Genomic DNA, 277,205 nt, shown 5'->3' on the forward strand with positions numbered 1-277,205 from the left:
TGCGGGAATCTGGGGCACCGCTATGCTGCAGGGAAGTTGCCATCTAGCATTCTGGGTGTTTCTGCCAGGTTGAGCTGTATATTTTATTTCCATTAGAAAGGACAAGGCGGCACAGTGGTGTAGTGGTAGCGCTGCTGCCTCACAGTTAGGAGACCCTGGTTTGCTTCCCGGGTCCTCCCTGCATGGAGTTTTCATGTTCTCCCCGCGTCTGCGTGGGTTCCTCCCACAGTCCAAAGACATGCAGGTTAGGCGGACTGGCGATTCTAAATTGTTCCTAGTGTGTGCTTGGTGTGTGGGTCTGTGTGTGTGTGTGCCCTGCAGTGGGCTGGCACCCTGCCCGGGGTTTGTTTCCTGCCTTGCGCCCTGTGTTGGCTGGAATTGGCTCCAACAGACCCCCGTGACCCTGTAGTTACGATATAGTGGGTTGGATAATGGATGGATGGACAGAAAGGACAAATTCGGAATATGTATGCATTGCATTGTGGGGGTAAAAATGAAAAAATCTTAAATTCCTCAATCAGTTCACAAACTTTCAAGCATGTCTGTGTGTTTGGTAAGAGGGCTGCCTCTTGCAGCCACCATCCTGGGTTCATATCGTGAGCCCGGTCATTTTCTGTATTTAGTTTGCACATTTTCAATATCTGTGTGGGTTTTTTTTCTCCATGTCCTCCCATTTTCCTCTCACATCCCAAAAATGATAAACCCGTGACTTAACATTGATCCCGTGTTAGTGCGTACACAAGTGAGTCCTGTGGCAGACTAACATCTCATTAATGCCCCCAGCTGATCCTGCTGTGACCTTACATTAAATATGACATGCTCACGTTGAAATAAAAAAAAATAGTGAGAAAAGCCATTTGAGAAATACTGAAAACTTGTAAGGCGGCTCAGTTCCTCTTTTCTTTGCTCTTCTGACATACCAGCATGCCTTCTCTGTGTCATTTCTCCAATCTGCAATGCATGGAAAGCCCCACACTGCACGCTTTCTAAAGGTCTTCATACTTAGCAAAAAAATATTTAATTGTCTTAGAGATTTCTTGCTAAATTCACACGTTAGTCACGAGTGGTGCCAAGCTTTGGAATGTATTGCGCCAGGGCTGGATCAGTCAGAAAGCAGAAACACCAGACAATATCTCATTAATGTCAAGAGACGTTTCAAATATCTTTTTCTTAAGGAGGATGTAAAAAGGGTGGCCGATTGTTCAAATAAGCAACATGCAAACTTTTTAATAAAGCTACCACTCTGAGGGACCGGTGCCTGTGTTCTTAAGTTATGGCTGTCTGCTGTCCGCACATAGTGTCTGCATTGTAAGAACAAGAGAACACAATAAGAAGTGTTGGCCAAACCCCATATAATTGATTTCAAAAGTAAAACAAAATGTGATTTAATGCTACATCTTTGGAGACGATGGTCTGGTTTTGACTGATCAGAAGATGGCGGAGCTTCTGGTTACAACGTGCTACCAGCAGGAAGAGGCTGATCCAGGCGGATGGACACCAAACAGGGCATTGGTAGTGGAAAAGGTGTCAATCGTCCGGTCTGCAGAAAAGAGACAGCATTATCGCACAGTGTCAGGTCCTTGAGCTGCAGAGAATTACCATTACCGGAGCCCTTAAATAATCCCATATCCCTACATGACAGTGTATGAAAGGATATTCATGGAAACATAAGAAATTTGAAAAGAGACCATTCATTCCATTCAGATGAGTTATTTATCCAAAATGCTGCTGCAAGAATTATTACAAGAACAAGAAAATACGAAAACATAATTCCAGTTCTTAAATCCTTACACTGGCTCCCAGTTAAGTTTAGGCCAGATTTCGAAATCCTCCTTTTAACATATAAAGCCTTAAATGGCCGCGGTCCGGCTTACTTGTTTGAACTTATCATGACATGATACCTGAGCACACATTAAGATCTCAAGATGCCGGTCTGCTTATGATTCTAAGAATTAATAAAATAACAGTGGGAGGTTGAGCTTTTAGTTACAGGGCCCCCTAAACTGTGGGATGGTCTGCCTGCTACTATAAGAGATGTCCCTTCGGTCTCAGCTTTCAAATCCCGGCTGAAGACTCACGACTTCAGTTTAGTTCACCCTGACTAGAGCTGCTGATTAACTGTGCAGACTGCATCTCTGTTGTTAGTCATTAGCACTAAAATATAAGTAACGTGATAGTTCTAATTTGTCACTAACCCTCACCTGTTGTGTTTCTCTTCTTGGTACTCAAATGTGCCACTTGGTGCCACGGCCCACCTGCCAAGTTGTTTTGCCTGCCAAAGGTAAAGTAATCCCTGATGGAGGATCGCAGGAATCGTCGGGTTGATGGGTCCTTTCATCGGATTGGCTGGCCCAGCACTGTCTCAGCTATGGAATGGCCAAATGGGAGAGGCAGCTTGATGGCTGAGGTCTTCAGGACTCTGAACAAATCCAAATCGTATTATGTGATATCATCTACTGTTAAATTCTGTAATATTTCTACTGCACTATTATACTGTATTGAGGATTATTTGTGGTCTGTTCTGTGTATTGTATTGTATTGTATTGACCCCCTTGTTTTTGACATCCACTGCACACCCAACCTACCTGGAAAGGGGTCTCTCTTTGAAGTGCCTTTCCCAAGGTTTCTTCCAGTTTTATGGCAAATTTTTCCTTGTCTTCTTCAAGAGTCAAGACTGGGGGCTGTCAAGGGGCAGGGTCTGTTAAAGCCCATTGTGGCATTTCTTGTGTAATTTTGGGCTATACAAAAATAAATTGTACTAGCCAACCCGCGGCGTACCATATGCCGCATAATCAGGCCGGTTTTTTAATGATTTTTAAGCACAGGGAGAAAATGAACATTTGAAAAATCGGTAAAGTAATAAATCAGCAAGAAAAGCAACATTGTAACAATGCACGGAACGAACCAACACACAATCGTCCGTGACTGAAAACTGGCAGGCTGCCTTCACGCCTTCTCCTGCCAGACGGAGGGATGGGAGTGTGGAACGGGAGGAGAGAAGGACGTCCATTCAGCTCCCTCCGGCATGCTAGTCTGCTGATTTCTCGTTCAGTATGCACTGCCTGCTCATGTGCCCACCTCCAACTCGTCACTTGAGTCGTTGGCTGCTTTTCTATATATAATCCACCAAGACACCCGACCACGGTAGTAGCGAGGTGGGATGGGGGTGTGTACAAAGCGTAGGGACGAAAACAGTGGGAGTGTATGAGTCGCACTTAGTGGGAATTGGACGGTTTGCAGCCCGAATGAGGTTCAACGGCTTACCCACGCCTAGACACACGCTCAATCTCATGCATAATTATTTATTGAATGCTAAACACTTCTGGAAAGACACGGTTGTCTAAAACGGGTTGGTGTGAGAATACAATAGTAAGTGAATGAAAAGATGGAACTCTGGAGAGAGCAAAATACAACACAATAGTGAACCCACGGCATAACAAACGCCACATAATTATTTATTGATTGTGGAACACTTCTGGAAAGACACAGTTGTCTAAAAAGGGAGGGTTTGAGGATAGAACAGAAAGTGAATGAAAAGATGGAACTCTGGAGAGAGCAACATATAATTGTCCGTGAGTGAAGAAGACGCATGTTTGTCGCGGATGCGAATTGCTGTATGTAGCGTGTAAAACAGTTGGCTATGGTGCACGAGGTCGTGCGTCGTAACTGAAAAGTCGGTTTTTAAAAACTGCTTACTTTATTGTGTTTTGACCTCAGTTGTAAAGGATTGTTTTAAGGATTCCATGGGATACCCCTCGCAAACCATTTCACACGCTGCATATGGCGACTCACCTCCGCGAGAAACATGCCTCTATGAACAGTCAAGGTGGCTCGGAAGTACATGAGGCCTCCACGACAGACGTGGCTCTGCGAGTTGTCGTCATATCCAATGGTCTTGGAGTTGCTGGGCGTGGCTCCTCCCTGCGTGTGCCATAGGTGTCTTACTTGTTGGCAGCTTAGTGAATCCACGCCCCTTCCAGCGTGTTTTCCATGGCCGTCTTGTTTTTCCATGGGTGTCTTGCCTTAGTGAATTATACATATAGATTGTATTGTATTGTATTACCTAATAGCTACTACACACGCAGTGACCAGCTGTCCTTCAACGATCGTGATGCAATGGTCTCTAAAACTTATACACCATCCATAATATCAGACCATAACTGACAGCAGTGTGCAGCACAACTCCTGGTCCAGGCTGTGGTCTTATTGTCTCTGGACTACTAAAACTTTCTGCTGGCAGGAGTATCAACATCACTGCAGAAGATTCAAAATAAAGCAACACGTCTGATGTTCAACTAGCCGAGGTGGGCCCATGTCACTCCCCTTTATCAGATCTGCTCCCTGTAGCAGCGCATATTAAGTTTAAATTCCTGATGCTGGCCCAGTACCCATATTTAGGGAGACACTTGAGAGGTCCTGTGCTCCTTCTCGGCATGTTAGGTCTGATGATGAACCTCTGAGAGACATCAAATACCAAACCAGACACTTTAATAATAATAATAATAATAATAATAATAATACATTTTATTTATATAGCACCTTTCCCATGCAGAAGGTCCTCCTGTCACCCAGTGTGGGGCACAACAAGATGGCCAGAATCAGAGGACCTTAGTGGGCAGACCGGCACATAGTGATGGAGAAGGTCACTGATGTAGTTTGACGCGAGGTTATTTAAGACTTTGTAGGTTATTAGTAGGATTTTATATTCGATTCTGTAAGACACAGGGAGACAGTGAAGATGGAGCAGGATGGGTGTGATGTGCTCACTGCTGCTAGTTTGAGTAAGGACTCTTGCAGCTGAGTTTTGAATAAGCTGGAGCTGTGATATAAGATTAGAAGAGGCACCTGCCAGTAGGGAATTACAATAATCGATGTGGGATGTGATAAAAGCAGGGACAAGTTTCTCAGCATTAGAAAAGGAGAGGAAGGAGCAAACACTGGATATGTTATGGAGGTAAAAGTAAGAAGATTTCTTAATGTGATTTATGTGGACAGAATAAGAAAGGGAGGAATCAAAAATGACACCGAGATTCTTTGCAGTAGAGGAAGGTCTGATGAGATCACCTTCAAGATGGACTGGGAAGGAGCTCATTTTATTAAGTTGCATTTTAGTCCCAATTTAGTTCAGTTTTGTTGCAATTGAATTTTAAAGAATTCTGCTCCATCCAGGTTTTAATTTCACTGAGGCAGGATGTGGGCTGAGAAAGCTCTAATGAAGTTCCACTTTTAACATTGAAGTAGAGTTGATTATCGTCTGCATAAAAATGATAGCCCAGTCCATAGCTACGAATAATATGGCCAAGGGGAAGCATACAAATACAGAAGAGAAGACTTTGAAACGTGTATCTCCATTCCAATTTCTGAATCCATCTATGTGTTCAGGAAGCATTTGAAGACCCTTGTACTGGAGAGTATGTCTAACTGATACTAACTGTTTGTGGAATTGTAACTCGCTGGCACTTTGCTATAAGCTCTTCACTTGTGATTGTCAATTTTGTCCTGTAAAACTTGTTTCTAAACAGACTGATGTTTGATTGATGCTGACCTCTTTTGTAAGTCACTTTGGATAAACCCGTCTGCTAAGTAAATAAATGTAAATGTTGAAATGAATGGCTGGCAAGAAAGGTTATCAGTTAAGATACTAGAGAAACTACGGTATGCAGCCTGCCAGATGGATGGACTTTAACTCTTTACCTTTTTCTGTCAGCAAGAAGAAGCAGATAGCAAACAATAAAACCTAAAACATTGCAAATTAATTCAACACACTGAACCAACAACAACTGCTGCTTAAGATAATGAAATGTGTTTAAGAAATGCATTAGAAGGAAAGAGAGAGATAGAGATAGAGAAGAGCCTTTGTTTTCTCCAGGAGGACTCCATCCATTAAGAAGACCAAACACAGAAGAAGAAGAAGAAGAAGAAGAGGAAGAAGAAGAAGAAGAGGAAGAAGAGGAAGAACAAGAAGAAGAGCAACAACAACAACAAGTATTATGCTGACTGCTGTCTGCTGCCATCCTTTGTTATTTGTGACAACCGTATTGGAAATTATTCTATACATTTAACTGTTCTATATTTTAATTACTGTGGTGGGTTGGTGCCCTGCCTGGGGTTTGTTTCCTGCCTTGTGCCCTGTGTTGGTTGGGATTGGCTCCAGCAGACCCCGTGACCCTGTAGTTAGGATATAGCGGGTTGGGTGATGGATGGATGGATATTTCAATTAGCGAACATTTAATTTCACAGGGTAGTGTTGTTCATTATCAAAAATGAATTAACAATATTACAATTAAGTTTAGAAGACTTTAGGCTCTTCTCCATCATCATTCCTTCCTAAATACACACAGTGCTGTGAGAGACACATGTTTAAAGCAAGAGGGTAAGATGTCTGTGAGGTGAGCCTCTGTCTATAAGTACAAGCACTGCAGACACGCCCTGGTGGAAAACAAGCTGCACATGGAGGGTGACATCTCTGGTAAGTGGGCTGATAGATCTTACTGCGGATATAAACAGGAGGCCAAGGCTGTGACTCATATCAGCTCAAAAATCAGAAGCAGGCACTTAAACTACAAGCTGGTGACAGCCATTCGTATCCCATAGGGGTCCATGAACTCCACTTGTCAGTTTAACCACAACATGACTTTCTCAATGTGGGCAAGGAGAACAAAAGCACAAAGAAATGTTTGAGGACAGCCAGAGGTGTAAAATGTAAATATTGCTCATTTTGGACTTGTGTGAATGTAAAATACAACTTGTCTTTTCACAGAACTCTTTATGATCAGTGTGACTGTTTTTCATGTGCCCTGGAAAATTGTGGGTTTCATTTTGAAATCTGTGAGCTAATTAGGTGGTCCAAAAAATTTTAGGTGTAGATCTGAAATCTGGCAGCAGCTGTCTAAATTTCACTGTTTATTTTAATCCCACGTTTGTCTGTTGTTTCATGTTGTCCTCCTCCTCATCCTCCACTACAGCAGTCAGCCTCGCAAACACTGCAGTGATATGGCAGGCACCCAGCTTGGAGTCCAGTCTATCTATCTATCTATCTATCTATCTATCTATCTATCTATCTATCTATCTATCTATCTATCTATCTATCTATCTATCTATCTATCTATCTATCTATCTATCTATCTATCTATCTATCTGTTTTGAAACATATAAATATGCTTGTGCTCACCTTATGTCCAAGCAGATGCCACACAGCATTAGTATTGGCCTTAAATACCAACCACCAGCACCCTTAAGTGATTAAGACAGGGATATGTAGGTTGATAAGCCTATGGTGTCCTGATAATAGACTATCTGTCCCTCAGACTACAGTTTGTGAGATTGAACAACTGTGTGAGGAGCGCAGGAGCACCACAAGGGACAGGCCTGTCTCTTTTTTTTCCACCTTGCACATGGAAGTCCATAAATATAACACCAGGTCGTGTCAATTTGTAGTTATTCTCAGGTGACTCTGCACTAATGGGGTTTATTTGATAAGGGGAATGAGTATAGGAGTCACAAGTTTAAGAATTGCCTGCAACTTAATGTCAGCAAAACCAAGGAACTGCTTATTGACATTCACCACACAAAAGAGCCTCTACGCCAGCATTTTTAAACGTTTAGATAGATAGATAGATAGATAGATAGATACTTTATGATTGACAGGAGCGCCCGTCGCTCTGCCATAGATGTTAAACTGTCCAGCTTTATTCCTACAATAGAGCCTGCCTTCCTAACAAGTTTGTCCAGGCGTGAGACGTTCCTCATCTTTATGCTGCCTCCCCAGCACACCACCGCGTAGAAGAGGGCACTTACCACAACCCTCTGGTAGAACATCTGCAGCGTTTTATTGCAGATGTTGAAGGACGCCAAATGTATTTGCAACCTGAGTTTTCATAACAGTTTTAATTGCGCCCCCCTAAGGTTTTTTTGAAAGGAGCCCACTAATACCAGTTTGTTCTTTTTTAATTAATGTTATATCATAGATGCATATTTTATTAAACCTACTTAACTTTTATCGACATTTATCTAACTCTATATTTATTGTTCTAGTATCAGAATGTAGTTTAAGTTTGTTTTGGTTTTAATAGATGGATTTTTCATATTTTCGATTCTTGTTTTCTTTTTTTCACATCTTCGCGCCCCCCTTTTAGTTACTTAGCGCCCCCCTAGGGGGGCCCGCCCCACAGTTTGAGAACCACTGCTCTACGCCCAGTCACTATTCAAAGAGTGGATGTGGAGGTGATGCACTTCTCCACTTTGGGGGGTCCACATTGACAGGCTGGACTGGTCTGGTAACAAGGATGAACTATGTAAGAAAGGGCAGAGCAGAGTCTTTTTTCTTATGTGTGTTCCTCATTAAGGGTGGTGGCATCCTTTACTGTACATGTTCTACAACTCTGTGATAGTCAATGTGGTGTGCTGGGCTGCTAAGATCACTTCAAGAGAGACCCACCAAATCAAAAAGCTAACTATAAAGGCAGGTTCAGTTATGGGAAGCCCTCTGGTCCTGCTGGAGGTAGTAGTGCAGAAGTGAATGAAGACAAAAGTAATGGCCATTATGACGGCCACTCTGTGACACATTAACTCTGAGGACTTTCAGACAACAAATTATTCATCACAAGTGTGTCATGAAAGGTGACTGGAGCTCCTTTACAGCACTGGTAATACACCTGTATAGCGCCTCACTGGGACTGGGACTGCCAAGTCAGAATTTTTCTTTTTTTTTAGTCATTCTGGTGTACATTTGTGATGGATTTGTTGTTTCTTATAATGTAGTTTAATTTATTTTTTGAGCTTCTGCAAAAATCCAAATTTCCCCAAAGTGCCATCTATCTCTCTCTGTCTGTCTGTCTGTCTATCCATCTGTCAGCCTCTCTGTCTGTTTATGCTTTTTCTACAGCTACACTTAAATATGCATGTGCTCACCTATGTCCAAGCAGATGCCACACAGCATTAGCACTGGCCTGTCTGCCTGCCAGGGAAACAGCTTGCTTCTCGGCAGGAGCAGGGGGGCATTCACAGGAGATGGCAACGTTTTTATTTTCTTCTCGGAAACACTGTGCTGCTCTGTCAGAGAAAGAAGCATAGTTGTTTCCATGATGATTTAACTGCCGGTCCACAAAGAGAACTGAAAGTCCTTAAGGCCCTACCACCTACCAGAAGCCAACAGTCCAAAGTGCTATGTGTGGACAGCCCACCTCCTTACCTTCCTGGGAAAAGCCTCATGCCCAATAGCCTGATGGGGACTAAATCCCAACTCCAGTGGCGTGTCTCTGGCTCTGTTACTTAGGTCTTGATGAGTTTGAGTTCCGATATCCTCTTAAGCGTATTCAACATTGAAAAGAGAGATTGCAATTCAAATTGTGGTTCATGATGTTGTGTTAAAAGGATCGTGATATGATTTTTTTGGAAAGATCGCCCACTCCTAATTTGACTAATCAAGTTTTCAAATTAATGTACGATTCATTAACCCTTTGGTGTGCTACTTGGAAAGGGGTGGTGAGCTACCGGTAGCTCGCGAGTGACGTGTTGGCGACCCCTAATCTAGAGGAACCCTCAAATACCGTAACTCTGCAATTAATTTTGAATTCTTCTTGTCAGTTGCTATCGTAATGACCTATTTTATGATCAGAAAGATCAGCATCAGAGGGGTAAATAATTACTGAAATGTTAGAGAAGAGTTCAGGTAAATTAGCTCCCAGGGCGTAAAGCTTACTGACGCTGGCGTCCAAATGTTTCTTTTTTTGTTTTTGGCACCAAAGAGTTCCCATCTTCTCCTTTGGATTAATTCATTAAATGTGTCATCCTCAGGGACCTCAACCCCATTCTCCTGTTTTGTTTGCACATTTACAATGGATGCATGGAACGATGATTGATTTACTTTTATAATAACTCATTCACTCATTCATTTGTTCAGGCACTCTTTAAAGTATTATTGTGTTTATAAGAAAAACTGCTGAAGACTTGGAAGTCACATCACTTGTTTTTGTACGACACCTTCTGATTCACCAGTAGGAGAAAACCCCCACATATGACATACGATTCAGCTTGTTGTGATGTCTACTTTTGCAAAGTGTCGATCATTGGGGGGTCTTCCCCCTGATATTTAGTCCTCTAGACCTAAACCCCCCTCATTTCGAGGTCATTTTGAACCATATTTTGGGCAGGAAATGGCCTCCTTATGATAACGAATAACCCAATAGATGCACTTAACAGACGCCAGGGGTTCACCCGCTAATAGGTTATAAGGAGTCAAAGTTACTTCTCTTCACATTACTTGGAAAAAAAAAATTGAAATACATGCACGTGGAGTGTCGTTTATGCTGTTTCGAGGTCTCTAATCACAAATATGATAACATTTATCAGCTGGTGGTCTTAGCCTTCTAGGAGCCACTCAGAGAAGATTAAAAATGATTTTTTTTCCAATAATAAGCATATATATATATATATATATATATATATATATATATATATATATATATATATATTAATAAAAGGCAAAGCCCTCACTGACTGACTGACTGACTGACTCACTCACTCACTCATCACTAATTCTCCAACTTTCCAAGTAGGTAGAAAGATGAAATTTGGCAGGCTTATTCCTTACAGCTTACTTACAAAAGTTAAGCAGGTTTCATTTTGAAATTCTACGCGTAACGGTCACAACGTCCGCCATATTGAACTTTCTTACTTATGGCCCCATCTTCACGAAATTTGGTAGGCGGCTTCCCTGCGCTATCCAAAATCGATGCACGTACTTATTTCGGTGATATGACGCCACTGTCAGCCGCCATATTGAATTTTCCAAACGTCACTAATTCTCCAACTTCCCGTGTAGGTAGAAGGCTGAAATTTGGCAGGCTCGTTCCTTACAGCTTACTTACAAAAGTTAAGCAGGTTTCATTTCAAAATTCTATGCGTAACGGTCATAACGGTCAACAACGTCCGCCATATTGAACTTTCTTATTCATGGCCCCATCTTCACGAAATTTGGTAGGCGGCTTCCCTGCGCTAACCGAAACCAACGTACGTACTTATTTCGATGGTATAACGCCATTGTCAGCCGCCATATTGAACTTTCCAACGTCACTAATTCTCCAACTCCCCGTGTAGGTAGAAAGATGAAATTTGGCAGGCTTATTCCTTACAGGTTACTTACAACAGTTAAAAGCACGTTTCATTTCGAAATTCTACACGTAACGGTCATAACGGTCGATAACAGTCGACAACATCCGCCATGTTAAACTCTCTTATTTATGGCCCCATCTTCACAAAATTTGGTAGGCGGCTTCCCTATGCTAACCGAAACCGATGTACGTACTTATTTCAATGGTATTATGCCACTGTCGGCCGCCATATTGAACTTTCCAACATCACTAATTCTCCAACTTCCCGTGTAGGTAGAAGGCTGACCCCATCTTCACGAAATTTGGCAGGCGGCTTCCCTGCGCTAACCGAGACCAATGTACATACTTATTTCAGTGGTATGATGCCACTGTCGGCCACCATATTGAACCTTTCAACGGTCTTTGTTACTTATGGGCCCAGCTTCAAGAAATTTGGTACACAGGTTCCCAACGCTAACTGAATCCTACTTACATATATACGTCCATAGCCTGCAGCTCGGTCACAGTGTGAGGCGGGGTTGGGTCCCCCTCCCACATTGTTGGCTGCCTGCCTATATAAGGCTGTCCGTCGCTCCGGTCTCTACATTCCCTTCCTTGCTTTGCCACGGGATTCACGTCTCCCTGCTGATAACTACAGCCTTTTTATTTAATCCACGGCTTCTCTGCTGTTTTATTGTTCGTTTATTACGATTATAGTTATTGTGTAGGTATTTTAGACTTACTTTACATTGTCCAGATACCCATTTCCTTTATCATTCCAACCATACCCCCATTAACATGTCTATCGAGGTGATTACCATCGATCAAAGAACTGTCACTTACTGAGTGGTTTCCATGCCCGGAGATACCACCTACCTTTTCCATTCTCTTTGTTACATATTGCACGGCCATATCAGGCTCACTCTTGATATCCGGAGGAACATTGTGTCTTATGCATTGAATGACTGGGACAGGTTCAAGGTGTGGACTGATGACGGTACAGGAGATAATTATTCTACACAGGAGCACTAGAAGAGTGAAATGCTTAAGCCCTTCACCTATGGATCTGCATGTGAGTTGATGGCCGCCGGTGAATTGTTCGGTTGTCGCTTTCAAGTGTACCGAAATGGCCAAATATTTTACACCTTTCGACAACTGCCAATGCCTCTTAAACATCTTAGATTCACAGGTGACGATTTCAGTAGTAGACACTTTTGATGTTTATGAATGTTTAAACTCTCAAAAGCTGGATGTGATTTTATCAATGAAACCGGTTGTGTGCTTACAACGCTTGACAGATGCTGAATGTCACTTCAACACAAGTCCTGCAAATACCGTCGTAATTGAAACAAACCATGAAACTCAAACTGATTATGACAGCAGCAATCCAAGCTGTGAGATTTGAAACAAGATTACTGTTCACATGGCCGACTGTATGTTACATGCTCAAGAGTAAGCTCAGCGCACAGCTTGGTCAGATTACAACCGGAGGGCCGAACTCACAATGTGGTATACAAAGAGATCCTTAACAAATAATTATTGGTATATTTTCACTCAGTTTAAAAAGGTTTAATTTTTCTTCTTAATAAAAATTTTAAGGCAGTACTTCGCTGTGAAGCGTAGGTATTTTGCTAGTATATATATACTGTATATAAAATCCTAAGTCTAAAAGTGCAACGATTTGTGCACCGATTTTATGTAATGTTTTATGACTCCCTTTCAATCGGGCTTATTTATATATACGTACTGTATATATGTTTGGTAACATTCTTTTCAGTATTTATCAAACTTTAATGTGATGTTGTTAGATTTTCAGATTCTTATTCCGTTTTTAAATTATAAACTAAAAAATGTCACGAACTGACATCCTGCGAGACAAGACATTGTGCCAAGAGATTTCACCACCTGTGGGGCCGGAAATAAAAACAAAAGAGTAGGACAGCTGCTGTACAGGCTTTTAAATGTTCAAAGTGCCATGCGAGATGCGGATCACGTGACACAGCAGCAGCAGCAGCAAGCCAGCGGTTGATCGAGACGGGGTAAAAAATAAAAAACTGTATTTGTTTCCTATTTTATCAGGGAGGGGGGTTTCGGAGGAACGACCGCATCTCCTTGGGGTGCCTTCGGCCCCCCTCTTCACAACATGAGCATCAGAGACGCAAAGTTGCTGGTGTGTAGCGCAGGTCGGGGGTTGGCAAACGAAGTGAACAGGGGGGACCCCCTAGTATATATATATATATACACACACACTGAAAAAAGTATAACATTGATGCATTGATGTTGTTTATTGAACGTACATTTTCTCTTTCAAGCAACTTAAGATTAGTCATTTAGTGTTGTAGCTTGAAATATTTGGTTTCAGATCTCAATCAAAGCAAAAAAAAAATGTACCCAAAGTAAGTTATGGTGGAGGGAATAAACATGCAAATCCTATTTCAGTTAACCTAATATTTTAGGTTGTTCGTATGCTGTGTTTGAGGGGCCGTTTGTATTTTCTTCTGGTCAAACTTTCCAGCGTGCTGGCTTTCCAACTGCCAGAAAAGCAGAACACTTTCCCGAGAGGAGTGGACGTGGCTATCCAGGTCTGGTCTTTTTCAGCAGCAGACTTTTATAATGGAGGAGTTCTGGTAAGTAACCCCGTTTCTCAACTGTTTATTTTGAGTAAGAGCTCATAATAAAACATACTTTCGAGAAAGCTGTAGAAACATTTAATAATATTTTGTTGTATATTTAAGATATACATTACAAAATGCTTGTGTATTTGCACTACATTTTTAAATAAATGTAAAAAGTACAGCATTGGAATGTGTTATGTTCATAATATTTCTAATAGCATAATAACAGGTTACGACCAATAAACCATTTTAAATTGTAACAACTTAAAAAATAGATTTACTTCAGTATAAAACAAGTGGATTGCACCCAATCACTCTAAATGATTTGCCTCAACTTAAAAATTGTGGGTTCAATTAGTTAAAATCATTACCTTAATTATTTTAAGTTGAATGGAGGTTGTACTGTTTTCAGTGTGTGTATATATATATATATATATATATATATATATATATATATATATATATATATATATATATATATATATATATATATATATATATGGGGTAAATATAAGTGGGGTCAGTGATTACGAATATGTTGTCATTTTTGATCCTTAGATCTAATGGACCCCAATCAGAGGGTGTAAAATGAAAAATTTCTATTACAATCAAAAATATTTAAAATTTAAACATTTAAATTGAATTAGATATTTCAATATTTCAAATATTCAATTCAACTCTTCTGGTTTATTATAAATGTTTAACTCATGAAATAAATTAGTAAATTTCTTATGAAGCCCCCAATTATGATGGCTTATGCTAATTCAGACATTTCCTATTTCTGTGTGTTTTTGTTGATTTATTTACTCATTACTTCACCGATTCATTTGCTTAATCGCCGTTTTATTTATTTGTTCTTTTTCTTATTTACGCATTCATTAACTGCTTTCTTTGTTTTTCATGCACACATTCATTTGCTCATTCATCCACTTATTTTTTAATTTGTTTGCTCAATCAGACATTCACTAATTTGTTCATTATTCCATTTTGTTGGCTAATTCATTTTTATTTTTTATTAATTCATTCATTTTTTGTCCATGTGCATGTGTTTGCTCATTCATACATTCATTTGTTGCTCATTAGTTTGTGTCTCATTCATTAATTATTTTCTTTCTTTCTTTCTTTTATTCAGTTTTTCATTCTAAACCTGATTATTCCAACAGAAGAAGCTTTACAGGTTTAGTACATTTGTTTCCACGGCTCGACAATTCCAACCCTGCCAGGGTTACACCGTTCAGTCAGTAGTACTTGTGACTTTATATAGCGCCTTTCCATGGTGAGTGTTATGCCAAGGACCCTCATCTGTACAGTATAGACGTTCAGACGTGTCTTCTACTTGAACTCTAGTCTCCTGATCGTGGTGTGACGTGGTATGATCATGAATTATCTAATGCCTTCTGTAGAGCAGCACTAGAGCCGTTTCCATGTTTGTACAATCAGAGTCCCGGCAGGCTAAGCGAGTCGCTCAGACCCCTCGCCGGCGATTGAACCGGCGGCCTTGTGTTTTACAGCCAAATGCTTCAACCACTAGGGGGGCACACTGCGCACTCACACATGAATGTAATGTAACCCTTGAATTCTTACGATGTAATTTAGAGCACGTTTTATTTATTATATCATTTTGTGGCACTAATGCATACACCACTTTTAAATCTGAACTTGAAACAAAATCTCCAAATTTAAATAATAAGGGAAATTGTCGTATTGTAAGCACAGGTGATATATCTAAACGGCTATTTTAACTAAGTGCATAGGCAACTTTCCAAAAGTTCAAAGCCTCACCGCCCAGTCCCTGGCCCGACTTTCTTTTGTCGCCCGCAGACGTGATCGGAACGGTCATTGAGCCCCCGCAGCGTGACACGCCGGCTTGAATCACCGCGCGGTGCGGCTTTTCTGTTCCTCGTCTTCCTAATCCTGAGTCCCTATGAGTCAGCCTGCGCCACTGACCGGATGTTTTTCAGAAGTCCTTTCCATTCTGCCCCTTTACTGAAGCAGCCGAAAATGACAGTCGCCGCCCAAGGCAGGCAGCGGAGCCCCAGAATGAGAATCTGGACCTGCGATCTCTGCGCCGCCGCTGCCACCGCCTCCCTTCCTGTACAGATTAGCACGTCTAACTAGCGGCCCGCTTGGAAAGTGCGAGTCGGCGGCGGCACGACAAGACATGAGGACACACCGGGTGGGGGTTGGGGGGTTTGGCAACAGCGTCGAAGCAGACCCACCCGGTGACATGCAAGCCAATGACGCCTTCACAGGGACGGGGTCGTTCTTTTGTTTAAATTTATAGCGCCTTGCATTGTTATAATTAGGATGAGCTATTAAATAACAGTAACACCTGTTCAGGGGGAGGTGGGTTCAGAATTCGGAGTTTGGGGTGGTGGATCAATAAAATAAAGCCTCAGAACTCGGCTGACTTCAACAGAACTAAATTGCATCTATTAGGAGGACATTGTGGGGGAATATTTTGGAAAGAAGAAAATCAAATAAAACATAAAAGTACTGGGGGGTCCCTTCCCGGGTCCTCGCTGCGTGGAGTTTGCATGTTCTCCCCGTGTGTGCGTTGGTTTCCTCCCACAGTCCAAAGACATGCAGATTAGGTGCATTGGCGATCCTACATTGTCCCTAGTGTGCGCTTGGTGTGTGTGTGTGTGTGTCCTGTGGTGGGCTGGCGCCCTGCCCAGGGTTTGTTCCTGCCTTGCGCACTGTGTTGGCTGGAATTGGCTCCAGCAGACCCCGTGACCCTGTGTTAGGATATAGCGGGTTGGATAATGGATGGATAAAAGTAATGTGAAATGTGAAAAGAAATAAAAAATAACAACATGAAATGTGAGCGTACATAATTAAATGAGTTACAACAACAGCAACATTTATTTATACAGCACATTTTCATACAAATAATGTAGCTCGCAGTGCTTTACATGATGAAGAAAAAAAAAAGAGACAAAGTAAGAATTAAAATCAGAGTTACAAATTACGAAGTACTTGTGTTGTTGATTATTTCTTTATGCATTTATTTAATTACTGTCATGTTCCAGCCAGCCTCCCACAATGGCTGTGGTTCTTATTTCATGTCTATTTGTTCATTTTTGTGACATTTATTTATGTTGATTTTTTTCTGTTGTGAATTATTTGCATTATTCTTGTCTATAAACTGCCTGTGTTAAGTTGTGTTTTGTGGGAGGGCACACAAGAGGCGGCGTCATCTGCCAATCACTGTCAGGCCCCGCCCTCCACCCTATAAATCCATTGCCTCTGCTGCAGCTCCTGGCAGTTTACTTCTATACTTGGGAGTTGTGGTGAGTTTTACTTTTTGACATTTCTGGATTTTTGACTTTCTGTCCTGTGTTATGACCTCACTTTGGATTTGTGATTTTTTTTTGTGGGTGTGTGTGTTTAGGATTACCTTACTGTCTCAGCAAACCATTTATGTCTTTTTTTGATCTACAGAGCTTCACCAGTAAACAGAGCATTTTTGTGGAAATAAAACCAGTTTATCATTTATTAAATACTTTGCTTACCCTTACCATTTTCCTCTCTAAGTGTGTATTTCTGGAAGTGCTTTTTAGGACTTGTGTTTTGGGACTGCTGATATTACCACTGCTTTTACAAGTCCCATACCAAATAGCATATAACATAGACATATGCATTGACTTTGTCATCCCAACAGATAACCCATCATAAATATGTACAGATATAAATCCATTACATTCATCATTCCAACAAATGGCTCATCGCACACATTAAAACTGCTTTAAGAATCTCATACCAAATGACATATGGGACACATTGTCATGATTTAAGCTGAATATTAATGTTTTGTAGCCTTTTCCTTTAAGAAAAGCCATATTGTGTACTGTTGTCAGGGTCACGTCCTGCGTTTTTAAGGGTGTGGTCTCCAGGGTCAGGACCTTGAATTAATCAGCAAACGATATAAAAGGTCAGCCTTTTGCTCTGAACCTTATTCTATCTGTAGTTGAAATCCTTCTTTTCAGTTTCAATTCCCGCATGATTACTTGCTTTTTGACCTATTGCATGTTATCAGGCTCATCGAGCACAGCCACCTGCTGGCACTCGTAAACTGCTGAGGTTAGAACCGTTCTCTTGGTCTTCATCAAAAGTCTATGACTTGATATGTTCTGGAAAGTGAAAACATTTGATTTTCTGGCTGAGTAGGAAAAGAAAAGTGAATTGACAAAGTGACATGGCAGAAAAAAAAAGTGGTGCACCTTCCAGGTGGTCAGAAAAGTTTATCGTAATGTAAGCTAGGTCCTGGTAAGCACATTTATTGGTAATCTCCTAGGACATGCCACACATGTCTTCTGATTTCGTGAAAGTGTAAGTATTGTATTGATTGATCATCGACCATGACAAAGAACTCCGTAATAGGATGAAGGAAAAAGAAGGGTGGTGACATCTGCTGAGTATCAGGCACATCACAGAAGGTGTTTCATGCAATAGAGATATGAACCACATTTCATTGAGGACAGGAGGTCCGTGTGTTTCCTAGTTGATCATGAAAAGGCCAGGTGACACTGCAGGCAGACAGCCTGTCACTGTTTGAGGACTTACGTGGGAATGGGAATCGTCTTTTCATGAATCTTCTATTCATAGTGTTCTCCAGTCCAGGAAGCCACCCTTAGCAGCGTAACCTGGTGCCTGACTATGGCAGCTTTCGCACTGTGATGAGCTGGCGTCTCATCCAAGGCAGGTCCCCACCTTAGATCCAGTTCAGAAAGTGACTGATGGGACTAAAAATAAACCCTCCACGGCCAATCTTCTCTATATAATTTTATATTAAAAAATTCTTTATGTCCATAATTCTGGGGGTACTGACTGCGTTTTTAGCAGTGGCCCAGTGGCATACACCTCTCTTTCTTAAAGCTCCATGTGAAAGAAGAGCCCAGCCATGACAAGTTCAAGAGACCGGATTGCTCCTCAGCTGACCACAGTGCCACGTCGAGCCTCGCCAACAGTGCGTCACCAAGTGGAGGTATTAATGGATGTTGAGGCCATGTCTAGGGCTCCCTAAACAAGATTACATGCGGCTGGGAATTTTGCTGGATGGTAAAAAGAGCTGTTGCCGGTCAGCCTACGACATAAATCTCAGTTTGTGAGAGCTGGAAAGCTTCCCAATTTAGCGCAGTTTGTTATCGTGGCCGGCAGCCCGAGCGGCATAAAAGAGATTTCACCTAAAGTTGCACAGTAGACGGTGGTTAAGAACCGGTGCTGTGTCTCGGTCTAGAATTCCATTAGTCTGGATCCCATAGAATTTAAAAATGGACGCCTCTCCGCAAAAACCCGACTTCACATTTAGAGTGCTAGGAGGAAATGTGCCGTCACCTTAGTCACATTTTGTTCGGTTTGCAGCGATAAGTTACAATCATTGAAATTTGTTTTCAACATTCAATAGCCCAGAAAAACAAAGCGAAAAACCAAATTTTAGATATTTTTGCCACTTCAATAAAAGTTAAAACTTCCCATTGACACAAGTATTCAGACCCTTAACTCAGTACTTAGTTGAAGCCCCCTTGGCAGTGATTATGGCCTGAAGTCTTCTTGGGTCTGATGTGACCAGCTTCACACACCTGGATTTGGGGATTTTCTGCCACTCTTCTCTTTAGAGCGGTCTGATTGGTGCGTCGTGTGGTGGATGCAGCAACGCGCTGTAATCATGCATGCTCCCAACCTCTCCTTCTCTCTTCTCTGTAGATCCTCCCAAGTTCTGTCAGGTTGGATAGAGACCGTCGGTGGACAGATATTTTCAGGTCTCTCCAGAGCTGTCCGATTGGGTTCAAGTCTGGTCACTCGAGGTGGGTCACTTGCCCCAAAGCCATTCCTGTGTCCTCTTTACTTTGTGCTCAGGGTCATCGTCCTGTTGGAAGGCACTATATAAGATAGATAGATAGATAGATAGATAGATAGATAGATAGATAGATAGATAGATAGATAGATAGATAGATAGATAGATAGATAGATCGATATTTTAGTGTAATTGGCAGGAATAGATAGATAGATAGTAAGTATTTAGTATAGTAGGCAGGATTAGACAGATAGATAGATAGATAGATAGATAGATAGATAGATAGATCCATGAGACTGGATTGAAATTCTGGTCTATGTGTTTCATTCTATAGTACCTAAGATCTTCCTTCACAAATCACAAATATATGTGTGTTATATTAATTGGTGATGCCAGATGGGTTTGTAAAGGAATAAATCGTTATTTCTGGGATAGTTAGTAAGATTACAGGCACAGGGGGGATTGTTTCCTCATCTACTGATTCTACCTATTGTATGTTATAATAGCCAATCAGCCGTGCAGAAAGTATCAGGTTAAGGTGATGAGCACCAATCAGGTTTATTTGAGAAAGGTTTTGTCTTCCTGAACATCAGCCTGTTAGGGTTTGGGTTTCTGTATTTATTTTATATCCTTTTTTTTTTCCTATGGATTACTGAGGCCAAACTCTCATCTTTGGATTTTTAAGGTTCCTGAATACGAATTTGACATTTATTTCCAGAAAGTCCAATCACTTAAAGAGTTATAAGATTTTTTTGGACTCTTTTGTCTGCCATTTTGTACTGTATCTTTCATGATGACCGCCAAGTTTGGCTTATGTCGTTGCAACCGCATTGTGCATTGCTGGGGCCTGTCCTCGGAGTTAGCGATGTTCAGGTTTGACATGATGGGTTAAAAAGTGATCCAGGAATTCACTTTGTTATCTCTGTTGTGGACTCGAAATCCTTTTTCAAATTGCTGCTTCCAAAAGTTCTCAGTACTAATGTTGCCTGGGTTTGACTTCTGCTCTGAATATTTGACCCTGATTCTTGTCTGTTGTTCTCGTTTTGACACTCCTCCTTTTGATCCTTTTTGACTCTTTTTTCTGTTTAAGCGTCTGTTCTCTCGATCCTTTCCCAAATCTTGTCAGTTTGCTGACATAACAAAGCCCGGTTATGCAATGAACCAGAGGCAGAGCTACCAAGAGGACTCGATTCCCAGCAGCTAGATAGATAGATATTTTAGCATAGTTGGCAGGATTAGATAGATAGATAGATAGATAGATAGATAGATAGATAGATAGATAGATAGATAGATTTTGCTTTCCCCAGTGGGAAATTGAAACTTTACAGAAGCTCAAAAAAGAAAGAAACGCATGTAAAGAACACGTATTAAAAATCAAAAACTGCATTCTTAGACATGTTGGTTCTTTAAAGTCAATTTGTATGTCTTGAGTATGTAGCTTGGTTCCTCGTAGCTCCATTGTTTGAGTTCCTTGCATATGAAGTTGGTTCTTTGTGGTTTGAAAAACTTCCTAATGTGTAGAAAGAAAAAAAACACCTCTAATGTATGGTGGGCTGCAGGACACAAACAGATTAAGCCCATCTGGATTTAGGCCGTGTTTCTGGACGTATGCAGCGAAAGTCCCTTAAAAATTAGGACCTACTGGTATTTCACAAACCTCTTATTGTCTGTTTATGGTTATTTGTGGATCCTGCTTTGGATCTAAATAAGTGACGATTCATTCTGGGACCTTCACGGTTTTTTTGTTGTCTTTTGGGTTCTCCTATGGTATTGCTCTGAAGAACATCTAGAACATATCTTTTTAAGAGTGGACAACCGGGTAAGAAAATTTGCTGGGTTTAAACTCTGGATTTTTAATGAACAAATAATTAAATGCGCCATGCTTGTCTTTGGAGTCTAAACAGAATCATTGCTTTTTTCTTCTTCTTTTTTTTTTGCTCCTTTTCCACAGCCCCATAGATTAGAACGCTTTCCTTTGTGCCTTTTCATTTTCTGAATTGACAGCTTTAGCCTCTTGCCTGGCTCATCATGTCAAGGTAACTGAAATTTTCTCATTGCAGAAATCCCTTTGGTAATATTTGTGCGCAGAAATCCCCGCTGTGAATGTTTTTGTCAACCTTGTTAGGAATTGTTTTGGATTTCCTGCGGAGAATCTGGCGGATCCTAGTGGAATAATTCCAGCTCCCTGCAGGCTTTTCCTATTGGTTTTCCGGGATATTTGTTACAAGCTGGGAATAGATTGGAAGTGAAGAGATTAACACGCTCAGCTGCTTCTTCAATAAAGTCAAGCCCTTTGCTACAAACCCGCCTCCCCCGCCCCCAGCCAACCTCCACCTCCAGAAGAAGCCCCTCAGGCAGAGGATCTGCGGAGATTCCACTCACATCCTGAAAACCGAGAGGAAAGGTAAAGGGGAATTTAGGGAGAGGTAATTAGAGCAGCGAAGCCCCTCCTTCATGAAATCCCACTAAAAGATGGGAGGTCGGATTGAGGGGAGAAGGCAGAACCAAAAGGCACAGCACCCCCCCCATCTCCACCCCTCCCCCACAGCCTTCCAGCCAGCTGCTCCTTGCGTTCACCTGAGCCGCACACACACACACACACCGCTGACCCTTGACAAGTCCCTCAGCTGCAATGAGTGCCATCCTATTACGAATCGACCCTAAAGCTCACTGACAAATGGAGCCCTAAATCAAAGAGGATCGCTAAAGAACCCTTGAATGGAAATCGCATACAATGCGTGCTTACAGGCGGCAACAGATGTGACAACGAGCCAACATTGACAAAGTGCGCTCAGGCTTGGCTGCCACACATCAGCCGGCAAAATGGGAGATTGGAGACAAGCAGAAAATCCCTTGGGGTGTTTAGTATATGCTATGAAATGAACAATCTGCCACAGTCCGCAACTCCAGCACCACCGGGGGTCAAACAAGAATGGAAGCACTAGATATTCCTGCGGAATATTTAAAGTATTGTGGAATATTATTAGTTCATTATTTTTTTCCCCCACCAAAACCATCTTGTTTGATTGAACACTCACGTTGAAGCGGACAATCCGATGAAGCCCACCACAAGGCAGACACTTGCAGGTGATTGAAGGCAGAACGCGCAAACTCCACAGAGACCGTGAACGGACTCGGATTTGAACACCAGTCTCCTGCAGGCAGGAAGTGAGACAGCAGCATATACACAACTGGGCCGCCATGTCTAAAAAATCTGCGCAAGTGCAACGTCCTTCCAATCACAGAGGGGCCTCTTGCTGAATGGATGGACTCTTGACCAACGTGATCTGTTAATGGGGGCCCCTCTTCCTAACTAGCTAACGAGGCCTTGGTAACTCCTGTTATCTTCTTCAATGGAATTGCTCCACAACATTAAAATAAAATAAAATCCCCTTCTTGTACTATAGATACCCCAGATGTTAAAGCAGTGTGGACTAAAGTCGCTTCTGGGGTCCTTCCAGGATTAGAGGCCCTGAAGCTTAAGCTTCATTAGTTTCATAGCAGACCTGTCGATGCTCTTACCATTCCAGTTATTACGAGGGTGCTTAACCCTATTCGGACCCATCCCTCTGTCTATCCATCCAACCACTTCCATCCCACCCACCCATCCATCCATCCATCCATCTCCATCCATCCATCCATCCAATTACACCCACCCACCCATCCATCCAGTCCACCCATCCATCCATCCATCCATCCACCCGTCCATCCATCTGCCCATCCATCCATTTTCTAAACCCACTTATCCAGAGTAGGGGTAAAGGGAAACTAGAGCATCATTGGCAATTCTGAGGCAATTCTTCAACAATTTAGGATTATCCAATCCTCCATAGCTGCATGGCTTTGGACCTACAGTATCACTGCTCTCACATCTGACAACTTCACCGAACAAAATGGAGGCTCTTGTCACACACGTGCGAGTAGGAGGCAGTCAACGAGCCCGGAGGTGAGTGAAATATCTCGAGACGAAGGGTTAAGCTGCGGTACTAACGCCCCTCTCTCTGTTTCTTCAGACAAAATGAAGGGAACTGACGCACTTATCTTACTTCTGAGTTCCAAGATGGCCGTCCGAACGTCAACTCTGGCATTTCTTGATGACGTCTCTTCCGACCCCGACCAATGACGACACTTCCGGTCGCACGAAGATGACGTCACATCCACCGCTACACCACTTCCGGTCCCTTTCAATGACGTTGCTTCCGTCTGCCCGTTTCAATGTCATTTCCTGCCAACTCTTTTCTGTCCACCATTTTTGCATTTGTATAAAAACCCTCCCTCGGTAAACAGTCGATGTCATGTACTGAACAAGAATTTTGATCCTTAATTTGGCTATTTCGTTTTTCTTTGTCCACTGGACATTATACGGGGATGGTCCCCAACTCTTTCCCGTTGTGGAAGTGTCTTTTGTGTATCACACTCTTAACAGACCACTCTTTATTAAATCTTCGTAGACAAACAGCAATGAGAAGCAGTGCTCATCGGTACGCGGTACTATCAACTGCCTTTAAATTCTGCCGAGAGTACCAGCAAAGTTTCTTAGTGCATATGCTCTACCCTCAGCCAGTGCCAGTGCTGTTATCCCTGTGCCGTAGGCCAAGCTTAGTAGTGTGCCAACAGACTGTTTAGAAGCTGTATCCAGCAGGGGGAGCTCGCTCCCCGGGAATGAGTTCTTTTTCTGATTGCGGCGTGTTACTCAACCTGAATCTATATCGATACCGCTCCCTGTGATACGGCGGTAAGAAATCACGTACGAGGAATAACTTAACTTTGTTTAATGTCAGCTTACACGGCAGATAATACAAAGACAAATGAAGCTAACGAATGGATGGAAGACATTGAAATCTATTCCTGAAAATGCTTTCCGCATCTGCAATGACGTGACCGTCAGACTCCACTCCTCGGGGCCCCGACTCCTACCCGGGTATTGTCTTGTCACTGGCTTCATTCGTCTTTGTGTGGTGTGTACATGTTTATTGCATGTTCACTGTATATACTTGCGTTTGCTTAAAAATAAGTTAGTATGTTAATGAACTATGTACTGTTTGTACATTAAAATGTGGCGTGTGCGCTGGTGTGTATGCTGTATCTACAGTAAGAGTAAAGCATGCTTATGTACGTCTTTTTATTAGACAAGAACATATTTGCGTACACAATGTTCACAATATGCATTTCATTTCTACTTGAGGTGTGTGGAGTGTGAACATTCGATGTGTGGTGTGTACTTGTATGTTTGTGTGAGGTGATCCTACATGACAACATACAGTATGATAATATGTGCATGGCTAATCCATATATGTGTTTGTCGTCATTTAACTCAGTTGGAATCCCCATTAATTTTATTGAATCAGCCCGCAATCTCGGAGTTATCTTTAACTCTAGCATGTCATTTAAAGCTCATATTACAAAGTTGTCCAAATCAGGTTTCTTCCATCTTAAAAATGTTGGGAAATTAAGGAGCTTTCCAAATAAACAGGATTCTGAGAAATGAATTTATGCATTTATTTCTAGTAGGATTGACTACTGCAATGCGGTGTTCACTGGATGTTCAAACTGTTCTTTATACAGCCTCCAGTTAATCCAAAATGTGGCTGCAAGAATTACTACAAGAACAAGAAAATACGAACACATAACTCTAGTTCTTAAATCCTTACACTGGCTCCCGGTTAAGTTTAAGGGCAGATTTCAAAATCCTCCTTTTAACATATAAAGCAGTGGTTCTCAACCTGTGGGGCGGGCCCCCCTAGGGGGGCGCAAAATAACAAAAAGGAGGGCGTGAAGATGTGAAAAGAAGAAAATAAGAATCAAAAATATGAAAAAAATATCTGTTGAAAGCAAAACAACTTAACTTAAACTACATTCTGATGCTAGAACAATAAATACAGAGTTAGATAAATGTCGCTAAAAGTTAAGTAGGTATAATAAAATATACATCTACATTTCAAAAAAATGTTAGGGGGGGCGCGATTAAAACTGTTATGAAAACTCGGGTCGCAAATACTTAAAGGTTGAGGATCGCTGATATAAAGCATTAAATGGCCAAAGTCCGGCTTTCTTGTCTGAACTTATCATTACTTACAAACCAGAGCGCACATTAAGATCTCAAGATGCCGGTCTGCTTAGGATTCCAAGGATTAATAAAATAACAGTGGGAGGTCGAGCTTTTAGTTACAGGGCCCCTAAACTGTGGGATGGTCTGCCTGCTACTATAAGAGATGCCCCTTCGGTCTCAGCTGTTAAATCCTGGCTGAAGACTCACTACTTCAGTTTAGCACACCCTGACTAGAGCTGCTGCTTAACTGTAGAGAGTTATTAGCACTAAAACATAAGTCATGTGATAGTTAGAATTTGTTATTAACCCTCACTTGTTCTGTTTCTCTTCTCTGTACTCAAATATGGCACTTAATACTACGGCCCACCTGCCAAGTTGTTCTGCCTGCCAAAGGTAAAGTCATCCCTGATGGAGGATTACAGGAATTGTGGGGTAGAGGAGTCCTTTCATCGGATTGGCTGGACGAGCGCTGATTCAACTGTGGAATGGCCAAATGGGGGAGGCAGCTTGATGGCTGAGGTCTCCAGGACTCTGAACAAATCCAAATCCTACTATTTGATATCATCTACTGTTAAATTCTGCTCTGTACTTGTAATATTTTTATTTTGATACTGTATTGAGAATTTGTTCTGTTCTGTGTATTGTATTGTATTGACTCCTTTCTTTTTGACACCCACTGCACACCCAACCTACCTGGAAAGGGGTCTGTTTTTGAACTGCCTTTCCCAAAGATTTTTTTGGGAGTTTTTCCTTGTCTTCTTAGAGAGTCGAGGCTGGGGGGCTGTCAAGAGCCAGGGCCTGTTAAAGCCCATTGCGCCACTATAATATTTATACATATTAAACAATTTATTATATATATTATAATAAATTGTATTGTTTTGTATTGTATGTCTTGTAAGTTTGTGTAAATGTGTTTGTGTACCAATCCTTATGGTTCGTTGTGTGGCTCTGAAATAACCGCATGCTCTCCACCTACCTACCTACAGTACCTACATGTCTTTGTTTATAGCATGAACATGTCTCAGTAAGTGGTGTGTATATATATATGGGCGCAGTGTTAGCGCTGCTGCCTCACAATTAGGAGACCCGCATTCGCTTCCCAGGTCCTCCCTGCATGGAGTTTGCATGTTCTCCCCGTGTCTGCGTGGGTTTCCTCCGGGTGTTCCGGTTTCCTCCCACAGTCCAAACACATGCAGGTGAGGTGGATTGGCGATTCTAAATTGGCCCTAGGGTGTGTGGGTGTGTTTGTGTGTGTCCTGCGGTGGGTTGGCACCCTGCCCGGGATTGGTTCCTGCCCTGTGTTGGCTGGGATTGGCTCCAGTAGACCCCTGTGACCTTGTGTTCGGATTCAGCGGGTTGGAAAATGGATGGATATATATATATATATATATATATATATATATATATATATATATATATATATATATATATATATATATATATATATATATATATGTGCACACCTGTGCATGGGAGGTTTGTGGGTAGGTGTGCATGTGTAGGTTGACATTACAATTGGCTCTAAATAATAGTGCATGGGTTTTTTTTTTTTATGCAGAAAGTGTAATAATATAAAAGATGAGTATGGATGAGCAGCTGAGTGGCTGAAACTAAATAAAGCCCTTTTGCTTTGTAAGCATCCACAGACATTTCAGGTCCAAGCCTGAGAAGTTACATATTTTGCTGCAGTAAGAGTTCCGCCTTAACTTTTCTGCGTCCCCTCAATTGCCGCTGGCATTTTAGAAGGCTCGAACTACAATCCCCATGATACAGTTCGCGAGCGGAACGCCTCACCTCCAAGTGGGCGGGGTATGACAGGAGGGGGAGTGCGAGTATGTCAGCCTCCGCTGCGCAGGCGCACTGCGATCTCTGCGCCTCTGCAGCATCAGTACCAGCCGAGAAATCACCTTCATTGGGAGCACGGCCAGAGCAGAGCATCGCCCCCTTTCTGAACCCCGACCAGAGATCCGGAGAGAAAGCCTGCGCCGCTAGCCTCCCTTGCCAGTGCCGCGACCATGAAGGACCGAACTCAGGAGCTGAGAAGTGTAAGGAACCGCGTAAAGCGTCCCCGCCGGAGAGCAAACGCTACGATAACGTTGCATCTTTTTGCCGTATTCATTAATGCATGTATAATTTATTTGGTTAAAAAGGAGGGGGGAGGAGAGGAGAAGAGGCGGAATCGGATTGATGAGGTGGAAAGGAAGAGTGTTCGCCGAAATAACAGAAAGTGGGGAGTCGAAAACGTGAGACTGAAGGAGAGAAAAGGGCCATTTTGGATTCACGTTGGCATCTCAGTGCATTTATGTGTACCGCAGCTCGGGTGTCCATCGGGAATGGCAGGGCGGGCGGGTAAAAAAAAATGAATGGCTGGGTTTGCGTGGGGTAGACGGAAAAAGAAAAGAAGGAGCGAAAGGTAGACAGACGAGCCCGAGCCAGGTAAAGGCAGAATGTGTGCAAAGAGCAGACGTCATTTCTTCCTTTCTCTCCCACGGAAATGACAGGCGTCTACAGCTCTATGTGAATGAATTAATTTATGGATGTGCTGCTGGTGCTTACTAGTGCGGTGTCTGTACGCTGTGGCTGCAGTGCCGACCATCTTAACTTCAAATTTAGCATTTCCCAGACGAACCCCCTCCCCATACCATCATTCTGACGAGGCTCCGTTATAAGCCTCGAGGCGTGCTGATGGAGGGGCGCATAGGATGTGGGAGGGGATGGGGGTTAAAAGAGTGTAGTATTTCCAAGGTGTTGGTGGTGGTCCGTTGGCGGGGTGAGGGGTGGAGGGGGTATATGTAAAGAAGAAATGAATATTGTAAAATTAAAGCTTAACCAGGCCAATTCAGGCAGTATTGTTGTAATCATAATTGAGATGATCCTTTGTTCCCCGTAATGAAGAAGTGAGCGTGCCATGTCTTGATTTATGAGTCGTGTGGGATGAGCTCCTGAAAGGAATACGGAAACGGGGACTGCTCATCTCTCTCCATAACTGCACACTACGAAAAATAAGTAAATAATAAAAATGGTAGAATCTCTCCCTGGTATTCGTTTTGCAGGCAGACGCACGCAGATGAGGAAAACACGAGTCCGTGTCTCGGTCTGACTTCGCGTGTGCGTGTTTTTTATAAGAAATGTGCCAATTGTGTGAACCGCACCTGGAGATGGACATCGAATCCAAGGGTTCAGTTCAGAGACGGCTGCACCTCGCAATTTAACAGGCGCCTCCCGAGCGTCGCAGGTCGAAATCCACCGCGTGTTTCCTCAAGCTTTTCATCCCTTTGAGAGAGAGAGAGAGAGAGAGAGAGATGGAGCGCCGTCAATGGCGCTGGAGCGGCATCACTGCGGATGCGTCTGCGAGCACAAGACCGGCGCTCCATCTCTCTCTCTCTCTCTCTCTCTCTCTCTCTCTCTCTCTCTCTCTCTCTCTCTCTCTCTCTCTCTTTATCTCTCTGTCGCTTGCTCGATTTTACAGTCACACACGCTGGCTTTCTCCTTTTTTTACTCATCCCCATTTTTTGAAGCCCTCTAGGGCTGATCTCAAAGTGGCATGGAAATGAACACGCCGGAAGGGCTTTTGTATTCAGAACTAGGGAGACGTGGATTTTATTTAACATGCCTTACACACAGATTTCCATATCTATCTATCTATCTATCTATCTATCTATCTATCTATCTATCTATCTATCTATCTATTCTATCTATCTATCTATCTATCTATCTATCTCTCCGTCCACCTGTCTGTCTGTCTGTCTGTCTGTCGACATTATTCACCGTGCAAGTCTTTTTCATTTTTTCACGTTCAGTCCAGAGTTCCAGCCGGTTGGCTCTCGGACACACGCATGTGTGTAGGGGGCGGGGGTATCTTGTGACAGTCAACTGCATTTCTGCACATGTGTGCATTGCAGCAGAGAATGAATTTCATTTTTAGGCTCATTGATTGGGTGCGGAGGTCACTTGCTGGAGAGCAAGGATGACAGCTTGGGGCCCAAGTACGTGGGTTTTCATGCACGAGCCCCCTCGTCGTCTTTCTAATAGTCCACACCTCACCCCCGTTGAATATGCAAAGCATGCAGATGTCCATCCTTCCACCCATTTTCTTTCTTTCTTTCTTTCTTTCTTTCTTTCTTTCTTTCTTTCTCACACACGACCTCACACATGACGTTCCCTCCACCCCCCCCACCCCCACCTTACTCAAAACAGTTCTTTTTCAGCACGATTCTAGTTTAATCTTCCAAAAGGTGAACTCGTTGGAGTTACGCTGCGAGCAAATCTCTGACGGTGGGTTGATGAATCCATCTTACAGTAATTGTAACCCGTTTGTTAACGGCGCTATATAAACGAAAGGTTTATTTATTGGTTATTCACCTGGATTAAATCCCAGATCGACTGTGTAAAATTATTTTGATTTCCACATACAACGACACTGTGCTCGTTTCGTATATAAAATATGCATTTATTTACTGGTTATTAACTTGGATTGGTTTATATATATATATATATATATATATATATATATATATATATATATATATATATATATATATATATAGTTCTTATAACGATACTGTGTCAGTTTCATCGTTCAATTGTATATGTAGTGCTCGTGAAGTGTTGTTAATGGCGCTATATCAAATAAAAGTGTATTTATTGGTTATTCACTTGGATTCATCTTCCTGATTGATTTCTACAAATATTTTTGCTCTTACATATAACATTACTGTCCCAATTTCATCACACAATTATATTTGCTCCTGATATGGTGTATGGCGCTATATAATACACGTTTTTCGTTATTCATTTGGACCAAAATTTTGATTGATTTAAAATAATAATAATAATAATAATAATAATAATAATAATAATAATAATAATAACTATTTTACTTCTTTCATATAACAATGCTTTGGCGATTTCATATTGCATTTGATAGTGACGTGGTGTTATTGCCGCTATACAAAATAAAAGTTTATTTATTCGTTATTCACCTGGAATCAAATTCCTGATTTTATTATTATTATTATTATTATTATTATTATTATTATTATTATTATTATTATTATTATTATTATTTTAACTCATATATAATGGTGCTGATTTCATCATTCTATTGGTGATCGTGACATTATTACGTATTATTTGTCAGACGCCTTTATCCAATGCGACTTATAACATTTAGACATACAATTGGCTTCATTTTTCTTTCCCAATTGAGTCACAGGCAGGTAAAGTGACTTGCTCATGAGGTCACAAAGTGCTAGTAATGAGTCCTCGTGATTTGAAGTCCAAATTCTTAACCAAACTGCCTGCCTATGATGCTAATGGTGCTTTTTAACATGACTAATAACTTCTCATATGACGATTCTGTGCCTTTTTCATCTATTGTATTTCATCGTGACATTCGGTTGACGGTGCCATATAACATAAAGCTTTATTCGTTATTCACCTGGACTCAAATATCTGTTCGATTTTTAAATATTATTTTCGTTCTTATGTGTGAGACACAGGGAGCGCAGTTTTGCTGCCTCCCAATAAAGAAACGCGGGTCGTATCCGGGTGCTCCCTGCATGGCGTTTGCGTGTTCTCCGCGTATCCCCGTGGATTTCCACTGCGTGCTCTGACTCCAAGTCCAAAGACATGCAGTTTTTGATAAAGTCGCCCCTTTTGTGTTTGACTGGCGCCCCGTCCAGGGATTGTTCCTGCCTCGATGTTTGCTGGGATAAAGTCTCACTCAACCCTTCCTGGCTAAACTGATTATGAAAATGCTTGAATAAATGAATGCAATGACACTGGACAAAGTTTACGATTCTGTGGTATTTATAATGAGGAAAGCTTCAAGTTGAGCAACTGGTGGCCTACAGAATGATTTTGCGCGACTCCCTTTAAATGTTTTCCACTGCAATCCCGCTCTAAGAACAGGGCACCGGAAAGACACTCTTGCAGCTCTCCATGTGTGCGTCAGGCTATATAAAACGTAACCTCCTCAATGTTGTGGAGCTCTGGATGTCTGCAGCTGGGGTCTATTGGAACTTGCAGCGAGTGATCAGCAGCGATTTGTGCGCGCACTCATGTAGCGCTGCAAACGGCGAGCGGGAACATCGCACTCTCAAGCAGCTTGTAAATCGATCGAGAAAGAACATACGGTTATGTAAATAACTAGATAAATAAACCGAGCTACCTGACAATGTATTTTTAATATGATAAACGTGTTTGAAACACGCGGTAATTGATTTAGTATCGCAGTGGATCTTTAATAACCCGTATTGTATTTTTTTCTTCAGTCACTTATCGACGGTGAAATCGACGTACGAGTGGTAGCCCAAGGCTTAGAAAACGAATTAAACTGTGTGCCTTAAAATAGCAAAAATAATTTAAGAAATAGACCAATAGTCGAGTCTGCTTACATGTAGACGGGGAAATAAAATCAGTCTTTATATTTAAGACATTTCTTACTGTATTGATATTGTAGGGATAGATAGATAGATAGATAGATAGATAGATAGATAGATAGATAGATAGATAGATAGATAGATAGATAGATAGATAGATAGATAGATAGACACATTTCAGCGTAGTTGGCAGGATTATATAATAGATAGATTGATGGATTAACCAGTTGATAGAATTTAAAGGAAAGAAGTAAAATATTCTATAATTTTGCAGGTAATTATAGTGATCCGTACCTAAGAGTATTCGTAGTTCTATCATTGTCGATAAGATTAACTAAAGTCAATATAAGTATTATGTATTTACTGATTATTAAAGTGTGCGTTTCATTTCACTTTTATTTGAAATTTATTAATGTCGTCACCTGCGGTTTACTGACGCCCTGCCCGGGATTTGTTTCCTGCTTTGTGCCCTGTGTTGGCTGGGATTGGCTCCAGCAGATCCCCGCGACCCTGTAGTTAAAATATAGCGGGTTGGATAATGACTGACTGACTGACTAATGTCGTCACTTTACTGCATCTGCATACCCAGTTCTCAGCGTAATCGGTACATGACCCCCATAGCCCTCCTGCCCCCACTTAATTCCCCGTGTTCCAGTAACTTGCTTCTCTAGAGTGGTATGAGTAAGTGTGGTTGTTTGTGCCAAGATGCCTATTGATGGGATGGGATCCCGGCCAGCGATGTTGCCAGTGCTAACGTGCTTCCCGTGAAAAAAGTGGATAAAGCGGATTGGGAAAGTAATATTTAAAGGAAGCGGAGGCGTTTTATAATGATCGGTCTTCTGTTTTAACTGCTGACTTGCATATTAACTCTGCAATGTAAATGGCATCCCGATTTGTTGTTTTCTCGGTTGTTTAATCGCGTCCTCGCAAATGATGAAGGCGTTGATGTTTTGATTTCCATTAAGTCAGAAATGGTAATGATTTTATGACTGGATCTTTCTTTCTTTCTTTCTTTCTTTCTTTCTTTCTTTCTTTCTTAGTACGCGCGCGCGTGTGCGCGCTTTTTGCATTTGCGCTTCAGCTAGTGGCGTGACTGTGCATCAGACCTCACTGAATGCCTACGTAAGCGACCGAAGAAGAAGCTCAATCCACTCTGCCGTTTTTTTCTCCTCCCTGTAAGCTTCACTCGCGCGTAATCGATAGAAAGAGAGAGAGACAGGAGGAGGTTTTAGCTGGCTTGCAGATATACAAGACGTTAATAATTTATTTCTCGCTGTTTTTAATGGATGCAGCAGACAGACGGGGTCCGCTAGGACAGTGGGGGATCTGTCCCGGTGGGTGATAAAGGGCCTTTGCTCAGCCTTTTTTAGACTTCGAAGTGAAGGAGTGGATGGGATGCATTGCGGTGTCGTTGTGTCAATGACCAGCACAGATTCTTCTCGACTTCATTTGAGACTAATATATATATATATATATTTTTTCTTTTTACATTTTTTTTATCACAGTTTGAAATACATTGCCTGAATTGTTTTATTGGTACACAGATAGATCACCAATATCACATTAACTCTTATGGTGTGCATACTAACCATTAAACGAAAATGTATATATGGAGAGTGTCAACCCATATGAACACTTAAAGTGTTCATTCAACTCTGGCGATTTTCCGGTGAGAAAGAAAGACCTTACAGTTACCAGCCTTTTGTTTCAAGTCAAATTTTTGGGTCAGCAATTTATTCGAGGAAATGTGCGTTAAGTAATGGATCTCACATATAAGTTGCATAACCTGCTGTTTCTGTCAAAGAATATGCAGCACTACTGAGCAAATCGAATTAAGGTGGCTCGTTGAATGAATCGCATTACTATCTCTGATTACATCACAGCCAAATGTTCTCAGGAACTTCACACCCAGCGACACTGGCCACTTACTCTCTCTTTGCATCTATCCATTCATTTTCTAAAATGGCTTACTATGGTCATGTGCCTTTCATATCTATCTATCTATCTATCTATCTATCTATCTATCTATCTATCTATCTATCTATCTATCTATCTATCTAGTCCTTCCATGAGAACCCTAAATACAAAGAGGACTGTTTCATTTATGTTACGTAGAATGCCCAGAAGGGGCTGGGTGGTCTCGTGGTCTGGAACCCCTGCAGATTTTTTTTTTTTTCTCCAGCCATCTGGAGTTTTGTTTTGTTTTTTCTGTCCTCTCTGGCCATCTGACCTTACTCTTATTCTATGTTAATTAGATACATTATTTGTATGAAATGTGCTATAGAAATAAATGTTGTTGCTGTTGTTGTATAATATAGTGCCTTTCACATCTATCTATATATCTAATCCTACCAGCTACACTAAAATGTGTCTATCTATCTATCTATCTATCTATCTATCTATCTATCTATCTATCTATCTATCTATCTATCTATCTATCTATCTATCTATCTATCTATCTATCTATCTAATCCTGCCAACTACGCTGAAATGTGTCTATCTATCTATCTATCTATCTATCTATCTATCTATCTATCTATCTATCTATCTATCTATCTATCTATCTATCTATCTATTGTGACAGATATGGGGTGCTCTTGCTCCCTTAAACCCTTATCCACAACTCCAAACTCCAGGTAAAAGTCCAAACTTTGACTTTATTAAATCTCCACAGTGCACAAAGCCCCCTCTCCTCCACTATACTCATAAATACCCAAATACAATAACAATAAACAATCCTCCATTCCCAGACTTATTGCCACCCTTCCACCCAGCTCAGCTCGCCGTCTGGGAGCTCCCATAGTCCTTTTATATATCCTGACCCGGAAGCGTTCCAATCTCCAGTCCATGTGACTCTCATTCACTTCCGGGTCAGGTACAAGTCCTTTCTTTTCACCCTGGAAGCCCGTCGCTCTTCCTTTGATGAACTTCCGGGTTAAAGGGTACAAATAGGTCTTCGGTCCTCCCTGCAGCTCCCTCTTGTGGCCCCTGTGGTATCCAGCAGGGTCTTGTATAAAAACTGCATGTCCCATGAGTCCCTGCTGGTCTTTGGGGCACCTCCATACTGCAGGGAGGGCTCCATCTGGCAGCCTGGGGGTATTGGCCGGGATGACAAGCCGGTAACATCTCACACTATCTATCTGTGTAATATAGTGTCTTTTTAATCTTCTCCTTCTTTGTGTTTTGTGTTCATTCTACCATATTATCATATTATCTTTCTTCCTTTCTTATATATTTACTGTATATATGTATGTGTGTGTCTGTATGTATGTACAGTATATCATTTGATTATTGGACACCCAGGCCCTTGAAGATATGAGGCATTAGTAACATTATCAGCATTTGCATTATAGACACATACAATAAGCTACCGAGTTGTGTGGTGGACATTAGGACCCCAGGGACCTTCAATACTCAGCTTGATGTTTTTCTGGTGGAGTTAAATGGATAGATTTGGCAAGCATTGTTGGGCAGAATGGCCGTTTCTCATCAAACGCGTATCTCAAGTGTTAATGTCATGAACAGACACCCCACTGAGGACTAGCTCTGGCTTTATACTGTTGTGTGATGAGTTGGACTCCAAATTATCTCCATGGCAGACAACATGGAAATACACAACCTTTGTGTGTGTGTGTGTGTGTGTGTGTTAGGGGGGACACAGGCGGATACTGTGAGGATGGGCATCCAGTCAAAAGAATATCTTGTGGTGCAACTGGGTGAACCCAGAAACTGGCGGTTACACCTGCAGAAAGGATGCCAGACAGTGTGGGATGCAAAAGGAAAAGAGTAAACATTTTCTTCTCAGACAAAACATTCATCAAGAAGCAGATGGAAGGCTTGAGAACATTTTGCCTGTGGAGCCTTCTTCAGACCAGCGTGTGTGGGTGCTACGGCAAGGGGTTGACAGTTTCTTTGGCGCCTTAACGTGTCTGCTGGATTTGCAGCATGCGTGTTATCCATCTAGCAAGTCTGTGATCCTGTTGACTTTGAAGGGTGGATTGGCTCTGTTTAAAGTCATTAACTGATTGTGGGTGTTTGAGGGGGGACTCCACTGGCCTGCCTCACCTTGGTTGCCTTGTCTGATTTTATACATTGGCACACACCAATTCTTCCAAGTAATCTCATATCAGTCCGTTTCTCGTTTTGAATGTCCCTAAAATCCTGGGTCTGAATTGCACGAGTGAAATGGGCGTCGACTTAATCTGATTGGCCGAGCTGATTCACTTAATGGGACACGCCCATTTGATTTGCACTGTGCTCGACTCTCTTCATTTTGCTCTTCACTGTTTGCGGGCACTGACATTTTTTGCACTTCCAGCTGTGCACTCATTGGCAGTCAACTCTCCAGGCGCGAGCCCAGCTCCACGACCAAACCCGACAGTGCTAGTAATTGAGTTGGAGGATGTGTCATACTGCATGACTGCCATTCATGTGGCATCAGCTGTGGTTGTGATTTTTCTTAAGGTTACGTAAGACTAAAAATTTTTGGAAAAATCATAGCCCCCGGTGGCGCACTACAAGACTTTGAGTGGAATTACATGTCATGGTTACCAACTGAATTTGCGGGATTTCATTGCGTTGAGGGGGTCCGATTACATGATTAGGAATCAGAGGGGATGACAGACCACGTTATCACTTTTCATCACAGTTTTAAAGTTTTTATGTATCGGAAATTTGCCTCACTCTGACAGCCATGACGTTTTCCAGGTATGATGAGTGCAACCGCAATCTCGGCCCATCTTTTCTCTTTTCATATCCTGTTGTAATTTGACAAAAAAGAAGACATTGGATAATAAAGACTCATTTGTTTGCATGGTCCAGAGCACCCGCTTTCCTTTTTATCGTGTGTCCGCCTTCCTGAAGTGAGCTCATTGGTCGTCAACTTTTGAACACATAATATGTGATGAGATGTTGAAAGCTATGACTGACTTGCTGGGGATGTCACACTACACGACTTGTGCTGCTACTGTCTACAGCTCGCGAAGTTTATGTGATTGAAAGCTACCACTGAAAATTACTCAAAAAGTTGTAAAGTGTGACGCTAGCCTTACAAAGGAACACCATTTCCCAGCCTGACACTGATTTTCTTTTTAACGGACACCTGAAACCGTAGTCGTACCCACTTAGTGGGGTGTCAGTGAACGCTAGTGACAAGCGAAACAGCTGAGTTTTTTTTTTGCATACATCCATCCATCCATCCATCCATTATCCAACCTGCTATATCCTAACTACAGGGTCACGGGGGTCTGCTGGAGCCAATCCCAGCCAACACAGGGCGCAAGGCAGGAAACAAATCTCCAGGCAGGGTGCCAGCCCACCGCCAGTGCTGGATTAACCATATAAGCAAAGTAAGCACATGCTTAGGGCATCAAGGGTAAAGGGGGCACCACAAAAATTTTTCATGGCTGAATTTATCACATAAATCATTAGATTAATTAAATTTATAGCCATTTTCAATATTTAATGATAAATGAATAATGCCTTCCTGTACCTCCCTATGCCGTCACTGTTCGTAGATGGCACCTTACTCGGTGCATTCTGCATACTGGCACCATCTACGATGAGGAATTCCCATTTCATGGTGATTCCCTTAAACGCCATGTTATGTCAAAATATTGTGAAAATAATTCAATTCAAAACAACATGTTTTTATATTTTCAAATAATAGTTACTATTTGATTAAAAATGATTATCACGTAATTGTTATGTTTCGTGAATTATCTGTTATTTACCTTAACATCAATTTCTAGTGCGTAGAAAGCGTTATTTTCTGTTTTAAGCAAAAACAAAAAAATGTCCCAGTTTGAGGAAAAAATATTCTGGTAAGTCTATTTAATTCTATTCTTGGATATTTGTAGATTCATTTACATTATATACAAGTGAAAATCGTACAGCTGATTACTATTGGATAAAACTGTTTATAACGTTTTTACTAATAAAGATTTATTAAGAAAATTTTCACAAAATATTCTTCAAATCTATATATATAAAGGAGAGTCGGGATCCGAGAGACTGTGTTTGTGTGTTTGTGGAGGGATTGAGAGTTAAGGCGGGTGGGGGAGTCACGTGATCAACTCCCTTCCCATTCACGTCATTTCGCTCCGAGCTGACGCGGTCTTGCGTTCTTTTTCCTTAGTGTTTAGTCCTCTCTCCTTTACCAATTTACTGTTTAGTACACGCGGTACTCACACAGTCACTCATAAAAGGGGAGAAGACTCCGTGCAGGCATTGAAACTACCTTGGAAGACATGCAATCAACGAGGCCATTAAACGGATCTCAAGAGAGGTCTTCTAGGTTGGAAAAAAAGCGCTTGGCTGCCAAAACCAGGCGATTAAACGAATCTCAACAAGAAACGACTTCTAGGCTACGTTAGAAAAAAAAAAACCGATTCGCTCCCCAAATCAGGCGGTTAAACGAATCTAAAGAAGACAGGATTTCTAGATTGGGAAAAGGACGATTGGCTGCCGAAACCAGGCGGTTAAAAGAATCTGAAAAAGACAGGATGTCTAGATTGGAAAAGCCACGATCCGCTGCCAAAACTGGCCGGTTAAACGTGCAAGCGAAGCGCGCCAGGTCTGCTAGTCTTGTACTAAGAATATGTGTAAATAGATTTGGTAAATTGACACAAAAGCCATAAATAAGTTAAATAATCAAATTGGTAAATCTACGGTGTTCATGTCAAAATGAAAACCGTACATTTTAAAAATACCTTTAAAATCAACTACAAACGTTAACATTTGTAAAATTTCAGATGCCATTTTCTCTTCAAGTAATGATAAAAATGCGATCAGATCTTTATCGAAAAGCAGTGCAGCACAAAATACATTTTTAAATCAATTTTGGGGTTAAAGTCAATTTCTACAGGTTCTGGCAGGAGATTGGATAATTTGTAGTCCTTAGAATAATGGCAGATAAAATTAATATCTGTAGCCATTTAAGCTGGAAACCTTATTGCTATTATGCATAGAGGCAGATGTGTTATGTAAGATTGATTATGAAGATCTAATCAAAGAGTCTGCAAGGAAAAAAAGTAGGAGAAAATTATTAAGATAAAAATAAAATGAAGCATACAAAAATAAATATTATTTTCCTTCTTACTATAAGTATGTTTTGTTTAATTTCTAATTTTCGATAATAAAATAAAATTTTATTTTCTAGTTTGTTATTGTTTTAATATTTTGAATTACTGGTGTAAGGGGGCACCAAAATGACTTAGGGCATCTAAGGGTCTTAATCCGGCCCTGCCCGCCGCAGGGCGCGCGCACACACACACACACCAGGGACAATTTAGAATCGCCAATGCACCTAACCTGCATTTCTTTGGACTGTGGGAGGAAACTGTTCACATACAATTTAATGGAATTGTTTTGCATGTGATTTTGCAATCTCAGAATATGAAACTCAACAAAATGAGGTTTAGGGAATGGATTTTTTTTTTTTTTTTTGAGATGTAAAGCTAAGTGCTCTCCCCATCAAGGGGTTATTCCATAATCAAAACTAGTGTTGTCTTCTTGGGCTGCCCTGATCCTCCATCCTTGTGGCTCCACACAGTGCTTTGTGCCTCGTGCACTGCCAGTGCCTGCACACTCGCACCACCAGTTTTGCTTTGCATCACTCTTCTAGGGTAATATCATCTACGCGCTGTGATAAGAATTAGACAAAGACATCATAAAGATTTGGGGCAGCCACCCGTAGATTGTTTTCCCGGCTGCAAAAGTTAAGTTTTTTTAGGAGCACGATGTGCACAGAACAGAGTCCAAAACAGAACTGATTATCATAGATCAAAATGGAGGCTTTAAAGGCCCATACAGGAAGTGACGTCAGCAAAAGGGCCGGAATCGGAAGTGACATCTTCTGGACCGGATGCGGCGTCAGCAAAGGGGCCATCACCACAAGTCATGTTTTCAGGTTAGGAAGTGATGTCAGCAAAGGAGTCAGCACCAGAAGTGATGTCTTCTGAGATGTGAGAACCTTGCAGGATTTCCCAGGAAAGGTCTGTAGGGAACTGAGAAAGACAGTTGACGCATTCCGCCACCCCCTGGTCGGATGTCTTATTACAATTACTCAGGCCCTTTAGCTGCCTCCTACTCGCACGTGTGTGACAACGCATACTTCCTATAAGCTGATCCAAGCTAGGATCCTTCCATAGGCTCACCGGTGGCCATATACAGTACACATGCCGGTAGATTCCAGCATTCGAGAAGCCACTCCGAAGTTCTTGCAAGTATAGACCTTTCAGTATTTTAGTAGTAAAAGAGCAGTCAAGGAGGAGGTGAAGTGCATCAGGAATAATAATGGGGAATTAAAAAATACAAACAGTGAAAAAGCGGATACTCTAAACTCGTATTTTTCTGAGGTCTTCACATGTGAGGAAGTGGATGACCTCCCAGCAGTAACAGGGACTACTAAGGAGGTACTGAGATATTTGGAAATTGTAGAGAGAGAAGTGCTGCTGAGATTAAATAGGCTAAATCAAACAACTCAATAGGACCAGATAATATTTACCCTCGAGTTCTTAAAGAGGTTAGCGAGTGCAGATATAAACTCTTGACACATATTTTTAGGAAGACAAATGTGCACTGAGGAAATTGTGAAGGACTGGAAAATGGCAAATATAATCCAGTTATATAAAAAGGGTGATTGGGCAGATCCAAGCAACTATAGGCCAATAAGCTGAACATGTATCACAAGAAAATAAATGGAAGGAATTATTATTATTTTTAACATTTTATTGAATTTATTAAAATCAAATAGCATTCCATAAAAGCAAGACAAATTTGACATAAGTAGGTTCGAATCAAACCAACCCCACTGACGAGAAAGAGAGCTAGACCAACAGAGTAAAACTTTTTTAGTAGGAAAAATAAATACATCTCTCTGTTATAATAAAAAAAATCTTGGGACAAGACGAGACTTTTTGGAAGGAAGACCTGCGAGACGGAGACTTTTGCCATGAGATTCTTTCAAGTCACGCCCTACTTACAACTATTTTCAAACAAGACCACGGTCATCAGGTGCATTCCGACACTTAACCCGGACAGACGACAATCCATTTAAGGGCTTACTTATGAACGCACACACACTTACGAAGATCCAGTTTAGAATCAGCCATTCATCTAAATATGGCAGAGAGAAACAATGAAGTCAAATGAATTAATGCGGAAACTGTCGATCGTTTACACCGTAAATTGATTAAATCCTGTAACAACCCGAGGATGAGACAGCACAAAGGTTTGGGGTTTTCCGGCCCCGTATATTGTCTCGGATCCACAATAAACTGTAAAGCAAAGAGGTCAAAAATATAAACAAACAAGTGTTCATAAGTGCGACACCAAGCATGGCGTCGGTGGCCATTTTAAAGAGGAGGAGCCGGAAGAGGAGGAATGCTGGGAAGAACCGTGAGGGAGGATGGGATCGCTGACGTCAGGGAAGATGGCGGAGGAAGGGCAGAAGTAGACGTAGTGAGGGCAAACTGGCTTATGGCGGCAGAGCGTCTTTTTTCCAGGAAAGAAGCATAGGGAGAAAGTTAGTACCCCGCCATTCCCTGCCGGCGAATGTCCTCCCAGGTGTGTCAAGATCCTTCCGCGGTCTCCGATTCGCGAGTGCGTGACAATCCGTATAAATAGACTCTGCTGAAGCAGTTGGTGGTGATGGTGCGGAAGATGAAAACATCAACTTACAATATCCCATAGAATATCTACAACCATTAACACTGTCCGGTCTTCCACCTGCCGAATTACTGTTGAAAGAAGGACGTATCGTAATGTTATTGCGTAATTTATGTCTGAGTGATGGGTATGTAATGGAACAAGATTAGTTGTATTAAAAATTGTACAGTTTCCAGTTAGAACAGCTTTTGCTATGACAATTAACAAATCACAGGGACAAACATTCGAAAAAGTTGGTTTATTTATTAGAGAGAAAGAAACGAAATTCACTCACCGGCAACTATACGTTGCATTGTCATGATGAAAGTCCAAAGACAGAATCAACATTCAATGCAATATTGATGAAAAGTTAATTCCAAATATTGTTTTAACAGAAGTTTGAAAGTAAAAGTGAAAATAATGCATATGTCGGCGGTAGGAGGGCGCGAAGTAACAAAAAAGGGGGCACGAAGATGTGAAAAAAAGAAAACAAGAATCGAAAATATGAAAAATACGTCTATTGAAACCAAAACAAATGAACTTAAACTACATTCTGATATTAGAAAAATAAATATAGAGTTAGATAAATGTCGATAAAAGTTAAGTAGGTATAATAAAACTTGTAGCGGTGTATCGGCAACAAAAAATATAGGAATCCATTTTATTAGGGTTTCAAAAAAACATTAGGGGGCTCGATTAAAACTGTTATGAAAACTTGGGTCGCAAATACTTAAAGGTTGAGAAACGCTGGCATATGTAACAATTCCCATGAAAATAACAATCTCTTTAAATTGTGTATCTGGTTAACCAAACCCGGGGGTTGGCGAGCGAAGTGAGCAGGGGGCGAAGCCCCTAGTAAATAAATAGATAAATAAATAGAATTAATAAGGGAAGACAATCCGCTTCCTGAATTTAAATGCTTATTCTAAAATGTTATTGATTAGATCTTGCTTGGTTTAAAAAAAAGTTTTGCACAGATCCATCCATTCATCCATTTTCCAACCCGCTGAATCCGAACACAGGGTTACGGGGGTCTGCTGGAGCCAATCTCAGCCAACACAGGGCACAAGGCAGGAAGCAATCCCGGGCAGGGTGCTAACCCACCGCAGGACACACACAAACACACCCACACACCAAGCACACACTAGGGCTGATTTAGAATTGCCAATCCACCTAACCTGCATGTCTTCGGACTGTGAGATGCACAGATCCTCTAAGTGATAATTAGATTTTTTTCTAATTTTAAATGATATATAACATCAGTTACCTTCCCAATGGAAGAAATTATTAAGGATGAGATTGAGCAATGGATGGCAAGAACAGGAGTTTTACTGAACAGTCTGAACATGGGTTCAGGAGAGGGAGGTCGTGTTTTACTAACATACAGGAATTCCATCAGGAGGCAACAAGAGGATACAATCAAAGTGGAGCAGATGAGATGATTGATCTGGACTTTCAGAAAGCATTTGATGAGGTTCCACGTGAGAGGTTGGACATCAAACTATAAGAAGTAGGTGTTCAGGGTATGGTGTGTAGGTCAGTCAAGAATTGGCTCAGACACAGGAAGCAGAGGGTGATGGTGTGAGGAACCTCATCAGAATTGTTAAGTGTGATGCCCAGCAGGGGACAATGCTGGGGACACTGCTAATTTTAATATATAAAAATGATTTGGATAGGAATATAAGTAACAAGCTGGTGTGAGAGCTAGCCTGAACACCATCAGTCAAACACCAGTATTATTATAAAACACACGGGTTTATTAACAATAATGTCCCGCACCAACCACCCCAAATCATGGGCCTTTCAATGTCCATGGGCTGCCTTTCCTCCTTGTGCTGGAGCTTCGTCCTCCTCCAGCACCTGACTTTCGCTCCCCGACTGTAGGAAGTCGGCCCCTTTTATAATCACCCGGATGTGCTCCAGGTGCTTACTGATGTTCTTCCAGCAGCACTTCCTGGTGTGGCAGAAGTGCCGCACAAGCACCCGGAAGCACTCTGGGCATCCCTGGAAGGTCCCTACTCCACCTTCCCAGGTCTGGCGGAAGTGCAGATCTCCCAGGCTCTATGAGGTTTGGGGCACCCCTGGTTGTAACCACGGGCCCCAATGGGTTTGAGCCTCCATGCCACGTGCCCGTGGTCCCCTCGTTATGCAGGGTGGTTGCCCCCTTGTGGCCCGGGGGACGTATAGATTGCCTCCCAGTCCTTCCAGACATCCCAGCTGGGTCTGACCCCCAGCCTCCTGCCACACTGGTTAAGTTTGCAGATGATACCAAGATAGGTGGATTGGTAGATAATCTCAAATCTGTTGAATCATCACAGAAGGACTTGGACAGCAGACAGGCTGTGGAAGATTATTAGCAGATGACGTTTAATGTCAGTAAATGTAAAATTTTACATGTAGGAAGTAAAAATATTAAGTTTGAATACACAATGGGAAGTCTGAAAATCAAAACTCCACCTTATGGGAAGGAATTAGGAGTCATAGTGGACTCTACGCTATCAACTGTCAGGCCATGTTCAGAAGCTAACAGAATATCAAGATGTGCGGAGTACAAGTCCAAGGAGATTCTGCTCAAGCTTTATAACACACTGGAAAGGCCACACCTGGAGGTCTGTGTGCAGTTTTAGTCTCCAGGCTACAAAAACCATATAACAGTGCTAGAAAAAGTCTGGAGAAGAGCGACTCGGCTGATTCCAGGGCTATGAGAGATGAGTTATGAGGAAAGATTAAATGAGATAAGCCATTTCAGTTTAAGCAAAAGGAGATTACAAGGAAACACAACTGAAGTGTTTAAAATGATGAAGGGAATTAGTCCAGTGGATCGAGACGGTGACTTTAAAATGAGTTCATCAAGAACATGGTGACACAGTTGGAAAGTTGTTAATGGGAAATTTCGCACAAGCGTTAGGAAGTTTTTCTTCACACAGAGAACCACAGACACTTGGAATAAGCGACCAAGTAGTGTGGTAGACAGTCGGACTTGAGGGACTTTTGAAACTCGACATGATGTTTTTTTAGTTGAATTAAGTGGCTAGGACTGGTGAGCTTAATTAGGCTGAATGGCCTCTTCTCGTCAAAATTGCTCTAATGTTCTGATCTTCTAATGTTTGTGTTCTCTACCTGCAAGCCCCAGTTTTCTCTGCTCTACATCAGTTTTGCCATGCTTGGGCGCATGGACAAAAAGCTGAAAATATATGTGCTAATGGCATGGATACACCACTTGTTTTGCAAGTTTGTTAGAGAAGCAAAACTCGTTAAGTTTTACTGTGAATTTCATTTCTCGTGAGTCATTTTGCTCATCATTAGTGAACACCACATTCTACCGTTTGACCAGTTGCTCACTGTGTGAAGTATCATTCGCCTTTCACGTCCTCCATGAGTCCCAGACAGTAGAATTGAATCCCATTTGCAGACACCAGCCAGTTTAATCTGGGCAGAATGGTGTTCTGGCCGAAGTCCTGGACTATCAAATCCAAGGCGACTGGCTCAGTTTCTGCTGATTGACTCTGTACAAATCAATTAACCGGCTTCTGCTCCAGCTATACCAAAGGTCAGTAAACACCGGTAGCATATCTCGATGTAGTAAGTCTCCTTGGATAAAGCAGTCGGCCAATTGTGATGTTTGGGGGTGGCGAGAGAACATTTAGCAGACCTTCCTCATTTGTGATAAGCATATGGGTCATTTTTGATGAATCACAGTTTCCAAGATTTCCTCACCTTGTCCTGAAGGAGATAAATTGAGAGAGCATCTAATGGATCTGGGTTTGTAACCCCACCCACCTCTTTGAGTTATTATTCAATTAATGTAAATTAGAATGATTCCGGCACTTTGCCTGGGTGCTGTGCTGCTAACAGAACTCTTTTATCATCCGTACGAAAAAGCGTGCATTGAAAGTTGATGGATGAGTTCTCTAGGATTGCACTTCAATGAAGTTGTTGTTTTGCCGCTGCAAGTTAAGAGCATTGCTTTATTTTATTTTATTTTTTTGGTAGCCTTTCCTTCTCTGGTTGGCCATGCACTACAGGAATCATTTTGAAAAAGTCGCTGAGATGTGCCAGACGGTTTAGTCATGCTCCTGTCTGCTCCCACATACACAGTCAGCCAGTCAGAGGAATGGATGGCAGGCAGGCAGGCAGGTGGCCAGGGTTACCATCTGCCTTCCAAGAAGTCTGCCCCCTGCTGGGTGCAGTGTTTGGGTTCATTACTTCTTCCGGTGAAAAAAGGAAAGCTGTCAAAGTCGTGTAAAGTCAATGTCCTCCACACCCCTCAAACAGTACATTGGGAAGAAAGGCACAAATTTCCCAAGAATGGTGGGATTCGTTCTGTTGGAATCATTCCTTATAATTTGGGCTCCACTAACTCGGCCCACTAGTACACTCTGGATTGTCTGTCTGTCAGTCAAAACTGTCCAACCATTTTCCCCTGAGCTTTGATCTTGGTCATTATTGAGAGCTTATGCTATAATACACATAACAGGACCCCTGAATTTGCCGATTATAGCCACATTATGTAGATTCATGTCCTTCTCACAGTAGACAGAGATAGATAGATAGATAGATAGATAGATAGATAGATAGATAGATAGATAGATAGATAGATAGATAGATAGATACTTTACTAATCCCAAGGGGAAATTCACATACTCCAGCAGCAGCATACTGATAATAACAATATTAAATTGAAGAGTGATAACAATGCAGGTATGACAGACAATAACTTTGTATAATGTTAACGTTTACCCCCCACAGTGGAATTGAAGAGTCGCATAGTGTGGGGTCTCCTCAGTCTGTCAGTGGAGCAGGACGGTGACAGCAGTCTGTCGCTGAAGCTGCTCCTCTGTCTGGAGATGATCCTGTTCAGTGGATTCTCCATGATTGACAGGAGTCTGCTCAGCGCCCGTCGCTCTGCCACGGATGTCAAACTGTCCTACAATAGAGCCTGCCTTCCTCATCAGTTTGTCCAGGCGTGAAGCGTCATTCTTCTTTATGCTGCCTCTCCAGCACACCACCGCGTAGAAGAGGGCACTCGCCACAACCGTCTGATAGAACATCTGCAGCATCTTATTGCAGATGTTGAAGGACGCCAGCCTTCTAAGGAAGTATAGTCGGCTCTGTCCTCTCTTGCACAGAGCATCAGTATCGGCAGTCCAGTCCAGTTTATCATCCAGCTGCACTCCCAGGTATTTATAGGTCTGCACCCTCTGTACAGTCACCTCTGATGATCACGGGGTCCATGAGATTCCTGGTCCTCCTAAAACCCACCTCTAGCTCCTTGGTTTTGCTGGTGTTCAGTTGTAGGTGGTTTGAGTCGCACCATTTAACAAAGTCCTTGATTAGGTTCCTATACTCCTCCTCCTGCCCACTCCTGATGCAGCCCACCATAGCAGTGTCGTCCTGAAGTCCGATGTATGTTGGCTGAACAGGACTGGAGAAAGCACAGTGATGACAGCAGCAGGGGGCCATATTGGCATATTTACAGTATGCTGCTTCAGGTTAGCAGGCCTGTTAGTCGTTTAGAACGGCAGGGCCACTTGGGGTCTCCATAGTGGAGGTTTGTGGAATATTCCTGAACTCAGAAGTGATTCAGAGCCTGAGGTCCACAAGTGGTCCCAAGCAAGAAACGTAAAGGCTCTTGCTGTCATGTAGACCGCTGAGCTTTGAGTTGGGAGCGAAGTAGTAGCAATGGTTCATGTGACATTGAGGAAGAGGTACCAGAGTAACCCGAGAGAAAGGTCAGAGAAAAGAAAGTCGACAGGACACCCCATCAGTCCCACTGCAACTGAGCAGCGAGGGGCCGTTGTGTGTGCGTGTGTGTGAAAGAGCAGTGTCGGCCTTTTGAGCTTTGGGAAACAATCCAAAACAACCTTGCAGTGGCCAAAGGAAGGAGTGCGCCAAAACGTTCATAAACTGACTAATAATTTACATCAGGCTCGATAAAACCTTGCGCTTATTTTTATTGAGGAATGCATTAGCCCATTAAGAGCCGTGCCCACCATATTCAGGTCCATTTGCATTTCTTTTCCTAAGATTAAGAAGATCACTCCAGACTCCTGAACTATGTATTTCTGGAATTTAGCAAATGCGCCGTAGTTAACCGAAAGTACTTTGCCAGCATGTTTAATTCATTCCAGAGAAGTCTTAGGGAAATGTACATGCCTGCATAGATCTGCAGAGCGTCCCAAACAATATACAAGTAACTAACAAAAAACGTCCAGTGTTTCATTTATCACCTTCTGGCATCTGATTAAGGTTTCTAGCACTTCTGAACTCAGGTAGTAAAAATGTGTGACGTGGAATACTTTCATCCCTCTATATGTGGACTACTTGTCTTGATTAGTGGAGGTTTCTAACCATTTTTGCCTCTTTTCAGAAAGTTTCATCTCATTTCGTTCCGCTCTTAAGTTTATGTCACGTAAGCGCACTTGGCGCATTTGTGACACAAGTGACATTTACGCTATAAACTTTGCGGTGCTTCCTTATTTTGGCAAATTTGGCAAGTAAGTTAAGGTCGTCCTATAAATAGGCCACACAGTTAAAGTTTTCTTTAATCTTCCCTAACTTTCGAGCAAGGCAAGTCGACATTTTTTTTTTTTCGAATAAGTGAGATGGAGTTTTCGACCAGTCAGAAAGCAAGCAAATTCTCGGTTACAAGGGATCTGAATATCTGCGTTTTCGCACAACAAATGGAATAGATACTTGGAGGTGCCGTGAGAATCGATCAACAAGGTGCCATTCCTTAATGAAAACGAAGAACGGAGGCATTGTACGAGAGCCGACCAGTCATTGTCACGACTCCTGTCCCCAGAAAGCAGAAGCAAACATCGCCAGAAGTCGAATGCCACAAGCCATGGCATCTTATCCGAAGTGAGCAATGATGCACTGGCTTATTTTCCGATGTTAATCGTTTATATTTTATTATTATGAAAAATGTCTAGCAGTATAGGTGGTGTATATTTTAAATTTGTAATAGTTATATGTCGCCGCCGTGTGCTTTTTTCCTCGTGCGCACTTTACCGTATGCATATTCTTCCGTTTTTTTTCCGTGTGCGGTTATTTCCTGTGCGCTTATATGACTGTGCGGATATTTCCTGTGCGCTTCCTTCCCGATATTCGGATAGGACACCTTCACACCTGCCATCCTCCTAAACCATATGTTAAGGTAAAGCTTGGCAGGTAGGCCGTCTGGCTTTCGTATGGAGGTTGACTGAAAAACAGCAGAGAAACATCAGCCATACTTGTTTGAGGCGCTTCACCCCAACCGTGTCATAAAATTCAAAGACACTCATTCCTAAAAATGGGGGAGGTAAACATGAATGCTTCTCACTAATGTAACACTAATATTACATTGCTTTGCCTAAGTTGCAAATAAAGACAAACAAAATATTTACCAAGTTGTATGCAAAATCTCACATCACAACACCGTGTTACAATGGAGTATCTGACCCTTTATCTTCAAAATTGGCATTGGTATTAAATGAAAAGACACGTTCAATTCGAGACATCAATGAAATTGTGCACTTTTTTTTTCCCCCAACAGAAGAATTACTTTTCTGTTTTTGCTTTTCGGTCCCAATGTCCTAATTCGTTATTTTGCCTTTCCCGGAGATTGTTGCCTAGAACATGACATACATCTTGAAGAGTCAAAGGATGAGATCCTTGCCCGAAGGCTTGTCCTTTCATTGTGTGTCTTTATCACATTTTGTATTGTACAATCTAGCTGTCTTGAAATAATCAGGACATGGCTAGGCATTTATGTCACTCTTTTTTACTTGTGATCAAATTGAGAATCGGTCCGTGAACTGCACTGGCGGGGTCCCTCCACTCTGGCCTTTCTCCCACCCCTCTTTATCGTATCATCCGCCAAGGCGACAACGAAATCAGATGTCGTGCTGCAATTGAATCCAAAAGTAGCTACATATCAACGGCAGTGGAATAATAAAGCCTCTGATCGTTGTTATGATTGTGTGTTTTCTTAATGGATTTATTTAGCATTTATTTAATGCTCTCTGAGTCTCCTTGGGGGTTTTGTAATGTGTAAAATCCATATACAGTGGTACCTCGGTGTGTGTCCGCTTTGGAATAAGTCCAACTTGGTATACGTCCTGTTTGGACGTGAACAATTTTGCTTGGCATACAACCTTTGTTTGAAATGTGACTCACGTGCTAGAACACCGCGCATGCGCTACCCTTGTTTATCTCACTCAAGACAAAGCCACGACTGCCCCTGAGCGTCAGTATGGCAGTTGCTAGCATTCAGTGAAAAACCCGCGCTCTAACCCTATGTGAATTTTCACGTGATTTTGTGTTTTGTCGCATAAATCTGAATTGATTGTTGAAAAGTATGAAGGTGGCACCGTATGCTGAGAGCGATGGTATCTATGATTGTGAAAAACAAAGACGTTATTAAAAAGTAAAGTGAGGTTAAATTTTCATTTATTTCATGTACTTGCTTTTGCATTTTATGTATTTTAATATTAAGCAATGTTTAAATTATTTTATACAACCCCATCAATGTATAATATGCCAATAACAATAGTATTTTTCTACATGGGAATAGATTAAACATTTTCCCTTTATTTTAATGGGAAAAATTCATTTGGTATATGTCCTGTTTGGGTTAGGATTAGGGTTAGGGTTAGGGTTTGGTACCACTGTATAAGGTTAGAACAATCATTAAAATATTTAACTCTTATTTTGATTTTCATGGGTGTCGCCACTTTGGGCTTAGTTGTTGTGCTGTTGCCAGCCATGTAGAAAAATTGGAGGTCATGACCCGTGATGTCACCATATCGAGGGTTTAAAGGTCAGGCACATACGTACACCTCATGGTTATCCGAGGTTGTGGATGCAAACTTGAAACTTCGCCAGTGCTAGTATTCGCTATTCAGTCGTCAGCATTTCAGAATTTTGGCCAGCGATATTTTGACCTTGTTAAGTGTTTGGGCTGCGACAAGAGTTGGATCGACTCACTTGGCTCATTTTGGGATTTACCTTTCGTCTCCTGATCCACAAAAAGGCAGTGAAACTTGAGTTGAGGTTAGAAGCAAGGTGGTCATTCATATTTGTAATATTACTGTATACACACAGATGCGGGGTCCTGGGGTCAGTCAATCATTAATCAACCAACCCGCTATATCCTAACACAGGGTCACGGGGGTCTGCTGGAGCCAATCCCAGCCAACACAGGGCACAAGGCAGGAAACAAACCCCGGCCATGGCGCCAACCCACCGCAGGGTCCGGGGGTAAAATCCCATATTTGGTTGTTGTTTGTGTGAAATTTACAGTTTCATTACCAACATTTATTTAATAGAATCGATTTTTATAGACGGGTGTAGCTCAAAAACTACAATTACGAAAAAAACCAAACAAACCACAAAGTAGGGAAACATTACAAAGTAAAAATGAAAGAATCTCTAATGGAGGTGAACAAAAATTAAATAAAAGAATTCAAGTACAGTGGTGCCTCGGTTTGCGAGTGGAATTTGTTCCAGAAACGTGCTTGTAATCCGAAGCACTCGTATATCAAAGCGAATTTCCCATAAGAAATAATGGAAACTCAGAGGATTCGTTCTACAACCCAAAAATATTCATATGAAAATGATTAATAAAAAATATAAAGTATAAATATGTAAAACAAATGAACCTGCACTTTACCTTTGAAAAGAATTGCGGCTGATGTGAGGGAGACGAGAGAGAGGAGGAGGAGGAGGAGGAGGAGGAGGAGGGTTATTGTGCAGGACGACTTTCACTCTAACTAACGGAATCCCTGCTATCTGTCGGCTCACTCAAATCTTCTTTTTTTGCGACTTTAACCAGGAAACCTCTCCGATGACAGTTACTTTTGCCTGAAGAGTCACTACACTTGGACACAACATTTTTAAAAATGCTTTACGCCCTATAAAGATTCTAAACTCTTTTGGGATTCCCCTCCAACGGGATGACGCGCAGAAGAGCATCTTGAAGCAACCGCAGGCTCCCAGCGCTGTTAGCAGTTTGCCACAAAAGCGAGTCCAAAAAAATCGGGGTCACTCTATAAGCGCCCGCCGTCGATGGGTGATGCAAGGAACATTATAAATCTATTACTTTGCCACTAACCTGGCGTCCGGACCCTGTCAGATTGCTGTGTCTGTGCATAGGAGAGCGGCAAATCCCACTACACTAAATAACCGTGCTGTCCCTGTTTCAAGCTGAATAAAAGCTGGTTCTGCTGAAGTACTGAGACTCAGTCTCGTGGTTTGGGGTGCATGACGGGGACACACACATGTGGTCACCATGCTATAGTAAACACCATACGCTCATACGGATATTGACTGTATGCGTGAGGCATGTCGACTGAGACCGAGCATGCGAGACGATTACCCACAATCCCGCAGCGAGTGAGAGAGAGAACTACCATTGGCTCAAAGTTGCGATCACGTGACGCTCAGCCGACAAAGCGTATACTGACTACTCGTATTGCAAGACCTCGCTCGTTTATCAAGTAAAAATTGTGATAAGGATGCTATATAGCACCCGACCCGACACAGACTTGACAGTGACGCACGTGTAAAACTCAACAAATTTTTATTTTTCTTCAGCTGGAGGGCACGTCTTCCCCCATAATCCCTCCAGCCACAACACAGTCCCAAGCACTTCAGCTCAACACTCTTCTTCTTTTTGGCACCACCAATCCTCCCAGGAAGCTTTGTCCTCCTCCTCACCCGACTCTGGCCCCTGAGTGGTGGTCGCTGGCTCCTTTTATAGTTCGCACGGAAGTGCTTCAGGTTCTTGATCATGGGGTGTGATGAATATGCTGCCCACACGGGCTCAGGAGTCCCAAACACAGTGGTGCCTGTGGGACCCAACAGGACTGCACCCAACTCCAATTCCCAGGGAGCCCTGTGGGAAACCGAGGCATTGCTCCATCCCAGGGGGGCGGCCATCTTGCGTCCTGGGGGAGGTATTGAACTGTCCAGGGCTTCTCCCCCAGAGTGTAGTGTGCATGGATGCCAGCCGCCTGCCACAAATTTATTAAAAAATTTAGCTCGTCTTGCAAAACGCTCGCAACCTAAGTTACTTGCAGTCCAAGGTTTTACTGTAGTTTGTAGTCAGGTGCTCATTCTCCTTGTGTCCACGAGGGCTTTCCCCAGCTCTGCCTGTTTTCTTTCCTTTCCCAAAATGCTTGAATTAATTCATTCGGCAATTCTTGATTGGTGTTATGAGGCACTTTCATTTAAAATTTTCTGTGACCTTTGCATTTTACTCTTTTTATACTCGTGTTAAGGTTCTGAATCATGCAGAAATCAAATTCAGTGATGGTTTTTGAATTATGCCGTCATTTTCTTTGTCATTGACGCTGCTATTTTGGGAATAGTCATATCAATGTTGCCGAGAGGAGATGAACCTGAAGTGTATGGCAGCTGCAATGGGATAAGAGGTCAGCATCACCATTACCTAACCATCTGAGATTGCAGCGTGGACCTCTTTACTATAATGTCCAGGCAGAAGAACGTCAGGCAGGGTTTCTCCAACTTTCATTTGGGGTCTGGCGACAGTAATGTTCTACCAAAGCTAGACAGATTTTTGAAATGAATCAGAAGAGAAAATGTAGTTGGAAACAAACACACAAAGTTTGTTAACGATAAAGCAACCCTATCGAACCCTAAACAAAAAAAACGATATTGCAGTCAAACGTTAGGAATGATAGAGACAAAGAGCTTGTGGGTTTTCATCCAACCTCGGATAAATTAGAACTTAAATGGGTGAACCTTAAAGAGTCACATCGAAATGTGAGAAATGTTATCTAGGTAACGAACAATGTGAAATCACAAAATAGCGGCATCCATTGTCAAAACAAAATGGCAACTAAATATAATGTATAAAATTATTAACGTTTTATTAAAGCCTTCAAGCAAAAAGCAAGCAACAGGAAATGATTCCTTGGTTTCCAAAACCCCAAAAAATTACAAGACACCCTAGAGACCATCATCCCTTCAGTAAAGTGCACTATTTGAATTCCAGTTACGACATTTGCTCTGCTGTTGACTTTCGTCTTTTTCTGTTCCTTTCTCATCCTTTCCGCCAGTAATTTTTACCCCTGTTCACCCGGCTTGTGAGTGGGATTTTGGGGTTATGTGCATGATTTAGGATTAAAAATGAGCCTTTCTAAGCTTGAAGATGATGATATGTCAACCTGAAGAAAAGCGATTTATGAATATTCACTATATTTTCATTGATCACGTCAATACCCGGCCTCATGTGGCGAGAGTATGCAGCTGATTCCTGGAGGATGAAGGAATTGATACTATTGACTGGCCCACATGCTCGCCTGACCTCAATCCAATAGAACAGCTCTGGGTGGGACATTATGTTTTGCCCCATCCAACGCCACCAGGTTGCACCTCAGACTGTCCAGGAGCTCAGTGATGCCCTGGTCCAGATCTGGATGGAGATCCCCCAGGACACCATCCATCATCTCATTAGGAGCATGCAGAAACGTTGTTAGTCATGTATACAAGAACAAGGGGGTAGAGGGAGTGTATGGGGGGCATGCAAACTACTGAGTACGATTTGGAGTTGCTGCAATGAAAGTTCGGCAAAATGGACTAGCCTGCCTGCCACATCATTTTCTCACTTTGATTTTCAGGGTGTCTTTGAATTCAGCCCTCTCTATGTTGATCCTTTTCATTTCCATCAAACAATGTGGCATCCTTTCATTCCTAACACATTACCAGTCCATATCAGTAGAGATAGCCAGCAGGATTTTTTTCCCCATTGAGATCTGATGTGTTTCTTTAATTTTTTGAGGAGTTTATATTAATTAGTCTTTGTATCATTTTGCAACACCTTCTTGGTTTTCCTGCACTCCGCCATCTTGGGAAGAGGTTGCCACAACTTTACTATGTAGTTTACTGTGTGCTGGATATAAAGTCTTCACCGTGACTTAAGAACATTAGAAACTTGACAAATGAGAGGAGTCCATTCAGTCCATCAAGCCTGTTTGTTTAGCTAATAGCTAAGCTCTCTCAGTATCTCATCCACATTCTTCTTAAAGGTTCTTAAGGTTTCTCCTTAAGTTTCAGATTCCCACAAATCTTCATGAGCTTCCAGGCTTCAGTCCTAAATGTAGATCCCCTTAATTTCCACAGGATTCACCACTACTATAAATTGAAAGAATTCTGCGGCCTTTAACTGTACCAGTGCCTTTGAAGGATTTTGAAGACTTGGATAAGGTCTTCTCACTGTCTCCTCAACTCGAGACTAAACAGGCTTATTTCTTGGAGCTTGTCAGAATGCGACATGTCCTTAGGTCCTAGGATGCACCTGGTTGTTCTCCTGTGCACAGCTTCGATGACTTTCTTGTAGCCTAATGGCCAGAAGTGCCCACAATACTCCAGATGTAGTCTTGGCTACTGACAGGATATGAAGGTCATTTCTGCACACTTTCTGGTGATCCAAGTTTGCTGGTAAATCAAAAGAAATCTCTTGTTTAGTGTCAGTGTTTAGGAATTATGTTTAATATTTAGGTCCCTGCTCCTCCTGTCTGTCGATTTTGATTTTTAGCTTAGTGTGTATAATTGACGAAAGATAGGGCGCACCTTCAGTTAATGAATTGTTTGGCTTGATTTTTGACCCTTCTTCTCCTGGTCTCCCCTATTACTGAAAGTCTGCCTTTCTTCGTGGCAATCTTAACAGTTTAGACATGGATGTGATTTGAATTTTGAGAAGAGTGTGCATGATTTCCTTTTAGCTTTTGTCTAAGGACTCTCAGTTCCATAAGTCTATAAACAAGCAGTTTGTGAATGAATGATAGGTGGGTATCCCATGCCAAGTTGGCTCCTGTTTTGTGCCTTTTGTTGTAGGAAAAGCCTTTATTGCTCTGCCAATACTTCTGGAAGTAGACAGTTTCAGGAAACAGATGGACATTAAAAGTGATATAAGGCAGTGGTTTGCACAATTTTGGTCTGCAGTGTGTTATAAGGTGGTCCTCAGTTGTGTAATCGATTTGGCATTAAGTGGCTTGATTTTGCTTGATCCTCTCTACATTTTTAGTGATCGCATATCATATGTGACTGGTAACAGCTCACTGCACGATAACGTGCGGTGAATACACTTGACTTATAGTTTTCATCCTCTTTCTCTGTACATTTATCATTCATTTTCTCAGAGGGTGATGTGCTTGCTGATTCCTGAGCAGCTCTTCTTTTCTCCACCCTAGCTGCCCGCTTCTTCTCTTCTTCCGTCAGCATCTTTTTGCATTAAAACTGATTAAGTTGGTGTTTGTGTTGCAATTGCTTAGTACGTTTTTCTTAATTTTTCACTTAAGCTGGCACTTAAGTCTTCAATCTGCCACAAGAATGATTTAAGATATGAAGAGGTAGGGGAAGTGACGGCGAAGGTGGTAGGGATGAGAACGCCGCCCATACGTATGCACTGCATGGCCGCTGCCGAGAGTTGATTCTACAATAAAATAAAATAAAAATAAAAGGAGGAATAACCTTGGAGGTCAATCATCACCCTGAAAGCTGATAGTAGAGGTCACGTAGTATATGAGTACCAAATTTCAGGTCAGTCATTCAAACGGTTTGCGAGCTTAAAATCCTGGACAGACAAATGGACAGCCACGGTAGCGTATTATAGAAGAAGATAAATGGTCTAATGGCTTATAGCAATGTTTCTTTAACTATAATTTAAGTTCTGGAGATGTTTGTGATTGGTTATCAAATGATTGTGTATTAGGTCAGCAGCCCTCCATCACTACCTGGAGGTTAGTGTAGATGTGTGAATTCTGGGATGATGGAGTGTGCGTGACAGACAAGTTATTTCAGGAATAACGTTAAAGAAGTTAAAGAACACTGGATCTGCCAGTCTGGTGGCAGGAATATTTTTTGAAAAAAACTGAATAAAGTTTTCGAAGATCTTGGTTAGTTTCAGGGGACCTGCAGCCCACGAAGGTCCTGGTGGGAAGGGTCATATGCTAAATGCACTTTCAGCAGCCAAGGGCAACTGGTCGGTGCCACATCGCGTGTTCCCTGTTACAGTACAAATCCCTGACAGAGGAGCATAGAAGCTTCGTATAACACTTCTTTAAACTGCTTTGAGAAACTTCTGTCTACTGGTAGTGTGAAGGTTATGTTTGTTGGATCGCTGAGAACCGTAAGAACACAAGAAACCATCAAAAAGATGACATAGGTTGTAGAGCAGAGCCCTCATCAATGCAGTACGACATCAGCCAGTAAGATTAAACATTTCAAACTAGGCTGTTTGGCGAAATTATTTATCAAGATTTATCCTGTCAACCCTACAAAACGCAAAAAATGTACACTCAATTTGTCAGAAATCATTAAAACGTTTTGTGCGGTTTATTGAGAATAAAATTATAACCGAGATTTTAAATTATTTGCAAACTTATTTAGAAAAATGTATTGTTAACAGTAGAGCACCTTTGAAAAATGTTATTTAAAAAATGTTAAATAGCTAACATCGATAAATTATTTTTACAACTTTATTCCTTATTCTGCACCATGAATCAAGTGACTAAGTTACGTGGCCATTCATATACTGTCCCTTCAAAAATGAATACATCCTCGAGCCGTGCCCGTTATGAAGAATTTCTCTGCTTTATTAAAATGTAACACTAAGCGTTTCCATTGGCAATGACAGACTTCTGGAATCTCTTCCCAGTTTTGAATGGTAATTGTTCCTTCATTAGCAATATATTTCCTTTCCACTTTTCTCTTTTAGTAATATTCATGTTGTGAAAAGCACGCCCCCGGACACCAGAATGTCCAAAATGCACACGTTTATTAATTTCACAGCACCACAATGCCAACAGTCTCAGTCTCTTTCTCTTTCTCTTCCTCTCAATGACCTCCACTCACCCCCTCACCAGCTTCGTCTCATCTTCTGGAGGGAGGCAGCCCCTTTTATAATGACCCCGATGGGCTCCGGGTGTTCCATCTGACAACACTTCCTGGTGTGGCGGAAGTGTCATGAGAGCACTCGGAAGCACTCTGGGTACCCCTGGAACTTCTTCCAGCATCACTTCCTAGTGTGGCGGAAGTGCTGCCATCCAGGGTTCCAACAACGCCCGGGTGCCCCCTGGCAATGACTCCATCTTTGCACAGGGTTGAGCTTCGCAGCTCTGTGACCCCCAAGCAGTCCAGAGCGGCCGCCCTCCTGCGCTCCAGGGAAAGTATTGTCCCATTTCCGGTCCCCTGCTTCTTCCACTGTCCCGGCGGGACAACATCCCTGGGCGTCTATGACAATGTATTATGAAATCTACCTGAATGGAAGATAAAGGAATCAATTTTTTTATTATATGGCCATTGATATTTGTTTATGTGGGGTTCTGCTGCCATTATGGTAATAATCTTCTTCTTGGGTCCTAGTATGGCATTGATTTTCTTATTTGGATCCTCGAATTAAAAAAGCTTAAGAACCCACTGATCTGTCAAATAAAAGCAATTAAGGGGTTATGAAATTGCACTCTTACATATAAGCTGGTGGTCCACAACTTATTTGAAGTTGGAAATGTGGTCTTTGACTCTACAAAGGTTGGGAAAGCTCTGCTGGAAGGGTGTGAAGGTTGATTCACATTGTATTCACATTGTATTTAATTCCGATTGTAATAAAGCAAGTTTTGAAGATCAGTGAATGATCATACAGGAGGATGTCTGCGTTAAATCGGTGCTTTGGAAGATTTTCTATTTGTCTTATTATTTCAATATGATACAATATATCAGAGGGTGGCACGGTGGCACAGTGGTAGCACTTCTGCCTCACAGTAAAGAGACCTGGGTTCACTTCCCAGGTCCTCCTGCATGGAGTTTGCATGATCTCCCCGTGTCTGCGTGGGTTTCCTTCCAGAGTCCCAAGACATGCAGGTTAGGTGCATTGGTGATCCTAAATTGTGCTTGGTGTGTGTGTGCCCTGCGGTGGGCTGGCGCCCTGCCCGGGATTTGTTCCTCCTTTGCGCCCTGTGCTGGCTGGGATTGGCTCCAGTAGACCCCCGTGACCCTGTGTTAGGATATTGCAGATTGGAGAATGACTGACTGACTGACAATATATCAGAATTAAAGGTTGCTTGTTTGCTAATGGGAAAATCTAAACTGGATTTGACATTTGGTTTTTAGAAAAAATTGGAGTACTCTTGAAAGAGAAGTGGTCCTTTTCACAAACTGAGTGTGTGTATGTGTGTGTGTGGATGGGCTCTATAATGGACCGCCATCATTCAAGCATTGTACTTAGCGCCGTTTTGCTAAACTCAGGTTTTCATTGACGTATTGGTGGTAGGAGTGGGATTTCTCTTTACCACAGCTGCTGAAGACACATTATGACATTTAAATAATTTGATTTGTTTCGGGAGATACTCAAAAAAGAGAATAGATGAACAGTCTCCAGCACTAGCTGCTGTTTTTAGGGGCTAGAAAAGGCCTTTATCATTATCATCATGGTGCTAGAGAGTGGTGACATGTTGCAAGTAATAATTTCATTGTCATTTTCATATGAGACAATACTATTACTATTTTACTATGATTAATTACATTTTTGGTTACATTTTTGCTAAAAAAATTGATAATGTATCTGATTGGAAGCCAGACCTTGAGTTCTTGATTTCAGGCACTGTCACTTGTGCTCACTTGCCTCGTTTCTTCCCTTTCCATGTTTTTCTTGCCAAGTGGCCATGGCCTGGTGCCATTTTCCTGGCGTGTCTTCATTACAGAAATGGAGAAAATAGCAAAACATTCAAATCAGTGATAAACGTTACAAGCAGGGGTGAGCTGAAATGTGACCTTAAAAAGGAGGATCTTTGCCTCCAATGCTGCTAAGCTCCTCTTTGAGTGTCATTGAATGCAGGAGGGACACAAAGTGAAGGCAATTTGGTAGGAACAGAGAGAGGACTGCAGGCATGCATGACTCAGACGTCAGCCTGAACTTACATAAAGCTGATGGCAATGACTCAATGAAAAACACTTGTCAGGGAACACAAGCAAGGAGAAAACCTCGCCGCTCGATTCATTTGCCTTGAACTATTGAATTTATGGCTACGTGAGAAGTGGCCAATCTGTGTGTTTGAGAATAGCAGGAACTGTCAATATCATAATGCGCATGGATCTGCTTGCTTAATGCCAGAGCAATATAATTCACAAGGTTTATTTGTCTTCCACGATGCGTAATTTTTCTTTCTCTATCCCTTGGCATTGTTATGTAACGAAGGCTTATTGTAATACATTGGATTTTTTTTTCCATTACCGTCTTCACAGTAGGCTTGACGTCTCCAAGCCCCCATCTCATAAGGCCTCGGGAGATGCTAATGCCGTGTTGGAACTTTGATTTTAGCTGACGACAAGTGAGATGCTCCCTTTAATTGTCATGCTTCTTTTCTTTTAAGCCTGTTTTGGTAATTAGAAAAATTTTGTTGTAGTATACGGTAAATATGGAATGTATAGTAAGTTATATTCTAAGAGACAGCCTCACTGTCTGCCTCTTCTGAAATGGGTAAAGGGAATTCAGGCTTTTATTACAGTTTTTACCATTGAGAGATGTCATAACATTATTATTATTATTATTATTATTATTATACTCATATTCAGCATGTTTTAGAGCACTCGCAGTTATGCTGTCAGTTACTGATGGAGAATTTGATTAAAACATCTCCCTTTTCTTCTCTTACTACATTTTAGTTGTCCCTATTTCTGCTGTTAGTCCTCATTTTACAAATATAGAGCAGTGATGTCTTATGGTGGGGACAAAACAGGGGGGTCATTGTTAGAAGTGCTGCGTCACCACACTGAGGAATAGAGCTTGTCACTTGGCTGTGCACAGTCTAGATAATATGGTGTGGAGCTTAGAGCTGCTGCCTTCCTGCACTAAGGACCAGGGTGCAATGCACTGCCTAATCACTGAGTGTTAGTGGTGTATATAAAGGTTAGTGTGGCTGCCTCGATGTTTTGAGAACAAGGGTTCAATTCATTGTGTCTGCATGCTCTCAATATTAATATTATTAGATAGATGGATACTTTAGTATAGTAAGTAGGATAGATAGAAAGATAGATATATATATAAAGGGCACTATAAGATAGATAGATAGATAGATAGATAGATAGATAGATAGATAGATAGATAGATAGATAGATAGATAGATATGAAAGGCACTGTATAATATATAGATAGATACGAAAGGCACTATATAATAGATAGACACATGGATATGAAAGGCACTATATAATAGATAGATAGATGTGAAAGGCACTATGTGATAGATAGATAGATAGATATTTTAGTATAGTAGGCAAGATAAATAGATAATGTAAGGTGCTATATAATTGGTAGATAGATAGATCTATTATTATTATTTACTTTTTTATTAATTTTTATTTGTATATCATTGCTTTTACATGCATTAATTCACTCTATTATTATTATTATTATTATTATTATTAAAGTATTACTTTTGATTCTTTTAATTGTATAGCATTACTTTTCTATACATTAATTAGTCTGCTAGTCTATTGTTATTGTTTTATTCATATATCATTTTTATTACACAAATTAATTCAATCTGTTCTTTCTTTTATTTATATTTTATTACTGTTGAATGCATGAATTCACCATATTATTGTTATTATTAGCATTGTTACTACTGATTCTTTTATTTTATATCATTACTTTTATACATATTATTCTGTCTATTATCTTTATTATTATTTATTCTTTGATTAGTTCTTCATTGCTTTTATACAAAGTTATTTTGTTTATTGTTTTTTGTGAAAATTCGTTTGATTTATTTTGATGGCACTAATGATTACTATTATTACATTCCAATACATTAAAATATTTTATTAATATATTATTGTTTCTCTACACATTTTTTCAGGTCAGTCTAATCATGATGATGATGGTGATGATTATTAATTTAAACATTTATTTTTAGAATGTATGATCTGCCAGCCACAATTTTCTTTTCTTTTTTTTTTACTCTGTTTAGCTGGTGTAATGCTGTAACATCTAAAAGTAGACAAAGTATTCTCCAGTTAAAATACTAAGTAACAAATAAATAAATAGAATGGACAGAGACACACATGTGATTTGCTCCTTACAGGAATTTCCAGCTCAGGACTTTCTTCCGCCAGCTGCAGAGAGCTGGAGGCCATAAGAGCTTTAAATCCAATTGACAGGCAGACCTACACTCAGGCCTATACTGCAGCTCATTTTCTTTCTTTCTTTCTTTCTTTCTTTGTTTCTGTCTTGTACTTTTGCTATACGTCTTATTGAAAGTGTTGCCAGTGTTTACAGTGACGACGTCTGTGTAAAACAAGGCCATTTCCTGCTTTGCCCTTATTATTCCATTTGTCCGTTTAGCATTGAGATTTCTATTTATCCACTTTATTGGACTCTCGGGCTTTTCCTTTAATTTTTTTGGCTTTCTGCCCGGCCCCTTTTAACTATTTTTGTGCCTGACCACCTTTTGTCAAGTCATTCTAATCAATAAGCCGAGCAGCACTAGCAGCAGCTCCATGCCTTGTGTCCTTAGGGGGGCCGCCCTGACGCGGTCACAGCAGATGGGCTCAGGGCAGGCAGTTTGGAGGGAAGGTCGTCCACAGACTCCACAGTGCGGCTTGCTGACAGATTGCATTGATGACATTGGCTTGATTGAGGTGTTTTGGTGTTTTATTTCGACTCAGTTTCCAAGTATGAATGGAGATGCAGCTGGATATCATTTCTCTGAAGGCTGAAACATGGAAACATTGCAGCATATTTACTTTAAATTTGGCAGACGTCATTGGCTAAAGCGACTTTACATTACATTAGATGTTGCATTTTATTTATAGGTGGTGCTCGGGCAGGTTAAACAATTTAATGAAGTGAGACAGAAACGCAAACTGGTTTAAAACTCCAGTACAGCCGCCACTGCACACCAAAGCCGGTCCTGCCTTAGCCACTACACTCTACTGCATGGTTTTATTATTTTTAATTATCTTTATCATACTACTTATGATGTCTAGAGACTCATTTCAGAAAATTTCCTCTCTAGGTATTTTTTGCTCATTTTCCCACTGGACAAATATGGTAGGAATCGTCTAGAGAGCTTGGGCTGAAAATAAGCCGGCTAGTGGGATGAGCCGCTAAATCTCATTTTTATTTATTTTATTTGTTTCTTGTTTATCTCTTTTATAAAAGCTGTTTTTTTTGTAATTACTAATAATACTAATATTTTAGGTGCTCACCCATTCATTTACTCTCAAACCCAATTCATTTAATCTATGGTCATACACAGTAGCGCAGCAGACACTCCCTTAGACCCTCCGAGGTGATGGGTCCCCCTCATTAGACCGCCACAGAGCCAGCCACAAAAAATAATATTTCGTTTTTTCAAACAAAAAAATAAATATACTTGTGCATTTTTAGGTTAAACAAATCAATTAAGCTGCTGCTTTCTGCCAACTGCACAGCCACAGCGCCATACGTCAGCGCGGGCCTACAGCAGGAGCTTCACAGTGGAAGTTAAGGCCAGAGGTCCTTGTATTTGGCATCTTATATATAACCGTCTACACATAGAAGTGTGTGTGTCTTTCCGGCCCGGAAGAGAGAGGTGGAGTCGGGGTAAGGGCTCCATCTCCAAGGAAACGGAAAACTCGATTAGCTGCTAATAAAACAAGCGAGGCGAGCACATCAGCAAAACGAAACCTCAGAAGAACGACAATGTCACTTAGCTGCTGACATCGGCAAACCGGTATCCCTTTAACTTTTCCTCTCGCCGCTAATACACAAGCGAGGAAAGCACGTCAGCAAAACGAAACCACAGAAGAAAGACAATGTCACTTAGCTGCTGACATCGGCAAACCGTATCCCTTTAACTTTTCCTCTCACCGCTAATACACAAGCGAGGCGAACACGTCAGCAAAACGAAACCACAGAAGAACGACAATGTCGCTTAGTCACTAACATTGGCAAATCGGTATCCCTTTTACTAATACACAAGCGAGGTGAACATGTCGGCAAAACGAATCCTCCTAGGAGAGAGAGATGCCCAGAATAGCTCCTTTCAATTACCTGACTTCTCTACATTTCAGTTTATTTTCTGATGATTTCAAGTTTCTAGGACCCCAGGGTTTTTACAGCATGGGATTACATGGCTATTGTTGTATAAATGGTTATGATTAAAAGAAATTTTGGGTTAGGGTTTAGTGTGCTTAGCGTGTAGCATAGTGCAGTATAATGACATTACTTCTGCTGGTGGTTTGTGGTTCTATGGTGACATATGGCACTACGGCTGCATTGTTGGATCTTTCTCACAGACAGGCTGATGGATGGCCTTAGTAATACCTGAAATCTGTAAAAGTTAGAGAGTAGACAACAAAGAGATACACCATGATAAGAAAAGAAAATAACTAAAGGCTGCTCAGAGCAAGCGATTGGCACAACAAGCCAATATCACACTATGCCTACGATAACATCTGAGCCTAAAGCATCAATGGAAGACGGAATTGGTGAAATGCTACCACCGAGTGTCATAACGAGATTACTGGAGAATCGAGCCTTGTGACGAGTTCTCTTTGTCCACCTCTTAGCATTGTATTTGACCATGAGCCTCTTAAAGACGGCCCAGGCCAAGCAAAAATTAACAACATGCTGTACAATATTTGTATTGAAAAAATTCAATAATAACATTGAGGACTCAAAATCCGTGAACTCTGTAATAGTTTCCCACCAAATTGCCACAAACTGGACAGGTACAGCACGAGTTTAATTTAACTTGATATTCGAGAAAACATTTGTTTGAAAGTCGGCGATTCAGTGGAGGAGAAGACAAGTTTGAAGTTCGGTAGGACACCCAGGTAGTATTTTTTCTAGGTTCAGACTACAACAAAAAAAGGTGTTAAATGCGGGAAATGGTCAAAGATTTCTCAGAGTGCCATTAGTACAAGTCTGGTTTGAATATGTTTAGGGATTTCTTTTTCGATATTTTCACTGCAATTTTTATTTGAGCAAGTGCTCTGATGAATCTGAGGAAATATTATTGTCACTGGCTATGCCACCCATCTAAGATGGGCTGAAATCTAACTAATCAACATTGACATCAGCGTATCTAGTGTTAATGTCTGCAGTGCGTAAAACTATTTTAATGCATTTTGTAATGCACGTAGTAATGAAATGCATTGCACTTTTCATTCTAACAGATGTTGCATCACAAACATAAGCACTGCTTTTACGAATCCCATACCAAAAGGTCTGCGGATTTGTCTTGGCCCTCTCATTTCCATGCTTGTTATTGTACCATTCTTGATGTCATTGTGAAGTGAAGCGGTTGTACTCACGATTCTAGAGAGCTTCACGAAAGTGTCAAAAACCTCTTATTTGAACGCATTCACGTCTTTTTCAATATTATTATTATTATTATTATTATTATTATTATTATCTTTGTTGTGAAGCCTTAACTGCGGTGGGCTGGCGCCCTGCCCGGGGTTTGTTTCCTGCCTTGCGCACTGTGTTGTCTGGCCCGTGACCCTGTAGTTAGGATATAGCGGGTTGGATAATGAATGGATGGATGGAAACCAAAAGGTGTATAACAGAGACACAGAAACCAGACAGAAGCACAGACGTACAGACACTTGTCTTTTATATTAAGGTGCATTAGTTGTACAGTTTAGTATGTTATATGGATTTTTTTTTGTGCTTGTAATTTTTGTTGTGGGTCATAAGTGCTCATTATTGGCCAAAAATCTTTTTCACTCGTCTGAGCTCTTATTTCTTGGGGAGATGCCTTTTCCACTATCTTAACCTAAAATATGCAAATGTCAGTGTACATGGCCAAGATGTAGAACTTTATTTAAAGTCAAAGCGATCTTTATTGTCATCTCAACCATATACAACTATACAGATAGATGAAATTGCGAAGCTTAGGGTCCACAGTGTAACAGCATGACGTGCAAATAATAAATTAAAAATAGAATTAAAATTTAAATTTAAAATTTAGCCTTCTCTTTTGTCATGGAAGGGTCCAAGGCTGATCCTATTCCCCTTTATATATTTTTTTTAAATGCAGACATTAATAGAATCCCATGCAAATCCCATACTCTTACCACACTGTTGGGGTTGACTCCTATTGTAGTTCAACATTTCCCCCATTCTTTTACATTGTTACCCCAGACAAAATATTATACTCTTATTCACGTATAAATGAACTTAATGTTTATAATCATTTTCACAATGTAAATAAGCAGAGTATTTGTTGGTTAAAATAATATAACTTGACAATAGGCTACTAGGTGGCTCTCTGACTTATGCTGATTAGTCTCTTTGCTCCCGCATTTTCCTTGGCTGATAAAGGCAACATACAGTCATATGAAAAAGTTTGGGAAGCCCTTTCAGCCTGCATAATAATTTACTCATAACCAAATTTACTCATAATTTACTCATAACAAAAAGTGCTTTGCATGGCGGAAGAAGAGCACCGCATTCCAAGAAAAACACCAGCTACCTACTGTCAAATTTGGTGGAGGTTCCATCATGCTGTGGGGCTGTGTGGCCAGTTCAGGGACTGGGGCCCTTGTTAAAGTCGAGGGTCGGATGAATTCAACCCAATATCAACAAATTCTTCCAGATAATGTTCAAGAATCAGTCACAAAGTTGACGTTACGCAGGGGTTGAATATTCCAACAAGACAATGACCCAAAACACAGTTCGAAATCTACAAAGGCATTCATGCAGAGGGAGAAGTACAATGTTCTGGAATGGCCGTCACAGTCCCCTGACTTGAAAATCATCGAAAATCTATGGGATGATTTGAAGCAGGCTGTCCATCAAATTAAACTGAACTGGAGAGATTTTGTATGAAGAATCATCAGAAATACCTCCATCCAGAATCCAAACACTCATCACAGGCTATAGGAGGACGGCGTCTAGAGGCTCAAAGGAGCAAAAGGAGGCTCAACTAAGTATTGATGTCATATCTCTGCCCACATTTATGCACCTGTCTATTTTTGTTATGATGCAAATTGCATATTTTCTGTTAATGGAATAAAATTTATGTCGCTGCTGAAATACTACTGTGTCCATAAGGCATGTCAGATATTAAAAGGTAGTTGCTACTTTGAAAGCTCAGCCAATGAGAAACAAAAATCCAAAAAATTAAGAGGGGTTCCCATACTTTTTCATATGACTGTAGCTCGTCCTCCTCTTCTTAGAATGGAAAATGGCGCAGAGAGAGAAAGAGAGAATGTGAGTTTGCGGGCCTCGCGTATCCCATTCTAATGATCCGTGACACACCTCTCGCACCAATGGGTGTGTGAAGTTCCCAGTGAGTCGTGTCCTGCCAACACCCCCACCTCCCCAACCCCAGTCCAGCCCAGGCTTTCCTCCTGTAGGGGTAGAGGGGTGTCATAATTTCTAGCTGTCTCTTCCATTCCACACTAGCTCAAGTTGTTCATGGCCTTTCATCTTAGATTAACTGTATTCCACCAGGCTAGCTGACCAGTCAGTTTCTGAGATTTTGACCTGTTGTAAGTACAATAAGTATTTTGTTCTTTTACATAAGTACATATTCTTATCATAATATATCTTAATATTATTACATCATCCTCATGACACCTTCACTTCATCTAGCCTGTGTTTTGTTTTGTACAGCTGCTTTGATAGGTCATCTCAATTTGCTCAGATCCCCATTTTGTTCTTCAGGTCCGCTCCACAGACCTCACAAACGAGAGCGCACATTTTACAATCGAGCAGCTCAGTAGGTCACAGATTAGGAAAATTTTTCTCTCGAGAGAATGAATAGTCAATTACTAGATAGCTTTTCCCCTGAGTCACTGCTCTCTTACCTAATTATAAAACTTTATCAAACAGCTAAACAAAGGCACTCACGCTCGCGCTCACTCCGACTTTCGACTCATCAGTACGAGCGCTGCTGACTTCCCAGAGCCTGTGTGTTAACGAGTCGTTAATGCATATTTGGGCACAACAAGCAGGCAGTGTTACACTCTGACAAGCTGTCGCTCTCAGATTTAAAAAGTCAGACGTTCTGCTATTGGTTTGGGAACACGTTGTGTTAGCGAAGCATTTGCAGTTTACTGAACCAGAGAGCTTTTAGTCAAAAATTAAACAGTTAATTGATGGAATGAGAGAAGAGGCCTCCGAAATGGCTGATGCAGACAACAAGGCCGTCACGTCATCCTTAAGGATTTCAATCAAGGTTTGCTATAAGTCTGAACATAACCAAGAAGTGTCATTATTAACACCCGGCAGCCATTTGAGAGCCTCAGGTGTCAGACACACAGAGCAAAAGCATTTTGTGAATGGACGTTTTGATTGAGGCTCGTGTTCTGTTTTTGGTGAAAGAAAGATCTGAGTTTGTTCTAAATGAGAAAAGCTGTCACCATTATTTATACCTGAATGAAATTAGGAAAAATAATTACTTTGGATGAAATTATTTTTGGCCATTACTTCAACGTTTTACATCAGATGTTGAGTTCTTAGGTTTCTATGAATTATTTGCTGGGTAAACAAGCTGCCGGTAGCTCAACAGTCCCTGCCTCAGGTAATGTAGTAGAATCTTTTGATGTCACAGGGTCGGGGTCTGTCTCTCAGGCGATGATGTCATAGACACCTCTAGAAGTCACGTCTCAGATGTACTGGCTGATTACCTCTGAGGTCTTGTCTCAGTTAAAGCGGGTGCAGACGTCTGAGATCTCTAGAGGTTTTGTCTCTGAGGTGATCATGTTGTGGTTTTCTCTAGTGGTTCAGTCACAGTCACATTCAATGAGATGTTGACAGATCCTGTCTCTATGGTGATGACATTGCAGAATTCTCTAGAGGCTCAGTCTCACATCAATGGAACTACAGAAGTTTCAGATTCCCATAAGTCGTTTCTGAGAATCTAAGGCTATAGGTGTCTGCATTTTCATCTGATCTGTGATAGAGATCTTCAAGTTCTAAGCATCTAATGATCTGAATATAATGAATCTACATGCTTCTAAGGTGGCTATCAGAGCAGCATGACACTACAAGCTCCTAGATGTGAATTGGACTTGGGGTTGTTAATGATCCACCACTAAGCAATCTCCAGACCCCTGGTTGGAGATAATGAATCTACAAGCTTCTCAAATGGTTGTGACCTGTGATTGTAGGTGGTGAAGCTAAAAGCTTCTGAGTTGTCTTAGGGCTTGCAGTTATTAATGATGACTTTACAGGCTTCTAGAATGAACCTGGGCTTAGAAGTGATGATGATGTGATCATTTAGACCTGTGGTTAAAGACTTTGAAGATTAGAGCTTCTAAGATGACTTTAGAACCTGTGTTTGGAGATAACATCACTACAAACTCCAAAATATGAACTGGACTTAGGGTGGATAATGACAATGAACCCTGGGGCATCTCTAGACACATGATTGCAGATGATGAGTCTACAAGCTTCTGAGATAGCTGTGACCTATAATTGTAGGTGATGAATCAGAAAACTTCTGAGTTGTCTTTGGGCCTGAAGTTAGTGATGATGATATTACAGGCTTCGAGAATGAACCTGGTCTTAGAAGTGATGATGATGATGATGCGATCATTTGGACCTGTGGTTAGAGACTTTGAAGCTTAGAGCTTCTAAGATGACTTTGGAACCTGTGTTTGGAGATGATGACACTACAAACATCTAAATATACACTGGCCATAGAGTTGATAATGACGATGAACCCCGAGGTATCTCTAGACTTGTGGTTGCAGATGATGATTCCACAAGCTTCTGAAATGTCTGTGACTGGTAATTGTAGATGATGAATCAGAAAGCTTCTGAGTTGTCTTTGGTGATAACATTACAGGTTTCTAGAATGGACCTGGGCTTAGAAGTGATGTTGATATGACCTCTTTGGACCTGTGGTTAGAGACTTTGAAGTGTAAAGCCTCTAAGATGACATTGGACCTGCAGTTGAAGAGGATCACTCTATATATAGACATTGAAAGTGGACTTGGACTTAGTGTTCACATTGAGAGCTTTTAAGTTTTCGAGACTTCCTTGGACCTATGGTTAGAGACTTTGAAATATAAAGCTTCTAAGGTGACATTGGACCTGCAGTTAGAGCGGAGAACTCTAATAATATCAAGTGGCCTTGGACTTAGTGCTCATGACGAGGACTTACAGGCTCCTAAGGCCTCTATGGAACTGTGATGAGAGATTTTAAAGTGTAAAGCTTCTAAGGTGACTTTGAACCTACAGATGGAGAGGAGAAACCTATAGACATTGGAAGTGCAATTGGACAACCTGATAAATACTGATGTGTAGTTTCAGTTGTCACACAGACTTGTAGTTACTTTAAGTGTCTCTAATTAAGTCATCATTTCATTCCTGTCTCAATATGGCTGCTTAACTGTGCTCTTCATTATGTTGTCCTTTTCATGGTAATGGTGTGTGTGAGAGAGAGAGTGGGGGGAGTTAAACAAGCAAATGTATACATTCTCTGTGTAAACCCTTACACCAATAGGGTGTCATGGTACAGAATGGCCTCTGATTCAAAACCAAACAGCCCTACTCCAGACCAATGGGGCCACACAATACCTTTCACATCAGCCTCCAAAACTATTGGTTGAGCTGATGCTTGCCAGCGAAGTAGCTGGGCCTCAATGCGGAGGGTTGGTAATTATTTGGTTAATGGCTTTTGGGCTCTCAGTCCAAACACAGTCACTCCTACCAAAGCGGGTCTGATGCTCCATCCCACACACTGCCTTCTCAAACCCACTCACGACCATTTGGTAAGCTGAACCTTTCCAACTAGGTGGCTTTCCTCTCCCACAGAGAATCAATTGCCAAACCGGTTTGAGACACTCACCCCAACTCTGCCTTAAATTCTTAAGTCAGTCTTAAAGACTGGGCCATAGGGAGGGTTTAAACATCAAAGCATTGCTGATCTCATAAATTAAACACTAATATTACATTTGCTTTGTCTGACTTACAAATAAAGACATACAAAATCTTTTGTAGATAAGTCGGTGTTTGATTTTACCGTGTAATTTCTGGTATTTTATAATGTCGGTCATATAAGTTGAATGTGGAAGACTCACACTATTGGTCCAAGAGATTATGATATGCTAACGCCCACCTGAGAGAGTCACCACGGAGCACACGGCCTTTTGTTCTGTGTATTGTGCCTATGTGACCACATGGTAATACCCGAACTATTCTGAAGCGACATTTGCACTGATTTGTGTTTTTTGTATCTCGCACACTCATACACATTTATCATTAGAGCATCCCTTATCTAAGATGAAGCGTTCAATCAGAAGAAAATATGAAGCTGGTTTTAAAATTAAAAGTCATTGAAGTGGCGAAAGAAATTGGTAATTGTGCTGCTGCAACAAAATTCGATGTGTCTGAGAAACTGATGCGAGGTTGAAGGAGGAAAGCAGATGCAAAAAAAATAAGTGTCGTATTTTTGAAAGTCGGCGTATTTTATAAGGCAGGGTCTGATTTTATAATCGATTTTTCGGGTTTCAAGACCTGACTTATACACGAGAATATACGGTATATACAAAATTTCACACCACAACAGGCCTCTGTAGGCTGTGGTTGTACTGTAGGTGGTAAATCTTCAAGCTCCTGGAACTGTGGCTAAAGAGGATGATGCCCCCAAACACCTGTCCTGTTAACTGGGTGAAAGCATACAATAGAATAATGAGAGAGAGCGGTAAGGAGCACATGCTGATACAGCACTCACCACATGACAAACCAACTCAGGATCCCAGATTAGGACCCAAGTGCAGCCATGCAGTGGGTGACACCTCAGCACCACACTAGTTTAGATGGAATGGAACCAATGTGCCAATTCTGCCACCAACCCCCAGGTTTTTCCCTGTAAGTTGGAGGGCCTACATGCAGGGCTGGATGCTGATTAACGTCATACCCAGGACAGAACAATTGCAAGTTAAGGGCCTTGCTCAAGGGCCCAACGGAGTAGAGTCACCTTTGGCATTTACGGGATTCAAACCGGCAACCTTCTGATTGCCATTGCATATCCCTAGCCTCAGAGCCACCACTCTGCCCATACAATAATATTATGCTAAAAATAACAGAAAATATATTGAAGGCTGTACTATTTTCCTATGGCTTCTGGTTGAAGTGAAGGAAAGGATGTCATAAGCAGTCGTTGAATTGCCAAAATGACAGCAGGCAGCAAAAAAATCCCTAGAGACGCTTCTTATAGCACCATGGCCAGCTATCCTCCATTCCACAACAGCCTCCAGGGAGTCTGGAGTGAGCCGCGTGGAACGCCACCCTGACTACAATGGATTGGTAAAACATTTCCTGCAACTTGCTTGCACACATCAAAAGCTCTGAGACTCCTCCTGAGAAGTCCAGTCTTCTCTGGCCATTCTTATACAGTGCCATTGTGTCTTCAGACCAGTCCAGTTTGCCGTTCTCATGGACCCCCAGGAACTTATAGCTCTGTACCACCTCTACTTAATTCCCTTGCATGGTAACTGGTCTCATGGGCTTCTTCACATGCCAGACGTCCACCAACAACTCTTTTTGCCTTGTTGTTGAAGATCTGCAGATGGTTTTCATTGCACCACAAGACAAAGGCCTCCACCACCTGGCTGTTCTCTGACTTACCTTCATTATCAGTACAACCTATGAAGGAGAAGTCATTTGAGAACTTCTGTAGATGCAAAATGCTGGTATTATACTGGAAGATGATACAGCTACAGGCCTCTAACGATTCTAGACCCCTCGTCTCTAATGTCATCCTTCACTGGGGGTCCTGTATTTGGAGGCTTGTCTGCTCCCATGTTTTAGATGGTGACATTTCAGACCTTTCTGCTGACTCCTATCTCAGCAGCTCAGGCGTTTGTGACACCTGCAGGTCTTGTTCCATGTTATAAGACTGAGACGTCTGCTTGAGAGCTCAGAGCTTATGAGATGGTTTTAGAGTTGAGCTTGGAAACAGTGGGTTGGCAAGCTTTTGAGAGGCCTGTGAATCTGCAAAATCACAAGCAGCTGGGTGAGTCAGATGAAAAAGCTCATTAAACAAAATCTGGAAGGCAAAAACTCGACTCTTCTTGGAAACCGCAAGTCGGGTCTAATGGGATGCTTGTAGTCCAGCCAGATGTCAGCGTTCGATTCCCTTTTGTTTTTCTTTCATTACATTGCAGTTTTCAACACGACAACTAAGTGCCATCCGCCGTTACTTTGCTTGTATTCCTGACTGCTCTGCCTGCTCGCTGCCCACCAGTCCTCCTGGAGCACATCTGTTCTCTTCTGCAGAGTGTATCAAGAAGTTTTAATGCAGCTGTGTTGGCCACCACATCCCGGCACGTGCTTGTGAAATCTGCCAAATAAAGCCCCAACCGCCTCCAGTGTGTCCCCAGCCACATGACTGTACAGTCAGCCACAAGGACAAGTGACGTTCACCGAGAGCTGCATTATGCTAGCATTCGCCATATTGTTTGCTTTTGTTTTTAATTCCAGGAACAAATAAAGTTTATGCTCTCGGAGTCCATGCTGGGAGCGTTCTGGTCGGGTACGGCCAAGGTAAATAAGCAGAACCTCCAGGGTGTCAACATCAGAGAGCAGGAGAAGTTAAATAAGCCTTCACAGGAAAACAGGAAAATATTACAAACCTATTTAATGAATGAGCTGAGCTGCCGTTTGGCTCTGACCATTTCTTTACTCATACAATACTAAAGTAGCATCCTTAGCATTATGTTTACCCCCAGAGAAATTAACCAAAAACATTGAATTTGTTTTCAATAAAAAATATATTTTGTGTAACAGAAATATGTCAATACCAAAATGTCAGTGTAACTACAGTAGGACATGTACAGTGGGTATAGAAAAGAATCCCCCCTTAGAAATACTCCCATTCATTTAGTTTGCTTTACAACCTTAAATGAAAACACACAAACTAATATTTCTTCCCAGCTTGACTTACTCAATGAAACCTCTTAACATCCAAGTGAAAGTTCTCACAGCTACAGTTCAGAAGAATTTTAAAAAATCAAAAATAAAACCTACTGAGATTAATAAAGGACCCCCATGTCATTGTCATTTTGTTGATCCCCCTTTTGCTTTATTGACAGCCTTGAGTCTTTTGGGGTCTTCTCTATCAGCTTTGCCCATCTAGACTGAGCCCACTCAATATTTGCCCACCCACTCTTCTTTACAGTTTAACTGTTCAAGTTCGGTCAGATTGGCTGCTGAGCGTTGGTGGTCTGCTATCTTTAGATCTTTGTGTGCTTTGGGTCGTTTGTCGTGTCGAAAGGTGAACATTCTGCCCATCTTTAACTTTCTGGCAGAGGGTAGCAGGTTTTCCTCAAGAATTTGATGGGATTTTGCCCCCATCCATTTTTCCTTCTTCCCTACCGAGAGCCCCAGGCCCCCCCACAACAGGATGCTGCCCCCTTCTTGCTTTACTGTAGGTATGGTGTGTTGTGGATGATGAGCTGCATTGGTGTACCGTTTGGTATTGAGGCCAAATAGTTTGATTTTGGTCTCCTCTGACCATAAGACCTTTTTCCAGTTGGCATCAAGGAGCCAAACCTCCAACGAGCCTTAATGTGGATTTTTCCTTGCGACCCTCCCAAACAAGCCACCATTGTAAAATTGTTGTCAGATGCACACCATTAATCACCACTCTTTGCCATCAAATCCTGTAACTCCTTCAAAGTGGCCATTGGCCTCTCAGTAGCTTCTCTTACCTGTTTCCTCCTTGCTCTTCTATCCATTTTGGAGGGACGGCCTGATCCAGGGAGGGTCCTAGCAGTACCAAACACTTCTTCATGATGGACTTTAATGAGCTCCTTGGGAATGATAAAGCCTTTGAGAATTGTTTGTCTCCATCTCCTGCCTTATGTCTGTCCACAACTCTATCCCTGAGATCTTCTGAAAGTGGCCTGCCACCCATAGTCAGTTGTATGCTGTCAGTTGCTCTACCAAGCAAGGGAGTGAATGGACCAGGAACAGCTTCACTAATCACACTCATTACAACTGAGCACAGGTGGAAGGAAACCAGTATCTGTAATGGAAATAGTGGGCACTGACACCTGAGTGAGTTTGGGGGCGGGGGTCCTTTATTGATCTCAGTATTTCTTGTTTTTTATTTTTTTTAAATTCTTCTGAACTGTAGCTGTGAGATCTTTCACTTGGATGTTAGAGATGGCATTGAATAAGTAAAGCTGGAAAAAATATTGGTTTGTGTGTTTTCATTTAAGGCAGTAAAACAAGAAAATATTTCGAAGGGGGGGGTTCTTTTCTATACTCACTGTATATAGTGTTTCCACTGCTCTACTCATGCACGTCCTTCATGTGACATGTTGTGAGACAGCCACCAATGCACAGCTCGATCTCACATTCGGGACAGTAGACGCGTGTTTCTTTGCACACTTTTCTTATAATATTGTTTCTGTTGCTTGTGTATGATGGAACAGGGTTTCTTGAAGGTGTAGAAAATTCATTGTGGACCTGTGGTGATGCAGAGCAAGCCTAGTGGGGTTTAGCAGGTATGTCTGATGGCTCCCATGGTGCTTTGAGTGTGTCTGATCAGCATTTGGAACACCGCAAGGCAGTAGGAGCTTGAGAGGCACTGGAGATTCAGTGGCTACGTCCTGTGCTACCTGAGGTAATGCTGCGAGTAAATCAATGGAGACTTGTGGCTTTAGTTAAGACTGTGAGAAAGCCCGATGAGGGCCTGGTGTCAAGTAGGCATGGCCACTGGGCATCTGTGTTACTAAAACCACTGGGGATCTGTGGCACTATCAGTAATCATCGTCGGGGTTTGGTGGATGTCTCACGTCATTTACCCCGGCGTGTATTACAATGGATCCCACTGCCCTCTTCTTGTGCCTCTCGAAAACTATTGGCACACGTCGCAAAACATCTCGGACATGAGCACCGGGAAAACAAAAGACAAAAGATTTCTGATTAGGGCATGAGATGTTTAGGTTTCATACAATCGAATCTCCTATCATAAATACATCACCCGGGGTTGAAGGCAAACTGGGGGCGTGGAGATGCTTGCCTGTGCCAATGGACGTGTTCTTGCCTTAAACCCCCACATGCATAGCTGAAACAAGCTGAGGTCTACGACGATGAGGCACGGGGGTAAAGCTCACTTGGCCTTGGATGTGAGTGGCACAGCGTGGAGTCAATGTTACTGAAACTCGATGTGTTGCGTCGATTTCAGATGTTTGGGATGATTTTTTCAGCAGCCGAGCCTTCATATCCCGCAGGTACCTCCATCTGGATAGGAGTTTCTGGATCTGGTTGTCGAGAGCCTGGAGTTCCTCGACGACGTGATTCATCTCATTGTCGGCCACTGTCTGCTTCTGCTTCTGCTTCGTGCCCTAGGAAAGAATGAGAGAGAGGAGAGAGAGGATGTCTATATCAATACGGGTACATCCAATGAAGATTAAATATTCGGAAGAACTTCTTTCCTCAAAGAGTTGTGGGACTCTGGAACAAACTACCGAGTCATGGAGTTGAAGCAGAATCCTTGACAACCTTTAAGAAGGATCTGGATAAGATTTTGGGGAACACTTAGCTAGTAGCTAAACAAATGAGCCTGATGGACTGAATGGTCTCCTCTTGTTTGTCAGATTTCTTAGGTCTTGTCATACTACACGTAAAACCAATTGCATACTGGACCTTACAGGTATGTCTGATGGATAAGCCTGGTCAAAGTGTCCAGTGCGACTTTATGTTATCCGAGTGAACCTTTTTTTTTTTTTTCTTGTTTGGATGTCCTCTCTTACCTGTCGGATTAAGACGCTCACTTGTATCCCTTTGGTTACTCAGTTTGGCAGATTCCCATCAAGTGAAGCCCCACTGTTTCACGAATAGAAAGCCCCACCTTGTGCCCCGTGACTGTCAGCAGAGTCTTGAAATGGAATTAACACTTAATGAAAATGGATAGCTGTGTGAATGTGGGTTGAGTCAAATATCAATACTTGCCTGCAAGACATAGTAAATTATAGGCGTCTATAGATTCGGCCATCGATTTCTCACAGGCCTTATCCCTCATCTTCCCAACCCCCATAATGGCATCCAGCACTTGCAGTAGATCAGGTTAGCAGAGAGGAGTCGACCAGGCCTCGTCTGTAAGAGGACATTGAGATAATGAGGGGACGGGGCGTGGAGAAGTCCAGCAGCAGCTCCTGCCTCACGTCTCAGCTCATTTACTCGACAGCAGGGGAGCTGCCTTCTTTGTGTACCACCCCGTATCTCCACGTCTTACTTACTGATGCTGTGCACAGACAAATTGTAACCTCCATAACAATACCTGTTTCTAGATTCATTCATTTAGATCTTCATTATTATTGTTTTGTTTTTGTTCTGTCTTCCCCTTCCTAAAGCAGCAACCAACCTCTGAAATGCCTAATTTGGTGCTATCTCAGCTGTAGAGCTTTACCCAGGGGCTTTACTGACATTTCATTGGATGGAATTAAATGAAACGCAATGCTGTTTGCAGATGCTGGTTTACGTTTGAAAATCTGCTTCTTTTCCTTACCCATAGATCATTGTTTCTCAAAGTGTTTTTTGGACCAGGAGCCACTTTGCTGCCACGGCTATGTCTTTGGAAGACAACTCGTGCTGCTCCTCAGTCTCTTTCTATGTTGTAAGCTAATTCTCTTCTATGAGCTACCATAGCGGCTCCTTTTTGTCGGTTTTACTCACAGGTTTCCTCCTCTCACCTGGTGTCTTCTCTCAGGAACGGGTGACATACGCTGTCCCTATTTAACTCTCTTGCTTACGAGGTGTTTCACCGTGCCCACCTAGAAGGAAAGTCTGAATTACAAGATTAATATTTAAAGCTCACTGGATTTACATTTCAAAGTTCTAGTTTTGTAGTAAATGATCCGTAATAAAGTGTTGAAGGTGGAATTTAAGGATTGGTGTTGTCAGAGGCTCGCTCTTGAGGCGAACGTCAACTGGATTTGAAAAACAAGTGTCTGATGTAGCGAAGGTGTTAGGTTGGATGGAAAGTGAGAGAGACTGGAAGTCTGAAGAAATGGTGAAAAAGAGAAAAGAGAGATGGAGCAATTACTACAACCATGCAGGATCAGTGCTGGAAGGAGTGGTGTAGACATGAAAGATGGTTCTGCCCAAATAGAAGTTAGTTAGACAGGGCGGTGTTTTAGAGCCAATTCATGTGACTTTATCAGTAAGAAAATAAATAAATAAAAAGAAAGCAGACTACGGTAGCTCATGCACTACCTGGCACATACTCGCGGACCACCAGTTGTCCACAGATCACACTTTGAGAAGAATCACTGCTCTAGATAGATAGATAGATAGATAGATAGATAGATAGATAGATAGATAGATAGATAGATAGATAGATAGATATAGGGTGGTCCAGATCTAATTATGCAATTTTCATTACGCTATAACTTGTTAAGTTTATTACATAGAGAATTCACAAAAAAAAATTTTTGTTGTCGATAGATGGCAGCACCTACCCTGCATTCCAAAATGGCGGGAAGACGGTTGTCAGTCGAACAGCAGGTGTGATGTGTTCGCCTTTTCATAATTGCATAATTAGATCTGGACCACCCTGTAGATAGATAGATAGATAGATAGATAGATAGATAGATAGATAGATAGATAGATAGATAGATAGATAGATAGATAGATAGATAAAAAGTTTAGTATGGTTGGCAGGATTAGACAGATTAATATATAGACAGTGTAGAAAGACAAGGAAAAAAGATAAAGATTTGGGGAGGATCCACCCTGTATATTGTAATTTTCACTGCCCCTGTATTAGGATCTAGCGGGTTGTACAATGGATGGATATATGGATGGATGGATGGATGAATGGAAAAGTGAATGTTAGTTGAGAGTAGCCTCATAGGACTGAGTCCAATACATGACTGCTGCAGGGAGGAATAGGAGGTTCTTTTATAGTCAAGGGAAAGGAAGAGGCGGACCATCTAGATGCAGAAGGAGGAAATGATGTAATTAGGGGTATGTTCTATAGCCAGAAGGAAGTGGATTAGATCTTATTAGTCCCTGCAATGAAGGAGAGAAGGCTTTAGTGCACATGATTAGCCCCGCATATCGGCACTTTGGAATCAACCAGACCCTGCTGCTGCCTCCCATACGCACGTATGTGACAACAGGTAGAAAGAAATTTTAGTATAGTTGGCAGGATTAGTTAGATTAACAACAGTTAGTTAGTGTAACAAACAATCTCAGTTCTACTGAAAATATCAATTAAACCTTGACCACCTTCATCTCCTAGTAAACGTAAAACACTATGCTTATCCTAAAAGAAATGTAACTCAGATCGATAGATATTTAGTGTAGCTGTCAGGATTAGATAGATAGATAGATAGATAGATAGATAGATAGATAGATAGATAGATAGATAGATAGATAGATAGATAGATAGATAGATAGATAGATAGATAGATAGATAGATCCATGAGACTGGATTGAAATTCTGCTCTATGTGTTTCATTCTATAGAAACTAAGATTTTCCTTCGCAAATCACAAATATATGTGTGTTATATTAATTGGTGATGCCAGATGGGTTTGAAAAGAAATAAATTGTTGTTTTTGGCAAAGTCAGTAAGATTACAGGCACAGAGGGGATTGTTTCCTCATCTACTGATTCTATCTATTGTATGTTATAATAGCCAATCAGTCAGTCAGTCATTCATTCTCTAACCTGCTATATCCTAACACAGGGTCACGGGGGTCTGCTGGAGCCAATCTCAGCCAGCACAGGGCGCAAGGTAGGAACAAATCCCCGGGCAGGGCATCAGCCCACTGCAGGGCACACACACACCCAGCACACACTAGGGACAATTTAGGATCGCCAATGCACCTCACCTGCATGTCTTTGGACTGTAGGAGGAAACCCACGCAGACACAGGGTGAACATGCAAACTCCAATAGCCAATCAGGTGGTGAAGACAACACCCTTGTCCAATCAGGATTGTTTGAGAAAGTTTTGTCTTCATAAAGATAAACCTGTTAGGGTTCGGGTTTCTGTATTTATTTTTTATACATTTTTTTTTCCTATGGATTACTGAGGCCAAACTCTCGTCTTTGGATTTTTAAGATTCCTGAATATGAATTTGACATTTATTTCCAGAAAGTCCAATCGCTTGAAGAGTAATCAGATTTTTTTGGGCATTTTGTATCTTTCTTGATGGCCGCCAAGCTTTGGCTTATGTCGTTGCAACTTCATTGAGCATTGCTGGGGCCTGTCCTCAGAGTTAGCGATGTTCAGGTTTGATGTTCAGGTCTTGTTTATGTTGTGGACTCGAAATCCTTTTTCAAATTGCTACTTCCAAAAGTTTCTCAGTACTAATGTTGCCTGGGTTTTACTTCTGCTCCGAATTTTTGACCCTGATACTTGTCTGTTTTTCTGGTTTTGACACTCCTGCTTTTCATCCTTTTTGACTCTTTTTCCGTTTAATCGTCTGTTCTCTCGATCCTTTCCCAAATCTTGTCAGTTTGCTGACATAACAAAGTCCAGTTGTGCAACAAACCTGAGGCAGAGCTACCGAGAGGACAGCGATTCCCAGCAGCCAGCCACAGTATGCAGGGAGCGATGGAAGGAAGCCACTGGCACACAATTAGTTGCCATTCAGCAGGAGGAAAGGCCCGGAGGGGGACTACTGCAGTTTTTCACGCACGACATCCGTGAATTTATCCATCCATGTTTTTTGCTTGCAGAATGCAACTCTTCCACTTAAGATATGCACATCCTAAATAACAGCAGTCCCCATAACTGATTCATTGTGCATTCCATAGTACCAGAGTAAGATTTCAGTGTTTGGTTAACAATGATGGATCCCTGATTACCACGGCATATTTTACAAACTCCTTGATGTTCTGCCTAAAGGGAGACAGAGATCAAAAAATTTAAAAAATGACAGAAAACACTAAAACCAGAATATGCCCAAAGGTCAAAAACCGGGGATCAGAGCCAGAAATGTAATCAAAATACAGAATCAAAAAACGAGCAGAGACTCGAGACCAGGAATTCAGAGGTTTTAGTTGATCTGGTATTTCCGATATCGTGGAATTAATGCAAAACAACTTTATACCGTTGCTTGTTTGATATCACTAACGAGCGCAGTTGTATTCCGAGACGGATTTCCACAGAATGGGCAGCACAATGCTCGCTGCCTGTGGTGTCGCGGTAGAACGTAAAGAAACATACAACTGTGACAGGAGGCAAGAAACAGGCCCCAGATTTGGATTCTCTGTACTTCAAAATCCCATAATATACACTCACCTAAAGGATTATTAGGACCACCATACTAATATGGTGTTTGACCCCCTTTCGCCTTCAGAACTGCCTTAATTCTACGTGGCATTGATTCAACAAGGTGCTGAAAGCATTCTTTAGAAATGTTGGCCCATATTGATAGGATAGCATCTTGCAGTTGATGGAGATTTGTGGGATGCACATCCAGGGCACGAAGCTCCCGTTCCACCACATCCCAAAGATGCTCTATTGGGTTGAGATCTGGTGACTGTGGCGGCCATTTTAGTACAGTGAACTCATTGTCACGTTCAAGAAACCAATTTGAAATGATTCGAGCTTTGTGATATGGTGCATTATCCTGCTGGAAGTAGCCATCAGAGGATGGGTACATGGTGGTCATGAAGGGATGGACATGGTCAGAAACAATGCTCAGGTAGCCCGTGGCATTTAAACGATGCCCAATTGGCACTAAGGGGCCGAAAGTGTGCCAAGAAACATGCCCCACACCATTACACCACCACCACCAGCCTACACAGTGGTAACAAGGCATGATGGATCCATGTTCTCATTCTGTTTACGCCAAATTCTGACTCTACCATTTGAATGTCTCAACAGAAATCGAGACTCATCAGACCAGGCAACATTTTCCAGTCTTCAACTGTCCAATTTTGTTGAGCTCGTGCAAATTGTAGCCTCTTTTTCCTATTTGTAGTGGAGATGAGTGGTACCCGGTGGGGTCTTCTGCTGTTGTAGCCCATCCGCCTCAAGCTTGTGCGTGTTGTGGCTTCACAAATGCTTTGCTGCATACCTCGGTTGTAACGAGTGGTTATTTCAGTCAAAGTTGCTCTTCTATCAGCTTGAATCAGTCGGCCCATTCATTCTCCTCTGACCTCTAGCATCAACAAGGCATTTTCGCCCACAGGACTGCCGCATACTGGATGTTTTTCCCTTTTCACACCATTCTTTGTAAACCCTAGAAATGGTTGTGCGTGAAAATCCCAGTAACTGAGCAGATTGTGAAATACTCAGACCAGCCCGTCTGGCACCAACAACCATGCCACGCTCAAAATTGCTTAAATCACCTTTCTTTCCCATTCTGACATTCAGTTTGGAGTTCAGGAGATTGTCTTGACCAGGACCACACCCCTAAATGCATTGAAGCAACTGCCATGTGATTGGTTGATCAGATAATTACATTAATGAGAAATTGAACAGGTGTTCCTAATAATCCTTTAGGTGAGTGTATATTAAAGAATTCGGAATAATTGCTAGAACGAGAACAAAAATGTATAAATGTTGGAGGTCAAAATACTTTTTTTTAAGGTATAACAAAGAAAATCCTCGAGCAAGCATTGCATTGCTGGGATGACTGACTACACTGTCCCACCAGGAGAACCACACCATGCCGCTCATCTCAAGCAGCTATAAGCCAAGAATAACACAAAATTTCCAAAAAGATCGATAATAAAAATATGTCAATGATGTTTCTAACTATAAGCAAAGTAAAATGGAAAAAAACAAAAACAAATCAAGGACTAGAAACAAAGCCAAAAAAGCCAGAAAACCAGGAATCCAAATGAAAAAATCAAAAGACCAACAAACTTTTAAAAATGGAGGGAGAAGCACGAAAGGAAAGCAGCTGAGAAAGCAACTAATCCCTCCGCAGAGAATTGAGGCAAACACAATGAATATAAAACCATTTTTAGGTCACACTTAAAGGTAGCAATTAAGATTACAATACACTTAAAGATACAACAGGCACGACAATAAGGGGAAATTTCAAAATGTACAAAAAAACCATAGCAAAATAAAAAAAAAATGAAATAGATATGTGTGGTTATCTCTCAGGAGCTGAACACATTCCGTTTTTTTCCATTATGGAGCATCTTCCAGTCTTTGACTGCTCAGTCAGCATCTCCCTTTCATTATCTGTCTCTTTTCTTTATGCCTGCATGTCGATTACAACTGAGACATCTCATTTTTCTTTAAATCTGAACCGCTATGGGCTGAGTCAAACATTTTACATACACGAGCTGTTCTTTCTTTCTTTCACTGATACATCTTTTTTTCTCTTTCATGTTGTGCTTCTTTTTTTCAATGCGCAGGTCATCTTTTAACTACTGACGTCTTTGTTCAGAGTGTCTCCTTTATTTCTATATCAGCAGGAAGCTATTGACTCGGGCGCTTCTGTGTTTCCGTGCTGCTTAACAATGCAAGTGGCTTTCTTTCTGAAGAAGCTTTCTATGATTTCATTTTGGAGATTTTCACAGCAGCCTTGTAGAATCTGCACTGACAAAGGGCCTTTCACTTATCCACCTATCTGCCCGTCCAGGCTGCAATGAGAGCAATGGAGAAATGCGACCTGGAATGGACACAAAACACTCACTCGCTCACTTAGTCTTACAGACACGGGACCATCTTAAAGTGCTCAGTTGACCACGAGCACGGTATGTAGGGGGTATGAGGTTACACGAAAGATTGTGTGTGTGTGTGCCATTCACCTCTAATCTTCTGTTGCAGTTGGATGTTCACACTGGTTCATTCCAACCTTGTGCTCTAAACTGTTGTGCTGCCACATCTCAGCATTTCGACGGTTTGAAAACTGAAAAACTGAAATGCCTCCTATTGTATTCTAATGGCACATCTTCTGCATTTTACTTCTTTCCAACCGCTGGGCCAAGAAGGTTTGCTGGCCTCTATGAATTTACACAATAATGTCATTACTGCCTAAGATTAATAGCAGGCTGGTAATGCAAACACACTTAACTTCAAGGAAATGCATGTTATGAGGCAGGCTGGCCCCGTGCCATGTCAATTAGCCCTGCGCAGACTTGTCCACCTGAATCTGTGTGAACCAGGGAGGACCCTTTTAGCTTATTGTTTTTCTATACAGTCTGATGTACTCATTTTAATTCTATCTATCTATCTATCTATCTATCTATCTATCTTCTAATTTTGTGATCCTGCTGACTATACCAAAATCAATACCTATCTATCAGTCTATTTATCACATTGTGACTTTCATATCTATCTATGTAATTTTGTGATCCTACTGACTTTATTAATATTTTCTATCTATCTATCTATCTATCTATCTATCTATCTATCTATCTATCTATCTATCTATCTATCATCACAAAGTACCTTTCACATCTATCTATCTATCTATCTATTATATAGTTCCCATTATATCTATCTGTCTGCCTTTCTATCTATCTTGCCTACTATACTAAAATATCTATCTATTGATTATATAGCACCTTCCATATCTATCTATCTATCTATCTATCTATTATATAGTTCCCATTATATTTCTCTGTCTGCCTTTCTATCTATCTTGCTTACTATACTAAAATATCTCTATATCTGCCTGTTATCCCGCCTACTATGCTAAAATATCTATCTATCTAATAATGTTAATATTGAGAGCATGCAGACACAATCAACTGAACCCTTGTTCTCAAAACATCGAGGCAGCCACACTAACCTTTATGTAAACCACTGATAACAGTAAGTGATTAGGCAGTGCATTGCACCCTGGTCCTTAGTGCAGGAAGGCAGCAGTTCTAAGCTCCACACCATATTATCTAGACTGTGCACAGACAAGTGACAAGCTCAGGGGCCTCATGTATAACGCCGTGCGTAGAACTCGCACTATAACATGGCGTAAGCACGAAAGCTGAAATGTGCTTACGCACAGAAAAATCCAGATGCAGGAATCTGTGCGTACTCCAACTTCCATGTTCTTCCATTACATAAATCCCGATCAGCATGAAAAGTAACGCTCGTGCACGCGCTTTATGTAACGCCCCAACTCCTCCCAGAGTTACGTCTCTTTGAATATGCAAATCAATATAAATCGCCCTTAAGTGCAGCCTTCTGTGAAAAGACAATGGGAAAAGCGCCTTTCACTCTATCTATCTATCTATCTATCTATCTATCTATCTATCTATCTATCTATCTATCTATTATATAGTGCCTTTCATATTTATTTAACTATTTATCATATAGTGCATTTCATATATAACTATCTATGTAATTTTGTGATCCTGCTGACTATACTAAAATTAATATCTATCTGTCTGTCTGTCAGATAGTGGCCCTCATATCCATCTCTCACATCTATCTATCTGCATGCTTTAGAACTGTTTTGGGCTTGGGGCCACTAGTTCATGACGGAATGAACCACCACAAACTTTGGACGGCCCTCCGGATATATAAGTAGATTGGAGGGCAGTTCCTGGAAATGTTTGGCAGGTGGCCCCACCTCTTGGAGACCACCCATAAAACAAAAGGCACATAACAGTGGAGGTGTTAATACAGTAAAGTCAAAAGGAACGAACGATGCAAATCATTAACCAAAGTCAAAATGATCATAAAGGACATGAAACAAGAATGAACCCCAGCCAGGAGAAGAGCTGTGGCTGAAATATTACTGTCCCGTTCAATTTGAATCTTCTTTATGGATTTTCTCCACTGAAACATGAAATTTAAAGTTTTTGTCCACTACCTCTACAAACTACGTGGATAACATATCATATAAACAATATTATCTATGAGCAGAGTATTCGTTTGTTAAGTAAAAACCTTTTGTGCCACCCACTTTGGGCTCATTCTGGATCGAGGACGGCCTGCAGTGTCTCCCTCTGTCTACACCAGCAGCCTCGTTTGTTTGACTGGACCGCAGTCTGTCTTTGTGATTTATGGTGCCTCATGCAGTCTCACAAAGAACCCAGTAATACCACAGAATTAAATAATTAAAGAAACACTTTGTTCACATTCAGGCAGTGAAGTAATGGCTGACATTTCCTACTTATTTATTATTTATTTATAATTGCACTTCTGAACACTTCAGACTAATAGCGTGTGTGTCACAAACACCTTCCAAACCCCGTTTTTTGGTTTTCTTTTTGACGTTGTGTCTCACAGGGTAACCACAGCTCATCGGCCTCCATCTCCTTTTAACACGCCACTAATTGCCCTGATCATGCTGGGCTGCCCACAGATGGACAGCTCATGCAATTTACACTGTTAAAGAGGTGCGAATCGATCCATCAACAATAATCAAGTTAAATAAGGATGTCATTAAAGGCTGACGGGGATGTTAAGCTAGATGTGGAAACACGACATTGGGAGCGAGACAGGGAGCTGCTCGGGTGTCCCATTTTCTGGTGGCTTCCTTTAATCCTTAAAGCTGTGGCTGGCAAGGGACCGCCTGCTCGCAGCTTTGTTTTATTTCCTTTAAGCACTTAGTAATCATTGTCTCGTGTTTTGCTTTTCGTTTACACTGCGCAGTGGAAATGGATTAAGACATAATTGGGTAAATATATAATTACAGCCACAGCGGTAAATCAGGAGTCGTGAGAAAAAAAAATCATCTCGTCTCCCACTCAGCTAATTAACTATTAATTCAGCCGGCTGTGTGTGGTCGGGGTGGGGGTGAAGTCATGGCATTGGTTGTGCGCATAGTGGGAGAATCCCATTTTTACCATAATAGCGACAACATTTCTGGTCATTTTTCAATGAAAAAACGCCATTTTGATAATAATGTTAGATTCTCGGGTGGCGTTTGGGCACGGTTGCCAATTTTTCGCCATGTCCTTGAATGTAAAGAGGTGACTGCAATGAATAGTCTTTATCGGTTTTTACGCCCTGAGTCTTCATTCCGTATTCAGCAACCTGTGAGGCTCAGCCACAGCTCTTTATCTTTCGGAAAGAAGAAGTTGCATTTCCTTCAAATGAGACTAATTAGTGAAATAATTCATGCTGTAAGGTGTTGTGAGGAGATTACGATGTGCGTCCCGAAGGACAAACACAGACAGGACTGGGAAATGAATGTGCTGACCAGGAGAGCACGAAAGAGTGGTCATGACACAGGCTGCGGGCCTACACCTCGTAGGAACTGCGCCAAAAAGTCTGATAAGAATAAGAATTTGCACTACCTTAGAGTAGGACGTGACTAGGGTTGCCAGACATCTCTTGCCAGACATGTCCCTTATTTGATCATTCTGTCCCTTGTCCCGTACTGAACTTTCAGGGACACCTAATTATTATTATTATTATTATTATGAATAGTAGTCGTAGTATTTTTATTATTATTAAACATGCACACACCAACTCCCAGAACGTGCCTACACAGTCACTTCCATGCCCACCCGCTTTGCATTTTCTAGTTTTGCTGCTGTTACTTCTTCTTAATGTCAGGTATGGTTAGGTTAGGGTTGCCAGACCTCCCTTATATGCGGGACATGTCCCATATTTGATCATTTTGTCCCCTGTCCCGTACTGACCTTTCAGGGATACTCAAATGTCCCATATTTAGTTAATTTTCAAATTTTGTAATAAAAATATATTGTTGCTACCTTCTTACAGTACTTAGCTGTAACTTTATAAGTAATTACGTTTTCTTTTCTCAGATTCTCTTGATGAAAATAACCCAAACGTAACGAGGAAACTCGTGTATGCTGCCCGTTTGCAGATTGTTCAGTTGCCCTGGTTGGCTGAGGACGGTGACGCTCTTACCGTTGTGCTCTCCAGCCGCGCGGATGTGTAGTTTTGTGTCAGCATTGCAACATACGGGGTCAACAAAGGGTGTTGTTACAACGTTTTTTCTAACTGCCTGTATTAAATAATAATAATATTACTTTGTTGTCTGTATTAAATAAATAGTTTCAAATGATTTCACTTTTACATAATTTTTTTAGCTTGTATTAAATAATTTTCAAATGATTTTACTTTTGTTTTCGTCATAACCCATTAAAATCCTTGCTTTATGTTTTTAACTTCTGTCTCTACTTTTATATAATATATTAGTCTGGGTGTGTAGAGGGCATGTATACATTTATATATATAGTAATATAGAGAGAGATTTTAAGAGTGTCCCATATTTCTAATTTTCTAATCTGGCAACCCTAGACGTGAGAAGTAGTTATGATGCATACTACAACAACAACAACATTTATTTATATAGCACCTTTTCATACAAAAAAAATGTAGCTCAAAGTGCTTTACAAAATGAAGAATAGAAAAATAGAAGACACAGTAAAAAATAAAAATAAGTCAACATTAATTAACAGAGAATAAGTAAGGTCCGATGGCCAGGGTGGACAGAAAAAACAAAAAAACTCCAGACGGCTGGAGAAAAAAAATAAAATCTGCAGGGGTTCCAGACCATGAGACCGCCCAGTCCCCTCTGGGCAAGCTTGGAGTAGGAATTCATATTTGAGAATGGATGACGTCACGAATTTATGGCACCCTGAGCCACAAAACGGCACCCGTGAAGTCGTTTTCTAAATTGCTTGGAAATCATGATGACACCGCAGTTTTCTGATACAAACGTTAAGGCTTTATTCATCCATCCATCGATTATCCAACCCGCTATATCCTAACTACTATCCCAGCGAACACAGGGTGCAAGGCAGGAAACAAACCCCGGGCAGGGCGCCAGCCCACCTCAGTTAAGGCTTCACAACAAAGATAATAATAATAAAATTGAAAAAGACGTGAATACGTTCAAATAAGAGGTTTTTGACACTTTCGTGAAGCTCTCTAGAATCGTGAGTACAACCGCTTCACTTCGCAACGACATCAAGAATGGTACAATAACAAGTGTGGAAATGAGAAGGCCAAGACAAATCCACTGAATGAGAGTTACTCCTGATAATGGCCGTGTTTATTTAACAATGAATGATTGGTAGCGGTACTTTCAGAAGAATCACCTTTATACCATTTAGTTCTACAGGAAGCAACTCATCAAAATAGCAAGTATCGAAACTAGCCATGGCCGTTCTTGCGCTATTTCTGAAACTACATTCACTCTTCCACTGCTCCCGATCATCTTCTGTTGTGTCGTGTCTGTCTTTCCATTATTCTTCTGTGCGGCTCTATTTACACAAAACTCTGAGGGTCTTCATCTGTCTTTTTAACCTTCACAGACTTATAAAGCGTAATGCGATTGCTCCAGAGCTCTGCATTCCTGTGTGACGTTTCGCTGTCAGTCACCCATCCAGTCCTGCTTATTATCTTCAGGGTAATATGGTGGCCACTACACTGCAGTTTGCATCTATGAACCTCTGTGTGGTGATGTTATGACATCACTTTCGATTCACATATGCATACTCATCCACACTTGGGGCAATAATCTTTACGTGTGTACTGTCAATCACATCAACAACTTTAGGAAATCAGGGACTTGCATGAAAATGCTGCTTGATTAACATTACATGTGAAGTCATGGGGAAATGTGTAAACCTGCATATTACTTGAAGTGTTGTAAGTAAGGTCTCTAGAAAGACAAGGACGAGAGATAAAGATTTGAGGGAGATCTGACCCGTATATTGTAACTTTTGCTTTGATTTAAAAAAAGCGATTGTTAGTATTGAGTAGCCTCATAGGACTGAGTCCAATATAAGACTGGCATTGGGAAGGATTAGTGGCTCTTTACAGTCTTTATAAAGGAAGAGGTGGATCATCTTAGACAAGAAGGGAGGAAATGATGTCATAAGGGGTGTGTTCTGTACCCGGAAGGAAGTCGGTTAGATCTTATTTGTTCCTGCAAAGAAGGAGAAAAGGCCTTAGTGCACATGATTAGCCCTGCATATCGACACTTCAGAATTAACCAGACCATGCTGCTGCCTCCCATGCGTGCATGTGTGACAGGTCATTCAAAGTTTGGCACAAAATTCGAGAAATGGTTGGTTGTGACATACCCAAATCGTCGTTACCATAAAACACCATTTTCCCTGTGGCCAAAAAAAGTCAATGTCACCACTTTCATTTTGGCTGACAACACATGGCTTCTTCATGTAGACGATGCAATCTTGTGACATACAGGATTTGTTATAAATATTTTTCATCTTTTTTCAATCGTTTTACAAGTTCATCGTTGTTCAGTATTTCGAAAAAATTCCAATTTTACCAGAATTTGAATCCCAATCTATGCCTGATGACCATCCTCTGGCAGCTTAGGATGTTCACAAGTTCTCCTAAATCTGGTGATGTTAGGAAAACTGATCAAATGCCACTGCTCCTCCTCCTAATGATAAGATCAAATTTGCGTCACTCTGAGATTTTTGACCAAGTTAGGACCATTCTACTACTCGGATTCTGACACTGAAGTCAAAAATTTTAGTTTTCTTAGCACCAAAAATGCACAAAGTAAAAATCATAAGCCAAAAATGTCCTGACTACCTGATTACTTCTTTAGTCACTTCCAGTCCACACATATACTGGGACATCAGGACTAAGTCTGACCTCATCAGTGCTAACTTCAATCTGGCGTCATCATCTCTATTTTTTGAAAGATCTTTTACAGTAAGTCTCACCAGCCATTGGTTGAAGTAAAAGGGAATTAATATTTGGTTCCTAAAACAAATTCTCGGAAACAAATAATGAAGAATTGAATGTTTTAATATTTATTCAAAAATGGATTATCGACCCTCTAAGGTGTTTCGTCTGTCTTACGTTCTGTCTCTTCTCATTTTTCTCAATTCTTAAAGAAAGAATTTGTATTCTTTTTACATTACTTATCTCATGTAGTTTGTGGTGATAGTTGGAAAAAAACTTTCCTGGTGAAGTGAGATAACAAACTTTCTGGTAGAATAGGAGTCTATGGAGGCCGCGGCTGAAGCACAGTAAACAATATTAAAAGCACCCTTTTAAAACTCTGACGTTACTCGTGTCACAAAAGTCACATTTGAAGTCCTCCAGTCAAAGGCTCACAAGAGGCGTACAACCACACAGGATTGAGAATTTGAACTGAAGACACGCCTATCCCATTCATTGGTCAAGAGTCCTGTCTTCAATTCAAAAGTGCACCTTTTACAATTGAAAGTACACCTGAAGAGGAGGACTTGGGGGTTGCAGTGGACTTGACATTACCAACTGCCAGACAGTGTCCAGAAACCATTAAGAAGGCTTGTGAGGTTATATAGCGCCCTGATATTAAGAAGACTAACAGAATGTCAGGTTATATAGTGCCCTGATGTGTGTAGTAAAAGTCCAAGGAGGTTATGCTGAACATTTATAACACACTGGTGAGGCCTCATCTGGAGTCCTGTGTGCAGTTTTGGTCTCCAGGCTACAAAAAGGACATAACAGCAGAAGAAAAGGTCCAGAGAAGAGCGACTAGGCTGATTCCAGGACTAAATTTAAAGTATTACACATAGGAAGAGAAAATGTAAGGTGTGAATACGCAATGGGAGGTCTGAAAATTGAAAGTCCTCCTTATGAGAAGGATTTAGGAGTCATAGTGAACTCGACACTATCAATTGCCAGACAGTGTTCAGAAGCCATTAAGAAGGCTAACAGAATGTCAGGTTATATAGCGCCTTGATGTGTGTAGTAAAAGTCCAAAGAGGTTATGCTGAACATTTATAACACACTGATGAGGCCTCATCTGGAGTCCTGTGTGCAGTTTTGGTCTCCAGGCTACAAAAAGGACATAGCAGCACAAGAGAAGGTCCAGAGAAGAGCGACTCAGCTGATTCAGGGCTACAGGGGATGAGTTATGAGGAAAGATTAAAAGAGCTGAGCCTTTATAGTTTAATCAAAAGAAGATTAAGAGGTGACAGGATGGAGGTTTTTAAAATGATGAAGAGAATTTGTTTACTGGATTGAGACAGTGACTTTAAAATGAGTTCATCAAGAACACGGGGGCACAGTCGGAATCTTGCTAAGGGTAAAATTTGCACAAACATTAAGAAGTTTGTCTTTACACAGAGAATCGTAGACACTTGGGATAAACTAACAAGTAGTGTGGTGGCCAGTAGGACTTTAGGGACTTTCAAAACTCGACATGATGTTATTTTAGAAGAATTATGTGGACAGGACTGGCGAGCTTTGTTGGGCTGAATGGCCTGTTCTCCTTTCAGTTGTTCTAATGTTCGAACTTCAGTCTCAGAGTGCACTGCTCTGATTTTCAGGGAGTATTTCTTTAACAATATGTCAGCATATATGTATGCAGTTTGCACATTTTTGTCTGGTGTATTCATTTGTGACATTTCGATATAAATGCATGCCATAATTCTCCTCCTCTGTTTGGGATTGCTGTTTCCCGTTCATGTCATTCTTGACTGCACGCTGGCAATCCTTTTTTATTTACAAGATTAGCAGCTGGCAACTCGCAAATGTGACGGAGTCTACTGAGCTTAGTATGGCGAAACCTGCTAGCTGAGCTGCTTATGTATGGATTTTTATTTTTGAGTCAGAAACTGGGTCAAATTTATCTAAAAGCGGCAGAAGAGGGCATTGTCAGCTGGAAGGCAAAAAAGGTCTCGACTTGAAGCTGGCAATAACAACAATGGGCAAAGAGAGCCGAGAGTGATGTGCAAAGAGCACACTGGAGGTCTTCCAACAGCCCAGGCGATGAGAGTCCGACCCTGTTATCAGAGAACGAGTCACTGCTTTGGGACCAAACGTTTGCCAATTCAATCCTCACGTTTGATGATCCGGTTGTGCTCCAGTTTTAAATACCGAATGTAAACAGTTGCACTCCATTTTCATCTTGGATAAAGGTGCTAGCCAAATGGATAATTACAATGATATGCTTATTTACTGCATATTATCTAATTATCTAGTACTGTCCATGTTGAAATGTCGCTGCTGCTCCAGAAACCCCAAATATACTTGATGCATAAACTTCAGTGAATAGAAATGTGGTCGACTCCTGTACCTCCGTGGTTTGTGACACTTTCCATAATCCAGTGTTTCTCAACCTTTAAGTATTTGTGACCTGAGTTTTCATAACAGTTTTAATTGCGCCCCCCTAACGTTTGTTTGAAAGGAGCCCACTAATACCAATTTGTTCTTTTCTAATTAATGATATATCATAGACGCATATTTTATTATACAGTGGAACCTCGGTATACGTCCTTAATTCGTTCCAGACCCTTTGACTTATACCAAACAGGACGTATACCAAACAAATTTTTCCCATAAGAAATAATGGGAAAATGATTAATCCGTTCCCATGAAAAAAAAAAATCCTATTGCTATTGGCATATTATACATTGATGGGGTTGTACAAAATAATTTAAACACTGCTTAAAACTAAAATACATAAATACAAAAGCAATTAGATGAAATAAATGAAAATTTTACCTCACTTTACTTTTTAATAACATCTTTGTTTTTCACAATCGTAGATACCGTCGTTCTCGGCAAACGGTATGCAACAGCCATGTCCCGGATACGCATGCCACCTTCATACTTTTCAACAAGCAATTCAAATTTACATGAAAAAAACACAAAATCACGTTGTGACGATGCAGGTTTGCTGTATGCTCCCAAGTGCTGCCGGGAAGCCCTTGAATCCTACACCGTCGGTAATGTGCCTCATCGGTAAAGCAAGGGGATGGTGAAAAAGTGCAAAGTGATTTTATTAAAACAATTAACAAAACAAGGTGTTCAAATTAAAGTGCAGTCTCCAAAGTTCCAATAAATAATCCATAAAATCAGAAGTGAAACGTGGAGGTTAAAACAATAGAAAAAGTCTTCTTAAAAACAACGAAGTTAAAATACAGCAGGAAGTATTCTTTAAAAATAAAAAATAAAAAAAAACAAGAAGAAGCCCGGTGCCTCTTTACCTGGCGGTTCCCCCTTCTTTCTTTTTACTCCCCTTCAAGCCAACTCGCGCTTCTGTGTATCAAGATAAGCAGCCCCAGGAACAATCATGAATGCGGAGGGTCCCTCACAAGTGCACTTTGGTGAGAAACGCCCACATCGCTAATCGCCCTGACAACCTTCAGTCACATAACCACCAAGCCCCCTCACCAAGCTGCGAGCGCGTGCGGTGATTATTTATTTTAAAGCTGGACTTTGACAGGAGCTGTGGACCCGCTGTATCACACACGTGAAAGTTCACAGAGAGTTATAGCGCGGGTTGTTCACTGAATGCTAGCAATTGGCGCACTAACGCTCGTGGGCAGTCGTGGCTTTGTCTCGAGAGAGAGGTAAACAAGGTTAGCACGCGAGTCGTATTCCAAACAAAGGTCGTCTACCAAGCAAAATTGTTCGTGTCCAAACAGGACGTATACCAAGTTGGACTTATTCCAAAGCAGACGTATGCCGAGGTGCCACTGTACTTACTTAACATTTATCTAACTCTATGTTTGTTGTTCTAGGATCACAATGTTGTTTAAGTTAAGTTTGTTTTGGTTTCAATAGATGTGTTTTTCATATTTTTGATTCTTGTTTTCTTTTCTTCACATCTTCGCGACCCCCTTTTTGGTACTTCATGCCCCCCTAGGGAGGGCCACCCCACAGTTTGAGAACCACTGCCATAATCTATAGTTAAAATGGAGAATATGTAAAGTATACCAACATGGTCTCACTGGCTCCAAAATATATCTGTGACCTCCTTCACCCCTTCATGCCACCGAGAGCAGTGAGGTCATCTTGGCGACTGCTCCTTATAGTTCTGCTATCTCAGCTGAAGTCGAGGGGACACCAAACTTTTTCAGTTGTTGCTCCACGGCTTTGGATTGACTTGCCTCTCTGCACATCAGGTCTTCATCCTCAATCGAGGTTTTTAAAAGTCGGCTTAAGACTTTCATTGTGTATGATGGGATTGTGGTGGATGTTACAATTGGTTATTTTCTTAATCTGCTTTTGCATGATTGTTTGTATTGTGTTTATTCTAATGCTTTTTTGTACAACACTTTGGCACAACCTCTTTTGTTTTAAATGTGCTTTTATAAATAAACCAGTAACGGCGTACTGGGGAGGCACAGTGGTGCAGTGGGTAGCGCTGCTGCCTCGCAGTTAGGAGACCAGGGTTCGCTTCCCAGGTCCTCCCTAAATGGAGTTTGCATGTTCTCCCCGTGTCTGCTTGGGTTTCCTCCCACAGTCCAAAGGTGCATTGGTGATCCTAAATCGGACCTAGTGTGTGTGCCCTCCAGTGGATTTGTTCCTGCCTTGCGCCCAGTGTTAGCGGGGATTGGCTCCAGCAGACCCCTGTGACCCTGTAGTTAGGATATAGCGGGTGGGATAATGGATGGATAGAGGGATCATAGTTTGCTTGTGATATCGATTTATTAGGGAGAATCCGAGAGAGACTCATCAGGCTGCGTGGAGGGGCCTCTCTCACGTGTCTGCCTTGGGGCGTAACCTTAACTCCACATAGCTAGTGAACGAGAGAACTACTTAACGCATTTAGATCTACAATTTGCTTGAACATTCCTGTTGATTTTGCGACTTCTCTCATTTCGCTATGTATCAGAGTTCGCTTACGGTACCAATTTAATTGCGCAAACCCGAGATCCACGCAACAGGCCTCATTCACTCACCACCTTCAGGGCGTGTGGCTTAACTCCGCTTAGCTAGCAAATGAGAGAACAACTGAATTCAACTTTGTTTGATATTTAAAATAAAGTGTTACTCAGGCCTTGATGAGTTTGAGTCCGAATATTCTCTTAAGTGTACGCCAAATTGTAAAGAGAGATTACAGTCCAGATTGTGGTTCGTAGTTTTGTGTTAAAAGGATCGTGATGTGATTATTTGGAACGATCGCCCACCCCCTAATTTGACTAATCAAGTTTTCAAATTTTTGTAATATTCATTAGCCCTTTGGCGAGCTACTTGGAAAGGGGTGACTAGCCACCGGTAGCTCGCGGGCGATGTGCTGGAGACCCCTGGTCTAGTGTGTTTCTTCATTTACACAATTTATTTTCCAAAACCATGAGAGCAAATGCTTAATTGATTTGTATGCAAATCCATTGGAAAAATCAGCAGAACCCTCATCGCTTCACCCAAACCTCCAAGTGGAAAGAAGCAAATCCTTAATTGATTTTCGTGCAAGTGAAGCGGAAAATCAAAAGCAACCTTACGATTCTCCTAATCCTCCGACGGAAAGTGCATGTCAGCAGAACAAAGTGGGAAGATGCGACGTCACCAACTGTACCTGCCACCAAAGCGTTGACTCGTGGGGTTGCAGCCCTAAGAGTGGGAGATGAAGAGATGAAGGCCAAACAGTTCAGGATCATAACATGCAAGTCAGGATTGTGAAGGTGCGTCAGGATCAATCCCTTTGCTACATTTAATTGATTTCCAAAGCCTAGATGTGTTTGATTAAATGTAATTCTTTTCACGTCCCACCAACAGAGTGTGACTTCAGATCCTTCCTTTTAACATGATTTCTGGGATTCCTTTTCCTGTGGAGCTGAAATGACTGGTTATGGACTAAAATTTCAACACTTTTCAGGTTTTTTTTTACATCGAGACACCTCAATCTCACAGGGGAGCTTTTGTCCTGACTTGTTACGGACAAGGTCAAGGCTTCTTTGACACCATCTCCAGCTGCCTTTCCCCTTTTTTTAAAAGGAAACGTCCTATTGATTTGACTTCCAACAGATCTTGTTATTCCAAAGGAGAAGAGGAGGTCAGGAATTATTCAACACCGTTCAGTCTGATCTCTTAAGCGCGTGTTTGATCTTGTGCTTTGTGAAATGTAGGACAAGTCATGTTCAGCATGCATCTTGATGATATTTAACCTTTAAAAGTAGGAAAACTGGACGGGAAGCTTTTTTATGCTTAGTCTGATCTCATCAGCTTTCAAAAGCATGGAAACATGAATCTTGTCAAAAGTGTCTTCTGTTATTAAATTTGACAGCGAGATTGTGTAAAGTCTCTGATAAAAAAAAAAGAAGAAGATGATGATGTGAGCAGTTCCTTCAAGCCCCAGAAAGCTTATATTCTCCAGACCCAGCAGCAATACGCATTCAATTTTTGTACTTGCTTTTGAGCAGATCGCACTTTAGGCCTTTAGAGAGATCTCCTTCACCTCTCACATGCTGGGGAGATTGATATTAAGGGGAATGATTTCCCCAAAGAGTGGAGACATTCCTTTTAAGCGGCATCAGACGCTCAAAGTGCCCTCGCTGAAGGACGTGTTGAAGGGCAGATGGAGTTGACTGTTGATCCTTAAGCACTTGAACGCCAGCGAGAGAGAGAGAGACAGAGAGAGGTGCTCCGGACGCCGTGTACAAATACGTTATCCCAGACGGAGATTGAAATGTCTCCACCGTTCTCCTCCTCTGCCCCTTCTCTCCCTTCTTCTCTTTTTGCCTTTCTTTCTCATCATAATGTTGTGTGCTATGTCATTTTATTCCTCTATTGTGTTTCGTCATGTCATTGTTATGATCCTGGGTATTATTCCGTGAGGAATCATTCTGGTTAATCATTTTTTGACCTAAGGTGTATGTTTCATATTGTTTCTTTGGTGACATCACTTGGGAGTAGTGTCCTTGTAGGCCACGTCGTATGTGGCATCGGTGGTGGTTGCTGTGTATCGATGGAGACGTCAAAATTGTGGAAGGCACTTAAAACAGCAGTGTCGATTTGTTCTTAACTCAATTTTACTTTTTGTAAAAAATTGATTAATTTGTATGGATTGCAATAAAATTAATAAAACTTCTACTGGCGTCCAAGTATCTGGGAAACTTCAAAACAAACGACCCCTGTGCTGTGGCTATTTAGGCTCATTAGGTGGCCAGGACCTTTGCTTTGTTTCCTCGACTTCTGATTCGTGTTATAGCATTTTTAATATTGGGCTGCTGTACGATATTTTTATTATCTTTTCACCTTTTCCTTTGCTTTTTTTTTTTTTACATCACATTTAAGGGGTATAGCTATATGGAAAACTTGATTCCGTCGTTACTTTTTACTTTGATTTAATTTGGGCAATAACTATTTCATATCTTGCTATTGTTAATTTAGCCTCTGAAGTATAAGGTGAGATCAAGCACGGGTAAAACGGGTGCCGAAAGAAATCTCTCAGTCCAAAAGTTCATTTTTAAAAATATTTAGTGAAAGTTAAATACAAATCCCACAAAAATAAAGAAAAAAGTAGTTACACACGTAGAATAAAAAGGCAAGAAAAAAAAGGAAAAATGTATCTTCTCTAAACTTAGCTTTCTTGAGAAACTTTAGTTATTTCTGTACTTAAAAGTTCTTAGTTTCTTATACAGTGGAACCTCGGGTCACGACCGTAATTTGTTCCAAAACTCTGGTCGTAAACCGATTTGGTTGTGACCCGAAGTAATTTTCACCATAGGATTATATGTAAATACAATTAATCCGTTCCAGACCGTACAAACTGTATGTGAATATATATTTTTTAAGCACAAAAATAGTTAATTATACCATAGAAGGCACAATGTAATAGTAAACTACATGTAAAAACATTGACTAACACTGAGAAAACCTTCAACAGAGAAAACTAACATTGTAAGAGTTCACGCTACAGCCTTACGAAACGCTCGCTGTAAACACTTTTTTTTAAATGAGTTTTAAGCACAGAGAAAAAAATGAACATTTGAAAAATCCATAATTTATACAAAAACTAACCATAAACAACCAAGAAAATTAACCTTGCATGAGTCGAGTTCTGGCATGAAGGAAGTGAGCAGGAAGCTGGGTGGAGAGGAGATCACAGTTTTGAGGTAAAGTCCCTCTACAGGATGTACGTCTGACCGAGAACAATGTACTGTACAGGGAGAGACTGAACACGTACGTAAATCACCGGCGCATACGTACTAGAAGGGAAACGAAACAGAGCACAAAGAGTTCACAGCGAATGCACAGGGAGAGACTGAACACGTGCGGAAATCATCGGTGCGTACGAACCATAAGGGAAACTGGCTTGTTCGTCACCCGAGTGTGTGGTCGTGAACAGATGCAAAAGTTTGGCGAATTTTTTGGTTGCTACCCAATTTGTACGTGTTCGTGACCCGAGGTTCCACTGTATACTTTAAGATTCTTCTTCTGTACTCTTTAAACGTACGGCTCTGCACTTAAATTAAGTGTTGTTTTCTTACATATTATATCACACAGGTCCATAGGTCCGTAGGCACTTAGGCACGGGGACGGTTTAAAACCATGTGCCCTCTACACCGTACACATGGCAAGGCTGGTCACTAACTGAAGAATAATGTTTAATCAAAGCAGACAGAGATAGCTATACCAATTTTACTCAACTTATGGGGTTTATAGGAACCTCCTATAGTTTATGCATTGTCATCTAGTAAAATATTTATGAATCTTATGTAACTAGGAAATGGCTCTTACAGTTAGTATGTGACAGCATTTCATTTTCTTTTATCGGTGCTGCTATTTTGTGGACTTTTTTTACAGTTAATAACCACATATTGTCCGCATATTTATCTGGCAAAATTTTACACTGGATGCCCTTCCTGACTTAATCCTCCCCATTTATCTGGGCTTGGTTCCAGTATGAAGAAACACACTGGTTTGTCCATCTCCCCTCTGACTGGAGTTGCATTGTGTCTTTGTGGATCTACAGAAAGCATATGACAGGGTGCCAAAAGAGGAGTTGTGGTATAGTATGAGGAAGTCGGGAGTGGCAGAGAAGTATGTAAGAGTGGTACAGGATATGTACGAGGGAAGTGTGACCGTGGTGAGGTCTGTGGTAGGAGTGACGTATGCATTCAAGTTGGAGGAGGAATTACTTCAGTGATCAGCTCTGAGCTCTTTCTTATTTGCAATGGTGATGGACAGGTTGACAGACGAGATTAGACAGGAGTCCCCGTGGACTGTGATGTTTGCAGATGACATTGTGATCGGTAATGAGAGTAAGGAGCAGGTCGAGAAGACAGAGCTAGAAGTGGCTGAGTTAAAGATGTTAAGATTTGCATTGGACATGACGAGGATGGACAGGACTGGAAATGAGTACATTAGAGGGTCAGCTCAACTTGGACGGTTGGGAGACAAAGTCAGAGAGGCGAGATTGCGTTGATTTGGACATGTGCAGTGGAGAGAGGCTGGATATAGTGAGAGAAGGCTGCTAGGGATGGACCTGCCAGTCAAGAGGAAAAGAGGAATTCCTAAGAGGAGGTTTATGGATGTTGTGAGAGAGGTGATGGTTGTAACAGAGTAGAAGGCAGAGAACAGGAAGATATGGAAACAGATGATCTGATGTGGGGAAGAAGAAGTAGAAGAAGAGGAACACTTTGCTATGCTTGGATGCTCAAAAGTCCACAGAGCATGATATCACCATCACAATGGAAGAAAATTCAGTGTCATGACCTTCCGGGTGTTATGAATGGGTTCATTGTTTATTTCAATGCATTATTTGTATTAATTTACAAGGTTGAGCACTCATTTGGGGAGTCTCTTGAGCCCTAGATTCTGAATCTTCCATTACATCTTTGTGTTAAGATTTACCTTTCTTGTTATGAATTATTGTGTACCATTTTTGCCACCATCTTGGTTGTTTGCAGCCGATGCTATTTTGTCTTCCCATCATTAGGGCAGCTCCCATGTTGTTAGGGGTGTGCCCACCGAGGTTGTGACCCAAGTTTATGATGAGATGGCTTTAAAATGTCACCTATGAGATCATTTGCCTTTTTACATTTACTGGTTCCAAATACCCCATTTGATGCTTGCTTTTGTGATTAGTTATTCTCTCTGCTTATTTTATATTTTATTTTGACTTGCGACTGTGATTTTTTCATTAGATTTTTGTTTCTCATTTTGGATTTCACACTTTGTGGTAGATGTTATGGTCCTGACCTTTTTCTGATCCTAACCATTCCCCATCTTCTGGTTTTCTGTTAAAGAAATCAATCTAATTATCAGTACACCAGGTTGTCCAAGATTGCGGATATTTAACTAAAGAGTTTGTGTCTTTGTTTTCTCGCTTAAGCAACAGGATGGATAGATCTCTTTAAATAATGGCTTCATGATGGTACAAGCACCAAAATATGGCATCTTGTTAAGCTTTCTTTTTTGACATTTGGTAGTGTAGAGGAAAGTTCCAAGAAGGCATTAATATTAAAACATTTACTTTGCTGTCTAGAGGTTTGTAGGAGTGAAGGACATAGCAACGAATCACAAAAACATTATTGTGATAGATGACCTGGAAATGATACCCAAGGAGGGTCAAAAAGAGCGGTCAAAAGGAGTGCTTAAGCCGAAGCCAAAAGAAGCGTCAAAAACCAAAACATCTACATTAATACCCAACAAAAGTCAAAATCAAAGGATGTAAACAGCAGGTTGGTCAATACCTGAAACTGATGAACATTAATGACATTAATGAGTTTATCCACTCCTCCGAAAAATGTTTTAAACACAAAAAAGCTGTAAATATATTGTGAAATGAGAACAGAAACAAAAGAAGGGTTGAGTCACCAGGTGTGACCCAGTTTAACGTCTGAGTCGAAAACTGAACAAGAAGGATGTGTCACCGTTGATGTGGTTTGAGGTCTGTTCTGCTCAGAAGTTAGGTCCAGACTGACGAGGACTTCCTGGATCAGGTGGATTATATATGTGGAAGTGGAAGGGGCGGAGCGGCTGGTGTGTAGGACGGAAGTGACATCACTGGTCCTCCAGATACTATTCCTCCACTCTAAAGGAAACAGAAATTGCATTAGTAGCCAGTGTCACATCCAAATCCTTCCCAGTACTAGTATTTGAACCCAGACCTGTGAGACCGTCCTGACGTGATGCATGATAATTTAAACGAAGAACCATATTAGTAGGGCTGTACAGAGTAAAGTGAAGTTCTTACTTGCATATGCATCACGATTGGTGAGTAAAACTGCCTTCCTTGAAACTTCCTTGTAAGTTTTTGTCTTACACTCCTTGTTTTTATCGTTCTTCTGTTCTCGTTGTTGTCCACTTGCACGTTCTCTTATCAGTTTCCCTCTTCCTATTCATCCATCCGTCCATTATCCAACCCGCTATATCGTAACTACAGGGTCACAGGGGTCTGCTGGAGCCAATCCCAGCCAAAACAGGGCGCAAGGCAGAAAACAAATCCCGGGCAGGGCACCAACCCACCACAGGGCACACACACACACACACACACACCAAGCACAATTTAGGATCACCAATGCACCTAACCTGCATGTCTTTGGATTTTGGGAGGAAACCCACGCAGACATGGAGAGAACATGCAAACTCCACACAGGGAGGACCCGGGAAGTGAGGGGTCTCCTAACTGCGAGGCAGCAGCGCTACCCACTGCTCCACCGTGCTGCCCCTTCCTATTCATATTCTTCTAATGCTGCTTCTGGTTAGTCATATCTCCCCCAAATTGGCAGGGTTTGTATGATCTTAATTAAGATTAGTTGACGGGATGCGATATCGCCTAAGTTAACCATCTCCTATGCATCTGAACTATCATTCACAAAATGAAATTACTCATTGAAGCCATCTTCTAACAAGATACAAAGGGAAGCTCTTCCAGGAGGGCTCTTGCACCAAAAGGATGCGTGTGGGGCATGAATGGTGGCCACTTATTTTAGATGGAGTGAAATGCTCAGTCGTGTTTCTCCCATCAGGCATTTTCTGTCTCATCAGCAAGTCTCACGGGCTCCTCGCTGATCGCTTTCTATTTATGGTGGATGCTAGGAGTATGGAAAGCCTAAATAGACTTGCAATGATCTTTTAGTGGTTAGATAAAGAATACGAGCAGCCATGTAGAATTTAATTTAACACATAAATATGCCATCCATTCAGAAATGTGGTCATAAATGTCATCATTAACTAAAAAAGTAAATTCGGGAATAAGCAGCCGCTTAGTCGTCTCATGATCTCCTTTTGCCTTTCCTCTCTGGAACACGGTGCCTCGCCAGCGCTGCTGCACTCGCTTGTAATAATTTCCAGCTGTCAGAATCGGAAGAAAAAAGAAATCTAAAAATGAACTAAAGAAAAACTCGAGCACCGTGCAAAGGGAAATTAGAGCACTGTGCCAAAGAGAGCTCTAAGATGAGTCGGCACACGTCGGCTCGCAGTCCTACGGCCATATTCACCTGAGTGCAGAGGAAGGGAGCATCGATGGGGAAGTACAGGGAAGAATGGAACCAAGTGGAAATTACATAATGATCAGACCACCTCCGACATCACTACGTGTAGAATAATACATTTTTTATTACCTTATAAATATGCAGTTTCTTATGGTGGAGAGAGGGCTTCCCTTAGGAACAGGTATTGATTTGTTCTTGAAGGCCTGCCCTCAGGGGTCTCTATAGATACACAGTATCTTATTCTTTAAAGCAGGTGCATAAAGATGTCGGATAACAGTAGCAGCACCCCTTTTAACGTCCTCACACTTTGTAAGGCAAACGCATGGCGCTTACGGCATTGGGGTTAGAACGAGGGCCAACTTATGGACCACAGATAATATACTTTGGATCAGGAGCTTAATATGAGGCTTTTGAAGGTGTCAGGGTGGCTCAATAATTAACACTCCTCCCTGCTTATAGTGACTCGAAAGAAAGATGGACAGATGTGGAAATGAGACACCATCAAAAAATAGATAAGTCAGGAGAAGAAGTTAAGCCGCTCTTTCACCCAAAGAGACTGACACCAAAAAGGTATTGTCAAAGAAAACGTTAGAAAAGAATAATGCGGGGTCCTCAACTGTGTGGAGTTTGCATGTTCTCCCCGTGTCTGCGTGGGTTTCCTCCCACAGTCCAAAGACATGCAGGGTAGGTGCATTGGTGATTCTACATTGTCCCTAGCGTGTGCTTGGTGTGTGGGTCTGTGTGTGTGTCCTGCGGTGGGCTGGTGCCCTGCACGGGATTTGTTTCCTGCCTTGTGCCCTGTGCTGGTTGGGATTGGCTCCAGCAGACCCCCGTGACCCTGTGTTAGGATATAGTGGGTTGGAAAACGGATGGATGGAAGAATAACACACAAAGTCTGGTAGAGATTTATCCACAATCTATGATAGTTACTGTTCAATGCGTGTATGGACTGGGTGCTGGGCAGGGTCATGGGGTCCAGCGGCTGTGGGGCATCTGTTGGTGAAGAAAGATTCACAGATCTTGACTTTGCTGATGATGCTGTGATCTTCACGGAGTCAATGGAGGCTCTGATCGGGGCACTTGAGAGACTGAGTGAGGAGTCTGAGCGTCTGGGCTTGCGAGTGTCCTGATAAAAACCAAACATCCAGGCCTTTAATGACCTCTTGGGCACGGTCATCAGCAGAGTGTCTGTCTGTAGAGAGAGTGTTGACCTCATAGAGAGGTTTACTTACCTTAGTGGTGACATTCATGTCTCTGGTGACTCTTCCTATGAAGTCAGTAGACGGATTGGGAGAGAATGGGGGGTCATGAGGTCATAAAGGGGTGTGTGGCGCGCCAAAGGACGAAGGTCCAAGTCTTTAGAGTCCTGGTGCTTCCTGTCTTGCTATATGGTTTGTGAGCCATGAACGCTATCCAGTGACTTGAGACGAAGATTGGACTCCTTTGGTACTGTATCATTCCGGAGAATGCTTGGGTATCGCTGGTTTGACTTTGTGTTGCTCACAGAGTCCCAAATGAGTCACATGACCTGCATTGTAAGGGAGCGTCAGTGACGACACTGCTGCCATGTGGCGCGTTTCCCCAAGGGTGATCCGGCTCGTAAGATCCTCATTGTTGGGGACCCGAGTGGCTGGACCAGACCAAGGGGTCACCCACATAGCACATTGAGTGTCATTTCTGGAGGGTAGGACTGGACTGCGTGTCTGCTTGGGGGGTTGCCAATCGGGATCCCGAGTTGTTTCCTTGTGTACAGAGTACAGCAACATGCTGTACCAGTGCATGCTCCCCAACTTGACCTGAATTATGATAGTTACGTGAAGAAATCAGCAGACTCGGTGACATCAGGTATGACTCGTTTCAACTGGCTGTGCTTTGTAACGCTATGATTATCAGGTGTGAATTCCGTGTTGGACAGACGGACATCCCGGCCAGGATGGAGTTCTATACTCTGGCCAGAGAGGAAGGCTACAATGGAAGGACAGGGGATGTCTGTCTCCTAAAGTCATATTCACCCCGGGTACCCATGGTGGCAGCATCCCACTGGTGGGACACCAATATGAATATCCGCAGGGCAGGCTAGGAATGGTAGTCCTATGACACAGCCCTGTTGGAGTCGCCAGGGGGAGCCTCAGGGGATAATTATAACCTCTTCCAGAGTGCAATGCTGGGACACCGAACGTTCTCCCGTGTCTGGGTTAAAAGAAGCTGAGTTTCCTGCAAGGGCAGTCAGAGTCGAGTTTGTGTGGCGCATCTGACTTTGGTTCCCTGTTTTGTTGATGCTGCTCAGGAGTAAGTTTTCACCCTTCTGTTAATCCCAGAATTAGAATTAAGGGCTGTCTGAAAACCAACGAAGGTCTTAACCATTATGGCTGCAATTTAAGAACATTGCCTTAAAACGAGTCCCACAATCCCTCTCTGTTTAGATATTGATTAGGCTACAAATTCAGATGATAGGGCAGAGGAGAAGACGGCCATTCCAGGGTTAAATGAGGCAAAGGCACAGCTCAGAATTAATTTTGGTGAAGAGTTAATAGCCTCTGATGTGAAAAGGGGAGCTGCCATCATAAAAGGAAATGAGAAAACATAGATAATAAAAAGTTATTTTACAAATTGCTTCGGACTCGCTGCCACCGCCAAACAAGACCCTGCCAACGAAGCGAATGTTGAGATCAGCATTTCTCTTTATTACAAAGATTAATTTCACTGACACACCATCCCCAGCCACCGCCAAATTTTTTCCCAGCAAAACCCTTCTAGGGAAATCCAGACAGAGCTCATCTATTTCAAACTTAACATTAAGACACTTAGAGTTATTAGAATAAGAGAAAAAAGGGCACAGTGAGTGCGGACTCAATTTGTGTGATTGCCGTTTAAAATGCCATCTGTTAAGCAGAGCGTTGACAGTGCAGCTTACGGCTGTTCATTTTCTAATTTGAAGTCTTTAAATCTCTTTCTCTAGATGGGCTCCTGACTTATAGGATGTGGGCTCAGCAGAAAAAGAAAACGAGTGCGGTGAGGGAGAGGTGTGGTCCTCCATTAACAATCGGGCCACGGGCTGCCAAAGTGTATCAGCTCCTGGAGAATCTTACCAAGAATCAAAAAGAAAAGATGACCAAGAAAAAAGTCAGAATTAAGCGATTAATGTTCTCAGATTTGTTTAAGTCTTTTCAGGGTTGACGGAGGTTAAGTGGGTTAAAGGGGGTTGGGTCAGTGGTACCCAATCCTTCTAGCATCAGATACAAAGCAGGAATCAGATCTAGAGTAGTCGTCAGTCCATCACATGAGCCATGGATAGGTAGATAGATAAATGTGAAAGGCACTATATAAGATACATAAATAGAATTTGGTATAGTAGGCAAGATTAGATAGATAGATAGATAGATAGATAGATAGATAGATAGATAGATAGATAGATAGATAGATAGATTTTGGTATAGTAGGCAGGATTAGATAGATAGATAGATAGAATTTGGTATAGTAGGCAGGATTAGATAGATAGATAGATAGATAGATAGATAGATAGATAGATAGATAGATAGATAGATAGATAGATAGATAGATAGATAGATAGATAGATAGATAGATAGATAGAGCTGTTCCAGGACACCAGTGGCACACTAGGTGTCAACGTCCCTGGGTGGCAGTACCACAAAGCATGCTGGGAACTGTAGTTCTTTGGACCAGCCCTGTTGGGTTCCACGAATACAGCTTGGGTGTGCTGAAGGGACTGGTGACCTGGTCTTGGGACACTTCAGCTGAAAGCAAAATAAAATTTTATTAGGATATCAAAAATAGAAATAAAAAAGTAGCTAATTCAAACCTTTAGGCTCAAGCCATATATAACCATAAACAATTGTCACTTGTTGTGGTTTTCAATGAAATACATGCACCTCTATAAATTGTTATAAAAATATATATGTACCAGTGTGAAAAATCTCACATAATTTTTAGTTTTTCTCCTTTAAAGTGTGGTAATCAGAACAGAATCATTACAGTCTGACACAAAATGCATGCGCTTATATCTAGAAGCGATTGTCCAATCTGCATACAGTTAACATTCAGAGCAGGTGACATGTGGCTGACAAATTAGTACAGTGGGACAGCAGATGAAAAATTAATTGGTCCGGAACAAAAAATACACAAAGAGGTCATTACTAGTGACGAATGGAATGATTTGCGCGAAATTAAATTCGCATCAAAGTTTAGTGTTTCGATGATGTGGGGGGTGGGGTTGGTTTGACAGCAGCGACTTGAGTTCTCCCCGTGGAGGACACACAGTAATGTGCATGATGATGCATTTTATTGTGTCCTCATGTGGAAAATGTGCACCATGTCACATTTTTAAAAAGCATAGTTCACTCCTCTACGGTGATGTGAACGATAAGCATAAAGAGAATTGATGTTACTGGGGTGGTACAGAAAACATGTTTTACGCTGCTACAGAACACAATACCAGTAAGCATGGAGTGTGAACGAGACTTTAGGCAAAAACATTCTTCGTTTTCTACCCAAAAAAATCATTTAAAACCCCAAAAATTATTTAATGTGTTTCACGTGTAGCGGCCGGCCGGGACGCCCCTTCACTATATGTTCAGAGGGTGCAGCCATGGACTGTGCAATACCTCCCCCTGGACTCTAGATGGCAGCCCCCTGGGTTGGAACGGTACCTTGGTTTCCCGCAGGACTCCATGGGAATTGGAGTTGGTGCAGCTGTAGTGCAGCTGAAACTCGGTTGTTAACCACCTGGAGCACTTCCGGGTGGACTATAAAAGGGCCCAGCAACCACCACTAGGGGCCAGAGTTGTGAGGAGGAGGATGAAGCTTGACGGAGGAGTGGTGGTGCAAAAGAGGACTGTGTGTGTTGGTGTTTTTGTCTGCTTTGGGACTGTGTTGTGCCTGTGGGGGTCACGGGGAAGACGTGCCCCACAGGTGAAGAAAAATAAAAAGTTTCTTTGTTTTTATATGTGTCCTCCGGTGTGAGTCTGTGTCGGTCAGGTGAGTCTGTGTCGCGTCTTTGTTACACACATTTTTCAATTGTAAAATCGTCTACAAAACAAATTTTCATGTTAGTTTTGAGAAGCTGTATGCAAATCAACACTTACCTGTTTTACTCATCACTAGACATTACTATTAGTTAAAATAAGCAACAACATATTGTACAATGGAGCTGTAGAGGGAGTCTTGTGGTATAGGGTGGCATGGATTTGTATAGTTGGAGTTGTGGCATCAAAGCAAGCTAAAATTACCCCTTTGGAGCAAATAAAGTCCTATCTATCTATCTATCTATCTATCTATCTATCTATCTATCTATCTATCTATCTATCTATCTATCTATCTATCTATCTATCTATCTATCTATCTATCTATCTATCTATCTATCTATCTATCTAATCCTGCCTACTACACCAAATTCTATCTATGAAATTTTGTGATCCTACCAACTATCCTAAAATTATTATCTATTTGTCTGTTTATCACATAGTAACTTTTATACCTATCTATGCAATTTTATGATCCTACCGACTACACTAAAATTATCATCTATCTATCTATCTATCTATCTATCTATCTATCTATCTATCTATCTATCTATCTAATCCTGCCTACTACACCAAATTCTATCTATGTAATTTTGTGATCCTACCAACTATCCTAAAATCTATATATATAATTCACTAAGGTAAGACACCCATGGAAAGCGATTCACTAAGCTGCCGACAAGTAAGACAGCTATGGCGCACGCAGGAAGGAGCCATGCCCACCAACCCCAAGACCATTGGATACAACGACAACTCGCAGAGCCACGCCCACCAACTTGGACGCAACGACATAGAAAATACTGTGTCATTTATATTTGTCTGTCGTAGAGGCCACATGCACCTCCGAGCCACGTTGACTGTTCATAGAAGCATGTTTCTCGTGGAGGTGAATCGCCATATGCAGCGTATAAAACGGTTTGCGAGGGGTATCCCATGGGATCCTTAAAACAATCCTTTACAACTGAAATTAAAACACAATAAAGTAAGCAGTCTTTAAAAACTGAGTGTTCGGTTACCACGCACGACCGCGTGCACCATAGCAAACTGTTTTACACGCTACATACAGCAATTCGCGCTACTACCGTGGTCGGGTGTCTTGGTGGATTATATATAGAAAAGCAGCCAAAACCGCAGAAAGCAATGAAAAGTCTACGTGAGTCACAGGTGCATGTGGACTGTGCAAAGGCGACGACTCGAGTGACGAGTTGGAGGTGGGCACATGAGCAGGCAGGCCGCGATGGCGGTCCACCAGTTTTCAGTCTCGGACGATTGTGTGTTGGTTTGTTCCGTGCATTGTTACAATGTTGCTTTTCTTGCTGATTTATTACATTACCAATTTTTCAAATGTTGATTTTCTCCCTGTGCTTAAAAATTATTAAAAAACCGGCCTGATTATGCGACGTATGGTACGCCGCGGGTTGGCTAGTTATTATCTATTTGTCTGTTTATCACATAGTAACTTTCATACCTATCTATGCAATGTTATGATCCTACTGACTACACTAAAATTATCATCTATCTATCTATCTATCTATCTATCTATCTATCTATCTATCTATCTATCTATCTATACTAAAAGTTCTGTCTGTTTATCTCTCTTTTGGTAATATTGAGTCATATAAGTTGTATTGTCATACCGAGTTGTATAGGTGGCTGTCATGATGATGGTGTGATAATATTTTGCTAAAAAATGAAAAAATCTATTGTATTTACTACGAACGAGAATTTTCTATATGCAGGGAAAACTCAGGGATTGGTGGCAGGATTGGCACTCCAGCCACCTGTAAAAAACCAGTGTGGTACTGAGGTGTCACCCACTACACTTGGGCCCCAATCCAGGTGGTTTGGCATGAGGTGGGGGCTGCCCAGAGGGGACTGGGTGGTCTCATGGTCTGGAATCCCTACAGATTTTATTTTTTTCTCCAGCCGTCTGGAGTTTTTGTTTTTTCTGTCCCCCCTGGCCATTGGACCTTACTCTTATTCGATGTTAATTAATGTTGATTTATTTAGTTTTTCTTATTGTGTCTTTTATTTTTCTATTCTTTATTATGTAAAGCACTTTGAGCTGCTGTTTGTATGAAAATGTGCTATATAAATAAATGTTGTTGTTGTTGTTGCAACACGCTATCAGCGCATGCTCTCAACCCTTTCAAATGCTAAATGGTGGTGTCTGCTGAGTGTAAAGCAGATTGCAGAAATAACAGTCCCGGCACTGGCCGCATGTGACCTCCTGAAATGTGGCTGGCCGTAATCTTCATGAACTTCTCAGGGTGTGCGTCTTTTGTACGACAAACTGCACACACAAACTGACTGAAGTGGTAAACATGGCAGAGAGAAAAAAAAGAACCGTGACATTAGCTGAACTTGAAAGAAATCGATAAAGCTGATTACATGATGAGAAGATAAAGAGTGGCAGTCCTGGCATCCGCTGCATGCAACCTGCTGATACTCGTGAACTTCTGGGTCTGGAATTTTGATCTTGGGAGAACTACAGGTTGACATGTTTTCTGGTTATAGAAAATATCTTAGGAAAGACCTGTAAAAAGCAAATTCTGGCCTGCTGGCCTAAGGGAATATAAGTGGCCGAGATGACAGGACATGAACATGCAATGGGCGCTGAGTCTGTTTGATCTGAGCCATTGTGAAACACATACCCAGTGGTGCAAGGGGCCATTAGAAAAGGATCAGATTGAGGCCCAAAGAGGCATGCACTCTCTCTCTCACTCGGTGTCACTCAACTGCCACATTCATGAAGACAGCCATGTGGTCAGTTTCTACCATTCATTTAAGAGCCATACTGGACAATGTGAAAGCAGAAACCAGTCAACATCCTAAGACAGACAGCCACCTGGTAACCTATTAGCCGGGTTGTCTTCATTTTCTTTTGCTTTGCCAACACTCACATTTACACTTAAATTTGAATAGTATCGATAAAACACGAAGAAATGTGTAACTTTCTCTCGTCCTCGTACTGGTAGTTTATCTAATTGTGGTTAAAGATATAAAAGAAAGGGAGAAAGTGCGTGAACTACAATAGCAGTCAATCCTGTTACGTCTTATGAGAACTTAGATAATCAAAGAGGACTGATCGACGCTTCCTCCTGCCTGTGCTCATTTTCCTCAACGTAAAAAGGACAACAGGACACCCGGAGAAGCAGTTCTTCCACAGCATCGGCGGTCAGCAGTCTGACTTCATAATTCCGGGAGTCTGTTCAACACAGTTTGTGTGGCGTTTGCTCACTCCATATCAGAGGATGTTAGTGTTGCGCTGATTGATTGATTGATTGACTCTGAATTTCTCCTGGCTTGTGTGTGCGCCACCGATCAATGTGTGGCTTCCCCCTGTATTCTGAAGAAAAGAACGTGAGATTGAACATTGACTATGAATTGTCTTTTTATAGTCCGTCAGTCAGTCATTTTCCAACCTGCTATATCCTGTCACAGGGCTCTGCTGGAGCCAATCCCAGCCAACACAGGGCACAGGGCAGGAACAAATCCCCGGGCAGTGTGCCAGTCCACCGTATCTTTTTATAGTTTGAGTGAAGTTATCCTTGTGTTAGAAGGTGCCCCACAAAGTATCAGCTCCGCATCCAGGCCTAGTCCTTTCCATGCCCAGTGCTGCTAGGGGCCTGTGGCACTGTGTTGGACCTTCGATGGACTGGCATTCCATCAGAAGTTAGTTCTTGCCATACCCAGTGCTGCTAGGACAGGCTTTGATTCACCATGCCCCCGTATTGTGCCTGCATTGGACTTTTGTCCCATCCAGGGTTGGTATGTGTCTTGCACCCAGTGCTTCTAGGATTGGATTCATCTTCCTGAACTCTCTGATTTGAATAAGTCGCTTCAGAAAATGGATGAAGGTCCTTTAACTCTTTATGGGCTGAATAATTTTTGCAGGCAACTCAGAGGTTTCAGATGTAAATCAACATAAAAAACGTCTGTTGCTGTGGCTGCTGTCGGCTCCTGTTCGGTGTCTCTGGTGGTTGTGTAGGGGCAGCATGATGGCCAGCAGGAATGCGTGGCGGGCCGGCTGCCTGGCCTGTCTTCGTGTGGCAGTGCTACGCAATCTGTTTCGTACCTCGTGCCACCATAAGCGGCGGTCCACCCAGGCGAACGTTGCTGTTGGCACATCGGCTACACAAGCGTGTTGAGCACCACAGTCAGCTGAAGCTGGTACCTCACTTTCGTTTTCAATCTCCATCTTCAGATCACTTGCATCAAAATTGGAGTCTGGCGATAATATGCAAAAAGGCGTCCTCGGACTATTTGGCTTTGTGCATTCGCTTTGGTCTCTCGTTAGAAGTCGATGCCATTTTAGAGGTTGTTTGCTCTTCGCTGCTCACACATGCACAAGGAATCGAGGTCAAATCGATGAAGCTAACTTTCCTTCTAGCAAAGAGAGTTGAACTACAACATAACGGCGGGTTTTGTCGTCGTTTACGGCGGATTACCGTACCCTGCCCCTGAATTTCAACAAAGTCAACATCAGCCCTGAAAGAATTAATATGGCAGGACAGCTATAGGCAGAGATTCAAATCCAAATCCTATTAGGTGATATCATCCACTGTTAAATTCTGCTCCGTACTTATACTGTATTGAGGATTTGTTCTGTTCTGTGTATCGTATTATATTGTATTGACCCCCTCTCTTTTTGACACCCACTGCACACCCAGCCTACCTGGAAAGGGGTCTCTCTTTGAACTTCCTTTCTCAGGGTTTCTTCCATTTTTTTCCCCTACAAGGGTCTTTTTCTTGTCTTCTTCGAGAGTCAAGGCTGGGGGGCTGTCAAGAGGCAGGGCCCATTGTGGCACTTCTTGAGTGAATTTGGGCTAATAATTTGTATTGTATTGTATTGTACTCACTCTCTTCTGTTTCTCTGCACACAATACGAGCAGGACTCCCACCCTCTGTCCTCTTACGCCGTTGAAGTTTTTCCCCTCACTCCATTCCCAGTAAAGCAAAGAGGTGTTTTTTTTTTTTTTTGGGCCTAAAACCACTTTCAGCTTTAAGACAAGCCATGAATCAAAAGAACATTTTGACCTAATTGCTAACAGTCCACCTTTGAATAATCAAAAGAGTGTTTCAAGGGGAATAAAACGATACCCTCCTGAGTCGTAATGGAAGTTTTATTCCTCGTCGCGGTTAGGGGAGCGTGCGGGGGCTGAAATTGGCCATGAAACTGGCTCATAAACTGAAAAGATTAGTAATACTGCCTTTACAAAGCCAATAAAGTGCAGTATACAAATGGATAAAATTGGTTTGTGCTAGAAAGAGCTGAAAATGGTCAGAAAAAAAAATGGAAAAATGAATCGCCGAGCGGAAAAACTCCCCTTTTGGTCACTGCTCCTTGTTTGTTCATCACGTGGCCACATGACTTTCGGAGTCACTCGGTCTGACGTGTCGCACTGCCGCAAGAAGGGTCTCGGATGGACGTCTCTGGGAACGCATCATTCAAAAACCTGCTGATTTCTAAACTTAGCGTGACAAGGCCGTCCTATATTTCTTGGTGCATTTCCATATATCCGTCCAGACTTTATTTATCGCTGCTGATTAGTAAATTAGGCTGACATTAAATTCTGCACAAACAGCACCTTGCTGGTGGGGCCTTTCGTTTTCTCACCAGTCACATTACTTTTACTTAAAACAAACAGGACCTGACCAATCAGATGTCTGGTAAATGAGTCCACGTCAACCAGGAGGCCCGCACCCTACGAAAAGATCCCATCAAATGAACCAAAGTCCGAAAAACAAAGAAGGTGGAGCCGACGTTTAGAAATTGTGATTTTGTACATTTTAGCGACGTGAACGGTGTGATGGTCACACACATTTCTGAGTGGTTTTGATAAAAGCTTGTGGTTTGTGGTTTGCGTCCATTTTGTTTTCTGTTCTCATTGCTGATTTAATGTGTTTGTAATATTATTTAAAATTCAGACTAGTTCTGTTGAGTTGTTATATTTATGATCAGTTAATATACGTTAAAGATTTGGGTGTGCACTGTGATACCAGAATTAGAGTAGAGGTCTGAAAATATGACAAAAGGAATTACACTTGTGGCTCATTATTATTTGTTTGTTATCCCGGTGACTTGAGAAAAGAAGGGACTCTCATTCCTGCCTCCCATAACCCACCTTGGTGGTCATGATTAAAATTTTCTGTAACATTTTTTCTGGATTTGCTGTATGCTTTTCAACTATGTTTTCATATACAGATAACTATGTGGGACTTTGATCGAAATCAATCCCACAATGCATTGGAACGATGTGATGATGATTTATACCAGCGCACGGGTATAAAGATCCCGTCAGCATAAAAACTTTTGATTTTTGCATGCAATCTTCATTTTTAACATCATTTGTGACACCATTTTGTTCTAATGGTGGGCACCACTATGTGGGACTTTGATAGAAATCAATCCCATAATGCATTGGAACAATGTAATGATGATTTATGCCAGTGCGCATGGGTATAAAGGTCACCTCAGCATAAAAACTTTTGATTTTTGCATGCAATCTTCATTTTTAACATCAATTGTGACACCATTTTGTTCTGATGGTGGGCACCACTATGTGGGACTTTGATAGAAATCAATCTCATAATGCATGTGAACGATGTGATGATGATTTATACCGGCGCATGGGTATAAAGGTCACCCCAGCATTTGGCTTTTGCATGCAATCTTTATTTTCCTTCAGGCTAAACTTCACAATTCTCAGTGTTAATTTACACTTAATATCTAAAGAGGGACCCCACAGTTGGTCTTTGTTCAAATTTAAGTTGTCTGCACTCCTAATGTCTTTGTAGACTTCAGATTTAAATTGAGTCTAACGCCTCGTTCTGAGTCTGGATTTAACATCTAAACTTGCTCTAATTCTATAGACTCTGTGTAGGGTTTTTTAATCCTTCACACTGATTTAAAGAGGACCCCCAGGATCAGTCTGGACATGAAGAGTTCCTGGTGCTAGTCAACTAAACTGACCTCCAAACTGCAGGAGCAGTCTGGACTTTAGATCTGAACAGAGACCCTTTTACCGCTCCAGACTTCTGAAACCAAATTGCTCACCTAGATTGGCAGCCTAAGCAGAATCCAGAGGGCAGATCTGAAGTGACTCCTACACTCCAGTATGAGCTTCACATCTAAACTGAATCCTCTGCAGCAGGCAGGACTCCTTCCTAATGCAAATGAAGTTCTTCAAATTTCATCTCCAAATTCCACGACGATGGCCTGACTCATCTGAAGGCTTCCCTAAGTCCTCAGTGTGAAGGAATCCCAACCCTGACCTTTGCATCTTGAGCCTCAGCCCTAAGCTGCTCACTCAGTGCCGTCATCCCTGCGCTCTCCCTCATGGCGGCACAGCAAGGCACATCAGCACGTAGGGCTGGCCAGCTGGACGCTTGTGTGTGCCTATGCTGCACTGCGCTGTGCTGGAGCAAGCAGATTGGCTCTGAGCTCTGAGGCCAGGAACAGCTGAGCCAGAACCCTGCTGATTGGCTGTCAGCTGGCCATGAGGCTACTAACAGCTGGTCTGACATGGATCCTCTGTTTTATAGTTCATCTCCAGAGGAGCCTGCAAGTCCCAGACAGCATCTGAATTAGTCATGGGGGCTTCACTACAGGGCAGCGGGCAGGCAGGGCTGAGACTTAATTGTGCCCGTTTGTTAGGAGACACAATACAACGTTTTGTTTGTTTGAAATCCCATCATTTAGTGTTGTGGATTTGGAATTTAGTCTTACCATGCTGCAGGTGTTCATAATCAAGCATATCAGAGTGAAGATGTGACATTTATTAAAAAAAAAAATAAAAATAAAAATAAAAATAATCTTCATGCCTTGCATCCAATGATTGCTGGTGTAGGCTCCAGCTTCCTTGTAACCCTGCCCTGAATGAGCAGATTAAGAAAATGGATGGATGGATAACTGGATGGACTATCTGATATCCTGTAGAGTTGTACATGTGATAGCATTAACCCTATAATCCTATGAATGATAGTATACAGTATATTCATATGCTTTTTTACCAAATCTAAAAAATATGTCAACTCAGCTATGGTGGCACGGTGGTGCAGTGGGTAGCGCTGCTGCCTCGCAGTTAGGAGACTTGGGTTCGCTTCCCAGGTCCTCCCTGAGTGGAGTTTGCATGTTCTTGCCATGTCTGCGTGGGTTTCCTCCCACAGTCCAAAGGCATGCAGGTGAGGTGCATTGACGATTCTAAATTGTCCCTAGTGTGTGCCTGCCCAGGGATATTTTCTTGCCTTGCCCCCTGGGATTGGCTCTAGCATACCCCTGTGACCCTGTAGTTAGAATGTGGCAGGTTGGATAATGGATGGATGCACATTGTTAATCCTGTATCGTTGGCTCAACCATCAGGTGGATTCTTCTCTCCAGCACCCTTGCATTGGGGAAGTGTGATGTAGTTGGAGCACACCCTAACTGGTCACCTTTCTTAGACACGGGTACCACCACACCAGCCTGCCATTCCAAGGGGGCTTTACCCACCTTCCATTAAATGCAGAGTAGTCACATTAACCACACTACCCCAACAATGTCCAGCACCTTCAACATCTCAATCCACCCCAGCAGCCCACCCACCACAGAGACCTAAGACCACCATAGCAACTCAAAGTGACGCCTCCTTCTGGACAACACCTGGCTTTATAGGACCTGGCCTGGAAGGGGCAGAGTTAGGTGCCCTCACTGGGCATCTTCTTGGAGCTGTGGAGGTAGAAACAGGTAAGATGTTTAGCAGCAGCACACCCTCTTGTTTCAGAGTGGTATTACATACTTTAGCTGAGCCCATGAGTGAGTGTATATATATATATATATATATATATATATGTAGCAATAGTAGGGAACATGTCGAGGAGACCCTGCAGAGGTGGAGATCTGCTTTAGAGAGGAGAGGAATGAAGATCAGTAGGACCACCAAGACAGAATACATGTGTATAAACGAGAGGGAAGTCAGTGGAATGATGAGGATGCAGGAAGTAGAGTTGGCGAAGGTGGATGAGTTTAAGTACTTGGGATCAACAATACTGAGTAATGGGGATTGTGGAAGAGAAGTGAAGAAGAGAGTGTAGGCAGGTTGGAATGGGTGGAGAAGAGTGTCAGGAGTGATTTGTGATAGACGGGTATCAGCAAGAGTGAAAGGGAAGGTCTACAAGACGCTAGTGATACCACCTATGTTATATGAGTTGGTCACGGTGGCACTGACCAGAAAGCAGGAGACAGAACTGGAGGTGGCAGAGTTAAAGATGTTAAGATTTGCATTGCATGTGACGAGGATGGACAGGATTAGAAATGAGGACATTAGAGGGTCAGCTCAACTTGGACGGTTGGGAGACAAAGTCAGAGAGACGAGATTGTGTTGGTTTCGACATGTGCAGAGGAGAGATGAGGTGTATAATGAGAGAAGGATACTAAGGATAGAGCTGCCAGGGAAAAGGAAAAGAGAAAGGCCTAAGAGAAGGTTCATGGATGTGGCGAGAGAGGACATGAAGATGATGGGTGTAACAAAACAAGATGGATTGGACAGAAAGATATGGAACAAGATGATCCACTGTGGCAACCCCTAATGGGAGCAGCCAAAAGAACAAGAATATATACAGGTATATATTCCCTGTTTCCCACAGGCACAACACAGTCCCACTAAGCACAATCTCAGCACAATACTTTTTCTCTCTTAATCTTTTCTTTTCTTTCTCTTTTTTTTCTTCTCCACTCCTTCTCGGTAAGCTTTATCTCCCTCCTCCCGACTCTGGCTCATCGAGTACTCCTTTTATACGTTACCCAGAAGTCCTCCAAGTGCTTGTTGACCCACTTCTGGCAGCACTTCTGGGTGTGGTGAAAGGATCGCTCATACATTTATTACACTATAACTTATTAAGTTTATTACATAGAAAATCACCCGAAAAATCCAGGACCATCAAGAAGTGTGCGAACTGATGACATGAAGAATCATCTTCATGCTGAACTGGAATCGTCCCCACATGAATCAAAGTCATCCAGACAATCTGGATCTGCATAATTAGATGTGGACCACCCTGTAGTGTCCAGGGGGAGGTAATGTTCTGCCCACGCGTGCTCCCCTGGTCCTCTCAGTGAAGAGGCGTCCTGACCAGCCATCTGTGACAATATATATATAATGTCCAACCATAAATATCCAAACCGTATCACAGAACGTTTGCCTCTCTCTATATATATGCAGTGCCATCCACAATGTTTGGGACACAGCATTGGCAGGTCTGTTAAAGCCATTGTCATGTTTAGGACTTTGTCTCATATCCCAGCATGTAATGACCGCTTGACTTCTGTGATACATCAACATCTCCAGGTGCTGAGGATCTTCTTTGGTGATGTTCTGGCAACACTCTAATGCAGCCATCGTCAGCCATCTTTTAAACTCCTGTGTGGCCTCAAGTGTATGTTTAGCTCCTTATCTTGTTGTAGGATGAAGCTCCATCCAGCGAGTTTGGACACATTTATTGAACAAGCAGATCAGATGTTTGTATACACCTCAGAATTCACTGTGCGACTGTCATCAGCAGTTCCATCATCAATGAAGAGAAGTGTGCCAGGACCTGTGGCAGCCTTACATTCCCAAGCCATAACATTAATCGCCATGTTTAACAGATGAGGTGGTCTGCTTTGGATACCTTTTGTTGTTGCCATCACTCTTATGAGGTTCACCTTTGTCTCATCTGTCCACAAGACCTTGTCCCAGAATTCTGTGGGCTCTTGGAAGTCATTTTACTCAAACTGTAATCTGGCCATCCTGTTTGTGTGGTTGGCACCTTGCAGTGAGTCCTCTGTGTTTCTGTTCATGAAGTCTTCTGCTGATAGTCATCTCTGACACATCCACATCGGCCCCCTGAAGACTGCGTCTGATTTTGTCGCACAGGCGTTTGGGGCTTTTTCTTGACCACAATGAGGATTCTTCTGTCCCCAGCAGTGGAGGTCTTCCTTGGCCTAGCAGTCCCTTTGTGATTACTGAGCTCACCAATGTGTTCCTTCTTCTTCATGCCATTCCAGACAGTTGGTTTCGGCCATCTTAAGGTATTACTGATGTCTTCAATGGTTTTATTCTTCGTTCTCAGCCTCATAATGTCTTCTTTGGCTTTCAATGTCACAGCTCTTGTCCTCATGTTCAACAATGGCAACTACAGACTCTAAAGGATTGAAGCAAACTGAAGTATCTTATGAAGTAATGAACCCCACTTGAGGAATCACAAACACCTGTGACACCAATTGTCCCAAATATTATGTGGTCCTGAAAATCGGGCAGGTGACCAAAATGTCTGCAAATCCCCTTAAATGAGTCTCCAATGTGCACTTTAATCACATCTGAATCGTTCGATTTGTAATTTTGAAGTGTGGAGCCGAGGCACAAATCAAGGAAAAAAGGGTCAAACATTAGAGAAGGCGCTGTATATTGACATATATGGAAGGCTTTCCACCACATTTTGGAGTGTCTCTGTGGAAATTTCTGCCCATTAATTTCGGAGGTTGAATGAGAAGACGTGGCTTGCAATCGGCAGTCCAGTTCATCCCAAAGCTGTCCATTAGATGGAGGTCAGGGCTCTGTGCAGGCCACCTGAGCTCCTTAATGTCCTTCTGGACCTGCCTTTGTGCACAGTCATGCTGGAACAGGAAAGTGCCTTCCTCACGCTGTTGTCACAAAGTCAGAAATGCACACAGTCGTCTAAAATGTCCTTGAATGCTGAGTACCCTTCACCGGAACCAGGGGTCCTAACCCAAACCCCTCCATCCTCCCTCTTCCACCAGACAATACAGGAGGTGCTATGAAGTCCAGAAGGTCGCCTTCTCCTGGCGTCCACCAAACACAGACTTGTCCACCAGACCTTCAGGTAGTGATTTGTGAGACATCCCTCCAGAGAACACGTTTGCACTGCTCCCACCGGTCCAAAGGCGGCGTGCTTTACACCACACCAGCTGATCATTCACCAATAGAAAAACAGTAAGCGCTAGAGCCCGCCCACTCAACTTTGATGAATAAAAGTGACAGTTTTCATTTCGGGGCTTACTTCATGCTGCGCGCTGTGTCACTGAAATAAAGAAATAGGCACCCAAAACATATATTTTGTGACACGTTTAATTATTGTAGCTCATATTTCATGTTGTTATGTATTTATTGTCACATTTCACAGTATTTATTTGTGTATTTTATTTATTTAAATTGTCTGAAATATTCCTAAATAGGCAACAAAGACTCTCGCCTTAATCACTGATCCAACATGCCGTCCCCGTTCTTATTTAGAAAATTTTTTGCCGTGAGGCTTTTTGAAGGAATGAACCGCTTTCTAGGTAGTTTATCACTTTCTAGTGCAGAAGAAGTGGGAGGACATGATTGTTCAGATGCAGCCCTACCAAGGTGGAGAGGCGCGTTCGCAGTTCTGCAAATCGTCTTCCTTTGAAGGAACATCTGCGCGCAGGTTGAAGGTCCGTCACTCCACGCTACATCAATCGCAAATTGCTTTCTCGGTTTTTTGAGTTTTTTTTTTTCACTCGAAAGCAAAATGTCTGGAAGACAAAAACGAAGTCGCCCTCCCCCGTAATCTTAAATATCAAGGAAGACAAATAAAAACGGAGCGTTGTTGTTCAGGAGCAGGTGAGACATAAGGGAGCTTATTAAAGAAGCAAACGCTGCGCTGAACGTTAAGGTGGTCTGCCTGACTGGCGAGATTTCAAAGTTTAAAAACTATTTTAAAAAGTCTATGTAAGATATACACTGTAACCAATAATGGTGCCACTGAGCCCAAAACCCCTGACCCAATAACACTCAACACCGTCTTGGGTTCAAATACTGGATTTTTAATCCTCTAAACACTTTAGACAATACAGCACAGCCAGTCACCATACACACAATGAAATTCTTTCCTCTCCTTCCGTCTCCAGTTGAGTGTCGTCCGCTGCCTCCCGACCCCTCGAGGTGGAGCAGTGGGCTCCTAAAAGGATAAAAATCCTTTCAAAATCGTAAATAAAAATCCTCCATAGAATGCTGATCCCAGAACAGCTTTTAGTGACACTACATGACTTAAGGGGATCATCTACAGGTTGTTTGGAAGGCAGGGCAGACCTCCCACTACCGACATGGCCCCCCTTGTGGCACCCATGGTCCCTGACAGGGTTGAACTTCTGAACTCCATTACCAATGAACCCCTGCAGATATTGCAAGCTAGAACATCTCCAGCGGACCACTGCCACCTAATGTATTGCGGGGATGGACTGCTCCCGGCTACTGGCTGCAGCTTGTCCATCCCCTGGCACCTTCCAGCTTGGTAAGATTGGGGTGATTGTCCTCCATGACACTCACAAAACGTTCTCCATGCATGGATGTTTCTCCCTTTCCCCCAATAATTATATAAAATTATAAAACTATCCCGGTGTGCTTGTTAGACTGGCACCTAGTGCTACTGGTAGGTTATTTTGAGCCCTAGGCCAGGCTTATTAGTGTGACAACTGACTGTTTGGTAGCTACCCTGTGCGGCTTATGATCTACACCCTAGGTGAATTTCTAATTCACCTTAATGGTGGCACTGGCCCAGCTGGCACAAGACATTGTTCCTTTCTTGTACCCAGAGCTGCCAGGCGCTGACTCTCTGTGGCCTTCAAATGGAGTACCCAAATGTGAGAATCCCACCCAGGGTTGGTTCCTGGTCTGCACCTGCAACAGAGTTCTTTGCTCTCTTTTGGGCTCTGCACACGAGCAGAAGCAGCCATATTAGTTGGGCTACAGTTAGGATTCTTGCTTTCTTCAGGGTTCCACCTGCTGAGGTATCTCCTTCTAGTTCTGTGTGAGCCCCGCTTACATGCCTGGCACTCTGAATTAAGCAGGATGGAAAACTTTATGTTATAAGACTGGTCTGGTGGGTATGTGTGCAATGGGGAGACATCACGTCTGGGGTTGGTGCCCATGTTATGCCCTATGCTGCTGGGCACCATCTCTGTGAAACCTTAAATTGTATAAAGTGAGTCTGAGAATGACTGAAACTGCATGTACTCCCTGGGATGGGATGGCTCCCTGCCCAAGGGTGAATCTTGCACTTGTGGCTGTTCACCACCTCACTTAGAGAGCTTCTGACTGCGAGGGCATCTACTCCCCACCATGGACTCGTCTATCTGATCCCAATGCCGACCTGATGGGCACCAGTGCCCTGTGACCTCGAACTGGGCATGTGAGTTAAAAGCTGGGTAGAAATGTTACAAAGTGATAATGAAGTGCAGATTGTAAGTTGTGAGGAAGGCGGCTCACAAACTGTCGTAACGGTGCCATCTTTCCTTGTGTTATATAGTGCCTTTCATAGCAGTGCAATGCAGTTTTAAAGTCCACCAACTTGCCTTTCTCATTTCTTTCTCTTTCTTTCTTTCTTTCTTTCTTTCTTTCTTTCTTTCTAATTATCTTTCCTGTAATTAAGAAGGAAGTAATCTGCATGACAATTGGCATTGTGCCCTATGCTCCTGGGCACCAACTCTCTGAGAGCCTGAATTGGATTAATCAGGTTTAAGAATGACTGAAGACCAGCCCAGTGTGCCCAGTGACTCCTCCATCTAGGGTTACAACCTGCACCCTAACCATCATGTTCTCTTCTAGGCTCTCGTGGCACAAACACGGGTGTGCACCTCACACTGGGGGTGGCTTCTGACTGCCAGGCCTGATGGGCACCAGTGATCTGTGACCTTGAATTGTGTTTGACAAATTTAGAAAGTGAAGACAAAGTGAAAATTGTAAGCTGCTAATCGTCGCACCATCTGCTGCCTTTCTTTGGGTTATGCGGTGCCTTTAAAAAAGTTAACCAGCGCTGGCGCAATGCAGTTTTAAACTTCACCAAGTTGCCTTTGCCGTTGCTTTCTTCCCCTTTTTAATTTATTTATTTTTCCTTTTATTTTTTAATTTTATCATGCTTTGCTTCCCGACAATGAGGAGCAAGTGTCTGCATGACAATGCAGAATCCGCGCAGTGTCCTTTTACTGGGGCGTTTGAATGTCACGAAGAGGCCATTAAACATTCAACCACAACGACGGGCTGGCGCGGTGCGGGGGGCAACTTTCAGATTGTTTTACCTTAGTTCAATGGAGGACCACCTGCCGGGTAAAAAAAAAAAAAAAATCTACAGATGGAGAAGGAAAAAGAGAACCTCTGGAGTTCTCTGGAAAACAGCAGTTTGTGTATCGCAATAAGTTGGAAGTAAGAAAGGCGCTGCCCTAAATGAGCCATTGCTGCTTAAACTAGAAGTTTGTTTTATACCAGTTTTGGAATTGAACGAATATGAACTGGAGTTGAGGCCAAAAGATTCCATCTGGGCTAAAGATTTTAAATTTCCAAGTTTCCCAACTCCACACATGTTGTGTTGCCGTACGTTCCCAGATGTCAAAGAATTACGGAGCAGGGGAGCCTGCAGAGACCAACCGGGCCACAATCCAAAAAAAACTGAACCGAAAGAAGCGCCCAGGGAGGGCGCGATAACAGAAAGTAGTCATGCCAATCGCCTTATATGCCAACAAAGCGAGCAGGTCAGGGTTGGGGACGTCCTTCATACGGAGAATCTCTCTCCTAACTGACTGTGCTTCCTTATATGGTCCGGCCAGAAGGGGTGTGGCTTCATGGACCGTTGTAGGTGTGGCTCAGTTGCTCTCACTGGGCGTGTTCTCAGTACTGCGGACAGACACAGAGATGTTACTGTGAGCAGCAGTGCCCCCTCTTGTCTGGGAGTGGTACTGCACACATCAGCAGAGTCCGGTAGGTGATCCTCACGTGTCAACTTAATAAAGGCATTTTCGTTATCTCCATTAGGGCTACTGTCAAAGTAAAAGCTAAGAGACAGCTCAGCATCACACTTTATTTACTATATCAGATGTTCAGTGGGTTAAAAGTTTCAACACATTTTGCCCATGTTTGGTGCCATTGCCTATTAATTGCTTAATTTGAGTCAAACACTTAGGGTCACCGTCACCTTTTGCCCATTCCTCCTGACAGAACTGGCGTAGGTTTGAGGACCCCTTTGCTCATAGTCATTTTTTACATTCATTCCGGTCATTTTCTATGGGATTGAGGTCGGCGCTTTGTGGCCATTCCAGTACTTTCAAGTTGTCTTGTAGCCATTTTATGATAATTTTGGAGCTGCGCTTGGCATCATCGTCCAGCTGAAAGACACATTTGTAACCAAGTTTTAACTTTTTAGTTTCCTCATCATGGCATGTGATTCCTGAATTGCCTTGGTCACTTTGCCATATCACGCTGCAACCCACACACCTCACAGTTGGAATAAAAGTTCTTCAGCTTAAAACATCTCACTCTTCTTCCTCCATACATAGCAGCGATCGTGACGGCCAAACAATTGTAGTTTCATCTGACCACACGACACTCCCCCAAAAAAAGGTCAGGTCTTTGTCCGGGTGGTCACCTGTAAACTTCTGGTTGGCTGTTTTTATGTCATTGGTGGTGTAAGGACATAGATTTGCACTGGGCGTGATGAGGATGGACAGGATTAGAAATGAGGACATCAGAGGGTCAGCTCAGGTTGGACAGTTGGGAGACAAAGTCAGAGAGGCGAGATTGCATTGGTTTGGACATGTGCAGAGGAGAGATGAGGGGTACGTTGGGAGAAGGGTGCTAAGGATAGAGCTGACAGGGAAAGGGAGAAGAGGAAGGCCTAAGAGAAGGTTTGAGGATGTGGTGAGAGAGGACATGAAGATGATGGGTGTGATGGGAGCAGCCGAAAGAAGAAGAAGAAGATGGTGTAAGGACGTCCTTTTTAATCAATAGCCACTCAGGCCACGGCGATGAAGGTCTTTCATAATGGTGCCTTTAAATACTTTGGTGCTTAATACCCCCAGTTCCTTTCTTGATATCTTGGGATTCACTTTAACCTTTCGCAACAAAGTTTGTTCATCCCTGGAAGTTAATTTGTACCTGCTTCTTGCGTCCGTGTGGTCTTTAGCTATTTGTATTTGCACTCAATTGTTTGTACAGAAGCTCATGGTACCTTCGGGTTGTCTGGGAATTGCTCCTAATGAGGAAGCAGACTCATGGTGGTCTGCCTTTATTTTTCTGATGTCTTGGATGAGTTGTTTGGGGTTTCCCAAAGGCAGCAAGCGACTGGCTGTAAAATGGTGGTCTCAAACTCCAGTCCTGGAGGGCCGTAGTGGCTGCAGGTTTTCATTCTAACCCTTTTCTTAATTAGCGACCTGTTTTTGCGGCTAATTAACTTCTTTTGAGTTAATTTTAATAACTCGGACCCCTTAATTGTTTCCTTTTCCTTAAATAGCAGCCAAACAATAATGAGATACAAAATGAGCCAAAACAACTGGTGTCCATCATACAATTTCTGAAAATAAAGAAAGATGGAGGTCTCAGGAATGCTAATCTGCTCAGGTCCACCAAACATTTTACCAGTGTGCTCTTAGAAAATAGAAAATCAGCAGTTTTGGAATTGTGATGCCATTGCACAACGAGAGCAGCAACAAGCCATGGAATTAAAGAACGAGTTTAATTAACAATAAAAATCAGATCCTCATGGAGCAACTGGTTGGAGTTTGAGATCCTGACTTAGGTGGTCTACTGTTGGCTCCCTCATTTCACATTTCATTTCTGTTTGATAGATAGATAGATAGATAGATAGATAGATAGATAGATAGATAGATAGATAGATAGATAGATAGATACTTTATTAATCCCTAGGGGAAATTCACATAATGTTTAATAAGTTATTAAGCATTAAGCATAATAAGTTTGGGTGCCGTTTAAGGAAAGAAATGAAGAAATTCAGGGGAACAAATCTTTAAAAAAGCAATTCAATTAAAATGAAAAGCTGCTGTGGGCTGGCGCCCTGCCTGGGATTTGTTCCTTCCTTGTGCCCTGTGCTGACTGGGATTGGCTCCAGCAGACCCCCGTGACTCTGTGTTAGGATATAGCGGGTTGGATAATGACTGACTGACTAAAATGAAAGGAAAAGGAGTTCATTAGCAGTATAAACGGGTCACCAATTAAGGAAAGGGTTAGAATGAAACCCTGCAGGACCGGAGTTTGAGCCCACTGCTGTAAAAGTAGGCCCTGAAATACTGCAACTAAGGAACTCACTAGAGACAATCGGCCAATCAGAGGCTTCTAAAAGTCATGATATCAGCTTCTGGAATCATCTGGCTGTTTCGACTTGTATGTAAACTTAAGACCTGCTGAAAACCCGCCATAAAGGTTGAAATCAGTCCGTCTCTTAACCTTTTAGAGGCCCTATGGCAGGGGTGTTCATCTCCGGTCCTGGTGGGCCACAGTGGCTGCAGGTTTTCATTCTAATCATCTTCTTCATTAGTGAGACCCTGTTTTTGCTGCTGCTTTGCCTTCATTTTAATTGACGGGATTCAGTCGCCTTAGTTTTTTGGTTTTCCTCAATGAGCAATAATGAGACATGAAACAAGCAGATCACCTGAAAATAAAGAAAGGTGAAGATCTCAGTCATGTCAGTCTGCTCAGGTCACCAAGACATATTGACGGTGGTCTTAGAATAACAGAAAATCAACAGTCCGCAGTGGCAGAATGAGAGCGACAACAAGTCCTGATATTCAATAACAGCTTTAATGAAAAGCAAGAATCGGCTTCTCAATAAGAAACTGGCTGGAGTTTGACGTTTCAGTTTAGCTGGTCATCTGTTGGCTCGTCTCACATCTCATTTCTGATTGGCTGCCATTTAATGAAGAAACAAATCAACTCAGAGGACTGAATCCTTAAAAACGGGGATATTAAAATGAAGGGAAAAGGAGTTAATTAGCAAAAGGGTTAGGATGAAAACCTGCAGCCACTGCGGCCCACCAGGACCAGCGTTGGACACCCCGGCCCTAAGACAACATAGCATGTGTGGAGCTGCAAAGTGTGGAGTTTTAAAGATTTCACTTGGAAACATTTGGACTCAACTGAAGGTGAAGAAGCAGGCACTTCCTGTAGGTTTGCCTTTTCCCTCCAGCATCTAGGGTTCAAATCCCAACTTTAGTCATCATCTGTGTGGACTCTGTATGTTCTGACCATGCATAGGTGGGTTTTCTATCAAGTAATCTGGTGTTCCTCCCACCTCCTCAAAACACTGTGTGGGTTAGGTGGCTCAGTGACTCCTCTGTGGATGAGCTCAGCCTGTCCCGTCCGGGATCATTTCCTGCCTTGACAGCACCAGAATAGGCATCAGTTCCCTGTGACCTTAAACTCGGTTTGGCAAGTTTGAGAATGTTATGTTATTTCTTGTTGAAGTAGGATCAATGTGGCCTAGCGATTAAGGATTTGGACCTCAGACCTTGGGGTTTGGAGCTCAAATCCTGTTCATGACGTTACATGACCATGAAAACTAGAAAAGAACAAAAGAAATTAAACCGATTGTATCTCAAATCTTTTAAGTCACCTTGGATAAAGGTGTCCACAAAGAAATAAGAGAAGAACAGATTGCTTATAAAGCTTTACTAATATCAAAATTGCCCAAAAATTCTATTAAAACAGACTAAAGTTAGTCTTATAAATTGTTATGGGCATAGTTATGAATAAAACTGCAAAGTCATTGTGGGCTCTGAAAAGCTTTACTTTGTCTTTCTTAGTCTTATGGTGCTTTTTTCAAAAGAAGGTTTAATGTTGGCCTCCAGCAAGGCGTCCTGACGTCAGGCAGCCGCTCGGACGTGATGTGGATTTAGACGACTGAAGGTCACTCAGTGAGGTCTCTCAGACGAGACGCTGTTAGGTTTGGCTTGTGGTTACTTACAGTTTACAAAGGCGTACTGAAAATCTTGATGGTCTCGGATCTCCTTGAATCTTGGCCTCTTCTCAGGTGATTCCTGGCAAAAAAGAGATGAGAAAATCCAAACAAAATGGCGAAGTCCACACACAGCTGACAAAGAGTCTCACGTCTCATTCACTTGAAGTGTAGTAATGCAGGGGGTCTCCATACATTTTCATAACCCATTTTGTTCAAATGTAGGGTCTCAAACCTGGAAACATTACACAAATGAAAGGAATCAAGCCTGGCACTGCATTGCAAGGCATACAGCCACACACACATAACTACATTTATTATTATTATTGTTATCTATTCATCCATCCATCCATTATCCAACCCACTATATCCTAACAAAGGGTCTGCCGGCGCCAATCCCAGCAGGGCGCTAGCTCACCGCATATTATTATTATTATTATTATTATTATTATTATTATTATTATGTGCCTTGCATATTATGTGAAAAGCACCTTCTGTGGTTGTCATGTCTGTCTGTGTGTATGAAACAACTTGACTCTAAATGGACCAATTCTGTTGAAATTTGGCACACTTATTCCCCACAGAAATATGGCAAGAAAGGATCATTTTTGCTCGAATAAAGTGCACTGCATATATTTTTGAAATGTCAAAAACTCCCGTTAAAACACTTTGATGAATTTGAACTCTTCAATTAGAATTTAGTTTACTATTTAAAATTTACTACGAGAGACGTCATTTCTGCTTGTATAGTTTGTATTTTTTCCTCAATGACTCATCTAATGGCAAACAGATCCCCAGTAAAGTTAACAACTGGCTGGACCTGGACAACCTCAGGTCACTTACACATTATTATTATTAATAATAATAATAATAATAATAATAATTAATAATAATAATAATAATAATAATAATAATAATAATAAATAGGTTAATTTATTAATTAATAAAAAGGAAAAAAAACACAAAACAGTAAAAGTACTACTACTAATAATAATAGTTAATAAGTTCATTTATTAATTAATAAAAAAGAAAAAACATGAAACTGTAAAAGTAATAATAATAATAGTTAAGAATTTAATTTAGTAATTATTTAAAAAAGGAAAAAACATTTATTTTCAAAGTTTCAGTGCCACGACAGCAATCATCTGTTTTTCCATAATGGAGCCACCATGTTATGATTCCCGTTACCAGAATGCTTGCTCCCGGTTGCAGAGGGGCGTGGTTTCAGATGTCTCTGCACCTTACATTATCAGCATGACACCGTAAACGCCAGTGCGATGGTTCATTCAGTTTTCACAATTCGGAAAATAACAAAATCAAAATTAATTGTGAATTTCACTCTGGAATTTCGGGTTTTCGATCTTACTGATATCTCTTATATTTGGTTAGTGGATAACCTTTGGTACAGAAGTAACATTTTCTGGTTTTGACTACATTTCATTTCCCGGGCAGAGTATCGAGCACTTTGCTTGGCTACTCCTGTTTCTTTTGTGATAGTCTGAGGTTTTATACTTTTTAATGAATTGTGTTAATTTGATTGGAGTTTTAATACTTCAAGTGATGATAACTGAACTGCCAGTATTAATCAGCCACTTAAATTATGCTATTTGCATAATCGTGATACGGTCATCCCACACCATAGATTCATTTTGAAACTAGAAGCTGTAGGCCTCAGAGGTAACCGACAAAACTGGACCTCAAGTTGGTTAACCAGCAGGAGACAAAGGGTACAGATAAGAGGCGAGTGCTCCACCTGGAGTGAGGTCATCAATGGAGACTCTTGGGGTCCATCCTTTCATCTTGAGTTACTTTTTCTGATTTATATTAATGACATTAATTCTTGTATTGTTACCAAACTTGTGAAATTCGTAGATGACACTAAAACTGCAGTAATGGCAGACACTGAGAACACAGCAAAAACAATTCAAGAAGCCAGCTGCAGAACTTGGCAAACACATGAAAAATGCAGTTTAATGTAGAAAAGTGCACACACATGGGCAAAAGGAACATCATATATATATATCCATCCAGCCATCCATTTTCTAACCCTCTAAATCCGAACACAGGGTCACGGGGGTCTGCTGGAGCCAATCCCAGCCAAAACAGGGCACAAGGCAGGAACCAATCCTGGGCAGGGTGCAGATATATATATATATATATATATATATATATATATATATATATATATATATACAGTATATATATAAACATCCATCCATCCATAATCCTACCTGCTATATCCTAACTACAGGGTCACGGGGGTCGGGGTCGGGGTCTGCTGGAGCCAATCCCAGCCAACACAGGGCGCTAGGCAGGAAACAAATCCCGGGCAGGGTGCCAGCCCACCGTAGTATATATATATATATATATATATATATACACTGTATATATATATAGAAGATGGGAGACACAGTCCTTGAGGAAGCAACCTATGAAAGGGATTTAGGGGTTATTTGTTGAACAACACTTTCATGATCTAAGCCAGAGTTTCTCAACCTTTAAGTGTTTGCGACCTGAGTTTTCATAACAGTGTTAATCGCGCCCCCCTAACCTTTTTTTGAAAGGAGCCCACTAATACCAATATGTCCTTTTTAAATAAATGATAATGATATATCATAGACGCATATTTTATTAAACCTACTTAACTTTTATCGACATTTATCTAACTCTATATTTATTTTTCTAGTATCAGAATGTAGTTTAAGTTAATTTGTTTTGGTTTCAATAGATGAATTTTTCATATTTTTGATTCTTGTTTTCTTTTTTTGACATCTTTGCGCACCCCTTTTTGTTACTTCGTGATCCCTAGGGGGGCCCGCCACACAGATTGATAACCACTGATCTAAGCAAGTGATTAAAAAGGCAAATAAAATGTTAGGTTATATCGTAAAAAGTGTTGGACAGAAATCGAGGGACGTTATGCTCAGACTATATAACAAGTGAGACCACATCTGGAGTCTTGTGTGCCGTTCTGGTCACCACGCTCCAAGAAAGACATAACAGTGTAATTGTTCACTTCAATAGGACGGTGATTTATTTATTTTTTCGGTGGGGATCCCAGGAACGCACTCAGCTTTGGCCCGACTCACACAAATTCCCTTTCTGAGACATTAAAAAGCAACCAGTTATCAGATAGAAATAAAAGAATGTATTAAACAATAATAAACAAAATATAACTACACAAACTACAACGATCCCACCCCAGTTCCCTTCACGGTGATATACAACAAACACAAATTCAGCAGTAACAAAGATGAGATGATGGCGTGTGATGGGATCAGGAGCGCTCCTTTCTTCGTAGGATGGCAACAAATCTTCAGACAGTCCTCATTCAGCAGGATGACACCAGACAGTCCATACGCCCAAAACAGGAGATGATCTCCAGGACAAGAACACGAATCCACAGATAGAAAAATGGGAAGGCAACCAGACAGGCAACTCAAAACATGAAACAGCAAAAGACTCTCCTTTATATGCAGTAGAACTGGCCTCCTTTTAAAATCATCTTGTCCCCAGCAGCCCCTGCACTCTCGGCAGACGACCAATCAGAGCCACTGCAGGGACTGCTGGGAGTTGAAGTTTCTTTACCCAGTAGCACTGCTACAGCAACACTTTAAGCTGTGCAGAGACGTCCAACTGCGACAGACTCGGAGAATTAAACCGGTTTAGTCCCAAGGACTCACTGCATGGAGACCTAATCAAAACCTTCAATGTCACCAAAGTGATTACTACAGTACGTCCATCAGATTTCGTTTGGCTTAAGGGTGGAAATTAAGGGGAACTGCTTTTAGGACTGAAGCCAGGATGCGCTTCTTTATGCAAAGAGTTGTGGGACTCTGGAACAAACTACCAAGACGTGGAGTTAAAGCAGAAACCTTTGAGAACCTTTGAGGAAGTACCTGGAGGAGATACTGGGAGAGGTTATAGCTAATAGCTAGACCAGAGAGAAGACCATTCAGTCCGTCCAGCTCGTCCGTTTGCTCTTGATGGACTGAATCGTCTCCTCTCACTTGTCAGATTTCTTATCAGTTTTGTGTTTGCCAAGCCCAAATGCGCTCCTCTCCATCTGATGTTAGTAGAAATGTAATGGGAATTAAACCTAATTGGCTGGAGGGGTGTCGGACTTCGTAAATGTTATCTGAAAGTGGTGCTGCCCTTAACACTCTGCCTGCCATTTGTCAAAGCATCCAAGAGATGAAGTCGTCACCGTCTAGTCTGCACAGGCACAATGGCGACCTTACATACGTTCATCGCGCGGAGGGCAGTGAGAGGGTGAAGCGCGGGTGCCTCTTTCTGCGCGCACATTCCTAATGATATCCATGTCAAAGAGACGATTACTTTAATGCTCTCATGTTTAGTTAATTCACTGAAGCGCTGGCCTCTGACAGAGATCGTGTGATTAAGGCGGCCAGCGACTCCTAGCTTAGTGACGGCCCCTCTGTCACAGGCGATCAGCGCTGAGCCATCCGCTGGTGAGCCCTGAGCAAAGTCATCCCGGGGAGTAGCGGGACCTTGAACTCATTCCTGCTGGAGCGCTGAAGTCTGACAGGATTCGACACCAAAGAGGGAAAGGCTGCAATGTTTTTGAAAATCTGACAGGATCACCCCACAGGACGTTAAGGTGGAAGGTGATGGTGGCACCGTTTTTGGAGGTTTGACAGGATGGGCTTCACTGATTTAAAGTTCTAGGGTTCAGAGTGGAGACAGAATCCAATCTGAAGGGCTTACAGCTACAAGGACCTCGAATGACCACTGTTGAGGTGGGGTCCTTAAAGAAGTATGAGATCTGAGAGGATCGATCTTCTCTGTTAGACAATTACGGGATTCGGAGGTCTGAAGGAGATAAGGGTTTGAGATCTGATAGCACCAAACATAATGGTGGCACAGTTTGAGCTATCTGAGATCCGAACGGACCTGATTTCACTGGTTTCTGCTCCATGTTTTGGTCAGACCCCTTCTGAAAGATGCAAAGTGGCACGATTGTCAGATCTGGCAGGATCAGTGTTGAAGCAGGAATTGTTTTAGGATTCATAGATCTGATGGGAATTGAATTCACTGATCTGCATTTGGATCCCAATCCAGGTGGTTCATCTTGTGGTGGGTGTCGGCACGTGTTCCCAAGTCTGAAGGAGGTAAAGTTGTATCATCATGAGCCCTGACAGGATCCGACTTGAATTTTGCTGATTTAAAGTTTTGGAAGTCATAGATATGACAGCGTCAAAACTGAACACGGTAGCATGTTGGGCCCAGCACCCTCACTGTAGAAGACTGGCATGTTTAAAGATCTTAGGTATATGGCAAGTTTAGATTTAGGCAACATGGTGGTGCAGGGGTTAAAGCTGTTAATACATGGGTTTAAATTCTGTGCCCCGTCATTGGGTGGCGAGTTCAGATGTGATCTCAGACCTTTTCTTTTTTTTGTTCATTCTGTCATGGTACATAAAACACGGGACATCAGACAGATGAGCTTCTCTTCTCTTTGCGAGGTCCAAAACTTCTCATCCGCTGGAATCTGTTGCCATCTCTTTGAATGGGAAATGCGATTCATACTGTATTTGTCTCCATTATATGCCATTTGCTATGGGATTCATAAAAGAGGCTTTAATTAGTGATGAGCGAGCATGTGTTCAGCTCGAGCATCGCTATGCCCGGAGCATGGCGCTACTCGAACGAGCACCACATGTGCTCGTGCGCCATGCTCGAGTCTCCGCCCCACACGTTTCGTAGGTTGGAGACAGCCAATCAAGGGGCAGGTAAGTACTGCCCTAAATTGTAATGCCAGTAGCCATGTCAGGTGCTGGCATTACAGTGATTGGCTGGCCGGAACACGTCATCGGATGCTATATATGCAGGCACTGTCATATAATGTTTTAGAGCGTCAGCTCACCTGCAGGCACTGGCATATAATGTTTTAGAACGTCATTTTTCCTGTAAAATTTATTTTTTGGGGGGGTTTTGGGTGTGTTTATCTCAGTCTGTAAAAGTGGCGTGTAACTCAGACAAACTGGTTCCCAGCAGCGACTTGGGGGTCCGAGATGCATCCAGACATCATCCCCATGCTGTTCCCGGTCCATTTGGGTGGTGTTTCTGTCACTTTCTGACCTTTTCCAATGGACCGGGCACCCTCCCTTCTTCAGAGCAGGGGGTGCCTGGTTGTCTCCCATTGACTTACATTATACTCGGGTGCTCGGTAGAGCACACGAACAGCGCGATGTGTTCGGACCGAACACCTGAACACCCGAACACTTTAGTGCTCGCTCATCACTAGCTTTAATGTTTGTGATGAGCCATCTGTTGGAACGGCAAATGTGATGCATACTGTATATGTCTCCGTTATATGCCATTTGCTATGCGATTCATAAAAGCAGTTTTAATGTTTGTGATGAGCCATCTGTTGGAATGGAAAATGTAATGCATTTATTTCTGCAAATGATTGTGATATGCCATCTGTTGGAATGACTGGGGCCTAGCAACTGGACGGATACACAGATACACAGACACACAGATGCTCATCCTTTAATTAAGGTGGATTTCCGATGGATAGAGTGAGACCTGTTGCCATATCATTAAAGGAGACAATGGCAAACACCCGCACTCTGTGGCAAAGCCAATAGTACAAGATAAATATGCACATCTGGGTGAAGGTGCATCTGGAAGAAAGAACACCATCTCCAGCTCAACCTGGGAAAGATGGACATTCTTGTTACTCCTTCTCTGTTCAGCTCGGCTTATTACCGCTAACACCCGCCAAGTCTGTACTCGACCTCTGGATGGTAATTGATGTCGCAGTGGTCTCTCACAAGATCAGACCGCATCTGACAGAGTGTACAGCACAACTCCTGGTCCAGACTTGGACTACTGCAACTCCCTGCTGTCACGTGTATGCCACCAGGCCTCTCATGGTTCAAACTTCAGTGGCACATCTAGTGTACAACCATTTGAGGTGGGCACACATCACTCCTCCTTTCAGATCACCTCACTTTCTTCCTGTAGCAGCATGCATTAAGTTCAGATTCTTGAGGCTTGCTTAGTGGGTTAGCACCTACAGTATGTATATAGAGACACCAGTGAGGTCCTCTGCTCCTGCTCGCCCACTTAGATCTTCTGATAAACAATGTCTAGTGACACCACCTCCACATGGTATCAAATCTCCATCCAGACTCTTTTCATCTGTGGCTCCTAGCAGGAGGAACGAGATGCTCACCTGTATTCAAACTGCTGACTTCCTCAATGTGTGTTTGGTGAATGTTTCTCTAACTACAGATGGCTTTGCCAGGTTCTTGTAACCAAAGAAGTGTAACTCGCTTCGATTCTGCTCTGAGCGCTCCGCTTGTGATAATCCATTTTGTAACCTTGTCCTGTCACACTTGTTCTCAAACAGACCCCTAGACTGATGTTTTCTTGATTATGTTGACCTCTTTTTGTAAGTCACTTTGGATAGAAGTGTCTGTAAAAATGCACATCTGACAGATCGGCACATGACAGGCCTGTGGAGTCTTTGGACCCCGAGAAGATGAAAAGGTCAGCAGCTGGGCTTCGATGGGATCAGACTCCATGATCTGACAAGGCCAGGCTTAATGTCCGACACCCGACAAGATCAAGATGAACGTAAAAGATCAACATCTTTAGGAGATGTAGCAGGATCAGAATAACAATGGGGTTGCCAGAATGCCAGTCTTTGAGTAGTGAGAGAAGATGGTCTGCCCTCTTAACTGACAACGACATGATGTACCACTAGTCGCCCTCCCCCATCAAGCCGCCAGCCTATCTAAATTGGGAAGAGCAGAGAAAAGCCTTTAAGCAGACATTGTCACCGTTCAGGACGGGGAGGCAGACGTCCAGACAGAAGACAGGTAGATAAGCAGAGCCAGCGTGTGACGTCTGACCCAACGAAAAGTCACATTCGATTTTGTGTCGCCACGTCTGCTCCAGTCATTCCACTGTTGTCTGATGGCGTGGGCCTGGGATTTAGAAGGATCTCTACAGCACTTAAACATCTTGTAGGTTTGAAGACCTTTAACTTCAGGATCCTTGTGGGCAGGTCGAGAAAGAGGGAATATCTGAGCTAAGGAATGGGCCAGGAATTGGGAAGATCCGCATGTCAGGCCTGTGTGAAGGATAAGGGGGCCTGAGACAGGAACTGAGTCAGGCGTTAAGTCACTGAGCTGCCACAGTGGCCGGGGGGACTCAACTACCCTGCCACCTCCACTTTATAGAAACAGAAGAGTGTGGGCATCTGTCTGTCTTATGTGGCGGCCTTTATGTACCTGTCTAGCCATAATATAGTGCCTTTCACATCTATCTGTCTGTCTAATCCTGCCAACTATGCCAAAATATCTATTTATCTATCTATTATATAGTGCCTTTCACATCTATCTATCTATCTATCTATCTATCTATCTATCTATCTATCTATCTATCTAGTCCTGCCAACTATGTCATGAACAGATGCAAAAGTTTGGTGAACTTTTTGGTCATAACCCGATTTGTACGTTTTCCAAGATGTTCGTGACTCCACTCTATCTATCTATCTATCTCTCTCTACTATACAGTATTTTTCACTATTTATATGTCCCAAATATAGTTAGTGGTTTTTTCTGTTAGTCTGTGTAAAATATAGTGCCTTTCATCTGCCATCTGTCTATTCCATCATCTCTTTAATTGTCTGTTGACAATATAGTGCCTTTATGATATATCTATTATATAGTATTTTACACTGAATTTCTGTTACGTAATGTCTTTTGTCAGTAAACTTTGTATATTATAGTGCCTTTCATCAGTTGTCTATCCATTATATGGTGTTTTCTCAGTCTGCATGGAGTGCATGGAAGTAGCTGGATGCTTCTATAGCTTAACTTTAGTCATATCTTTGTTAAAATTCATTTTAATTGTGATTCTTTGGTGTGTGTCTGTGTGTATGAAGCAGGACATTCTAAAGACTGCCTGTTCCAATTTTGAGTTAATAGAAGGCTCTATGAGTTCAATTCAGGACTCAGCGACACTGGCCCTTACACAGACACTCCTTAGACTCACCAGATAACATAAGATGTCTCTTTAGATAGATAGCCAACACAGGGTGCAAGGCAGGAAACAAACCCTGTGTAGGCGCCAGTCCACCGCAGAGCACACACACACACCAAGCACACACTAGGGACAATTTTGAATCTCCAATACACCAAATCTGCATGTCTATGGACTGTGGGAGGAAACCCATGCAGACACGGGGAGAACATGCAAACTCCACACAGGGATGACCCAGGAAGCGAACTCAAGTCTCCTACCACTGCGCCACCGTGCCGCCTATTCAGAGTTACCAGCCAATAAAAGATCTTTTTTTTCTGTTTGAATTCCCACACGTTTGTCATTCATCCACACTTGTTAATTTAGGCTGTAATTGAAGATTTGCTTTAAATGATAACCGTCCAGGACTTCTGCTGCCCCAGGCACCTCGGTTCCTCTGCGGCTCCTGCCTACACGGCGCTGGCGACACTTTGAATGAAATCCGATGCCGCTGACGTCACTGGGCACAAGAGCGCGCTAACCTTGGAGAGGGCAAAGCGCGGGCGAGGCCGAGCCGGAGAGGCTGGCGCTGGTGACGCTGCGTCCCCCCCAACTGATCTCAAGCGGCTCGTGTGCGTCCGTACGGGTGCGTGGGAAGGGGCGCCGCAGTCCACCTGCACGGGGCTAAACGTGCGCGCGGCGGAAGATCCTCTCGTTTGAATAGGACCGACTGATGCGTGACTCAGGTTCATTTTCAATTGATGGAACCCTCAGTCACGGGTGACTCATTTGTCATACACAGAGCCTACAGAAAAAATACATAAAACATTATAAATGCCGAGATATATTCATGAATAAATACTTCATCGCTTACCCAAACCGCTTTATCCATTTCTAGGTCGCGACGGGCAGATAGGTGCCAGGCATGTGATGGGCGCTCACGGGGCACACGCGCACATTAAGGCTACCATCACACTACTATATACAAACGGAAAGCGATTTCCATCCGTAAAGTTTACTGAAGTGATCCAAACGTTAGATTGTTGTAGCCCCACTGTGTAAGGCGCTCTATAAAACGCAGATTTAATTTTTTAATGTGCCAGCGTGTTTCTTTTAAGGTAGCCCAGGCTGCACATTATTTAGTCCTCACTCGTGTTACGTAAAGTCGGATTTCATTTAAATGCGTGTCAATGCGCGTGAAAGTCGTGGCTCTCCAAACTTTGTGTTATTCCTCGAACTGTGTAAGGCGCTATACAAAACCAGGTTGACTTTAACGAGCTAGCATACGCCAGAGAAACTTTCCATACATGTCGATATGTTTTGAAGGTAAGCCGGTACGACTCTTATCCGTAGCATTCCAAACTTTGTTATTTTAGCCCAACTGTGAAAGGCACTATATCAAATAAAAAAACTGATTTGGTTTTTAGTGTGCCGTCTTTTAAGACAACTCAAACTGTACGTCATTCTATCATAAGTCTTAAAAAAAACTTTATAATGAAGTTTGATTTCTCCTGAATTGTATACCAAAACGTGTTTTAGTCGTGGCGCTCCAAACTTTGTGTTATTCTTCCCATTTTGCAAGGCGCTATATGAACATAACTTTCATCTATAAATTTCTGTTGCTCTTGATATTTTTTTACGTTTTACCGCAACAGTTCAAACTTTCTTATTCTAAACACGCTGTGAAAGGCACCATATAATATACCGGGGACGTTGAAAAGGTTTCCGCACTTTTTTAAACCCTATTTATTAAGAATTTCGAACACAAATGACATCACTTCCCTACACAGTCACCTTCGTTTGCGATGCAATTTTCCCAGCGTAGTACGAACTTTTTAATGCCCGATTACTCCTCCTCTCGCCTTACGGAAAATTTCTGATCATCCTTCTTGGTTTTAATTTGATTAAAATGTCAGTCAGTCAGTCATTTTCCAACCCGCTATATCCTAACTACAGGGTCACGGGGGTCTGTTGGAGCCAATCCAGCCAACACAGGTTGCAAGCCAGGAACATATTCCGGGCAGGACGCCAGCCCACCGCAGGGCACACACACCTCACTAGGGACAATTAAATAGGGTCGCCAGTACACCTAACCTGCATGTCTTTGGACTGCGGGAGGAAACCAGAGCACCCGGAGGAAACCCACGCAGACACGGGGAGAACATGCAAACTCCACGCAGTGCTACCACTGCGCCACCCTTATTTAAATGTTTCGGTGTTTATTCTGTTAATATTAGATTGATCAAATCATATATTACTCCATTTTCATTGTAAAAAAAAGTAAAATACAGTTTGATTTGAACGTATCCCGGCATATGTTTTACCCTGATTATCCAAAAGTTAGAATATGGTAGCCTCACGGTGAAAGGCACTATATAAAATAATATGTGATTTAATTTCTGCGTGCTTTCTTTATACGATACGGGATATCATGCATCATCCCATCCAAAAACGGTGCAGAAAGTTTGATTGGAGTATGAGCTTTAGTCATGGCCTATAATTCTGTTATTTCATCCATTGTAAGGCACTATACAAAATCATGTTTTGTCGAACGAGCTAGCATACTTCTTTGAAATTTTATATCCGTATACATTTTGGAAGTATGCCACCAGTACGCAGCAACCCAAACTTTGTTATTCTATAGCCCAGTTGTGAAATGCGCTATACTGTATACTATAATTTGATTTGATTTCAGGAATGGTGGCTCTGAGGCTAGGAATCGGAAGGTTGCTCCATCATGGGCATGACGGTAATCTGCAAGCAGGTCCTTCAAATTGCAGGGAAAACTCGGGGATTGGTGGCAGGACTGGCACTCCAGCCACTGTGAAAAAACTGCCACGGTTCAGTGTGGTCCCGGAGGTGTCACCCGTTGCACGGCTGCACTTGGAACTCAATCCGGGTGCTTCGCCGTGTAATCAGCGCAGGCTCCTAACTAACCTCAGTGCACTTGTATGTTTTTTATATAAATACAAAATAAATTTGCATCTAAATTATAGAAATTATCGATCGGATATGAGATATTTTGAGGGTACTAGTCTACAAATTTTAATAACGCCAGCACTACACTCTTTACATTATTCCAGCCTGACTGTGAAAGACACTATACGGAGTTTACAAGTTTTATTTGGTGATACTTCGAGACTTCGCTAGTGGGTCGCAGTTTCAGCCCGCTGTGAAAGGCACAGCACAGCCACGTGTGACAGAAAGCGTGGTGTCCTTATCTTGTCCTGCTAGCCCTCCTGCCGTCACCTCAGTGTAAGGCGCTTTATTCCTCTTTGAAGTGTCTGCTCAAATCGTTACGCCCTTCAAGCTCGAGGGGGGCGCATTTGCCCACCAATGAACGAGTTCGCACTCCTCTATTGTGTCTTATTATAGACAGCTTTACGGAGGTCACAGAAGTCTGTCATTATCAGGCTTTACTGGTGTCCCATATGGACACAGTTCGCTCAGGGCAGGTGACCCCAATAACGTAAACGAATATTCTCTTTTTATGTATTTGCATATCAATTATGGGAGAAGAAAGGTCCTGGGAAATGAAAAAACGGTACTCAGGCTTCCTCAGTGATTCTACGCATGCAGCAAATTAAACAAATGAATAAGAAATAAATACGCGGGGCACCCAGCGCGCCTCCGTCGAAGTCATTTGCATGTGCTCGAAGAGGTGATTAGCTATTTAGAGACACTTGTGCGCCGAATTTGTATGCGCCGTTAATTAGGAAAGCTTTATTTTATTGCAAATAAGCAAATTAATGCGACTTCCCCCGTTGCTGGGATACAGCTTGGCGTTTTTGCCAAATTTTTCTTTTCATTTCTTCTTTTTTTTTCCTTTCCTTAATCTTTTCCCGGCTTCTGGTCATAAAGTAAATTCGCACTCCCTCGAAAAAGCTGAAAATGTGAATCTCTTCTTTTGTGTTCCAGGCTAAAGACAGCGATGACGATGAAGAGGTCGTCCACGTGGATCGAGACCACTTCATGGATGAATTCTTCGAACAGGTACGTACGCAGCATGGGAGAGCCGCCTCAGTCGGTGGTCTGGTCGTATTATCGATTAAGTGTGGGTCGGTGGGGGCGGAGTCGGTGTGATGAGAGGCGGAGAATCAGACAAGTAGGATGGGGTAGCAGGATGGGGCGGAGTCTGATTTGGGGTGGGGTTCGAATTTAGTGTTTACACCAAAGCCCTAATTACACAATCCCTTAACTGTTCACACTAAACCCTAACCAGAACTTCTGTCATAAAATTGTTCTGACCTCATAGTGCTGCAACTTTCTGCATTGTGGTACAGTAGAGAAGGGGGTTGTGAATACAGAAGGGGTTGACATTCAACCTTGCACATATCAGACTTCACTCCATCTCACATCCCACAGTAGACGCCACTCCACCCTGTGTCCTGTTGTGAGGGATCAAGGGATGGTCTGCTAAACACAAGTGGGGTCTGACATGTAACACCAGCCACATCAGTCCTCACCCCATCCTTCTTTTAATTTCCAAACCAGCTAACTCCAGAATGGGGGGGTCATCTGGTTCATATGGGTCCATTCAAGCAATTCTGAGTGGATGTCAATAATAATAATAAGGACATTTATTTATATAACACATGTTTATACAGAAAGTGAAGTGTACCACAAAACGTTTTACAAGAAGTTAAAGAGAGAATAACAGTTAATTACAACTAATTTTGGTAATAAAAATAGTACAGTCCAAATATATTCATTCCAGGGTTCATAAGAGCATATTCCAGCAGCTATGGGTGCAAATTATAATAACAATACAAATTGTAATTTTAATAATCCTGATCGTAAAATACAGGTTTATAAGGATTCCAAGTCTATCCAGGCATTATTGGTTTTATGTCAGGAACTCATTACATTTTATTAATAATAATAATAATAATAATAATAATAATAATCTTATATTCAAATTCAGAACCTGATAATTTAAATAAAGGTTTATATGTGTCTATCCAAGTAATACTGAGTGCAAGTCAGGGACTACAAAATAAAATAATAATAATAATAATAATAATAATGAGTGTTATTATTGTTATTATTTTTTTCCAATCACTTTATTAGTTCTAAACCTGTTGATTCCAATGCAGGTTCATATGGGTCTGTCCAAGTAATGCTGAGTTCAAGTCAGGAAATAATAATAATAATAATAATAATAAAGAAGAAGAAAAAATGTATTTATAAAGCACATTATCATAAAGAAAGTGTAGTACAAAGTGCTTTACCAGAAGTTATAGGGAGAATTACAGTTAATTACAAATAATATTAATACAGTAATAATAAAAATTCATTCCAATTGTGTTCATATCAATGTTCATAAGGAACCAGAAGCCTAACCCAGCAACTCATAATATCTATAAAAATTATAATTTTAATAATCCCAATCATTTAAATGCAGGTTCACAAAGATTCAACCTATCTAAGCATCTTTGGCTTTAAGTCAGGAACTCATTACATTTTAATAATAATAATAACAGTTAGTCTGCGGTGGGTTGGCACCCTGCCCAGGATTGGTTCCTGCCTTGTGCCCTGTGATGGCTGGGATTGGCTCCAGCAGACCCCCGTGACCCTGTATTCGGATTCAGTGGGTTAGAAAATGGATGGATGGATGGATAACAGTTAGTTTATCTAAACAATACAGGTTCATACGGATCTGTCCAAGTAGTACTGAGTGCAAGTCAGGAAAAAATAATAATAACAACAGCAATGACAACAATGATGTTTATTTATGAAGCTCATTTTCATACAGAAAGTGAAGTGTGGAACAAAGTGTGTTACCAGAAGTAAAAGAGAGAATGAGAATTACAGCTAATTACAAGTAATAATAATAATGATAATAATAATAATAATAATAATAATAATAATAACTCATTCCAGATGTGCCCATTCCAAGGTTCATAAAAGGTTAAAGCCTATGCGGGCATCACTAGGTTTAATCCAGGAGCTAATATATTATTATTATTATTATTATTTTTAAAGTTCCCAGATGCTGAATTGGATGAATCACGTCTGCTGATGTTAATAAAGCTGTGGCTTTTTCTCAGTGCAACCACTAGGAGACGCTCTACAATCCAAGAGTCCTACTGAGTTTTTACCCCCGACGTGTTGCCTTCTTTTATTTCACATCTCAAGTCCGCAGGGTTGAGTTTTTCTCTATCAGTCAGTCCATCACCCGTCTGGAGGTTCAGGCCCCCTCTGGGATGCCTGGAGAAGCCCCTCAGATGACCAGACTTGCGTTCTCTTTAATACATTTTTTTTGGGATGAGGCTAACTCCCCTGCATGTCTTTTTTCCCTTCTTGGTGTATCTTGAGTTACAAACTTGCAGTCCCCACAGGGTCTGAGGCGTTTTGTGTTCCCTTTTTAGAGAAACAAAGTGAATTCAGGCATCGTGTTGACTTGCACATATTCTGAAGGTCAGTAATCCCCCTCGTCATCATTCTTCCAGCACTTCAGAATATCTGCCTGTCAGCAGGCTGCACATGACTGTAGTGTGGCAGACATCTTGGCAGTTTTTTTTTCTCTCTCTCTCTCTTTATGACTCTCCTTCTCTTTTTACTTTTCTTGTTTGACATTTTATTCTGCTAAAGTATAAAGAGTAAAAACAGTTTTCCATGGAGCAGCTGAGGTTGTATCAGTTTCAAACCCAGCGTTCTCCTTGCAGTCCACATGCAGTGAAGCCGGGCACAAGCTGTCAATTCTTAATTTTACTTGTTTGCAAATTGAAAGACTACAATTGATTTCGGGGACCTGAGCTCACGCTGTTAGTGTTGTGATTAGGGGTCCCAAAAATAATGAAAATGGATGTGAGGCCTACAAAATGCTCCACAAAAGCCAGTCCAGGACTTTTACCAGCCTGTCCAGGAGAGGCCCACCCCAGCTCAGCTTACTCCAACTAGCAGGCCTCAAAAATATGAAGCTGGTTTAAAAGCTCAAAATGTGAAAAAAAAAAAAAATGTTCCAAAAATATATCAAAATACTCCACAAGAAGGTGGATGACCGTAAACCCCTGGCATGTGCTCAAAAGTGCAATCCAAAAATTGTAAATAATGGAAAATGTATTGATCAAAAGAAAAAAAGAATATAGCAAGAGTGCTCAAAAGAGTTGCCTAAAAGGCAGTCCAAGCAAACAAGTCCTCGAAACGCAATCCAAGAACAGAGCGGAAATCGATGTTAAAAAACGATAAATCCCCAAGAAAATAAAACCGGCGTGTCTCTCTTAATGCAGGCCCATGGCTTCGACCAATGAGTCGTTATTTGATTTCATCATTTAAATTGAGGGGCGGTTGTGCTTTTGTGTCTGATGTCATTTTCCTTAGGGATAAAAGGCCCCACATCTGCATTGCTAAATTCCGTGTCATTTTCGTCCCGATGATGCATCAAGTATACACCTGACCTAACATTAACTTAATCACATAAATTAGAAATAATTATTGAAATACAGTAACAATAACACATTATTAATATTGTAATATGACCACTTATGATGGCATTTCAATACTATTCGATTTCATTTATTGTATTGTTCCATTGTTATCATTATATCGTTATCGATATAATTCAGGTCGTTATTAGCCAACATAGATACAAATGACTCCAAACATCCTAAATACTCTAAGACTGCTGGGAGTCACTTCGAGTTCAGGGGTATTTCACCATCCCAAGCCACGTTTTCCACTACGGTTGATTTGTGTTCTCTCCACAGTACGGTATTGCCACGAAAAAAGCCATAAAAAAATTGCAGAGGATATTTGCGGTTTCCGCGAACAATCATTAGCTAGGTTCTAAGGAAAAATCCGTGAACGACTGAGGCCGCAAACTCTGAACTGCAACTTCACGGGGGTCGACTTCAGCCGGGATTTGAAAGCTGAGACCGAAGGGGCATCTCTTATAGTGGCAGGCAGACCACTCCACAGTTTAGGGGACCTGTAACTCAAAGCTCGACCTCCCTCTGTTATTTAACAGAGATCTTAATGTACGTTCTGGTTTGGAAGTTATGATAAGTTCAGACAAGTAAGCCGGGCCGCGGCCATTTAAGGCTTTATATGTTAAAAGGATCATTTTGAAAATACCTGGCGGTTGGTGGCATAACTGGCACTCCAGCCACTGTAAAAAAAAAAACCTTCCTCTGTTCCATTCCACGTGAACTCGTGTGCTGCTGAGGTGTCACCTGCCACATGGCTGCATCGGGTCCTAATCTGGGATCTTAAGGTGGTCTGTCATGTGGTGGGTCCGGCAATGCGTGGTGTCAGTGCCTAACCTCTGTCTCAAGTAACATTCCATACTAGCAAGTCACACCTGACAAAACTAAGTTCAAATCAGTGCCCACCATTGAGAAAGAGAGCAAGGCCAGCAGCCATAGTAGTTCACTTTTGGTCATAGAGACATTGCTTCTGAACGTTTGTTGACATTTTGTAGTCTTACATTAAGATTGCACATTATCACATAAGACAGCTTTGACCTTAATTTCCCATTTTTCCAGGAGTTATTGCCATGAAGCCTATTGTTACGTTGGCACTTACGATTGTAAGGATTAAAAGGGTAGATCAGAAATAGCTTGCTATGATTTCTTTACTTTATATATTCAAGTCTAAGGGTTCAGTTCCCAAAGGTTGTGTGGATGTCTGCATGTTCTCCTGTTCTCAGTGTATGTTTTCTTCTGTTTCTTCCAATATCCCAAACACATTTCTAATGAATTTTTCCATTTTGAGTCACAGGTTGCTGCCATTAGGTCCCATAGGGTCACTAGTCACACCGGAATGGGTCGTGTGTTAACGTGGGTCACCAGAGGTTGATTAAGCAATTGACATTGCTCCGCTATTTTGGTCGGCATCGATTCTCCAAGGTGGGGGTGGGGGTGGTCCCACCCTGCTATGCCAATCCTCATGGAATGGATCTCAAAGACACAAAGAAGGGCAAGATTGAGTTGCAGGAAAACATAAAAAAAATGTTTTAGAAACACCGCTCTACACTTATCCAGTATCAGTGAGTGGTCTGCTGCCCGGCCAAGGTTTGTCTCTGGCTTTGCACCTTAGACTAGTGGGATACGATGCTGAAATGAGCTGAGCAGACTCAACGACGGATGGATGGACGAGTGAATGTGAGTTTACAGTTGTGAGTCTTCCAGTGGTATCAAGTCCCGGCTTGACACTCCAACTTCCTGTGATTCCATAATATGTAGAGTGGGTTCAAGTACAGGAAACCTGTTTAACACTGAGACCCTGGAGAAATGCCACACAGACACAAAGAGAGCATGAAAAGTCTCAAGTCCCCAGTGGTATTTTTGACTTTCCCTAATCTAATCTAATTTAATCTAAAACCCCACACAGATTTGGGAATAAGTGCAAGCATCCATTTCCAGAAACTTCATCTCCATTCTAGGGTTAGTGAAGCCTATCAGGTGCAAAGCATAAACCAGCTCTGGAAGAGATGCCAGTTCATGGTAGGGCACACTCATTCAAGTCAAGTCAAGTCAAACTGGGGAGCATGCACTGGTACAGCGCGTTGCCGCACCCACTACACGACGAAACAACTCGGGCTCCTGGTTGGCAAACCCCCAGGCAGACACGCGGTCCAGTCCCACCCTCCGGAAATGACCCTCTATCTGCCGTAGGCAGGTGTTACGTGGGCGGCCCCTTGGCCTGGTCCAGCCACTCGGGTCCCCAACAATGAAGATCTTATGAGCCGGATCACCCTCGGGGAAATGCGCCACATGGCTGTTAGTGTCGTAACTGACGCTCCCTCACAATGCAGGTCATGTGCCTCATTCGGGACTCCATGAGCAACACAAAGTCAAGCCAACGATACCCAAGGATTTTCCAGAGAGACACACATGTAGGAGTCCAGTCTTCGTCTCAGGTCACTGGATAGCATCCATGTCTCGCAACCAAATAGCAAGACAGGAAGCACCAGGACTCTAAAGACTCGTCCTTTTGCATAGATATCAGGCACGCCACATACCCAATTCCAGCGACCTCATGACCCCCCAATGCTCTCCCAATCCGTCTACTGACTTCATAGGAAGAGTCACCAGTCACATGAATGTGTCTGCCGAGGTAAGTAAACCTCTCGATGACAAGGTCGACACTCTCTCCGCAGGCAGACACACTGCTAATGGCCGTGCCCAAGAGGTCATTAAAGGCCTGGATCTTAGTTTTTATCCAGGACATCTACACAGGCACAAGGAGAACTTGGAAAACTGCAGAGATGGTGAGCAGTTTGGAAACTGAACCTGAGCCTTTAATAAACTACCATCCTCTCCGACTTTGTATATTTTGATAGAGCACCTGCCACTGCAGATGGACCTCCATCATGGATTAAGGAGCTCTGTCCGGTGACAAAGAGATATCATAAAGGTAGGAAGCAGGGAGGAGATATTTTCATCCTGGCAAACCCCCCCCTCGCGTCCATCAGACAGAATTCCAGTCAGATTTGGAGGGTACAGATTAGAAGGTGATTCCTTCTGCTCCGGCTTAGTGCCACCGGTTGGTCACAGGGTGGCGGCGGCACGGCTCAGTCAGGCTCCACTGCTGCCGCTGTCATCTTTCAAAACCTCTGAGTAATGAGGCTCATTGATATTCATTGCGTTCCCTTAAACGTGTCACAAGCTGGTAATGAGAATGTCAAGAGAACTGTTAAGAACCGGCCAGATTCTGTCGACAGCCAAATTCCAACTTGAAAGGATTGCAGAGACGTGATTAAAAAAAAACAAGCAGTCGATCGAAAGACGGGATACAGAGCCAAAAATTCAAAGTGGGCGCACATCCATCGATTACGAAGCAGATAAGAAAAACTAGGGGGCAGGAGACACTGACTGGTTAACTAGGGATACCCAAAAAGAGCAGGACGGTCAGCCCCACATGCTAAGGTACTTTATGAATATTTGAGTTGGGTGGGCAGTCCAGCAAATGTTGGTGAAGAGATAGCAAATGTTTTGAAGAAATAAACCTGAGAAGCATTTTGGGTGTCTGATGATCTACAAGCCAGGAACATCAGGGAACACCTCTGACAGGTCCAGGTCATCAATCAGAAAACCCACACAAACTGGGAATGAGTGCAGACATCAACATCCTGAACCCACATCTCCTTTAAAGGGGTGGGATGCCAGTTCATGGTGGGTCAAACTCATTAAAGGTCTATGAGAGACACCTGCAGACCCCAGAGGAAGTACAGGTACAGGGAGAGCCTTCCAAGTCCACAGAGACGCTGATCCACTACTGGCCACTGTTGTTCTTCATGGTGCTTCATGCCCATTGGACGGGTGGAGATTGGTCATCCATCCATTTTATTTAACTTGACCTATAGACCCAAAGGGCCAAAGCATACGCTGCAAAAAAAAAAATGAAAATTTCAAAGATCGGGTGGCTTTGTACTCACAAAGGCAGCTTGTTGTAACGCTGCCCAGTCTGACTGACGTCACGCCAGCACTCAGAAAGCCAGCTGGGGAATTCTGGATGATTCTGACAATTTTCTTATTCGTATTGGAAGTGACTTCACTCTGCTGACCAAGGAGTTTGAAGGTTAGCTGCTCATTTTTCAACTTTGACACAAACAACATCAGGCATCTCTCACGTTTTTTTTGTAGGTTGCCGTAGGTCCATTCCTGGTACGTCTTTACGTTATCGTGTTCTTGTTATCATTCGTGTGGCTTGACTGGTTGTATAAAATAGGAAGACAAAGCCTTAGATTCTTGCTTAGTGGATCTCTCTTCCTATCTAAAGGTTCATTCCTCCGTCAGCCGCCCTCCACAGAGGCTCAGACACAAAGCCAATGAGAGGTGACAGAAGAGTGAGACTCTGGTGAGGTGCTGATAGCACACTGCAGGGTCAGAACAGCACGCGTCACTCCCTCCTGTTGCCCTCCATCATCCTGTCTGCTTCTGCAGGCAGCACCCATCGTTAATAGCTCTCTAGCTCTCCCGGAAAAGATTGATCATGAGCCATCAATCGATAGGCCCTGCACCACGCGGCCCTGCGTCTGTCACATTCATCAGAGAAAAGGCTAAAAGTCCGTCAGGCGGCAGGACTGCAGGCAACCCGGGGGCGGGGAGCAGTCCAGGCGCAAGGTGGGACGAGGCAGGAGAAGGTTAAGCCAATGAAGGACACTGCAGAAGGGACAAGGGTACTGGCCACAAGGTTAAGTAAGAGAGGTGACATGAAGAGAGAAAAGCTTCATTGTTTATCACATGTGGGTGAAAGACGCAAATGAGGGGAGGGTCTTCTTCTTCTTCCTCAGCATTTGTCCACCAACTTGCCAGTCTATCTCCATTTCTCTCGATCTTCCAGGATGGTTTTCGTCCTTCAATCTCTTCTTATAGTGTCCACATGGTCGTTTACCTTGTAGGCCAAGACAAAGGTTGGTCTTTGTCACTGAGTGGTCTTCACTTTGGATAACATGGCCATCACTGGCAGGCTTCCTCCATCTTATCACCAATCCTACAGACACTGCTCTTCGTGACATGGTCCCGTGTGAGTCCAAGTGTCCAAAACGGCATTGTCACTTCCATGATGTGTGGCACTTGCTCGTGGTGGGTGGTGGCAATCCAACATTTGGTGCTGTATGGGGCAAAAGGTGGATAACAGTCTTATAAACGTTCACCTTGAGGCATGTGGGCATTTTACAATCTCACGTGCCACGTCTGCCAGACCACCTTAACACGTACTTGTGCATCAACAGTGTCCAAGATGAACTTGACCTTGACTAGGTCTGAGCATACAAATTACAGCAGGTGCCATGGGGAACACATGTGTCTGGGTGACCTAAGGACAGAGCTCTTGGGCCACTAGAGAAATGACAACATGACAATTTCAAAGGCTAAGACCGAGCTCATCCGAAAATCTGTCATGGTGGAGTGATTACAGGGAATCTGCAGAAAATGTGTGTTTAACCGGAGTGATTTAGGGGAAAGTTCTAAAAAGAAAAGGATCTGACTGTCAGACTGTCCAGTTAAATATAAAGTGACTGGGAGTGCTTGTCACATATTAGTAAAAAAAACGTGTCTGATTGGGGAGATTTGATGAAATCAGTAGAAAATGTGTCTGACTGTGCTGATCACAGAACATTTATACAAAAAAGTAAGCCGGATTGCAGTGATTAGAAGATTTCAGTAGAAAATGTGAAAGTTCATGATAACAAAGCAAAAATGACCATCTGATTGGAGTAATTTGAGGGAAAAAAAACCTGAAAATAGAAGAAGGTGCAGGTCTGACTGGATCATTTCAAGAAACCATGGAGTATGCCATTGACTGTTTTAGTTGTGATTTAATTTCATAAGCTGCCTTTCGAAAAACACCCAAGGTAGCAACCCAGAATCCCACTGGCCTGCTCAGAGGAGGTGCACCAAAAGGCAGCTTAGCAGTGGTTGGCTTCGGCCTACACTGAGCAAAATACGCTTCTCTCTGAAAGGACCAAAATAATCTCCCAAAACACACTCAAAATGTCCTACAAGGGAGAGGATCACATTTAGCCCTTGGCTTGTATTGAGGCAGGCCACAAGGAATCTTTGATTTACATTTGACATACTTTTAGTCCCTGAGGAGAAATTGTTGTAAAGGAGGATTTATTGAATGAAAAGCTAAGAAAAAAATACAACAAAAGGGTTAAAGAGCAAAAAGCACACAAAAATGGATTTGTCTAGAAGAAATCCAAGGCAAATCTAAATCCACGAGAATAATCTGAGAACCAGAGCAATTAAACGAAGAAAGCGATATCCAAAAGACGGACCAAACTCCACTGGAACACATTCAAAATGAGCCACCCGGCCTTCTCTTCCCAGCTTCCCTTTATAGGGCTGGGGGCGGACTCTTAATGTGATGGACGAGTGGCCCCGCCTCTTGGGGAATCCACAGGGAAAACACATGGAATATATGGGAATAAAATTAAAAACTATATAATTCAATGGAATAAAATTAAGAGAAATTATATAATTAGGCAAATGAATAAAATAACAGAACAATTTTACAAAAAGGCGGCACAGTGGTGCAGCGAGTAGTTCTGCTGCCTCGCAGTTAGGAGACCCGGGTTCGCTTCCCAGGTCCTCCCTACATGGAGTTTGCATGTTCTCCCCGTGTCTGCGTGGGTTTCCTCCCACAGTCCAAAGACATGCAGGTGAGGTGCATTGGTGATCCTAAATTGTCCCTGGTGTGTGCTTGGTGTGTGTGTGTGTATGTGTGTGTCCTGCGGTGGGCTGGCACCCTGCCCGGGGTTTGTTTCCTGCCTTGCACCCTGGGATTGGCATTAGCAGACCCTCGTGACCCTGTAATTGGGATATAGCAGGTTGGAGAATGGCTGGATGAATTTTGCAAAAAAAAAATTGAAATCAATGAACATTAATGAAAAGAACAAAAAAAGAGAATCGAAACAGGAGTTATGGGAGGAGCCCAGTCTTGACCATAAGAGTACTGATTACACAAAATTAGTAAGAAATATGTGAAGTTATTATGGGGTATTAGTTGGAGTAACATTAGTAGAACATTAGCAGTGTGTGATTACAGAGACTGTAGGATATCATAAGAAAATGTATCTGACTGGAAAGATTTACAGAATTATTGGAAGTGGTGTCTGATTGTACTGATTATAGTAAATTAGTACAAAAAGTGTATTTGAATGTTTATAGGAAATCTGTAGAAAATGAATATTGGATTGTAAGAAATTGATTAAAAAAATAAATCTAAAGAGGAAAATTGTCTGATAGTGCAAAAATCTTTGGAAAATGTGTCTGACTGCTCCGATTACAGAATAGTTGTAGGCAAAGTGTTTGATTGGAGGGATTATATGGTATTATTTGGAGTGACTACAGAATATTTCTAAAAACAATGTTGAGTGATTATAGGATATCGGACAAAAATGCATCTGATTGCAGAGATTTCTGGAAATGGGTAGAAAATATGTTATACCGTTTCTACTAATTATAGAAATTTATCAGAAGCTATGTCCGATTGTACTAATTTCTGAACACAAGTAGAAAGTGTGGTATGTATGATTTTACTTATTATTGAACATTAGTAGAAATATTCTTATTATACCATTTACAGAAAATCTTCAGAAAAAAATATCTGGCTTGGTGAAGGGGGTAGCAGAAAAAAAAAGTGTTTAATTTAAAGATTTCAGAAAACAAGTGTCTGTGTGGAATTATTAGAAGAATCCACAGAAAATGTGTCTGACTGCACTGATTACAGATCCTCAGTAGGAAAAAAATATCTGATTGGAGTGATTGTATGATATTAGATTGAGTGACAATCGAATATTTGTAAATCAAATGTGTCAAGTGATTACAGGATATCAGAGGAAAATGCATCTGATTGTGGAGATTTCCAGAAATTGACAGAGAATAGTGCATGCCTGATCGTACCTTTTACACAACTTTAGTAGAAATATGTCTGATTGTGTTAATTGCAGAAATTGAGAAGAAGCATTGTGTTATTATACTATTTACAAAGACGAGCTGATACAGCATTTGACACGATTACAGGGAGCAGCAGAACACTCATCTCATTTAACGATTTCAAGGAATCAGTAGAAAAACGTGTCTGATTTGAGTGATTACAGAGAAACAAAAGAAGTATCTGTGTGAAATATCTACACGAATCCACAGAAAATGTGTCTGACTGTTCTGATTACAGAACACTGTTAAGAAAAAATGCCTGTTTGGAGTAATTATAAGACATTAGTACAAAATATGTTTGATCGGAGTGATTGCAGGAAATTAAGAGAAATGTGTCTGATTATACTCAATACAAAAGGAACAAAATCAATTGTCAAAGAGCCTGATGACATGACATGAAACTAGTAGGAAATGCACTTAATCTTAATGATTCCGTAAAGTTAGTAGTAAATATGTACAAAGAGGGGACATAAACAATAAAAATATGTCTGATTGTATTGACTGCATTAAATCAAAGTGGAACTGGAGAAAGGAATGAATTCAAAAAGAGAAATTGTCACAAGAAATCAAAGAAGAAGTGACAGATTAGAATAAGCTTAGTGTCTGACTTGGAGTGATTTTTGGAGACCTTAGCAAAAAGTGTGCCAGACTCGAGTGATTACAACACAGCATCTCTGATTCGGGTGGGAGTGCATCAGAAACCAGGACCGAATTAAGGTGGGTGCTATTGACGCTGCAGCATTAGGCCCATTCCTGAAGTAGGCCCACATGAAAACAGACGAGAATTTTCCGGAAGCTGAACAGATTTCCTTAGCTATATTAACCTCAAAATAATTCTTAGAATGAAATTTGGAGTCCGACTTTCGGACGCCTAGACACAGCGTTACTTATTATACAGTTACTATTGTTCTTTGTGCTGTGACGTAACTATAACATCGTCGTGTTTATTGTTAACCCAAGATTTCAAGGTAGCACTATCAATTTTACATTAAACCAGTGGTTATCAACCTGTTGGGCGGGGCGCGAAGATGTGAAAAAAAGAAAACAAAAATCAAAAATATGAAAAAAAAAATCTATTGAAACCAAAACAAATTACATTCTGACACTAGAACAATAAATATAGAGTTAGATAAATGTCGATAAAAGTTAAGTAGGTATAATAAAATATGCATCTATGATATATTATTAATTTAAAAAGAACAAATTGGTATTAGTGGGCTCCTTTTAAAAAAAAGTTAGGGGGGTGCGATTAAAACTGTCATGAAAACTTGGGTTGCAAATAATTACAGGTTGAGAAACACTGATTTAGGATGATCTGAAAAGCAACAGACAGCTGGAGTAGATACAAATGGGCTCAGCAGAAAATGGTCCTGTCATGGTTAAGGCTCATAGATTACTGGAAAAAAAAAAATATATATATATATATATATATATATATATATATATATATATATATATATATAATTTTAGATCAAAAATGGTAACAAGTTACAATCCCTTGAGCCGCTCACCTGAGCCTGGAGGCACTGCCCCCCTAAGATCAACATAAAGGTAGGACAGTTTTATCATTTAACCAAAGTCTGAAGTCTCACAATGGGAAGTAATGCAAAAACTAGGCCTTAAATGAGGCCTTGACACAAATTCAGTCTGGTCTTAACTTCGAGAATCAGGCTTTGAGGCCTACCCAGATCATAATCGCCAGGGGCCTCATGTATAACGCCGTGCGTAGAACTCACACTATAACATGGCGTAAGCACAAAAGCCGAAATGTGTTTACGCACAGAAAAATCCAGATGCCGGAATCTGTGCGTACTCTAACTTCCACATTCTTCCGCTACATAAATCCCAGTCTGCGTGAAAAGTAACGCTCGTGCACGCGCTTTATGTAACGCCCCAACTCCTCCCAGAATTACGCCCCTTTGAATATGCAAATCAATATAAATCGCCCTTAAGCTCAGCCTTCTGTGAAAAGACAATGGGAAAAGCACGGGGGAAATATACGAATTTCAGCGAATACCAAGTGGAGGCAAAGGAAAAACATACTATTTGTTCAAATAAACCGTGGTATAATCAACAAAAGGAAGTTGATCGAGTGACATAGCGTGTTGGAGAAACTTGAAAGCTCACGTTCACAAAACCGCACAGTGCCGGAAATAAAAAAAGTCACATATCAAAGTCGCCGTGAAAAGCCAAGTTGTAAGCCCACTGTCTGAGTGTCATATGAAAGCTTATTAGGGTACAGAGAAAAAAAAATAGGCACACAGTGGGAAAAAAGCACGAAATGTCAACTTCAATCTCGAAATTTCCACTTTAATCACGTAGTTTATTTTGTCATTAAAGTAGAACATCATAAACTTCATCTTAAAATCATTTAATTAACTAGTTTCTCAAATCACATCGTAATTAAAGTAGCACGTTAAATGATTTGTTTTGTATTTGATATTCTATGAGCTCTATGAGTATGAATCACTACTTGCTTCATAAACCGGCACTCTTCCTCCAACTGGACACAGAATCCATTACATTCGTGATATTACAGCTCTATGAATAACTAAAATACTGAGATGTATACGTGATGTCATTTTCATGATGATAGGATTAAAGCACGTTATTAAACATGGGTTTGTGATTGTCACCTTGATGAAATTATTTATTGCAGCAGTACTCAGGGGCGGCTCTAGGCTTGTGGTGGCACTGGACAGAGAAAGAATCGGTGGCTCCTTCGCCCGCCAATGTCAGTAAGGTAGCTTATGCACGGTGGATGGCCACGTCCGTGGCAGACACTGCATAGCCGCCTCATGCTCATGACACAAACATTTAACTTTTGACGAAATTTGTCGCTGCGTTTTTAGCTGTGTTGTTAGTACATTTTTAATTATTCTATTCTTCACGACAGTCCCAGTGAAGAATATAGATTATTTAAATGCAGTTAAAGTTTTATCTGTATAATATAATAAACATATTTTGCTGCATTTCATCTTAAAAATGATATCGTCATCATATGTAAATATGCGCTTTATAAAGTGGCTCAGGTTGTGTAATATTATAATTGTAGTGCACGTTTACAGTGAGGTGATTGTACTTATAAGTACAAACCGTTCTACAAGGAGCAATTGATTGAGTGCGTTTAAAGTTCTTGGGATGAAACTGTTTCTGAACCTCGAGGTCCGTACAGGAAAGGCTTTGAAACGTTTTGCCATGGCTGAGGTAGCGTGTGCTTGAAGCTGTATACCGATAATTATTTTTCCGATCAGCTGCTGCTGTGATTCACACTCAGATACAGTGATATAAATACTCCGAGTGGTGCAGTGAGAGTAACATGGAAAAAGATGATCCGCTGTGGCAACTCCTAACGGGAGCAGCTGAAAGAAGAAGAAGAAGGTGCATTGAGAGTAACAACACTATATATTGTTACAAGTTAATTACAATCAGATGCGTTACACTAATAAACAATATGTGGTTAGTTTCGGTGTATTTATAAAGCTGCGTCAGGAAAATAAGGTGTAACCACACAGGAACAGTAGCACTGCTTTGACGCTGGGTGCCGCCAGTCTGCAAAACCGAGCGGAGAACTTGCGTACGACAAGGTATGAGGTACCGTGGAAAAGTGCGTGGCTTTACGCCAAGTGTAGGTTTTATACATCGTGATTTGAACGTGGAAAAGTTCTTACGCAACATTTCTGTGCGTACGCACCGTTTATACATGAGGCCCCAGGACTGAAATCTATGGGCTAAAAAGAGAGGAAAAACATAAAACTCCTGGCACAAATGATATAAACAATGTTCCTTTATATTTCAAGATTTTTTTTTTAATATTCAAGAATATGGACATAAACAAGAGCAAGAGAGAAATCAAAAATGCAATCCTAAAAGCAAACACAAGGATGGTATAATAATATTAGGATAAAAAAAATATGTACCTAGAAAAATATAATATTTTAGAAACTAATTGTTGCATAGATGAAAATTTTTGAAACTGACTGGTCAGCTAGCCTGGGAGAATACAGGTGGGCTGAGATGAAAGGCCATCAATATGCTGGCAGAGCCTGAAATGGAACAGATTGGTAACGTTTTTGAGACCACTTCACCCTCCAGGGGGAAAACAATGGCCGAAATGGGGTCTGAATCTGCCTGAGCTGTTTCATTGGGAAGTGCACATCCGCTGCAAGAGGTGTGTCAAGAAGTCACAGCATTACTTTAAATTAAGGCTTATACAGAAGCTTACTGTGTTCCTGAATAAAACCTAAACTTTGAAAGACTAACACACCTCCATCCACGAGAGTAACCCGCACAGGTAAAGGTTGACACACCTTGGCTAATGGCACTTACCAACCATCGATGAATAACTCCTACTGTGTGGTCCCTTATTGTGACATCTTTCTCAGCCCGTTATCTACTTTATTGACTAGGGGAGCTCTGCTCCCTGTTCGCTTCGCTCGCCAACCCCCGGGCTGGCGCTTATGCGCTAGCCATTTTGCGGATCTTCCGCTCGCATATGGGGAAGCAGATGTACAATTTAAACAGATAGTTATTTTCCTGGGAATTGTTACAGATGCATAATAGAACTAACTATCGTACATTACAGTGAGTAATTAACCATAGTAAAAAATAGTAAAACGTAATAAATGAAAAGAAAATTATGTTTCATCATGCATTAGAAGTATTCGTTATGTTATAAGTTTTCGTTCTGTTCGGTTTTGAAATGAACACACAAATACTTTTTAAACTTGTAAAACTTCAGTAAAAACAATTTTTTGAATTAACTTTTCGTCACTATCGCATTAAATTTATATTTCATGTTTGGGCTTACATCGTGACAACGCAACATATAAATGCCCGTAAACTTTTTCACGTTTGTCCCTATGATTTGTTAATTGTCATAGCAAAAGCTATTCTAACGGGAAACTATAAATGTTTTAATACGAATGGCATATCAAGATCTCCATTGGTGTCTAATGCTTTCCCCTGAAGATGTACTACATTACCTTTCTTGGATACATCTTTCTTTCAACAGTAATTGACCAATTTTGAATAGAACAGATGGTGTTAATGGTTGTAGATATTCCTTCGGGATATTAATACAAAGTATGATGTTGGTGTCTAATCTTTCCCCTCCTCACCATCAGCACCAACTGTTTCAGCAGAGTCTATTGATATTCGATATTGTTAAACCAACCGATCAACAGAGTCGATTTCACATTTAATTTGCCATTTGACTTCATTGTTTATTTGTGCTAGGATTACCTTTGCACTCATTTCTTCCGTTGATAACCCTTCAGGATGAAATTCGAATAAAGATTAGAACATAATACGTCTTCTTTTATTGGGAAGTTAAAGTGAGGAACACGTAAAAATTTATAAGAGCTGAGGGTGCAGGAACTGTGTCTGACAAAAGCATTCACACGACTGAGAGGTGAGAGGACCGTGGGCGAGGTTTGAAAATGGTTGAGAGGAGGGCGGGACTTGAAAAAATCCCTTGGCAATAGTCTCGTCTCAAGATTTCCTTTATTAATAGAGAGATATGCAGACCAGAATAAAGCCACAGCACAACAAAAAGATAACATAAAAAGGAGAATATACAAAGTACATGAGAATAAAATGAAAACAGACAACACTCCACATTCTCAGTGATGTGCCACTCACAGCACTGCTTTGTGTCCAGAGAGCTCATTTACAGGTCATCACAGTCTGTCTGAGCACAAAGATGATTGTAGCCTCGTTTTAATACAGTGGCTATACTCCCAAAATGATGTTGGCCCACCTCAAAATAACGACAATATACAAGGGGGTTAGGGGTAGGGTTAGGCAGGAATCTACTCTGGATGAAGGCACAAGTCTCTAACAGGGTCCTCTCAAGAGGGACAATTTAGAATCAGCAGTATCCCTAAATTGCACTTTGAGCTACATTATTTGTATGTAAATGTGCTATATAAATAAATGTTGTTGTAAATTGTTGGGCATATGGGTGAAGAACTGCAGTACCGGAAGGAAAAACCCACACAGACACAGGGAGACTGTACAAATTCCACACAGGCAGTGACTGAGCATTGGGTACGACCCCAGAACATTGGATCTGTTGGGTAGATGCGCCGCCCCGTGAACATATTAGTAGGTCTTTAAGTTTAAAGGATCATTTTGTGATAAAGAAACAGTTGAGCAGGCAACTGAGTCAGCTGCCTTCTGTTTCCATGCCTCGTTTCCAAACAGTACAGCAGACGGCATGTCTGACTGTTCAAGCACTTTATTGTCATTGTATAAGATTGCAGATAACTCCGGGGCAGGTTGAGTCTGATTGGAATGATTGCAGGATGTTAACACATTACTGGACTTGAGAGACACCAACCAATGCGATAAATTAATTGGGTGGAAAGAGATGGATGTCACACTTTTAGAAGGCTGTAGGACACTGGGTAGTGGTAATAAGGAATCTCGCTCTGCCCAGTTTCATCGGGTGCTCCCCAGTTTTATGGCTGGATGCCTTTGGTCTCCTTGTGTGACCTATACAGGGACAGTGACCATATTGTAACCCCAAGTTACAGAGCTAAGGAGCAAACAGGAACGTGTTGACATAATCAGGAGAAAGTTGAAACATTTGGCCTGTGATCGTGTTGAGTTATATTGTGGATTAATGAACTCGGTGGGAGTAAACGGACTGCATGATGTTAGGAAAGCTAATTACGATTTATAGTAAACAAGAGAAGCATAAAGAGTTTGAAGCAGTGGGGGGACCACCTTCATATCAGATATATGTGAGAAAAAAAATTAATAGAAATCGTGTTAGTTTGTATATCTCCTTGGCCATCTCTTTATTAGGTTAAAGTAGAGGGTGAAATGCATCCCATAGCAGAACCTCCAATGGCACCGATAACAAAAATGCAGAAAATCAACCTACCAGAACAAAAGCAGATCATTGATAAGTTGGAACATTAGAGCAGTCCTGTCCACGCCAATGGTCTGAAATAGAAGGAAAGGCGCAGGAGCTCCTGTGTGTGTCAACATGGCAAACTCAAATATCCGTCACAAACAGGTGATCTTTATCGGGCCAGCATTAAGGGCCGGGTCGTGCACACTATTAGTCTGAAAAAGATCAACCCAGAAGATTAGCGCAGGTGATCTGAGAGCAAGAGAAAGCCGTCATGCTTGGGGTGGATCAATTAGTCAAGCAGACAGCTGAGGAAATCATCAGGTGTGAGAACACCAGAAATAGGCCAAGAGTGAAAGAAGAAGCAGAAGACACTGAAAGTGACCCTGACAGGAATTCAGCTGCTCATTGTGAACTCTGTGACTTCAGGCCTGCTAACAACAAGCACGTTGCTGAGTTTCTTTATTTTACCTTAGGCAGATCATAATATGAAACCTGAAATGTCCATTTCATGGACCTCCTGCAAACTGTAGTCAACAGCTAATGAGATCTTTATGTCCCCATCTTCACTCCCATTCTTTATGAATGTCACCCTGCGGTTCTGGTTATTATTCACTACATACAGAGGTTGAACCAGTGATCCACCACCAGCAATGTCTGAGAATGTCAGTGAGATGGGACAAAACACCATAGCCAAAGGTGGAAATGTGAGGGAGCCACAAGAGGTGTGGACTGGGGAGCCAGCTGTTCTGTGGGACTGAGGCATTATTGACAGTCCATGGGTGTTTGGGTTTACCCTAATAACAGAACTTCAAACACAGACACTGATACCTGCACTTCAAATCAGTGATTTGTGCTCCAGATTCAATTTCTAGAGAAGTTGCTGTCAAGGTGCCAACTACGCTAAAATGTATATCTATCTATCTATCTAATCCTGCCAACTACGCTAAAATGTTATCTATCTATCTATCTATCTATCTATCTATCTATCTATCTATCTATCTATCTATCTATCTATCTAATCCTGCCAACTACGCTAAAATGTCTATCTATCTATCTATCTATGTATCTATCAATTGTAAGAAATAACACAAAATAGCATAACGATTTGAGGTATCAAATGGGGGATTTTAGGGTTAGGTTTAGGCTTAGGGTTAAAATGTTTTGACAGATGCAAGTCCAATCATGAGCTGCCTTCTGGCTTTGAGGAATTCTGGCAGGAAGAGTAGGGTCAAAGTGATGTGAATTGTCTAGTCTGCAGTGGGAGAAAGAGGAAAAACATTAGGACATAGCGCCAACAGCGCCAGTCCTTGGAGCGGCAGGGTATTACCATTACCAGAGCCTCTAAGCTGCCCCTTATGCACATGTGTGAATCTATCTATCTATCTATCTATCTATCTATCTATCTATCTATCTATCTATCTATCTATCTATCTACATATTTGTGTGATCCTGCCAGCTATACTACAACTAACATCTATCTATGAAAGGCGCTACATAATAGATTGATAAATGCCATTTCTAAAAGTGGAAGCTGTTTTTCCCAGTTTTAAATGGCCTAAGAGTCGATGATTGTATCTCACAAGGTGTTTCTTCTCCTGACAGGTCGAGGAGATCCGGGGTTGCATCGAGAAGTTGTCTGAAGATGTGGAGCAGGTTAAGAAGCAACACAGTGCCATCTTGGCTGCCCCCAATCCTGACGAGAGTAAGTGAATTAATGACAGTCTCCTCGCGGCCTGTTCGTTTGCCTTGTTGTTATTATTGTATAACTGTGATGGATGAGGGTCATGATTGTTATTTAATAGGCTGGAAGATGGTATGACGGTTCAACCTAGATCTTGGGGTTAGTTTTCCTCTTGGTCTCATTTAGTAGTACACAGATGTCTACCTCAAAGATCCAGAAGGTGTGGTGGGAACACATCAACAGCACAAAGAAAATCTGTACTCATCTTTGGCTCTTTAATTCAGAAGTGACACCTTCAGGGCATTATGGTTTATAAAAAAGGGTCATTCCATGAGTCAGGTGAAGCTTTTCATGCTAAACTGATAGGCAGAACCACAACTTCGTATGAAGGCCCAGGGCAGTATGAGCAGTAAACAGGGACCCCACTGAGTTGAGCTCAGACTCATGGATGTGTACAGAGTGCGCCATGGTGCCCGCTGGCTTTTACCTTGGAAATGTGCAAAAGAACAAAAGGGAACATTTAATGGATGACCTGCCAGACTGTTTACTGAGCCGGCTCAGATAAGTGTCCCCTAGCAGCATGAATGATTGTCACTGGTGTCATGGCGATCCCATAATGCACTCTGCTTTGATCACTATCTGCTTGATCTGAGGAGACTCTTTTGGGGAAATCCACTTGCACTGCTGTCTGGTAGATCTGACTTGTTTTAAAACGCATGACCAGTGGAAGAGCAAGAAGGATTTAATTCCTGTTTATTTATGTGCAAGGTTTGCTTTTCATTCCATAAAACAAACCTTCTGATGCTGATTGTGTCACTCTGCTCCCTCTCTCTTTTTATAACACATGGCTCTTTCAAAGGGCAAATTCTCTGCTCCTTTATCTCTGTTCACCCATGTTAAACAGCAGAGGGTGAAAATGATAGAATCTTTGTATGAATTTGAATTCTCTCAAATCACAAAAATCTGTTCAATTCTCATCAGGAAAAATTAACAGTAGGGAGAGTGACATTAGAAAAGGGTTTGATTGTATCTGCGCAGAAATAAGAAAAACATGACAAGCCTTCATTTGAATAAATGACTGTTCTCATTCACTGAGATGCTTTATTTATGCAGTGAATATTCAAATATGAATAATGTAATTGAAATAATCTCATGTTATGAATATTTGATGTGATGCTAGCAAAACTATGAGGAATTGTTCAGTCTGTTATCATTATGCTTCATGTGAAATGTCTTTTTATTTTATTCTGCTTGCATTTTTATGTTGATTTTACATGTCAGTTAATTTTGTATTTATTTGCCTGTTTATATATATATATATATATATATATATGTATATATATATATGTTTACTTTACAAATTGGTTATCTTGTTTCCTTGATTTGTTGTCTTTAAGTTTCATGTTTTTTATGTTTTATTTTATTTTATTTTGTTTCGTTTTATTTTCGCAATCGCAGGACTCTTCTACTGAGCGTGTGAGTCAAGTGCTGCCACCTACAGGTAGTCACTGAAATTGAAAGTGAGCTGGTCTACTGTTCCCCAGCCCAGTGATGTGTGTTTGTGGGTATTTAATTTGATTTGTAGTTGTCTTTATGTTTTTCCCTCTGTGTGTTTCATTTCCCAAAAATCGCCACGTTTGCATTTTCAGTTTAAGTTTGGAAAACATTATCACAGATTACGTTTGTGCTGTAGATTTTATCAATTTTTGCAATTAGTAGCGTTGTCTTTGATATGTAAACGTGATTGAAGCTGATGGGGACATTTTTATCTATCTATCTATCTAGCTATATATCTATCTATCTACAGTATTATATGGTGTCTTTCACATCCATCTATCTATTTACAGTGGAACCTCAGGTCACGACCGTAATTCGTTCCAAAACTATGGTCATGACTCGAAGTAATTTTCCCCATAGGATTGTATTTAAATACAATTAATTCATTCCATAACGTACGAACTGTATGTACGTATATTTTTTTAAAGATTTTTAATCATAAAAATAGTAAATTATACCATAGAAAGCACAGTGTAATAGTAAACTAAATTTGAAAACATTGACTAACACTGAGAAAACCTTGAACAGAGAAAACTAACACTGCAAGAGTTCATGCTACAGCCTTACAAACCGCTCGCTGTAAACACTTTTTTTTTAATGAGTTTTAAGCACAGGGAAAAAAATGAAAATTTGAAAAATCCGTAATTTATACAAAAACTAACCATAAACAACCAACAAAACTAACCTTGCATGAGTCGAGTTCTGGCATGAAGGAAGTGAGGAGGAACTGGGTGGAGAGGAGATTACAGTTTTGAGGTAAAGTCCCTCTCCGTGATGCACATCTGACCGAGAACAATGTACTGTACAGAGAGAGACTGAACACGTGCGTAAATCACCGGAGCGTACGAACCGGAAGAGAAGCTGGCTTGTTCGTCACCCTAGTGTGTGGTCGTGAACAGGTGCAAAAGTTTGGTGAACTTTTTGGTCGTAACTGATTTGTATGTGTTCTGAGACGTTCGTGACCCAAGGTTCCACTCTATCTATCTATCTATCTATCTATCTATCTATCTATCTATCTATCTATCTATCTATCTATCTATCTATCTATCTATCTAATATCTATCTATCTATCTATCTATCTATCTATCTATCTAGATACAGATAAATAGATAGATAGATAGATAGATAGATAGATAGATAGATAGATAGATAGATAGATAGGGTTTGGTTAACCAGATATACAATTTAAAGAGATTGTTATTTTCATGTGATTCATTTTCATTGATTTTATATTTCTTGATATTTGCCAGTTATAAAGCTGGAGTGAATGAGTTATTCCACCTCGAACCCGGGGTGCGCTACGTGCCAGCCACTTCTCATCTCTGCCTCTCGCGTTGTGAAGATGGGGGCTGAACGCACACTAAGGAGTTGCGGTCGCTCCTCTGAAACCCCCTTTTAAACTTTGATACAATGGGAAACGAATACATTTTTTTTTACCTCCTCTATGCTCAATCAGCTGACTCACTGCTGCTGCTTGTGCCGTGCTGTGTGATCTGCATGTTGTGCTGCACTTCGATTATTTAAAAGCCTGTACAGCAACTGTCCTTTTGTCTCACTTCCTTGTCTCGTGGGACATTAAAGTGTCTCTGAGAAAATCACGTCTCGGCTTAAGATTTTTTTTATTATATTATAGAGAAATACATAAATAGGTAATCTCCCAAAACAACACCCATATGAATGTGTTTGCCTCAGTAAAATTTGAGAAAAATCAAAACGCACTTAGGCCATAACAGGCCTGGCCCTTGGATGAGATGGCAGAGATAGACAGTAGGACCCTTCTATGGCTGTGACAGTTGTGCCTCTCCCTTAGTCCTTAATTTACGCCCGGCCCTTTCACCCCAACACACCTCTTGAACCGGTGGGGTTGTACTGTCAGCTCATGAAGATTCAGTCCCTGGCCGTTTGTCTTGGACAATTTTATTCTTCCAGGTTTTTCTTCTTGAAAGGTGACGGGGTGCTCATGCTTCTGAAACTTCCGGAGGCTCATAAATTCTACTGTTCATGTCACAGATAAAGTATCAAAGCTGCAGCTTCACACTCAGCAAGAGTGCAGGTGAGCCTTCAACCTCCCATCACAAGCGACATTCCCCAGAGCAGCACTTAGTAAAAGTTCTCTGGCCTAGTAGGCTCATAAATAAATTACTGGCTTATCCAGCTTACTTGTCAAGTTAAACATTTTAAAATTTGATATTGTATTATTGAAAAAAAAAACTTTACTAACTTAGATGCTAACTATTACTGACTGTTACAGCTTATTTCACTTGACGTCCACACTGGTGGTTCTCAACCTATGGGGCGCTCGCAACTAGAGGGGGCACGAAGTAACAAAAAGGGGGCGCGAAAATGTGAACAAAAGAAAACAAGAATCGAAAATATGAAAAATCCATCTATTGAAACCAAAACAAATGAACTGAAACTACATTCTGATACTAGAAAAATGAATATAGAGTTAGATAAATGTCGATAAAAGTTAAGTAGGTATAATAAAACTTGTAGCGATGTATCGGCAGCAACAAATATAGGAATACATTTTATTAGGGTTTCAAAAAAACATTAGGGGGCTCGATTAAAACTGTTATGAAAACTCGGGTCGCAAATATGTAAAGGTTGAGAAACGCTGGTCCACACGCATCCAAATGTTCTCCCCAGGATGACATCCCAGCGGTGCCACCAAGTACTAATAAGTAAAGTTTGAGTCAGACACCCTCCAAAATGTGTGCAGTCATCAATACTTCGCGACTCCTCTTCTCCTACAGCTGTTCTGAATTTGCAGTTCTGAACGGGCTTCTCGAATTTCTAAGCCGGTAAACTCAGGACGTTTTCTCTTTCGTTTGGTTTTCATAACTGCAGACTTGACATGAGACCCCCGGACTTAAACAACAAAAAAAATAAAAACGTGAGCACACACGGGACGATTTAGGCTCACAAATCAACTTGACCGTAATTCCCTCGACGTCAAGACATCTCACAAGCTTCGCACAGTCTAACCAACTCAGGTGTCAGCCGGGCCTCCGAGGGCCCAATTACTGTGGTGCGACAAGCCTACCGGTTTCCCCAACGAGCCGCCTTGTTCAAAGTTGGGTCAATACCAGTCATTTCCTCAGAATTTGTTTTCAAGCTGCCATATTTTGGAGGCTAACAGAAGGCTATTTATAGAAACCTCAGCATTAATTCTGCTCTCTTCTACCCTCAACGGAAAGTGGAGACTTCCAGGAAACAGATCGAAGGATTGGTGAGGCAATTATAATTCTGCAAGTACAGTGGGTGCTAATATAGTTTTCATATTTACAGCAGAATGCATTAATTCTCTCAATGAATATTAATGCAAATGTATGAATATTCATTTATTTGAAAAATAAAACCCAACATGTCGTTGGTGGGCCTGGTGAGCGACACACGAAGCACTTTTGGACAAACACTGTCCTCGGTGCTGAATGACTGCGGCATGCTTCCCTAACCCTCCCCTGAGATCGTCGGCCTTGATTTACAGAAAATCTTTTGCCTCTTTTGGTCCGGAGACCTAGCCGTGCTGCAGCAGTCATAAATCAGCCGCTCGCGAGCGGATAGTGATGCAGTCTGGGTTTATGACCTGAGCGGTACGGAGAGCAAGGCATGCAGTCCTCGGCGGGTGCTCTCCTACGTCTAATATGTAAAATGCCGCAGACCCAGAGGAAATGTGTACCGCTTCGAGAGGGTGGTGCGCAGGGCCGGATTTGCACATTTCTACGCCCGAGGCCAAAGCACATAATTCTGCACCCCCTCCCTTCAAAAGGTTGATTTATAATTTTCAATTTAATATGTAATAGTTTATTTTTGAAACACATAAGCGCTTAATACAATCTTTATAATCTTTGAAGCACATTATATTTTTAATTCAAAACTACACTACTTATGAAATTGCATAACATTAACACCTACAAGAAAACGTTCCATCGAGTTTCTTCAAGTCGTCTTAAATACTTACGAGAATTTCATCCGTCATGCTTTTGTCCATGAAAGGCTTCAATTGTTTCATTGAAGTCAACATCCATCCATCCATCCATTATCCAACCTGCTATATCCTAACTACAGGGTCACAAGGGTCTGCTGTAGCCAATCCCAGCCAACACATGGTGCAAGGCAGGAAACAAACCCCGGGCAGAGCGCCAGCCCACCACAGGGCTTGAAGTTAACAGATCTTGTTAAATCTGCTTCAATGCAAAGAAGTGCAGCGGGCATTCAGCTTATTTTGCTGCATCAAGTCAAGTCAGGTTGGTGAGCATACACTGGTACAGCGCGTTTCCACACCCACTACACAACGAAACAACTCGGGATTCTGGTTGGCAACCACCTAAGCAGTCCAGTCCCACCCTCTGGAAATGACCCTCTGTCTGCCGCTGCCAAGTGTTACGTGGGTGACCCCTTGGCCTGGTCCAGCCACTCGGGTCCCCAACAATGAGGATCTTATGAGCCGAATCACCCTCTGGGAATCGCACCACATGGCCGTAGTGCTGTAACTGATGCTCCCTCACAATGCAGGTCATGTGTCTCATTCGGGACTCCATGAGCAACACAATGTCAAGCCAACGGTACCCAAGGATTTTCTGGAGAGACACACATGAAGGAGTCCAGTCTTTGTCTGAGGTCACTGGATAGTGTCCATGTCTCGCAACCATATAGCAAGACAGGAAGCACCAGGACTCTAAAGGCTTGGACCTTCGTCCTTTTTCAGAGATATCGAGAGCGCCACACATCCCTTTCCAGCGACCTCATGAACCCCATGCTCTCCCAATCCATTTACGGACATCATAGGAAGAGTCACCAGGGATGTGAATGTCACTGCCGAGGTAAGTAAACCTCTCAATGACGAGGTCGACACTCTCTCCGCAGACAGACACACTGCGATTGGCCGTACCTAAGAGGTCATTAAAGGCCTGACTCTTTGGTTTTTATCAGGACACTCGCAAGCCCAGACACTCAGACTCCTCGCTCAGACCCCCGATCAGATCCTCCATTGACTCCGTGAAGATCACAGCATCGTCAGCAAGTCAAGATCCGTGAACCTTCCTTCACCAACAGATGCCCCACAGCCGCTGGACCCCACGGCTCTGCCCAGCACCCAGTCCATACAAGCATTGAACAGAGTAGGATCTTAAATGATCCTCGATTCTTTTCAGAGAAGAAAAAGACCTTTCAGTCAAAGAATTCTTCACTGGCATGCAGGCAAACATTCTTAATAAAATGTCACAGTTTGGATAAATTGTTTGTAGTCCTTTTTCTCGTAGACACTTCGATGATTACTTCTTTGGTTAGTTCAAATTATTCACCCAGATGGCGTATTCAATACGAAAATCAGCGAATAAAATTGACATAAACTGCAAAAGATTTACATCGATTTTATTGAAATCTTTCGCCTTTTCTGTCAAACTTACATTACACGACATTTAATGATGTTGCATACAGTAAACAAGCCATAAGTTGTGTATGTTTCACGTTTTGTAATAAAAATCTCAGCCCCCCTTATAATTTGGCGAACACCCCTGTCAACTTTTTCTGCTTACAGCTTTCAGCCCTGAGTAAACTAAACAGTATTTAAAAGTAGTAACAATATATTTTATGTACCTACTATCAGCAGATATGTAGAAGTCAAGCGATATGAGCTTAATGAATCACTTGGAATCACTATTGTAACGCCAGTTCTGGAATTTTCCTTTAACACGTGGTTTACGCGGAGTGTGTGAGAGAGAAATAGCAAATGCTTTTTGCCTGTGACTGAGCAAGACAGCCCAAGCTGTAGAGATGGGCAACGTAAATGTACTGCTTGATTTATTTAATGTATATAGATGTACATTTAAAAAACAGCATTTTATATGGCCTTTTCAAAATGATACGGAAATATTTGTAATTATTTGGTTGTTATTTCTTCTGTATATACGCCCCCCTGACTGCTGCGCCTCAGGTCATGGGCTAGGTTGGCCTTATGGGAAATCCGACCCTGGTGGTGCGTAGGTTAATGCAAGGTGGGCCGCACTTTCTATTTGATTTGTGGAACGGTTATCTATAATTATGGATTGAATACGACAGCTATGTAATTGACCTTATACACCGAAACCGTCATTTAACATTAAAAGCATCTAGATTGTGCATGAAAGGCTTGCCTCATTTTCTGTAGCGTCATAGCTTATTTTTTATTTTTATGAGATACAGACCAAATGTTTCACATTTTTTTCCTAAATATTATTATTAGAGTTTCCCAGCAGCCTCAGGGAGGAAAATTCAAGACGCAGTCCCGGACAGCTAGCCAGTCTATGTCAGCATTAACATATCTCTCTATTATAAAAAAAAAAAATCTTGGGGAAATCTTGGGAGGGAGATGAGACGTGATCTTCTCGGAAGTCAATTTGATGTCCCGCGAGACAAGGCAGTGAGACAAAAGGACAGCTGCTGTACAGGCTTTTAAAAGTGCGACGTGCAGAAAACGCACTTCAGCAGCAAGACAGCAGCTGATCCATCCGGATCTCCTTAGTGAACGTTCCGCTCCCCACCCCCTTCACAACATGAGCGGTAGAGCTGCGCGCAGTGGCAGGAGTGTAGCGCGCCTCCAGGTGGGTTGAGCGATCGAGACGTGATTAACTTTGGAGAAACGCTTTGATGACACACAAGACTAGACATTAAACCTTAAGAAGCAAAACCCGTGCGACGGCGACTTTTGCACATCACGCCCTACTTACAAACAATTTAAAACAAGTTCACAGAAATCTAACCTTGCAGTTGTTGGACTACTTTTGGCAGACATACTTCATGTACTCCCAGCTCTTAAAACAACAACAGGTAGAACACACAGCTCGCCAGCAGCAGCAAGCCAGCAGATGATCCGACCACATCTCCTTAGCATCCATTCAGCCCCCACCTTCACAACGGGAGCGACAGAGATGCGAAGTGGCAAAAGGACAGCTGCTGTACAGACTTTAAAATGATCGACGTGCAGCGCAACAAGCAGACTACGCACTTCAACAGCAGCAGCAGCAAGATAGCAGCTGATCCGTCCACATCTCCTTAGCGTGCATTCAGCTCCTCCCCCTTCACAACGTGAGTGGGAGAGACGAGAAGTGGCAGGAGTGTAGCACGCCTCCGGGTGAGTTGAGTGATGCGATCGAGGTGTGATCACCTTGGAGATACACTTTGAAGACACACAAGACTTGATCATCTTGGAGAGACACTTTGACGACATGTGAGACTAGACATTTCAACCTTAAGAAGCAAAACCCGTGAGATGGTGACTTTTGCACGTCACACCCTATTTACATACAATTTTAAACAAGTTCACGGACATCTAACCTTGCAGTTGCTGGAATATTTTTGGCAGACACACTTCATGTGCTCCCAACTCTTAAAATAACGACAAGCAGAACACACAGCTCGCCAGCCGCAGCAAGTCAGCAGATGATCCGACCGCATCTTCTTAGCATGCATTCAGTCCCCACGTTCAGAACGTGAGCGACAGAGATGCAAAGTGGCAAAAGGACAGCTGCTGTACAGACTTCAAAATGATCGATGTGGAGCGCAACAAGCAGATTACGCAGCTCACCAGCAGCAGCAAGCCAGCAACTGATCCAACCGCATCTCCTTAGTGTGTGCTCAGCCCTCTCCTTTACAATGCGAGTGGCGTTATATATCCTGCGAGAAACAGATTTAACCACGCCGGGGCTGGAAATAAAGGGCAAATATTGTTTTTACAAAAGTTTTAAAGTAAAAGTGAAAATAATGCACATGTAACAATTCCCATGAAAATAACAATCTCTTTAAATTGTATATCCGATAAACCAAACCCGGGGGTGGGCAAACGAAGCGAGCAGGGGGCGTAGCCTCCTAGTAATGTATAAAAATACTATTATTAGCACTTAATGGTTTGTGACTTTCGTATGGTAAGTAATGCAAATTATTGTAATAAATAATATTTTACATTTCTCATATGTACCCCCAAAATGTACTCACGCTGAATCTCTGGGAAGCCCCCCACTGCCTGATCACATGCAACAGGATAACAGACAGAAGATTCTCTTTCTAAAATCAGCTCTTCTTTTTTTAAATATAGCAGGAGGACTGAGATTTTCTTTTTTCTTCCAGGAGTCATGTATATTTCAGCTGTAATGCATCCCGCCAACAATGCATTTTTTATGAGTAGCAAGAGACGTTTGTACCATTTCAGTGTGTGCGGTGGATCGAGGATCTCTCAGCCTCGGAGTCTTTGTTTGACTTCACATTTATTGCTTCATCAGGGCCCTCCTCACAGTGGGATTCGCTTTATGACTTTCCCGCAAATTTATATTCCTCATCTCACTGTCAGGCTTCTTCGTACTTAAAGAATGCAGATTTCAAAATGAACCCACTCCAGGCTTCCTACACTTTTCCTTGACCCACTTTCATTGACTTGCCTAATTCTCTCATTTCCGGCACATTTGTCATGATTTCCCTGCTGAATGAAGTTCCAAGGATCTAAATTAGATGCAGGACTTTATTAAATGCCCATTGGAAGTGCTCTGGTCAGTTGTAAATTATTCACACATTTGTCTCCAAATCTGATTAAGCGTTCTCCTTCCCTGGACTCTCCATTAGCTAGGTTGTTGCGTGTGGTAAATGCAGAGCGGACGCAGCAGCTGACGGATTGATTTGTACTGCTGACTCGAGGCAGGGCAGCTCCAGTGAGGTGGGCCTGTTTCCCTAGCGAGAAGGAGAGATTATGTGTCAGCATTCTGCTCCCTCAGGCCGCTACAGTGACCCCTTTAACTTGAGCGATGCACTTAAGAAGAGGCAAGGAGACCGTTCAGGTCTGAATTATTTAAAGAGGACACAAGTAAGCATTCAGTGGAACCCGTGCCAAATCTGCTAACAGTTCTCCATCATAACATGAAAAATAAAGGGAAGGTCGCTAATCACTCATGATTTGAAGCAAAAAGAACTGAATACCTCAAATCTCACCTACCGCTTTCCAGACCTACTTATCCTGAGCAGAGTCACAGGAAAGCTGCAGCCTATTTGGGAATTTTCCCTTTGGATTAATAAAGTATCTATCTATCTATCTATCTATCTATCTATCTATCTATCTATCTATCTATCTATCTATCTATCTATCTATCTATCTATCTATCTATCCCAGCAACTACTGAGCACAAAGCCCAGATAGGGTGCCAGTCGATCAAAGGGTGAACAAAGACTCACACATACATCAGGGGCTCATTTAGCAACGCCAGCCCACCCAACCTGCATGTCTTTAGACTGTGGGACAAAACCAAAGCACCTGGAGTCACAGGGAGATCATGCCAACTCTGCACAGGAGTACCCATGACATGAACCCAATCTCCTTGCTGCAAGGTGGCAGCGCTGCCACTGCGCTACATGTCCAGTGCTGTACCATTCCCTTCTGCCCCAAAAGAATTAATCCCACATACCCCAGAATGGGTGAAGTTGAGTTTGGTTGAGTTTTCTGTCCACTTGGCCATCCAGCTTTACCTTTTCTTAGTTACATGCTGTGTAATGTTATTGCCTAATATTGTTTGTTTGTGTTTAATATTAACTTCCTTTTTATTTCATCTTGTAAAGCGACACTGTTGGTATGAAAATGTGCTATAGAAAGAAATGTTGTTGTTGTTGTTGTTGGTACAACTGGAACGTAGCAGCACCATCCTTCACGCCCCAAACACACACACACACACACACACATTGAGCTACTCTAAGAAATGGCACAATCCACACACTTACAGACTGAATGGGTATAAAGTTACTTAAAATATACTTAGGGGGCAAGCTAGTCTAAAAAAATCTTAAGTCTTTAGTCTTAATGTCTCTGAAATACACGTTTTTAGACAATGACCATATGTCTGCTCTAAAAAGAGATTATATTTCATCATTTATTAATTTTAGTTCTACTGCATTATAATGCATTTCATTATTATTTTCATTGTCTGCAGCCTGTTGCTATTTTAAGTTTAAATTACACTTTTAATTTAATATAATTGTTACTTGGCTGACACCATTTTCCAAGGCAATTTACAGTATTTGTCATACAGTTGGTTCCATTTCTTTTGTTTCTCCAATTGGAGTACAGGCCAGGGAAATGACTCGGTCACTGTCACAGAGTGCCAGGAACGGGATTTGAACCTGGAACCTGAACGTCTGAAGTTCAGTGACTTAACTTCTATGCCACACTGCTAATAAGAGTGATAGATGGGAAAGGCAATATTAGATAGATAGATAGATAGATAGATAGATAGATAGATAGATAGATAGATAGATAGATAGATAGATAGATAGATAGATAGATAGATAGATAGATAGATAGATATGAATTTTAGTATAGTAGACAGGAAAGATAGATAGATAGATAGATAGATAGATAGATAGATAGATAGATAGATAGATAGATAGAAAAGGCACCATATAATAAATAGATGCATAGATGTTCATTTTGGTGTAGTTGGCAGGATCTTAAAATTACATATATAAATAAACAGATAGACTAACAATCCTAGCCACATATGTAAAGTAATCCACAGTTTTCCATCTCTGTAGTGTTATATGAAATCTGAGAGTGTTATATCACTCTAATTTTAGCATCTTGGCATTAATTAACTGTCAGTTAATTAGTACTCTTTTATACAATCTTAGCCCTGGTACTGGCTTAGGTTCAGATGATATGCTACTTTGATTGTGTGTGGGAGGTGTTAAGAAATTCAGTTCAAGTCAGTAAATAATCACTAAAGATTCCTTAATTAGGAATTAAAATTTGGAATTTATACAATAAAATAGATGGTAATAACTTTGATAATCTGTCAGAAAATAGACAAAACAAATATGATAGTGTGAGATGTGTGACTGTAAATTGTAAAAGGAAATGCAAGAACAGTAAAGAGAGTTGGGGTCCCAAGAGGAAAACCTCATTTAGTGAGTCATTAAGAGAGCGGCTGGATGTTGTGGTTCCCATCTGGGACATACATGGCATATTCTGGGGTCTGCTTAGAGGTGGAGACGGGTCAGGGTCAAACTTCCCAATTCAGTTTGGGTGTTGAACAAGCAGATATGCCCCTTCCTGGCTTAGTCACAGTCCACTTTTTATTATGTCCCAATAGAGCCATGGTTTGGTGCCACCATTGACAAAATAATATATGAAAAGTAAACCCAAGGGTCATTTTAAAAAGTATTATTTGTAAGAAAAAAATATGATGGAAGTATGTGGGCAAGAGAGGAAATCCCTCTTGTCTGACTGTTTGTGCATCTGCTTATATAACTAAACTCGTCTTCAGATACAAGTGACATTGTTGGACTTCTCCTTGAGCTGATTACTTGTTTGTCGGTGTCACCTGCTCTTCGTCTTGGAGTGCACATCAGTCTCCGATTCGGCCCGTCACCACTACCAGTTCCGAGTCTCATGTCTGAACCTCACCGTCCAGTATTTTCTAAAGAGGTATCGTTACCTTTTTTTCTGACTTATTTCAGTTTATTTTGGTTTATCGCTCTTCACTGAATGCAGGCACAGAGCACTGCGACAAGTTCTCAAATAGAATGCAAGTATAAATTTTACAAATTACTGCATACAGAATCAGTACACATAGAGACACAGATTTATTAAAACACACAGAAAACTAAGTAGAAACTGATTAACATAAACAAAAACCAACAACATCTGTCCATTAACTAGTCAGTAAACTATGTCCAGTTGACAATGGAGGAGAGGAAAAGAAAAACCTCAGTTAGCAGCTTACCTGGTGGGCATAAACCTCTGAAGGGTCCTGAGAGTCCAACTGGTCACCTACCCCCTGCTGGCCCCGTCTGTGCTGGACAATCCAATCAAATGACAGAAAATTTCCATTGGTTGATTCCAGAGCTCCCAGTATCTGAGAAGGCCGGGCAGCAGCTTGTCAGTAGAGCACTGGCACCAAGTGCCACTTCAGGATACCAAGAAGAGAAACAGAATAGAAGAGGGTCAGTAACAGTTTATAAATCTGGTATTGTGAATATTTTTTTTACAAATAACTAACAAACAAAGATGTAACATGCACAGCAAGTCGGCAGCTCTAATCAGGGTATGCCAGACCAAAGTCTCCAGCTGGGAATTAAAAGCTGAGACTGAAGGGTCATCTTTTATTAGTGTTTCTCACACTCGATTGTTGGGAAGACACAAATATGGAAAAAAGTTGCGACACCAGAAGGCTTGAGAAGCCCACTGCTTTATTCCATAAGGTTAGCAATATGACTAAGAGGTGTCTACCAAATAAAACGCAATAAATCCCAGGTGTGATTCCATTACCACCCTGACTACTTGAATTCTCAATTTTTAAAAAAGGAAAGCATCCTATAGTTCATATGAGATTTTTCTCTGTACATTTTGAACTTCATCCCTCTTGTAATCCATGGAAATAAAATATGGAGCCTTTCCAAATGCAAGTCCCTTTCCAACTCACAAATCTGCCAATCCAAAAGAGCAGCTCCGTGTTTTCATGAGGTGATCATAAATCTTGGACGTTTGTCCACTAATGGCCGGTGTGCAGAACCACACAGACGGTCTCCAGCAGTGCTTATCCTGTTTGGACCGATTCCTAGACATGCAGAATCTGTCAGTAGCTGGCACAAACACCTCATCATACCAACAGACAGAAAAAAAAAATCATTAAGAAAGACTCCCTGGACATCATGTGGAGATAAATGGTCAAATCCAGCCAGGTCAAGGCGTTTAACCTTTTAGATTTCGCGTTTCGTGGGTGACGTCATTCTTGCAATTGTACTGCAATTTTAGTCATCGCTGCGTTAGGCCAAGGTTTTGAACCGTTAGGTCGTCTTTATCTTCATGGTCTATTTGCAATGTTCTTTTACCGATTAGTCTATTAAAACGAGGCCTTTACTGTGAACATTTCAAAGCCAAACTTCCCGGCGTGTCTGATATCAGCACAGATTTCCTGCCATATTGTATCACACATTCTCAGCACACCACACTGTGCCACTTTTACAGTCGGGCACTGTTGCCAGGTCATCTACTTTGCTCTTCTCCGTTTTGTTTTCCTCTTATTTTAAATAAAAACTACTCACTTCGGACACTTTTGACCTCAGGTTAAGAATTGGAACTCAAGCAGAATGAGAGAGCCAGCCACAGATTGTCAGTCCATGGAGGAGCGGCTGCTGTTTGCGGTTTGCCTGAAGCCTGTCATGAATATTTGAGAGCAGGTCACGGGGGAAAAATGAAAGAAATTATAATATGAAAAGTTATAAGAATCCATGATTATGACATGAAATTAATTTCTACCATAACAGAAACAGAAAATGCATAAGACACAAAAAAAAAAGAATTGGAAGACCCTAAAAATTGGATTGCTGATTAATAATATTGAGGTGTTCTGCCGTGATAGGGTCCCACACAGACCCTGTTGTCCCCTTTGCAGTCTTTATTAATGTTGACCTTACCAAAATGTCCCCAAATCCCTGCTATTGCCCTCGTATGTTACTTAACCATTTTTATGTATATGACTCTAGGCAATCCGTACAGTACCAGAAATGGGGTGACCAGACATCCCGTTTTTTTTCTGGGACAGTCCCATTTTCAAGTGATGTGTTATGTTTAATAATTGCAATATTACAAAATGTCCCATTTTTTACTGGCTGATTAATTGGGTGGGGGAGACTGTTGGTGAAGAAAGATTCATGGATCTTGACTTTGCTGACGATGCTGTGATCTTCGCGGAGTCAATGGAGGCTCTGATTGGGGAGCTCGAGAGACGGAGCGAGGAGTCTGAGTGTCTGGACTTGTGAATGTCCTGATGAAAACCAAACATTCAGGCCTTTAATGACCTCTTGGGCACGGCCATCAGCAGCATGTCTGCGGAGAGAGTGTCGACCTCAATGAGAGGTTTGCTTACCTCGGCAGTGACATTCATGTCTCTGGTGACTCTTCCTGTGAAGTCAGTAGACAGATTGGGAGAGCATGGGGGAGTCATGAGGTCACTGGAAAGGGGTGTGTGGAGCTCCCAATATCTATGCCAAAGGACGAAGGTCCAAGTCTTTAGTGCCCTGATGCTTCCTGTCTTGTTATATGGTTGCGAGACATGGACGCTATCCAGTGACCTGAGATGAAGACTGGACTCCATCAGGTGTGTCTCTCTCCGGAAAATCCTTGGGTACCGTTGGTTTGACTTTGTGTTGCTCATGGAGTCCTGAATGAGGCACATGACCTGCATTGTGAGGGAGCATCAGTTACGGCACTACAGCCATGTGGCACATTTCCCTGAGGTTGATCCAGCTCGTAAGATCCTCATTGTTGGGGACCTGAGTGGCTGGAGCAGGCCAAGGGGTCACCCACATAATACCTAGCTGCGGCAGATGGAGGGTCATTTCTGGAGGTTAGGACTGGACCACGTGTCTGCCTGGGGGGTTGCCAGCTGTGATCCCGAGTTGTTTCGCCGTGTAGTGGGTGCGACAACACACTGTACCAGCTCCCCAACTTGACTTACTGTTTAATTATGGTATGCAATTAATGCTCTACTGAGCTCTCAAAACTCCATGTGGGGAATGTTGAAGTTAATATACAGTACATCTCTACATGAGGATGTCAGATTGCACGACTAGTAATGTGCAGGGGATGACAGCTTCTGTGTGTTCATCTATTTGTGTCCATGTCCAGGTTTTTATAGCTTGTATATTTGCCGCCCAGTAATAAATTGAAAGTTAGGTAGTGCCATGCCACCTTCTGCTTTAGGTCTTTGTATGGTCGCCCTTTGGATCTGTGGATGTTTTGAACTCCAAAGAAAGGAAATTATGATTTGTTTATGTATATGGGGATGCTTTGAAAAAGAAAAAATTATCTTGACGGTGTTAATTCTTCAGCTAAATTGAGAAGGAGGGTAACTTTTGATATGTGCCATAATCAGCCTATCAAAGCACTTGGATTTCGCAGGTGTTCATGTAATTGGCCGATAGTCATTTAAACAGTTAACGTTTTACTGTTTGGGCCTAGGCATAATGGTTGTCATTTTAAGGCGTTTCAGGATAACATCAGTGGACAAGGAGAGGGTGGAAATACTGGTAACAACCTTGGCCAATTGGTCTGTGCATGCATGTGTCCCAAAACACCATCAGGACCAGCTGCTTTCTCTAGGTACCAAACAGATGTCAAAATTAAAGTTGAATACCCACATGGTACCTTGGTGTTTTACAATGCTATGCTTTTACCTCTAGGGGGCACCACACTTGCTGCCATTTCAAAAATGGGAAAAAAAAAAAAGTCAACACATTTTACTGTGGGCGAGAATGGCAGACACAGTCGGCTTGAAAGACGCCAAGCTGACAGACAGCTGCTGGGTTTTGTGGAGAGGCTTTCCCCCGGATCTCAAGCGAGATGCATTGTTGAAATGATCGAAATATCTGCCAGCAGCTCCACTTCTGAAATTTTAAAATATTGACTTCACTCGCAGTGCTGGGTTTGTTGAATGTTTTTAAACATATGCCGTGCCATCTGGTGGTGCAGACAACACTTAATTGCAGGCGAGTCTCGCAGTTTAACTTCCGTCTGTTGATTTCCTTTGCTGCAGTGCTTCAGTTGACTGCGGCGCTCAGGCAGGAACACTGAGTTTCTGATCTTCAAGAGAAAAAAAAAAGAAAAAGGATCCACGGTTGCCAGTCAAGGGGCAGTCAGGCTACAGTTTTGTTCTCTCTCTCTATGAAAGAGTGTTCTGCAATCTGTTAGGATATTGTGGTTGATAGAGGGCGCTCTTAAGCCATTCATAAACTCCAATAACTCCAATTATTCAAAGAAAAATAAATAAGATGGATAAACCCAACATCAACAAAGAAAACTAAAATAATCATCACCTGCTGCTTTCTTGGCCTACCTAAATACTGTAGATTAGTGTCAAGATCTGCCTGCTTAGAATCTCAAAATGGGTGATAGGCCTCAAAAATAAAGGCCAGACCTGTGCCCGTATTTATCAAACATCTCAGAGTAGGAAAGCGGGCCAAAATGGCTCCGAATTCTCAGAGTGACACAAAGTTTGTAAAATTTGGTAAAAGCATTTTATCAAGTTTCCTAATTTAGGAAACTACTCCTAACTTCACCAGGTTTTAGGAGAGCCCGTGAGCTGTCCTAAGTCACTAAGAGCTCCCAGAAGATGGCGTTCAGACAGAGATCGGTATGCACAGCACAGGAAAGGAGGAATGTTTTGGAAACATAGGACAACAATGAACACGTAAGAGGAATTTGAAGGAGATAGAATAATATTTATAACAAATCTTGTATGTCACTTGATTGCTCTATCAATGTGCAGAAGCCAATACGTTAACATCAGTAACATTACATCTTTTTGGCCACATGGAAAGTGCAGCCTTCTAATAGCAAGTCAAGATCATTGACCCATGTGTGGATGACCATGCTTATGTGAATCATAATCCATATCACAATATAGGTACACAGGTGGTCTTGAATGCAAACCGTCCTGTAATAGACGACATTTCATCCTGAAGATAAGTAGGGCTGGATGTATGATTGACAGCAAAATGTCACACAGGTAGTCTGAGCTCTGCATTCCATGAACCCCTCGGACATTCAAGTTCCACTTTACAAGCCCCGGAAGGTTCAAGAAGGTAGGCGGAGACTCCAAGGGCATGGGACAAATAGAGCAGAAGATAAAAAGCATTCACGGAAAGAGGAGCGGCATAGCAAGGTGGAAGACGATCGGGACACTCAAAGAGTGAACGCGACTTTAGAATCAGCTCAAAAATAGACATGGCTAGTTGCCATAACTGTTACTTTACAAAGTGTTTCCAGTAGCCATACCAGCGGTAAGGTGATTCATCTGAGAGGAACGACTGTGGATCATTCATTGTTAAATAAATATTCTTGTTACCAGGTTTAACTTTCATTTGGTGGTGGTCTTTCCATCTTGTGGTTTATTAGAGTATTGCTCTTGATGTTGTTGTAAAGTGGTAACAATTACATGCAGCTTAGTACAATATGCTGCTTTATTATTTTTTCCTTCTTCTTCTTCTTTTACTTCTTATTGTTATTATCTTTGTGGTGAAATGTCATCATGAGTACTGTTTGTATCCCAGAATTCCATAAAATCATGGCGTCAGTCATTCTGAGATGTGGCCTTCTACTCCTCGCTCCTCGAAGGAAGCTTCGTTATTACTTCTCTTGTCCTACTCTGAGGTCGGACAAATTCTTACCCTAGTCCAACTTTTAGGAATGATTCTAAGACGCTTGATAATAATATACAGGTAATGCACTTGACAAAGGGCTGAATCCAAAGTGTAGGCTTCACCAGGCCAAATCAACTAAACCACTATCTATAACTGCAGGCTTATGACCTGCACAGGCCCAAAAGTGGGACAAAAGCTTAAAAGTCCAAAATATCTCAAAGAAATAGAGGGAAAACGGGAAGAACATCCGGCCCACAAACACAAAACAAATGTACTTTAACAGTTTAAAGACTTAATTCAAAATCTTTAAAAAAGAATGTAAAGGGAGCAATAAAGGAAAAATAAGAAACAAAAAGCCGCCCTCTTCGAATTTCTGCTAACAGCCCCAGGCTCTCCTGCAAACCTGAGCAGCATTAGTAACATTACAAAGTTTATAAACTATGAAGGTTTGTCATTTTGGAGAGAAACGAGAACGTCAGCTAACCAGCAAGCAGCCTGTTTTGATTAAGCAGTGATCAATGAAAGCTTTTCAATTAAAAGAGTCAGAAGATGAAGGTCAAAAAATACACGTGGGGTCATTAACAAGCTAGGAAACACTAAATAGAAGCTGTTAGCCAGAAAAAGTAGTCAGAAAATCATTAACAGAATTTACATTGGAAATCGCACACCAAACGTTAAATTGATCTAGACTCAAATGCGGAAGAAACACACGTCACAACCCTAATCTGATTGCACCAATAATGTGGCGCGTTGCATATTCTGGCAAAAAATCCACAATGGAATCGCAGGATGTTGATATAAAATTATAAGCTTTACAGGAATAAAGAAAAATATGTGTCAAAAATCATGTTGAGGTCCAAAAAAACATCCTAGACAAGGTAGAGAAAATAAATAAAATTCACCAACTGTAATACAACACTTTTTTAACAGGAAACAGAGTTCCAAAAACTTTAAGAGTCTGATGTTGGCACTAAAAACAGCAAGTGAAAGCCCCATCACTACCTGGACTAGCAACACTGCTACTGAGTGTGCCGAAAAACCCAAAATCAATATGTCTCCATTTGTCGGAGAAGCAATCGAGATCAAAGGATTGTCTGATACTGACAAGCCACCAACTCCACCGAATGTAATTTATACCTTCTACTAGAACTGGTAAGGCATGCAGATTGGCAGAACATCCATACAACATAACCGACGATCAAAAGATGTGCTTTTTTTTGCAAAGTATGCCAGCATTTTGGGGATAACTTAATCGAGGACAGGTTCATTCACAAATTCTGAGACTGGAAGTTCAAGGTACACATGAGGGGGTATCCCAAAATTTGGAAGTCAGTCTTTTTTTATTAAAGAAATTACTTCTTAATGGATTTAGAATGAGCAAATTATCAACATTAAAAAAGAAACTTTGATGCGCACATTTATGTAGGTGTTACTGGATTTATGAAAACGATAATACTTATAAAATAATTGTGTTGTCAACGATAACAACAATCGTGTCAAATATGGACTTAAAATCCAGGCACTGCTCTTACTCTAGCGTGCTGAGAAACTTTGATTAAATTGTTCATTTTCCATCCCTGTCATTCTGCAACACCTTTTCCCTCAGAGTAATTGCTCCGGAGGTTTCCCACTGAGACTATATGGACTGCTACTCTGGTATTCCACCCTTCGTTTATTCGTGACGATGAACATCATGCCACCACAGCCTATTTTTCTTGCTGTCTTGTGGAAGTCCCTTTGCCCTGCAATTATAATCCTGAACAAAGAATCCTCTCCAATAAATAGAGATAAAGCAGCACACGCTATCTCGTCTCGTTGGACGTTTTCCAATTAGCTTGTTTGAAAGTCGGCTTATCGATCGTAGAACTTTCAACGGACCATGAAATGATAATTATCAGCAAAACTCCAACTTTTTCGAGTACTAAAATGTTGTAATCCTATTGAAATGATAGAAGTGCTTGTACGAAGATCTGGAAGTGCATGGATGAAAATAACAAAACAGTTATGGTTGTGCAGAAGTCAAAGATTAGGAGTGCCATGATCTTATAGTGATAGGTGAAAGTCGAAAAGAGGGGGCAAAGGAGGGAGAAATGAGAAGATTACAAAGTCAACAGACGGTAACAACAGATTTGAAGACTAAGAAAGAAAAGCAGGAAAAATGGACAGAAGGAAGATCTGGAACTGGGTGAAAGATGAAATGGGTTATAGGATAATGTTAGGGAAATGTTTGATTAAAACAAAAGTTCAGTGTGAGTGGCGGAAATCGAAGAAGGACCAGCTGTTTCAAAGGCAAGTGCATTAACCATTTCACCGCAAACTTCCCAGTGCTGTTTCTCTGTAGTATTTTACAACATGTGTTCTTCCCCTCAATGTAACATTTAGCACATCCTTTAAGTTTAACTGTCACGAAAATCTGTGTAGTCATTTTTGTGTGATGCCAGAACAAACATGAAAAAGGATAACTTTATAAACTGAGATCAATGGAAGATCTATGAGCAGGTCATTATCTTTATCAAGAGTCGACACGATCATGAGAGAGTGAAGGATGGCAACAACATGGAAGTTTGTAGGTTTTAGACTTGGCAGGCATTTCAAGACATAAAGCTGCCAAGAACTCTCAGTGGGTCCAGGGTGATGGTAGGTCTTCTGTAAAAGGAAACGTTAGCAAAGGCAGAAGATCCTACCAATGGCAGGTAGTAATAGAACATGGAAGTGTGGCAACATTGTCAGGGGAATCTCTGAAAACAAATGTTGAAAATCGTGTCACAGTGTTATAAATCACTCAGTGTCCATTACTGGGTTTGCAAGAAATTCACTGAAATAAAAGTTCATTAGGTCATTGTTAGGGTGTTTCCTTTAATGTTAGTCTTTGTTTTCCTTGAAATTCAGTACTTCTGACTCTTTACTCTTAACTAACAAGAACCGCTGCACTGGTGTGTCATGGAGCGTTTACTAGCAAATTGCTTTACAGCATAGAATTACCTTAACCCACATGATGGCGTAGCCATTCCTGCTAATGATGTTTCGTTTCGTCCAAGTCTGTTTCCGAAATTAAGACAAGAAAACAATGACGTCTGCTCGTAAATGTTGGATGTACTTTTAAAAAATCAAATGGAGCAGTTGTGAAGGACAGCCAGGTCCCATGCCTGGCAGGGACGCCCCTGCTGCTTATGTTCCGGGGGAGCCACCGTGGGCAGTCCAGTACCTCCCCCGGGACGCTTGGTGGCAGCCTCCCTGGCTGACGGTGATTCCCCAACCACCCGCAGGGCTCCGTGGCAGATGGAGTCCTCCACAGCCTGGTTGGGGTCTCGGATGGCCGCTAGGGGGAGCTGCATGGACTCAGCAGCCTGGCTGGATGAATCTTCAGGTGCAATTAGGACCAGGTGGTCAAGCACCTGGAACACTTCCGGGTGGGTTATAAAAAGGGCCAGCCACCACCACTCAGAGAGCCAGAGTTGGCAGGAAGGAGATGAAGCTTGGGAAGGAGTGGTGGTAAAGGAAGTAAGGTGGTGTTGCTGTGTGTTGGACTGGTGTTTTGTGGGACTGTGTATTGCCTGTGGGTCACGGGGAAGACACGCGCCCACTGGCGAAGAAAAATAAAGTCTTTGTGTTTTTATACGTGCCTCCGTGTCCATCTGTGTTGGGTCAGGCGCCTATATAGCGCCTTTGTTACACAGTTAAAAATATACAAAACAAAGACATTTGAACAGAAATTCTTGGTAATACTAACACCGCTAAAGAGACTGGGTTGTCAGTTTCTCCTTACTTAATGTGTGAATCTGGTCAGAACTACTTTTGCTTGTAGGTTGCTTACCCAAGTATGATGAAATGAGTCTATTGAACATACTCATATCCTAAGTAAAAGAATTCTGTATACTGTAGATAAATGCTTATTTCACCACACCAGAGTAATATTTCAGTGCTCGGCCAGCACTAATAGATTACGTGGGATATTTCGCACATTAGGAAGGAGGCTCCGTCTGATGGCAGATAGTAAAGGTGGGACTACTAGAGAGCAGTACAGAATGTGGTGATATCCAGGTAATGACTCAATGCTATGAGAATAGGAGAGTGAACGTCTAGTGCACTCACAACAATATGGAAATACTAGAATCAAGTGGCTAACTGGTGATTATAACAGGGAATTCTCAAAATCTGAAACTATACGTGACCAATGTGAACTGTTGAAACAATCAGAGAGGGTAAAGGTGATAACATGGTGGTAAAATGATTGTCTAAGGTTTTAAATAATTAAACTGCTCAAAAAAATTAAAGGAACACTTTGAAAACACAACAGATCTCAATGGGAAAAAGAAATCCTCCTGGATATCTATACTGATATAGACTGGGTAATGTGTTAGGAACGAAAGGATGCCACATCGTTTGATGGAAATGAAAATGATCAACCTACAGAGCCCTGAATTTACAGACACCCCAAAAATCAGAGTGAAAAAATGATGTGGCAGGCTAGTCCATTTTGCCCAAATTGAATTGCAGCAACTCCAAATTGTACGCAGCACTTTGTATGGCCCCTGTGTTCTTTTATACATGCCTGACAACATCGGTGCATGCTTCTAATGAGATGACAGATGGTGTTGTGGGGGATCTCCTCCCAGATCTGGACCAGGGCATCACTGAGCTCCTGGACAGTCTGAGGTGCAACCTGGTGGCATTGGATGGACCAAAACATAATGTCCCAGAGGTGTTTTATTGGATTTAGGTCAGGAAAGTGTGGTGGCCAGTCAATGGTATCAATTCCTTCATCCTCCAGGAACTGCCTGCATACTCTCACCACATGAGGCCAGGGATTGTCGTGCACCAGGAGCCACTGTACCAGCATAGGGTCTGACAATGGGTCCAAGGATTTCATCCTGATACCTAATGGCAGCCAAGGTGCCTTTGTCAAGCCTGTAGCGGTCTGTGTGACCCTCCATGGATATGCCTCCCCAGACAATCATTAACCAACCACCAAACTGCTCATGCTGAATGATGTTACAGGCAGCATAATGTTCTCCATGGCTTCTCCAGACCCTTTCACTTCTGTCACGTGCTCAGGGTGAACCTGCTCTCATCTGTAAAAGCACAGGGCACCAGTGGTGCATCTGCCAATTCTGGTATTCTATGGCGAATGCCAATCGAGCTGCATGCTGCTGGGCAGTGAGCTCAGGGCCCATTAGAGGACATGGGGCCCTTGGGTCACCCTCATGAAGTCTTTCTGGTTGTTTGGTCAGAGACATTCACACCAGTGGCCTGCTGGAGGTCATTTTGTAGGGCTCTGGCAGTGCTCATCCTGTTCCTCCTTGCCCAAAGGAGCAGATACTGGTCCTGCTGATGGGTTATGGACCTTCTATGGCCCTCTTCAGCTCTCCTAGAGTAACTGCTTGTCTCCTAGAATCTCCTCCATGCCCTTGAGACTGTGCAGGGAGACACAGCAAACCTTCTGGCAATGACACGTATTGATGTGCCATCCTGGAGAAGTTGGACTACCTGTGCAACCTCTATAGGGTCCAGGTATCGCCTCGTGCTACCAGTAGTGACACTGATTGTAGCCAAATGCAAAACTAGTGAAGAAACAGTCAGAAAAGATGAGGAGAGAAAAATGTCAGTGGCCTCCACCTGTTAAACCATTCCTGTTTTGGGGGTCATCTCATTGTTGCCCCTCTAGTGCATCTGTTGTTAATTTCATTAACACCACAGCAGCTGAAACTGATTAACAACCCCCTCTGCTACTTAACTGACCAGATCAATATCCCAGAAGTTTCATTGATTTTATGCTATACTCTGATTAAAAAGTGTTCCTTTAATTCTTTTGAGCAGTATATAATGAGCAGGCAACAGTACAATCGAAGGACAGGCATGTGATAGTAAAAAACAAATAATTTCAAAGTAGATAATGATAATAATATGGAAGAAGAAAAACCCAGGATCTGAGAAGGATTATAACAAAGAGGTAGCATCTAGCATCTTAGAGTAGGTGGGTGGTAACGAGAAGTCATCATCTAAAGAGTGGAATGGTATTGACAAAGATGCTAGAATTATAGAAAAGATGAGTAGGCAGGAAGATCTTACAGTAGGTGGGTGTTAACAACAAGGGAAGTTAAGACCAAAGTGCAGAGGGGGGCAATATCAAGAACCAGGAAGATCTAAGAGCAGGCAGATGGTAGCGACAAACAGGTAAGAAGATCTAAATATGTGTGGGTGGGTGTTATGGTATGCATAGATCAGAGATTGATTTAACAGCAAGGAACCAAGACAACCTGAGAGAAAGCAAGTGATTATTGAAATGGTGGTTTGAAGATGTGACAGTAGAAGGTGTTAATAACAGGTTGATTTGAAAGTTGTACGTAGTTTGTAGTTGTATTAGTGGGGAATAAAGAAGATCTAAGAATGTAAAATGGCAACAAAGGGGAGGCGTGAAGAACGTTTTAAAGAAGAGTGATATGAGTAATGTGAAACATAGAATTGGGTCACAGTGAGGCGATATGTGGAAATCCAAACTTGGAGGAACCAGGTACCAGATAGGTAATAATGATAAAACAAAGGTACAAAAATTGGGTACAAATGACAAATGCATCATGTAGATGATCTTAAAGCAAATAGGTAACAAAACAGAGTTAGGGAAGAGGAAGTAGAAGAGTGTAATGGGGTTCATTATAAAGAAAGATGTAAGAATTAGGGTAGGCTGTGACACTCAAACCAACTGGACAATGAACGAAAAGTCAGAAGTCACTGGATATAAGACATACAGAAAATATATAAGGGAAAGCTTAGAATGTAGATGAATTTTGGGACCCTGATATGTTGGAACTAATCACCAAATTCCAAGACAAGACTGACTGCAAGAGCAGAATGTTAGTGATTGTTAAAAAAAAACACCTTTCAAGGTGTCAAAAGTGGTTGGATTCATAGGTCTAATATCTGTTCTTTTGTCTTCCTCCTTGTTCATTCAAATGGGCAGAAACCAAACAAGAATTGGAAGACTTGACCGCAGACATCAAAAAGACTGCAAACAAAGTGCGCTCCAAATTAAAAGGTGAGTCTTTCCTGAGGGGTGTGCAGTAGGTGGTTATTTCTGAAGAGGGGGGGTAACTCCAACGTTTTTAATTCACAACCGCAAAAACAAGGGCAGGTCCTCCTCAGACTTATTCGTTGTTTTATCTTGTGTCTTTAGCAATCGAACAGAGTATCGAGCAAGAAGAAGGGCTTAACAGATCCTCAGCAGATTTAAGGATTCGAAAGACACAGGTGGGCCATTCATCTTCTCTGGTAGTCCTTGCTGTTAGCTGTTTTCACGTCTCGCTGGAAGGTGCACTTCCTCTTCTTTCAGGTGTTCTTCCACAGAGTTTCACAGATCAGATTGTTGCTTGGAGCAAAGACATGAAAGTATCAGGGTAATTAGGGGTGACCTCAAATTGATCGCTTTGGAAGTGCAAGTCATCCAATGCACAATACTGTGTGAATAATAACGAGTCTCTCTCATTCCATGTCTGTCTCTCACTCTCTGACTTTACTTCTTAGATTTTTTCTCGTTCATTTTGTCCTTCTTATGATTTTCATTTCATTCTCTCTTCTTTTCATCATCTCTCCCCACATCTTACACTGCTACCTTTTATCTCTTTCTGCTTTACTTCTCTTTACCTCCTCATTTCCCATCTCTTAATTTTTTCTCCATTCTGTTGTTTCTTTCCTTCTTTGGTTTCTCTCCTTCTGTTTTATAGCACCATTATCCTCCGTCTCCTGTATTTCAACTTTACCTTGTTCCTCTTATCTATTTGCCTGTTCGACATGCTTACTCTTCATCCCTCTCTTTCTATGTTTCATCTTCATGCTTTTTTCCCTCACGTTATTTATCATATCCATCCATTTACACTCTCACTCTTTCTCACCATCTCTCATTACTTCCACTTTCTTCCTCTCATTCTTCTCTGGCACTCATCCCCTTGTCCCTTTTCTCTCTCCCTCCTTATGCACTTTTTCCTCTGCTATTTCTGTTTGTCATCATCTCTTCTAACTTTCCTAAACGGACTCTCTTTCTCCGTCCTCATGCACTCTTAAGTGTTTTATTTCCTCTTTCTTACGTTCCATACATCTTCCCTCTTGCCTTTCTTCTCTAAATTCTATTTCTCTCTCTCGTTTTCTTTCCTTGTTCAGCCATTCATGTATTTCTGTCTACATCCCCCAATTGATAATTCCTTTCTCCCTTACTTTCCCTGATCTAAAAATTTCCCTCTTTGTGATTGTCCATCTCGTCATTCCCTCCATATTCGCCTATTGATATTTTTCCTTTCACAGTCTATTTTTTTCCCCTTCCTTACCCCCTCTCTTTCATCCTCTTCTTTCCCCACGTCTCCAAATTCTCCTATTGTCTGTCATTCACCTCTCTTACACTCCCTCTTTCTGACCATCTCTCATTTTCACTCTCTCTTTCTTTCTTTTCTCATTTGATGTTTGGCTGCTCCACATTTTTTACTTTCCTTTTACCTCTCCCTTCTTCTCGTTCACAGCACTCAACGCTGTCACGCAAGTTTGTTGAGGTAATGACCGAATACAACACCACGCAGTCCAAGTACCGCGATCGCTGCAAGGACAGAATTCAGAGACAACTGGAGATCAGTAAGTAGCCGCTTTCATACAGAAAGTCAGCTGTGGATCACCCCCGGTGTAACAATTAATATGTTTTATTATTCTGGTTTGTTTTAGATATTTTTTTTTACTTCATAGAAGTTGTTTGATCATTTTGAATTGAATCGAAAAAGTTTCATTTTATTCCCATTTTGTTCCTTTATTTATGTGATGCTGTTTGACGTATCACGTGACTGTGATTGTCATATCGATTACATCACAAGATGTGATGATAGAATATGGTGAAGATCACATTACACATTATCATTCGGTAGATCATATTTCTTGAACATGAAGTTTAATGTAGAAGGTCACTTTAACAAGTGGACTTCAGGTATCATTTTCGATTTTTGTTCATCTCTTTGACCCCAACTTCTGATTCTCGTTTTGCTGTCCTGATTTGGTTGTCATATCATTTGTCTTTTTGGGCTCTGACCTCATTTTCCCATCTTTCTACGATTTTTGCTTCACGTTACCATCTTCTAGTTATAATCTATTCTCACAATAATCCTTCAACACAAGCGTGTCAAAACAGTTAGGAACTGCTTCTGTGTGACTATAAGGCGATGTCTACACTACCACATTTTCATCTAAAAATGTTATTTTTAGAAAGAAAACAATCTCTGTCCACACTAGCGTCTTCACATCATTTATGAAAGCATCTCAGTGCATGTCAGTGCTAAAACGACTGAAAACACATTTTTGATTTGATCTTCTTCTGCTTCTTTCGGCTGCTCCCATTAGGGTTCGCCACAGCAGATCATCTTCTTCCATATTGTTCTGTCCTCGTCATCTTGTTCTGTCACACCCATCACCTGCATGTCCTCTCTCACAACATCCACAAACCTTCTCTTAGGCCTTCCTCTTCTCTCCTTCCCTGGCAGCTCTATCCTTAGCACCCTTCTCTCACTATATCCAGCCTCTCTCCTCTGCACATGTCCAAACCAACGCAATCTCGCCTCTCTGACATTCTCTCCAAACTGTCCCACCTGAGCTGACCCTCTGATGTCCTCATTTCTAATCCTATCCATCCTCGTCACACCCATTGCAAATCTTAACCTCTTTAACTCTGCCACCTCCAGCTCTGTCTCCTGCTTTCTGATCAGTGCCACCATCTCCAGCCCATAAAACATAGCTGGTCTCACTACCGTCCTGTAGACCTTCCCTCTCACTCTTTGATTTGACATACATTGTTAATTTTTTTAAATGACCTTTGGGTGTCAGAGTGCAGGGTCAGCCATTCTACAGCACTCCTGGAGTAATTTCTAGATTAAGGGTTTTGTTCAAAGGCACAACAGAGTAGGTTCCCTATTCGGGCAGTAACCGAACTTAAACCAGCAACCTTCCAGATACCAGCACAGATCTTTAGCCTCAGAGCCTCCACTCTGCCTTATAATGTAGATGTTCTCTTACACTGGGAATGTGTGGATTGGCAGACAAATCCTTGAAGGGATGGTAATTCCGCAAGTCGTGGGATTTATCGCAAAACTGTAGAGAATGGTAAATTGTTTGCTTTTTGCACATGTATGCAGCATTCAAATTGTACAAAACGCAGTTTAGATGCATAGAGGCAAGCAACACAACATGTGATATGGAAAGCAACTCCTTTATATCTGCTATGTTGGAATTTTTTTTCTTCCATGAAGGTGACCAATCAGAAAATGAGATGTTGTAATGAGCAGGACCCAATCAGGGAAAGGCTATGTAATAAACACAAACAAATCAGAGTGTGATTAGAGTCCGCATTTGTAAAAGTCTTATGTGTTAACAAATCCACATTACAAAGCTGACACAGCACGGCTTTGGTGAGCATTTTCAAAAGTCTCCATTTTTAGGGGTTAAAAACGCTAGGGTTGTGTGGACAAAACAGACTAATGTCTGCATTTTTAAATGAAACCATTGTAGTGTGGATGTAGCCTGTAGAGATGATGGCTGCATAATTTCAGTGAAACATAGAAACACAAAATGCTTGACAGCAAGCTATTCACTCAATTAGACAACTGCCCAGAAGGAGTGACTTTCCCAGAGCTTACTTCACTCATTGTGGCACCTCAGCTCTTGAATGCTCCTTGCCATCGAAGTACAGTGGAACCTCGGATCACGACCGTAATTCGTTACAAAACTCTGGTCGCAAACCGATTTGGTTGTGACCCGAAGTAATTTACCCCATAGGATTGCATGTAAATACAATTAATCTGTTCTGGACCGTACGAACTGTATGTAAATATATTTTTGTAAAGATTTATAAGCACAAAAATAGTTAATTATAGCATAGAATGCCCAGTGTAATAGTTAACTAAATGTAAAAACATTTAATAACACTGAGAAAACCTTGAACAGAGAAAACTAACACTGCAGGAGTTCACGCTGCAGCCTTACGAACCCGCTCGCTGTAAAAACTTCTTTTAATAAACAACCAAGAAAAGTAACATTACATAAGTCGAGTTCTGGCATGAAGGAAGTGAGCAGGAAGCTGGGTGGAGAGGAGATTACAGTTTTGAGGTAGAGTCCCTCTGCGCGATGCACGACTGACCGAGAACAACGTACTACAGGGAGAGACTGAATTCGTGCGGAAATGGAACCGGAAGGGGAAACTGGCTTGTTCGTCAACCAAGTGTGTGGTCATGAACAGATACAAAAGTTTGGCAAACTTTTTGGTCATAACCCGATTTGTACGTGTCAGAGATGTTCGTGAACCGAGATTCCACTGTATTACTAAAGGTGCCTTTGTTCAGGATAATGTAAAGTTGTAAGGTCCTAAAACACAGCAGAGCAACCATTGACCACGTGTTTTCATATTGTGCATAAGTTATACAAACTCTCCTAGGTTCATAGGTCACACAGTATGATATGTGCATTTCGACTTATTCCTGACATATGCCTCTCTCTGCACTGGGCTTCTCCAGAATTGGATCCTGGATGACAAGTTACTAATATGCTTTTAGTTCCAATGCCAGTACTGACAATTCTTATTTTACTATTTTGAAATTAGAGACATCCTTTTTACTTTTTCCAATATTTAGTTCTCATTGCCTCCCGAATTAGAGACGTATTAGGTGCAAGGCAGTACATACATAACCTAGACTGGGTGCCAGTCCATTACTGGGACCAAGCATGAGTAATGCCACAATAACATTCACACAATTTAAAATCATTAATTATGCCAGCCAGAACATCTTTAGGGAGGCAGGAGAGAAACTGGAGCAGACACAGGTGGTTTAAGAATGTTACGTGTTTTATGTTAGATCTTCTAAACGTCCAAAAGTTGAAAATTAGCACATCCTGCTGGTGAAACCTTCTACATCTTGATATCTATATTCTCGTTCTCCTGCTTTATCTTTGTTGGTACCTTGCCACCCGCCATTGCAATGAGCTTACAGACTGATTTGTTTTGCAGCTGGCAGGACAACAACCAACGAGGAGCTTGAAGACATGCTGGAAAGTGGAAAACTTGCGATCTTCACCGATGATGTAAGTAAACCCACGTTAAATTCAACCAGCCTGTCAGGAAACTCTTAAGCCAGTGTCACATTAAATGGCTTTCATGATGATTATCAGGTTTAGCTTGACGTAATCTTAGTGAGTCAAAGAGAATCGCATGGCACTCTTGTCATGTATTGACATTCCTTTCTGGGGCTAACCATGACAGAATCGAACAGGTTTGATTTTTGACTTAAATAGTATGGGCTGCAAGATGCTAGGGGTTGCTGTTGCCCCTTTCGATCCAACAGACAGACAGACAGGGCAAAATCACAGAGATTTAATTCTTTTCTTCTTGTTTGTAGTGCCCAAAAGCACCTCCGCCACCATTCACAGGCAATACAACAATAATAAGCACAATAATCAACACAAATCTCTCCTCCACTCCTCCCAGCAAGCTCTGTCCACCACCTCTCAACTCCAGCTCCCTTGCTGGGTCTCCTTTATATAGTCCTTGACCCAGAAGTGCTTCTGTCCTTCCTCCCACGTGACTTGTTCGCACTTCCGGGTCAGATGGAGAATTGGCCTTTTCTTCTGCCCAGAAGTACTTCAGGGTTCCCGTCCTTGTGAGTTAGGAGTTACTACCAGGCTATGGATGAGGTATGGCTCTTCCAGTCTTCTCACAGCTCCTCCTTCAGTTTCTAGATAGATAGATAGATAGATAGATAGATAGATAGATAGATAGATAGATAGATAGATAGATAGATAGATAGATAGATAGATAGATAGATACTTTATTAATCCCCAAGGGGAAATTCACATACTCCAGCAGCAGCATACTAATAATAACAATATTAAATTAAAGAGTGATAACAATGCAGTGCAAGTTAAAAAATGCAAGGTGGAGAGTGAGAGGTGGGTATAACAGACAATATATTTGCATAATGTTAACGTTTACCCCCCCGGGTGGAATTGAAGAGTCGCATAGTGTGGGGTCTCCTCAGTCTGTCAGTGGAGCAGGATGGTGACAGCAGTCTGTCGCTGAAGCTGCTCCTCTGTCTGGAGATGATCCTGTTCAGTGGATGCAGTGGATTCTCCATGATTGACAGGAGTCTGCTCAGTGCCCGTCGCTCTGCCACGGATGTCAAACTGTCCAGCTCCATAGCTCCATGCTTACAATAGAGCCTGCCTTCCTCACCAGTTTGTCCAGGCATGAGGTGTCTCTCTTCTTTATGCTGCCTCCCCAGCACACCACCAGGTACAAGCGGGCGCTCGCCACAACCGTCTGATAGAACATCTGCAGCATCTTATTGCAGATGTTGAAAGACGCCAGCCTTCTAAGGAAGTATAGTCGGCTCTGACCTTTCTTACACAGAACATCAGTATTGGCAGTCCAGTCCAGTTTATCATCTAGCTGCACTCCCAGGTATTTATAGGTCTGCACCCTCTGCACAGTCACGTCTGATGATCACGGGGTCCATGAGGGGCCTGGTGCTCCTAAAATCCACCACCAGCTCCTTGGTCTTGCTGGTGTTCAGTTGTAGGTGGTTCGAGTCGCACCATTTAACAAAGTCTTTGATTAGCTTCCTGTACTCCTCCTCCTGCCCACTCCTGATGCAGCCCATGATAGCAGTGTCATCAGCAAACTTTTGCACGTGGCAGGACTCCGAGTTGTATTGGACGTCCGATGTATGTTGGCTGAACAGGACCAGAGAATGTCCAGTCCCCTGCAGCGCTCCTGTGCTGCTGACCATAATGTCAGACCTGCAGTTCCAGAGACGCACATACTGAGGGATAGTAATGCAATGTGTCATCCTCTCAGTTTTGTGGTCTGAGGCGTGCTCTAGACGGGTCTTACCTGTAATCTGATGAAATCTAAGGAAATGTTTAGTAAAAGAAGGGTACTGGTGAGTGAGTGTACAAAACAATCTCTATTAAAACAACCTTCTGGGCTTGAAAATTAATACGTTCACAGCTTATGTGTAAATCCTTTACCTCGGTGCACAGCTAATGATACTTAATAAAGTTATACCTGGGCATTTCTCTCACTGGCCAAGAATTTACATTTGGTTAACATTTCTGTTCAGATCTGACTCTGTGCATGGTGGTAGCCCTAAACTAAGGTTTTCAGGGATTTAAGGATTATCTAAACCTATCCTCGACACCTCAGTCAAACCGTTATTCGTTATTATTATACGTAGTTAAACTGAAGAATGTTGGTGCTGATATTTAACAGAAATTAGAACATTAAGGCAGTAAGAACATGTTGAACCTATCAGTTCTATAGCCATGGTCCACCAGCCGTCAGGTCCTAACAGTTTCAGTAAGTGAACAGAAAGTGATTCAAGTTAGCAAAGTGTGGAGGACACCATAGATATGATAAACACCAAACGGTGACAAGAGATGAGTTCCGCTAACATAAAATTCTCAATGAGAAACTGTCCCTATTATGAGAAATATCTAATTAATTTCTAAACTAATTTTTACATATAAGTGTGTAATGTAGGCTTAATGTAGGCAAAGTGATGTGGAACGTCAAACCCCTTTGTCACAAATCTTGGGAGGAGACGAGACGTGATTGTCTCAGAGACACTTTCATGTCCCGTGAGACAAGAGCTTATGCAAAGAGATTTGGAAAAGTCCTGCGTGGTTATGTCAGACACATTTTCTTATAGAGAGAAACAAATGATATTCACTCACTGGCAGTTATACATTGTGTTGTCACGATGTAATTCTAATCACGGAATCAAAATTCAATGCGATATTGATGAAAAGGTAAAAGCTTAAAGAGATTGAATATATGGACATAGGTGATATGTCAGAAGTGCGCCGCGCGAAACGGAAGATCACACGGCATGGCAGCAGCACCCAGCCAGCAGCTGATCAAGCAAAGAGGAGGTAAAAAAAAAAACTGCATTTGTTTCCCATTGTATCGCCGTTTAAGAGGGGGTGTCGGAGGAGCGATCGCATCTTCTTGGGTTGCGTTCAGTCCCCTGATTCACAAAGCGAGTGGCAGAGATGCAAAGTGGTTGGTACATAGTGCAGGCGGGGGGGTGTGGGTGGGAGGTTTTCGAATGAAAGGAGCATTAGGCGAAGCCCCCTAGTTATATCAAATTAAAAAGATCTAGCCTTTTCATTATGCAATACAGATTCAATTAAACCATATGACAGGATAATTACTCCTGTGGACATTGTGGTGGGGTGTATAAGCTTATCCCAGTATGATGATGATTATAATTAAAATATTAGATATTTGGCCAATAGATTTACTCAAAGTGACACACAGAATCAGAAATCATTACAAAGGCATTCAATTATTATTTTTTTTACAATGTGAGTTACGGGAGATTAAGCAAATGACTGGGAGTTAGAGAGTATGGGGTATATGTTGAACTTATGTGTACTCTGACACAGCTAAGCCCTTATGAAGAAAAAGAAGAAAAACAAGACAAAGAGTACATGCTATGCTGAAGGCACCTTTAGAAACGAGAGTACATGTCAAGCTAAACAAGCTCCTAATGAGCACCAGAACACCAAAGTGCAGAAGCAAGAAAAAGAAATAAAAAGAGAACATAGAAAATAAACTATAATGTGCAAAAGCTCAAATAAAGACAGGGAACAGAGGAGCGTTAAATTCAGCGTTTGCTTTTTGAAGAACTTTTAAATAACCTGATGATCTGCATTGTCAGAAACTCATTATTGGTTCATTTTGAGTTTGCCTTTTCTTACAATGTGTTTTATTTCAATGTACAGTTATTTTTCATTGCTATTGTACAGCCAGCGTGTCCATTCTTGCTATAGTTCGTTTCTTTCTTCTTTTTTTTTGTATTGATTTTATAATTTAAATTGGTTTCTTACTATGTTAGTTCTGGTTCACTGCTAAGGGACCACCCTCAGTGTACAGATTCATTATGGGAAGTGAGTCTCTTAGCGCTTCATTCATTTTCTGATTTTCTTTGAGTGAGCAGCTGTACTGTAAGTTTTGGATTTTGTGGTAATGTAGATTTTTAATTCCGTTTCTTGTGTTTTGTCTACTGGATTACGTTTTAGGACTTTCTTGCTCTGGCCGGATTCTTTTCACTCACGTTTTACCATTTTGTCCTTTTGTGATTTTTGTGACTTTCTAATAAATTCCTGTAGTTCACTGATCTTGAGCCTTAAGTTGTTCCGGTATTCCCTTTTCCTGCCAGATATTTTTTGATATTTTCAGACATGATCTTTGAAACCCAGTTTCTCCATTTTTGGGCCAGGTTAGGCCGCAGCCTCAGGCAGTAGTGTGGTGGCTGGCTGAGTAGGGGTGAGATCTTGTTTGGATGGGCCAGAGGGGATCCTGTCCTGCTTTGGTGACTGATTAGAAGATCTCAGACTTTCCAAAACTGAACACAATATTGTAGGGAATGCATTGGCATGTTTTCATTTTATGCAGTTTTTACTTGTTATTTTGAACTTGTATTGGTTTTTCAATGAGCAACACCATTTTGTAATAGATTGCGGAGAAAAATTAATGTGCCTTTGTGACACTTGATGTCACAATGATTGTAACGTAAATGAAAAAAAGGAGAGAATTCCAAAATCAAAATGATATGAAATGTAAAGAAAACAAATAATAGAAAGCATTAAACTTACCAAAACATCTGACAAAAGGTGGAGGTCCTTGTGATAGACATGTGAAAAATTCAATGCCGCTTGAGAGCTCGACTTTCAAATAACTGGGTGACTGTGCTTGGCATTGTGAATTATACTCCTTATTTCATTGTTCTACCTACAAAAAGCACGCTCACAAGTTTAATCTTACCTACTTGTACAGATCAAAATGGATTCCCAGATGACCAAACAAGCGCTGAATGAGATCGAGACCAGGCACAACGAGATCATCAAGCTGGAGAACAGCATTCGAGAGTTGCACGACATGTTTGTAGATATGGCCATGCTGGTGGAGAGCCAGGTGAGTGCCACAGTTTTCTAGAGACTTCCCGTTCCACGGTTTACTTGGTTTGCCTTGTTGTGTTGGTTTTGACGATTGGCACTGTAATTCTGCACTACCATCTTTTCAGGGAGAAATGATCGACAGAATTGAGTATAACGTGGAGCACTCCGTAGACTATGTGGAAAGGGCTGTGTCCGACACAAAGAAGGCTGTGAAGTACCAGAGCAAGGCTCGGAGGGTAAGTGAGTGGCAGAGAGTTCAAATGAAATCTGGTTAAACTGCCCATCGATAATACAAGTCTGCTTTCCTTTTCCATTCACTGATTCCCGCTGTTCATAGAGCCTACGTTATTGGTTTTTTTTTTTATTTTCATTTGTAGCAGTTTCTTTGACCTACCTTGATGGGCATGATTTTCAGATTTTGATATTTTGGGGGAAGTGAGTCCCATGCAGTTCATTTGAATGCACTCTGGTGAAGTTTGGTGAAATTATTGCAAGCATTGTATTTTCCTTGATTTGGATTACTGGCTGTTTGGTTGTTTAGGGTCTTCAGGTGACCCTATTTTTTCCTTTATAATGTTAATTATGCAGTACATAACATAAGGCTTCAAATCCCATACTGTTACCACACAGTCAGTTCAATATATCGCCTTTCTTTTACATTGTATAACCCCATGCAACCAGATACAGTACCAGAGCAAGCAGGAGACAAAGTTACAAATATGTTCAAGTATTGTAAACACAGTGGTGCCTTGGTTTGCGAGCGTAATTCATTCTGGAAACATGCTTGTAATCCAAAGCTCTCGTATATCAAAGCAAATTTTCCCACAAGAAATAATGGAAACTCAGATGATCCATTCCACAACCCACAAATATTCATACAAAAATGATCAATACAAAATATAAAGTAAAAATACATGAAACAAATTAATGAGCACTTTACCTTTGAAAACAATTGTGGCTGGTGTGAGGGAGACGAGAAAGAGGAGAGAGAAGAGAAGGATGGTTATTGTGTAGGATGACTTTCACTATAACTAACGGAATCACTGCTGTCTGTTAGCTCACTGAAATCTCTTTTTGGTGGCGACTTTTAACAAGGAATCCATCCAATGACAGTTGCCTTTGCCTCCTTTTGAGAATTTTGCGGAAATGTAACATTGCATTGTCATTAAACTATACGAGTGAGGCACGCCGACTGAGACCGAGCATAGGAGATGATTACCTGCAATCCCGCGGAGAGAGAAGAACCGTTGGCTCAGCTGTCATGTGACACTCAGCAGGCAAAGCGTACACGTTCTACTCGTATTGCAAGACCTCGCTCATTTATCAAGTTAAAATTTATTACAAATTTTTGCTTGTCTTGCAAAACACTTTCAGACCAAGTTAGCCACAATCCAACGTTTTATTGTAATAAGCTCAAAATAATACAACCTGATAATAGGCTACCAGGTGACTGTCTTAATGTTTGTTAATCTCTAGTCCAATGCGGTCTGACATGGCCTTTAATCCAGCATGCTGTCCACATTTGGCAGCAGAAGCAACTTCTCTGGGTGGAAAATGGCAGAGAGAGAGAAGGAGAGATAGAGAGAGAGGACGCCACTTCAAGCCTTCTTTCAGTTTTTTGCTTTGCAGCCTCCAACTCATCAATGAAATAGCTATATGCATGACTACACCCCAGTCTATCTTTGTTGCTCTTTTTTCCATTTCAAAGGAATACACAAATGTAGTTTCAAATAAACAAGAAAAAAAATGTAATTAAGTCGTACACTTGCTCTACATAGTTCTATTCTTATCAGTCCAATACAGTTTATTTTTGTATAGCCCAAAATCACACACGAAGTGCCACAATGGGCTTTAACAGGCCCTGCCTCTTGACAGCCCCCCAGCCTTGACTCTCTAAGAAGACAAGGAAAAAAAAACCCTTGAAGCAAATAAATGGTAGAAACCTCAGGAAAGGCAGTTCAAAGAGAGACCCCTTTCCAGGTAGGTTGGGCGTGCAGTGGGTGTCAAAAAGAAGGGGGTCAATACAATACAATACACAGAAAAGAACAAATCCTCAATACAGTATAAAAATAAAAACTTTACAAGTACGGAGCAGAATTTAACAGTAGATGATATCACATAATATGATTTAGATTTGTTTAGAGTACTGGAGACCTTAGCCATCAATCTGCTTCCCCTAATTGGCCATTCCACAAATGAAACAGCGCTGGGCCAGCCAAACCAATGAAAGGACCCCTCTATCTGGCAATTCCTACGATCCTCCATCAGGGATGACTTTACCTTAGGCAGGTGGGCCGTGGCACCAACTATCACATTTGAGTACCAAGAAGAAAAACAGAATAGGTGAGGTTTAGTATTCAGTTATAACTATCATGTTACTTACAGTATGTTTGAGTGCTGATGACTAACAACAGAGATGCAGTCTGTACAGTTAATCAGCAGCTCTAGTCAGGGTGGGCTAAACTGAAGTAGTGAGTCTTCAGACAGGATTAAAAGCTGAGACCGAAGGGGCATCTCTTATAGAAGCAGGCAGACCACTCCACAGTTTAGGGGGCCCTGTAACTAAAAGCTCGACCTCCTACTGTTATGTTATTAATCCTTAGAATCATATACAGACCGGCATCTTGAGATCTTAATGTGCGCTCTGGTTTGTAAGTCATGATAAATTCAGACAAGTAAGCCGGGCCATTTAAGGAGGATTTTGAAATCTGCCCTAAACTTAACCGGGAGCCAGTGTAAGGATTTAAGAACTGGAGTTATGTGTTCATATTTTCTTGTTCTTGTAATAATTCTTGCAGCAGCATTTTGGATTAACTGGAGGCTGTATAAAGAACAGTTTGAACATCCAGTGAACACCGCATTGCAGTAGTCAATCCTACTAGAAAAAAATGCATGAATTAATTTCTCAGAATCCTGTTTATTTAGAAAGCGCCTTAATTTCCCAACATTTTTAAGATGGAAGAAACCTGATTTGGATAACTTTGTAATATGAGCTTTAAGCGACCTGTTAAAGTCAAAGAGAACTCCGAGATTGCGGGCTGATTCAGTTAAATTAAAGGGGACTCCAACTGAGTTAAATGATGACAGAATATTGTTGTGATCAGCGTCATTCCCTCCAACAATTAACATCTCTGTTTGTCTCTGGTGAGACATACTTTGAGACAGTGAAGCTCTCTCATCTGATTTTTGAACTTTATAAGGCTGGTCTCCATTTTGAGGCCTAGACAGGTCTAAAGCCTAGACATTCGGACTGAGTCTTATCTGGGCTCACTTAGTTTTCGGCTCTAGACTGGAGGATTCACAAGTTTTTCGACATTTTTGTGTGCATGTGAATCATAATAGTGTGAGAAATGAAGACCAACTTGGTGTTCTTAATGCAGCAAGTGGAATCCATGTAAAATTATAATAAAAAGAATACTTCTATAATGTTTCTTTATTACTGTATAGAACTATCTCCCCCCTTGTTTTTTAATAATATGTTCTAATTGCACGGAGACTATGCAGACACCCAATATTTGTAAGTCAGATAACTAAATAAAGAAACCTTGAGATCAATTAAACTGGGGGTTCCCCAGGACTGAGCTTGGAAAGCCCTGCTTTAATGTGTAATTATGACAGACTGGAGGAAAATGTGAACAAGAAACGAACACAAAGAAAGAAAAGAAAAGAAAAGGATCTCATTTTCTGTGTCAGGTAAAGGGAACGTATTCCCAGAGCTTTGAATTTTAAGACTGATGCGTACAATGAATGAAAGCAAACGTCTGTTGACAATGAGTCTCTTTTCCCCGATTTCTTTTTCAGGCAGAGTAGCTACCATAAAATGAAATTAGTGTTGTAATTAAAGAGTCTTTATTTTGTGCTCATAGTCTGAGTGTGCATATTACTGAATAATTACCCGCCAAGCTGCAGACACTTAATGCGCACTTGAAGCTGATTTTTTTTTTATTTCCTACTCATGTACATGTACACCATCCATCCCACCATTGTATTGTACCCACTTCTCTAATTTAGGGTCACGGGGGCTCATGTGTTATCTTGGCATCAGGGCAGCACCCAGCCGTGGGCGGCATGAATTTATGTGTCAAGGAATTGGGAGAAATTAAATAGGTTAATTTGCCATTTCAGTAAAATAATATCGGCAGGAGGTCGGAAGTAATTCCAGTTCCACTCTCTTTTCCAGATGTTTAAAAATTGTTGCTAAGCCGTCTATTTGCTGTTGCTAATGCTCGCCGAAACACCCCGCCATTTCACCTTTTATACATTCCAGTCAGTGCCACGGTCCCTTGCCAGCCCTAGCTTGTCATTTATTCCAATTGTTAATACATTACATCGTTTTCTGACTTTATTCTTGGATTACATTGCTAATAAACTTTTTGTATAATTGGTATTCAGAGCTACAGCTGATAGCGAGCTGTTATTGCATTCAGAAAACATTTTCCAACGCATCTGAGCAAACCCCAATTCAAATGTCACATCGTCGGCAATGGATGCCTAATCCAATTTTAATTGTCTCCGTTGCATTCCAGCTGTTATGAATTCGCTCAGATATTTCTTCTTGACTGGGTTTGCAATACAAACATGAACTTGCATGTCAGTCTATAACACCCTGACTAATTTAACTACTGTAGTTTATACTTTGACTCACATATTCATGTATGACTTATGTATGATCAATGTGTGCGTAAATCGACTCAATACACACACACATACACACACACACATCTGCTCCCAGGTCAGCCTTTTTTTGCATAACGTAAGCAGCATATAAAATTTCTACACTTGTTACAATAAAGATTCCCATTCTTCGTTTCATTAAGCATAGTGCTGTTCCCATTGTAATACTAATTTACTATTCGTAAAATGCAAAATGTAAAAAAATACGTACACCAATCAACCACCTGACTCATTTTGTGTAGGCCTCCATCGTGCCTCCAAAACAGTTCTGACCAATTGAGACATGGACTCCACAAGAACTCTGGAGGCCTGTGGTATCTGCACCAAGGCATTAGCAGCAGATCCTTTAAGTCCTGTAAGTTGTGAGGTTGGGCCTCCATGGGTCGGACTCGTTTTTCCAGCACGTTCCACAGATGCTCGATTGGATCGAGATCTGGGGAAGTTGGAGGCTAAGTCAGCAGCTTGAACTCTTTGTCGTGTTCCTCAAACCATTCCTGAACAATTTTTGCAGTGTTGCAGGGTACATTAATCCTGCTGAAAAAGGCCACAGCCATCAGGGAGTACCATTGCCATGAAAGGTTGGGTGAGGTCTGTCATAATCTTTAGGTAGGTGGCGGGTGTCAAAGTATCATCCACCTGAAGGGCAGGACCCAAGGTTTCCTACTAGAATATTGTCCAGAACTTCACAGTGCCTTCTTCCCATAGTGTATCCTGCTGCCATGATTCCCCCAGGAAAACCACACACATGTACTTGGTCATCAACATGATCTTAAAGAAAATGTGATTTATAAGACCAGGTCAACTTCTTCCATTGCGCCATAGTCCAGTTCTGACACTCACTTGCCCATTGTAGGTGCTGTCAGTGGTGAACAGGGGTCAGCATGGGCTTTTTGACTGCTCTGCGACTACGCAGCAAGCTGTGATGCACTGTGTGTTCTGACACCATTCTCTCAATGCGACTGTTACATTTTGCAGAACTTTGTACTCCAGTAGCTCTTCTGTGGGATCGGACCACATGGGCTAGCCGTCGCTCCCCACACATTTCAATGAGCCTTGGGTACCCATCTCTGGTTGTCCTTACTTGGACCACTTTTGGTAGATACCAACCACTGTATACCTGGAACACCCCACAAGATCTGCCATTTTGGAGATGCTCTGACCAAGTTGTCAGAGTTGCTCAGATCCTCATGCTTGACCATTTTTCTTGCTTCCAGCACATCACCTTCAAGAACAGATTGTTCATTTGCTGCCTGATATATCCCACCCCTTGACAGGTGCCATTGCAGCAAGATCATCCATGTTCTTCATCTCACCTCTCAGTGGCTTAAAAGTTGTGGCTGAAGGGTGTATACTCTATCTTTATTTTCTATTAATCACATTTGTTTTAAGTAAATGCCAACTTGTTTCTTAAAAATGACATTTGTAAACGTACAGGTGTATAAGTACCACTTAGGCCTACTGCCTTACAGAACCAGCCTTCTGATTTCAAATCCCAAACCGCAGCACTGTATGTGTAGAGTTCACACTGACTCCCCAAGACAATAAGAGTTTTTCTCCGGGTACTCTGATTTCTCCAAAAGATGCGTGTGCCAAGTTGATTGGAAATTCTAAATCACACGACAGCAGGCGACTCACCCCAACAATCCCAAACAGGTTTTATTTTGTCTTGAGTTATAGGGGTGGGCTCTGTGTGTGTGAACACAGAGATCCAATGAGCACACAGCCCACCAGAAGTACAATGAATAGCATGCAGCAATAAGAAATAAGGAACATCTCATTCTTGATGTCAAACCCACGAATTGGAGGATCCGAGAATCGTAAATCTGCAAATCAGATGGGCTGACCCGTACTTGGCCAGTAGCCACACCACATGCACTTCAGAAGAGGTCATCCATCTGAACCAAAGCATGCTCAGGCCCGGCCACTACTTGGATGGGAGACCATCTAGGTAAAGCTTGGGTTGCTGCTGGATGAGGTGTTGGTAATGCCAGCAGGAGACACATACCCTTTGGTCTGAATGTTCAGTGACGGGGACACTGTGCTGTAAACATGTTGAGCTGTCCTTCAGATGAGATGTAAAAACAAGGTCCTGACTCTCTGTGGTCATAGAAGATCACTGGTCATCCCTCATAAACTGTAGGTTGTATCCCGATGTCCAGGCTAAATTGCCATTCATGGCCTAGTCTTTCTGCCCCCCGTAATCATCCCCTGTCTCAAATTGGCTAACTATCTCCTACCATTTCACCATCTAAAAGCTAATGTGTGGTGAGTATACTGGTGAAAAATGGCTGCGGTCACATAATCCAGGTGGATTCTGCACATTAGTAGTGGTTGAAGTGGCTCCCCACTCACTGTGAAAAGCACTTTGAGTAATGAGAAAAGAATTATATAAATGTAAAGAATTAATAATTATTATTGCCATTACTTTGTTACATTGCTGTGGTGGGCTGTCGCCCTGCCCCTCGGGGTTTGTTTCCTGCCTTGTGCCCTTTGTTGGCTGGGATTGGCTCCAGTAGACCCCCGTGACCCTGTAGTTAGGATATAATGGGTTGGATAACGGATGGATGTTACGTTGCTTTTCATTTTCATCTGCAATATGAATTGTGAGTGCCCCAGGAGATGGACGGCCATCCCAGAGGGGGATTTCTTACCTGGGAGGGATACCACAATAAAAGAAACTGGAAAGAAAGGCTATCTGTCTGGATGGGAGCAAGAATCCTTACCCAGTAGGGAGGCCAGTATGTTAGAAGGGACAAGGAAAGCAACAACATCTGGCTACTGTCTCCACTGATAAGCTGGAGGGCATCGACCCTGGGATTTCAGGTCCCAGTTGGATACCCAGGGGGCTTCATGGGAGCCTATTGGGTGGACACTGCAGAGGATATGGTCCCTACTTTGTGAGACTCCCGTCTGACCCAGACGTGCTTCTAACGGACCATGTCCTAGCCCCAGAAGTACTCAAAGATAAAGATAAAAGAAGCAGGTAGTCAGAGTTATGAGGTTCATGGGAGGAGAGTGGCTTGTATTTCTGTGCTGCTTATACTTTGATTGTGTTAACCTGTATGTTAAGATAGCGTTTATAAACTTGTGACTGTATTGGCGTGACTGTGCCTGGGGTTTGGGGCTTAATGGCGCCCCCTGCTGGTTACAGAGTGCATTCAATCACCAGGTACCCTAATTTTTAGGAGATAAGATTATCTGTTCTAAAGTATTGCAGATCTTTTATTGTCCAATGAATCTTTTTAAGAAGTTCACCACATATCATCTGTTCAATCATTTTAAGAAATGCAACTGTGTGACTTGACGCAGCTCCAAACTGAAGGTCTGCTTTTCTGCTTGCTGTACTTGACTTTTATCGACTTCACTAATGACCCTTTTTTTTCTCTTTTTCTCCTTTCTGTCTGTTTCATCTCCCCTCTCTTCCCTCATGCAGAAGAAGATCATGATCATTATCTGCTGCGTAGTACTCGGGGTCGTCCTTGCATCCAGCATTGGAGGAACTCTGGGGTTTTAAAAATACAAAAATGTAGGAGTGAAAACAAAAAAAACGAAAAAACAAAACAAAAAAAAAAACAAAACACATACAAAAAGCATACAAGAAAGCAAGTGAGAGAAATGAGCAAAATGAAAGAATGCAAGAAAGAAAGAGCAAAGGGGAAACATCAGGGGATTGCACGACAACAAAATATTGATACAAAACAAAATGTTCGTATGTAATACTAACAATGTACATGCATTGAAGTTCAACAGCACATAATTCAGCTACCTGTAATGAAATCATGTTTTTTGAAGGTGACAATTAAATCAGGGCATCCATTTTTGCCGAGTTTAAAGGTTGGGCTCGACGAGGTCCAGAATTGGGGTGGACTGGGGAACGGTGGGTTGGAGGGGTGCCATTTAAAGCCAAGTGGACATTAAAAGAAAAAGAAAAGATAAAATTGTGAATTGGAGCCTCCAGCAAAAGGAGGACTTCATTCTCCAAAGATCTCTGCGTTCATTTTCTCAACTTGCTGAAAAATGTTTCCGCCCGTAACGGCTAGTTGGCATGTATGCAAAGAAAACCCGTGAGCTTAAATTCTGACCAATGGATTTTATCCCACCCCGCACGTTGAAGATTGTAAGAGGCAGAAGGAAAACACAAGTCCCTTCTTCAATCCTCCGACTCCCTACCCAGAACTTTCCTGCACCCAACTGAAACTGTCTCTTCAGTTTAATGGAATCCCAACTCCTCAGAGATCACCCCACGAGATCTGTGAGAAACAGCACAACTGCAATGAACCCGAACCGTAGGGTTCACATCTAACGTTTGTGAACTGTCCATATGCTGCTTGGCAGTGTTATCGACCAGCGTCAGCAGTACAGCAAAGAAGCACACTGTTAAGTCCCCACTCCCCACGGCCAGGCTCCCCTAAACCATCCTTGAACAACAACGAAGCAAGATACAAGAAAAGCTCTCCCCGTGATCAACAAAATCTTCTCTGGACCAAATTCATGACCAGATACTTTTACAAGTTGGTGTTGGACCTCTCATATTTTTTTTTTCTTTTGTCACTTTTTTGCTTTTTATTTCTGTGAAGCAGTTGAGGACAAGTTTGCCGTAGCTGTTTTGAAGATGCTTCCAAAGTATTGTCCGCCTAAATTTTACCAAGAGGAGGAAATACACTATCACAAGTCCAAAACAAATTGAGATCAATGTACAAGATATGCTGTCCTCAAACTCTGGAAATGGTGACAGAGAAGACTTCTTTAGGTACCTGGAAATGGATTTTTGACTGAATGTTAATATTTTGCTAAGGATGGAAAGCCAACCATGCCAGAACTCCCAAAGATGGGATCATTCTGTTGTGTAAGATTAAGACCAAACTAGGCTGAACCACCAAGACTGGTAGACCATAATTCCTGTTGAGTTCATGGAGACTTGCCAGAAAGAATTTTGTGTTGAACTCAGTCAAGACTTGATTAGAGTAAATTTTAAGAAGACAGACAAACTAGTTTTGGCCCCTCAAAGTGCAAAAAGACAAAGCAAATTCTAAAACGAAGGTCCAAACCAGAACAGGCACCAAGGTTCATGCTTAGTCAAGCCTTGAGCTGTCTTGGGCTTCACACAGTAGAAGAAGTTCAAACCAGGTTGGGCCTTGATGAATGAACTAAGATTAAGCAGAATGGGTTCATTTTGAGTTGTCAGTTGGTTTTACCAAGCCAAACCAACAAGATTCACCCAGGCGCGATCATAAAGATAGTATCAAGACTAATCAAAATGGATTTGGCTTGAGATGTCAGTTGGTTTTACCAAGCCAAACCAAGCTTCACACATTAGAAGTTCAAACCAGGTTGGGCCTTGATGAGTAAACCAAGATTAAGTAGAATGGATTTGTCTTTTGATGTCAGTTGGTGTAAACCAAGCCAAACCAAGAAGATTCAACTAAGAGAGGTCCTAAAGATAGTATCAAGACTAATCAAAACAGATTTGTCTTGAGATGTCAGTTGGTTTTACCAAGCCAAACCAAGCTTCACGCATTAGAAGAGGTTCAAACCAGGTTGGGCCTTGATGAGTAAACCAAGATTAAGCAGAATGGATTTGTCTTGAGATGTCAGTTGGTGTAACCAAGCCAAAAAAAGGTAGGATCCCAATGATAGAATCAGGACTAACCCAAATGGATTTTTCTTGAAGACCCAGCAGAATGAATCTTGCATTTGATTACACCTGACTCAAGGAAGACAATTCAGCAATGGCGCTCCTTTTTGAGCTACCAGGAATTTTAACCACACAAGAAGGATTATCCAGAGTCCTAATGGGGCCAGAAGTGAAAAATAGTGACTGCTAAACATTCTAACATTCAAGCAGACCCAACAAGGATTGATTGCACTGCAACTGGCTACATTGTTCTGCCTAGAACTAGACCCCTGTCGATAACGAAACACCAAGCTGATCTTACTGAGCATGATCTTCCTGAAGTCTGATCTGACCAAAATGTAAGAATCAGGGCTCTAAAAAAATAATCTCAGCAACTGACCAGTCAAGTCAAATCTGATGAAATGACTGGATTCTGTTGAACTATTGCACCAAACCAGTTATCCAGGAAAAAAGATTGACTTGAGTGGAGACTGATCTGGACTTTAAGACTGACCACATTACGATGTAAAAAAGAAATGACCAGTCTGGATATCCACTAAGTTCTCTGCAAGGTTTCCATACCCATGAACCCTAAAAAAACTGCCATCAGGTTTATTGCCAGTAGCCAAATCTAAGTGGGAGATCAAAGTTCACTGTACACCATTCCTGATGACCTGGTCCTACCCAGAAGTTTAGAATGTTCTGAGAAGTTTTTTTCTTAAATATGAACAGACCTGATCAGACCCTTCTGAACTCTCTTCAGACCTAAATGTGTGAAGAAAAACTGACAGATCCCGACTATCACTATCAGCAGAATAGGCCCTAACATCAAAAGTAAGATTGACCAAGCTTACCAGTGGTGAGTCCTCTGAGGATTCTTCTAGACCCAAGACCATGACCAAGAAGAAACAGGAAAGAACAGTAAACTTACTGGATCCTGATCCACCTTGAAAACACTAGGAAGATCACCTTAGACGTTTAGAGACAGGAACTAACAGACACAAGGAGACCTGGGTGACCTGCAAGAATACGCTTGTGTAGAATTTAAGGACAAGTTATAGCATAACCCCTCACGGTGTGGCCTCACCTGCTGGTTCCCAGTGAGTCAAACTTCTCACGTCTGCTTCTGGAATAAAGAGTTAGTCTTCTGCTGAGCCTCGGTGAAGACGTCAGCATCAAGAAGTGCAATTGTACCAAATGCTTACTCACTCTATTGAACGCCATTTAGCATGTGTCAGACTCGACCTACCAAGCACACAGCATTTTGTTTTCTTACTTTTTATTTGTTTTAGCCTGGCGTGTACTGAATACGAAATAATCACGAGAAACGAATAGGGAGAAAAAACGAAAACAGCCGTTGATTTAATTGTCACATCTCTCTCAAAAAAGCAAACAGGCAAGAAAATAACTTCTCCTTTTCTTTGTTTATTTGTAATTATTTACTATTTATTTTTTTAACAGTGCAATTGTTTTATTGTCAATGGTATCCTGTAGTCTGTAATGTGATTGGTCGACTTATTCTGTTTTGTATTTTTTAAGATTTTTTTTTCTATTTATTTTTATTTAACAACAAAAGTGTAAATTATAATCATGACACTCATTTTGAAAAGAAAAAGTAATGACAACTTTAAAAATAATAATAATTATTATTATACTATGAATAATGACTCATTTTGAGGCTTTCCAAAGCTTGTATCCATTGAAAAGGTGGTCTTGTGTTCCTAGCCTCGCATATCAAGGAAAGAGAAAAAAAATATATATGTACATATAGACATTAAGTAGACAGACTTCTGCCGGCTCAATGAGTGTGACAGAACATTGACTACTCGTTTTTATGGGGCTGCACTACATTTCCCATCATTCCTTGCATTCTCCCTTAAAGGGAAGGTGTGTTGCTTTTTTGTGTAAGTTTGTTATGCTAAAAGAAAAAAAAAAAAAGAAACAAGTAACAAACAGGGGCTGCAGATTGCAAATTAGTTCTCTCCTCTCCCTTTCTTGAAAATCAGTTTTACATGCTGGAGAGTTTATTTGTTTCTTTCTTATTTCAAATTTTCAACTGGGAAAAGATGCAATTCTGCATTGAGACAATAGGTGGAGCTGTGGTGGAGCATTCACAACAGCGCCATCTGCTGGCTCTTATTTATAATGTGGTGTGTTGCTAGAAAGGTCTCCATTTTATAGAAAGCTGCCCATTTTTTTTAACTTTTTATTTAGTTGTTGAGGTTGCGAGTCGGATCATAGCTGATTCACTCTTACTGGTATCGTCTACTGTACGTTCCATTGAAAGCCATATAATCACCCCACCACCTAAAACATCCGTCCTCATGTAACACCGTTTAAAAGATCTCACTGTGCTTCGACAGTAATTGCATTATTTAATAACTGACCCCTTCATCTTGTTTTTGTTAAGTAAGGCGCTCAAAAGTCATTCGTCTAGAGAGCTGGGTTTTAATCTTGCTATGTTTAACTCACTTTATTGAATTGAAAGTGACTTGATAAGAAAAATCGTCTGGTTTGTTTTTATAAGCCGAAAACAAATCGTCTAATGAAATCATGTCAAAATTTGAAATAGGAGTCCACAGTTATGGATTATTGGCTCTTATTGCTATTGAATGCTATTCGCATTTTCACACCCACACATCTGCACGTTGAAATGTTTTATGTTCATATGCGTATTTAGGAAATTAAGCAACTATTTTTGGTTCTGGTTTTTCAAATACAGTACCGGCAGCTAAAGGTGGCTGGGAATGCCAGCTCTGGGTGACAAATTGGGACATCTTAGCTATTAGGTAATTGCAACGCACCCAATGGTTCTCCCTCATTTGTAAAACGTTGAGTGTTGCACAGTGCGTGGCGTGCATTACGTGTTTACGCACCATGTGACGTGCTGCACTGTTGATTGTAAGTGAAGGGAGGCTACTGCCCGAAGCAGAACAACAGCTTCCTCCCGTCTTTGAAAGAGTACTTACTGGATCGTCACATGTCTGGCCCCGCCCTCTGATTAAGAGAGCTGAAAACGTGCACTGCCATCTAGTGTTGAAATATGATATACACGGCGGTAGAGCAGGGAGCGAGACCCGTCAAATAGATTTGTCATCCTGTGCTTAACAGAGCTCCATTTTCAGGCTCAGGATAATACAAATAAACCATTAATTAGCTGTTTCAACATATGCAATTTTTAGTACAACCGTTTAACAATACAGTCATTCCAGGATTGATTCATCATCTGGGCAACATCAAGACCTTTGGGTCCGCTAAATCGCAATAATTAATCGATTTCTGATAAAATATGCAAAAGGAAAACAAATCAGCTAAGCGAAAGACATCGTCCTGCAGTTCTCTGGATTGCAAGAATAGTTGTCCCTGCACTTGGCGCTTATTATCCTCCAACATTTTATTGATAGGCAGATCTGTACGCCGCTCTAAAAGTTAGGTTTTTGGAATGCCAGGTGAAAAACGAGGAACTTAAAAGTAATCAAATATATCCTGTGAACCTTTTACCCCAGCTTCTCTACCGATCCACAGGAAATCAACTTTGAACTGTCAGATGTGATGGTCTCCCTCTATGAAATATCATTTTCTTGGTTGATTAAATACGTACTGTACGTTATGTCCGCCCTGCTCACAATTTTTGGTTAGTCTGTCGAAGTGGTAAAGGAGACAGCAATCTAAAGGACGAGGAAATCCATCATTACAGACATGTGCGTTAATATACATATATGTACATATATATATATGAGTATGTGTACGCATATATGTTTATGTATTAATGCAATTATAAGAATGTGCAAATATAAATATATATATATATATGTGTGTTTGTATATGTATACCTAAGTGTATATGTACATGTATATGTTTGCATATATGTATATGTTTATGTATTCATGTAATTATAAGAATGCGAATATATATACGTGCATATGTACATGTATATGTTTGCATATATATATATATGTGTTTATGTATTCATATAAGTATGTACAGTATGTGCATATTGTAACAATAGCGCCTTCTTGCGCCCGTCCCAGCACAGACTCACACGTCTTCCCCGTGAACCCCACAGGCAATACACAGTCCCAAACAAGCACTGACCACAACCAAATCACTGCCTGCTGGCACCACCACTCCTCCCTCCCTGGCCACTGAGTGGTGGTGGCTGGCCCCTTTTATAGCCCACCCGGAAGTGTTCCAGGCGCTTGACCACCTGGTCCCAATTGCACTTCCGGGTGGGGCTGAAGACTTGTCCAGCTGGGCTGTGAAATCCAGGCAGCACCCCCTAGCGGCCACCCCAACTCCCAACTGGTCTGTGGAAGACTCCATGTCCCATGGAGCCCTATGGGAGGCTGGGGAATCACCGTCGGCCAGAGAGGTTACCACCAAGCGTCCCGGGGGAGGTATTGTGTTGCCCATGATTGCTCCCCCGGAACATATGCAGCAGGGCGTCCTGGCCGAGTCCCATGCCCATCACAATATATATGTGTCTAAGTATGTCTAAGTGTGTATGTAAATCTATGTGCACACATTTCCTCCATGTGTATGCATATTGCGGTGGGCTGGCGTCCTGCCTTGCGCCCTGTGTTGGTTGGGATTGGCTTCAGCAGACCCCTGTGACCCTGTAGTTAGGATAGAGTGGGTTGGATAATGGATGGATGGATGTATGCATATACAGTATGTATCCGTAAATGTATATATATATATATGTTCAAGAACCATATATGTAAACCAATAACAGGTGGTCTGACATGCAATTTAATCCACCATTACCAGGGGACAGCTACATACAGGGAGCATCCACATTTTTCAACAACAGTATTTCACTTAGCCATCAATCTCAAGCTTAGCTGAGTAGTGTTACTCCGATTACACTGAACACGGACCTCCGTTCACGCTCTGAAGGCATACTCTTTCAACTCCCTAGTCTCCCGATGTCAGTGTTCTTCTGTTACTTTTGATTCAACGTTCTCTTCATGCAAGTAATTTAGTATTATTCTCCACGATAGAAAAGGAAGGCCTCTTGGCCTGCTCGGTTCTCGGACTCGGCTAGGGTAGTTGGATATCAGATCCTGAGTTGCTCACACCTAACACGTTAACGCCTGTCAGATAACAGACAGGGTATTTTGTCGTCTTTTTTCTTTGGCAGTCTCAGAATACTGCTGACAACTAACGAGTATGCTTTTATCAGTTTTTTGCTAAGTGCCTCACGATCGCCTCACATTTCTCCCTATTACTTTGATAAGCTCAGGAATATTGGGCAAATAAATTAAATGTGGATGTGGGACTCAGCTGCAGCCAGCAGGTGGGAAAAAGAGCGACATGGCCAGCTGGTGTCACTTTGATTGGCCACTGTTACTGTTACCGTCACTGGATTTATTGCAACACATTAATACAGAAAACAGACATTAAAATTGTAGATTAGATGCCATAAATTTTCTTCCGTTTTATATGCAGTTAATGCAATAAAATAGCAGAGACATTTACTGAAAGAGTCTCGGCGTCACTTCTGACCCATCCTGTTCAAATCTTTCCATTTGCAGAGATCATTCTAGTAGGCATTGGATGAGGACATGAATGGAATGCCAGCCCTGTCACAAAACGGGAGTTGCGACTAATTCAAGAACTTTCTGGGCTAAGTTGAGGAGTTGTCATGAAATGTCAGTTCAGTCCAGCTGAATCCGGCGTGGATCTTTTTTAGCTGAATGGAAAATCCACACGTCTTCATCCGTTTTTTTTTTTAGAGTCTGCTTAGTTTTCCACAGGATCATGAAAAAGTAGATGCCATCCTAATACCATCAGGAGAAAGCAGGGCCCAACCTTAAAGGGCATGCTACCTGATTGTAAGGCAACACTCCCTCTTTAGACCGATTAGTTAACTGGGTGTCATTTGTTTGAACTGTAGAACTAAAAGCGTTGAAAGTAGACTGTTAAAAACCAGCTAGCGTTAATTAAACCAATAATCCTTCTTACACTTTACAAATAAATAATTACTAAAATAATAAGGGAAGCTTCACCCTGATAGATTGAAAATCTGGGGCTTACTAAAAACTGATTGGCAGACGGGTCGTCCAATTAGCAGCCGCATTCTCTCCAACAGTCCATTCTATTTATCATCATGTAATTCTTACGCTTTTCTCAGCCAGTTAGCTCTTAACTGGCACTTTGTCTACACGAGTGGCTAATTCTCCAGGTCCAATTGACCACTATGTCTTGACAAATAACTGTCTTGTAATTTTTATCACTCTGTTTGCCGCCAATTTTTGGCTTTTATTGTCAAACATTTTCATTTATGCACTGCAAGCTGTAGAAAAGTTAATACATTCAAAAATTATTGATTGTGTCACCAGCTGTGAGAACATTCCCATTGCTTTAGGGAGCAAATGCAGGCCTGGCAGTCTGATTAATTCAACTTGTTGTGTTTACAACTCCGTTTCATTCGTCAAGTCTTGATTTAGCCTTCATGTCCAAATGGGTCAATGCCCATCATTTTCAAGTCTATAAGACATCCATAGATGAAATGACATTTGTCATCTTTTATGATTCTGGATGCGGAACAAACAATCCAGTAATGATATTGTTGCCAAATTTCACTGCTTGTGTTCTTTTTACGTTGGCCACCATTCAGATGTTTTCAGACTTCAGATCGGAGAATCAAGATAGGTAAATTTCAAACCAAAATCTACAATCTGCGAAAAATATTACAAGGCATTTAATCAACAGTGGGTTCCAGAAAAAGACGACACACTATGGACAGGCTTGACGCAACTCCATTATAAGAAGATCTCACATTAAAATGAAATATGAAAGAGGAAGTAGGAAAACATAGCTCCTGTTGAAAAGTTTCAAAGTTTTTGGTGCTTTCCATAATCAGGAGAAAAAAGAACAGGACATTTTTGAAGTTAATCATTTAGGCAAGCCCATATCATAATAAAAAGCTCAAAATGATAAACCATTAAGATTTAGCTCCTCTAAAACTTTGTACTGGTCTTTGGTTGCCCATAAAGAGTAATGACATCCTGTTGTAGCTGATCCAGATCCACAGCACCGTATCTTAGTCAAATCATCTTAGTGGATTCTTCCTTGAGCTTATGGTCTCAGATCTGCTATACATCTCTAGGGGGCTGCCAATCTGAATCCACCTCTAATTAAATAATCAATCAATTAAGGTTCATTTTCTCTCCAGGCTATCTCCGTATTAAATGACAATTTAAATTGAGGCGGCTATAATTAGAACTAATTCCCACATGGCGTAACGACATACAGGATGGCACTAGTGCATCTCAGGACAGCGAAATTATATGCTTGCTGGCACTTGAACTAAATAAATGAGAGAGTACATAACAACCGAACACAACATACTCCCTGAACAGAAGTGAAACCAAAACCATAATCCAAAATCTTCCTAAAATAAAAAAAATAAATATAATGATAGCTTAAGATTTAAAAATGCAACAAATGTATATATGCATATGTAAAAATTATATACAACACGTATGTGTGTATGAGTAGGTATACACTGTGTGATATATGCAGGTATACTGTATGCATGTATATTTGTGTGGGTATGCAAATATATATATACTGTATATATAAGTGTGTGTGTGTGTGCATGCGTATGAATATACATATGTTTACCACGTGACTCTGAATTGAATATATCATACCATGTGCACCTGTCAAATAGACATAAAAAGGCGTTCAAAGTTTTGGGGTGCCAGGGGTTACCCCATATAATGCTGACTTCCTTTAAAGCTCGTCAAACTTTGAATCATTTGCTATATAAGAGCACCGCTGTTCTCTTGTAGCTGTTACTGTGGTCGGCAGGACTAGGAGGCGGGGCCTAGGCATTGTCTGATTGGTTGAAATCTTCTGGGCTTGAGCAGGAAGCACAGATATTATTAAGTTGCTATGCAAATCTCCAAACCCTTCCCTAAACCTTATAAATTAGACCCTGAAAGAGACGTGATTTTCACTTGTGCGCAGCTATAATATATAGAGAGAAGTTATGTACACTCTGTACTGCTGTGGGTGGAGAAATGGAGATGGTGGTTTTTAAATGGGAAGGCACCAGAAGATGAAATGTAGTCAATGTAAACAGGCAAAGGTCTAAAGCAGGAAGTGAAAACACAGGATTGAAATATTTTACCAAAGATAAAAGACGAAGCAAAAGTTGTTGTTCTTATAATGAGCGATTTTCTTTATTTTTACCTTATGAGACCTGAGTACATGTTGCCCAATGGATATTAGACTTCGAAGATCAAGAACTATGATTTTCACTTCTATTTCTTGCCTTATACAATATTTACAAAATGGAACTTTAATGACGTCTTATGGCAACACCATTTTGTTTAGAAGTTGAGTGTCGTCATTTTTTAGCAATCACGTCGATCATTGCCAAAAAAAATCCTTTCCAGAATTACTTGGGAATACGTGACGTGCAATGTCATCTATAGCACTGGCGTGAAGTTGGGCACATTCTATTCTGAAGCATCCGATATTAGGATTCCAGTGCGGTGTGCGTTGCTTTATTCTGATGTCTCTATTCCTGGTTACAATGAAAAATTATTAATGTTTTCAAGACCTCGATTTTCGGTTTGCATTTTAAAGTTGACGTTTGACAGTCTGTCTTTTCCAGTTATGACCCTTGCCTTTTTTTTTGACCACGTTTCATCTCCCATTCCTCTTCATTCTGAGTCAGTATGTTTGTACTAAAAAAGAGCTAACCAAAAATAATCCCAGATAACATTTATCCATAGTCTCGTATACAAGTGAATTGCACCGACCGTTAAATTGTCGCACCAGTAAGTCACAGAACTCGACCTCTTAAAATACGCAACCTAAAAAACGAAACTTAGAATTAGAATCTGAGAAAAGAAACTATAAAACTATAGTATGAAAGTCAAAAAAGTTCAAACAAATCCACACTACAGCATATATATATATATATATATATATATATATATATATATATATATATATATATATATATATATATATGTGTGTGTGTGTAATAAGACATAAAATAAAAGAAAAAGAGTTGGGCCTTCATCCAGACACCATGAATATCGTGAAATGAAACACTAGGAAAAAAAATCACTAAAATAAAGATTAGGTCATTACGATGTGAGATTTAACACTGATGTGTACTTCCAAGATGGACCTCCATCCATGAAGGAGGTCTGATAATGAGTGGCAAGTTCAGGCTGAAGACTGGGTGAAATAATTAGGAGGCCGGAAGGGGCGTAGCTTGAGATGAACGAGCTGGACGTGATGCCATTTCTCCCACCTGCTACTCTTCTACTCTAGATGGATTGGAAATGAACCTGAAACATTAACATTGAGACACTGCAAAATCTTGTGTGTATATATATATATATATATATATATATATATATATATATATATATATATATATATATATATATATATATATATATATATATATATATATATATATATATATATATATTTAATATATATAAATATTCACCTTAATAAAAAGACAAGTGTTTGTGTATCTGGTTGCTATGTCTATATCATTCCAACGGATGGCAAATCACAAACATATATAACACTGCTTTTACAAGTCTCATACCAAATGGCATATAAAATAAATATATGCATTGTATTTGTCAACGCAACAGATGGCACATCATAAACATTTTTAGCAATGCATTTTATTACTACAGATGTTTGAGATGCACCATCTGTTGGAATGACAGATGCAATGCATCTTATTACCAAATAGATTCAAAATTTTAAATTGTCTTAACATGAGTAGCATTGAAATTAATTAAATTGAAAAGGGCTGGGGTCCCAGGTGGGATAGCCCTGGTTGAAGAGCAGGTTAAAAGGTACAAGGCAGCAGAACTGGCATTGCCTTTAGGCATGTTGAATGAGGATCGTGGTCTTTTTTCCAGGGGGTCATACTGTATCAGACATTTTGTGACGGTAGTGAGAGTCCTGATGAGGGGGTCTCTGGCAGATCGGTGCCTTCAGTCCTAAGTCGCTTATTTGTGCTCTTATTTGGTCAGACGTGCTGTGCTCTGTCTGATAAAAGCAACAACAACCACAAAATGAACTTTACTTAGAATACTTGTTCTGTTTTTAACTCTTATGCTATCCTTTGGAGAAAGTCCAATACAAACCTAGCTATTTTAAAAATATAAAAAGTCATTTATTTATTATTTATTTTCGTAAAATGTCCCTGTGGAGAAATGCCATAGAATTTAACCTATAGTAAGAAAACAATATTAAAATCATTTTATTTTTGAAAGTAATTAATAATTTCACAGTAGTTTAAATATAATGTACATTATTAATTATTTGTAGAACTAAATCTAAACTATATAAAAACTTTTTTTTTTTACTTTTCATTACCAAAGCATTATCATCCACAACAAATATATTGGTACCGAATTTCTAAAAATAATTTTAAAAATTAAGAAAAAAATAATTCAATTAATTATTTGTGATTTAAAAGTTTAAAGATAGAAAATATATAACTGTTAAATGCCTCTTATTTTATTTAATACAAATCAAAAAGAGAAGCTTATTTATATTTACTGATTGGTTTTTAATAACTAGAAACCCGTGTTTTACGTTTGTATCGTGTGTTCTAACAAATCTTTAACTGTCTTATGATAAAATCCCAATACACACCATGACTTCATTACCCCAAATGTTATTTTTTTGTAATTTAATGATTTGGCTGCGGCGTAAATTTATTTTAGTTGACAGTTTGCCCGTTGTTAATTGCCAGCTCGCCTTGATGTGAGAAGCCAGTTTATCATTAAGAGTTAAGGGAAGTGCGTACCACACCATAGCCATAAAAATCACCAGAATCCAAACCGTGGTGAATATTTCGTCTCTTTGACGTTTTAATCTCTCATTCAGTAACTGCAGTCTAGTCAGCTACAAACTGAAGAGCCTTCTGGGAGTTTAGGCCAAAATGTCTTATTTGGTGTTTGCACGCGTCTGAATTTCCAAACAAAAACCGATTGGATTTTCGTTAACTTGATGACAAACCCTTTTCTCCTGGGTGACGTTGAATTTAAATGTACAAACAAATAGATGATAATTATTTCAGTTTTTTTAGGGTTTCCAACAAATGATTTGCTTGACACAGCTTCTTAAACAACTATAGAGTTTCAGTAAGGAGTCGATAATTATGTTATAATGCAAATAATTATTACAAGTTGGGAACAGCACTCTTGATGCAAAGACTGTATACATTTATGAAGGTTGACTGTGTTAACTAAAATAATTTTAAATTTTAATATATGTGATCATCATGAAAGCCTACTGCAATGCATTTCTCTTTGTATCTTCAATTTCGCCATACAATAAACTTGCATTTGTCTTTGTAATATAATATATGTTAAAGATCCAGGCATAACTAATGGGATATTCACTGAAAATGTTAAAAGTTTTTCTCATCTAAAGTCAGTAATTTTGCATTTTTAAACTGTAATCTTGAATTCTTATTTCAATTCTCCTAAGGAGAAATCTGTTTGGACATGTAGTTGAAAAGAAGATGCCAAATTTTACGGGTTTTGAAAGCTACAGTAGCTGAAAGGCTTCCATATTCTTTTACTTGCATTAAGTTTGTGGGATTTCTTTTTCGTTGTTAACTCTTGAATGAGTATGCAAAGTGATGTTTTATCAATAATATGAATTTACAAGTTCAGTCAAATTTCTGGGTTATTAAGAATCATGACAAAGAATGTATTGACTTGTACAAATGAACAAATGAAAATTAGATGATGTGTTAAGCCTAAAGAAATGAAACCCAGTCCATGGAATTGGAATAACGTTTAAAGAAAACAGAAATTAGTCTGCAAAAGTTCTGCTTATAGGGAGAAATTTCCAAAATTTGTGAATCGAAAATTAAGTTTTCACGGAATTGACGTGGCAGATAACATGCTGCGGAAATTTTTGTTTGTTTTAATAATATTAGCATTTTCTGGAACGATTATACTGACCGTCCCTAGTGGCAAATTTTTGCAGAACGGTTACCATAAACGATAAAAAATCGGTTTCACTAAAGACAGAATATTTCTGTCAAGTCTTCGTATTTTATAACAGATATTGTTGTATATTTCATGCATCATCTAATTTTCTGCGTGCTTTGATGTCACTTATTGGGCCTGTTACCGGTTTGACAAAACAAGAAATATCTCGAGACGCAGTTATCTGTACTGTCACGATTTCAGAACTAATTGACATTAGCAACCGTGGGAGACGATACAGGATGAAACTCATCTCTCTGGAGTCGGTTTCTTTGAGAACATTTCATATTTGTCATTCTTGATATCTGGAATGGATTGATTTATTGCACAAAATGTTCTTTTCCCTCTTTTCACCTTGTTGACTTGTAATCATCCCTCCTGATTAGCATTGGCATGTTTCGGTCTCGATTTTCTTTTGTTCATCTGACGGGGTGCTATAAATTACGGTACAGCAGTCTAAATGAATTGTAATGTAAAAACTAGAAATCCAAGTCCAAGAAGGGAGAGGAGGATCTGATATCTTCAAATAGCCCTCTGTGTATTTTGTTTTGTCTTTTTTTTCTGTACAGTATTATCAAATAGAAAAGATGTTTAAAAAGACAGAGGGAATAAAAAAAGAACGAAATGTTTATTAAGATTAAAAAAAAAAACTGCTCGCAAATCTTGTCAAAATAAAATGGAGTTTCATGTCTGTAATTATTGTAAATATGAAACACTTGCATGTAAATGTCGGATCTATCAGATACTTCCAGGCAAAGCCTTTGGTTTCCCGTCCCTCTCTGGCCCAAAGAAATGACCCTGAGGTGGTCACGTGTGAGACGTAAGGTGATAAGAGACACTCATTCAGTTTTAATTTCGTTTTCATCCCATCGTTTCTGAGGGTGGTGGAGAGGGCAGGGCGAGGTTTGCATTTGTTCACCAGCAGATTCAATTAAGCTCACCCACGTCTGACGAACGTAAAATTGTAGTAAATTTATCTGGTCAGGACTTTTTATTTTCAAAGGAATTAATTTGAATTGAGGACGTAAGTGGATTTCGGGGTAGTGGAGAGGTGGTTGTCCATCTGAGGTTACAAATTGGGAAAACAAATGATAATTTGATGATTTTTTAGACCGGGGTATTGCTAAATTATTTCCGGGAGATTATGGATCACTTGCAAGAGTCAGGGAGCCAAAAGTTATTTTTTTGAGGAGTTCTCAGAACTTCATAAAGACTTGGAACATCTGGCTAAAGTCTAGACTTACGTAGACCGTAGCTACACCCTCCACATTCAAGTACCGATCGAGAAAGTCAGTAAAACATTTCTTTATTCATCTTTTGGTTTCAACCTAATTTTGATTCCATAGTGCAAAATAAAATTTTTGTAAGCTAACCACTGAAAGCCTCCCTGATGAACCGCCAACCTTCTTCAGATGTAGCAGTATATAAGGGGCAACGGGAGATTTCTAAGATCTCTAAATGGTGTTGACTCTTCCCCACCATTTTAAGTCACATGCCATTTTTGGAAGACATTTTAAGACCTCAACTGCTACTTCGGGATACACTTTTGGAGAAAACTTTTTTTTGTCTTGTTCAGTCGTCGTCTTTAGAATATTTTTTAGTATATGCCAGGTCAATGTCTTTGCTCAGAGGCCATATGATTGGTTAGCTTACACACCAACTGGCAATGCTGACCTGGCTTGTAGTCAAAAGGGTCACAAGCATTTTGGTACTTTTTATCACTTGACCTTTGCATCATCCATTGCCCCAGACTCTTAAAGAGTGTGTCTGCTGGACGTTATGACAGACCAAGGGCTTTAACTACATCGAGAAAACTGATATGCAAATTAGAATCTTTCACCGAAACAAATCACATTGGTGACGCACAACGAAAAACCGCACCGTGCTTTACATTTCCCCTACTTTCGTAATTCTTCCGTGAACAATCCACCCCATCTCCACCCCCAGAAAAACGCAGTTATTATCAGTTGGTGGGGTTACCACTGCCTGGCACTCGGGCACATCCCCATTTATTTAAAGCCTCCCGAGACGTCCTAAGCAAAATGACTAAAGGGATCAAAAAAAGTAACACTTGCCATCCAGCGACTGGGAAATGTTGGCTTTGTCTGGAATTGCAACTTGCGTCCGTTTTCGTTCTGTGTGTGCGTGTGCGTTCTGTATTGTAAATTCTCTTTCTTTCTCTCCGTCTCATGTCCCTCCTCTCTTTCTTTCTCACCTCCTCCTCTCTCCGCTCCCTTCCTTCCTTCTTCCCTCTTGCTCTCTGACTCTCTCCCCCCTGTTCTGCTGTATCCTGTTATGTTTAGTTAGTGTGATGTGCCAGTGCTACCCTCCTCCTAAATCTATAAGATAAGTCTATGCAGATGCTGTCTTTTTTAAGTGTGAAAAATAAAAAAAGGAAAAAGGATTGTTCAGTGTACCAAATGGCTCCTTCCCGTTATTTCATGTGTCTCTCTTCTTTCTATAAAGATTACTTTGATTCACCAGCCTCCGGTGACCTTGATCACTAATTTCCTTATTTCACCGTGTCAAAGCTGAAAACAATTAGAGAGTCGACCTGAAATTACAAGTAACCACCCTGAAATCGATATCCTGAAAACTCGACTCCCTTGGAAGTTTAATTCAATGCACTCACATTTCCAAACAATTCTTTGTATGTTTCAAGAATTTTTAGTTCTTTTTTTATTTTTCTTTCGTTTCGATCATTCATTTTATATCAATAAGCTGCTAGGCTAAATTCTTTCTAGTCCCAGTAAAATACCTGTAGTAGTTTTTTGAACTCAAATACGGTATTATTAAGTAGATATTAAGTATCTAATTATGCAGATCCAGATCATCTGGATGACTTTGATTTATGTGGTATGTGGGGACGATTCCAGTTCGGCGCGGAGACGATTCTTCATGTCGTCAGTTCGCACACTTCTCGATGGTCCGGAATTTTTTCAGGGTGATTTTTCTATGTAATAAACTCAATGTTATAGCGTAATGAAAATTTCATAATTAGATCTGGACCACCCTATAGTAAAGTCAACCACCCTACAAATTATCAATCCAAAATGACCACAGCTAAAATTTCCAATGAGGTTCCCATCTTGATCACTCCGTTTTTGTTTTTTTTTTCCAATAATGACTATAAAATTTAACCACAGTAAGATCAGTTTCCTGATATGGGTGACTTAGCACAAGAATGTGCAAAATCCATCCAGATAATGGAGCTGCCAGGTGACCACATCTGTTATTACATATTTTACACATAAAAATAGATGGTAAAAGAATAACAGAAAAAAATACAATAAATGTATTTATTTATTTCAACATAAACTTTATACAGGCAATTCCTGGGCTGTGAAGCAGCAGCGATTCCAACAGCCCCAAGTGATTGATTTCTCCATTTCACCACTGTGGTGGGCGCGCACCACTCCCATGAGCAAGCAGAACACTGTGGCTGTGAAATGGAAGATTAAAGGTTCTGTGTGCGGGTGATTTCAATATATTGATAATTTGATTTTCTTATTATCTGTAGCTGTGTCTTTGCTCACACGTCTTCGACAAGGCAGTATGCAAATGTACTCCAGAGAAGGAAACTTGGTGAAAGCGGGGCTCCTGTGCAGCCGGGGTTGCCAGGTCCTGATAAAATGTTCTATCCAGGGATAGCCGAAAACAGGCATAGTGGTGGAAGAAACCAGCCTGACATATGCAAATTTCACTGCTTCTCCCCATCCACTTTTTGATGGTTACCTTTATAGTAACCCCAGCTTATTGTATTGTCCTACGTACTATATATCCATTTTCGGTTTGGTCACCTCGATTTGATAGGAGAGATCGGGGCTGAATTTCACATTCTGGGTGTTCTAAGCAAGAAGGTAATTCCCAATATTCATACTGGGAATGTCAATTGCATGAAGTGAAACAGAAATGATAAGCTTGAGTGGGACAGGAGAAGATACTGTAAGTAAATATTCAATAAAGAAAAGTAAGGTACGTAAAGACACAGGCAGCAGGTTAAGATTATCTCATATTAGATGATATTTCCAACGATTTTTAGTCAAAGCCTTCATTTACTTAAACTTTGTGAATCAGAGGCTGTGTGTGCATGAGTGCTGACAACCAATAAATGCTCATCTGGAAGTACAATGCCTCAAAGGAATAAGGATCATGGGTGCTTTGGACCTCACTAAGAGAGGAGAAGCTCGTCTGTCTGATGTCTCATGTTTTACGTGCAGCGACAGATTGGAAAATTAATAACAGCCTAAATTGTGGCTGAACCCACCATACCCGTTAAGCTTTCGTACAACACCAGCTCCATCATGGCTATCAGAAAAAGAGGTGGGCACAACCCTGCTAGAAAGTCGTCACGCAGTCACTAAAATTAACAGTCGTATATATTGATTGAGATGGTCTGGTGACAAGATCTGCAACAGCAGTAGTCAGGTCTGACATACCCAACGATGAGACGTCGGCTTACGACACAAACCATAGTGATGGCAATCAGAAACTAGCTGAGAAGGACCAGCTAAGGCTACAACTGCACTGCCTTATTAAGCTAAGGTTGCCATTTCCTTTCTGACAATTCTTCTTGACAAATACTGAGCTTTGTTCTTTTCATCATGGCAACCGAGCAGTAGACATTGCTGTGAGCCCGAATTCTGTGGCAACTGCAGCATATGAAGACAATCTGCCTTTGTGACAGCTCAGCAGACAGGCTTCCATCCCTGGAGTGGACTCTAAATGTTCATTAGGCAGATGCTGTGGCTTTAAACTTTAGGTTTTGAGAGTCTTTAACCAGTGTGGTCACAAATAAATCACTCATGGGCACTTTGAAAGTCAAAAGTATAAAGTTCTGAAAGATAAAGAAATCGTTTATTTCTGTGGGTGAATCCATTGTAAACATTTGGGGGAAAATAGCAAGATCAGCAAAAAAGCAAAAATCTGTTTTTTTCTTTTGATTCTCCCTTCGTTTGACGCAGGGTGACTCATGCCACATTCATATTTAATAGGTCACACGAGATCACAAAAGGAAATGTCACCTTGGTATTATGCTGCTGTTTACTTCAGCCCTTGGTCAGCCTCCGACTGAGTATTTTGAGACGGTCCAGAAGCTCAAAAATTAAAAAAAGCTTCCTGCACTTCTGAGGAAATAAAAAATATATATATATATCACGTGATGAAGCAGAAGGCTGACTAAATGAGGGGACCACTAAGACGGAGAAACGAGGACCCGATTTCATGATCTCACCCTTGGGGATTGCAGCACAAGAAGAGGTTAGTGCCCATGTCTCGTTTTCTCATTTGAAGACATTCAGTGTCACTAATTATGCCAGGATGGTGTGTATGTGGGTGCATGTGCCATGTTTGAATGCGTGACATGAGGGACCTGCAGGTAGAGAAATATAAGAGCAGAACTGGAAGGGCGGCCAATGAAACGACAGCACGTTGGGTGTGTGATTTTAGCTGCGGCCTGACATATGAAGAGGCTGCCAAAAGGAGAAACCTTCTACAGTTCATGAAACGTGGGCTTATCATAACGCTTGAGCCCCCCATGAACCTGACCTGAATTAAAAGGGTCCAGGCATGAGCGGATGGAGGGAGATTTATCGATCACGTCATAACTGATATTTGATATTTTAATATCCCAAACACTTTCTTTCTTTCTTTCTTTCTTTCTTTCTTTCTTTCTTAAATAGCAGAAGTTGCCTTCATGATTTATTTACGTTGATTGATGTAAAGGTTAATGTTTTCTCATTGGTGTAACCCTCAGTCTGATCTCTCATTAGAAGAACATTAGAAATGTTTTGATGAGAACTAAACATTTATGCTAACCCTCTGCTCCAGATTGCGTCTCTTTGTCTGTCAATGGCCTACCTGCCTGTCCTTGTGAGCCTCATTGGTGTCTCCTGGGATGGACTGACACCCCACCCAGGCTGGATTCATTATCTATCTATCTATCTATCTATCTATCTATCTATCTATCTATCTATCTATCTAATCTTGCCTACTATACCAAATTCTATCTATCTATCTATCTATCTATCTATCTATCTATCTATCTATCTATCTATCTATCTATCTATCTTATCTCCTATCTCTTGTGCCTTCAGAAAGTATTCAGACCCCTTCACATTATACACATTTTATTATGTTGCTGCTTTGTGTTCAAATCTTTTAAATTCATGTTTTCACCCCACAATAACAAAACAGAAAATTAAGAACTTTTGCAAATTTATTAAAAATCAAATTGGAACTGTCCCAATGTTACCAGTATTCAGACCTTTTGCTGTGACACTTCATTTCTGGCTCAGAAGAATCCCATTCTCTTGATTATCACTGAGATGCTCCTCCACCTTGTTTGGGGGTCCATCTGTGATCAGTTCAGTTGATTGGACTGATTAGAAAGAGCACCCACCTGTTTCTAGAAGGCCCCACACTTGAGCAAACTTGAACTTAGAAGCAGGATGGTGTCGAGGCAAAAATCTGGAGAAGGCTACAAAACTTTGTACAACATTGAGGGTTCCCGAGAGCACAGTGGCCTCCCTAATTCTAACATGGAAGATGTTTGGAACAACGGCGACTCCTCCTAGAGCTGGCTACCTGGCCAAACTGAGCAATTGGTTGAGAAAAGCCACGGTAATAGAGGTGACCAAGAACCCAATGAGTAGTCACTATGGCCGTGCTCAAGACAAGCTGTGTGAAAATTGTAGAAACGTCCAGAAGGACAGCCATCACTGCAGCACTCCATCGATTGGGGAGTTTATGACACAGTGGCCAGGTAACTCATGAAAGGCACCTAACAAACACTCCAACTGTGAGAAACAAGACCCTCTGGTCTGATGAAACCACATTTCAACTGTTTGGCCTCCGTTTTAATTCTCACTTCTGGGGGAAAACCAGGCAGCACTCATCATCTGTGCAATATCTGTCTGTCTGTCTGTCTGTCTGTCACATGCTGCCTTTTTTTTTTTCCTTTGTGTTTTTTTTTTTTTTTGCTATATAAGGAATTATATATGTGCACTGATGATTTTGCTGTTTTATATTGTTACTACCAAAAAGCCCTTTTACTAAAAGTAGCACAATACTACGCTGCTAGAATATGAAGTGAATGGAAGTGAAAAATAGAAAATGTCAGTCTGTTTTGATCACCCAATGCATTTAGGACCCTGTGTTCACTGGACATGCTAGCTCTTGCTGTACGTCTCTCTTCCTTTGTGCTTCTTGTTGTCTTTGTTCAACGGACATTCCAGCTCTCTTGTGGTCACCAGATGCCATGGATAGGCGCCACACATTCTGTCATTTTAAATAAAGTTAGCTGTGCTACCCGTCTAAGATGTGTTAAATTTCTAAGTAATCAACGTAGACCTAAGAGTTAATGTTTGTGGTGCACCATCTACTGGAATGTGTTAAGAAGTGCATGTAGCTCTATAATGCATTGCATTTGTCACTCCAACAGATGGGACATCACAAATAACAGATTCAAAGGAAATGTCTCTGTTATACATGCATACCAATTGGTATGAGATCTGTAAAAGCTGCATTAATGTTTGATGATGCACCATCTGTTGGAATGACAGCATTAAAGCAATCAGAAAGACAAACGGATACACAGACACTCCAACACTTTTCCTTTTATCAAGGTGGTGTGGCAGTAGGGGGCGCTAGTGCTCCCTTGAACCCTCAGGTACAACTCCAGACACAAGGTAAAAGTCCACGGCTCTTTATTATTTTTTACAGTGCACCAAGCACCTTCCACACTACTCATAAACTCACAATAAATCACCATAATCTCTCCTCCTCGCCCAGACACTTGCTCCTCTACCTCCCAGCTCAGCTCAGTGTCTGGACTGAGCCTTCGTCCTTTTATAGCCCCTGACCCGGAGGTGTTCCTGTCCCAGCAGTCCACAGTTCCTTACTCCTTCCGGGTCAGGGCAATCAATCCATTACTTTAACCCGGGAGCACGACACTCCTTCCCGTCACGTGACCGTGACGTACTCCCGGGTCATAAGGCATCGCAGAGCCCATAAGCCCCCCCCCCGAGCGACTCCTGGTGGTCCCCAAGGTATCCAACAGGGCTGCATATAAATACTATAAAGTCCATAAGGCCCTGCTGGACCTCGGGGCACGATCCTGCTGTCGGAAGAGCTCCTCCTGGCGGCCCGGGGGTGTGGACCGGCATGGGAAGCCGGCAGTCCTCCACAGTGGATATATATTGAATATTAAGGAATATATACTGCATGTAATATCCTTGTATATATTTATCTTTGCTTTCTAGTGTGCTTACTTTTCTAATTTCTTCATCATATTTTTGTTTTGCTAGTAATTTCTTTGATTTCCTTTTCCGTATGTTCAATTGTGTTGGTTGGTAAACTTGCTCATTTTTATGCAGATCTTGATCTGTTTTCTGCTCCCTTGGGGCTTCTGCTTTCTTTATTTGACTTTAATGTTTAATAATTACAATGTAGACTGGCTTATAGATTGTGTTGTCTAATTTATTTATTTATGTTTATTTTGGTTTATTATTGCGTTCATAAGAATATCTTATGAACGCTTTGTAATCCCTTCAATTTTTCTTGACTGGTATGAGAAGACCCCCACATATGATATACCATTCAATTTGTCTTTCATGTCTAGTTATGAGAGTTTCTTTGCTCCCAACCACCCCAACCCGTTAACTGTTTTTAGTCTTCTAGACCCAAACAAATAATCATTTTTAGGTCATTTTTGGACCATATTTGGTGCAGGAAATTACACCCTTATGAAAAACAGTAAACAAATAAGGGTATTGAGCAAAAATGATCAGAAGGAATTAAGGACGTGCAGGTCACATCAACCGACCCCAGGGGGTTCACCCCCTAAAAGACACATGAGGGGTCAAAGTCACTCCTCTTCACAAAACTAAAAAGAAATAGTTATATTGCCGTGTGGAATGTCGCTTTATGCTACGCATTTTGAGGTTTCTGATCACAGATAGGATGACATTTTTGATAATTTATTCTGTATTGGTGGTCCCAGCCCTCTAAGAGCCACTCCCGGCGGGTTCAAAATGACAAATTTCAAACATAAGCATGTGGGGTGTCATTTTAGACTCTTTTGAGGTTGGTGGTTATGAATATGATGTTGGTTTTGGTTTTTGATTCTTTGCTTGGAGGTCTTGCCCTCTATGGACCACAATCAGAGGGTGAAAATTGAGAATATTTAGACTTTAAATATTTATGTTGAAGCACACATCTAAACATAGAAAAGGCAAAGTCCTCACTGACTCGTCACTAATTCTCCCACTTTCCATATAGGTTCTCATTCCCTGTAGTGTATTTACAAACGTGAGGTATGTTTCATGTCCTATTGCAACACCCAAGGGGGGAAAATGTGTGTACCCCCTAAACTGTATATATAGATGGGAGAAACCCCTCCTCACTATTCCTGCGACTTCCAATATACGTAGGACGCCCAAATTTCCCATGCTCATCCTTTACACTGCACTTACAAATGTTAAGTATGTTTCATTTCGTGCCGTGCTTTCGAAAATAACGTCTTCTTTTTGGCGGTTCTCACCATTTTGCCGTAAGGAACTTTCAGAACTGACCTCTCCTTTTTGGCGAATTCATTCCTTATTTCCGTTAACAGACGATTTATTTCACGGCAGAGACGCACAAGGGCCGCCCCCGGTCCTCCTTCCTTTTTCCGCATGCCCGCTGTCCGCGTCCCTACCACGTGGTTGGCTCCTTGCCAATATACATTAACGACATCCCGCGCTCTGGTGCCTCCTCACTCGCTTCCTCACTTTCCTCAGCTGTTCGTCGTGCTCACTGCTCCCTTCTTCTTTACTCCACCGCTTCAAGCCTGTTATTTTTCACCTTCCTTCAAGTCTTCCTGCAGGTGACTCCTGCCTTTTCATTTAGTTTCTTCACACTCTTAGTCCTCCGGGCAGGCCTCCACATACTTTTGAAGGTTGGCGCACCAATGATGTTACTATGAAACTTACAAGCACCAAATCTCTGCACAAGAACCTCAATGAGGCAACTGTCTTTACTGGAACTGGCACAGCAGAGACTGGATTTATTCCTCGCATTCCTCTCATACCCTAATTCAAACGCCTCCAATTTCCAGTAAGGGTCCGCTTCGCTATGACAATAAATAAGTCACAGGGCCAGACTCTAAACAAGGTCACCATTGACTCGACACAAGATGGCTTCTCATATAGCCGACTGTACGCTGCATTCTCGAGAGTATAAGCTCAGCAGACAGCCGAGGGCAGAACTTCGTTTACAAAGAGATCCTTACATCCTAAAAACGGGCCTTTCTCATACACAACATTTACAATCCTCAAATTCACTCTCAATACTAAAATAAGTCTGTGACAATTACATCGACAATCATGTTACGTTATTTTTAAAATGTTTCCTTTTCTTTTTCATAACTTCTTTAACACACTACTTCTCCGCTGTGAAGCGCCGGTATTTTGCTAGTTATTAATATTTCAGGTATTTGACACAGCTATTCTTGTTTATTAGGTGTTTCTACCTCATGAAGTAAATCATTACATTTCTTTTGAACAGCCTACATTAGGATGGCTCACGCTAATTCAGACTTTTTCTAACCTATTTTTGCTTTCTAAAAGAGTTTTTCATTTTATTTCTGTTGACAATCACACTCTTCACCACGGATTTCAATGCACTATTGTTGTTATTTCTCTGGTGACCGCAGTGAACGTCGGTTATCTTCAGACCCCATGGCTTCCTGAGCTGCTTTTCAAAAGCCCTGACCAAAGGAAATGCTGCTGCGCTCGCTGGTAGCTGACCTGAATCTTTACCTCTCTAGCATATAAACCACTAAGCACACAATTCAAAGGAGGGTTTTTTCATTTTATGTGTGTTATTTTTTTTCTCTGATTGTGATCTACCAGTTGTGCCCCTTAAGAGAATCTTCTCTTTTTAGCCCTCTCTGTAGATTACTAGTATTATTATTGTCCAAGCATATAAAAAAGTTTGGGAACCCCTCTCAGCCTGCATAATAATTGACTCTACTTTCAACAAAAAAGATACCAGTGGTATGTCTTTCATTTCCTAGGAACATCTGAGTACTGTGGTGTTTTCTGAACAAAGATTTTTAATGAAGCAGTATTTAGTCGTATGAAATTAAATAAAATGGGAAAAACTGGCTGTGCACAAATGTGGGTTCCCTCGTAATTTTGCTGAGTTGAATGCCTGTCACTGCTCAATGATGATTACTTGCAAATTGGTTGGATAAACTTCATAGACAGGAGTGTCCAATCATGAGTGGTCAAAGGTATTTAAGGTGGTCAATTGCAAGTTGTGCTTCTCTTTGACTCTATCCTGAAGAGTGACAGACGGCATGGGATCCTCAAAGCAACTCTCCAAAGATCTGAAAACAAAGATTGTTCAGTCTCATGGTTTAGGGGAAGGCTACAAAAAGCTCTCTCAGAGGTTTAAACTGTCAGTTTCAACTGTAAGGAATTGAATCAGGAAATGGAAGGCCACAAGCACAGTTGCTGTTAAACCCAGCAGGTCTGGCAGGCCAAGAAAAATACAGGAGCGGCATATGCGCAGGATTGTGAGAATGGTTACAGACAACCCACAGATCACCTCCAAAGACCTGCAGGAACATCTCGCTGCAGATGGTGTATCTGTACATCGTTCTACAATTCAGCGCAATTTGTACAAAGAACATCTGTATGGCAGGGTGATGAGAGAGAAGCCCTTTCTGCACTCGCGTCACAAACAGAGTCACTTGTTGTATGCAAAGGCTCATGTAGACAAGCCAGATTCATTTTGGAACAAAGTGCTTTGGACTGATGAGACAAAAATGGAGTTATTTGGTCATAACAAAAAGCACTTTGCATGGTGGAAGAAGAACATCGCATTCCAAGAAAAACACCGGCCATCTACTGTCAAATTTGGTGGAGGTTCCATCATGCTGTGTGGCTAGTTCAGGGACTGGGGCCCTTGTTAAAGTCGAGGGTCAGATGAATTCAACCCAGTATTAACAAATTCTTCAGGATAATGTTCAAGCATCAGTCACAAAGTTGAAGTTACACAAGAGAGACAATGACCCAAAACACAGTTGGAAATCTACAAAGGCATTCATGTACAAAGTACAAGGTTCTGGAATGGCCGTCACAGTCCCCTGACTTGAATATCATTGAAAGTCTATGGGATGATTTGAAGCAGACTGTCCATGCTCGGCAGCCATCACATTTAACTGAACTAGAGAGATTTTGTATGAAGAATTGTCAGAAATACCTCCATCCAGAATCCAGACACTCATCACAGGCTATAGGAGGACAGCGTTGAGAGGGTCAAAGGCTCAACTAAGTATTGATGTCACATCTCTGTTGGAGTGCCCACATTTATGCACCTATTTAATTTTGTTATGATGTATATTACATATTTTCTGTTAAGCCACTAAACTTAATGTCACTGCTGTGTCCATAAGGCATGTGGTATATTAAAAGGAAGTTGCTACTTTGAAATCTCAGCCAATGAGAAACAAAAATCCAAAGAATTAAGAGGGGTTCCCAAACTTTTTCATATGACTGTAAGTCCAGTAATTGGAATTTTAGTACATGACAGTAATTGTGATGACAAACAAGGTATCTGCCCAACGTGGCTCATCAATCTTTATCTACCTAAGCCTTGTGAAATACCATCCAGTTGAATGTGCGCACAGTGTTTGCAGAGGCCTGAGATAATCCCAACAGCACCAGCTACCGACATCAACTGGGCACCACAAGGCACATTCACACCAGGTATTCCATCCCCGAACGTCGAATTAGCGAGGCTTCTCTCGTAAGTCCCAGTCCATACAGAGTGTGCGTCGCCCCGCTGGTTGTTGTGAAGGTGGACAGATAGCTTTACTCACCAAGAAAGTCAAGGCTGAGAATCCGTATACTTTAATGTACATTTCTGTCAAGAAGTCATACAAGGAAGGATGTTTTTGCTATTGGCGCTGCTTTAGTCTTTGCTTTACCTTCCGCCATATTGTATTTTAGGTTGAGGAAATTATCGTCCTTTTACTATTCCGTCCACTTTCACTACAACCAATGGGGCGACGCACACTCCGTACGGACTAGGTTTTAGGAGAGAAGCCTCGCTAATTCGATGTTCGGGGACTGAATAGTAAAAGGACGATAATTTCCTTAACCTAAAATGCAATATGGTAGAAGGTAAAGCAAAGACTAAAGTGGCGCCTACAGCAAAAAGGGAGCTAGGGACATACCAATATGTATTAATTAAATGGGGGCGGTAGGAATGTACCAAACAGTGTAATAACAATATTAACACAGGCTGCTGTAGCAGCACACCAGGGTGACAAATTTATCTGCCCTGTGCACCTTTGAAACCCTCAAGGAGAAAACATGCCACCTCTTATCAGACAAAAAGCAGGCCTAAGAACTCTGGCACATAAGAGACATATGAAATTTGACAAACGAGAAGAGACCATTCAGTCCATTTGTCACTCATTTGTTTAGCTAATAGCTAAGCTGTCCAAACATCTCACTCAGATTCTTCTCAAAGGTTGTCAGGGTGTCTGCTTCAACTCCACATCTCGGTAGTTTGTCGCAGACTCCCATATCTGTTTGCATGAAAAAGTGCTTCCTGCCTTGATTCCTAAATTCACTTCCCCTTAATTTCCTCTGGTGTGGTCGAGTATGTGATTCGCCGTTAAGGGAAAAGAATTCTGCTGGATCGACGGCATCAATGCGTCTGAGGATTTTGAAGACCAGGGTGAGTTCCCCATGCAGTTCCCCTCTGCTCGAGACTAAACAGGTTTAATTCTCTGAGTCTGTCACAGTAGCACATATCCTTAAGTTCTCAAATACTTTTGGTTGCTCCTGTCTGCGCATCTTCAAGTGCCTGCTATGTCTTTCAGGTGACATGGCGTCCAGAACTGCACACAATACTCCAGCTGTGGCATCACCAGTGTGTCATATAGTCTGTGCAGAAAATCCCTCGATTTAAATCCAATAGTCTTTACAATACAAACTTTTTATTTTCCTTTTCAATCACTTCTGTACATTGCTTAGACTTTGAGCCAGCATGAGCCCCTAAGTCCTTTTCAGAGGTTGTGTCCCGTAGCTCAGTATCTCCTGTCTTGTATTTATAGTTGATGTTCCTGTTGCTCCCTTGTGCCTCACTTTGCACTTTACTACATTAAACTGCATTTTACAGGTGTTCGCCCAGTTCTGCAGCTTGTCCAAGTCTTCTTGAATTGTTGTTGCTGGCTTTGTGCCTGCCATTCCTCTAATTTTAATACCATCTGTGAATTTCACAAGTTTACTAACTGCACTGAAATCATTTTCATTAATATAATTCGAAAAACGGAACGTAACCAAAGACAGACCACTGAGGGACTCCAATGATGCCCCTTTTTCTCTTATCTGTATTCTTTGTCTCCTGTCGGTTAACCAACTTGAGATTCACTTTTATAGGTCACCTCTAAGTTTCAGAATTAAACTTCGGTGTGGGGCGACTGAGTCAAAGGCTTTTTGAAAGTCATCACAAATTCTGTCGTATGCTTTGCTTTTATCAATGGCTGCAGTTGCCTATTATAAAAATCTAAAGCATTTGTCTGGCAAAATCTTCCACCCATAAACCCAAACTGGCTATTATTTACTATGTTATTTTCATATACTTACTTTTCTGATTTAATTATTATTATACTTTCCACAGTTTTGCAATGGTAGTGTACTTACTTGTCAATGACTAAACTTTTTCAGGGAGGGAGCAGCCACAGAGTATGTCAATCAATCAATCAATCAACATTTATTTATATAGCACATATTCATACAACAAAATGTAGCTCAAAGTGCTTTACAAAATGAATAGAAAAATAGAAGACACAATAAAAAATAAACATAGGTCAACATTAATTAACATAGAATAAGAGTAAGGTCCGATGGCCAGGGTGGACAGAAAAAACAAAAAAAAAATTCCAAAGGCTGGAGAAAAAAAAATAAAATCTGTAGGGGTTCCAGACCAAGAGACCGCCCAGTCCCCTCTGGGCAATCTACCTAACTTAAGTCAAACAGTCCTCTTTGTATTTAGGGTTTTCATGGAAGGACCTGATGATGATGGTCACGTAGACTTCTGGCTTTCAGTCCATCAATGCTGGTGCATCATGATGCTTTGAGTAGGTGGTGGTGCCGCAGCATTTATCAGTGAAACACAATCCATTTGCAAAGAAATTAAACCAGCTGTTTTTGGACATTTACAGGAACGTGGAGCTGCTTCCTCTCAGCAGGAGACTGGGCTTCAACTTTAATGTTATCCTTCTTGGAATTGTCGTATCCTCATAGCCCACCTGTTTTATGTACAGTATGTGTGTGAATGTTGAATCTTCACATATAACCAGGAACCAACCTTGGACAGGATGGCAGGGCACCAAAGACAAACATCAAGTAATCAACTTGACATGACAGCATGTGTGCGTGTGATTTATATACTGCCTGGATTTATGAATTTCCTGGAGCTGGACATGGCATTCTATCTATGTAATTTTGTGATCCTGCCGACTATACTACATCTATCTATCTATCTATCATATAGCGCCTTTTCTATCTATCTATCTATCTATCTATCTATCTATCTTATAGTGCCTTTTCTATCTATCTATCTATCTATCTATCTATCTATCTATCTATCTATCTATCTATCTATCTATCTATCTATCTATCTATCTACTGTATGTAATTTTTGTGATCCTGCCGACTATACTAAATCTATCTATCTATCAGATAGACATCATCAAGTCCTTCTGTGAGAACCCTAAATACAAACAGGACTGTTTCATTTAGTCTATGTTAATTAATGTTGACTTATTTTATTTTCTTACTGTGTCTTTTATTCTTCTAGTCATTATGTAAAACACTTTGAGCTACATTTTTTTGTATGAAAATGTGCTATATAAATAAATGTTGTTGTTGTTGTTATCTATCTAATTTTTGTGATCCTGCCGACTATACTATATCTATCTATCTATCTATCTATCTATCTATCTATCTATCTATCTATCTATCTATCTATCTATCTAATTTTTGTGATCCTGCCAACTATACTAAATCTATCTATCTATCTATCTATCTAATTTTTGTGATCCTGCCGACTATACTATATCTATCTATCTATCTATCTATCTATCTATCTATCTATCTATCTATCTATCTATCTAATTTTTGTGATCCTGCCGACTATACGATATCTATCTATCTATCTATCTATCTATCTATCTATCTATCTATCTATTTATTTGTCTATCTATGTAATTTTTGTGATCCTGATGGCTATACTAAATCTATCTATCTATCTATCTATCTATCTATCTATCTATCTATATATATATATATATATTATATAGGGCCTTTTCTATCTCTCTGTTAATTTTTTTATTCTATCTGTCTATTATACAATACTTTTAAGCAGTATTCAGAAGCTTTCATTTTTTAAACATTTTGTTATTTTGCATCATATAATTTTTTTTTTTTTCTACATTGAGCAACAGAATGACAACGCAAAAATAAAATTTTTGAAAGTTCTGCAAATTTATTAAAAACAAAACACTGAAATATCACATTAGCACAAGTATTCAGACCCTTTGCTGTCACACTAGAAATCTGGCTCAGGAGTTTCCCATTGTATTTATTAATCTTTGTTGAGCTGTTTCTGCAACTTAAACTAATCAACTCAATGGCAAGTATGTGCCTTTATTTATGGATTTCTTTCTTCCTTCCTCAGTTTTCTACTTAAGGAAAGTCACCAATGAAAATCTGGATGGGCTTCTGGTTTCTGGTGATGGTGATGGTGATGTTCTTCACTGTACATCAAGGTAAAGAGGACAAGAAAACACAAACTTGCTGTCAAGCTTGAAGAAGGTTTTGGAGTTCAGCCATCTTTCATTCCCTTCAGGTTGCTCCCAGGTGTCAATGGCAGATTTATCTAAGGTCATAGAGTCACATGTAGAGAGTGCAGTCAAATTCCTACTTACTTACTTGTGCTAATCAGCAGCCCAATGCTGTTCTGCTGCTTCTTTGTATGTGTTGACCCTCTGCAGGCAGTTCATTAGTGACCACTATGGCTAGGCTGATATTTACTGTTAGATGAAGTAATGCTCTCCTAGTAACCATAAAGATTGTTTTTCAGTTTTCCTCCAACATTCTAAAGACTTTAAGGTCCAGCCTTGTGCAAGTGAGTAGAGTTGGTGCCAGCCTTGCACCCTGTGCTTTCAAAACGGGGTCCATCTTCTTACAATTTGTGCTTGTGATAGAGTGGTTCATAAATTAATAATCAGACCGATGATGAAGCATGAGCACGTTTGTGAGCGTTGCCAGCTGATGAATGAACAATGCCCATCCTGTCTTTTTGACGTACTCACCCTGGTAAGTCCGGTAGGTGCCATCTCTCATGATGTTGTAACTCGGAAAGGTTCCAAAAATGGATGAATTGGTGCCTTTGTGGCCTGCAGATACAGGTGTCTCCAGAAGAGGATGCAATTAATTGTTAAATAACGTAATTGGTATGAATGTGAGTGAGTGTGGGCTGTGTAGGTTGTTACTACAGGGACCCTGAACTGGATTAAGTGCCTTTGATAAGGGATGGATGGACAAATGGATGGATATATTGAAGAAAGGCCACAGAATGATAATACTTGGTTGTCATTTTCTCTGATGTCAAGCCAAAAGTTCTGTAATTTTAAAAGGACAGCCCCCAAACCCCCGCCCCCAAATCCCTCCCACACTCCCTTGACTCCCCATTTGTCCCAGCAGGTTACCCGTGTGTTATACCAGTGTGCCCACCTTAGTCCTTTCCCATGTTCTCTTGTGGTTCGTTAAATCAGTTCTCATGTCTTCTATCCCGAGGCTGCACAGGACGTTCATTTTTAATGAAGAAACTGCCTCGGCGAGATTCAATTGAAAGGATTCTGACTTTCTAATAGAGAAATTGATTCTGGGAGGCGAGATCAATGGCAGGCCCAAGTGGATATTTTAAAGTTTGAGGCCTCAAGGCAGACGGTAAAATTGAATCACAGTAAGTGGATACAGAGGGGCCTCGGGTTCAAAGAGTGTATGAAGTATTCCAGCCAGTGCTTTTTAATATATGTGTCCAAGGAATTGAAAAAATTGGGAAATCCGAGCCTGACTGTGAACTGAAAGTAGAAAACGCAATGATGCCATTCAGCTGTCACAGGGTTAATTAAAAAAGAAGGTGGGCTTAGAAAAATGATTAACAAAATCAATATATGCCACCAAGATATTCCATCTATCCATCCTCTTCCACTTATCTGAGGTTGGGTCGTGGGGGGCACCAGCTTGAGCAGAGAGGCCCAGACTTCCCTCTCCCCAGCCACTTCTTCTAGCTCTTCCAGGGATAATCCCGAGGCGTTCCCAGGCCAGCCGAGAGACATAGTCCCTCCAGCGTGTCCTGGGTCTTCCCCAGGGGCCTCCTCCTGGTTAGACGTACCCGGTATACATCACCAGGGAGGCATCCAGGTGGCATTCTGATCAGATGCCCGAGCCACCTCATCTGATTCCTCTCGATGTGGAGGAGCAGTGGTTCTACTCTGAGCTCTTCCCGGATGACTGAGCTTCTCACCCTATCTTTAAGGGAAAGCTCAGGATATTACCCAAGAAAGTGAAATATCATTTAATTCTACTTTTTTAATTTATTTTAATTAATAAAGCCATTCCTCTTAGTTTGTTATGAAGCTCAGTGACTTAATAATTTCTTTAGTTGGCTAAAAGGAATCCATCCATCCATCTTATGAACCCTTTTATTAACTTATGAGGTCAAAGAGAATCAGTGTTAGGGGCAAAGCAGGAACCAAACCTGGACGGGACGCCAGTCCACTAGAGGCCACACTCACACACATCTCGCTGATCTCATCCATTCATTCCTCCATCCATCCATTTTCTTAATCTTCTTAGTACGTTATAGGGTCAAAGAGAGTACATCTACTAATTTTCCAAACCTCAAAGAGACTCTGCATGTGTCTTGGGAGCATCGTCTCCAATACTGGAACCAAAACTGAAATGGGACGCCAGTCCACTAGAGGATACACTCACATACAACACAACTTATCATATCCATTCATCCATCCATTCATCCATGTTATGAACCTTTTAGCATCAAATGGACTTTGTGTCTCTCTCAGCAGCCTCATCTGCAATACAGGAACCAACACTGAACAGGACACCAGTCCACGACAGCTCACACTCTCATACACTCCCACTGATCCCATCCATCCATTTTGTAGATGTTCTTAGTACCTTATAGGGTTAAAGGAAGCACTTCCATCCGTTTTCTGAACCTTTTAGCATCAAAGGGGCTTGTCATCTGTCTCAAGTGTATCATCTGCAATCAAGGAACCAACCATGAATGGGATGCCAGTCCACTACAGGCTGCATTCTCACACATCTCCATTGATCCCATCTCTCATCCATCTATCTATCCATCCATCCATTTTCTGTACCTTTTAGCCCCAATGTGTTTCACTCAGAATCCTCATCTGCAACAGAGGAACCAAAACTAAACAGGACGCCAGTCCACTCCAGGTCACACTCACATACACATTCCCACTGATCCCATCCATCCAAATCGCTGAGATTGTCAAAATTCAAAATGGTGTCACATAAAGGTAAAAAAATAATCAAACGTTACCTTAGAAATATACAGTTCATTGAAAATTACAGATGTGACCCCAGGCCGGAATTTAAGCGAGATCCATCTTCAGGGCTGGACCTCTGATGGCCGTCTAGATGGGAATGACAGTTTGTAAGCATTTCACGGTGGTTAGGTGGTCAAGTGGGTGAACCGCCCCTTCAGTGTAGACAGGGTGGTCCAGGAAGACCCACACAGACTGCCCCCTTTGTTCATCCCTGCGTTTACATCTAAAAAAGACACCATTTTAGTTTATTTATAGTCGTCGTGTTTACCCCGTATGTCAGTTTTTCAAATTAACCAAAGAGGTTGACTTGAAACAAATAACCAGCAGATGACGATGTTTCGTGTAGAATCCTTCTTGTGTTTCTCTGTTCAGTTTCTAATTGGCATCCCCTGCCATCCCTCTTTCTCTACTTCTTCTTGCAGATCCCTGCCTGGGACACATTCTGGTATTCCAGCCCCCACGACTCGAAGTCCTCGTCGGCCAGCCGGCGCTCCTCAACTGCACTTTCACCCTCAGCTCCAGCAGGAACATTCTGGCGGTGAGCTGGTTTAAAAAGTCCCCGTCGGGGCAGCAGAAGGTGTACCCAGTGGACTCGAGCGCGTTCAGCAACAGGACGCACGTCGAGAGGAGTAGGTTCAGGAGCAGCAACGACGCATCTCTGCTGGTCGAGAATGTCACGCTCGCGGACTCGGGAATGTACTTCTGCCAGATCTGGAATCACGGCCTTGAGATGTCCACCACCGGCAATGGCACCCTGCTCTCTGTGACCGGTGAGTGCTTTTGGTTTCGGTTGTAGAGTCGGTGAGTGTGGGTAGATGGACTGGCAGCCTTCCCAAGGTTTCTTGTTCTGTTGGTTAAACTGGACTGAGTGGACTCACATGGGTGTCATAGTGGGTGGAGGTAATGATTACCCAGGGCCCACTAGGGGAGGGTTTGTTTGTTTTCAAGAGGAAGGGGCCCACAGAGATGGCTAATGTGTAGGGCCCAGAGTTCTGTGGGACACCCCTGGGTATTCAGCAGTAATTGGATGAATTCATAGCCTTCGTCACTGCACTTGTAGGTATCCCCCACTAGAGGGGCCTGTTATTCATTATCAAAATAATCAAAATAATCAACTGGGGAACAGCAGGTTGGGAAACCCAGAGAGGGAAAAATTACAAAATCGGGTTCAGAGTCACAGAATTAGACAGAAATTCAAAAACGTGACATTCAGCCATCTAGCATGACAAATGGAGAGCTCTGATTGGACAGACTCCCTGTCAGTTAAAGTTCACAAACCTGATAAGACGGCCAGCAAGTGCTGTGGCAGACGCACCAGGTGATATGGAGAAGAAAACAGCAGCAGATGTCATAGAGACCCTTAGCTTTGTGAAGGATGTGTTGGCACCACCGGTTGTAAACAGCATCTCTGGCATTAAACGGGTGGCAACCTTGTCACATATGGCATTTTGAGACATTCTGTGGCCTTAATGCAGTATACTTTAGGGTCCTCAACCCTTTTCTTTTTAAGTGGCCATGGGGTCCTAAGCTTATGCCAGGAAGCAGTACATTTACATTGAAGTGGCAGGTCCTGGTAGGGGTTCACTAGGCTCTCAGAATGAAAGGCGTTTCTTCAGGCTCCTGGGCTTTCAAAGAGTCAGAACAGCCATTTATATGATGAAAGGTAGGACCAATCGGGGGGCGCAGTAAGTGAGGAGTATCTTGAAGTGACTGCCTGTCCAGATGATTCGGATATCTAGGAAAATGAAAGAGCCCACCAGTCATAAGGAGTCATCAGCAGCAAGACCACGACTACCAGTTCTGCAGGTGAGAATAAAAGGGAGAAGGCATGGAGCCCCCTAGTGGAGAAATCTATAAGTGCAGGTACTAAACACTGATGTCCATTCATCCATCTCTTTTCTGGGTCCTGCTTTCTCCATTACAGGATCACAGGAGCTTCAGCTTCCTTCAGCCACACTGAGCTCAACGCTAAGATGAGATATCAGGCCATGGTCGGTCACAGTCCCACACACACCTGCGATGACTTTTATTAGTTACTAGCCATCCCCTGCAGCTCCACCAGCGTAGTAGTGAAACAGGACAAACTTTAAAAATCAATAAACCAACAGGCATCACTAGCTAACAAGAGGCAAGTATCACTCCAAAACGTGGCGAGAGGCAGAGCGACCCGAATGGAGGCCGGTGCGTGAGTGAGGAGGGCCTCGCCCAGCTCCCCACTCCTGACATCACGCCTCCCCCTTCCCTCAGCCCTCAGCCTCAGTCTCGGATTAGAGCAAATATATCAGTCCTGCAAGTGAACTACGATACTTAACACGATGAGAGAAGTTGCAAAATCAACCGGAATGTTCAAGCAGATTCTAGAAAAAAACTCAACCTAAATCCATCAAGTTGTTCTCTCGTTCGCTAGCTAAGCGGAAGTAACCTACGTCCCAAGGCTGGAGTGGGAGTGAGGAGGGCCGCCTTCCCCTCGACCTGCAGCATCTCTCTTGGATTCACGCAAATAAATCGGTACCACAAGCGAACTATGATACTCAGCGCGATGGGATAAGTCACAAATCAGTCGTAATGTTCAAGCAAATTATAGAAAGAAACTCAACCTAAATCCATTAAGTTGTTCTCTTATGACAAGTGGACAGACAGACATTGGATTTTATATAAAGAGAGTTAGGTGTTTAGGGGTTCTTACTGTCACGTGTACAGAGTCCATTGAGAGTCTTACTGGTTTAGGTTAATCAATATGCAACATGTCTCCACCCGCCACTGCCATGATAATCAAGTACAGCTACCTGACCTCAAAACCTCATCCTTCTTACCTGACGCATCTCATAGTTCAATCGACTACACAATCTACCATTACAGGATATGCTGTGTCCCCATGTCTGGCTTTATCACTAAATGTACATTTCTGATGTGTGAGGATGCCAGCCAACTCAACATGTAATATTTACTGTATTGAAACTTTAGCATTTAGGGACGTGTCACATCTGGGATACGTCTCAGTCATTTCCTTAACTCATTTTAAAATATTAAACCTCTTAGTCTGCTTTTCCTTATACTGCAAGACGCAAAGCTTTCAGTAGTACTGTTAGCGCCCTCTAGTGGACACTATTACAAATGCCGCAAGTGAAGGCTTCAAAAAATGTATTGCTCTCTATATGAATGTGCCTTGAAACTAGAAGACCGTCGGAGCTCGAACCTGAAGCCAACACGAAGGGGAATTGTTGGGGGTCACTGTGTCACAGGGCACCCTCCAGCAAAAAGCCACATTCATTTAGCCATCCATTTTTTAGTTGTGATTCGAATGTTTTTAGTTGTAATTTGAATATGTAGTATATTAATCTAGTGCCTTTCAAATGTATCTACTCACCTCTTATATAGTGCCCTTCAAATATATATATCGTATAGTGCTTTTCATATCATTCTATCTACCCCTTTAATAGTGCCTTTCATATCCCTCTGTTATACAGTACATTTTATATCTCTCGTTCTACCGCTTATATGGTGTCTTATCTATCTATCTATCTATCTATCTATCTATCTGTCTTATAGGGCCTTTTCTATCTCTCTGTTCATTTTTTTTTATTCGATTGTTTCTCTACTATTGATTGCAGTCCAGTTAAATTCTTAACTCTCATCTGTTGCTCGTGTTTGTTTCTGATTTGCCAAAGCATATCTAATTATTCCATAGCTACTTTAAGCAAGGCTTTATTATTTTTTCATCACGAATCACGTATTTCATGGCCTTATGCCGTCGCAGTGTAGGCGGCCTCATCCTGCGAGTCTCCGAGCGCCTCAGATGAACTCGCGCGCCTGCGCCGTTTAAAGCTGACGGGACTGCCAGATAAATAGGCCGACAGCACCCTCTAGTGGACGTACTGGCTAACGTGCGGAGATCGCCTGCTGTATTTAATGTTGATGATGTTGCTGTTGTATGCCTCAAGCAGGTTAAAGTTGGGCATGAACGCCGCGTCCTTAAACTGGCATTTATTCTGGCAGCAAAAATGAAGGCTGACCAACATCCAAAGTAGCACTTTTAAATGTATTTATTTTGTTTTTCATTCTCACCCTTACAGATCCATTAAGTGCCAATGAAACTGGCAGCAGCTGGTTGGGCTGCACCGCGACGGCCTTACTGGGGTCTTACGTGATGGTGGTGCAATTCCTCGTGCTCTACAAGTGCAGAAAATCCAAGGAGGGATCCAAAGGCAGGTCTGCACCAAGTGGTGCTGTCAGCAGGGATTGAAAAGGCAATAAAGAAAGTAAACTGCTTCTTGAAAAAGTCTCTTTTTTAACACAATAAGATCCGAGTCATGAATTAAGTTTTTTTTAAAAGAAGTGTCTGTAAGTGTCTGAAGATCTCAGTAGAAGCCCAGCCATCTGTGACTGAGCTGCTTGATCCAACTCAGCGGTTACAGGGAACGATTCGCTTTAATCATTGTGAATATAAAATAATGAGGGGCTTAGGCTGATTGATTGGTCACTGATATTGTGGTCCAGACCTGAGGGGGACCCATTTCTCAGGTGGCCATGGACTGTCAGAAGGGATTTCAGCTAATTTATGGAACATCTGTGGAAATAAGAATCACATTTGAAGTGCATTTCTTGGTGCACAATTTTGAAGCTTATTCTACTGCAACATATATGTACAATAAAAGTAATTCTACAGGTGTAAAAATTCTGAAAGACCAATGTCTGACATGTATATCAAAGGGCAAAACATGAATATTGAATGAAGGATAATGAAGTTAAATCAGAAAACAGACATAAAGGGTTAATATTCCCTCCATCTCTTTTCTGTCCCACCTGAAGAGCGCCACCATCATAGATAGGGGAGACAACTTAGTGTTTCTAGGTTTCCTAAAGGACTTCAAGTCTCTTTAGAATGTCCATCCTATCTGTTCCTTCACAGTTATTCAGTTACGGTGGAGCCCATCTTGACCACATTGGCAGTGAAGCAGGAAGGTACCACGTCCAGCATGGCCAGAGGGCACTCTAAAGATGCCAGTTGATTTGTGCTATGAGATGGTGGCCGAGCCAGGAGATGAAGAAGTCTTGAAGCTGCCATTTCAGAAGTTTAAAGCTGTTTTACTTTAATCCTGTTGTGCTTCTCTTCATGTCCAGCACTGGCACTTCTTCGTTCTCCAGCAGTCAATTTATACAACAAGTGAAATTTATAAAAGCCAACACTTTAACAGTGAAGCAGACTCAAGCAGCAGCCACTCAAAGCCGCCTTTAAAGCTCAAGCTTAGTGTAATTAGTCCGTGTGACATCTTCACCTGTTTGGTGTTGTCCACCTTGAATCAAGTCCACATCACCTGGGCTGCCCCTGAAGACAGACGCTGCCTGATGAGCCGGTCGTAGTGACGCTGGATGCCTGACAGATCCTCTGAAAGGGACAAACACAACAGCAAATGAGCAGGACAGAAAAACTGGAGCATGTCTCAATGTCTTTAGGGTGTTGTCAGTTAATATTATGATAAAAATATGCACTTAGAAAAAAATATTTTCAACAAATGTTTCTTGTACTTACCACAGGTCAGAACTAGGATAGATAGGATCTAAGGAAAAACCTGTTAAAAAAAACAAGCTTATCCTAGCTGGGGGCTAAAGTGAAAAAATGGAGTCCAAGAAAAATATCCAACGACCTCCACTGGTCCAAGAGGTGGGCTAAGGAAGGACAAGGCCAGCAGGCCAATGGAGGGACCAGGGGCGTCATGTATAAATGGTGCATGCACACAAAACCCAGATCGATCTATCTATCTATCTATCTATCTATCTAATCCTGCCTACCATACCAAAATCTATCAATCTACAGTATCTATCTAATCCTGCCTACTATATCAAAATCTATCTATCTAATCCTGTCTACTATACCAAAATCTATCTATCTAATCCTGCCTACTATACCAAAATCAATCAATCTATCTATCTATCTAATCCTGCCTACTATACCTAAATCAATCAATCTATCTATATAATCCTGCCTATAATACCAAAATCAATCAATCTACAGTATCTATCTAATCCTGCCTACTATATCAAAATCTATCTATCTATCTATCTATCTATCTATCTATCTATCTATCTATCTATCTAATCCTGCCTACTATACCAAAATCAATCAATCTATCTATATAATCCTGCCTACAATACCAAAATCTATCTATCTATCTGTTGTGATGTAGGATTTTGCATATAACTTGATAAATGTTTTGTATGTCTTTATTTATAATTTAGGCAAACCAAGTGGTGAGAGGTATTCATGTTTGCCTTCCCCATCCCCTTTTACGACTGTTTCTTTGTAATTTTACGACAGGATTTGGGGATGTGTCTTAAACCAGTTTGATGAGCATTTCTTTGCTAAAGTCTTTTCTCCCATCCCCCACACAAAGCCAGGTTAGTGTAATATATGGTCTTGGGGGGGCAGGAGATAAGATGTTCTATTTCACCCATTGGTCTGAGGTATGGCTGTTTGGAATTGGCTTGTCTCAGAGGCCTTTAAGTACCATGATGTCCTATTGGTTCTAGGAATTGGAGAGAACATCTATAAATGTACTTGCTCAACCACATTCTCTCTCTGACTGACTGACATATGATGAAGAAGCATCTCTGACTGACCCACATATGAAGAAGCATCTCTCTTGCTAACCTGTGATGATGAAGACAACACAATGAAGAGCACAGCTCAGCAGCCATATTGAACAGACATGTGGCTGAAAGCTGAGCACCAACGATGCCTTAACTAGAGACATTTTAAGTAACTGCAAGTCTGTGTGCCACCTGAATTACACATCACCATTTTATCAGGTTGTATGGTTGCCAATATTCAAATGTACTTTGCATTTTGTTATTATTTATGAATATTATCAGTAATACATTATTTTATGTGTAACTTAACTCCTGCTTGTCTTTTACTACATCTAATTGCCTGAGGTTATAGATATAGAAGGGAAGGTGGGGATAAGTTATATACAGTGGTAAGTCTGTGAGATTAGGTATTCTAAGGCTACATATTAATAATACAAAAGGGACAGTAGAGCAATATATATTACTCTACCAAGATAAAACAATTGGCGTAGTCGGCAGGATTTTGGGGTAACCAAGTTTTGCACCCTGTTTGCAAATACTGTTTTGATGTATGTGTTTGTTTATGTATGTGAATTTTAGGGCACCCAGTGTACAAATGCGGTGGAAGTAAAACATTGTTTGGTTGCTGAATGGAATATAACCAACAAAGTGTAGAGACTTCATGTGTGTCACAAGGACACCCGCATGTTTGTTAGTACTGGTGGTAGTGAGTCCCTAATTAAAGTGCTAGGGAGTGGTGAAAGATGCATGCGTCATTCATACGGCATTTAAGTGGTTAAAGTGCTAGGGAGTGATGGGACATGCATTCGTCATTCATACGGTACTTATTCGTTTAGAATCTTTGTGTATGTATGTGTATGTTTGCTTACAGGGGCAAAAGTAGGCCAACCCATAACGAATTTGGCAAATTGTATTAGAGAAATTGTAGACTTAGAAATGCCTAAGTTCATTTTAAAGTCAGCCATCTTCCAGTGGAGTGGCAGAGGAAGCAGGCTAAAGCTAGGAAACCTGTAGTTCAGGTAGAGAAAGCAGAAGCTGAGCTGAGCGTGCCACAAAATGGAAGGGGGCTGGAAGGATTAAAAGCAAGAAAACAGAGATCAGGTTTAAAGAAGACAGCTGCTGTTATAAGAGGTTTACTAGCTTGTATTATTGGTAATAAGGAAGATCATGATAAGGAAGAAAATAGCAAAGTGAATGAAAGTGAAAGTTGTGGAATGTTGAGTGAGAGTTTTGAAAGATGTAACAGTTGGTGTGATAATTGTGAAGTGTTAGCATGTAGAACACCACTGCTAAAGTAGAAAGCAGTGAAAGAAGTGGAAAAAGAAATGTAAACCCCCATGGTGAAAGTTAGGGCAACAGTAACCAGATCGACTGGAACCCTAAAACATGGGTGGGTGACTTACATGAGACAGATGTGTGCTCAGATAAAGAGTGGGAATGTGAGTGTGAGGAAAAGGAGAGAGATGAAAGGAAGGAAAACAGCAAGGGTGTTTTCTTCCTTTATTCTCCACTGCACCACAATCTCCAAGTAATTCTGAGGCCTGTCCAGTATTTAAAGAGCATGCTACACTGATAGATATTTCACCACTGTTAGGAAAGGTAACCAGTGCTGCACTGAAATTTGATTTAGGACAAAGAGATCAGATAGAAGGCAGAGGAGCTGGTGAGTGTGAATGGCAATTGTTGACTAGAGGGCATGAACTGGATATTGGCATAAGGTACTGAGTAAAGAAAGTGTGGAATTAAAACAAAGAACAATGGAAATGAAAGGAATTCAAGTGCTTGTGTGTGAAAGGTCTGAATGTGCTAGTGCAAGAATGGCTGAGTTGGAAAGAAAGTGCACCAGTTTAGGAGTTGGTTTGAATGAAACAGGACAAGCCAAAGAACAAAGGATGGGGATGGTGCAGCAGGAAGTTTTACAAGCTCAGCAGGAAGCCAGGAATGCACAGGGGTGTGAGGTCCTAACAGCTGTGCTAGGGCCAGCAGTAATTAAAAGCACACACACTTAGGTTCAGTAATTCGAAACCTGACTGACCAGTTGTTCAAAAAGACAGCCTATGACTCTCCATGCAATAAAATGGAGAAAAGTGAGCTGGTCTTTAGTAAAGAACACAGGTCAGTTTTAGCAGAAATGCTGGATTTAGAACTTGGGTTCTGGAGAGGCTTCAGTCCACACTTTCAGGTAGCAGTTACCATACAATAAAAAAAAGGACACACAGGCAATGAAAAAAATAGAAGGGTAGCAGGAAGACAGGAAAGGAAAATAGTTATTTCTGTTTCAATTTTCTGGCCTTTTGCAATAGTGCTACTTCTATTGTAAGGTTTTATGGACTTTGGTTTGGTGCAGGTAATAAATAGTGAAGGCAATTAGCAGAGTAAAATCCATGCAGGAGATCGGGTTACCATTGGCACATTGGAGTGGCGTGGCACTAGTGCCAAGCTGTTCCAATGAATGCCTGGAAGCAAAGTTTGAGTTTTGGCACCAGGTCGACAGCCAAGAAAATGAGATGGACAGAAACTGCTTTGTCACCTTCCATTTTGCAGACCTGCCTACATAGCAGAATGAAAAAAGAAAGAGAAACGACAAAGCAAAAGCAAAGACAAAGACATGAAGAAGAACTGAAGAGACAGCAAGAAAAGACACTTACTGGGGTTTAAGTGAGTAACAAGTCCACAAGTCATGCAATAATAAGGACTAGTCACAATAGCTATAGTTTAAAAGGAAAGGTTTGTTCATTACTGCAGCAAATTTATATTCCAAGGGGTGGAAACTGAACAAACCAGTTAGGAATGCCAAAAATAAGGGGATAATTTTGGGCTCATAAAGTATACATTCTGGGTATTAATTAATTAAGTGGGATAATTAATATAAGGAAAATGTATACTAAGAAATTGGTGAACTTTTCAGGAAAGCAGGTGCAGCTGATACATTTGCAAGACATATGGGCTCCGATGTTTAGGTATAGTCTAATTGGGAAAATATGGAAGCCCTGCTGAGATTGTCGGCTGTGGTACAGGCACAGGACCAGTGGGCCAATTCTGAACTGAGGTGTTTAGCACAATGAGTATGCATATGGTGAGCAAACAACTCTAGGGGTGGCCTACGGGGAATGATGAGAGTTGCAAGCTTTGATGTCTCATGGTGGTGATGCCAGCCTATACTGGTAAAGGCTGATGGCAGTCAAGAGTTGCACCATGGGTAGGAAAGCACAAGAGGCAACTAAGTCAACCCCAAATGTGTGCAGAGGGGCCACAAATGTTGGTTTGTGAACAGTTTATGCAGTGGCACATGGCTGTCACTTGGGCAGAAGTGGTTGTACTGGCACCTGTGGCATGTTACCTTTCAAATTTTGATGTTAATTGTACAGCTGCATATGCTTAGATAGTTTGGGACAGGGGTCTAATTAGCAGTTAGACAGAGAACAAGTACAGATTAAAAATTCACACAATAGACTCAATTGTAGTGGGCTAGTTTAGTGGAAGGTGTGGACTTGTCTCATTTTGAACCACCAGATCTGATGACATATGGAGACTGCAGAAAGAGTTGACGCAAGCTGGAGCAGATACAAGTCATCGGGAGCGCTTCCAAGTTCTTCAGATTGTCTTTGAAATAAAGAAGATATGTAATGGACAAATGGTCACGGACAACTTTTAACACTGGGAGAGCAAATACTGCAAATCAATGCACAAGTTATGCATCAGACTCTTGAAACAATTTAAAGACATTGTGTATAAAGACACTGTACAAAACATTCATCGGGGTGGAGTGTTGTGATGTAGGATTTTGCATATAACTTGATAAATGTTTTGTATGTCTTTATTTATAATTTAGGCAAACCAAGTGGTGAGGTATTCATGTTTGCCTTCCCCATCCCCTTTTACGACTGTTCTTTGTAATTTTACGACAGGATTTGGGGATGTGTCTTAAACCAGTTTGATGAGCATTTCTTTGCTAAAGTCTTTTCTCCCATCCCCCACACAAAGCCAGGTTAGTGTAATATATGGTCTTGGGGGCAGGAGATAAGATGTTCTATTTCACCCATTGGTCTGAGGTATGGCTGTTTGGAATTGGCTAGTCTCAGAGGCCTTTAGGTACCATGATGTCCTATTGGTTCTAGGAATTGAGAGAACATCTATAAATGTACTTGCTCAACCACATTCTCTCTCTGACTGACTGACATATGATGAAGAAGCATCTCTCTGACTGACCCACATATGAAGAAGCATCTCTCTTGCTAACCTGTGATGATGAAGACAACACAATGAAGAGCACAGCTCAGCAGCCATATTGAACAGACATGTGGCTGAAAGCTGAGCACCAACGATGCCTTAACTAGAGACATTTTAAGTAACTGCAAGTCTGTGTGCCACCTGAATTACACATCACCATTTTATCAGGTTGTATGGTTGCCAATATTCAAATGTACTTTGCATTTTGTTATTATTTATGAATATTATCAGTAATACATTATTTTATGTGTAACTTAACTCCTGCTTGTCTTTTACTACATCTAATTGCCTGAGGTTATAGATATAGAAGGGAAGGTGGGGATAAGTTATATACAGTGGTAAGTCTGTGAGATTAGGTATTCTAAGGCTACATATTAATAATACAATAGGGGACAGTAGAGCAATATATATTACTCTACCAAGATAAAACACTATCTATCTATCTAATCCTGCCTACTATACCAAAATCTATCTATCTATCTAATCTTGCCTACTATATCAAAATCAATCAATCTACAGTATCTATCTAATCCTGCCTACTATATCAAAATCTATCTATCTATCTATCTATCTATCTAATCCTGCCTACTATATCAAAATCTATCTATCTATCTAATCCTGCCTACTATACCAAAATCAATCAATCTATCTATATAATCCTGCCTACTATACCAAAATCAATCAATCTATCTATCTAATCCTGCCTACTATACCAAAATCTATCTATCTATCTATCTATCTAATCCTGCCTACTATATCAAAACCTATCTATCTAATCCTGCCTACTATACCAAAATCAATCAATCTATTTTTTTCTGCCAAACACCCTATTGTTCAAATTAATTAAAAAAAAAACATAAGAAATGAATGAAAAAACAGGAGTGTGTGATGCATGAAAACATGAAGACCAAATATGTTCAGACTAATTGAATAAAGTGTAAGGAAATTTCTCAAAAATGACAAAGCACTAAATCTAATTAAAGAAGTGTTAGGAAATGGGTTAGATAAATGACTCAAAGATGGCATCGAGATTGTCAGTCTTGTCCTTGGAAAACCGGCACCACCCAACTCTACGGTGAGAAATACAGCCACCGCAATGTGTGTGCCAGACATACTCTCATATCTCTGCTGCATGTGACAGGTTATGGCCACTTCATAGACATTGTAAAGACACATTCAGATTGGAAACATGGAATACAAGAGGATACTGCTACATGGTAAAACAAAATGGAAAAATTATACAAAAAAATAAGTATAACTGACTGTAACTCCTGATCCTCACAGATTTGGGAGTAGCTGTGGAAAATTCACACATACAATAAATGGGCTGGAATTGAAGTCCAGAGGAATTATGGTCCCGGCTGCACTTATTAAGATGCAAATAACTTCAACATAGGCTGACCTACAGAAGTTAATCAAATGTGTTCAATTAATTTAGAACTACCCTGGGTTATGAATGAAACCTTAAGATTCACGAGGCTCACTTAATGAGCTGTTTTTAATTGGCTGATGGATTTGTTAATTGAGTAGCAAATTAATTCACTTCCACCTAGGATAATTCATGTGCTAATTAAATATTTTTGCAACTGAATTCATAAGTCAATTAGATAGTAAATTAGGTATTAATGCCATAGTTAATTAGGATAATTAATGTGTTTCAGAATTGGGCAACAGAATTAATAAATTAATCCACAATAATAAATGAGTTACTCAATCAACCCACTTATCTATCTATTGTCTAAACCCGACTTTTTCCACGATAGAGTTATGTAAGATCGAGACAATTAATTAACCACTTAATTAATGATTTGCTGTAATTATTAATTAATTAATTAATTTATATATTTATGACTTAGCATGACTGATTAAGTGGCCATTCAATTAAAAATTAATCAACCAATCAACTAATGCGGTAGGGGAAGGTTCAGGCCCTGATAAGGTACATTAGACACCAATGAGCTTCTCTTCTTTCGTTTACGTTATTCTCATTTGATTATTATACACTTTAATGGAAGGAATGCACTAATTTTCTGCCACCTAAAATATTCATCAGTTAAAAATAGCAAGAAAGTGCCACTATTGTGACTGATTTATTTAGTTTAACTTTTTAATACTTGGGACAATTCATACATACGTCTTTTATTGGGTTTTTATTTCCAAGGAATTCATTTTGATATTTTGTATTTAAGTCTTCCCAAGAAAGTTATTTATTTTTGCCATTATGCCGCAACACCATTTTGTTTTTCTAGTGGAAGTTGCCTTATTCTGACAACGGCATTGATGGCTGCCTTGGTGACGAGTCCCACAATTTCACAGGGTTGCGCTAAATGTAATTATTTGTATCCAAGATTGGATAAAACTTGTTAATGCTTTAAGAATTATTTTTCTGAACTCAACTTGACTGTGATTCTTGTTACACTGTTGTTCTGATGAAAGATCGGTTTGTTTCCTGGTTTTTGATCGTTGTGTGTCTCTAGTTTAAGGCTATCTTCTTGTCACTCCTACCTGTCTTTTAAACAGAATAGACACATGAAGTATTCAACCAAAAAAAGCAAAAATACAGAATGTTTCATTTGAATTCATAATGTTGTTTTCGTTGCTCTCCTGTGCTGGTTATGGATGATGTTTTCAGACACAGTGTTGTGCGTGAACTACTTGAAAAGTGCGTATTCATTAAAAAGCTAATTTTTCTAAGAACGGTGAACTTAACATAACGTATTTACAAATGAAGAACTTGAACGTGAGCTCGTTCAGTTTTAGGTGACATTCTGGATCTGCTTTAGGTCCCGATTAAACCTTTTGCCTTACTTTGTAATGTTGGGGTGGTGCCGAATCCAAATACGATATTCAGAAAAGCACAAATAGTGGATTTTTGCTAATATTTATTTTGTACGAATTTTTGTCCATTTATTTGTATTCAGAAAAAATAATGTCAAATCAAATTGGCGCCGTCTGACAAGAGCACGCGGTGAAGCTCCGCTTTCGCTTTTAGGAAAATGTTGTACTTCGAGGCCACTTTATATTTTTGCCCGTTGGACATGCAATACGTAACGCAAATTTTGACCGGTTAGTTCACCTACACGCTGGTTCCACTGTCACCATTAGTGTCACATGGTTGGAAATAGAGCAGTAATTTATGTGTATACTTGCAGCTATTCAATTTCTTTTTTGACCAGGAAGATATTAGCATATATGGTTATACGTGTTTGTTGCTGGTTATAACTCAATAAAGTGTATTTAAGTAATGCTTTCATAATTATTGTGTTTTACTCAAGAACACTGTAATAGCCTAATTTAAGGCATGTCACACTGAAAAAAGTAAACTCTTGGGTCATTTATTCTCACTCCGTGAAACATACAAAATGAACGGAACACGAATGACAACGCTGTTCAAGCAGCACTATCTGTTCTACATTTGTCATATTGCATTGCATTGTGCCGTGTAAAGACCACCTTTATGGGTGTGTATGGTGTGTTCACAATGACGAACATCAACAGTGCTAATGTACTGCGAGAAACTACAACTCTTTTATTAAAGCAAAAGCAAGTGGATATAGGGAGATAAAAAGAATAAGGGGTAACACCGGGTCAAGCTGAACTGAGACACGAACCAATGATGTTTAAGGAAGAAGTTGAGTTTAATAACCAATGTGGATCTGTTGGATTGTGTTCAAAAGTTATAAATCTTTGAAAACACACAATTTATTAATGGATGGGTGCCCAACCACTGTAGCTAAGGTGTGATGGCTAAGCTGTTGGCTTTTCTTCATCTACTGTTTCTTCCTATTTGTCATCATAAAGTGAAAGGGTTCATTTGATGATGGCCTTATAGAGCGTAAGTCGCCATTTATTGTTAACAAAACTAGCGAAGCATGCTGACCCACGTTCTTAAAATATAAAGCAAATAAAAACCAAGGTAAGGTTATGGAGTTGTTGATACTTTGTGTGTTTTATAAATAGTGACTACAAAAGGCTACATTTGACAGTCGCGATTGTCACTGTGTATTTCTCTCGCATTTTCTGTATCCTGCCCATGAGCTTTCGTGTTTGTCTGCTGCTCTATTTCTCTTTTTTCAGGATTAATCCTTGCTTGTCAGTGTGGTTCAGCATCTCGTCTGATTATTCTTTCTCATTCTCACTTAATTGCCTCCTGTAATCTACTTGACACTCAGCAGATGTTCTTTGTCTTTCCTCCTCATCATTTGGTTGTGCGCACACTTTGCTGTAATAATCAGAAGACCTTAAACCACTTGGCAAGGTTGCTGCCACCACGGTGTGTCCTTGGTCCGTGACATAATGACGGGGTGCAGGTTTTCATTTTAGATTTATGAGTGTAGGTGTGTGTAGAAAGGATGGCGGCCACTGAGCACTTAACGACAAAATTGGCTGATTAATTATTCACTTGCATAGGTATGATTAGTGCAGCCATCCCTCATTAGCAGCTCTGTAGATCGTTTAGGGCAGCACCTACACTCGTAGGTATAAAAGGTCTAAGAACAAAGAAGAAAGGAAAAAACAAGAAAGTCAAGCAAAGTAAAGAAAGACATGAATGTCAGGTAGAAACTAGTGTGCAAATGAGAGAGAGAACTGGTCGGGAGAAGCCCCATGGAGTGTGCGAGGAGTGCTGTACTGTGGGAAAGCAGATCAAACCTGCTGATTGAATGGGAAAGTGAGGATCACAAGGAAGTCCTTTGCAGTGACCGATGTAGGTGGCAGAGATAGAGAGATGGGCTCTAGAGGACTCAGCAGGTACCAAAAGAGGAGGCCGAGGAAGAGGGCCGAGGGGATCGCGTTCGTTGGTGTCTCACACCTGCTGGACAGACCCAAAACAGAGAGAGATAGAGAAGGGACCCTTTGTGTGAGAAAATGGGGAAAAAACACATTCTGTTTAATTTTTGGTTTTAAGTATTTATTACTTTTTAAAGAGTTATTATCCTCTCAATTATTTTATCAATTACTAGCAGAATACCAGCGCTTGAGGAGAAGTAGTGTGTTAAAGAAGTTATGAAAAAGAAAAGCAAACATTTTAAAAATAGCGTAAGATGATTGCTAATGTAATTGTTTTGTCATTGATATGAGTGTTGTTGTCATATCTATCTATTTATATATATATATATATATATATATATATATATATATATATATATATATATCAAAATACCTGTGATTGGCAGCGGAGAAGTAAAAGAAAAGGAAACATTTTAATAATAGCGTAACATGATTGACAATGTAATTGTTTTGTAATTGTCATGAGTGTTGCTGGCATATATATATATATATATATATATATATATATATATATATATATATATATACACACACACACACACATATATATACATACTGTATATACAACATATACATATCTACATATATACTGTATATACACATATATATACAAATCTACATATATATATTAGGGGTGGGACTCGATTAAAAAAATTAATCCAATTAATTAGAGGCTGTGTAAGAATTAATCTTGATTAATCGTATGTAATCGCACACGTAAATTTGCCCCAAATCGCAAATGTTTTTTTTTTTTATTTAAAACGGTTTTAGTGGCGACAGAATCAAATAATAGACATGGACATGAATATTGTAAACTGAAGCTGTTTTAATTTCTGAAAAAAAAGCTTTTAAACTGCATTTGAATTCAAAACAGAAACAAAAATATCATCCCTGGTTAAAATTGGGCAGACTTAAAAATAAAGTGGTAGTTTAAGTACTTTAAGTACATTTTCAGAATAGTATTGTCTTTAAATAATAATAACCAAAATTTCACCATAAAGTGCAGTTTTCTTCTTAAAAAAATAAGTCAGAAACATAAAAGGTAATTTGACCAGCTTACTCTTTAAACTCTGAGTAACATTAGCCAAAATTATTTTGTACATTAGGCTAAAACAGTGTGATCATTGAACATTTTGTAATTAGATGTATTTAGAATTACTAACGGTCACGGAAGTCCAATGATCCCCAGTAAGAGCCACAAAGTCCGCTTTCTGTAATGCATCTAATTTTGCTTGCTTTTCAGTGTGCACAAAACCATGCTTTTATCAAGGCTTATCGGGTAGTCGAAATGATCAGTCGTAGGAACGCGCTTTATTCCGACTCTAACATTTTTGTAGCTGTGATGTGTGCATCAGTGTAATGGATGTACCAGGAAATCATGCATTGACAAAAGTTCCCGTTTGCTTGGAATTGAAAGTGTGATTAAATCGTTATTTTTAACGCGTTATGGAGTACATGCATCGAAGCTTCTCAACTGTGCTTGTGCTAAGAAAGGGAAAATTTTAAAAATAGCGTAACATGATTCTGCGTTAACCTAATATTTTTCATACGTCCCAAACCAAGGAGATGGGAAGGTAAAATGAATCGGGTAGCGGCGTACATAGTCAGTACATCCCCTCTCGGGAATCGAACCTCGAATGCGGCGTTAGAGGCGAAGACTCTACAATTGCGCCACCGCTTGTCTATGCTAAAGTATGTATTGTAGATCGGGCTATAGATATACATTTATATATATACCCGTGTATCGCAGTGGAGAAGTAGAAGTTATGAAAAAGAAAAGGGAACATTTTAAAAATAACGTAACATGATTGTCAATATACAGTAATTGTTTTGTGAGTGTTATTGAATGTTGCTGTCATCAAGGATTTGATTATCATTATTTCTTTCAATCAGGCTCGTATTTGTACGATGTGTTCAAGTTACATTCCGTGTTTGTCAATCGTTGTAAAGATAAGAGGTTTCATTCATCGATTAGTTCCTTACTGCATCAATAAACAGCTCGTCTTCCTTTTTATCTGTGATGTGACAAACTGCATGCATGGGTTTTTTTTTTTTTACGCTGTCTTCCTTTAGCGGGACATTGACTTTTTCCACCGTGTGCTTTGTTTCCACAGTAGCTGCATTTATGAATATGCTTATCAGGCGCTTCATATTTTTGCTGCCTTTTCAATTGTGTAATTGGTTTTGTTCAGCTCTTTGGAACTGTTGCTTTTTATCTGTGCACTGCGTCAGTTCACGTGAGCCACTCGGTGTACTTGCATCGAAGGTTCCCAGCTGTGCTGGTGCCATCTCGTGCTATGTCCATAGCTTTATTTAATGTTACCTTAGTCCTGGCACTTAAAACTTTCTCTGGCAGTTTCGCTGAGTTTGTGTCAAACACCACCCTGACCATCTCATCTTCCTCTCCATAAGCACAGTCCTTCACCCGTGAATATTTACCCGTGCAGTTTGCTATTGGATTGCCGCTGACGGATGGCCTTATATGGGCAGGCACTAAATTACAAGCGCCAGCGCAGCCTGTCTATGAACTTAATTTAAAGTGTAGGTTTACATCGTGCTTTGTTTCGAAGTAGCAGAACTCGCTTCTTATTGTTTAGCTGCCTTCTCAATTATATAATGCATGTTTTCTTGAGCTCTTTTTTGAGGTCTTCCTGGTTTTCTATGTACTGCGTGATTACGTGGGAGGCGTGATGATGTCACGAAACTCCGCCACGGCGTTGAAGCTCATCTCCATTACAGTAAATGGAGAAAACTGCTTCCAGTTATGACCATTACGCGTAGAATTTCGATATAAAACCTGTCCAACTTTTGTAAGGAAGCTGTAAGGAATCAACCTGCCAAATTTCAGCCTTCCACCCACACGGGAAGTTGGAGAATTAGTGATGAGTCAGTGAGTGAGTGAGTGAGTGAGTGAGTGAGTGAGTGAGGGCTTTGCCTTTTATTAGTATAGATTTATGGGAAACACTTATTTATTGAAGACTTAATTGGACTGCACAGCTGAAACTATTGCTTTTCAGATTAAATATGCACTGTTTGTACCAGAACTTATTGTTTCTTCACTTGCCAACTTAAAATGAGTTCATCAAGAACACTGGGACACCGTTGGAAACTTGTTAAGGGTAAATTTCGCACAAACGTTAGAAAGTTTTTCTTTACACAAAGAACGATAGACACTTGGAATACGCAACCAAGTAGTGTGGTAGACAATAAGACGTTAGGGACTTTCAAAACTCGACTTGATGTTTTCCTGGAAGAAATAAGTGGATAGGACTGGTGAGCTTTGTTGGGCTGAATGGCATGTTCTCGTCCAGAGTGTTCTAATGTTCTAATGTCCTCGTCCATCCTCACATCTTTACAAACTACAAGATGCCCCGGAAAACAGATGAAGCCCAATGCCGTGGGCAAGGGGTGCCATATCATCAGGTCATAAGCTTCCGATTAAGACCAAGATGAAGGTACTAGACTACCAGTAGTTCATGAATCATCGGGTGACAGGTGGACAGAGCTTAGCATTTTATTAGATATTAGCATTGCATTCAGGTTACCCTGATGTTTTGTCTCATAGTGCCGTCTTAGAATAAATTCTGTAATTACAGCCACATTAGCTCCACAAATGAGACACACGGGTTCAGTAAACATATACTCAGCCTCCCATCGCTTTTTAAAGGCTCTATTTTCAGAATCAACTTTTCTCTTCAGCATTGTGTGAGCTAGCTTCGCAATAACTTGCAGCATCTTAAGGTAGACTTGATTAACGCGGTAACTGTTCGGCAAGGCAGCTGAAGCGCTGCATTATGGGATCTGTAGTTTATTGTGTTACCAGCGCTTCATATACCGGGCCATTAATAACAATAATACAGTGTATAAAATGATCTCGGGCGGATATAATTACACGCCGGGCGGATGTGGCCCGCTGCCCTTGAGTTTGACACATATGGACTAAATAGAACTTGAAAAGATATATTTTTCAAATGTGATCAGCGCAATTCAAATAGAGTTGGCGCACTACAGCCTGCATGCCTCAATAAGTCATCCTCCCCTCGCTCTTACTTTTTTACCATTCATCTAATGAATACACTGAGTATGGCTTTACCAAAACAATCATTGATGGCGAATAAAGTATCCATTATTCGAGTATGTAGATCGGGATATATATATATATATATATATATATATATATATATATATATATATATATACCAGCGTATGCATGGAGTAGTGTGTTAAAAAGCTAGAAAAGAAAAGAGAACATTTTAAAAATAACGTAACATGACTGTCAATATACAGTATTTGTTTTGTGAGTGTTACTGAGTGTTGCTGTCATCAAGGATTTGATTATTATTATTTCTTTCAATCAGGTTCATATTTGTAGGATGTGTTGTGTTCAAGTTACATTCCGTGTTTGTCAATCGTTGTAAAGATAAGAGGTTTCATTCATCGATTCGTTTCTTACTGCATCAATAAACAGCTCGTCTTCTTCTTTATCTGAGACCTGACACACTGCATGCGGGTTGTTTTACACTGTCTTCCTTTAGCGGGACATTGACTTTTCCAACGTGTGCTTTGTTTCCGCAGTAGTTGGATTTATGAATATGCTTGTATGTATCAGGCGCTTCATATTTTTGCTGCCTTTTCAATTGTGTAATTCGGTTTTGTTCAGGCTCTTTGGAACTGTTGCCTTTTGTCTGTGCACTGCGTCAGTTCACATGAGCCACTCGGTGTACATGCATCGAAGGTTCCCAGCTGTGCTGGTGCCATCTCATGCTATGTCCGTGGCTGTATTTAATGTTACCTTAGTCCTGGCACTTAAAACTTTCTCTCTCAGTTTCGCTGAGTTTGTACCAAACACCACCCTGACCATCTCATCTTCCTCTCCATAAGCACAGTCCTTCACCCGTGAATATTCACCCGTGGCAGTTTGCTATTGGATTGCCGCTGACGGACGGCCTTATATGGGCAGGCACTAAATTACAAGCGCCAGCGCAGCCTGTCTATGAACTTAATTTAAAGTGTAGGTTTACATCGTGCTTTGTTTCCGAAGTAGCAGAACTCATGAATATGGTTGTATATGTCACTTTCGCTCGCTTCTTATTGTTTAGCTGCCTTCTCAATTATATAATGCATGTTTTCTTCAGCTCTTTTTGAGGTCTTCCTGGTTTTCTATGTACTGCGTGATTACGTGGGAGGCGTGATGATGTCACACGAAACTCCGCCTCCACGGCGTTGAAGCTCATCTCCATTAAAGTAAATGGAGAAAAACTGCTTCCAGTTATGACCATTACGCGTAGAATTTTGATATAAAACCTGCCCAACTTTTGTAAGGAAGCTGTAAGGAATGAACCTGCCAAATTTCAGCCTTCCACCCACACGGGAAGTTGGAGAATTAGTGATGAGTCAGTGAGTGAGTGAGTGAGTGAGTGAGTGAGTGAGTGAGTGAGTGAGTGAGTGAGGGCTTTGCCTTTTATTAGATATTATGACTATATTTTGTTACTTTATTTAATAATTATCTACATTCAGGTATCTTTTGAAAAATTGCCTTTTTATAAAGACTTAAGTCATTAATAAATGATTTTTCAATGTTCATTGAAATGCATCTATCAAAAGTAGACCGTCTACAATACAAAACAAGAAAACTTACTGTCCTTGAAGTTAAACTGCCTTTCAATGTACTCTTTGAGAGTTTTGTGTTCCACCCGCACGATCATGGTGCTTCTGTGAAGGTCCACCTTCTGTGGCATGAACTCCACTTGAGTGACGAAGGAGTAAAGGTTATTGGTGCTCCGGTAGGGTGGATGGACTGACACAGTGATGTTGGGAAAGGTGTCCTCTTGTATGACGACAGGCTTCTTCTCCTTCTCCATTACAAGCCAGGTCACTTTCATGTCTTTAGGGTAAAAGTCAGTAACCTCACAGGTCAACACGTAAGGGTGGCTGATCATTAAGGGTGGCATAGGTATGAGGCCAGACACGGTAGGTCGATGGGCGGCACCTGTGACAAGACAAAATACAACAAATGGCAGAGCCAGAAAGTTGGATTGGATGAAATAAAAACAACATTTGAGAAATAAATAAAAAGTTCAAACTTGATGACTTTGAACAGGAAAAAGAGAAGTCTAACGGGAAGATGAAAGGAAAAGAGAAACTGAAACAGTCTTCACCTATGATCGCAAGCTGTGGGCAATGGCCAAAAGAATGAGATCGCAAATACAAGATTCAGAATTGAGGTTTCTTCACAGAGCCAAAGGACTGACACACCATGACAGGATGAGAAGCTTAGTGATTCGGGAGAACCTCAGAGTAGAGTTGCTATTTCTACAAGTCAAGAGGAGCCAGTTGAGATGGTTTGGGCCTGTCATAAGAATAACACCCCCAGATGGCTCTGCCAGGAGCTGCTCAAGGAACGTCCCACTAAGTGGAGACCATGTGGCAGACCCAGGACATGCTGGAGCAATAATATTGTATATCTCGGCTGACTTGGGAATGCCTGGGAATTCCTCAAGAAGAGCTGAAATCAGTAGCTGAGGACATGGAAATCTGGGCTGACCTGCTGCCACTGCAACCCTCATCAGGAAAAGCAGTTTCAAGAGATGGGATGAGACAAAAAAGATACAATGAAGGTGACATCAGAAGAGAACTTTAAAAGTTACTTTGGAGTTAAGTGTAGAAGAACGTTGCATCTAAGAGTGTGCATTGGTAAGATCAGGTATACATAGTAAAACAAAATGGCCGCCTCTTACTGAGTCGTCCTGTGCGCTGCTCAACCGCCTCCCTCAGTAACGAGTGCTCCACTCTGCAGATGAAGTCCATGTCCTCGATGTTAGCAGTGCTAGGGGTGAACTCAGCCTGAGCCTCCATGTAATAAATGCTGTTGTACTTCTTATAAGGACCATACAGGAAAATGGTTGGGTTCCAGTAGTTGTCCTCCCCACTCACAATCTCCTCTCCACTGCTGATATTTTTCTGAACCCAAGCAATCCGAGAGGGTCTTGAATAAAAATCAGTCACCATGCAGCTGAGAGTGCAGGGGCGTCCAATTTCTAAAGGTGTATTCATTTTGATTGAAGAAACATCTGGGATGCCACCAATCCCTGGAAAAATACACACAAGGCTTTACAAACATGTCACAAGTTTTGATGTCTGAACTTTTAAGTTTAATGAACAGTAAGGTAGTAAGGTAAGAAGGTGGTTAAGAATTCAAAAACCAGTGGAGAAAAAACAAATCAAGAGACCAAAAGAGTAACACAAAACAAGAACCAACATCAAAAACCAAAAATCCTAATCCTATATTGGTCTTTCCTCACCCTAACGCTCTCTAACATGAAGTTGGTTGAATAATTCAATACTATTATAACAGTAAATGAACACCACCATCTTTAGAAGTTGGGGAGAATGATGACTGGCAACCACAAACAATATTATTACCTTCATGAAGAGAAGCACAATTGTCAGAAAATGGTGGCAACTATTCAAGAAACCAAAACACAGATCTGAGCCATGGTGATATTAGTATGATAACACTAAAATGTATAAATAATAATAAATGCATGTATAAAAATTCCATGGAAGCCTCAACAAAAGTTCATGACATTAAGTGCATGAACCTTCATCTTTTTAGTTGCAGTATCTTACAGTAACTGACACATTAAAGAGCTTTGTGATGAGTTGGTACCATGCCTATCACAGGCCCTGCTAGAAAAGAAGCCTTTACTTGAGGTATCACTTGCCTGGTGTGCCACAGCAGAGGGTCTTATACACCGGTTCCTGGGACCCATGGATTATTTCCACCTGCAGAAGAAAATGGGGGTTTTGAAGATCCTCCCAAGGCACCTTGCAGATGCTGTGACAACTATAAAGTCCATCTTGGTTCTCAGTGGCCTCTTCAGTGCTAGAGAGGTTATTGACTGGCCACACAAACGTTATGTCTTTGGGGTAAAAGTTTGTAGCTACAACCAGTAATGTCCCCTCCTTTTCTCCATGAACAGACACGTCTTTAATACTTGATACTGAGGGAAACGCTGTGGGAATGAAGGACATAAATAAGATCCCCATTTCTGCACCCATTGTATTTCATTGTTCAGATAGATAGACAGATAGATAGATAAAGACCCTAACAAACTGATTTGAGCATAGTTGGTAGGATCAGATAGATTTAAATATTGATAGAAAAAATACTGTATTGTAGAAACATACCAATTACATTTTAGTATAGTTGGCAGGATTAGATAGATAACCCTGGATTCAAATTTGATGGGTGGACCAGATCTATGTGAAGTTCACTCACTCTAACAACATCTGCGTGGGTTTACCTCCCACATTTTCAAAGACATTGTAATGGAGCGTAAGATCTAGCATAGAGGTTGATAATTATTTTTTAATGACTGTATATTAAAATATTTAACCTGGCAGGGAAACAGGAGAAGCTAGTTGTGGTCTGGGTCATAATTATATGAGTTCCACCATTGACCTACAGTAAATGAGTTCACAAATTGCCTGCAAATATCTTGTTTTTCTTTTAACAATTTGATAAAATTAGCAAAAAAGCTGAGTTGTATAGCTAAATTATTCCTCAAAAAATGTAGATGCTATTTGTATTTTTTACGGGTGATACAATAAATCTTAATGAAGAATTCAACAAACAGTCTAAATTGAAATGTTTAATGCTACTGACTGACAATGTGCTTAATGCCAAAAGCTCTGCTGTCTCATCCTTTTTTTAATATTTTCTGGAGTTTTTAAAGTTCTCCGTGGTCCAAGAAACACATAGAAGTATCTACCTATGATATCTAGTTCCTGTGAGCAAAAGAAAATAATGACACCATGGACCAAGAAGCAAGGAACAGGAGTGGGGAGGCCCTCCTAGCAATGAATGACCATCTCAGTTCAAGCAAATAAATAAAGCAAGTCTCATCATGGCAATCTATTCTCATTAATTAGGCATTAGTAGGATGAAAGTTTGAGGCCAACCAGAGAAGCTCTTTTCTTACCATAAATCTGAATTTCTTTCTCCTGCTTAATGGTTGTTCTGGACATCCGATGCACACATGTGATTTCACACTTGAAGACCGCATCACCGTGCTTGGCGATATCGGCTACAAATTGCAGGAGGGTGGAATTTTCCTTCTTGTTTCCCACACTTACAAGGGGCTGCCACTCTCCTCTGATGGAGTTCTTCATAACATAAGTTGATTGCGAAAACACCGTGCTGATGGTGTAGCCTTCGCTTCGCCATCCTTCAATCTTCACCCATTCCTGTCCCTTGTATTTCACAAGCCATGCTGGCTCCTCAACTTGTGGCTGTCGTCCGGAAAATAAGCACTCCAAGGTGACCAGCTCTCCCACAAAAATCTTTGTTGGGGCAAAGATCTCTGAGATATACACTCTTTGGCCTGAAGTTAAGTAAGAACATATATTGTGTTAAAATATCCATCCATCCATTATCCAAACTGCTATATCCTAAGTAGAGGGTCACAGGGGTCTGCTGGAGCCAATCCTACCCAACACAGGGCAGGAAACAAACCCAGGCAGGGCACCATCCCACCGCAGGGCACACACACACATACACACACCAAGCACACACTAGGGAAAATTTAGAATCACCAATGCACCTAACCTGCATGTCTTTGGTCTGTGGGAGGAAACCCACGGAGAACATGCAAATTCCATGCAGGGCAGACCCGGGAAGTGAACCTTGGTCTCCTAAATGTGAGGCAGCAGCGCTACCCACTGCACCACCATGCCAACCCTAGGTTAAAATATGCATTAGAAAATCTGAAAAATCTGAAGAAAAAACAGGATGAAACTCCTGGAGCATTTCCAGACCACAGTCTCCCCCTAGTGGCAAAGTAGGGAAGAAAGAAACAAGAAAACACATTGAGGAAGAATTTGGTAGCTTGATAATTTTACCAAATTTAATTTTAATTTATTTAAATTAATCTAATTAATTAATTATTAATTTAATATTTATTGTTTTAAATATATAGCAATTTTAGCAAATGCATAACTCTGTGCATACTTAAAACTTTACGTAACCTTCCTGTGTGTTCTGTGTAAACTTTTCTTAACTTGTTTCAATACCCTTTGGTGTTCTCTCTATATTTGGTCAGTTATTTAAAGTCCTTCTCTTGTAAGTGTGCAACAAACAAAATCACATTTTACAGATGTTTTGTGATTAAAGAGATTTAAATATAATGGCGCATTTAGCCTGAGGGGTATACATGCGGGACTTGTTGTCAGCCTGAACGGGCTGAACAATCAAAGACTGTCTGTGACCTTCTAAAAATGAGGCCCACGTATTGACAATGTGTGAATTTTTACTTTCAATAATAGTAAGGGTGGATTTTCTTACCTAAAGAGTGAACCGTAGTTTCTTGCATGACAGATATCCATTGGCTAGCTGATATCTGATACCTTAAGGAATCTTAACAAGTCATTTATCCAAATAATAGAATGTAGACAATGTCAGGAGTAGCCTGTTGGAGAAAAGTTATGGGGGCAATCACATAGGAAACCGGGGTGTTTGTTTTCTCTTTAAGTAGCACTGATGTGACATTTGACCATTTTGGCAACGTTAGAACAACTGTGACAAGATCAGGCCATTCAGCCCAAATAGCTTGTCTATCCTCGTCTCCTAGATTTTCCAAAATAACCTCAAACTGGGACTTGAAGGTGCCTAAAGTTCTTTCGTCCACCACACTATTTGGTAATTTATTCCATCCATCCATCCATTTTCCAACCCATTGAATCCGAACACAGGGTCACGGGGGTCTGCTGGAGCCAATCCCAGCCAACACAGGGCACAAGGCAGGAACCAATCCCGGGCAGGGCACCAAACCACCGCAGGGTAATTTATTCCAAATGTCTTCAATTCTTTGTTTGAACAAATACTTACTACCAATGGCGAGAATTCTGCCCTTAAAGGATAAGTTTGATATTTTTTTAAGTCAGTTATTTCTTCACAAACATGGCATATATGCACTTGCCCCGTGAAATTTACTCCTAAAGTTAGGTGTTCTCTATAAATTTAAAAAAATACAAAGTCTGTCCTGGCATTTTATGATAGAACTTTATGGGGCATGAGACACCGATAGAAAGTAAAAGCATAAAAAACTTGTCAAACAATCCTCTTTGAAGTGGCCAAAGTTTCGATATAAGAAAATATACCTTCAGTCTTTCTGACGTGTCTTTGTGACAACAAAAGGGATCTGCAAATAATCGTTTCATTGCATATGGTCAAATGGAAGTTTTGAAAAGGTTGCATCAGGATTTGCAGAAGAAACATCAAACAGGTGACTGGTTTCTCCACCGTGACAATGCAGCTGCCTACACGGCACTGAGCATTCAGCAGTTTTGGACCAAAAATGGCATGACCCCATTCGTCACTCTCCCTGATCTCACCCCGTGTGACTTTTTGTTGTTTCCCCGGATGAGAAAAGTCCACAAAGGGAAACATTTCGCTGATGTGGAAGAGGTGACGCAAGCAGCAGTAGAAGCCTCATAAGGGATCAGAATTGAGGAGTTCTAAAACTGTTTTGAGCAGTGGAAAAAACGTCTCGGTAAGTGTATTGCATCAGGTAAGGAGTTTTTTTGAAGGTGACTGAAGTGTAAAAATAAATACACGATTTTTTATAAACAAATTCTGTTTTCTTTTGGGTTCCCACATGTAAACATTCAAGACTATAGCTGGGGCATTCAGTTAAGGTCTACGTAATAAAGAATCTGAAAGGGAGAACAGGGTCACCTAGGACCCCACCTCGACAAAACAGCAGTCAAAAAGGAAGACTACAGGCTGAATAAGCTTTATAAGGACAAACAAAAGTCTGGTTAAGGAGCGATCAACAAGGACTGCGTTAACCACCTGATTTCTTATACAATTTAGAAAAGAAACTCACTTTTCCTTTGGAGGCAAAAGACCAGAAGGCCTGTCAGGAGTGCAAAGGCGAGCAGCAGTGGGACAGCAATGGAAACGATGGTCTTCACACTTATGTGCTCATCTGGTGAAAGAGGACAATGTAAGTGTTAATGTCATGTTAATTTATGTTTCATTTCAAACTGACAACCAAAAGACTAAGCGAGCCGAACACATGGCTGCTTACTGAAAACTTACCACAAAGTGTGCTTTCTGGCCATTCTACTTACAAGGCAATCGATGTTTCATGATATTAGGAGCAATGTATTTTATAATTTTGTATCAGAGGCTTTACTGTAAAGTCCTAAATAAATGTTAATAGTTTGTTAATTGATGTACAGGGATTTGACAATGAAATTATCTTTCTATTATAAAACAAAACAAAATCTGGGGAGACGAGACTTTTTATCCTTCAACATGTCGTGAAATTTCTCAGAGAGACACTTTCACGTCCCACGAGACGAGACTTAGTACCAAGAGATTTAACCACTCCCTGGGCTGGAAATAAAATACAAAGAGTAGATGACACAATAGAACATTGTAAAGAATTTAAAAACGTGCAGAGCAGGACTTTTCATGTCTTTATTGAGTAAACTGAGACACAGTGTTGATGACGTCTCCCAAAGCCTAACTGGAGAAAGATGTTTCCGTTAAGGAGATGAACCTGGAAGTGTGAGTGCCACGGGTGCCTCACTCTTTATATTAAGGCACACAAAGCCTGGTTGCTGACAAATCTATTCTCCTCCAGAAAGATTGGCTGGTATGGACCATACCTTGACCTAAACAACTGTCACCAGGGCCTTAGAAGATGCATTAGTGAGTTGCATAAAGCTGGAAAAGGCTACAAAAGACCATGATGTTTATATATCTGCAATAAGAGAGGTTGGATGATTTACCTCTTCTTCTTCTTCTTCTTTTGGCTGCTCCTATTAGGTGTCGCCACAGCGGATTATCTTTTTCCATATCTTCCTGTCCTCCTCATCTTGTTCTGTTATACCCCCCACCTGCATGTCCTCTCTCATCACATCCATAAACCTTCACTTAGGCCTTTGTCTTCTCCTCTTCCCTGGCAGCACTATCCTTAGCATCCTTCTCCTAGTATACCCAGCATCTCTCCTCAGCACATGTCCAAACCAACGCAATCTGACCTCTCTGACTTTGTCTCCCAACCGTTCAACCTGAGCTGACCCTTTGATGTCCTCATTTCTAATCCTATCCATCCAATGCAAATCTTAGCATCTTTAACTCTGCGACCTCCAGCTCTGTCTCCTGTTTTTTGGTCAGTGCTCATATAACATAGCTGGTCTCACTGCCGTCCTGTAGACCTTCCCTTTCACCCTTGCTGGTCCAAACCTGTCACAAATCACTCCTGACACTCTTCTCCACCCACTCCACCCTGCCTGCACTGTCCTCTTCACTTCTCTTCCACATTCCCCATTACTCTGTACTGTTGATCCCAAGTATTTAAACTCCTCCACCTTCACCAACTCTACTCCCTGCATCCCATTAGGTTTACATGAGGGTGATGAAGAAAAAAATGATATAAAATGTTATGACCAGCTATTAACTGATTTTTCAAGCACTTGGCAAGGATAAAGGTACTAAAATTAAATTTAACAGATTGCCACTGGATTTATATAAAGATCATATTTATATAAAATACTATCTGTACCCCACAGCTCCGCCCGCATAGTAGTGAAACTTTAAAAATCAATAAACAAACAGGTATCGCTAGCTAAGAGGAGGCAAGGTGCGCACCAAAACGTGGCGAGAGGTATAGCGACTCGAACAGAGGCTGGCATGTGAGTGAGGCGGGCCTCACCCAGCTCCCCACTTCTGATGTCACACTTCCCCCTCCCGTCGGCCAGAAGCTTCTGTTTCGAATTATCATAAATAAATCACTCCTGCAAGTGAACGATGGTATTTAGCACGATGACAAAAGTCACAAAATCAACCGTAATGTTCAAGCAAATTATAGAATAAAAACTGAATCTAAATCTGTTAGTAGTTCTCTCATTCGTTAGCTAAGCGGAGGTAAGGTACACGTCCCGAGGCTGGCACATGAGTGAGATGGACCTCGCCCCACAGCCTCTGTCTCAGATTAGTGTGAATATATCACTCCTGCAAGCGAACTATAATACTTAACACAATGACAGATGTTGCATGTTGCATGTTCAAGCAAATTCTAGAAAAAAAAAAAACGATCTAAATCCGTTAAGTAGTTAATTTCGTGAAAAGCGGACACACAGACAGACAGACAGACGGTGGATTTTATATATAGAGAGAAAGGCTGAAATGTTTGAATTGGTTTATAAAGGTGCTAAACATGAAAAGGGGGTTAGAAATTCAAACTGAGCAGACTGCTATATGATTTGTACAGAGATGATAAAGAAGAGGGCCATATCAAAAAGGTGACCAGTTTTAAGAGTGATGAATTTATGAATTTTTAACGCTAACCCTAACCCTAACATCAGCAGGCTGCGAGATGATTTCTGCTTATTCTAACCATGGACTGGGCCATAGAAATTCAACATTAACAGCACAAAAATTGTCCTGCAATCTTTTTTGACTTCCTTTCTTTTGCTGATCCTCTCCCACCTCCTGACAGTACATTCATATTAAATAATACGATAAATGGTCATATTCGATAACTAAACACAAACAACAAATTAATATGATAAATGATACAACGCTGATGGTTTTGTGGCGGTGACACAGCGCACTTTTTGAACTTCAGGATTGCATGTGAGAATCCCAACTAATGGCACTAGCCGTCCTACCTATCAGGTTGTACTCCAGCTGCACGGTTCGGCTCTCAAAGCCCTCTTGTTCCACCTGACAGAAGAACCCGTCTTTATTGTCGGTGACGGTCACTGAGTGATGCTCCTCGGTTGTTAGGTTCCCCGTGGTCACTGGTTTCCTGTAGGGTTCCCCATTTTTCAGCCAGGTCACCTCCACGCTGTCTGGGTAGTATCCATGCACCTTGCAGGTCAGTGTCTGCTCTTTGCCCCTCACTAAGGTCTGAGGGGAGACTGTCACAGTAGCACGTCCTGTGGAGGAGAGAGAAGTCTTAAGGAAAGCATATCTGGAAATGAGAAGTTAAGATAAAAGACTCCAAACATACAAGTCTGAGGGTTATACTGTATAAGAGTCAAAAGACATTGGAAACAGCAGGACCACCGTGCCAATCTACTAATTTAGAGCTGAGGCTGTCACTTTTACTGTATGGTGTATGTGTGTTGTGACCTGTAGGGGGCGCTCCAGCCGTCCTAACCCAACACAAGCAGACACCAGGAACACGTTTAGGCACACAGCACATGTTTATTGTAGCGGGGAATCGCTTTTCTCCAATCCACCAATACTAAATAAACAGCCCTTTGTCTTCTTATCTTCTCTCTGTCTCTCTGTCTCTCACACACACTTTCTTTCATCTCCATTCCTCCTCCGACAACTTTGCCCTCCTCCTTCTCCTCCAAATTCTGGCTCCCAGAGTAGTGGCCACTGGCACCTTTTACTCCGCATCGAGGGGTATTCCAGGTGGCTTCCACAGAACGCAACAGGGCTGCAGTGAGCTCCGACTCCCAGCATGCACTGCAGGACTCCATGATGCCACAGCAATCACAATATTAGCATCCTAACCAGGCAAGGCTCCTGGCAGTCCATGACAGTGTCTATATGTCAAAGGGTTGCAGGTGACTAGTCATTGAGGGGGCACAGATGACCACTTTAAGTCATGCCAATCCTGATTCATCTCATGTGTGTTCTGAAAATCTTCATGGGTGGTGCTTGTTTGTATCTCCTAAGGCTCCACAATCAAATCTGGAACCCCTCAATTCTCCACAGTACACCATTTCCCCCCATACTTGTAATGAATCCCAGTACCCTGTCATCTCCCAGTGCCCCCACCCCATTCTAATCCCCCAAGTCTCTTTAACTCTCACCAGTTGTTCAGACCTCCCAGTACATCACCTTCCTGTTCTAATTTCCCGAATCTGTTAATTATCTTCTTATTGTCCTCATTCTCCCAGCATCTCATTTTGTCCCCCAATAGCCTATATGCTTCCCATTCTATTAGTGCCCAGTTCAATCCCTCAGAAGTCTCCCAATAGACTATCATGTCTACCAGTTCCCTAATTCTAATCGGTCTGATTCTGCCAGTTTCAACCATGGACTCCTGACTGTTGGGATAGGCGCTCCTGAATTGAATTGAATGGGTTTGTGAACCTCTGATTATGGATACGAGTGTCTCAGGAGATAAAAGACCAATCCGCCTGGTTCAGGCTTTTTACTGATGATATTGTGTTGGGTGGCACCAAAAGGAGAAAGTGGAGAAGAAGTTGGAAGAATGGAGAATGGCTTTGGAAGATAGAGAATTGAAGATAAAAAGGAAGATGACAGAATATCTGATGTTTAATGATGATCAGAATTCAGAAGTAAGCCTACAGGGAGAGCTACTGAAAATAGTGGAGAAGTTTAAACATCTGGGATCAGTGGTAGCTCAAAATGGAGATTTAGATGCACAGATAACACACAGACTGCAATGTGGATGGAAAAACTGGAAGAAGATATCAGGAGTATGATGTGACCAAAGAATTAAGGCGATGGTTAAAGGTGACTTTTTAAGACAATGGTAAGACCAGACATGATGTATGGAGCTGAGACACGGACAGTAAAGGGAGCACAGCAGGTGAAGTTAGATGTGGCAGAAATGAGAAAGTGGAGATGGATGTGTGGAGCTACAAAAATGGACAACATAGGAAATGAGACAATCAGAGGTACAACAAAAGTGGGAGAGAAATCTAAGAAAGTTCAGGAGTGTAGGTTGAAGCAGTATCTCACTAAAATACTCAAACAAAATGGCGTTAAAGTGACACCATCGAAATACTGCGATTAAGAATTAATGCTACCAAATAAAGTATTGATTAGTAAGTACAAAAATATTAATACATGAATCCAGAATATTCCAAAGCATCATAACCCACTGAACGTATAGTGTCACACAAAACTTCATTTTAAAATGACTAAAAAATTGCCTTACGTCGAAATGCCACACGAACTGGCACCATGACCGGACTGCCCAATGCCTCGTGTGCCACCTCACAAGAGATGTTTGCGTTGGTGTCGCTGCTCAAGGGGGTGAAGCTGTGGTAGCTGGTAGCGCTGAAACTTCCATCGACGTTGCTCTTCAAGTTTGTTGGGTTTGATGTCACTGGGCTTCGGGCGCCGTCCCACCAGGAAAAAACAATTTCTTTGGGGTAGAAGCCTTTGGCTGTACACTCGAGGCTGTTCTCCTTGCCTGGTGTGACCAACGTGGGCTTGCAGTCAACTTCAGGAGGAGCTTAGAGAAGGAAGGAAGGAATAAGACTTTTATTTCAAGTAATTGAGTTCTTCTGACATCGTTTTTTAACTCTGTTAAAGAGTCGATCCCACCTGAACTGGGTGTAAAGCAAGAACTCACCCTAGAATGGACAAGGCCTAGATGCCTACTACACTCAGAGTTTAATATTAATTAAAATATCCATCTATCGATCTTTTATTTAGTGCTTTTCACAACTATCTATCATACAGTTTTTTGTGAATTTCCCCTTGGGATTAATAAAGTATCTATCTATCTATCTATCTATCTATCTAATCCTGCCAACTACGCTAAAATATCTATCTGTCTGCTGGAGTATGTGAATTTCCCCTTGGGATTAATAAAGTATCTATCTATCTTCTATCTGTCTATCTATTATATAGTGCCTTTCACATCTATCTATCTATCTATCTATCTATCTATCTATCTATCTATCTATCTATCTATCTATCTATCTGTCTGTCTGTGATGAGAACAGTAAAAATGGCAGTAATGGCAACACAAACAATCTCACAACCAGGCACTCCAACCCTTTTTCGTTTCTCTTCTGGTTTCTTTAGAAGATGAATAAGCAGCCGCTCTCCAGCCACAGACACACACTGTTACACTACCTAGCACTCTGAGATCCATCACAGCCTTGCCGGAGTCTGGCGAGTGGATCACTTCACATCGGTATTCTCCTTCGTCCCTGATGGAGACCTTTTTGATGAGCAGGGACGCATTCCCGCGTGGCAGCTCATCTTCTGAGAGCTCCACCATGCTCTTCGTATTTGTCTTTTTCGATTCATATCTTGCCAGCTCCGTACTGCCATGTTTCCAGATGACTAGCAGGTACTTGAGGTCAATTGGCTCGTCAGTAAAGGTGCAGGGCAGGAGGACATCAGTGTGGCGGAGGCCAGTGACTTGAGAAGAAGGAGTGGACACATGCAATGTACATTCTACAGCTGAAAGAAGAAAACATGGACATAAATAGTGACAAGGTGAAATGAGACATTGGAGCAAATAAGGGGACATGTGTCTGAGAAAATTCTGTAAATGACAAGCCCAGAGTGTTGTTTAATGCAAATATGAATACTGTATGATGATTGTAAAATAAAATGTGTGTGCTGCTGCATTTATTCATACATTTTAATGATTTTAATGTTATTCTGGACTGATTGACCTTTTGTCTTTGATAAACATAGGCACTTAACTTGCTGGTAACCGTCATGGCAGTTTAGTGAGTGGCCTCCCCAGCACCATGAGAAAGGCCAAGGCAGGAACCAACTGTGGACGGCACGCAAGTCCTCTGATGGGTAGACACACACCTGTGATGTTCTATGTGAGAACAATTTGGAGATGTCACCCCAACCTGGTGTGCACTTCTTTGTGATACGACACAACTGCTTTATCAGTTTGAGGGTTGTGGGGTGCTGGAGGCTATCCAGGTGGTGCAGGGCACAAGGCAGGAAACGGCACAGGACACAGTGTTAGTCCACCACAAGGCCAAGTTATTTTTTTTTTTTTTAATTACAATCCATACAAAGCAATCAAGTTTTTACAAAAAGAAAAATTAAGTTAAGAACAGATCGATCACCACCCCTGAGAGAGAGAGTAGGCCAAGTTAATTTAACCCGCACATTTTTGGAGAAGCACTGGGAGGAAACCCCACACACACAGAAGGAGTGTGCAGAATCCACAAGATCAACGAGCAGATACGGGATTTAAAGCGGGACCCTGAAACGGTGAGGAGGCAGCGCCCTCTTGTGGTGCATTGGATCATAATTTACTGTTTATTGTGATTGGTAAAGCTGCAACCGAGAATTTCAGGTTTGCAAGTAAGTGAATGGGTGAAAATACTTTTTCGCATTTTTCTAATGTATGCATATATTTTTATATTTTTATATGCATCGTTACCATTGCCGAAGTGTTGTTTTTTTTTTAACGAAGATACAACATCTCGCGGTTACAGCGACACTGGTGATCAAAAGTCACATTTTGGTGTGTTTTATACGGGCATAAAAGAGCGGCAGCTTAGATGTTTTCTGGCTTGCGCTGGTAATATAATCAGGAAAAGAGAACAAAGAAATCGGTGTACTGACTGTCATTGTATAGAGGTTTGTGAAGGGCAGAGTGAAACTGACAAATAAATAAATAAATACATAAATAAAATTCTCCAATTACTTCTGAAAATTGCAAAAGTTCAGAAACTGGAGTTTAAGATTTAGCAGTTTTTCCAAGGAGCGCACGTGGCTCTCCAGGCTCACCTGCACTATCGAACAGGGCGCCGCACTCCGTCTGTTTTAAAAGCAAAAATTCACTTCGTGCCCCGTACAACAATTCTGATCTGCACAAGTGGCATGAAAACTCTCAGATATAAACAATGTAAAGATATATAAAGACACAGCAATATATAAACGTCATGAGTCCAGGGAGGAATATCTACACTTGGAAACCTTCTTGGTTAAAATTACCGGCACGAGAGCATTCAGTCCTATTACTCCAAATCCCGCATCCACTCAGTTCACCCGCGGCCTACCTCCGTTCAACTCGGGGCTCCAAAATCTGAACGGCGTTCTTGTGTTTTTATTTATTTACTCTTTTCTTCATTGCGCATTACAACATATTGAGTCATCTCGAAAATAATTTACCTAAAAGAAGAGGAAACAGCGAGAGCAAACTCTTCATGCCGAAAGTCTGAAACGTTTTACTTTCAATTTGTGTCGAGACACCATCCGTATTGCGCAACTTATTAAGCAATTAAAATTAATTTTCCTGTGAATGTGTAAATGATTGGCTCCTGTCCCCGTGACGAATGGAAAATCAAAAGGAGTGAATGTATCAGTGACAGGGCTTAAACCGGGGAAGGCACGTTGGCGCAGTGATTGACTCTGAGGCTATTAAGATTTTTTTTTTTTCCCACCCGTCCAGGGTTTTTCCTCACACTTCAGCACTCACTAAATACACAACCAATGAAAAGTGTTTGCAAACTGGATTGACGAATGAATATGGCACACACTCCCGTAAAAATAAAAGTGGCTATTCAGAATAATTGGTTATTCAGAGCAATGTCGTACAATGTGAATTGGTCAGTGTTACATGAGCTCTTTAAGTGTTAAATGTAACGCTGTCATAGATTACATTTGGTTCGTCCTACTGAGTGTTAAATGAACTCTTTTTATTGTGTTACATTTTCTAGTGTTGTTTTTGCTCCACTTTGTGTCAGACACCAACACTACAACACACCAATAGTATCGCTCCTTAAAATAGTCTACAACTCCCAGAAGCCCTCACGGTATTCCTCTAGTGGGCAAATCCGGTTTCTGGGAAAAAAAGATTAAATCAAGCCGGCTCTTAAAAAAGACTGATGAAATCGGTCTGTTTCTTTATTTCTACTCATCACACGCATCATTGGATTTCTGCTTTATCCACAAATGCACTTAATCAAAGAAGAGCGACCCCTTGTGTAAGTCTGAATGGCCAGTGATGTTCGATCAAAAGGCTCCTCGCGTGAAAAAAATGTAAAAACAAAAAAAAGCTTAAACATGGTAATGTTTAATTTGGTTTCTTCTCTAAGTAAGCAAACAAATGCTGCATGTTTATGTAAAAATAAAAGTACACTCTTAAGAATCCAGGTTCTTCAATGGTGTTCGGTTCCTTGTTGAACTACTGCTTGAAAAAGCACCATTTCATTCTGGGTCGGGGTTCTTTGCATATGCCGCTGGTTCCTTATGCTTTGATAAACTTCCTAATATGTAGAGAGAAAAACCTGACATTTTTAATGTATGGCAGGCTAGCTAACAGGACACCCGAACTTCACCTGTGTACTGTGCGTATGCAGCAAGTGTCCTTTTAAAATCAGGACGCAAAGATTCAAAAGCTGTAGGCGTGCGCACAAAGCACAGAGGAATCGGACTTTCACAGGAAATGAATTTTTTGAGAAGGGTCCGGCTGCAGACCTCCGCAGCTCCTTGATTCAGTGGCCCTGCCGGACAGCCAATTGGATTGCAGGTTTTTGTCAGCTGGTTTACTTGACTTGAGTCGCATAACCCTCATCTTAATCAGGCGTGTAACTGACATAATATAAAGCGACAAAGAACCTCCTCAATGGACTGGTGGTCCGCGGCTAGACCAGCCGAGAGTAACTGCAGCAAGCAATACCCGTCCTGCTCCACTGACAGACTGAGGAGATCGATCATCCCCTCCACTATGCGACTCTTCAATTCCACCCTTTGGGGGTAAGCGTTAACATTACACAAGATTATAGACTGTTATACCTGCATTGTTATCACTCTTTAATTTAATATTGTTTTTTATCAGTATGCTGCTGCTGGAGTATGGGAATTTCCCCTTGGAAATAATAAAGTATCTATCTATCTATCTATCTATCTATCTATCTATCTATCTATCTATCTATCTATCTATCTATCTATCTATCTATCTATCAGGTTAGTCAGGTAATGCCCCCAATATCACGGCAGTTACGAAATACCCTCTGGGTCACATAACACATAACCCTACTCTTAACCTTAGTGCATTCGATGGGCGTTCCAAACAAGCGTGCTGCTTATTAATTGTCACTATATTCTATACATTGCACTGAACAAAGAACAAAGATAAATAGAAAAAAGCTTTTTAAGATTCACTTATGTAGGAAGGAAAAGTGGGGGTGAAGGAAAAAAAAGAAAGAAACAAATGTGTCACGTGTGGTGAAATGGTGATGGGTTACAGTGAATTAGCAAATTGGCCAGACTTTGTGTGTGCGATCAAAGCTAAAACACTGAAACGAAAAATTAAATGTAAGTGAAAGGGGACAAGCAAAATAGCATTTGTTCTAAGTAATGGATTTTAGACATTTAAATAAAAAAAAAAAATTGCACTGCCAATTGAACACTCAACTTTCGCACATAAAGAGTCATTTATTTATTCATTTTTTAATATCAATTTTTCTGTTCACAATTATATAAATACAAAATGCAATAATGAAAACTAGCAACAAGTTCAAGTTAGGGAGCCTGCACTGGTACACTGCGTTGCCACACCCACTACACAACGAAACAGCTCAGGACCCCAGTTGGCAACCCCCCAGGCAGACACGCAGTCCAGTCTCTCTCCAGAAATGACCCTCCATCTGCCGCAGCCAGGTGTTACATGGGAGTCCCCTTGGCCTGGTCCAGCCACTTTGGACCTGAGCAATGAGGATCCTGCAAGACTGATCACCCTCGCGCCACATGGCCGTAGTGCAGTAACTGACTGTCCCTCACAATGCAGGTCATGTGCGTCATTTGGGACTCCATGAGCAACACAAAATCCAACCAGTGGTACCCAAGGATTTTCCAGAGAGACACACATGAAGTTGTCCAGTCTTCATCTCAGGTCACTGGATAGCATCCATGTCTCACAACCAAATAGCAAGACAGAAAGCACCAGGACTCTTAAGATTTGGACCTTCGTCCTATTGCATAGACATTGGGAGTGCCACACACCCGTTTCCAGAAACCTCATGACCCCCACCATGCTCTCCCAATCCGTCTACTAACTTTATAGGAAGAGTCACCAGAGACATGATTGTCACTGCCAAGGTAAGTGACACTAGCAAAACCAATTATTGAAAATGACAACTGAACTTAGACTAGAGAGAGAGAGAGATAGATAGATAGATAGATAGATAGATAAATAGATAGATATGAAAGGCACTATATAATAGATAGATAGATAGATAGTGTCACACACGTGCGCATGGGAGGCAGCTAAAGGGCTTGAGTAAGGGCAGTTCTGAGACATACCGGGATGTGGCAGAGTGCACTGACTCTTTTTCTCCCTTGCCTGCAGACCATTCACGGGAGATTCCACCCGGTCCTCTTGACGTCACTTCCGGGACCGAGCCAATGGAAGGAGACTTGCTGGCTCCGGCCCCTGTGATGTCACGTCCAGGCTCGCACCAATGGCAGAAGACCTGCATGAGCCCAACACCTTTGACTTCACTTCCTGTCTTCCCCTTTAAAAGCCTCCACCTTTTCCCTGTTCCCTCAGTTCTGTCTTGGCCTCGGTTTTGTGCACATCAGTGCTGTATTTGCTGAACATTACTTTTGCAGCCAGGATACCAGATTATACGGGTGGCTGCCCCAAACCTTGCTACAGTATGTCTCATTGTGGCTTTTGTGACAATAGATAGATAGATAGATAGATAGATACTTTATTAATCCTAAGGGGAAATTTACACACTCCAGCAGCAGCATACTGATAAAAAATATATATAAAAATTCAGGTATAACAGACAATAACTTTGTATAATGTTAACGTTTAAAAAGTGGAATTGAAGAGTCGCATAGTGTGGGGTCTCCTCAGTCTGTCACTGAAGCTGCTCCTCTGTCTGGAGATGATCCTGTTCAGTGGATGCAGTGGATTCTCCATGATTGACAGGAGTCTGCTCAGCGCCCGTCGCTCTGCCATGGATGTCAAACTGTCCAGC

At 41.3% G+C, this 277,205-nt stretch overlaps 3 protein-coding genes across 3 annotated transcripts; 2 read left to right on the forward strand and 1 right to left on the reverse strand.

Annotated features, from left to right (window-relative positions):
- The first annotated feature begins 27,397 nt into the window (after positions 1-27,397).
- Positions 27,398-207,697, forward strand: LOC120536659 (syntaxin-1B). The gene is made up of 10 exons (XM_039765092.1): positions 27,398-27,596; positions 140,227-140,301; positions 160,162-160,261; positions 185,913-185,987; positions 186,126-186,199; positions 187,459-187,567; positions 190,974-191,047; positions 195,804-195,941; positions 196,051-196,161; positions 204,033-207,697. Exons 1-10 carry the CDS (start codon positions 27,567-27,569, stop codon positions 204,111-204,113), a joined length of 867 nt encoding a protein of 288 aa, XP_039621026.1. The 5' UTR covers positions 27,398-27,566; the 3' UTR covers positions 204,114-207,697.
- A 15,629-nt stretch (positions 207,698-223,326) lies between these two features.
- On the forward strand, positions 223,327-242,153 carry LOC120536661 (natural cytotoxicity triggering receptor 3-like). Its single transcript, XM_039765095.1, has 4 exons — positions 223,327-223,480; positions 234,962-235,052; positions 238,310-238,657; positions 241,961-242,153. The coding sequence occupies exons 2-4, from the start codon at positions 234,986-234,988 to the stop codon at positions 242,128-242,130; spliced, it is 585 nt and encodes a 194-aa protein (XP_039621029.1). The 5' UTR covers positions 223,327-223,480; positions 234,962-234,985; the 3' UTR covers positions 242,131-242,153.
- LOC120536660 lies at positions 242,144-273,464 on the reverse strand. The gene is made up of 10 exons (XM_039765094.1): positions 273,385-273,464; positions 271,366-271,698; positions 270,437-270,736; positions 268,179-268,448; positions 265,382-265,483; positions 262,478-262,879; positions 261,218-261,508; positions 260,231-260,581; positions 259,132-259,482; positions 242,144-243,273 (listed from the first exon to the last, which is right to left on the reverse strand). Exons 1-10 carry the CDS (start codon positions 273,419-273,421, stop codon positions 243,188-243,190), a joined length of 2,523 nt encoding a protein of 840 aa, XP_039621028.1. The 5' UTR covers positions 273,422-273,464; the 3' UTR covers positions 242,144-243,187.
- Between the last annotated feature and the right edge of the window lie 3,741 nt (positions 273,465-277,205).

This window comes from Polypterus senegalus, chromosome 10 (assembly GCF_016835505.1).
Source record: "Polypterus senegalus isolate Bchr_013 chromosome 10, ASM1683550v1, whole genome shotgun sequence".
Taxonomy (NCBI): Eukaryota; Metazoa; Chordata; class Cladistia; order Polypteriformes; family Polypteridae; genus Polypterus; species Polypterus senegalus.

Bases quoted from the DNA above. Each gene is read 5' to 3' on its own strand.
- LOC120536661 (XM_039765095.1), top strand. From the start codon at position 234,986: ATGAAAATCTGGATGGGCTTCTGGTTTCTGGTGATGGTGATGGTGATG. The intron at 235,053-238,309 runs GTAAAGAGGACA...TTCTTCTTGCAG, and splicing joins GTTCTTCACTGTACATCAAG to ATCCCTGCCTGGGACACATT. The intron at 238,658-241,960 runs GTGAGTGCTTTT...TCACCCTTACAG, and splicing joins CACCCTGCTCTCTGTGACCG to ATCCATTAAGTGCCAATGAA.
- LOC120536659 (XM_039765092.1), top strand. From the start codon at position 27,567: ATGAAGGACCGAACTCAGGAGCTGAGAAGT. The intron at 140,302-160,161 runs GTACGTACGCAG...TTCTCCTGACAG, and splicing joins TGGATGAATTCTTCGAACAG to GTCGAGGAGATCCGGGGTTG. The intron at 196,162-204,032 runs GTAAGTGAGTGG...TCCCTCATGCAG, and splicing joins ACCAGAGCAAGGCTCGGAGG to AAGAAGATCATGATCATTAT.
- LOC120536660 (XM_039765094.1), bottom strand. From the start codon at position 273,421: ATGAAGAGTTTGCTCTCGCTGTTTCCTCTTCTTTTAG. The intron at 268,449-270,436 runs GTAAGGCAATTT...TCTCCTCCACAG, and splicing joins AGTTCGTGTGGCATTTCGAC to GACGTGCTACTGTGACAGTC. The intron at 243,274-259,131 runs GTAAGTTTTCTT...TGTCCCTTTCAG, and splicing joins GCAGTTTAACTTCAAGGACA to AGGATCTGTCAGGCATCCAG.